Source organism: Delphinus delphis, chromosome 4 (genome assembly GCF_949987515.2).
Source record: "Delphinus delphis chromosome 4, mDelDel1.2, whole genome shotgun sequence".
Taxonomy (NCBI): domain Eukaryota; kingdom Metazoa; phylum Chordata; class Mammalia; order Artiodactyla; family Delphinidae; genus Delphinus; species Delphinus delphis.
This window is the reverse complement of record NC_082686.1, coordinates 71,210,969-71,440,220: the sequence shown is the minus strand read 5'-3', so window position 1 is coordinate 71,440,220 and position 229,252 is coordinate 71,210,969. Positions and strand designations below refer to the sequence as shown.

The window sequence follows — 229,252 nt, the reverse complement described above, 5'->3', positions numbered from 1 at the left end:
ATGAAGGAATGGCTTCTGCTCACGGGTGCTGATGGGAGCTCCATGCCAGAGTCAAATAGTGCTGTTTGTAGTCTCTGGAATAGCTGGAATCCTAGAAGCCTCTGGAGAACTGTCCAGATGGTCATTATCTGGACCTTCCATTCTAAAACCTCAAGAGGGTTTTCCTGATTCCCACTAGCCTTGTCTCTGTCCCTGGCTCTTATGGAAACTCCAAGGTGTCCTCTCCCTGTGTGCTCTCAGGACAGAAGGGCTGGACAGAGGCACCAGTTCTCAGAGGAACTGCACATGAGGTGGGGAGATAAAGAAGGAAGGACAAAACTGGAAGGAAAAAAAGAAAAAGAAAGAAGGAAGGAGCTCTCCATGTTTTCTGGGCCAACGTGGGTCAGCACATCTTGTGCAGAATAATATTTGGGGGTATTTTAAAGCAATAGCTATCTTGACCCCCCCCTCCAGTGTCTATATACTTTTGTACATTCCCTCTGCATTTCAAGGGAAAGAATTTTTTCCCTAAAACCAAACCAAAGTGAACTCTTTAAATTATAAAAAATAATATGACCACTTTACAGATATTTCAATAGGCAGATAAAAGGAAAAAAATCACTCCATAGTTCCATCATTTCTGCAGAGCTACACTTACTTTTATGTATCTCCTTCTCTTCCCATGTGTATTTTTCTTTCCATGAATGTTTTTCTATAATTGCAATAAGGGGGTATATATACTTGCCTATATATAAACTTCTTATTTTGGAACAATTTTAGATTTATAGGAAAGTTGCAAAGACAGTGAGTTCTTATATACCCCTCATCCAATTTGTTTTCGCTAATGTCACCATCTTACATCCTTCAAAACTAAGAAACCAACATAGTACGTTGCTTTTAACTAAACTCTAGACTTTATTCAGATCTTACCAGTTTTGCCAGTAATGTCCTTTTTTCTGTTCCAGGATCCAATCTAGGATAGCACATTGCATTTAGTCGTCATGTCTCCTTAGGCTCTTTTGGTCTGGTAGTTACTCAGTCTCTTGTTTTTCATGACCTTGATAGTTTTGAGGAGTACTGTTCAGGTATTTTGTAGAACGTCCCTCAAATTGGGTCTGTGTTATGTTTTTCTCATGATTAGACTGAGGCAATGGATTTTTGGAAAGAATACCACGTGGCGATGTGCCCATCTCATCACAGGGGTGCATAATATCCAAACGGCACCCCTGGTGATGTTAACCTTGATCACTTGGTTAAGGTAATGTTGGCCAGCTTTGTCCACTGTACAGCTGCTATTTCTCCATTTCCATGCTCTTTTTTTAAAAGTAAATCACTAATTCCAGTCCACCCTCATGGGGAGAGGGGATTAAGCTCCACCTCCTGGAGGGGCATAGGATTTACATATATTGTTTGGAATTCTGTCAGGAAGATTTGTCTCTTCTTCCCAATTTATTTATTTATGCAATTCTTTATTTATTAGTATGGACTCATAAATATTTGACATAAACTTTTTCTCTTTTGTTTCATATAACATTGTGTTATAAGGTTTTTTTTCATGTTACCATCTTGGTCTTTATAACCATCATTTTAATGATCGCATCTACTTTTGGATATTTTCCATTAACTTTGTACTCTCATAAATTATGCTTCTGTAAACATCTTTTGAAACAATGTTCTATGATTCTTTGTATTCCAGATCTGGCCTGGTATCTGGAATACAGAAACATAGTATATATTCAATAGATGTTTATTTGGGATGGATGGATGGATAGATGAATGAATAAATAAATGAATGAATGAATGCTGGGCTGGCAATGTAACTCAGTAGCCCTTTTTTTTTTCCCCTGCTGAACAGTCTTCTCACTCTTGGCCTATGAAGATTTCAAGTCTAAGTTAAATGTTGAGAAGAGAAATTTGAGAACTTGCTGGAAATCAAGCTTTGGCTTCCTGTGAACCACACCTAGTTTGTAATAAACAAAGAACCTCAGAACAAGTAAAGATTCTGTACTGTAAGCTATTTTTTTTTTAATCTCTGATTGGAAAACATTTGGATATTCTATCAACTTCAGCAGTCTTTCACATAGCTTTATCACTCTTCTCTAAGCTTACCTTGTAGACATAACAATTTTTAAATACCTAGGGTATTTTTAGGACATAGAAATATCTTTGTATCTCCTGGTTTAGTCCCTGGCAAGGAAAAGCTGACAGTTTAATAATAAAGTGAGTGAAGTACATTTGGAATGTTATCTACTCTAATAATGGCTGCTGGACAAAACAAAACAGAAACAGTCGCAGACAAAGCTGAGGGAGGAGAAGGGAGATGAGGACATTTTCATCACTTCAAGATTTGGGAAAGTAATCACTGTAGATATTTGCTGGCAAGAAAAGAGATAAGAAAGCTAAGACGGGAGGTAATCAGAGGCAAGGTCAGAACAATCCTGTCCCATGTCCTACAATGTACTTCTGATCATTCTTGTTCCCACTGACAAGCAGAGAGGGAAAAACTATCAAGAACAGAATGTTTCCCAAGTGGTTTTCTCACTCTCCAGGAAGGGTCATGTCTATTTGTTGAACCCAACTATTATGAATAGTTGAACCCACACAGACTCTGAAGGCATGAGTACCCACAGAATGGTCTGTAGTAGAGTCCCCTGTGGATCCCTGATCTGGGGAAAAACAGCAGGGACACCCTAAAGACAAATTGTGCAGTGAGACTGGAGAGCCCCAGGGTCAGTTGGCTTCATATTCATCTCAGATTTGTGTGAGTTCAGGCTCTTTTGGTTGGAAGAAATCAGACCTGCTCCTGCTGTAGTAAAAAGGTGAAGAACAGTCATTACAGAGATCCATGTGGCAAAGAGGAAAACTGACTAAATTCATCTGACTACAGGACCCCAATATGGGTTGACCCTGTCAGGGCCTCCTTTCTGCCTAAGACCTCAGCATGGGTTCTTCTGGCTTAATTTGGAAGGGCTCGTGTGGGGTCTTTGGGGATATCATTGGGATTTTGCAGAGGGAACACTAATGAGCTTAGGGTGATTAAAGAGGACAGGAAAGACCACTGCTGTAGCAAAGGCAATCCTTGTCAGGAAAGACCCTCGAAGGGTCATTTCATCTGTCCACTTGCCTCCACATAGAACAGGCAATTCCTTACATTCATTCATTCACTCCATTCATTTACTTGTTTGTTTGTTCTATTTGGGAAAATACTAAATAACAAGATTGTGTGAGAAGTGCTCTTAACAGGAGGTTTAGAGAGAGTGCCAAGGGCTCACAGTGGGTGGGTACAGTAGAATGCAGGCAGGGAACGCTGTGATATAGCTGAGTTAGTTTTTTAAAAGAGGAAAGATCAAGGTGTATTTAGGAAACTGCTAGTAATTCAGGGAATGGCAGGAGATCAGGCCATGAAGCTAAAGTATGGTCATGTATTGAAGATCCTTTACATGCCAGGAGAAGAAACCAAACTTTATCTTATGGGGAGAGAAATACTGGTGAGTTTTAGGCAGGGGAGTATGACTCCACAGTAATGCTTTCTGTCCTTCCCACTGCTCCAATCTCCTTATTCCCACTATGGAGGGCAATCTGGAACATTTATCAAAATGACAAATGCACGAATCTTTTGTGCCAGCCATTCCACTTTGGATAATTTATCCTACGGATATGCTTGCACCCATGTGAAATGACATATGACCAGGTTTTTCACTGTAGCGTTGTTTGTATTAGTAAAAGATTGGAAACAACTTAAATGTCCCTCAATAGGTAAATGGTTGAATCAATTATAATCTATCCATATAATGGAAAATGTACAGCTATAAAAAAGAATATAGAAACTCTTCATGTAGTGATAAAGAAAATTCTCTAAGATATACTGTTAGGGAGAAAAAAAACAAGAGACAGAAATGTGTATACAGTATGCTAGTTTTTAAAGAAGTGTGAAGAATAGGATATATATATATATATAAATAATTTGCTTGTATTTGCATAAAGAAACTCTGTAAGGATAAAAAGGAAAGTCACGAGTGGCTACCGAAGAGGGTGAGACAGAAACAGGGCACATGGCTACAGAAATGGGAGGGACTTTTCATTGTATATCTTTCTGTGGATTTTAAGCATGTTGAATGTATCAGAAAACTACATTTAAATATTAAATAAGGAAGAAAGAAAGAGAGAGGGAGGTAGAGAAAGAGAGAGAAAGGGGAAGTTCTGTTTTTCCCTTTACCTCTGCAGGCCTCATTCTTGCTTTTCACCTTGTCAGGAGTTTCTTTTGGTTAGCTCTGTGGTTGAGGGCTTCCAGTGGTTAAGAGAGACACATACAACTCTTCTTTTAGACCTATGTGTAGACAGACCCATTGTTGGCATCTAGGTTGAATTTCTTTCTTCAGTTTCTAAGTAGAAAGAGGCTGGGAAGTGAGGGACAGAGGAGAGAGAGGTGCCTTTTACTTCCCTGTTTGCCCCTTACCACTGCTAGTGCTGTTTTGTGCTTGCTGTGGAAACAGGAGCTTGAAGGCGAAGCCAGGAGTCTGGCTGTTCCTGCAGTGGGCCAGTGGGAAAATAAAACCATTTGGGAACTACAGGCATCACTGTTTAAAAGGAAGACAGGTGAGAAATTGCAGGAGCCGTGCGAGAAAAGGACAGGACTTTCCTAGGGCTTGTTGCCTAATGGTAACAGGACATCTGTGCTGTGCTATGTTTCAGGCTTGAGTCTTACTGGTCTGCTGTAGCCTCTTGGAGGGCTCGTCACTAAAACTCCCACCTACATCCTAAGAACCTTCTGACCATGCAAGGTTTCTTTTAACACAGGAACTCTCACCTCGCTGGTCTGGTATTAAGTGTACACCCAAAACCAGAGCACAGCTCTCTGTTTTCCGTTCCTCCCTCAGAAGCAGTCCACAGAATTGAGGGAGGCAAGGGTATATGCAAAGCACATCCTCGTGTTCTCCACGCTTTTAGGATACTAGTGCTAGGTAGATTCTTTTTCCTTTTTATCACATTCATCTCTGATCCCAAGAACGTCAAGCTCACAATTGGAATGCTTGGACCATCTGGCAGCTGCTTCACTAAAGCTTTAAAAGCAAACAGTTTGATACCCTGGAGATCAGAAATGGGAGAGGACTATAGTTGATCAGGCAGAAGAGCCAGCAGGATATGGTGGTGGGCATATTGATCCCCTTCTCCCATCCTCTAGGCCAAACGTTCAAAGGAAAAAGGAAGTAGGGTTGCGCCTCACTTTAACCAGGATGCTATAAAAATTATGCCTACTCTTTACACCATTAGAGGGTATAGTAAACCTACAAACATTTGGGGCCACAGAAAATGAAGAATAACAAAGTCAATGCCGGAAAGGATGAGTGCCCAGCTCACAGTTCCCCTTTCTTTGTGGTGTACCCCCAATCCTCAGTAGGGAGTCCCCAACACAGCCATAAGTCTACTGTCTGGCCTGCCTCGCTGGCAGCAGACTCAAGAGGAAGGCAAATCCTGCAGCTGAGGTTCCAGAGCTGCTCTGATCTCTGCCCTTCCTGAAACTTAGTTGTTAGCTTTCCTTGGATTCTGTATGTATCCCAGCATCTTTCTAATATCTTGCCCCACTCCCCCACCCCCAGCCTTTTGATCCCTGCTTAAAAATGTCAGAGTCAGAACAAAACATTTGGAATTTATCTTGTTTCTAGAGGTTTTGGGCTAATGAGGTGACAGTGACAATGCTATGCCACACCCTCATCCAAACGAACATAATTTCTCTCCTGAACTACTGCAGCCATCTCCTTAGGATATCTACCACTTCCACTCTTGTTTTACTCTATTTTCTGCAAAGCGGCTGCTGACATTTTAACCAGATCACTCACTCCTCTGATTAAAACCCTTCAATGGCTTTCCAATGTTCTCAGAATAAAATCTAAAATCTTTGGTGCCCCATGTTCTTACAATACAATCTGAAATTCTTAGTAAGTCCTTCTTGCAGTTCCTTGCCCAAACTCCTGTCTTAGGACCATCAGTATATGCTAGTCCCAGTCTGGAGCCCTTTTCTCCCTACCCTGAGCCTCATTTTGGGGGTCTTGGTGGAAGTATCACCTTCTCAGGGGCCTTATTTCTCTCCAATCTAAATTAGGTATCCTTGTTATTTATTTTTTTAACTGCAGTGACTCTTTTCCTTCATAGCTATTACAGCTTGTAATTACATATTCATTTTGGTAACTTTGGGCAATGTCTGTCTCCCCCACAAGACCCTGAGTGCCTTAAGGGGCAGGGACTGTCTCTGTTTTGCTCCATGCGATAGCCCCAGAGCCTAGCACAGAAACCAGCATACAGTAGGTACCCAAGTATTAGACGGATGATTAAATAGGAAGAGACGGGAGTGGCTGGCGATGGTTGAGATTTAAGATAAGAAGCTGAAATTGTGTGCTAGTGGTAGAAAAGGAATGAGATACATTCACTTTAAAGAGAAAAATCAACATAACTTGACGACAGGGGGTGGGGAAGGAGATAATGCTTTCCCAGCCAAAAGTGCCACCTGACTCAGAGAGGAAGAAACTAAATTTTCAAACCGGGGTGACTAATGGTTAGGTTTGGGGAAATATGATACTTATGTTGGTTTTAGACATACTGGTTGGAGCTAAGCAAGGGACACCGAAGGGGGAAGTGTTCAGAAAGTTGCAGGGTAGAGCTGGAGCTCCAGCGGGCCAGGAGCATAAAAGAGAAACTCAGAGCTGGTTGTTCACAGAAGTGGGAACTGAAGCATCTAAGACAATTCATATGTTGTGGAGAGGAAGATTTACCTCGCTTTAAGCGACAGCTACACCAAGGGGACAGGTACGGGGCACACCCCGTGCATTGGAAAGTGCCACAAAGTGCTTCGTACACGAAGACATAGAAATCTAGAGAGGTGAAGTGATCTGCTCAAGGTCACACAGCAAGTCAGTGACAAAGCATTCCAATCTATGTTTCCTGACTTGTAAGGTCCAGTTTTCTTCGCATGAATACACAGAAACTTCCTGAATTTTCAGACACGCCTGCTTTATAGTGGACACTCCATACCAGTTCCTGATAGTCAAGGCAGGCAAATAAAAGGCAGAATTTCATTTCCTTAGTTTATTAATGACGACAATGAACTGTCAGGCTGTGTATGAATTATAACAAGTAGAAACCTAGTTCGGAACACGAGTTGTACACACCCCAGAACATCTCCATTTAGACTCTTGCTCCTTTTATGTTAATTCAACAGAAGCTCTAAAGCTTTGGTAGAGAAAGTCAATAACAGCCTCATTTAAGTGGAAAGTATTTGCCTTCCACTCTTCTGCTATGTCTTAAATCTTGTCTCCACCTTGTAAGCAAACTTCTTTTTCCCTTTATTTATAGAAAAAAACACTTCTTCCTTCCCATTTCATTCAGAAGGAACTCTCTTCAGTGCATTCAAAGCTTCTCCCCACAACAGCAGGGATTTTCAGATACTGATAAGTTGCAAAGTGCTTTCAAAAAATCTCATCCTCTTTCCTCTCCCCCCTCCCCACTCTCAAATAAATAAATAAATGGGTATTTGGACAGTGATGACAGCACAGTGTCAGGGTCACTAAAACAGATATGCAACCTAAAGGGATGAGGTGAGAGAGGTGGAGAAAAATAAGTGAAAAACCAGGAGGGTGAGATTGTTGAGCTCAGCTTTAGAAACAGTGTCAGCATCTTCCATCCTTTGATCCTATGCTATATGAAACACGCACGACAATAATAAGAGTATATCTCTCCTCCAGTGTAGTGACTTGGAGTAAGGAGCTAGACTTGTAATTTAAACCGAAAGTGGAAGTAGAGCTCACCATCTTCACAAAGCCCTTAGTCTGAATCCGAGGCCTAATCCTCAGTGAGACTTGAGTCTCATAGGGTCATTCCCAAAGCTCCTTGAGGACAAGGGAGCTTCTAGTCCGCCCTTCAAAACTGGGCTGGGCTGGAGGCCTTGGCTTTCACAGCCCCTCCGCCCCACCCGTGAACTGAAGGGAGAACAGCCTGAAGTAGCCTTCAGATCGCAAGTCTGAAGCAGAGGGACCAACACCAGAAGTCAATTCCTCCCTGCTCCCTCTTGTCCTGGTGGAGCCTCAGCTCTGGCTGTTACTTTACTGCCCCTTCGACTTCCTGTGAGACTCCTGGTTGCCTCCAACTCAGGCATTCATCAGCTTCCACCAACCATGTGCAACTTTCTGTTCAGCTTCCTGGGGTAGCACCCACAGCAAGTTTTTCTTACAAGCAACCAGCTACGGAAAGACAGGCATCCAGGAAGAAGTCAGTCCCAAAACAAAAATGCTCTGGGCTTTAGTTCACAGAGCTGCCAGCCCTCAGAGCAGTGATCCTGACCAGTGTTTTACACACAGGTCAGGAAGTACAGCAACTTAAAGAATATGACAAACATATACTCGGTCCCAGCAAAAACTTTTCCCATCAAAACACACATTAAAAAAGGGTGTGTGTGTGTGTGTGTGTGTGTGTGTGTGTGTGTGTTAAAGTTAGTAATAAGAAAAGGATGAGTGAACACATGAATATCACCAGGCTAAAGAGTTAAGTGCATAATTGGCATAAAGGCTCTTGTTATCCCAAGAACACGGGAACATTCGCGCTCACATCCACAAACTGCCAAGTTGTCTGACACCACTAACAGCAAGAAGCTTTTTCCTCAACTTTGACAAAAGAAACTAACGCAAGAGATCAGCCACCAGGGAGGGTCCCAGCTGTGCTTCAGGAGCGGAGGGAGAGCAAGGAGTTGGGCCAGGCTTCTACTCAGAACCACACTGACCACCTAACAGAGGACACAGTGGCAAGAGACCCACTGATAAAATGGTGGATGGGGTTTCTGTCCTCAGTTTAGGATGGTGTCAGGAACTTGCCTGAGCTTGAAAGATCAAACCTGCACCAGAGCTATGTTGACTGAAAGGGACCTGATCACCTAAGAGGAGGCCAACAGCCCCTCTGACTGAATAAATGCTCCTTAAACAACAGAGTTGTAGCGTCACTTATGCTAGAAATGGGCCTGGTCTAAGTATCAGTTCTGTTCTTCGTGTCAAGTCCCCCAGGGTAGATAAAGAAAGTCAGCCTGTGACATCATCTATGCCTAGAATATTTCAAACAAGGAAGTCATCACTGCCTCCTTGAGGTCTCTGAAAATTCTAAGGTAGCAATAACGCTGTTTTTATGGCCTCAAAAACACCTAAATAAGAATGCCCATGATGTAGTCCCATTCTCTGCTGCTTCTCCTCAGGGCAGTCTGACCCTATTCCAGGACTGGGAGAGAGAAAACTCCAACCTCCTGTTTCAGCAGCAAAGGAGAAGTGAGTTCGCTGAGAAAGGCCTGGCTCAGAAGCTCCAGAATTACAACAAAATAAAACTGGAAATGATACTTGAGATGCAGCTGAAACCAGATCTGGTCCAAGTGGAGAAGGCCATGGATGTCGGAAGAACTGGGTCTCCCTGTCCATTTTCCTGACAGAGGCACTAGAAGCTTCACTTAGGGACCCATGTGTCAGTTCTGATGGAAATACTTGGTACCTATAAATTGTCACAACAGACTGGACCCCACCAACCTAAATAAGGTTGACTGTACATGGACATTAGACAGGTCGTAAAAATTAATAATGATGATGATAATTAAAAAAAAAAAAAGTGGGGAAAGTCCTTAAAAAGGTGGCTCAGTTCTGCACTATGTGTGACCCTAGCCCCTAGGAAGAGCGCTTTACGTGCTTTCTTCAGGTGGTCTCCAGGATGGCGGCCTCCAGGGCCAAGGCCTCGGTGGGTTCTTCCTCAGAGTCTGACATGTAGGACTCCAGGCTCTGCTTGGCCAGCAACTCCCGCCGGGCCTGCAGCCGCTCACAGCGGGGACAGCTTCCAGACTTGAAACAAGCTTTATGGTAACACGCTTTACACTCTATTCAAGTTGGGAAGGGGAGAGAGAAAAGAACAATTTGTATTATCTCGAACTGGAAGCAAGTCGCTGCCGTAACCCTTCTCACACCACGGCTTGGTGCACCTGTGGGGAAACACAGGGAGCTGCTGAACCAAACCAAACTCTTACTAATAGGGGTGGCTGACGGGCAATAAATGAGCCTTGTGTTCTGTCTTGTTTGCCCACCCCACCGGGCACCAGCCCTCACCTTCACAGGTCCGGCACTTATGGAGCTCAAAGGGAAAGATGATGTCATCCGCATTCTGACAGAACTCACAGATGAAGCCCTTGGCTTGGCAAAGCTGGAGAGGAAAGACACAGGCAGCAAAATGAGGCAAAGCACACCACAGGACCTGGCCAAGAGGGTGAACACAAGCGAGGGGAGGAGCAAGATATAAATAAGTCTTGAGGGACTCGAACGTGTTCTCCCACCTTCAGGAAAGAGACCCAGGCTGGACTTAGCATGATAGCCAAACTGGGGCCAGGGCTGGGCAGTGTTGCCGGGCAGTGTTAGACAAAGCTTTAAGGTGAAGACAAGAGAGGCATGAGTTTGAGAAACTCCAGCCGTGAGAGTGGTTCTCAAAGAAGAGATGAAAAGAAGGAAGGAACGATGCCACAAAGGGCTTCCTAAAGTCAAAATTCCAGCCTGGGTAATGATTTTATTTTGAAATAGGAAACACAACCAATTAAGGTAAAATGTAAAGGCAAGTACAGTTCTCCAAAATAACACCCAGCCTTGAGTCAGGTTACGGTGAAGTCTTTCCAATGCCCCCTGCTACATGGGACTTCTACATATGCCCCATTTTAAGCTCTAATTCTGGGACTGTTACAGGAACACAAACTGGACATATTCTAAGATGGGAAATTCTAAATATGGAATTTATGAATTTCTGGTATGTTGGATACATCAAGAACAATGATAACTTGCATCTATAGAATACTTAAGTTTACACAATGCTTTCACATAAATTATTTCATCAGTCCTCAAAAATACTGAGAGGAAAGGACAGTGGGTATTAATCATTATCTCCATTTTAGAGACAAGAAAATTGAGGCTTACCTCAGAGAGGGCAAAGTATTTCCTTTGATCACAGTGATTGAAAATGATAAAGCCAAGACCCAGTCCCTCTCCAGAATCTAATCCAGGGTCTTCCTCTCACATCATGACAATTCTTTAGTGAAGGCCTGCTTAGTCCTGCCCGTTTCCCAGGAGAAATGCCAGCACCAGATCGTCTTCTAATTCTAGGTTCCTTAGAGCTGGATGATTTAGCTGTTCAGCAACCCAGGGAAGAGCAATCCTGTACAGTATTTCTCACAGTGTTGACAAGCCAATTCAACTTCCTGGAACTAAATGCCAAGAACCCTGGATGCACGCTACTCTCGGTGTCCTGAAGCAAGGGCCCAGCAGCATGTTAAAGTGAGAGTTTCTTACCATGCATCGCTCTACGTGGGCAGCCCCCGCCCTGGTGAGGTCAGCGAGCCGGGGCCCCAGCTCTCCCTTCCTGGCTGCAGTCAGGTCATTCAGCGAGTACAGGTGGAGATCCTCTGTCAGGTGGCCTGGAACTGTGTCAAAGGAGTCCAGAAGCCTGCAGGAAATGAGGGGAAGTGGGTGGGAGCGGAGAACGAACACTGTGTGTGGCACATCAGGGCAGAAGGATTTCTATCCAGAAGCAGGACAGGGAAGAAAAGCGTCCTAGGCAGAGTAATGAGGGTGGGTAACATTCAGCCAGCCCAGGCCACCTCAACCCTCCATACCACCAGGTGTCTGGAGGGCAGAAGTGACTTTTAGGCCCTTCTGTAGTGATGCATGTCAGCCTGCAAAGAGTGGTGGGCCTGCCCTGGGTAGAATAACCAGATCTCCCCTTCCAGAGAGAGGGACACAGACACAGTTACTGCTGTAGGCTTCTCATTGACCATTTCTGGAATTTTCTGCAAGATCCCCCTACTCTCCTGCTTCACATAACAAGGGCCAAATGCTGGGACATGTTTCTTTCAGAGACATTAGCTCAGCCAGAGGCCTCTGGCCTCCACACAAGACTTACTCTTTGGCCAGTCGGCATGTCTTGAACATGTTCTTCATGTGACACAGCTGGACCCGCAGCAGCTGAAGAGAACGGCATTGTGGTGGTAGGTGGGGAGTCAGAGGGGTGTAAAGAGGAGAGAAACCACCGTTAGAAAGGCCAGTACCTTTAAACCCTGCGTGTCTGGAGGCTTTGCACGAGGCAGCCAGAGCCAGACTGTTCTCTATACCTGTAACTCAACAACTCGCTTCAAAGGCACCCCCAGTCAGGGCAGGGCCCTCTGCTAGGTCAGTCTGCCCAGATCACATACACAGCTGGGAGCTGCTGAGAAGTCCAGAATCTGAACTTCCAACCCAACACCCCATTCTCCGTTCAGTAACATTTTCAGGGAAGGGAGAAATCCTGCTTTTGCCATCGTTATCTATAGCTTTCAAGCTACCTTGCCAGGTTCGAGACTCTAACTAGACAGATACCTCGAAAATGGCATGAAGAAGTACGTAGAGAAAGTGAGAATGATGAGATGGTCACAGCGCTACCATAGCGACAAAGAGGAGTGTGGTGATATTGGGCAACCTCTATGAACAGAGGGTAATCTACGACGTGACCTTTTCAAGGGTCTTACCCGGACTTGATTGAGCAGCTTGACCTTCCTATAGAGGGCACTGTTGATGTCCTGCACATTGAAGAGAGGATCGTTCCAGATCTTAATGAGCAGGTCCTTGGAGAAATTGCTGACGTAGTACTTGCTGAAGTCCCACTTGCGCAGAACTCGGCTGGGGATAACCATCTGGGCATTCTCGTGGCAGCACTGACAGAAGTACTTGCCCAAGTACTCGCAGTACCGCAGCCGCTTGATGTAATCTGAAAAAGACGGAAAGTCAGAAGGTCAGAGGTGGCTTTCCCATCTATAAGCTGGTGAGGCAGCCCTGCTGTTCCTTTTGAAAGAGGAGGAAGGGATGGCCAGTGGGCTCCAGCCACCTCTGTTTGAGCTCCCAAAGCTGCCAGAAACCGACATAGTGGGGCTTGTGGTTTCTGTGTCCCAGCCTGGAGGCCGCTGAGGAAACAAGTGCTGCCACAGTTGGTAAGATCCAGCCTCCAAGGACCTGGCTGAGGGTACACAAGGTTCTCCAGTACACAATCCTGGTAATGGGCTCCTAGAAATCATTTCCCTCTGATTACCAGCACTGTTGCCTAGTAGTACCCCTTTCCGTCCTCCAGGCCTCTTCTTTCCCTTTCCCCAGTTCTGCTCTGTCACCTCCTCTTACTACTTCTCTGACCAGCTCCCTCACCCAGGTGTGTGACAGGGTAAAGCCCTTGGAGGCAGCAGGGGAGGCCAGAGAAGACGCTCACCAGGGTCACTCCGGATGCCACATCCTGCACAGCGGTAATTCTGCTTGGCCACAGCGATTTTCCTCCTGAGGAAACGGGAAGGAGAGGGGATTGGCAGATACCAGCTGCATGAGGTCTTTGAGACGTAAAGGATGGGGATACAAATACAGGGCTCCCATAAGGATGGGAAGAGAGGGGAATTCACCTATTTTTTTAGAGTTGGACAAAATGAACCTATTGGGAGAACCAATTTAAACCAAGGATTGTAAGGTTAGAATTTAGGTCTAGGCAGTGACTCTCCCCAGTAATGAAACACACTTTCTGTACAAATGTAAGAGGTGAGAAATAGTAAAGAGGAGAGCACAAAAGGAAAGAAAAGCATCCATCCATCTTGAGGAAAAAAAAAAAAAGCTCATAAAACTATTGGGAGGAAAGCAATAGGTTGGGAGGCCAGTGATAAAAGAGCTCATTTCTGGGGCTTCCCTGGTGGCGCAGTGGTTGAGAGTCCGCCTGCTGATGCAGGGGACATGGGTTCGTGCCCCGGTCCGGGAAGATCCCACATGCCGCAGAGCGGCTGGGCCCGTGAGCCATGGCCGCTGAGCCTGCGCGTCCGGAGCCTGTGCTCCGCAATGGGAGAGGCCACAACAGTGAAAAGCCCACGTACCGCCAAAAAAAAAAAGACCTCATTTCTGGTTAGCTCTGGGAAGGAATGGAAGGACTAAGAGTAAAACTCGCAGACAAGGGACTTCCCTGGTGGTCAAGTGGGTAAGACTCTGTGCTCCCAATGCAGGGGGCCCAGGTTCAATCCCTGGTCGGGGAACTAGATCCCACATGCATGCCGCAACTAAGAGTCCGCATACTGCAACTAAGACTCGGCGCAGCCAAAATAAATAAATGAATAAATATTAAAAAAAAAACCTCGCAGGCAAGTAGGTAACTCTCTCCCTCTGCCTTTTAGAATTGTATGGGAGGTACAGCAGCAGGTAGGGACAATAGGGTGAAGAGAAGGCTCTGACAATCCAAAGAGAATGTATCTGTTTGTCAAAGGGCACGGCCACTGACTACTCACGTTGGGGCTGGATGAACATTAAAAATTATCTGAGGCCGGGGTGGGGCCCACTCCAGGTTGCCTCGAACACGAATACGTAGCTTGTAGATGTCAGCATGCTGCCCGTCATCTGGTGAGATGGGCAGTGAGTCAGGGATGGGCAGGAGCTGCAGGAGAAAAGCACAGGGTGATCCACCACGGACAATCTGGGGGAATACATATGCCTGACCCTTCTGGCCATGGCAGAAGCATAATTAATGAAAGCCGTTTCAGGAACACCATAAGCAAGGGCTTCAGGGAACCTTGGCCCTCGAAATAAATGATAAGGCACCAGGCTACTAGAAGTGAGGGTCTTGGGCTCCAAGAATCAAAAGGAACAGAAACGGCCTCCCAGTGGGGTGGCACCCCTTGATAATGCTGTCCCTGAACCCAGCCCGGGACCCTTGGTGTGCCAGGGTGCTTCATGCCTTATTCAACTGCAGAGCAAAGAAGAACCTGAATAGTTCACTTTTCCAGTGTCTCAAGGTGGTCACAACACAGGAGTGCTGCCCCCGGATCTAGTGAGCAGTCATGTGGAATAAGGACACTGGAGGAGCCGTTATCTCCTATCCTGACGATGGCTAGGGGAAACCTAGGCAAGCGTGCACGCATTCCTTCATTTATCCGACATACATTTGTAATGAATGGCTTCTAAAAGTAAGGAGGGAAACATGGAGGCTCATTCTAAACTGGAGACGTGTAATAAAGGAGAACAATATCAGAAAGGCTCACAGCCTCCTGGGGCTCGACGCTGGGTGGAGAAAAAGACTTGAAGAATCTACCTTCTGAGGGGCATCGTGCTCTGGAACAAGCCACTCTAGCTCTGAGGCGGCTGGGAGCTGCATCCCCTCAAACTGCTTCAGGAGCCCCATGGCCACTGCCTCAGCAGACGTGGAGTGTAGGAAGCAGTGAGAGCTGAAACAGAGAGTCAAGGAAGACTGAGCATAGAGACAAGACAGGAGGATGGGAGCCCTAACTTCAGGACCCGATACCATACACAGTGATTTATGGACTGAGAGAACACTCACAGCACCCCCAGTCCACTCAGCTTCCTTTCTCATCATCCTCAGACATGTGAGTATAGAGCAAATTACACAGGTCCACACATAGTTTTAAGACTTAGGCTCAAATCCCACTTACTAGCATTCATGGCACTGCTGGTTAAGAATTCTGTCAAATCCTTTCTCTAAACTTCACTTTCTTTTTTTTTTTAAGTAATTAATTTATTTATTCATTTATTTATTTATTTGTTGGCTGCGTCGGGTCTTCATTGCTGCATGCGGGCTTTCTCTAGTTGCAGCAAGTGGGGGTTACTCTTCGTCGCGGTGCGCGGGCTTCTCATCGCAGTGGCTTCTCTTGTTGTGGAGCATGGGCTCTAGGTGCGCGGGCTTCAGTAGTTATGGCTCACGAGCTCTAGAGCACAGGCTTAGTAGTTGTGGTGCACGGGCTTAGTTGCTCCGCGGCATGTGGGATCTTCTCGGACCAGGGCTCGAACCCATGTCCCCTGCATTGGCAGGCGGATTCTTAGCCACTGCGCCACCAGGGAAGCCCTAAACTTCACTTTCTTTAATTGCAAAATGGAGATGACAACACCTGTTTACAAAATAGAGTGAGTCAAACTGCTTTGTGGACTATGAAGACTATTGTCACTCCCGCATGAACTACTATTTCCTCTAGTTGAGTCTACGTGGAACCTGTTCAATCTGATTTCATAATCAGAAATCACGATCACTGTTCTCTCTTTTGAGAACTGATCTTCTGGGAGCCTCTGGTATAATCAGAGTTAGCAGAGAAGAAATAATCCACACTGCGAGCTTTGCCTCCACCGGAGCCCAGCCTGTTTGATCCCATGATCTTCTGCTCTCTCCCCTGGACTCACCACCATCAGGCAGGCCTGTCACATTAAACTTGCCTCTTTGTGAATTCAGATGGCTTCATCCCATGGCCTTCCCATCCATATGCCAAGACCTGGGTTTGTTTCTCGACATATCCCAAAGTTTTATTTAAAAAAAAAAAAAGTACTTACAAGGACTGGGAGGAAACACATGATTTGTTGTTTGAGAGTGTGCTCCTTCTGATGTCAGCATCTAAATGCAAACAAGAGTTAAGGGGAGCAGGAAATGGAAAGGGAGGAGGTAAGGGATAATAATGGAAAGCAGTCCAAGCTATTGGCAGCTAAGCACTCAGGGCAGCAGCTAGGTGCTACATTCTATGCAGGATACGGAGCAGAGTCCAGGTGAAGCTTTACATCCAATTTATAGTTTGGCTCTGTTCAAGTCACAACAGACTGAATTGGTGACATTATGCATAACATTGAGAAGGTCAAAGTGGCTACAACTCCAGGTGGAAACACAAATTCACATGTAGTGCAAAGCAGTGAAGGAGAACATGAAGCATCCTAAGGCAAACAGGGACACACTCTCTACCAAGCAGCAACAAATGACTCCAATTTCTCTCATTCTCTAAATCTCAAGTGCTCTTAAATGATAAACTCTCAGAGTCAAGAACTCTATCTAGCTCTTTGTTTTATACCAGAATCAGTACCTAACACAGAATTTAGGTCACAGAGGTTACTCATTAAATGTATGTGGAATTGAAACTTTGCTTCTAACATCTGACCACTATTGCTATTAACCACTGAATGTGAGAAGTCTTCCATGTCCTTAACAAAGTTTCACGGAAAGACTCCCTTCCTGTCCGGTGGCACAGAGGAAAAAAAGAACTTCTCTATGGTTTGGCAACTCCCTGAAGATGCCTGGTAAACAACAAATTTTCATGGAGCTATTCAACATGATCTTTACTAAAGAACTCTCAAACATAATTTTAGGAACCTACGGCAGACTTTCCAAAGTCTATTCCCAAGAAAGAATTTTGAAAAGGATTTCTAATAATGATATGCCTACCTCTCTAGAGACCTCATCTACCCAAATAATTTTAATGGGGAGAATGTGAAACATAACAGTCATGTTCAAGAAAAGCAGATACTGCCTATTCAAGTCATGAAAACAAGACTGTTCTGATAAGTCTCATCCCTCATTTCCTTTGATGCCTAGTGAAAGACCTTTTCCTAATTAAACCTACACAATGATCAATCTACTGCATTTAAGCCCCTCAATAGAGCGCTAAGCTTACATGACATCATTCTGCAGTTGGCCATGAGTAGCTCAATTGTTCTTCATGTTTCCTCTGTATACATATACGTTTGTATGTACCACTAGATTATAATATCTCGGTGTGAGGAAATGAGATCGTGTCTAATTCTTCTGTTTGGCCCTGAAATACTTAACACAGTGCTCTGTATAACAGCATATTCTCAAATAATATTCCTGAAAAATCAATGTCTTCAAAGCTATAAACACAAATAAGAGAAAAGAATTGAAATCTCTCAGTTTTCATATGCTCTCTAAGCATAGAAAAACTTAAGATAGCAACAAAATCTTTGACTAGCAAATAACAAATCCTACTTCATTTAACAAAGAAATTCATGTATATCATATACTCTCTCTGAATTTGTGCCACTCAAATCCAGTTCCCAATACACTGGCTAGCTCTGTATTCCATTCTAAATAGTGCTAGAAGAGAAGAAAAAACTCTAGGCAATAGTAGACCTTCATAGACCATTGGGTTTGCAACGTTGATTTGAGTAACACTAAACTGCCTTGGATCATATGTAAGTCTTGCCTTGTCCTTAAAATCCTCAAAGAGCTTTGTACATAATAGGTTTCCAAAAAATATTTCCTAAATAAAAAATTGTCTAAAAGCAAAAGGCAAATTTCAGCCTGTTTACGAGTGATAGAAAAGGAAAAACCAGACAAAAATCTTAGACAGATATCTTGAATAAAGAGCTAACCAACATGGTTACTTGAGGGCCAGGCTACGAAAGAAAACATGGCACGCCAGAGAGGAGAGGCGGTTGACAATTCATGGTTGCTGAAAACCGCTGTCTTCATAAAAACTATTCAGCAGTTCTTCAGCCTCACAGAAAGGAAGCCTTCTTTTCTTTGAGAGAAAAAATAACACTCTCTCCTCTTTGGAAAATAAAGTCAAGTCACACTTTATCATGTTTCTTCTTTTTTACAGAGGTGCAGTGATGTCCTGGCTAATCATGAATATTTCCAAGAGTGCAGAAGACTACACGGGTTTGGAAGCGAGGATCTTACCCCAAGAGCGGAGAGGGAGAGGCAGCGCCTGATATCAAAAGGGACATGACACCTGTCACTGGTCAGTACCATGAAGGCCTCGTGGGTACTAGGCCTTTCTGTTGTATCCTGCTCACTCTCTAGTCAGTACAAGCAGATGATTAGGTTAATGTGGTTGGAACACTAGTTGAGGATCTGGATAAAAGTAGACCAGGGTCTAGGATAATTAAGGAGTAAAGAGACAGAAGAAAGCTACTCAACTGAATGGATTAAACATACCCCAAATGAGAGCACTTGAGAAAGAAGTCTGAGAAGCACTCCTTCCAAATAGAAGTTAACATAATTATGAAACTTTTTATCAATTCTTTAACAAGAACCGATTTCAAATGCGCCTGATGCTTTAGATAGGATAAAGCTATTACTACTGACTGGAAAAAGTTCAAAAATATAAAGACAAACAACAACAAAAATAATGACAGGTTGTAAGAAGAATTTTTGCATGTCCAGATACCGGTATTGGGATGATCAAGGAAGAACTGGTTAAAACCTTGGTACCCTAGCAAAATCTGCACATTTTTAAACAAAATAAGTGAGGCACAAGAATAGCGTCAACTTCAGAATCTACTGGCCAATCTGATGTTGCTTTGCAGCCTGTTTTCCTTTTAGCACATAAGGGGATACCCAACACATCCAGAAATCCAACTCTAATGAATGTTCTGTAACTGCTGACTCAAGAGGAAACACTTTAAAATGGAGAGCCACAATTACTCTTGCCTTAGAAGGAGAAAACAACTTATTAAAAGAGGGAAGGTGGGGAGGAGCAACAGATTACCCAAAATATAGTTCATGAACTTTCCTCTTTATATATTGTGCCAGTTTTCAATTTATTGCCTTTCAGCTCCCAACCTGCCCTTCTTTTTGTCTGCTCTGTGATAATGGAGCTGGACTTGAAAACACTGATCTTTTGCCAGCTGGCACAATGTTCACCTTCGGCAGTAGAGGGCGCTGGAGGGACACTGGAGGAGGAACGGGTTTCTCTGGCTGCTGGTGCGCTCCCGTAAGAGGACTCCTGTGGTGCAAGTGACTTTCCCCAGGGTAAGCATGGCTTCAGGAGGCTTTGCAGCAGGGCGCCACTGATGGTACTTTTCATAAGTGGCTTCCCTTGGACCCCTGGGAAAGCTTCCGAGCCGGTGTTGCAGGCCTGGCCCCTCCCATGAACCACTTCCCCCAGCACCCCTTGAGTTCTGAGGCACAGCACCCCCTGGGGGCAGCCTCCTCCTGCACCCCAGAGAATGGTTTCCTGAAAAGGGCTGTTGCCATGGCACCCCTCATGGACAACATGCCCGGACATTCTCTCAGGGCAGTTCTGCACCTTCAGAAAACTCCACCATCCAGTGAGCAAGGAGGTCTGGATCGCAGCCTCGGGGTATGGCCCTCTTCTACCTTTGTTCCTCCACAGGGGGCTCTATCTCAGCCCTAGGGATGGTGACTGCTGCCTATATCTGCTATTCCTGTATTCCTTAGAGTTCTCTTTACTCCTTATGAGCCAGTCTCCCATTACTTCAATCCCCCATCAGAGTTAATAATTCTTTATATTAAATTTTCCCTATTCAAGTTATCATATGGTTTCTGTCTCCTGACTGGACCCTGACTAGGTACATATATGCAGAGATTGAAATTCTAAAAGAAGGAGGATAAAGAAGAATTGATGAAGTTGTAGTGGAAAAGGATGAAGGGAGGAAAAAAACAACAACAAAATCCTAAAACCAAAGACGCTGAAAAGACTGTCTGGAATTGGGAGCCCATGAATGATATCATATCAATTTGGCAGACACCATCAGAAGATACAGATGAAGTGAAAGAAGCCAGACACAAAAGATCACATACTGTGTGACTGCATTTACATGAAATGTCCAGAAAAGACAAATCTATAGAGATATAAAGATTAGTGGTGGACTGGGACTTGGGGTGGGAATGTAAATTAACTATAAATGGGTGTGAGGGATCTTACTGGGGTGATAAAGATGTTCTGAAACTAGATTACGGTGATGGTTGACAACTTGGTAAATTTACTCAAATTTAGTGAGTTGTACACTTAAAGTGGGTAGATTTTGAAGTGTAATTATTCCTCAGTAAAATGTTTTTTTAAAAAGGGAATAGATGTTAACGAATACAAAGCTTTCTATGAATAAGCTATGATCACAAGTTTACATCCACTTTACTGTGAGGAGGAAGTAACTTCCAAAACTATTTCCTTCATAAACACTTCTGCTACGTAAGGTCTACTTGCTGAATTAGGATCTAAGAAAAATGATTACATTAAGCAAAATATTACAATTATGCACAGTATTTATCACAGATGATGTCTATACTACGATGCTTAAGTAATTTTTCCACGGGTGTTATGGATTCTGATAACCTTCCTCTGATAGAATCCCAAGATATTCTTCAATAGCATATATTACTTAAGGTGATCAAAAAGAAAAGCATCTGTAAGCCTCTGGACATGATCAAGAAGACTGCTAATGAGAAGTATACCGACACTTGTTAGAAGGAATTTGGTCCCCAGTAATAAACTTGATTAAAGACCAGAAACAAATGAAAAAGAACAGAAAGCAATAAAGAAACCTACAGTAGAGAAAGATGAATTGTAAATTATGCTTTCAGAGAAAAACAAATACTGTATGCTAACACATATACATGGAATCTAAAAAAAAAAAAAAAAAGACACAGACCTACTAGACAATGGACTTGAGGACACGGGGAGGTGGAAGGGTAAGCTGGGACAAAGTGAGAGAGTGGCATGGACATATATACACTACCAAATGTAAAACAGATAGCTAGTGGGAAGCAGCCGGTGCTTTGTGACCACCTAGAGGGGTGGGACAGGGAGGGTGGGAGGGAGGGAGACGCAAGAAGGAAGAGATATGGGGATATATGTATATGTATAACTGATTCACTTTGTTATAAAGCTGAAATTAACACACCATTGTAAAGCAATTATACTCAAATAAAGATGTTAAAAAAATTATGCTTTCATAATCGGGAATCTGTGTGTAGGAAGTCAAACAAGTCACTACTTTGGAGAGAGGGTTGTTCTGATTGCTTTCCCTCCAAGCCCTCAAAATGTGTTGGGATTGTGGATCATGAGAAAAAGCAGTACTTTAGTTGAAAAATATTTCAAATTCTTGGTGTATAAAAAATGCTTTAAAGCTCCCAAAATGGGTGAAGAAAGGATGCTAGGAAGACCAAATAAAAGTATGCCTTATGGTTAAAGCAGACTGACGACTATGCTCTAACCAAGAAGTACCTGACAGTCAGTAAATGCACATGCAAACGGTTCTGGTTGTAAACACATCAGAAACCAGTTTAAAAGTGACTTAGGGGAATTCCCTAGCAGTCCAGTGGTTAGGACTCAGCGCTTTCACTGCCTGGGTTCGATCCCCGGTCAGGGAACTAAGATCCCTCAAGCCATGTGGCATGGCCAAAAAAAAACCAAACTAAAAAAAAATGACTTATGATTGTTACTTGTCAAGCAAGAGAAGACTGTTAGAATAAATTACAACAGTTCAGGAGTAAAAGGTACCTAATTACTTTTATTTCTCTAAATCTTAATTTAATCTTACACATGTAAATTATTTCAAACTCTAGTGGCTGAAAATATTAACCGTTAAAATTAACTGTTAATTAAAATTTTAAATTAATAAAATAATTAACTATTAATCAAATTAATAAATGCCCTGAATTTTGTTGTTTGTGTGTTTTAAAGCCACTGTGAACAGAAAACTACTACTTTTAGTCAACTCCACCTACAGAAAGTCTACTTGTTTGGATCACAAAGCAGTTACTAAGGCCAAACATTTGCAGCAATAAATCCTAATTGTACACAAAGTACCTAGAAGAGATAGCTTTCTGAAAGTTGGCTCTGCAAATTCAAAACTCTAAAGAGACTCTAAGCTTCATACCATTCTATAGGACTTTTGCTGTCTGAATGTGTGGCAGTATTTAGCTATAGGTTTGAACTGTAATTTCTTCACCTGACCACTCCTTTCTAAACTGTCCACTATCTCCATCAGCCACAATGACCACTTAATCTAAAAGTATCACTGTAGAGAAGGATTAACAAGGATAATCTCAGTGAGGATTACTGGGGTCATATGAGGAAGAAGAAAATGACTACCTGAAAAAATGGTACAAATGAACTTACTTAAAAAAAAAAAAAAACAGAGCCACAGATCTAGAAAACAAACTTACAGTTACCAGGGGGGAAAGGCGGGGAGGGATAAATTGGGAGATTGGGATTGACATATACACAGTACTATATGTAAAATAGATAACTTAAAGGACCTACTGTATAGCATAGGGAACTCTACTCAGTACTCTGTAATGACCTGTATGGGAAAAGAATCTAAAAGAGAGTGGATATATGTATATGTACAGCTGATTCACTTTGCTGTACAGCAGAAACTAACACTTTAAATCAACTATACTCCACTAAAAATTTTTTAATTAAAAAATAAAAAAGAATAAAAGAAAGAAAGAAAGAAAATTAGTATCTAATTTGTTCCCAGTTAGCTTAAGTCCAGTTTTCCCCAGATAGTTCTCCAGACGTTACAGTCCTCATAACCCTGACAGGTATCACAGGTATGTACAAAAGCTGGTGCAAACATTCACACACATGCATGTATGAGCACACCCACGCTTCCAACACAGGCTACCTGAAAACAGCGAGGCCACTGATACTGAGAGTCCATTCTTTGACATGTGAGTCAGGTTAGATCCTTCACTACCATCTGTATAATAATGATTATAAAAGGGTGCCCTTTAGTATTCAGACAGGAAGTAAACTGATGAGAATGACAGTTCTATACCACATGTTCCTGGAATCAGGACTTGACTTTTGCTCCAAAAGATGGCACTGCTTTTAGAAACCTACATCCATAGTTAGGTTCTCACGTTGGCTTGGGAGACAGTTACTGCTGCCTCCCCAAACCAGCCTAGCCTTAAAGACCTCATAAGGCAGTGGTTATCAACCAGGGAGGATATTGTACCCACTGCAGATATTTGGCAATGTCTGAAGACATTTCTGGTTGTCACAACTGGGGAGAAGGGCGGTATGCTACTGGCATCTAGTGGGTAGAGAAGCCAGGAATGATGCTTAACACTGTACAATACACAAGACAGTCTATCACAGCAGAGAAATACCTGGCCTAGAGGTTGACAAGCCATGCCTAAGGTCTTTTCCTTTAAGGATTTCCGTCTGAACTGACTAGAGAGTTAGTTGATTAAACACCTCCTCTGGGGCCACAAATGCAGCAACAGTTTCCAATGGGAGTACACCTCATGCCACCCCCAGGCAGGCTATTTCAAATTTGGCTCCTTTCAGTCTGAACAACTCCCCCTGGCTCCTTGCTTTGCTGCAAGGAACAGACTTTATAGTCAAGTGGACTGTTCCACACTCAGTGAAGTAGCATGTTTTAGATTTACCTTATTATTACCCACATGAAATTCCAACTGCTGATCCTGAGAGAAAGGGCAGAGCCCTCCTATTTTCTTCTAATTTGGAGATCAAGTCAATCACAGACTGTGGTATAATAAAAAATATATATATATTTGGTCTCTGTCCAGTTTCTGGCACAGAGCTCCTATAACCTTTGGAATTTCCTGAGTGATAAGAATGTCTGTTATTCATAATGAGCCCCTTTCCATTATATCCGAGCTTAAGTTAATGAAATGACTCATGGGGACATGCAGATAGCTTCAGGATGGCGTTGGCTGCCAGAAGAAAAAGCTATTTAGAAGATCAGACCTTTTAGCCCCACCTCAGGAACTCAGTTGCCACTGGCCAATGATTTAATCACTCATGCTTACTGAATGAACCTTGATAAAGATGAGGTTTGGAAGGGCTTCCTGGTTGGTGAACATATCGATGTACTGGGAGAGTGGCACACCCTGACTCCATGGAGACGGAGGTTCCTGTGCTCAGGATACTTTGGGACCTTGCCCTATGTACCTCCTCTTCATGTGACTACTCATTTGTATCCTTTATAATAAACTGTAATCATAAGTATAGCGCTTCCCTGAGTTCTGTGAGTCATTCTAGTGAATTATGAAACGTGAGCAGGGAGTTGTGGGAACCCCTGGGTTGGTAGTTGGCCAGGGAGAAGTACAGGCATCCTGGGAACCCCATTGGCAGCTGGCATCTGAAGAGGGAGCCATCTCGTGGGACTGAATCCTAAAGCTGTAGGGTCTGTGCTGACTCCAGGAATTAGTGTCAGAATTGGAATGTAGGACACTCATTTGGTGTCAGAGAACTGGAGAACTGTTGGAAAACCACATACAAAGGAAAAAATGGAGTTTTAAGTGACTATCATTGTTATAAATAGAAATCAGATGCATTGAGGAGAACACAGAAGGAAGACTTCCTGGAGACCTGGAAAAATATGTGTAAAAATTGTATTTCTGAATGGGGAAGAAACTCAGCTACCATACCTGGAGCTGAATGGGTTCTCGAGATTGGCGTAAACAGGAGATCAGAGCCTCATGCAGTAAAAGATCTATTTACCATCATGTTACAATGGAAAACTAGACACAAGTCATCTCTGTAAGAAAATTAGTCTTGGTTCCAGCCATGGGGGAAGAACTTACATCCCTGAACTGCCTGTTTGGTTTTCCATCTGTTCATTTGTTGATTGCACTGACAGGAAGTTGAAGAAATTTATGATTTTCAGGAATGGATTAACCCATTAATCATGGGTTAACCTGATTTAACACAACTGCCTTTCCAGATAAGAGCCCCTCCCCTTCTCTAAGAAGAAGCTCACAACAAGAGTGTGATTCTGCTATGCAAATTAGCGCTGGTAGGACAGAAAATAAAGCTCCACTTTGTAAACTTGATTTTTTTTTTCCTTTTTGCTTTTTCCCTCCCAGTGACTCTTTCTGTCATTTTCTCTTTGGATTATAATAAAGCTCCTTTTAAACACTTTGAAACAATTTCAGTTGTGTTATAGGACACAAGAGAATAGAATTCTAATTTCATGTAGATGTGGGCTAGCTCTGGACTGCTAGTAGGAGGAATTAGAGTGAGAATCTGAGAGAAAGGTGCAACTGAGGAAGAAGCATCATGGTGACATCAATAGCCATCCCACTCCAATGGAATACTTCCTTTTAGTGTTCTTTTCTGCTTAAATTTTAAATAGGCTTTGTTTTTAACAAGAGAAGTTATCTCTTACAACAGCCGACAACATACCATAATGAAGCATAATGAAGACCCCCTGCTTAGGGAAAGCTTCTCAGCCTATGATTCCAAATTAAAAGAAACAATTAATGAAAGTTCCCTTGCAAAGTGTTAATTCATACCTTGGATTTCAAATTCATCAACCTCATCAGCAGAGCCAGAGTCAGAGAACTGTGCTGAATCATGTGAACTGAACTGGGAGCTGCTGGAAGTGACCCGAAAGCCTGTTACATTAAAAAAAAAAAAAAAAAAGTAATAAATAGGACAGAAGAGGTCTCCTACTCTTTCTAGGGTCACAACAAAAGGGACCTGGTATGACTTGAACATAGAAGTAAATAGAACCTTGGCTGGGAGTTATGCTGGGGAAATGGAAACTAGCTCTTCTTGCTAGTTTCCCCTTCTTGATTGATCCCCTAAAAAGTTTCATGTGAGCAGAAAGTACCACTCTGTGGAAAGTGAATCTGGAACCAGTGGCCTTAGTTCTCCTCATATCAGAAACCTATTTTTTGGAAGATATTTCTGATATATATATATATATATATATATATATATATATATATTTGAAAATGGTAAATGCTAATTTTAATAACAAAAGTTGTACTAAATGTACATGAAAGTTAAATTAACACAGTATAGAAGAGAATAGCTTAAATAAGCTGGGATTCACGTATTACAATAACGAAGTTATGACCAAATGAACTGAAGACATGAACAGTTCTCAAAATTCTCTTTTCGGCCTACTTCCAAAAGAAATAGCCAGGCTTTTTTCCTGTGCATAGTTTTGAGCTTTGTCTATACCATATATAGTAGAAAAATAAATTCTTTAGCAACCTAGAAAGTTTATAAAACTCTTAAAGTTTAATTTTCTTTGCCAGACATGCCGATGTTAAACTGACAGCTATAAATTAAAGCTATATAGACAATAGGTATAATACAGAACAAGTTAAGAATACTACATTTACTAGATTTTTCTTTTTAAAAATTACTGTACTTTCTTAATTCCTGTGCTTTGCAATAGGAATAATAGGGACTTTGTTTTCTTAGAAAAGATAATAACATGTAAGAGTATAACACAAATAAGATAATTTATAATATACATGTAGAGGTAGGAAATGGATGAGCTCTAGGACTCTGGTCTGGTAGAAAAAAAGAAAAATTAGAACAACACAGAAAATCTTTCTGACAGCAGAGGAACCCTTGGCTTGTGTATAACATCTCACATGAACATACGAAGACAAAAAAGAAAGCCCACGAGGTACTAAGTCTTATCCCGAAGCCTGAAGAGGCAGGAACAGGCGTTCACAGCCTCACTCACTTCCATACTCAGTCTCCTGGTACACAGGGAGCAGATTCTTGGTGCGGATCTGCTGGCGACGAAGGCGGATCTTCTGCTTCAGTTCCTGGATCTCCCTGTCACTGTCCTCCTCCCCTTCCTCCTCTTCTAGGCACTGGCTCATCATGTTGCACTTCATCAGCTCAATGGCAGCAATCAAGGATTCTGAGATGCTGAAGTGGGCATTTTCCTGGGGAAGAAGAGCGCCAAAAAGGGGACATCTCACTGATTACACTCTTGGAAAGTAGCTTCCAGAATGCGCATTGCTTTCACTCAAAACACCCAGGGGAAATGCTCCTATAATGAAAGCTGATGGCCAGAAAACCTGTTGCATATTCTCTTTGCTCTCGTATCTGGCCATGCCTGGCCTTCCTGTCCCACTTTCCACATAAAAATATGACAGAGAAGAGGTCAGGTCTTTCCTAAAACCATACACTTATATACAAAGTATTAAGGCAAATGTGATGTCTCAAGATAAAGTGCTTTGTAAGCTATAAAATGCTACAGGGACATCATTTATCACATATCTGAGCCTTAGAACAAAATATAGAAGTTGATTCTGGAGACAGTCTTTACCTAAGGTTCCAGGGTCAAGGAAACAGTAATCATGTGACTAAAATTCAATGTTTCTCTGTCCAGGGTAGCTTCTAAGACAAAATCAGTAATATCTCTGGACTCAGTGAGGCGCATAGGCTCCCAGAAGAGCTTTCCAGAGACAGAACTTGTTGAGCTTATCTTTACTGTGACTTACCTGTATTGTAGTCTACACCCATGTTATTGCTGTGTACCCCAAACCTCTTTAGGACAAATGGCACTGGAGCCCTCAGACCAGATCTCCCAACTCATGGGCTTTTCAGTGGCTCCTTAGAGTCCTCACCTTTTCCAGGTCTGCACAGCTGCCAAAGTCTTGCTCAGACAGGTAGCTGATGAGGGACTGTCCCTCTGATGGTCTTCGGAACATGCCTTCTCCTGAGCACAGGTACTGACTGCCCTCTGTGGGAAAATGGAATGTGGATGTGAAAAGCCCTGCTTTGAAAAGCAAATCTTCTTTACAGACAAGCTTCTTTAAGAAGTCTGATGATTTTAACACTGAAGATGCTCCCAAGTCTTCCCGGATAACAGGTTGGAAAGATGTCTACCTTCTACAGGAATTTCTCTGAATCTCGGAATCCCAGAGCACTAAGCCCCTGGGTTAGAGAATGGTGGAATAAATGGAGAGAGCCTGGAGACAACCCTTTGACCACCTAAAGTTAAAGATGACATACTCGTCCTCCTACCCACAAACAAAGAAACCAAAAAACCTGTGCTGTGAGTCAGACAAGGAAAGAAATGGCTCTCCCTGTGGATGATTTCCATGTGGAGCCTATCTTCGGTAATTAAGCCTAGACACTCAAAGGCCTCTTTTCAAGGTCTCTCTCACCCACTCAGAGAGCCATTCCAGCTGGCTCACCAGACATTCACGGTGATAACACCCATAGCACGAGACAGTGGGACCCCTAAGGCAGAGAGGAGCATGAGAAATGGCAGGGTAGTGTGATTTCTGGCACAGGGGTTGAAAATAATGAAAGGGAGGGTGAGACTGTATGGTGTGTACCCTCCACAGAGCTAAGATGAGCTACACAGCTCAGAGTGTGGCAGGCATGGGGGGACCAGAGCAAAGACATGATTGCAGCACTGGCCTTCCTAGTACTCACTTACCATACTCCATGTACAGAGAGCTGGGTGTGCTGACTTCACTGCTTTGACCAGAGTAGGACAAGGGGCCTCTCAACTTCGACTTATCACTGCAGGATTCTAGTGTCAGTGGCCACCAGGGAGTAAAAACACACATGCGAGGTGAGCGACACATACATTCCCAACTTTGGAGTTTCAATATTTAACTGCTCCCATTCCCAATGCCCTCCCGAACAGGAGAGAGGTGGCACACCAACAGGGAACAGTCCAAGAATGCAGGAACATATGGAGGAAGGGAGGTGGGAAGTCGGTATATTCTAAGGGGAAAAGAGAAAACATGACCTGGAATGTGGCAACACAGAGGTGAAAAAGAATCAAATCAAAGTGGATTCATGAATTTAGTTCTCTCTTCTTCCATCTTCTTACCAAATGTTCCAGGAATATCAGCCAATTTCTACCCTCTTGACAAACCAATTTAGAAAACAGTCCTCACATGGAGACAAGCACACTGAAACTTTTCTGATAACTTGACACTAGACTTTAAAACAATATCAGAAGGGTTAAACTCACTAAACAAACACTAGGATATGGCCTCTCTTGCACCTGAAATGTAAATTTGTCATGCCTACAAATTTAACCCACTTCTGAACTGGCAGAACAAAATAACACCCAGCAATGTCCTTAAAAGCAGCATCAAGACAATGTTAGAGAAGCCAAGGATGATGGCCTTGTAACCGAAGGGCTCAGCCACAGGGCTGTAGACCCAGCGTTCCTGGAGAAGGAAGGGAGAGGTTTCATGAGAAGCCTGGCAAAGTAGGAAGTGTCTGGGTAGCAGTTTTCAAGGAACATTGAGAGTTGAGAGTGGAGGAATAGCAGCAGGCATGGTTCACAGGAAATGGAAACTGATATTCTCCAAAGGGAAACACAAAATCCCCAGTGCCACAGAAAGAAGAGCAGGCAGCAAAGCAGGTGGGTGCCTGAGAAGTGAACAGGATGCGCTGGGAGGACTAATGATTGAGCAGCATCCAACCCATTTCCTTGACAGATGGTGCCAATTTGTCAGCTGCTCCTCTCACAAAAAATGCTACTACGTGGTAAGTGATAACTCTGTGTTCCCTTGGTGGTCCTGGCAGTGGGCTCTGCTCCTCACAACAAACCAGCAGTCACCATGATGCCTTGGTAAGAAACCATGATTTGGAGGCAAACTTTGAGGTCCCCAGTCAAACTCAGTGCACAACACAAACTCCAACACCAGAACCTTATTCCTTTACAGCATGTAAAGGCCATCCAGCCTTTGCTCACTGAGCTCACTACCTCCTGATGCTACCCATTCAACTGATCAGCTCTAATTCTTAGAATTTCCTCATACTGACTTGAAATCTGTCGTCTTACAATTTCTTATCTCCTCAAGAACAACAAGACTCTTCTAAACAAAGGTCTCGCAGACTTGTTCCTCTTTAACCTCTTTGCCAAGCTAACACAGCCAGTGGCTTCACCCATTACCAGGAGGCCATAATTTTCAGTTCTCCCTTACCGCTCAGTCTTGCAGACACATTCTAGCATCAATATCTCCATGCATGATGTACCCAGAATGTAACACAATATGCAGTTTGAACAACACTGTGAAAACCAAAGAAACAGACTTAAGTCAATAGAAAAACCTTGTGCAATGGCTGGAATGAGGGGGTGGGGGAGAAATTTACAGGGGAAGGAAGACAGGTGAAAGAAAAAGGAAACAGGGGACTCCAGGAGAGGCAAAAACATGCACTCACATCCAAGACCACAGAAAGAGGAGAAAACACATTCTGGTGTTAAATCATGGAAAATAAAGTAATTTGTAGTAAGTATTCAGTTATAAGAAAAATTCTGCCACTGATTCATCATGATGTCTTAGACAAACAGCAGACCTCAGATTCACCTTTGGGCAATACAGGCTTGACAAGTCTTGATTCTATCTCCTGGATGCTGCTGAGAGACTGAATGAGGCATTTGGAAGTCGTGGGCAAAAAACGTATCATGCAAAACAACGGTATTATTTTACCAACAGGTCTAACCATAACTACAGGACCAGGCCAGCCAGACTTGATTTGACACCAGAATGGAAAAGGAAGTTCGAAACTAAGCAAGATGGTCACAGAGGAACACGAGGAGGTGGGGGTGGGGGCTGGACAGACAGGACTGGCTCCCAAACCTGCAATGGGATCTTCAACTATAATGGTGATACTCCTGGGGCCTCCTGTATGTAGACAGACAGGTGCAGAGGAAAGTCCAGAACACGAGAATAGAGAGTGAGAAAAAGAGCGTCTTCTTATCTAGCAAAGGTTGGGGCTTAACTCCTGAGAGGGAACCCTAGTGCAGAGGGAAAGATGACTCGTACGAGAAGCTGCACATGACCCACACTCCCTCAGATCCTTCTGCTTAGGTTTTCTCTGGCTCCCTTTTCCAATGCAGGTTCCCGCAGTTTCTGGAATCCGCATGGATGCAAGAATGGGGGCAGGGGAGTTTTACATGCTCAAACACTAGTAGCCTGGAGTACAGTAGACTGCTCCAGGAGATGTGAAGTAAGGTCTTCACATCTCCAGGTCTGCTCCAGGAGATGTGAAGTAAGGGTCTAACCCAAGTACTCTTCACATCTACGAAGGCTCATGGGAAGACAGGCTTTGATTGGAGACTTTTGTTCTAACGAGTTCCAATGAGCCAAACCACATTCTTGAGGGGAAAACAGAGACAAAAGTTTGCAATTCAGAAGTTTCAGATGAAGGCCTTAGCTCTCACCTTTTAGAAATTATAAAGAGAAATCAATAGCAGCTCTAGTTGTAAAAGGAAATCTTCCTTTTTTGCTCTTAATTTTTTATACTTTACTTTTATATTTTATTTCTGAGGCTTTTCCACCCAGAACTGGCCTTGAGCACAAATCGGCCTTCTACTTGCTTTTATGGAGATGCTCTTATGAATGAAACCCAACCAAAGCCTGCCAGACACCAACAACCTAGGAAAGATGATAGTAGGGAAATGGCAAAAGCAATGACACCACCTTGGCCATGCCTAAGGTGCTCTCTGCTAGCAGCTGGCGTCTGTGTGAAGGAGGTCCTAGTAGCCAAGGCCTCCTTACCCAACTGCCTTTCAACCTGAACTAGTGATGGAGCAGTCAACCCCACTTACTTGTTTACTAGGTCCCATCACCCCATACTCACTACATCTCTAGTGTTAATAAGGAAACCCTAACATCAGTTTGCCTCTCTCTTATTGTTATTATATCCTGACCAAACTTCTCAGGAATCACAGGAAGGGACGGAATTTAACGGGATTATTTTTAAAGCTCATTAGTACTTTCCCTCTGTCTGAGAGATGCATTTAAAACTTGGACTGTGATTAGTCACACTCTCCTCTGGTGCTAAAGAACCAGTGAAAGAATCCAGGAAAGCATTTACTATTTAGCAATGTAGAAAGGAACAAACATAAATATTCTCAGAGAGATTTCTTAGGTATCCACATTATATTACAAACTTCTCTTTTTCATTATAAGCAATATACTCTTCATATCATCAGAAACATAACTTCTCTTTCTGCCATCTGAAGACCCTTAAGAACAAACTCGCCCTTCCACCTGAACTTCAGGAGGCCACCTTACTGACTACGGGCTGGTGGTTATCATTACCTGGGGCTCCTCTGGAGGCAATGTTGGTATCCGAATGGGAGCGAGTATGGCTCCTCCTTGTTCCACCGGTGACAGTGAGTGTTTGCCCCTCTGAGAAGCTAGACCTGCGAAGGACATTGGACAACTGGCTCTTCCCACCTCCCTCTTGGTCCCCTAGAGAGGAAGCAGCAGAATCTCGCTTCTGGGAGCTGCTGGAGGAGAACAAATTGGAGCTGTTGCTCTCAGCATTGCTGCTGTGACTCTGACAGCTGGCGGTCCGGCCTCGGGGGTCCTGGTTGCCAATGGCCAAGTACTCAGGCCCCTCACTGGCATCACTTGGGGAATCATTCTGGCTGCTGACCCAGGGTGCTTCTAAGGGGCTGGTCAGAGTGCTGGAGCTCATCTCATTTGGGGTCGAGGGGGAGTCCCCGGCTAATGCAGAGATTGGAAGCAGAGGGGCTTGGACGGTTTGATCCTCTGCTGGCGAGACATGTCCTCTGCTTTCTTGAGGTTTCTGGCATGGGCCACAGAGTGAAAAGGAAGTAGATCTTCTTTCTAGGATATAAAAAGAAAGGGAAAGGAAAGGTGAGGTGGAAGCCTTTGGTACCTGTGAAGGGCTTCTCCACAACTAAGGAACAAACTCCCTGTTGTTACTGGGTGCCCAGGACACATGGTGTCACGTCAGAAAAGGCTAAATCGTTCAAGGTAAGCAAAAAATTACTTAGAAGCAGCTAAGTCAAAAGCATAAGCTCTTGGGAGAATGGCTTCATTGCTTATTCGTATGCATTGCCCATCTATAACATGAGCAATAATAATAACACCTACCTCGTAGGACTGTTTTGAGGGTCAAACGAGATAATATATACAAATTGATTACAACAGAGCCTGGCACATGGCAGGCACTGAATAAATGTTAGCTATTATCATTGAAATGCCTTCTGGCAATGCGGATCAGAAACCCAGGGGAAACTAAAAACATCTCTTGCCTCTGTTACTTTAATGATGCTACTGAATTATCTTAGGCTAGTTGCTATATACCTCTTTAAGATTTCCATATTAAGACATGAAGTTTGACAAACTGCATCAACCCAAGGCTCCATCTATAGCCAGCCTGTGAGCACCCACTAAGTCCTCTGCTTTCCAGGCCTGGGGATACATGTCTTGACTACCCCTTGCTGCCCCCATACCTGAGCCATGATGGGGTATGGATTGGTGGAGGCTAGAGAAGGACCCAAAATAGGAATGCTGAGCATAACTGGTTGAAGGGGTGTACGTGGAACCAGGCAGAGCTGTCAGGCTCTGGCTCTTTGTCACCAGCAGCGGGCTCTCATGCTTTCTGGCAAACTACAAAAAAAAACACGTGTCAGAGTCAAGGATAGAGGCCCTCAGAAGAGGAGCACTTAGCACTACAGAAATGCTGGTAGAAACTGGCCTTTGGCAGCAGGCCTGAACTGCAGCCAGGGCCAGTAGATACAGCATAGGTATCCTCTATTAGAGCATACAGCTTTGAAACTTCAAAGTCCTGCCATACACCACAGCTTCTGCACTGGAATCCTAGGTGGTCAGACCAGAAATGCTTATCATGGAGGCAGTACAGCAAAGTGCTTAAGACTATGCACTTAGAAGTCAGATACGCTGGGGCTCAAATCCAGGCCCTATCACTTACAAGTTCTTTGGTCCAAACTTTGGGCAAGTGACTTATCTACTCTGTCCCTCAGTGGCCACCTTTATAAAATGAGATTAATGCCTACTTTATAGAGTTCTGAGGATTAAATGAGATGATGCATGTACTGTGCATAGCACCATGATTGGCACGTAGAAAGTATTCAATAGATGGTAAGCAAGAATCGAAATTGAAAAACCAGGAGAGATAGGGGATCCCTCACAAAAGAAATAGGGATTGTGATTCCTTTCTAGTGGAGGCACTGATATTAGTGACGGGATGAGTGAATTAGAGAGTTAATAATAAGCAACATAAAACAACAAAATTTTCTTGGACAAAAATGATCCTGTGTAACATCAGGCCACACTACATCTGACACCCTATCTATAGCCAGCCTGACTCAAAATCATCCCTCCTCTCCCTAGCATTTTATCAAGCCTGCCCTTAAGGAGGTGCTTACTCAGACTACAGATTTCTTTAAGGATTTAAAAAAATAGACACCTCCCTCCTCAAATAGACTTAAGCTTACTCACAAATAGACATTTTACTTAAATAGGTACTTAATGGTACCTCCTCTTCTAAGATTTTTTGTTTTTGTTTTTGTTTTCAATGAAAGTCTTTCAGTTCACAATTGCCTAAGTGGAGTAGTTTGCTACATACGGTTACATCATGGTGAGGTCTAGGAGGCCAGAACATAAGACACAGATAATTCTTTGGCCACTTTACCATAGATGCATCAATCTGAGCCAGGAGACGAGGGTTGTTCTGTTCCACTGCTTCTAGGCATTGGAGCATGGCCGTGACATGGGAGTCGCTTAGCAGGAAAGCAGTATCTGGGGAGAGAAAACTACCGCAATGATGGAGCCCATTAGGGAGAACTTCAGCCTCCCTGTATGGCCCTGGGAGAAGCTCAGGGAAGGAAAGAGGGAAAAGGCAAAGATGACTTGAGGAGAATCATACCACTGTGGACAGAGGGGAACTAGGGACAAATAATGTACAGAAGAGGCTAAATCATGTGCAGTATAGCAGAGGCCATGACAAGAGGCTTCAAAATCAGAAAGACTCAGATTTGAACTCTGGTTCTGGGTGACTTTGGCCAAGTCACCTAACCTCCTTGAGCTCTGCTTCCCTGATTGGAAAACAGGGGTATCAATACCCAACTCTCAGGGCTGCCGTTAGGTATATATGTATAAAAAATATATAACAGTGATTGGAATATAGGAAACTCTCAGTAAACAGTAGTTACTCTTACTGATTTGCGTATATGGGAGTAGGGAAATACCTTAGCATAAAGCTTGACTGCATTTTACATAGCAAGTTAGAGAGAAGACTAGATACATGTTTCTGATTAGAATCTCTATGGCATCAAGTAAAAGTATGAGACCCTGAGGTAACAGTGGGTCTATAAAGGAAGAGTAAAGTAGAAGAGAATGAGGAAGTACATGTACCAGTACTGGCTATGTGACCTCTACCCACCTGTGTAGAATTTTCTGATATACTGTCTATCCCCCAGCAGAGGTCGGAGCTGGGCTGAGAGACAGTGGCACTGCAAGCTATGCTGCAGCCACAGCTCCGCAACGGCACGCTCACTCATGCCGTCAGTGCTGCTCTGGCCGTTCTCCTGCAAGTTGATGAACTAGGAGGCAAAGAAGCATGAGTCAAAATATACATCCAGGGCTTCCCTGGTGGTGCAGTGGTTAAGAATCCGCCTGCCAATGCAGGGGACATGGGTTCGAGCCCTGGTCCAGGAAGATCCCACATGCCGTGGAGCAACTAAGCCCGTGTGCCACAACTACTGAGCCTGTGCTCTAGAGCCCGTGAACCACAACTACTGAGCCCAGGTGCCACAACTACTGAAGCCCGCACACCTAGAGCCTGTGCTCCGCAACAAGAGAAGCCACCGCAATGAGAAGCCCGCGCACCACAGCAAAGAATAGCCCGCTTGCTGCAACTAGAGAAAGCCCACGCGCGGCAACGAAGACCCAACGCAGCCAAAAATAAATAAATAAAATTTAAAAATATATACTTCCTCGTAAATCCAGCAAGATTGAGGCCTAATGACCTGAGAACTAAATTGAGACAGGTAAGAGGAGGTAATCAGAGATATTTGCCCTCCAGCTAACATCTACAGGTTATAGAGGAAGGAGAGGGAAGGAAAGGATTAATGTCTCCGCTGCTGCTTTGGGCCACTAGAAAGGGACTAAGCAGTTAAGACGTGATATGCAGCTCCTGGAGAGGACAAAGCTGCTGCGTCTGTCTCTTTATGTTGTAACTCCAAAGAGGCATCTATTCTCCGGGTATTCAGAGGAAGAATGAACTTGACATCTCGCCTTCTCTCACAGAGTCCTCTATTTCAGGTAGCCTCCAGAAAAGAATGCAAGAAAAACCTGGGGTAAAAAAATCTAGGAAAAATGCCCCCAAACATTCTTCACCAAAGAGAAATCAGCTGAGCACGTCTTGTTGGCTTTCGCCACAGCATTTCTCTATTTGGAACTTCCTTCTATTGGCTGTTTCTAAAAGCTAAGTCTCATAGTTCAGGATCACTGCAAAAAATGTATGGATGGCAATTTCAGGCAGCTTCTAAGAGGAAATGATTATATTTTATTTTATTATATATATATATATATAAGCAATATATTTTATTTTATTTTTTTAAATTATTTATCTATGGCTGCGTTGGGTCTTTGTTGCTGTGCGCGGGCTTTCTCTAGTTGCGATGAGCAGTGACTACTTTTTGTTGTGGTGCACGGGCTTCTCATTGCGGTGGCTCCTCTTGTTTAGAAGCACAGGCTCTAGGTGCGTGGGCTTCAGTAGCTGTGTCACATGGGCTCAGCAGTTGTGGCACATGGGCTTAGTTGCTCCGCAGCATATGAGATCTTCCTGCACCAGGGCTCGAAACTGTGTCACCTGCATTGGCAGGCATATTCTTAACCACAGCACCACCAGGGAGGTCCCATGATATATTTTAGAGAAAAAAGTTAGAGGGGGGTTTGGTGGGAAAAATAAGTGATAAGGACAAAGAAATCCATGTAAGAAAATCACTGGGCTCTGGGCTTTTCTCACAAAAAAGGCCAGAGTGACACCTTGTGATTTGGTTCCCTGATCATTTAAAAATAAGTTACTTTTCCAGACATCACCTTGGCAATGAATCTGTCAGTGGGTGTGATATACATGAAACAAGACTGGTCATGAATCAGTAAGTATTGAAGATGGGTGATATTTTGGGGTTCATTACACTCTTCTAATTTTGAATGTATTTGAAAATTTCCATAGGCAAGGGTTAAATAAATAAATATATAAATTTGGCTGTGATTGATGTGGAACTAGCTGTGTAACTCTGGCCAAGTCACCTAACCTCCTGGAGCTCTGTGTCCCTGGTTGGGAATCAGGGGTATCATGCTGAGCTGAGAGGACGGAAGAGTACAGTGCTACTCTACTCTCCAATGCTGTAGGGAACATGTTAGGCTCCATTTGACACTGGTCTCCAGAAACCTCACATTTTTTTTCTATTTGGTGCATCCTCTTCTCCTTAAACAGTCATCAGCATATCAGTCCTACTTACCCCCAACCATTCAGGAAACTTCTTGCCATTTGTCCTAGATTTTGAAAAGCTTCACTCTGGTCCCATATTTGCAAATCTTTTGAAAATAACAAAATTTTTTCAGGTCTTCCCCAGAGGAGGGAAAGTGGCCTAGAACAATGGGTGTGCAAAGCTTATGTTTTAAAGTAAATCATCCTCCCCTCCAAATCAGTCCTACAGGGATAATTTCCTCTCCTCAGTTAATAGGAAATTTGACATAAGCCATCCTTCTAGCCTAGGAGACTCTTCATACAGAACATCAAACATCAAAGCCTTGTGGTTACCTTCACCTCTTACCTTCTCCACATGAAGGGCCGAGTGGGGACTGAGCCAGCGGATGTCTTTCACAAACTGCCAGTAATCAGTCTGGCGGCAATACACCTGTTTCAGGGACACAGAAGGTAAACAAATTGTTACCATTTTGGACCACATCTAGTTCTCGTACTGACATTCAAAGAGAGGAAAAAGAAAAGCCTAACTTGGGACTTCCCTGGCGGTCCAGTGGTCAAGACTTCACACACTTCCAATGCAGGGGGCGTGGGTTCGATCCCTGGTCAGGGAACTAAGATCCCACATGCCGTGCGGCATGGCCAAAAAAAACCAAAGCCTAACCTTCCCTTGCCTCAACAAAGGTTCTCAGCAGCAATAAAAGGAATATATACAGATATTCACCCTTTTAAAGAATAATTGTTAAAAATTATTTTAATTGTTCTTTTGAGGAGGTAATACAATGCATATGATATAGAAGGCTATATAGGTGACCCTTGAACAACACGGGTTTGAATGGTGGGTCCTCTTATAAGTGGATTTTTAAAATAAGTATATAGGAAAATTTATTGGAGATTCGCAACAATTTGAAAATAACTTGCAGATGAACTGCACAGCCTAGAAATATTGAAAAAATTAGGAAAGTTAGAGATCTCATGAATGCATAAAATATAGGTAGATGTTATCCTATTTTATCATTTACTACCATAAAATATATACAAACATTATAAAAAGTTAAAGTTTATCAAAACTTACACACACAAACACTTATGGACCATAGACGGTGCCATGTGCAGTCAAGAGAAATATAAACAAACGTTAAGAAGCGGTATTAAATAATTGCATAAAACTGTAGTTAGTTTTATGCAATTATGTACTCCTATAATAATTTTGTAGCCATCTCCTGTTGTTATTGTTGTGAGCTCAAGTGCTGTGAGTGTCCACTCAAAATGCCGTGTGACACTAATCATCTCTGTATGAGCGGTTCATCTCTCCAGTAAATTACATACTGCAGTAAAAAGTGACCTTGCCCAGCTCTTGTGTATTTTCCATTGTGTTTAGTGTAATACCAAAGACCCTGAATAACACCAGGGGACCCATACGAAGTGCTACTAGTGATGGTGGGAGTGCTCTCAAGAAGCAGAGAGAAGTCATGACATTATAAGAAAAAGCTGAACTGCTTGATATGCACCGTAGATTGAGGCCTGCAGCTGCAGTTACCCACCATTTCAAGATAAGTGAATCCAGTGTAAGGACCATGGTAAAAAAAGAAAAGGAAATTCGTGAAGCTGTGCCTGCAGCTACTCCAGCAGGCACAAAAACCTTGTACTTTTTGAGAAATACCTTTTAATCTCATATTGAAAAATTCAGCTTTTATGTGGGTACAGGATTGCTATAGGGAAGGCATACCTATGGACTCTAATATGATTCAAGAAAAAGCAAAGTCATTATGTGACAACTGAAAGCAAAAAGAAGGTGGAGGATCTAAAGCTAGGGAATTCAATGCCTGAAAAGGATGGTTTGAAAATTTCAGAAAGAGGTTTGGAGAAGCAGCTTCTGCTGACCAAGAGGCAGCAGACAAATTCACAGACACCATTAAGAAAATAACTGAGGAGAAAGGATATCTGCCTGAACAGGTTTTTTTTTTTGTTTGTTTGTTTGTTTTAACATCTTTATTGGAGTATAACTGCTTTACAATGGTGTGTTAGTTTCTGCTTTATAACAAAGTGAATCAGTTATATATATATACATATGTTCCCATATCTCTTCCCTCTTGTGTCTCCTTCCCTCCCACCCTCCCTATCCTACCCCTCTAGGTGGTCACAAACCACCGAGCTGATCTCCCTGTGCTATGCGGCTGCTTCCCACTAGCTATCTACCTTACGTTTGGTAGTGTATATATGTCCATGCCTCTCTCTCGCTTGAACAGGTTTTTAATGCAGATGAAAGTGCCCTATTCTGGGAAAAAAATGCCACAAAGGACATTTACTAGTAAGGAAGGGAAGCAAGCACCAGGATTTAAGAAGGAAGGGACAGGCTTACTCCACTGTTTTGTGTAAATGTAGTTGGGTTTATGATCAGAATTGCCCTTATCTATGAAGCTGCTAACCCTCAAGCCTTGAAGCGAAAAGATAAACACCAGCTGCCAGTCTTTTGGTCGTACAACAAGAACCCTTTTTCTGGATTGGTTCCATCAATGCTTTGTCCCTGAAGTCAGGAAATACCTTGCCAGTAATGCAATAAGACAAAAAAAAAAAAAAAAGGGGAGATAAAAGGAATACAGATTGGGAAGGAAGAAATAAAACTGTCTTTGTTCACACATGACATGGTTGCCTATGCATAAAATTCGAAAGTTCGAAAGAATCAACAACAAAAAAATTCCTGGAACTAGTAAGTGTTATTATAGCAAGGTCACAGGATATATGGTTAATATATAAAAGTCAACTGCTTTCCTATAAACCAGCAATAAACAAGTGGAATTTGAAATTAAAAACACAATAATACCATACACATTAGTACTGCCCAAATTGAAATACTTAGGTATAAATCTAACAAAATATATACAAGATCTCTATGATGAAAACTATAAAACTTTGCTGAAAGCTATTAAAGAACTAAGTTACAGAGATAACCCATGTTCATAGATATGAAGACTCAATATTGTCAAGATGTCAGTTCTTCCCAACTTGATGTATAGATTCAATGCAATCTGATTCAAAATCCGAGCAAGTTATTTTGTAGATATCTACAAACTATTCTAAAGTTTATATGGAGAGGGAAAAGACCCAGAATAGCCAATCAATACTGAAGGAGAAGAACAATGTTTTTCTTCAAAAAGGACTGATACTGTCTGACTTCAAGACTTACTATAAAGCTACAATAATCAAGACAGTGTGGTATTGGCAAAAGAACAGACAGAAAGATCAGTGAAACAGACTAGAGAGCCCCAAAATAGACCAATGTAAATATCTTTGACAAAGGAGCAAAAGGCAATACAATGGAGCAAAGATAGTCTTTTCAACAAATGGTGCTGAAACACTGGACAACACTTATACCCATCACAAAAATTAACTCAAAATGAATCACAGATCTAAATGTAAAATGGAAAACTATAACCCTCCAAGAAGATAACATAGGAGAAAACCTATATTGGGTATGGTGGTGACTTTTTAGATACAAGACCAAAGGCATGATCCATGAAAGAAAGAACTGGTAAGCTGGACTTCACTAAAATTTAAAACTTCTGCTTTCTGACAAACAGTGTCAAGAGAATGAGAAGATAAGCCACAGACAGGGAGAAAATATTTGCAGAAGATAAAACTGATAAAGGATTGTTATCCAAAATATACAAAGGACTCTTAAAAGTTAGCAATAAGAAAACAAGCAATCCAATTAAAAAAATGGGCCTTGGGCTTCCCTGGTGGCGCAGTGGCTGAGAGTCCGCCTGCCGATGCAGGGGACACGGGTTCGTGCCCTGGTCCGGGAAGATCTCACATGCCGCGGAGCAGCTGGGCCCGTGAGCCATGGCCACTGAGCCTGCGCATCCGGAGCCTGTGCTCCGCAATGGGACAGGCCACAACAGTGAGAGGCCCGCGTACCGCAAAAAAAAAAAAAAAAATGGGCCTTAACAGACAATTCACCAAAGAAGATATACAGATGACAAATAAGCATGTGAAAAAAGGCACCACATCATATGTCATCAGGGAAATGCAAATTAACACAATACACATCTATTAAATTGGCCCAAAGGAGAGGAAAAAAAAAAGGAATGGCCCAAATCCAGAACAATGCCTATATCAAATGCTGGTGAGAATGTAGAGCAACAGGAACTCTCATTCATTGCTAGTGGCAATGCAAAATAGTATGGCCACTTTGGAAACCAGTTTGGCAGTTTCTTTCAAACTAAAGATTCTCTTACCACATGATCCAGCAATTTACTTATGTACACACAAAAACCTGAATAAAAACTTGATGTCAAATTAAGTAGGGACAAGACAATTTCAAAGTTGGGGGGAGAAAGCCTAAAAATGTAGAACGTTTTATATTCATATTATAGGATCTTTAAATTGCTAGTCCAACATAAAGAAATGGAAGCTGGAAGTCCTGTATGATGTATTATGGGTATAATTTATACAAGAAAGATGATATGGAACTCCATCAGTGGATTCATTCTCACAGAAGAGGTTTGACCCTATACCCAAAGACTGTTAATTAAATGTACATTTAGGATGTTTTAAATTAAAATAAAATGTTTGAGTGATGTATTTTCACAATGTTTAATTTCCCTCAATCAATCAGCTAATGATCCAGGTCATGTGTAAGGCTTTTCCTGTCCTTATCAAAAAATGATATGGTAGTTAACAAGAAAATAAAATGATAAATAGGTGAATGTTGGGGAAAAAATCAACAACAAAAGATGCTATATGAGTGAGGGACTACTCCTACCATAATGAAAAGCTACAATAATTAAAACTGAGTGGTGATAGCACACAAATAGAAAACAGACCATAACAGAAATCCAGAAATAGATCCATGTGCCAAGGAAATTAAGTATATTCAAAATAAATTACAGATAGAATGGTTTAAATGTAAAACATTAACCCATAAAAGTAATAGAAGAAACCATGGAGAAACATTAATAATCGTATAGTGGGAAAGCCCCTTCAGAGCATCAAACAGCCCAGAAGGCCTAAGAGAAATGATTAATTTGACTCACTAAAAATCCGATATTTCTGTATAGTAAAAGCCACCATAACAAATGCATGGACACCAAGTGGGGAAAGTGGCGGGGGGTGGGGTGGTCCTGGTGGGATGAATTGGGAGATTGGGATTGACATATATACACTAATATGTATAAAATGGATACCTAATAAGAACCTGCTGTATAAAAAAACAAATAAAATAAAATACAAAAATTCAAAGAAAACAACAAAAAAAAGAAATGTCAAAAGACAAGCTAGGAAAAAATATTTGCAATACACATTACAGACAAATAACTAATTCCCTTAATAAATAAAGAGATTCTACAAATCTGTAGGAAAAGATTGACAATCTAAGGAAATGGGGTTAATACAGGGAAAAGTTCACAGAAAAATACTTTTTTTAAAAAAATTAATTTATTTTTGGCTGTGTTGGGTCTTCATTGTAGCACGTGGGCTTTCTCTAGTTGCAGCGAGCAGGGGCCACCCTTCAATGCAGTATGCGGGCTTCTCACTGCGGTGGCTTCTCTTGCGGAGCACAGGCTCTAGGCGTACGGGCTTCAGTAGTTGTGGCATGTGGACTTACTAGTTGTGGCGCGTGGGTTCAGTAGTTGTGGCTCACTGGCTTTAGAGCGCAGGCTCAGTAGTTGTGGCACATGGGCTTAGGTGCTCTGCGGTATGTGGGATCTTCCCAGACCAGGGTTCGAATCCGTGTCCCCTGCATTGGCAGGCAGATTCTTAACCACTGCGCCACCAGGGAAGTCCCAGAAAAATACTTCAATGGCTCTTATAAACATCTTTCAGAGTAAAAGAAATGTAACTTTTCACCTATTATGTTGGCGACAGTTTAAAGTTTAATAACACCCTATATTGTCAAGGGTATGAAGAATCAGATCCTCTTATACAATGCTGCTGAGGGCGTAAACAGACATAACTTTCTGGAGGGCAATTTCGCCATAGCTATCAAAACTGAAATGCACATACCCTTTAGCCTAAGCATTCTACCTCTAGGAGTATCCTATGGTAAAGGGCAAAATGACCTATACTCAAGGTTATTCACTGTAGCATTGTTACTAAGAGCAAATGCTTGGAAGGAATCTAAATGTTTATTACCAGGAGACTGATTAAATAAATTATGGTACATACATAGAATGGAATATTATAAAATGACAGCTGCGAAAAAGAATGAAGAACCTCTTTATGTAATGGATTGGGATGAATTACAGTCCCATCAAGTGAAAAACTCAAGGTGTAGAGTAGTGTTTATAGTATGCTTTTATTTGTATGAAAAATCAAAAGGTGTAGCAAAGAAAATTATTCATATTTGCTCTAATAATAATAAGCATAAAAATTCTCTGGAAGGAAACTAGAATACAGTAGTTACCAATGGGATTGGAAGGAAACAAGATATTTACTGCATGTGGTTTTATACATTTTGTTTTTTTAACCATATAAATGTATTGTCTATTTTCTCTTTTTTTTTTTTTTTGGCCACGCAGTGTGGCTTGTGGGATCCTAGTTCCCAGACCAGGGATTGAACCCGAGTCCTCAGCAGTGAAAGCGTGGAGTCATAACCACTGGACAGCCAGGGAATTCCCTGTATTGTCTATTTTAATTAAATATTTTAAAGCAAGTTACAGAGTAATAGATACAGTATAATCTTAATATTTTAAAAAGCATGGACATGCATAGAAAAATATAAGAGAATCTACCAAAATGTTAAAGAGTGATTGTTATTACTTGATGTTGAGATTATGGGTAATAACTTACTTTCTTCTAAACTCTTTTTGGTATTTCCCAAATGTTCAGCAAATAAAAACATGTATATTACTTATATATTCAGAAAAGAAATACACAGGGACTTTCCTGGCGGTCCAGTGGTTAGAACTCCATGCTCCCAATGCAGGGGGCACCGGCTACCGGCTTGATCCCTCGTCGGGGAGCTAAGATCCTGCATGCCACACGGCACGGCCAAAAAAAAAAAAAAAATATATATATATATATATATATATATATATATATATATATATATATATATATATATATATCCAGAGGGTTTTTTTGGTTATTATTGCTATTTTTTAAATTGGGCCATCTATACTGCAAAGTACAGGTTTCTTTGTAGTGTTGGAAAAGGTGGGGGGAATCTTTGCACTTCTAGTCAGCTGAGAAATCTCAGGGATTAAGCGTCTCCACGTTTCTAAGCAGCAGAGAAGGGGTTATCAAATATACCTTGCGTTATGGAAAGACTAAAAGGTAGCCCAGATGCAGGATGTCAAGGAAAACGAGATCCCTCTAAGAATATGGTCACGATGTTAGAGTTTCCTAAGGCCCTAAGTGATTTAAAAAAATACACTTCACATTCCATAACACATCCTTAGGAAAGCACGGAAGAGATATGGCCAGCATGAATCATTGTATCCCTTCCCCCCTCCAAGAGCACAACACCCAGAATAGCTTCCTGATGACACAGCAGCCAGAAGCCTTTGAAAGCCTTAATCTTTAGGGAGGAAATGAAAAGGAAAAACAAGTCCTTAGTACAGACTCTAATTTTTAGGACTTTACAAGGCAGAACTGAGCAGCAGTGAAGTTGGTATGGATCTTTTGTCTTTAATTCTTCCCACTAGAGCCTGTAGTTGCTAAATGTATGTGTGTATGACAGATTTGTCTGGTTTGCTCTGCTTGCTCTTACTAACACTACTGCTGTTTTGTAGGTGACCGTACCCTTTAACAGTTTTCATTCTGCTGACCAGGTACCTTCACAGATCTTATAACTTACTAATAACAATAATATTGTGTTGCATTTACCAAGCATCTTCCACTTGGGAATTCCACTGACTTTACTATTTCATCATGACACATATTCTGTTTCTGGCACAGATGGTAAAACTGTCTTCAAATATAGTAAAATGATTACTCCAGATAACAATGTAAGATGAGTAATAGAGCCAAGAAAAGAACTTTTTTGCTATCAAGATGAAAGTACTTTAACCACTAAATGACAGTGCCTCTAATCTGGTAGCTATCTTGGTCATCAGTCTGGGAAACTTGTATTGGGTTTTTGTAAAACATGTTGGCGTGGTTCCCAATTCTGGCTTGGGAGACTGAGTAGCTGGCAATGCCACAGATCAGTATTAAAAATATCAGGAGGAAGGGCAACCTTATGAGAGAAATTAAGTTTGTTTTGGGTCATGTTGTACTTGGCCTATAGGACAGCCAGCCAGATGATAATGTATAGCAGATAGCCAGACAGCTAGTCTTGTGGATCTGAAGTTCAGCAGAGATGTCTGAGCTGGGGGTAGGTAGTGTATAGGTGAAGTTAAAACAATGCAAGTGAAGGAGACTGTTTCAGAAAATGTACAATGTAATAAGAGATAAGGACATAGGACTGGACTGTATTAAAAACTAAAATCCGAGAGGAAGAGATTCCACGGACATAAACTAAGAAAGAGTGATCACAGAGGTAGGAGAAGGTCTCCATAACATTGGAATAATGCAGTACGAAGCAAGGTCTGATGATGTTCAACAGTGAAGAACACAAGACAGTGCTCAAAGGAGAAATGTTCACTGGATTTGGTAACATGGACTTACTTAAACTTCAGTAGCAAGAACAACAGTGGTAAGGGCAGAAACCAGATTGCAGTGGGTTAAATTATTTGTTTTGTAAATTCCAATGGTCATATTTTTTTCATAGGACAACATGTAACTTGAAGCTTAAAAAAAAATGAGGGGAACATTTATTAATTATTTCCTATGTACCACGAACTGTGCTAGGCAAATTTGTATGCCATTTCATTTAACCTTTCCATCAAACATTATGATATAAATAATATTATCAACATTTCTAACGATGAGAAAAGGCTCAAAAAAGTTAATATCAACTAATAGTTAAGACTGACAGACAACTTACTACACTTTCTAAAGCTTTTTCAGGTATTATCTCATTTAATTCTCACAACAATCCTATGAAGTACATACCAGTGTTACCGCCTCATTTTACAAATGAGGAAACAGAAGCACTAACAGTTATGTAACTTACCCAATACCACAGAGTGGTGAAGCTGAGATAAAATAAGAGCAGTCTGACTCAAAAATCCATAATTATTACTACTATGTCATTTTTTCCCCCAAGGACCTGAGCAATTTCAATCCAGGTTCTGTCTGATTCCAAAGACTTCTGTCAGTCTACTATACAATGTTGCCTCCAAATTCCTGGAATGAGGTTTTAATAATGATGACCATTAAGATTCAGCTCTTTAAAGTATAAAAATTTCCCCCATATCTTCAAAATTCTTTAGAAAGAGGGCCTCATTTTTAGAACTTACTCTGAATAAAGAAAATCTAACCTAAGCCAACTTTTCCACTGAATTCTGAAAAAACTCAACAAGAACACTGGTTTAAAGAGTTTGTTCAGAGGTGATATATACATATTTTTAGAAGGGAAGGTACCACATTAAATCCTATCAACTATGAATATCTTAATACCAATTAATTTTTTCCAGTGTGACTGCTAGTTGAGAATAAATTCTGATTAAAAAAGAAAGACAAGCCTGGCTTAGAAAAAAAGAGTTTCAGGAAAGAATACTAAGGCCTTACATGGGAACAGCATGAGTGTTTGGGAACACAAATTATGCACATATTTGTGAGGTTTGATTTTTAAAAAGTAGGAGGATCAGATCCAATGACCCACTTGACAGTTTTATCCAGAACCAAACCTTATTTAAAACATTGCAAATGGAGTAACTGCCATTGAGAATTAAAGCAGAAACCATCAAGTGTTAGTAGATTCCACTCATTTTTAATACTCAAAGCTTATTAGAGTGTTTGAGGATACTTAGGAAAAGAAACAACATCAATAAAGTTTACATAGACGAAAACGTAAGCTATAACTAAAACTATCACTCACAAGCATCTACAAGTTATCAACAAAGTGATGCTCACAGGATAGTCTAAAAATGACAATATCCTGTAAATATTTCTCAGATGCGTCCTAGGATACTCTTAAGAGGAATATCTCAATGATTCATCATCATTGTCCTTATCCTCCTCCTTGTTATCATGTATTATAGTCTTGCTCGCAAGGGCTCAGAGACTAGTTGCCTTCATCTTCTCCCTGCCAACAACTTAATGCAACTATTTCTTTCCAACAAGTGATTCAGCCAATCTGGCACAAAAAGAAAAGAAGGGATCTACATACCTGGTCATGGATGAGCCCATGATAGAGGATGCTCTGCATGTCCCTGCAAAGCCGCTCCAGGCCACCATACTTGGACCAGACATTGGGGCTGTTAGCTGATACTAAACCCTCCACAGTAGTCTTCAAATTACCCAGCAACTGCCAGTGCTCCCTCCTGCAAGGGCATCAATTATACCAATGGTTAGTTACTTTGTTGTACCTGATCCTGACCACGTCAAAGAAAGTCTAAGACAAGAAGCCTCCTGCCCCACATCCTAACATTCTCTCCCCTATTAATTTTTTACTTGAGTATAAGACCCAATTCTGAGAGGACCGAAGTTGTAAAGAACACTAAGATTTTGTTTTAAAACCCTCATATTGGGACTTCCCTGGTGGTCCAGTGGGTAAGACTCTGCGCTCCCAATGCAGGGGGCCTGGGTTTGATCCCTGCATGCATGCTGCAACTAAGAGTTTGCATGCCACAACGAAAAAGCCCACATGCCGCAACTAAGAGTCTGCATGCTGCAACTAAGAAGTCCACATGCCGCAACTAAAGATTCCACATGCTGCAACAAAGAGCCGGTGCAGCCAAAATAAATAAACAAACAAACATATATATATAAAGCCCTCATATTTACATGGCATATTGTGCTTTGTAAGGTGATCTTCATCTACTATCATTCCATCCTCATGTAAGTAGCCTATAACCCTGTTTCTAGGAGTGTGACCCATTAAGATCCGTTTCTGGACAATGACATTACATGGGCAATATATAAAGAGATGAGGGCATTTGCTGAAAACCAGAAACCTTTTGTCAAAAAAAAAAGCCAAAAACAACTTTTTATTAACTATATTTCCAGTACTAAGTACATATATCTGTACACAAATATTATGGATAAGAATACAAATTGCCCATGATTTTCCCCCTTAATTTTTTAACCTAAAATTGAGGCAAAATGTTTTAAGCTTGCACTGAGCCACTTAGGACATGTCCCCAAATCAATCAACTATTGGCTTATTCCCTTGGACCATGTGAAGTACTTTAGTGTAAAAGTTTGAAAATTATTGCCCTAGATGATTGTCAAGGTTACTCTCCAATTCCCAGCATTTTCTCAACACAGCTTCCAACCCAATAAAAATTCAAAACCAGCTGCAATTGAGTGAAAAGAACTGGATACACAGAATCAAACTGGATAAGGAAAACATGAGGAGATGAGGTGTCAAACTCCTTCTCTTGGGCCCCCAGTTGTTATGTTGTACACTTTATCTAGCCCTTTCATTTCTTATTAGAATACTACTCTTTCCTCTTCAAGGACAGTCCTGGGAATGGTTATAATTTCTTCAAGGAACTTTCACTATAACTATTTTAATATCATTGAAATACCTATTAGGGTAGGGGGGCTCTGAACTGGAATCCTTTGTAACTCTCATACATTTTGTACACTTTCTGAGCCACTTTTAAAAAGTGGATGAAGAGAGTAAAGGCAGACAAATAAAATAAAATGAATGAAGCTAGGTCTGGTACAGGAGTATTATCTAAAAGGGGAAAGCCAAATGGATCTCACTCTGGTTTTCTCCTCTCAAGGCTTTGAGACCAAGAATTTATTCAAACTGGGAGACACCAGGCTTTTTTAACCTTACATCATTAAACATTTGAGTCTATTTCTTTTTCCCCCCAGTTTTATTGAGAAATAATTGACATATAACATTATATTAGTTTAAGGCATACAACATAATGATTTGATATATGTATACCTTGTGAAATGATTACCAGAGTAAGTTTAGTTAACATCTTTCACTTCACACAGTTATAAATTTTGTTCCTTGTGATGAGAACTTTTAAGATCTACTCTCTTAGCAACTTTCAAATATACAATACAGTACTGTTAACTATAATCACCATGCTGTACATTACACCCCCAAAGTGACTTATAAGTTTGTACCTTTGGACCACCTTCACCCATCTCCCCCAACCCCTCATCCCCTGCCTCTGGTAATCATCAATCTGTTCTCTATTTCTATGAGTTTGGGTGTTTTGGATTCTACATATGTGAGATAATACAGTATTTGTCTTTCTCTGTCTGATTTATTTCACTTAGCATAATGCCCTCAAGGTCCATCCATGTTGCTACAAATGGCAAGATTTCCTTCTTTATGGCTAAATAATATTCCTGTGTGTGTGTGTGTGTGTGTGTCTGTGTGTGTGTGTGTGTGTGTGTGTGACATTTTCTTTATCCATTCATGTGTCAATGGACACTTAGGTTGTTTCCATGTCTTGGCTATTTTAAATAATGCTGCAATGAACATGGGGGTGCAGATATCTTTTCAAGAGAGTGATTTTGTTTCCCTTGGATATATATCCAGAAGGAGAATTGCTGGATCATACGGTAATTCTATTTTTAATATCCTGAGGAAATCTCCATACCGTTTTCCATAATGGCTGCCCCAATTTACAATACCACCAAGAGTCCCTTTTTCTCCACACCCTCGCCAACACTTGTTGCCTCTTGTCTTTTTTTTTTTTTTGTGGTACGCAGGCCTCTCACCACTGCGGCCTCTCCCGCTGTGCAGCACAGGCTCCGGACACGCAGGCCCAGCTGCCATGGCTCACGGGCCCAGCCGCTCCACGGCATGTGGGATCTTCCCGGACCAGGGCACGAACCCGTGTCCCCTGCATCGGCAGGCGGACTCTCAATCACTGTGCCACCAGGGAAGCCCGCCTCTTGTCTTTTTGATGCTAGCCCTTCTAACAGGTGTGAGATGATATCTCATTGTGGTTTTGATTTGCACTTCCCTCATGATTGGTCATGTGAAGCACTTTTTCATATACCTGTTGGCCATTCCCCTGTTCTATTTCTAACCCAGTCCTGGGAGATATTTCAAGATAACTAAGAGGCACACAGGACTCAGGTGGTCATTAAAAGGCCATTTATTGTTGTACTGTGAAACTGCCATCACAGAGGCCAACTGACTGCCAGCTTTTGCTTCAGGGATTCTCCATCTCCTATGCTTCCTCAGGAAGCATCTGGCCTGTTCTGACTGATACAGTTTTACATTCCAACAGGTTACAATCAAGTGGTGCAGGCCTGAGAGCCAGTCTGGTTCCTCAAGTGACTCTGCATATCTGTGTTCTGATTCATTCTGTATTGATCTCACAAGGTTTACTGTCAAAGAACATCATAATAGGGCTTCCCTGGTGGCGCAGTGGTTGGGAGTCCGCCTGCTGATGCAGGGGACACGGGTTTGTGCCCCGATCCGGGAGGATCCCGCATGCCGTGGAGCGGCTGGGCCCGTGAGCCATGGCCGCTGAGGCTGCACGTCCGGAGCCTGTGCTCCACAACGGGAGAGGCCGCAACAGTGAGAGGCCCGTGTACCGCAAAAAAAAAAAAAAAAAAAAAAAAAAAAAAAAAAGACACAAAGAACATCATAATAAATCCTGAAAGTAGACACCAAATACCCTATCATCCTAGGGCTTTGATTCCAAAATTTTACAAAGAGCATTGAAACCCTAGAAACCTTGAGCATTCAGATAGATCTATTAACAACTTCTGTACAAACTAAAGAAATTTTCTTCCCCAAAATGAAGTGCCCTTGAGATACCACAGCTACAAAAGAAGGTGGCTCTTACTCTAAGATGTACCAAACCGTCTATATTTGGTATATGCTCATATAGATGAAAAGTAAACTTAAAAAAGTTTTTTAAAATTAATTTATTTATTTATTTTTGGCTGCGTTGGGTATTCGTTGCTGCGCGTGGGCTTTTCCCTAGCTGCGGTGAGCAGGGGCTACTCTACATTGCGGTGCGCGGGCTTCTCATTGCAGTGGCTTCTCTTGTTGCAGAGCACAGGCTCTAGGCGCACAAGCTTCAGTAGTTGTGGCACGCAGACTCAGTAGTTGTGGCTCGCGGGCTCTAGAGCACAGGCTCAGTAGTTGTGACACACAGGCTTAGTTGCTCCACGGCACGTGGGATCTTCCCGGACCAGGGCTTGAACCCGTGTCCCCTGCACTGGCAAGTGGAGTCTTAACCACTGTGCCACCAGGGAAGTCCTAAAAATTTTTTGATTTACATAGCTAGTTTGTTTAGTGTCTTTACTTTTTAGGATCTTTTACCCTAATGATACTGTTATCATTTTCAGAGAGCTGAAATACTAAGTTCAACTGAAGCCCATACACAATGGTTGGATTAATCCATTCATACCTGAATCTTAGATGCAAATAAATAGATCACCATGAGAAATAAAATATCCCTCCTCATTCTTTACCCAGATTGTTAGCAAGTGAGGTCAGTCTTTCCTAGGCTAAACCTGTTTGCTAATAATTACTTGGATTGTATCATCTTGCATTCACATGTAACCTTCATCTGGGCACAGGCAAGGACTATATTAGGCTCAAAGCAGCCCTTTGTATGGCCACTTCTGCAAGTATACAGAGTGCTCTTCTTTAATCACCATAAATTAAAAGCAAGTCTTTCTAAGCATATTACCCTATGTCAAGGAAGAACTAGGCTTGAGTGGCAAGGGACAGCATAATCCATCTCTACTTGAATCATATTTACCAACAAACAGCAAAGCCAATCTCAGAATAAAGTCCTGCCAATTTTCTTTTGGGAGGGTTTTGACTACATTCTTTGAAGAGGAACAGGCATTGCTTAAGCAACTCAAATAAGCATACCCAAGGAAAAAGTTTCCCTAAATGCCAACTCAGTCTTAAGCTTGCCAAGTCACAATTAGAAGTAACACTCAGGTTAAAACAGTAAAGTTATAAGCAAATGTTATTTTTTAAAGAAGTGTTATACCATATAACTAATATAAAACTAATAACTAAAAATAAGTGAAATCAATAGTAAATACATAGTAAATACTGTGCAATTGTAAAATGAGATTCAATGCAAGAAATATATATTGGCATATCTTCCACCCCCAAGACTCTTTTTAGTAATAAAAGGAAACAGCTTCAACTTATTAGCATATCCCATCTACAGTATGCCAGTTATCTGCATTGTAATGTGGTATCTACCTGAGACCAGAGTTGAAGGTCAGGTTGTTCCAAGTCAGGTAATGATTTGATCCCTGAAATGTGAGGAGAGGTATGTGATACCCATATGTGGAATATCATGAAACCAATAAAATTTTTGATTAGGAACAATTTCCAAAGCTAATGAAAGTATGTAAAAGTATAAAAAACAGAATGTAAAATTATATTTATGATCTTAACATAAATATACTGAGAGAAATAGTGATATGTTAATAGTGGTTACTTTTGGTTATATAAGGGGAATGTAGAGAAGAGAGGAACTATTTCGGCCTTCCTTGAGGCTAGCAATTAAAGAAAGGTCAATAATATGAACAAAGTTAGTGAACCAGAAGCTGGAAAATACCATAAAGGATTTTTTAAATACTCAAGTATCAAAAGCATCTTATGCTGAAAGATTGTGGTCAGGCAAGCACCTAGGACTTTTTTTTTTTTTTTTTTTTTTTTTTGTGGTACGCGGGCCTCTAACTGTTGTGGCCTCTCCCATTGCGGAGCACAGCCTCTGGACGTGCAGGCTCAGCTGCCATGGCTCACGGGCCCAGCCCCTCCGCGGCATGTGGGATCTTCCCAGACCGGGGCACGAACCTGTGTCCCCTGCATCGGCAGGCGGACTCTCAATCACTGCGCCACCAGGGAAGCCCGCACCTAGGCCTTTTAATGCCAGAAAGCACTTCCTGGAAAGAAGTAATGGGTTCATTCTTAAAGTGGGGAAAAACCTAATTAGGGAAATAATTTTCTTAAATAAATTTATTTATTTATTTTTGTTTGTGTTGGGTCTTCATTGCTCTGCACGGGCTTTCTCCAGTTGTGGCGAGCGGGGCCTACTCTTCCTTGCAGTGTGGGTGCTTCTCATTGCGGTGGCTTCTCTTGTCGCAGAGCACGGGTTCTAGGCACACAGTCTTCAGTAGTTGTGGCATGCGGGCTCAGTAGTTGTGGCTCATGGGCTTTAGAGTGCAGGCTCAGCAGTTGTGGCGCACAGGCCCAGTTACTTCACGGCATGTAGGATCTTCCTGGACTAGGGATCGAACCCATGTCCCCTGCATTAGCAGGCAGATTTTTAACCACTACGCCACCAGGGAAGTCCCGGGAAATAATTATTGGTAACACTGAGGTAGCAAGAAACTACCACGTTTAATTTGCGTTTAACTTTCTTCTTACCTGGCTCCATATTTTCTGTTTTTAGTTATACAGTTTTTAACTTGTAGAGTATGTAGTATATTTATGATGCTTTTCAAATAAACAATATGCTTATAGAAAAAACATACTTGACTCTATTATTCAGCTCTCAGCTCTGGGGCACTTAGGAGAACCTATCCATTGGCAGTTCCATCCCTTTAGCGGTTGACAGCAGAATCTCAAAAGTCTAGGAGGGAACCTCAATGTCTAGGAATCTCAACGTCTAGAAGGCAGGCTTTGTAACTTTATACCTATTCAACAAATGCTTCACCAATCATACTAAATTTTAATGATACTAAATTTCTTGAATTTCAACAATGGGTAGATTTAACAAAAGGTAGGAAAATCCCTTATGTCAGAAACCTTACCACTGGTGATATGCAAACTCCTTAGTACAGAGTTCAAAAATTCTCCATCCTGCTCAGTACTCCTCAATTTGAATACAGTCTCTCTCTCTCTCTCTCTACCACATGCAAACATGCTAACCTCATACCTACTCTCATGACTGTATCCATGGAGACCTTTCCACTTGGAATGATTCTCTTCTTGTCCCGTTCAGGGATTAAGGTTCAGCCCTAGTACAATTTTCTCCCAAGAAGTTCTAAATAATCTGACCTGCAACAACTTTTTTGTTAGAAACTCCATAACACATGCTGTCAATACACCATTCCTCTTAATAATAATCTTTAAAAAAAAAACCAAAACATTGTTATTTACCGGTATGTGGTTGATTTCCTTAAGGAGAAGGACCATGGTTTTTCTATTTCCTTTTTTAAAAAAATATTTATTTATTTATTTATTTGGTTGTGCCAGGTCTTAGTTGTGGTAGGCAGGCTCTTTAGTTGCGGCAGGCAGGCTCTTTAGTTGCAGCTCACCAGCTCCTTAGTTGTGGCGTGTGAACTCCTAATTGTGGCATGCATGTGGGATCTAGTTCCCTGACCAGGGATCGAACCCGGGTCCCCAGCATTGGGAGTGTGGAGTCTTAACCTCTGCGCCACCAGGGAAGTCCCTCTATTTCTTTTGTATTTTATATTTTAATAAGCAGAGAGAAAATATCATTCAGTGGAAAGAGAACAAGCTTCACGGTCAGGCCAACCTGAATTTGAATCCTAGCTCTGCACAAACTAGCTGTACATCCTTGGGCAAGCCATTAAACTCTTTAAGCTTCAGTTCCCTCATCTGCAAAATGGAGAGAACAACTACTTCATAAAGGAGTGTAATTGATAATCTACAAAAAGCACCACCATCAAGCAAATAATAGTAGTATTACTTCCCTTTTCTCTGTCCTTTTCCTTTGAACTTCCATTGCATAAATCTAATAAATCCAGTTAAATCAGAAGGAGTACCTAGTATAAAGCCTTCTTACCCATTCTGCTTCAGAGAAAATTTGGGATTGGACAGTTTGTGACATAATTAAGACTAGTAACAGTGTTCCACCTACAAAGAATATCTTCACTGAATTTAAACTAGGGTCAAATTTCTTCTTAGCACAGGTTCCAAGGCCCTGTTTATGTTCATGGTACTTTCACTGAAGCAGGATAGCTGGAAAGACTTCCTCAATATTGGACGACCTTGTATATAACAGAGAATCAAATTTGCTTTCTGGATAGAATGAAAGAAACTTATAAGGTTTTACTGCAAAAAAATAAGGTTGATTTTGTGAGTCATATAAGAAAGCCAATCTCATTACCTTAGAGTCACACCTTATGTTGTCTGGGTAGAAGAGTGCTTTACAAGCAAGGTAAAGGAGGCATACACCACCACTCCAATAGCAAAGGCAAAGGAGGAAAGACACTGCCTCAGTTGCCTCAGTTTTAGGGACACTATTTTAAAGTAAAAGATAACCATCATTAGAACTAAAACTAAACTATCTCAAAAACTGCTGAGGAAAGAAAACAGCAAGAGAACATTATAGAAATCATTTTTAAAAGATGATAGAATTAAGACCCAACAGATATGAGATAAAAATAAGTGTCAATGGAATAAACTCAACTATTTAAAACAAAACAGCCAATCAAACAAAAAAGCAGGAGGAAACTATACTAATATCAAGGTTGTATTCAAGGCAAGAATCATTTAAAAAGACAAAGAGGGAATAATGAAGATATAGCTCTCATTAGTTTTTATGTATCTAATAACATGGCCTCAAAATATATCAAACAAAACCATACACACACACACACACACACACACACACACACACAGGGGAAACAAAAACTGCAGAAAACAAAAAGAAAAACGGGGATTTCCCTGGTGGTCCAGTGGGTAAGACTCCACGCTCCCAACGCAGGAGGCCCAGGTTCGATCCATGGTCGGGGAACTAGATCCTGCATGCCGCAACTAAGAGTCTGCATGCCACAACTAAGAAGTCCACATGCCACAACTAAAGATCCCATGTGCCACAACGAAGACCCAGCACAGCCAAAATAAATAAATAAATAATGAAAAGAAAAATGGAAATGGAAAAGAAAAAACAATGGTAATGGGAGATCACGAAAACCAAAAGTAAAAAAGTGATTAGAAGAGCTGAATAATATATAATTAATAAGGTTGTTCTATAACATCTAGAAAACTATACCTTGAAGGACACTTTTTTAAAGCACCATAGAACAGTCACGAAAATTGGCCTTGTACTAAGGCACACACATAAGAAAAGTCAATAGATCCTCAAAAGTAGAAGTAGTACAGACATATTCTCCAGCCAGAAAGCAATAAAACAGCGAGCAAATAACAAAAGTAGGTAGAAAAAAAAAAAACACCCTTGGAAAATCTAAAACTCTCAAAGGACTCCTTAGGAGGTTAGGAGGCAAAAATAAATTCATGGTCTTGGAGGGAGGTGGGTGAAGAGGAATGGCAATATGATTATTACTGCTTTCTTCTCAAAAGTATCCAAATGAGAGAGCTCACCGGGAGACTGTCTGAGAACCCTTAAGAAATTATGGGATTCTGCTGTTTTCTAGTAAAAAATCAATCATCTCTCAGTCCTACAAACCAGCAGGGTTCCTGTGAGTTTCACTGGCAAAGGATATGGCCCCACAAACTTTGAGAGATAGTTTGCCAAGTTCCTATTTACTCACTACTATTGATGACTTCCTTTAATAATCTTCTCTCCTCCTAATCAAGTGTAGTTTACACTTCAAGTGAGCCTGATCCAGAGGAACTAAAAACATGTAAGCATGCTGCAGTTCTTTCCTGAAAAATGCAGATTTACATCTACAGCAGCATTGTTCAATTGAACTTTCTGTGATGCTGGAAATGTTCTGTATCTGTGCTGTCCAATATGGCAGCCACTAGCCACTGTGGCCATTAAGCACTTGAAGTCTGTGCAGTGTGACTAAAGAACTGAAATTTTAAAATTTTATTTAATTTTAATTAATTGAGACTTAAATTACCACAGGTGGCTAAGTGGCTATTACGTTGGACAGAGCTGGTCTATAAATACCAAGACAGGTTGTTTAAGGAGGAAAGATTACAAAACAAAATAAAAAACAGGAAAAAAATTCCATTTATGGAAGAAGTGATAAAGCAAGTATAAAAAAGCAGAAACAGCTGTGGGGAGGGTAGATACTGAGAAAACCTTCAGCTTACGGTTCCTGCTATCAGCTGATACACCTCCGGCTTCTGGGTTCTGACAATAGCATTTTCCCCAAAAGCTTCAAGAGTATGTTTGCGGGGGGAGGGGTGTGGGGGCAGCGGGGGGCGGGGGGAGGAAGAATTGTACTAATAATTGGAGTAGCAGTTTGGATTGCTCAAAAATCATGTGATCCTCGTGCTTTGCTACCAGTGCTGCCAGAGCATGGTCAAAGGAAAAAGGGAACAAAAGGGAAGAAAATGAAAATTACGTGAAAAAGTGAAAAATGAATAAACAGAAAGGGAAAAACAGAGGCCCTTTCAATAGCAACAGAACCAATGACACCTGTCCAACCATAAGAAGCATGACCAAATTTTACCATTTTCATTCCTTGAGCAAATAAATATTCAGTGAACACCAACCATATGTCAGGCACCGTGCTAGGCACCGGGCTTATGGTGGTTAAAGAGGGAGAGTCCCCACCTCTCCGGATATTCAGAATGCAGTGGGGGAAAGGGGCACATACATTTAAAAAATGCTATAGAGTGAGAAGTGCTGTAATAAGAGAGATAGAAAAGGGCAGGCCAATGATGACTTCTAAAGGAGCATTATTTAAAGGACGACTAAGAGCTCTCCAGGCAAAGAAGGAGGCAATGCAGGGAATTTAGAGGAGCAAGTATCAGAATGGTGAGGAAGGAGATGTGAGTGAGTGAATGCCATGGTTTTGTAACTGGAAACTTCACACTGAATACCACAGAAGTTTTGACTTTCTATTTTCAATGAGAAATCACTGAACATTTCTGAGCAAAATACTAGAGTAACTTTGCTTCTGAAAAATTAAGCTGGTAGCAATGTGGAAGCTGCTTGGAATAGGGGGACTGGGCTCAGATTGGGAGCTTAGTCAGGAGGCTACTGAGAGAATCCACAATGAGAAATAATAAAGGCTTTAGTGAATAATTTTGTTTATAGCTGCCCAGAATTCATGTCCCTTTCTTTTGGTAACAGAATAATGATTCTTCACAGGGGAATCACCCCTCTGGCACTTAATCTGGTCCATGAAGTCCCAAGAAAATATCACCCTACCCTAGGATCCAGGGTTGGGCATATAACTTAGGCCTGACTGAGCAACATATTCCATACCCTGATTACAAGAACAGGAACATAAGTCAGTCCAAAAAGAGTCAGCCCCAGAATTTTCACTTTTGCTATACCTATGGGGATTGATTTTGTCTTCTTTTTGGTTGGATTGCTAAACTTGAAGTCGCCAAGGGTTATCCTGTAGAAAAATCTGCGACTTCCCTGGTGGTGCAGTGGTTAAGAGTCCGCCTGCCAATGCAGGGGACACGGGAAGATCCCACAGGCCGCAGAGCAACTAAGCCCATGTGCCACAATTACTGAGCCTGTGCTCTAGAGCCCACGAGCCACAACTACTGAAGCCCGCGCGCCTAGAGCCCGCGGTCTGCAACAAGAGAAGCCACCGCAATGAGAAGTCTGCATGTTGCAACGAAGAGTAGCCCTCACTCGCTGCAACTAGAGAAAGCCCATGCGTAGCAACAAGACCCAACACAGCCAAAAATAAATAAATAAAATAAAATAAATAAATTTTTTAAAAAAGATAAAAAAAAGAAAAATCTGCCTGAGAATGAAGCCAACACATCGAGAAAAAGAGCACACAGACAGGGACAAACTTTCTTTTTTTTTTTTAACATCTTTATTGGAGTATAATTGCTTTACAATGGTGTGTTAGTTTCTACTTTATAACAAAGTGAATCAGTTATACATATACTTATATCCCCATATCTCTTCCCTCTTGCATCTCCCTCCCTCCCACCCCTCTAGGGGGGTCACAAAGCACCGAGCTGATCTCTCTGTGCTATGCAGCTGCTTCCCACTAGTTATTGGTTTTACATTTGGTGGTGTATATATGTCCATGCCACTCTCTCACTCTGAGGGACAAACTTTTGTTTAAGCACCTACATTTGGCCATTCCTGAAGCAATACCACTCCCTGGATTTTTCGGTAATATAAGCCAATATATTTGGAAATGGAGGGAAAAAAAAAAGGCTTCAAGAGAAAAATCAGAAAGAGAACTCATTGGACCTGTGACTGCCTGGGTATGGGAAACGAAGGAGAGGGAAGTATCAAATTTCACTGAGGTTTCTGACTTGGTTGACTGAATGTAAAACACTATTAACTGAGATAGAGAACAGAGGAGGAAAAGGTTTTGGTCAATAGAATGAGCTCAGTTTGGAGACACAAAAAAGTACCTTAATCCTTGAATTCTGACTCTATCTGACTCACTGTACCACGAAAACTGTGGAAGTAGCCGGGTTCCAAGCTCAGAAGTAGATTGCATAGCCCAAGGCAGCTGAGGGTGACAGCAATGCAAGAAGAATCATTCCTTTAATTTTTCACCAAACTCCAAATAATTGGCATTTAGGAAACCCTAGGAAAAGTGAAGTATCATCCCTAAGCATTACAGCATTTTGCTAGTGGTGACTAGCTACATGGAAAACAATAGGGGTATCTATGACATTCCACTCCAAGGATGAAGTTAAAAGCTAGGCCAACACCCCAGTCCCCAGTGTGTTCGACTCGGATAGAGGAGCCACAGAAGGAGGAAGAGCGAGCAATGATACCATTGAAAACAGCAACTGGAAGAGCACCCACTAACCTTATTTTAAGAAAACTGGGGAGGAGATGGAAGTAGACATTTTTTGCATTCAGTACATATCAGGCACTCTGTGAGGAGCTTTATGCACATTACGTTATTGAATCCTCACAACTTACCAGTCAGGAAGGCATCATTCTTCCCACTCAAACAGGATAAGCCAAGTTAAGCCGTAGAGCTAGAATTCAAATGCAGATCTACCTGGATATAAAGCTTATGCACATTTCACTACATCAACTGCTTTCAGGAAATAACTGAGCAGTTTTATACTTCATTATATATTAAAAAAAAAAATGATGCCATCTCATCAAGATGTCCTCTGAATTGGGTGTTTTACCGGCCATAGAAGGGTTAGGTTTGCAGTGACCCAGCCACAGTGCCTCAATTCTCAGGCACAAGGCATGTATTTTATTTACCATTTGACTATCTGGAACTAAGGAGGCCATCAGTGCCATGAAGTCCCATTAAATAAAACATTCTGAGTTAACTAGCCACCCACAGAGAGTTGGCTATGGCAACAGTATGAGTGATTTTGTGGGGATAATCCCACTACTGAAATTAAGTTTTGACTAAAGTTCCTTGATTAAGAGGCAAGCATGGAAAGAATAACAGAAAAAGATACCTGCAAAGGAGCGGTCCTAATAGCCTTAAAATGACAGGCAAAGAATGCTATAAAATTCATTACCTTATACATTTCTTCGTCCCAGTATATTAGCATAGTGAAAGGTAGTATAGTGTAGGTATTAAAAGTAGAGCCAGGGCTGCCCTGGTGGCACAGTGGTTGAGAGTCCGCCTGGCGATGCAGGGGACACGGGTTCGTGCCCCGGTTCGGGAGGATCCCACATGCCGCGGAGCAGCTGGGCCCGTGAGCCATGGCCGCTGAGCCTGCGCGTCCGGAGCCTGTGCTCCGCGACGGGAGAGGCCACAGCTGTGAGAAGCCCAAGTACCGCAAAAGAAAAAAAAAAAAAAAAAAAAAAAAAAAGTAGAGCCAGATTGCCTGGGTTTGAATCCCAGTTCCACCAAGGATTTACTGTATGACCTTGGCAAGTTATTTATCCTGTCTATGTCTCAGCTCCCTCACCTGTCAAATGGTGATAATATATTGAATAGTACCTATCTCACCCAGTTGTTATGGGGATTAAATAATACTTGTAAGGCTCTTAAGCAATGCCTGGCATGTAGTAAATAGGTGTTTGTTAAATATATTAAATAAATAAAAAACTCAGCAAGATGGGGAGGAAATTTGAATTTCCGACCCAGCCTCTCCCACATGAACTGGTAGAGGAAAATAAAAACAATCCTAAAATTTGTTTAGAATGTATATAGGACCTTTTACATGAAGCATTTCACAGACATCTGGAGGAAGAATAAGTAGCCAAATATACATAAGCAGAAACTGAAACATGGAAAAGGGAAGTAAGATGTTCAGTTTCACTGAACACATCATTCACAAGTCTCGGGCAGGAACGCCAAGGTCCTGTCGGCCCAGGTTTTGTACAGCAGGCCACAGGCTAACTGTGCACATAAAAGAGGAGTCTCACCCTTTAAAACAGCCAGGTCTTCACCCAGGTACAACATCTCATTAATTTTCCCCTGTTGATATTTTCTCAGAGGTAAATATTCCACCTCCAGTCTTTGGATCCCAGCTGCTCCTGAGACTCTAATTATATCTGAATATTTTTAAAAGTCAAGAAAGACTTCCTTAAATGTAAGACCAGACACTATAAAACTCTTAGAAGAAAACAAAGGCAGAACACTCTATGACATAAATCACAGCAAGATCCTTTTTGACCCACCTCCTAGAGAAGTGGAAATAAAAACAAAAATAAACAAATGGGACCTAATGAAACTTAAAAGCTTTTGCACAGCAAATGAAACCATAAACAAGACCAAAAGACAACACTCACAATGGGAGAAAATATTTTCCAACAAAGCAACTGACAAAGGATTAATCTCCAAAGTATACAAGCAGCTCATGCAGCTCAATATCAAAAAAACAAACAACCCAATCCAAAAATGGGCAGAAGACCTAAACAGACATTTCTCCAAAGAAGATATAGATTGCCAACAAACATATGAAAGGATTCTCAACATTACTAATCACTAGAGAAATGCAAGTCAAAACTACAATGAGGTATCACCTCACACCAGTCAGAATGGCCATCATCAAAAATCTACAAACAATAAATGCTGGAGAGGGTGTGGAGAAAAGGGAACCCTCTCTCACTGTTGGTGGGAAAGTAAATTGATACAGCCACTATGGAGAACAGTATGGAGGTTCCTTAAAAAACTAAAAATAGAACCACCATATGACCCAGCAATCCCACTACTGGGCATATAACCTGAGAAAACCATAATTCAAAAAGAGTCATGTACCAAAATGTTCACTGCAGCTCTATTTACAATAGCCAGGACATGGAAGCAACCTAAGTGTCCATTGACAGATGAATGGATAAAGAAGATGTGTCACATATATACAATGGAATATTACTCAGCCATAAAAAGAAATGAAATTGAGTTATTTGTAGTGAGGTGGATGGACCCAGAGTCTGTCATACAGAATAAAGGAAGTCAGAAAGAAAAAAACAAATGCCATATGCTAACACATATATATGGAATCTAAAAAAAAAAAAAGGTTCTGACGAACCTAGGGGCAGGACAGGAATAAAGATGCAGACGTAGAGAGTGGACTTGAGGACACGGGGAAGGGGAAGGAGAAGGGTAAGCTGGGACGAAGTGAGAGAGAGGCATGGACATATACACACTACCAAATGTAAAATAGATAGCTAGTGGGAAGCAGCCACAGAGTACAGGGAGATCAGCATAGCACAGGGAGATCAGCTCCGTGCTTTGCGACCCACTAGAGGAGTGGGATAGGGAGGGTAGGAGGGAGATGCAAGAGGGAGGGGATATGGGGATATATGTATATGTATAGCTTATTCACTTTGTTATACAGCAGAAACTAACACAACAATGTAAAGCAATTATAATTCAACAAAGATGTTAAAAAAAAGACTTCCTTAACCCACATTCCTGCTCTATGATGTACATTCCAGATTCTTAAGAGGTTAAGACCAGAGTTATTAATGAAGCAACCCCTACATAGGGGTAGTACCTCTCCAGAGTCCAAGCCACCATTCGGTCAAAGTAGTTTTTAAAATCTTAAATTCTCTAATTTCTAGAAGGTATGAACTTGATAACAACAGTTTCATATAAATAAATGGGAAATGGCTTAGCTGCATTGTGGGGAAGGAGTGAAGGGTTTAAGGATGGAAAGGGAACGACAGGGAGGTCCTGTTACTCTCTGACAGGGATCCAGCTTTGACAAAGGGCACGCACGCAATTTCTAGTCCCACTAGCAAGCCCCCATCCCCATTCCACTGCCATTACAACCGCCCACTTTCATCCGCAGGCCCTCCTTCACTCCTTCCTCACACTCATTTTTCCTAAGCTTCTTTCTAGGCAACTCATAATGCCTAACCTTTACTCCCAGAAATTCTTACTTCAACCTTCTTAATATTGGCCCGAATTGCTGTCACCGTAAGTTTCAGTCGGGGCACCCACCTTGTCCCCTACTGCTATCTATAGACTCTGGCCTATGAAATCTCCCTACAGCACCTCTCAATATCCACCTCCTCCCCAGCAGCCTTGGATCTGAGCTTCACCCACTTCTGCCCACCCCCCAAGCCCCCGCCCTCAACATACCCTACCCCCCTCCTTCACCCTCACTAAGCCCGTTCCCTCGTCCGCCCTATCCACGCCCTGCGCGTCCCTCCTTTCAGAATTTTTTCCCAAACAAGTTGCCCACAACAGTTGCCCTCATGTCTGTCGCGCCCGGCAGGTCTCCCCGTGCTCTCCGAGCCCTCTCAAGCCTCCCGGGACTTCAACGCATCAATCCGCCCGCGACTCTCCGGCCCCTTCCCAGCCCACCTGCTCTCCTCCGGCAAGCCCTCCTCGCAGCCGCCAAGCTCCATTCCCGCGCCCTCTGCCCGCATCCGGGGCTGCGACGTCGCCTCTTCTCTTGAGAGGCGTCCCCGTCGCTTCGCCCCTCAGGGCTCCCAGAGTCCCCCGGGAACCGAGGAGGCACCCACGGCCGGTGGGCTCAGAGTGATGCACTACAGCCGGGTGACAGCAAAGGCAGTGACTGCTGCCTCAGCTGCTGTTTCTAGCCACCCCCGCTTCCGGCTCCAAGAACTACAACTCCCAGCAAGCACTTCGAAGGCCCGGCCGCTACCGGCATGCACCGCCCTATCCAATCAGAGGCTGCGCTCGCAGCGACTTCAGACCCTGGCGGCGAGCTTGCGGTAGTGCACCCGGCGGGAAGCCGGGGTCTGAAACGCCCACCAACCCTAGTCTCCGGAGTTCGTACTGGTGTGGACCTTCACACAAGTCTGTCACACTTCACCCTTGAAACCATACTCGGTCAGAGGTCTAGACTCGAAAATAACGCTGGTCTTAATCCAAGTACGATTAACCCCACTTTAGCCTACCCGGGTTTAACACCTGTTGGTGGTGTTTGGAGACCTCAAAAATTTTAATGAAGAACTCGCAAACTCGCAAGAGCTCATGTCGCTTTGGGATCACAAAGGAAGGGGAGGAGGCAAAAGCTTTGGGGAAAGGTTTCCTGGAGGACTGATGTCAGAGCAGAGTCTTTTAGGATGAGTATGAGTTAGCCTAGAGAAGAAGGGAAGAGAAGGCGAAGAGAGTAACACAGACATGAGGAAGCGGGTCTGGGAACAGCTTGTTCTGAGTAGTAATCAGAGCTGGGAAGAGGTGAGAAACAGGCAGACCAGATCATGACGCCATGTGAGTTTGGATTTTATCCTAAGAACAATTAGGAGCAAATCAAGGATATGCAAATCAAGAAGTGATTTGATCAAACTTGCTTAGAAAGCTACTTTTGACAATGTGGAGAGGTAATGGGGTATGTACTATGTTGGAGGGAAGGTCAAAAGAATGGATATGGGAAGAGGTTGGAAGTCCCTATAAAGGCCAAGTGTAATGCCAATGAGTGAAGTCAGCCAGTTGTAGGAGAATGGCAGAAACTCTCTGAACTGGAACCCCCATGCCTCATCCAAAAAGGAAAGTCTCATCTTAGCTATAGTTGAATGTTGCCAAATATTCTGATCTTTTAATAAAGCTGGAATCTGCATTTTTAAGTACAATTTCCAATTTTTAAAATATTGGCAACAATTTTAAGGTAAACATTACATGGGCCAAAAAAAAAAAAATTCTGTAGGCTAAATGTGGACTTTGGGTTTGCAAGTCCAGGCCTAAACTTGGGTAGTGGCTGTAGGGAACAAGGAGATTGGGATTAGAGCCATGGTAAGGCAACAGAATCAGCACTACTCTGTTAGGGAGAGATCTAGGTTAACTCCATAAAAACTAGTTACTCTGTTAAAAATAATACATGACTTTCAGAAATGTTCAAACTTGAGAAAACATTTTTTGTGAATTAAAAGTGAAAGAGCCTTTTAATTAAATTATGATTTCCAATTTCCATTTATATAAAAAATATTCTTATTCAAACTTTCTCATATTTTCCTACCAAAGTGTTATACTTTTTAAGAAAGGGGCAGTGTTAGTTATTGGGATTTCAGTAGCTTCTGTTTCTACAAATGTATGAACTTCATTTTTTGGCATACAGTATAATCCCAAATTAATGCCACATGATTTTAACATATATTTACATGAACTCAGCTGTATCAGGAAATTCTAGAATTAAAATTGTAGTAAAAGTTCTAGAAAACAGGAACTTCCTCATATGTCCAAGACTGGGTTTACACTTTTTTTTTTTCATTTTTATTTTTTTGGCCATGCTGTGTGGCTTGTGGGGATCTTAGTTTCCCGACCAGGGACTGAACCTGGGCCCTCAGCAGTGAAAGCGAGGAGTCCCAACCACTGGACCACTAGGGAATTCCCTACACTTATTTTCTTTAAAGCAGTCAGTTAATAAGCATGACAATAACCTACACTAGCCATGTGCCCACTCCCCCATCCTATCCCTCTGCTTTCCCTCACCCCAGGTAGCCATATCCTAAATCCCTTGTTTATAATTCCACTGTTTCTCTTTTAATATAGTTTCTTTGCATCTATCCATATTCCTAAAAATTATTATTTAAGTAATTTTTGTGTTCTAACTTTATTAAAAATGCTATTAAGCTGTATTTATTCTTTGAGGCCTTTTTTTGCTTAATATTACAGTAAGATTTATTTTTATTTATTTTTATTTATTTATTTTTGGCTGTGTTGGGTCTTCATCGCTGCGCATGGGCTTTCTCTAGTTGTGGCGAGCGGGGGCTACTCTTCATTGCAGTGCACAGGCTTCTCATTGCGGTGGCTTCTCTTGTTGCGGAGCACAGGCTCTAGGTGAGCAGGCTTCAGTAGTTGCAGAGTGTGGGCTCAACAGTTGCGGTGTGTGGGCTGTAGACTGCAGGCTCAGTAGATGTGGCACATGGGCTTATTTGCTCCGTGGCATGTGGGATCATCCCAGACCAGGGATCAAACCCATGTCCCCTGCATTGGCAGGCGGATTTTTAACCACTGCGCCACCAGGGAAGTCCCAAGATTTATTTATATTGTGTATCACTATAATTCATTGATTTTGACTGCTATATAATAGTTCATTGTGTGAATACACCAGTTTATTCATGTTGCTTTCCACTGATGAGCATTTGGGATGTTTCCAGGTTTTTGCTATTGTAAACAGCACTGCTATGAATATTCTTTTACATGTCACCTCTTGTACATAAGCAAGGGTTTCTCCTGGGTACATACCTAGAAGTGGAATTGCCAGGTCATAGGGTTATTGTCTGTTCTAGCTTTTGTTTTGAGTGATGGGTTTGTAGGTGCACAATTTTAAAAATAACTAGGGGACTTCCCTGGTGGTCCAGTGGGTAAGACTCCACACTACCAATACAGGGGGCCTGGGTTCAATCCCCGGTCGGGGAACTAGATCCTGCATGCGTGCCACAACTAAGACCCGGAGCAGCCAAAATAAATAAATAATAAATGAATAAATATTAAAAGTTATAAAAAATTAGTTATGAAACCATAACTAATTATAATCAGTTATTTAAAATAACTAACAAATGAAAATGGGTCATGCTTGGAAAATGATGACAGTATATCATGAACCAAGGATTGTGATTAACCCAATTTTGTGCATCTGGGATCCAAATGCAAAAGGTCAAAAATGCAAGAATATGTAGCATCAGGGTTCAATAGTGTCACATAAAAGTAATGGCCTTACTTAGCAACTGCTTGCTGAATTAATATTTTAAAAGTCAAAAAATCTAAAGAACTTTATTGATCTTGATTAATCTGTTTGTTTTCAAGATTTACCAGGATGCAATTTTTATACAAATGGTAGTTGGTCCTAGAGTACCACTGGCAGAAAGCAAATTTCACTCAATAGTCATTTATTCAAATAACAGATTTTTAAAGCTCATGACACTTATTTGCCAAAAGTTTGGTTTTAAGAAATAATCTTCTTGAATATATTCAACAAATATCAATTATAGTCATGAATATTTTCTTTTTCTTATATTCACTAAAATTATTCTTAGCAGCATTTTTTAAAATATTAAAAATTTTAAAGCTAAGGGATGTCACCCACTTGCCAAGTCAAAAGCAATTTGAGCATCAAAATGAGTTAATTCATGATATGTCTACATATCTACATTCTTTTCAAAGGTAAGCATGACCCTTACACTCTGCACCCCTTTGCTTTTCAGAAGAGAATTTTTGAACATGAAATGAGTCTGTGAATTTCTACAGAAACGTATATGTATATATAAACAAGTATGCAAATAAATAAATAAATAGAAAAAGGAAGGAAGAAAGGGGGCAGGGAGGTAAAGCTCTTTTCACAGTAGAATGCCAGCTTATGAATGTAGAGGAATGATAGTGTTAGAAAATCACTATTTTGTAGCCACCATCATAATAATTGATTCAGGCAAGAATCATCAATGGATGCTAAAGCTGTCAGTGAAATTTCTTCCAAAACAGAATATTTACACAGTCTCAAACCATCTCCCCAAAGATTACTTATTCATTATATATGGAGGGAAAAGTATCTTTACAATGAAGAGATCTGGCAGACATCACCTTAACCAAGTGACTAAAGATCACCAATAAGACAAAATGACATCATGTGCCTTCTGATGTTAAGTACTGAGAATGAGCCAACATCACTTATGTAGTATCCTTGACAAAAATGAATAACTCAAATCTAATCAGAGGCTGACAATAAGACAAAACCAAATTGAAGGACAAGCTATGCACCAACTGCCTTCAATCTTCAAAAATGTAAATATCATAAAAGACTAAGAAAGGCTGACAAACTTTTTATGATGAAAGGAGACAAAAGAGGACAAAGAAATGCAACATATGAAACTGGACTGGATCCTAGATTGGAAAAAAAGTTGTTACAAAGGATATTTATTAGGATAGTTGGCAAAATTTGAATATTGACTATACGTCAGAGAATAGAATTGCATCAATGTTAAATTCCTGAATTTGATCATTTTACCTTGGTTATATAAAAGGATATACTTAGAGATATATTCTATAGAATCATGATGTATGCAACTTACTCTCAGATTGTCCAACAGCATGAGGAGCCTAGAATCCTGGCTCTTCAGAGCCTTCCTAGACTACCAATCTATCTATTGCAAGTTGAGGAAATTGAAGATATATATATATATTTTGTGTAATTTATTGTATTTATTTATTTTTGGTTGCGATGGGTCTTCATTGCTGCATGCAGGCTTTCTCTAGTTGTGGCAAGCAGGGTCTACTTTTCATTGCGGTGCACGGGCTTCTCTTTGTGGTGGTTTCTCTTGTTGCGGAGCATGGGCTCTAGGTCAGCAGGCTGCAGTAGTTGTGGCACGTGGGCTCAGTAGTTGTGGCACACGGGCTTAGTTGCTCTGCGGCATGTGGGATCTTCCCGGACCAGGGCTCGAACCCATGTCCCCTGCATTAGCAGGTGGATTCTTAACCACTATGCCACCAGCGAAGTCTGAAGATATATTTTTTAAAAGAAACAGTCTTTACATAACTAGGGGGAAATTGTGTGATTTATGTAAATTTGTGTAGCTTTAGAAAATTCCACAATTAGTCATTCAGTGAATTGACCTAGAACCTTTGGTTGACAGGACCCCTGCCCTGCCCAGAGAAGACAAGGCCTAATAAGGAGTGGGCTAGAGGTCCAACCTCTGAGCCCAGGAAGAATTCCCCTTCAAGCTCCCCTGTCTATCCAAGCAGGTTACCTGCTAGTCAGAGAAAACTGAGGGCCAGGGACCTGGAGACTAGTAATGCCTCCAGCTATGCCTGCTATCCTGCGTGTCATGTCCTCGGCTGTAACACTGTACTGTGTAGCACAGTGTCTTGCCCAGAGTAGGGACTCAAACTCTGTTTCAATACATGAATGAATGAATCCTGAGATTAAAAGGCAGAAGACTAGAACAGCTATAAACACTTAAAACAAAAGAAAAGGGCAACATAAAAGAGAAAGAGGAAGCTGTAGCAAGGTGGCAAGAAAAGCTACCACAGCAGAAAACAGTGGCAAAGGGGGTAATGAAAAGAATTGAGCAGAAAATAGAAGAAAAACTGTACTGTACATACAAGTAGCTTAAGGGAGTTAGGTATAATGATAGTAGTCATACCTAACACATACTATAACCACATATAATACAAATTATACCTAGCTCCCTTATTATTCCACTGTAATACAAATTACATCAACATACGAATTCTAAAAATACTCTTCTGAAAAGCATAAGAGCTGATACCAAAATCAGGCACAGACATTGCAAGAAAAGGAAATCACACATCAATATCACTCATGAAAAAAGAAACAATATCCTTGACAAAATATTAGCAAACCAAATCCAATAATATATAAAAAGGATAATATACCATGACCAAGTAGGTTTATCCTAGAAATGCAAGGGTGGTTCAACATTTGAAAACCAGCCAGTATAATTTACCATATTAATAAATTTAAAAAGAAAAACCATTTGGTCATCTCAGATGCAGAAAAAGCATTAGATAAAATTCAACATTCACTCATAACTAAAACTCTCAGCAAACCAGTAGAAGGGAACTTCCTCAACCTGATAAAGGGCATCAACAAAAAAATCTAACATCATACTTAATGGTGAAAGACTGAATGCTTTCCCCCTGGGGTTGCGAACTAGTCAAAGATGTCCACTTTCACCATTCCTGTTTAACATGGTACTGGAGTCCCCAGTCAGTGTAATAAGGCAAGAAAAATAATACAAGGCATACAGATTTGAAACAATTATGCTGAGTGAAACAATCCAGATACAAAAAAGAGTATATACTGTATGATTCCATTTATATAAAATTCTAAAAAATGCAAATTAATCTATAGTGACAGAAAACATCAGTGGTTGCTTACTTAGGTTGAGGTTGGGGGGAGGAATTACACAGGAGCACAGGAAAACTTTTGGGGATGATAATATTTATTATCCTGATTATGGCGGTATTTTCACAGGTATATATTTCACACCTGTATAAACTGCACACTTTAAGTATGTGTCTTTTATTGTCTGTCATTTATACCTCAATAAAGCTGAAAAAAGGGGGGGACTTAAAAGATATATCAAACTAATCAAGTTAAGGGTTAAATATATGAGTTGTGCTTACCTTTGAAGAGAATATAGATCTCTATGCACACTGTGAAAAGAGAGCTGGAACACGTTAATAGAAAAGTATGGTGTTGTTAAGGTTGCCAGATTTAGCAAATAAAAATATAAGACTCCAGTTAAATTTTACTTTCAGATAAACAACGAATAATTGTTTAGTATAAATACATCCTAAATATTGCATGTGGGGCTTCCCTGGTGGCGCAGTGGTTGAGAGTCTGCCTGCCGATGCAGGGGACACGGGTTCGTGCCCCGGTCCAGGAAGATCCCACATGCCGCGGAGCGGCTGGGCCCGTGAGCCATGGCTGCTGAGCCTGCGCATCCGGAGCCTGTGCTCCACAGCAGGAGAGGCCACAACAGTGAGAGGCCCGCATACTGCGCAAAAAAAAAAAAAATTACATGCGATATTCTGTGGCAAAAAAAAAAAAAAAAATTCCTGTTTATCTGAAACCTGGGACAAAACTTATACTAAACAATTGTTCATTGTTTATCTGAAATTCATATTTAACTGGTCCTGTATTTTATCTGGCAATCCTAGATGTTGTCTGATCTACATTGTATGAAATCAAGCCTCCAGAAAGGGCAGCTGCTTGAATTCTATGTTTATTTTGACTTAGACGAAGCTGATGAATTGAAGACAAAGGCTGTCCACTCAGTGTCCAGCACAGTACCTTATTCACAGTACACGCTCAGAAAACGTTTTTTGCTTTGTAGGCTATGTGAAGATAGGGACAGCATCCATCTTGCTCACCATTTTATCCCCAGGGCCTATTACAATGCCTGGTGCTCAATGAATATAGGATTAAATGAATAGCTGCCTCTCGTGCCCCGGAAAATTGCAGGGTTGACCTTTTAACTCCAGCCCTGTAGCTGACTGGTCAACTTCTTGGACAAGCCCCAGTTCTGATTTCTTGGCTTTTCTCCCTCTTCACTGTTGCTGTGTGTCTCAGGTTGCTCTTTTGCTTTGTATTGTTTTGTGTGTGGCTGACCTATCCTTAACTCCAGTGCCTCTTGTTTTCTTGTTTTTCCCTTTGGAATCAGAGTGCTCTTAGACTCTGAGACCCTCAGCCCTTGGAGAAATTTGAAAGTCTGAAATACAACAGCTAGGATTGTTTCATGAAACCTTGGAGCATGTTCCCTCTAGAGCTAAGGAGATTTGGTATGGGGCTTCAGTTTTGGGGAGAAGACCAGGATAAAAGGGAATTTTTATAAATTGATGTGGGAAGGATTTTGCACATTTGGGATTTTTATTATCTGTCCTATACTGCCTGAAGTATAAAATGTATCCAAACTCTAAATGCATTAATTTTCTTCCATAAAATTAAGAACTTAATCCAATGTTCCTCCCTGTAGTTTGCTCCTTCAAATAAGTAGAGATTGCAGAAGTTATTTCTAGTGAGAGAAGGATAGTATGTAGAGAAATGTCTTGTGCTTAGAAGATTTTAGAACTGTAAGGAATCTTAGAAATAATTAAGTGTAATATATATTTAGTATAACTACTTCTTGTTTTGAAAATGATTATGAGGCCCAGACACTCTCCCAAGTTCACAAGGTGAATGACTGAAGTGAGTGAAACCACTCACTCAATAAAACCTAGGTCTCTCTTGTACTTCTCTACAATCCAGTTCCCTCGTTCTTAGCAGTTGGGAAAGGGGGGCAGCTGCAGAGTGGAACAGTAATAAAATCAAGCACTTTGTGCTAAGAGCATGCATGATACTCTCCTTGACATGCTGAATATTGTTCATGGGTCTTTTTGAGTCCAAAACTTCCTCCACCATTTAAGTTTCTTGCATCCCTTCATAGGTGCCTCTTCAGCTGATTCACTCTTCTCATATGGTTGTATTTTTGTCTTGGGGAAAAAAATAAAGTATAGGCTATTGTGGGTTTGAGATACTTTAGGTCACTAGTTCGTTTCTATGCAAAGAGAAATTTTAGGAAGTGCAGAGGGGGAAGGTGGCAGAGATTTCTAAATGAACAGAATACCTGCCCCTAATTTTTTCTTAGATGCAAATGTCTTAGTTTAAGCTGCTATGAGGATAATATAACCTAAATGCTTCCACACAAGCGCAGTTATCTGGAGCAGAAGGAGGTCAGAAAGAGAGAATATCAGGTTTTGTTAACAGGAAAAAAAAGTTACTATGCAGGAATTCATCAAATATTAATAAGTTTTCCCATAGGGATGATTAGAAAGAAAATGAATCCCCTTATCAATTCCCAACGCAAGTGAATTAGAGAAAAATGCAGCCAAATAAGCAGAGGTACTTACCGCTCTCCCGAGGGAAGGTGATGTCTTAATAAGGTACCGTGCAAAATGTTTTGAGAGCGCCGGCTGAGAAGTGGTACAGATACGGGAAACGTTAACATTTACTTTTATTAGTATGCTGACGCAAGAAGTATCAGTGCAGCCTCTGCTTTGCGTCCGGACGTGTCGCTCCGCGTGCTGGCGATGAAGAAGGGAGCTGGGGCGCAGATTCTGCAGTCCACGCTCGCAGCCTCTGGGGCTGCGCTGCAGTGGGGTGTGAAATGTTCGTGTGTACCAAAGCTTAGGGGGCCTTTCTGGAGCAGGAGGGACTCGAAGGGCACGGAGGAACATGATCTCATTTAAGGCATGTGATTCTGAGGTGTTCAGGGTCCAGCATAATTTGGGCGGAAAGGCTAACTGCTAAAACAGCAGCCCCTCGAGAGCGGCCAGAGCAGCGGGTGCAATGTTTCCTCCGGTCCGGCAAGAGGCGCTAGGGGCGAGTCCGGGGCCTGGGGCCACTCTCGCCAGCCGCTCGTCTCTTGGTTCCTCCCCCAGCCCTCCGCCGCGGGTGGGAGAGGACGCAGCCAGCACGCGTGCGCGCTCCGTCGGTGCGGCTAGTCTGCGTGCGTGAGTGGGAGGTGGCAGGCCTCAGCCCCTGGCCTTCTTCGCTGACTGTTCCAGCGCGACGTTTCCAGCTATGAACCGGTTTGGTACCCGGTTAATGGGAGCCACCGCGACACCGCCGCCGCCGCCGAAAGCCCGCAGCAATGAAAACCTGGACAAAATTGATATGTCTTTGGGTGAGGAGCCGAGTCGCACCGAGTTGGAGTGGGAGGAGGTGTGGGTGGAATCAAGTACCGCGGTTTGTGGGGGAAGGGGCGGTTGGCCGCAGTTGTCGATGGAGTTTTCTTACGGGTGGGCGGAACCAAGTGGGGGCCGGTGGGGACGGGGGGAGCGCTTTCTGGAGTCAGGATCGAGCCCGAGGGCCTCGGGCGTCTCCTCGGCGGGGCTGTGTCTGAGGGGACGGGGGGCGCTTCGGGCCGGGAGGTTGGGAAGGCAGAGGAGTGCGGATCCTGTTTCCGCACCCCCCCAAAGGGTAGCCACTGCTCGCGGGTGACCCCGGCTCTTTGTGAGGAAAACTCCGCGGGTTTCACCTCAGGCTTGTGCGCGGTGGGCGTTATCGTGGGGCGAGGGCGAGGGTCGGACGGAGCCGTCCTTTCTGAGGAAGCTCTTTGAGAGCCCGGCGGGTTCGGTTAAATCCGTGGTTCCCGAGAAGGGCTGGTTGGGCGTTTTATGCGCCCGGGCCTGCGCCTGGCGCCGCACAGAAGCGTCAAGACGCCCCGAGAGTTGGTCGTTTCTGACGGGCTCCAGACGGCCGGGCCACCGCGGGGCCGGGGCGCTTGACAGAAAGAAAAGATAGTTAGGAAGGACTTCGTGGGATGGTGGTGTATTAGGCGGTGCCTAGAAAAGCACAGTCTCCTCATCGAGTCCTTCAAGCTAGCAAATTAGAGAAAAACGAAGCGAAAACCGAAGGAGGGTTTGATGGGAAGCCAAGTAAAGCATAGGATCTAAAAGAGTGGGGTGGTTTGGTGACGATTAGGTAAAAAGCAGGGAGATTGGCGATTCAATTAAAAATTCAGACCTAACACCACTGAGGGACTAGTCTCTGTTTGGCTTGGTTGGTTTAAAAGTAATTCCGTTTTTGTCGGGATTCAGGTTTTGGTATTAAATGTGGTTAGCTCTGCCTCAGGCCTACAATTTTTCGGATATTTGAAAAGTACCCGACTAGGGGATACAGAGGTGTAACTTTTCCGACGACGATATTTTTCTTTTTTGTTGTGGTTTTTCTGCAAAGTTCGTAGTCAAAAGTCAAGACCTCTTGGTTTCTGTGTTTGTCTTAAGTTAGAACCCAAGATGTGAATTAAGCAAATCATCAGAAATCATAGGTTTGGCCTCAAGTCTTGCCTACTACTGCTAGTCAGTAGTGACCTCTAAAGAAATGAGAAATGAGAAATCTTTTGAATTAAAGCCAAGAAAAAATATAATAATGAATATTTATTGAGTGCTTACTACTTGCCAAGCACTGGACTAAGTATTTTATATGTGTTAAATTATCCCGATAATAACCCTATGAGGTACTTACTCCTAATGATAATGAGCATGCATGGAATCCTGAATCCCAGACTGTCTCAGTTCAAATCCTGCTTCAGACACTTATTAGCCATTTGATCTTGGGCAAATTGCTTCTCAGTGCCTCATCTGTAAAAAGGTGAGATATTACGTCAGAGGGTTGCTGTAAGTATTAAATAAGTCAATAAGCAAATGTAAACTGCTCAGAACAGTACCTGGTACACAGTAAGCACCATATTTACATATATACACACACAGACTGTATAAGCCGTTGTTGTTATTCCCATTTTACAAAACCTGAGGCATAGAGAAATTAAGTAACTTGCCCACAGTCATACAGCAAGTAAGTGATGGAGTCAGGATTTCAGTCTGGTTCTAGAGCACCAAGCTCTAGATGTAGGAAGTGTTAACCATGTAGTGTCATAAGCATTACATTTCTTAAGTTTCTAAGATTTTGTATGTATTTTGTTCAGTGATTAGGATGTTCAAATGAAGAAAACTGAGGGATAATTCTCTTTGAAGATAGAAGTGAAGTGCAGCGGATAGCTAAAAGAGATTGGTCTCTCTTCTCCCTTAAGAACATACAGCATTCTGTCAGGTGCCCTTTTTTTTTTAGGTGCTTTGTTTTGTTTTAGTGAGAATTTTACAGAGATGTGATGAAGAGAGAGGTATTTTAAGCAATTATTATGCTTTGTGAATATCCCATTTTATCCAGTGTGCGTAGGTTGTAGAATCTAATTTTTTGTTTTGTTTTTAATTGTGACTCTATCAGGTTTATGTGAATATTCATATGGAATTATCTACCAAGGTTACCAATAGCTGGCCTCATTGTGGCTCAATTTCTTAATTTAAAAAAAAGAAATTTCTTTCTTTCTTTCTTTGGCTGTGCCAGGTCTTAGTTGTGGCACACGGGGTCTTCGTTGCTGTGTGCCAGATCTTTAGTTGCAGCATGCGGGGATCCTTTAGTTGCGGCATGCGGGCTCTTAGTTGCAGCGTGAGGGATCTAGTTCCCTGACCAAGGATGGAGCCTGGGTTCCCTGCCTTGGGAACACAGAGTCTTAACCGCTGGACCACCAGGGAAGTCCCTCAGTATCTTAGTTTGAAAATGGGTATTATAATAGTTATTTCATAGAATTATTGTGAGAATTGAATGAATACATGTTTCCAGAACAATCCTATTAGTACTCAGTTACTACTATTACTGTTATTGTTATCACGTGTATACCCCTAGTTTTTTATAAAAGTAGCTCATAGTGGATTTTTTTTTTTATTTCTGATGCCTACCTACCCTGTCTACTCCTTGATTAGGAGAAAGCCATTATCTTCTTTTAGATTGGAAGAATCCTCTCTGTCATGGTAGCTCCTTTTAACTTGAGGATTTAGATAATAAAATGTTTAAATAGAAAACATAATATTATGTTTGATATGCTTTTCTACTTTTAATTTTTAGTTATGTTTATACTCTATAATGCTCTGTTTTTAAATCAGCCTGGTTAGTCAAAATTATACTCTGCCTTTTTTTATTTTGTGGTTCCCCAGACCAAGTTCATTTTTTGGGGGTACTCTAATGGCTCTGAGATCTCAGACTTCTGGTGAAGAATAAGTAGCACCCTGTTAGAGGAAAGTAGTGTTTTGAAAGTGGTGTCTAACTATTCCCTTTCTGCTTACTGAGAATTTAACATGTTCATGGCTCTGATATTTGTGAAATCTTTGTATTTTGTAAAAAACTGTTCTTGAGTGTCTTTGATGAACTTTTTTGTAGCTGAATGATGGATCTCAAGATAACAAACTACTTTGAAGGGATTTGAATTATTTTCTATGAATATTTAAATGTCGTTTAGAGTCTTAAAGATTAGAGATTGGTGCACCTCAACGAAGAGTAGCCCCCACTTGCAGCAACTAGAAAAAGCCCACAAGCAGCAACGAAGACCCACTGCAGACATAAATAAATAAATAAATAAATTTTTTAAAAGATTAGAGATTAGTGAGGTAGAGTAGTAATATATAAGAAAGGATCCCTGTAATCTATATTTCCTTCTTTGACTTCAGAAAAGACTAGTTATATTGATATAGTTGTTAGATTATTTGTATTTAGAGTAGTTTGGAAAAAAAAACAACTGAGGTTAGTTTTGTTAATTTTATTAAGAAGTTGTTGATGTTCAATTTATTTGGTTTACTGTATTTTCAGTCAGCAAAATTAATATTGGAGTTGGAACTTTGGAGAAAGTGTTTGGATATTCTTAAATGAGTATTTTTTGTCTTCTAGTAATCTCCTTTAAACAGATGTAAATAGGGATCTGGAGTACATTTAGTTTTCTGATCTTGACATTGTTCTGTTGTGGTATTAGAGCAATGTGATGTTTGTGAATTACCTTGGGACAGTCTGGAAGTGTTTTGGGAAATAATAAGACTTAGAACAGTGTAGAGGGAATTCCCTGGTGGTCCAGTGGTTAGGACTCCACGCTTCCACTGCAGAGGGCATGGGTTTGATCGCTGGTCATCGGGGAACTAAGATCCTACAATCCTGCGTGCCGTGCAGCACGGCCAAAAAAAGGGAGAGAGAGAGAGGGAACAGTGTAGAAAGAAAATTAAGGTAACCCTGAATTGCTTTGCTAAATGAGCAAAGAACCAACAGTATTTTCTTTTTGTACTATACCTTTATTATGGTACTTGTTTAATTTTTTGTTTACTATTTACATGACTGTTTCCACCATTAATTTTAAACTTACTGAGAATAGGGATCATATTTTACTTTTGTTTGTTTCTGTTACAGCACAGCCTACCACATATATTCACTGCACATAGTATATACTCAATAAATATTTGCTGAATTTAGGTGAACTTAGAAATTTAGTCTTTGAATGATTTATTTTTTGACTGCCAATGGTTTTATTGAAAGGTGGTCATCTTTAAAAACTGGAGACTTCTGTGATTATGGAAAGTAAGTATGAGTAATTTTTGTAAACAGGTTTTTGCTCATTTATATTTATTAGGGAAAGAAATACTATGAATAACAGAAATCTTCATTAGTTGGTAGCTCTGCTTTGGGCTATTGACTTCAACTTTTCCTACAAAACCATTGTTCATTGCTCCAAATATATTGGCTGATTTGAGCTTTTATGTTCATATCATTATTATCCACTTATCAAAGTGCTTTCAAAGTAGAAAAGAAGTTAGGGACATAGGAAATCTTATCAACTAGAAAATGAGACTGAGTAATTGAGTCATTACGTTAAAATGAAGGTAATCATCACATTTCGTCTATCACAGATGATATCATCAAATTGAATCGAAAGGAAGGAAAGAAACAGAATTTCCCAAGACTAAATAGAAGACTCCAGCAAAGTGGTGCCCGGCAATTCAGGATGAGAGTAAGATGGGGAATTCAACAGAACTCTGGTAAGTTTTGCAAGTAAGCTTTAATAAAGAGCCGTTATTTGTGGGTTCATAGTATACTACCTTTGATACATACTTAAAGCGTGGAGGAAGTATATCAGTACCCTTTGTGATGTGTATTTTTCCTTCTCTCAGAGTTTTGTTTAATCTTACAATCTGGTAAAAATTCAGGTTTCCTTAAATAGGTGATAACACTATTTCTTAAAAACATTAAGTCATTTTAAAGTAACCTCAGTATATAAAGTCTTTATTATATTTAGGACTATAATAAAGGATCTTACATATCATGAAGTCTTAATCTCCTTCACAATTAGAGTTTTGTCTGATGGATGACTATGTAACTCCAGCTTAAATATATTCAGTGAAAGAGCATACCACCTCACAACATAACTTATTCCATTATTGGAGACAGCACTGTTTACTAGAAAATTCTCTTAATTTGAATTAAATCATGCCTTCCTGTTAATTCTATAGAGTTACAGGAAACAGGTTTCTGTATGAAAACCTTTTATAAATATGTGGAGACTACTATTCTGCATAGAAAATGACCTCTAGATTATTTATCTTATCATCCAGGACCTTTAGGATTTGTTAAATCCTCCAGAGGTAACACAGAATTGAATGGTTTAGATATGGTCTAATGATCTTGGAACTCTACATATACAGTTATTTTTGGTAATCTGGAAGGTTATTTATTTATAACATTTTGTTCCAAAATAGACTTAACGCAGTAACTGAATACTATTAATTATATGTGACTCATTAACTTTTTTAGCAGTTACATCAGCATTTAATTAATTAATTAATTAATTTTTTTTTTTGCGGTACGCGGGCCTCTCACTGTTGTGGCCTCTCTTGTTGCGGAGCGCAGGCTCCGGACGTGCAGGCTCAGCGGCCATGGTTTACGGGCCTAGCCGCTCCGCGGCATGTGGGATCTTCCCGGACTGGGGCACGAACCCATGTCCCCTGCATCAGCAGGTGGACTCTCAACCACTGCGCCACCAGGGAAGCCCACATCAGCATTTTAGAATAAACATTTGTTCAGATTTTTTAAACTCTAGATCTTTTTTACACATGTGAAAAAATGTTTGATAAACTAATTCCTAAGTTGATTTTTATCCTATATGTTAAAAACCATAGAAAATAATCTCCAATAGGTTGAACATAATTAATCCTATGTTTAACAGCTAATATACCAACATATCCTTAACATATGCCTGTAACTAAGATTAGACCCTGCAGAAGAATTTATTCTTCCCTAGTAATTCCTGGGATAGCTGAACCCAAGTAAGTAAATCTTGTAATAGGTATTTAGCTATAGAAAATTAATATTTAATTCCAGTGATTTATATTTAAAGGTTTCTTATAAATGTTACTCAACATACCATATTTTATATATGATTTGTTTTAAAATAATTTCAGAGTTCATAGAAGCCAGAAATATATTTATTTATGCTAATCGTTTGTTAAATACCTGATAAATGCTCTGAACTGACCAGGTTGTCAGGGTATGTAAAGATGCACTCTTTTATTTCAAGGAATTTCTAGTAACAGAGATAAGGTAGAAAACATAGAGTTAAGACATATCATAAGAGAAATTCTGATTGTACTACAGGATTTTAGGTAGGGATTTTGTCCTAAGAAAATTAGTGGTGATTTAATGGATAAGGTGAAATAGGATCTGATTCATGAAGGATCAGAAAAGCTTTCCTTTTACAGGAGTTATAATCTGAGCCTTGAGTTAAAGGATACCCAGTGGCAGCTTAGGATTTTCTAAGATTGAAATTGCGCTTGTATGTTCTCCACTTACATGTGTCAGGGCCTAAAATAGAACAGCTGCTGCTGTCACTGAATGTTCAGAGAGGTATGGGATTTTCTTAAGCTCTAATTGGTTTGTAAAAGTTAAGATTTCCACGTTATAATGTCAGTGAGGATGTTAGCTTGAGGTAAGGGAATAAGTAGCACAGAGAGCCCTTAGCAAATACTCAATATTTATTTATTTATTTATTTTAAAATTATTTATTTATTTGGCTGCACCGGTTCTTAGTTGCGGCCCGCAGGATCTTCTTTGCCATGTGCAGGATCTTTAGTCGTGGCATGCGGGCTTGTACTTGTGGCATGCAAGATCTAGTTTCCCTGACCAGGAGTCGAATCCGGGCCCCCTGCATTGGGAGTGTAGAACTTTAACTGCTGGACCACCAGAGGAGTCCCTCAATAATTTATTTTTGACGGCTGAACAGACAAGTGAATAAAGTCTTCCTAATTCTGTACCTGAAATATAATTTAGTCATTCAATACATACTTGTACAAACAACCTAAATGTCTTTCAGGGATGGAATACTATACAACAGCAGTTCTCAAAGTCCAGAGATCCTGGGGAATCCCCAAGACTCAAGGGGTTCACATGGTCAAAACTATTTCTATAATACTAAGACATTGTGTTTTCAGTCTTATTCTCTCATAAATGTACAGTGGACTTTCCAAAGTCTACATGACATGTGATAAATAAAACATATTGGAAGCAGAAGCAGAAATGCGAATCTAGCTATCTCCTATTAAGCCACACACTAAAGAGATTTGCAAAAATGCAAATCAATGCTACTCTTCCTATTAGATATTTTTGTTTGTTTAGGAATACAGTAATTATTTTTCATTAAAAATGTTATTTGCCCTACATGTTGTGAGTTTATTGTTGTTTTAATAAAATAACAAATAGTTTTTAAATGTCTTAGTTTTCATTTGTAGTGTGGTAAATAGCAGTAAACATAAACCCTATATATCAGAAATACCAGAAACAAAAACTCTTTGGGGTCCTCAATAATTTTTAAGAGTATAAAGAGGTCCTGAGACCAAAAAGTTTGAGGATGCTATTTCTTTTAGAGGTAGAGGAGACAGAGAAATAGTTGTATGCTTCTTTAAAAGGAGCCAGTAATATGATTGCATACACTCTGTGATATGATATTTCCCAGAAAATCCCTCAAACCTTCGTGTAAGTGATCAGACTACAGAAATTATTTAGGCAGCTTGATGTGTGTGTGAAAGAAATTCATGAAGGGATTGGGCTAACGATTCAAAGGAAAGATGAAAATTCATGTGTCTAGTTTTAGTTGTTCTCAACATTGGTTGCATCTGTGGAGCTTTATAAATTAGACTGATGCTCTGGCTGCACTCCATTGCTACTGAACCAGAATCTGCAGAAGTAGGGCCTGGGTTTGTTTGGTTTTTTTTTCTTTTAAGCTCCATATGTCCTTCTCATACATGGCTAGTAGTGTTAAACTGCTGCTCTGGTGGAGCTGAAAATGTGAAAGGACCTTCATAGAGGTAGTAGTTGAAGTAATGAGAATGAAGGTACTCTAGAAAGACGAGAACTTTCTAAAGGGGCTGATTGGATGAAAACCAAGAAAAGACTATTGCGTGAAACATGACAGTGACAGCGTGAAAAATACAACCATTGCTAAAACTGAGATAGAGCTAGTGAAGTTTGTTCAAAGATAGAAAAGGAGGAAGGAGGAAGGGATGATCTAGGCTTGTTAGAAGGTAGAGGATAAGAAGCCACTGGAAGGAAAGAAAGAAAAGATGGTAGAACAGGGCTTCCCTGGTGGCGCAGTGGTTGAGAGTCTGCCTGCCGATGCAGGGGACATGGGTTCGTGCCCCGGTGCAGGAAGATCCCACATGCCGCGGAGTGGCTGGGCCCGTGAGCCATGGCCGCTGAGCCTGCGCGTCCGGAGCCTGTGCTCCGCGATGGGAGAGACCACAACAGTGAGAGGCCCGTGTACCGCAAAAAAAAAAAAAAAAGATGGTAGAACGGGTGATGAGTATGGGAACAATGACTATAACAGTCAGAAATAGAAGGCACCCAGGAATAGAATTCTATCCCATACTTGTGTCCTTTTATTCTTGTTTTTTTTTTTAAATTTTATTGAAGTATAGTTGGTTTACAAGGCTGTGTTAATTGCTTCTGTACAGCAAAGTGACTCAGTTATAGATGGATAAATTCTTTTTCATATTCTTTCCATTATGGTTTATTACAGGATATTGAATATAGTTCCCTGTGCCATACAGTAGGACCTTGTTGTTTATCCATCCTATATATATACTAGTTTGTATCTGCTAATCCCAAACTCCCAATCCTTCCCTCTCCCTCCCCTTTTATTCTTGTTAATGAGATTTTCTCATGAGTCTTTTTCGTCTACGCCTCAAACTTTGGTATAATAATGGACTCCTCCTCTCTTTAAACTTTCTCTTTGTTCTACTAATTCATTCATTCTTTTGGAATACGTTCAAATTTCTTTGCTCCTTTCCCAGTCCCTTATGTTGTGTTTGAGTGTTGCGATAGCATCTGAAATGGTTTCACTGCCTTCTCTCTCTTTCTTCCATTCAGTATAACATACTGCTTCTAGACTGTTATAATCTGATCATGAATTCAGCGAGCCCCCCCTCAGTTCCCTTTCAAGTATAGTCTTTTTTTTTCATCTTTATTGGCATATAATTGGTTTACAATGGTGTGTTAGTTTCTGCTTTATAACAAAGTGAATCAGCTATGCATATACATATATCCCCATCTCTCTTCCCTCTTGCATCTCCCTCCCTCACACACTCCCTATCCCACCCCTCTAGGTGATCACAAAGCACCAAGCTGATCCTCCTGTGCTATGCGGCTGCTTCCCACTAGCTATCGGTTTTACATTTGGTAGTGTATATATGTCCATGCCACTCTCTCACTTTGTCCCAGCTTAACCTTCCCCCTCCCCGTGACCTCAAGTCCATTCTCTAGTAGGTCTGCTTCTTTATTCCCATCCTGCCCCTAGGTTCTTCATGACCATTTTTTTTAGATTCCATATATATGTGTTAGCATACAGTATTTGTTTTCTTCTTTCTGACTTACTTCACTCTGTATGACAGACTCTAGGTCCATCCACCTCACTACAAATAACTCAGTTTCTTTTTATGGCTGAGTAATATTCCATTGTATATATGTGCCATATCTTCTTTATCCATTCATCTGTCGATGGACATTTAGGTTTCTTCTATGTCCTGGCTATTGTAAATAGAGCTGCAGTGAACATTTTGGTACATGACTCTTTTTGAATTATGGTTTTCTCAGAGTATATGCCCAGTAGTGGGATTGCTGGATCGTATGGTAGTTCTATTTTTAGTTTTTTAAGGAACCTTCATACTGTTCTCCATAGTGGCTGTATCAATTTACATTCCCACCAACAGTGCAAGAGGGTTCCCTTTTCTCCACACCCTCTCCAGCATTTACTGTTTGTAGATTTTTTGATGATGGCGATTCTGACTGGTGTGAGGTGATACCTCATTGTAGTTTTCCATTCACTTCTTATCCTTTTCTCTAGACTGTCTCTCAAATCACTGTGGTTGCCCATGTCTTTGTACTTGTCACTTTATGCCTCTCTCCCTATTCACATCTTGCCTGTTTTGTAATACCTAGCTCAGAGCCTGCTTTTTCTGTCATAGCTGTGTTTTTCTCTTTGGAAATGTACCATAGATTATATTCTACCTTTTATTATTCTTTAATTTTTATATATAACAGTTTGGAAAATGCTCAATTTTTCGAGCCACAGACTTGCACTTAGATCATGGCTCTGCCATTTTCTAACTGTGCCCTCTGGGTAGTCACTGTTCTTCGCCTCACTTTGCTCACTTGCAAAATTGAGATGTTAGCGTCAATTTCATCAAGTGCTCATTTAAATTAAGGTACTCAGAACAGTGCCCAGCACAGTGGTAGCTGCTTCATTATTTAATACAAATAAAAATAGCAAGTAGTTGTAGATTTAATTTGAATATACAGGTTTCCCCAACATGCTTAATCTTTGTTTGGTTGCAATTCTAGAAGGGAATCACACATAGAACAGCAATAATTTGATCCTAATATTTAATTTTATTGCTTTTTTGCTTTATTGCTTTTTTGCTGATTATAAAAGTAATAAAATCAGCACCTTTAGTACTGAGGCAGAGCACCCAAAAAGGGAACAAATCTACAAGAACTCCTTACCACACTGAGTTGCCGTGCTGGTGGAATTCGCTGGGAAGTGATCTATAGGGGTAATGCAGCTTTAATTCACTGGAGGATGAGCAGGGCCAGAATTAGAGTGATGCCTAGGACTAGATCTAGATAGATACCGAGGGCCTAATATTTAAGGTGTCACTCATTCTCAGATTTTATGCCCTAGGCGCCTCTCTTGCCTCACCATAGTCTCAGCTTTCAGGGGAGGGCTAATGAGTACCACTGGGTGTCCTATGCCACAGGAGCAAGCCTTGAGGTGCACACTGGAACTTAGAAGAAAAGCTCCTTCTTCTTCTAGAGTCCCTCCAGTGCCCTCTGCTGACAAAGCTTAACATCGTGCCAGCTGGTAAGAGATGTTCCAGTAACAGAAGTGGGACAGTAAAGAGTGAATTGAGAGCTGAAAGGCAATAAATTGGTAAATGGTTCAACCATCATAACATAACAGGTTTTTCTAACTGTCTAGTTGAATTCTGGTCTCAAAGTAGGTACACCATAAAAAAGCATTATGGAATTAGATAAATTCGACAGTGACATATACATGATTATGGCTTAAGAGATTCATCACACACAGTCCTGAGAAATCCTACAGTAAACTATTTTAACTTTGTTTAGTTTGACTATGAAACAGGTTGGTAGACCTGTTACCACATTGCAGGTGTATAGTATTATACAGGATTCCATTCTAAAGACATTCCCCCCCAAATTAGAATTAAGATAAGCATGCCCAATATCACAATTGTTACTTAGCATAGTTCTCTGGAATTTCTGGCCATTGCATTAAGAAGTAAAAGAATTTGAGGTATAATTATTGGAAGGAAGAAGGTAGTATCATTTGTGGGTAATATGATTGTCACTCAGAAATCCCAAGAAAATAATTTGAAAGACTATTAGAACTAATAAGTGAATTCAGTGGAAAGGCTGATTAAAAGCTATTAATTAAAACCTCAGTAGCTTTCTGTAATCCCAGGAATGACAATATGAAGATTATTAATAGATAAGGGATCTTTTTTTGTGATTGACAACAAAGGTATAAAATACCTAGTAATAAGCTTAACAAGAAATGTGCAGGACCTATGGGAGGAAAAGCTTGAAACTTTACTGAGCCAATTTAGTGACAGAAGAAGACTTGAATAAGTGGAAAGATGTAACGTGTTCCTGAATATTGTAAAATGTCGATTCTTGATAAATTAATTATAAATTTAAAGTAATTCTTCTATCAAAGCATCAAAGGAAATTAGAACTTGACCCTAGAAAACTGGTTTATGAACATGATAGTTTGTGAGTGGAAGAATACAGATAGTCAGAAAACCCATGGAAAGTGTTCATTATTACTAGTAAACTACCAAATACAAGTTGTTTTTTTTAATCTCAAACGCTAAATGATAAAGATTAAAAAGAATAATATTTAAAGTTGTCAATGATACGGAAAAAGTGGCACCCTTATGTTCCTGGGAATATAAATAAATATAGTTATTCTGGAGGGAATTTTTTACAATATGAATCAAAATCCTTTAGAATTTGCTTTACTCTTTGATACAGCATTTTGATCTTTGGAAATTTATATATTGAGGAAATATCATGGATGTGTATAAAAATGTTATCTGTAGTGTTATTGCAATGTTATTTATAATAGTGTAACATTAGAAGTAACTAAAATGATTAGTATGAATATTAAAGACATAGGATTAATATTCACAATACAGTGTTAATGTAGACTACAAAGTAGTATATGGAGTAGTGAAATGTGGTTGCTGGAAGATTGACTCAGTCCATTTTCTGGGCACATGGTACTACAGAATTGTGAATTACCTCATGTGATAGTCTTTTGAGTTGCTTAAAGACAGTTGAAACTAAAAGTGTTAATTTGAGATGTATGTATACAAGTAAAAGACTAGAAAAATATAAAATGTTAGTAGTTGTTGTCTCTAAGTGGTGGGCTAATGGTGGTGGCTTTTATATTCTTATTTGTACTTTATATGTTTTTAAGATTTCTGTACTGAGCACGTTTACTTTTTCATAATTAGAAAATAAGTATTTAAATAGGTAAGATACATAATGGAAAAGCAAAGTCAGTAATATCATATGCCGCAGAGATTAAAATATATATCCATTGGAGTTTACTGCAGACTTTAGCAAAAGCATTTTGAATATAATAAGACTGAAAACAAAGAAGCCAGATTGCAACATCGTAAGAAAATAGGAGATGAGATAGTGATTCCACTCTGGATCAGTGCCATCCAACAAATAAAATATGAGCCACATATTAATAATATATTTTATTTAACCCAGTACATCTAAAATATCATTCTAACATATGATTAATATAAAATTATTAATGAAATATTATACATTCTTTTGTTACATCTCAATTCAGACTAGTCATATTTCAAGTACTCAATAACCACATGTGGTTAGTGGCTACCATGCTGCACAGGGAAAGTTGAGACTGTTCTGTTTGTTGAGAAAGTAATGCCAAAGAGAGGATAGCTGGGGGGAAATGTGAGAATCCTCTAGTCCTTTGCAGTCCATTACAGCAGCAGAACCCTTTCCAATAGCTTATTGCCTCTTTAAAAGTGAAATATTTTATGTAATTTTAAAGAAGTTATATAAATAGTAATATAATAATAATATAAGAAATATTATATGAATAATAATAAATGAAAAAAACTCTCATATCCTCCACCCTACTTAAGAAATAGAATATCCTGTGACCTGTGTGTCACTCAGTTGCAGTCTTAGATTGATTTTTTTTTTTTCCTCCTCTCCTCCAGGTTTTGGTAAGAATAGTCTGAGCCGTAGAGGAAGAGTGATGCCTGGAAAGAGACGTCCTTATGGAGTTATCACTGGCCTTGCAGCTAGGAAAGCAACTGGAATTCGAAAAGGAATTAGTCCTATGAATCGACCACCTCTAAGTGACAAGGTAGGATGATGGCTAATCCTGAGTCAGAAACTCTTTTCCTTACAAATGAGTCTGTATTCAAAACAGAAACAGACTCAACAGACATAGAAAACAAACTTACAGTTACCAAAGGGGATGGGGAGGGGGGAGGGATAAATTAGGAGTATGGGATTGACAGATACAAATTACTATACGTAAAATAGATAAGCAACAAGGATTTACTGTATTATCACAGGGAACTATATTCAGCATCTTATAATAACCTATAATGGAAAATAATCTGAAATATATATATATTTATGACTGAATCACTTTGCTCTACACCTGAAACGAACACAATATGTAAATCAACCATACTTCAATTAAAAAAAGAGAAAGAAACCCTTTTCCTTTATTCGTACTAATATTTCTGTGAATGAGCTTGAGAGAGCATTTTATTTGAATATTTTGGGTTTTTTTAATATAGTACTTTGGGGCTTATATAAAAAATTCAATAATTAAATAATAATTATTGTCATTCATGAAGAATACCTAAATTTCCACATTCTCAAATATAAGTTTTTTTAGAGGTTCTTGCCTTTCCCTGTGTGTGTGTGTGTGAAGTTTTTAACGGGATAGTGTGTGTCTGCAGTTTTTAACAGGTTATTGACGTATAATTTTATACTATAAAATTCATTTGTTTTAAGTGTACAATTCAGTGAATTTTAGAAAATTTATAGAGTTGAACAATCATCACAATAATTAATTTTAGAACATTTCTATCACTCTAAAAAGAAATCTCAAGTCCATTCACAGTCATACCCTGTGATATGCCCCAGGCAACCACTAATCTACTTGCTGTAGATATTTTATAAATTTGCCTTTCTGGCATATTTCATATACAGGCATACCTTGTTTTATTGTACTTCACTTTATTGTGCTTCACAGATACTGCGTCTTTTTACAAATTGAAGATTTTTGGCAACCCTGCACTGAGCAAGTCTGTTGGTGCCGTTGTTCCAACAGCATTTGCTCACTTTGTGTCTCTGTGTCACATTTTGGTAATTCTCGCAATATTTCAAACTCTTTCATCATTATATTTGTTATGGTGATCAGTGATCTTTGATGGTACTATTGCAAAAAGATCACAACTCGCTGAAGTCTGAGATGATGCGTAGCATTTTTAGCAATAAAGCATTTTTAGATTAAGGTATGTACGTTGTTTTTTTAGGCATAATGCTGTGGCACATTTAATAGACTACAGTATAGCATAAGTATAAATTTTTATATATAGTGGGAAACCAAAAATTCATGTGACTCACTTTATTGTGATATTTGCTTTATTGCAGTGGTCTGGAACCAAATCCCCAGTAACTCCGAGGTATGCCTGTAAATGGAATCATACAATAGTATGTAGGCTGGCATTTAGCCATAATACTTTTGAGGTTCATCATGTTGTAGCATGTCTCAGTACTTCATCTCTTTTTATTAGTGAATAATATTTCATTGTATGAATATTTTGTTTACCCATTCACCAGTTGATGGACAACATTTTGGTTTTTTCCACTTTTTTGGGTATTGTGAATATGTTGCTGTGAACATTGCCTGTAAGTCTGTATGGACACAGGTTTTCATTTCTCTTGGGTGGATACCTATCTCCCCTAGTTGATACTTTTAATTAGAGTTACAATTATTTACCCACCATAAATTAACTACTTTTCAAATCTTAACTGAATTTTTAATTACATCTCAATGAGTAATTTTTGAATTGGCTGTATAAAGCATTACTTAAAATAGTTTCACAAATGGTTTTTCTTTAACTTCTTATGTTTAGTAAGTCTGAGCCACCAAGGAATTTAATGTTCCACCCTGCTGTTTTTTAACCCCTTTTGTTTCTCTGATTATGAAAGTAATACATATTTTAATACAAAAATTCAGGACATTCATTTCTTAAATTGTCTTAAGTATCTGTATTCTGGTTAACCACAACTGTCTTCACCCCTTAACTTTTCAATTCTGCTATCACCAGCAGCTATTCTCTAAAACTTTATTACAGAACTTGCTCCAGTAAAAATTTTAAGTTACCACATGTGGTAGTCTTTTGAGTTGTTTAAAAATAGTGAAAATTGAAAGAGAATGTGCTGAATTGTGAGATCCTTTTATTTAAAGTTTGAATGATTTTGGAAAAGGTATGGTTTGAAATTTGCTGTTTCTTAAGAACCTTTCTCTCAACCTGAATACAGATTAATGTCTCAACAGAATCGACTGTGGTACTTGTGAAGCAGATCATTTTCTAGCAGTTTAGAAAATTTTTTTTTACATATAAGTAACTTAAACCATCCTCTTCTAGTCATTAAACAAATTACCTAAGTAAGTTAATTGTCCTTGAATTGCTGCATATACTTAGAAATTTTATACCATAAAAAAAGTCCTGACCACAATTAGACTTTTTGTTACTTTTTCTCTTCCTTTCCACAGTTTATATGAATTAGTGAGATTTTATTTCAATAAAAATGTACATTTTCTTACCTATGAAGTGAATTACTAAGTGGGAAAGATAGCATACTCATTTACATTACTAGTAATTACTGAGAGAGCAAATGGCTATGCCTGGAGGGGAATGGTTGTCTCTAAGAATGAATTTTCTTTTGTTTAGAGAAAGTCAGCTTAAAATATCTGCCAAGTAAAAGTTTGTAAGGGATTCTTCTACTGGAATATATAACCTTGTCAATGTCAATACTGTAACTTTTCTGTTTTAGGTTCACAGTTTCCTAAAACTGAGGGTATGTTATGTTTTGTAGAACTTTTAACTTGACTAATAATACTAAACCATTTAGTACTTCTGTGAACTTAAAAAATTTTTGTTGTTGCTGCATATATAGCAGTTATCTTCTGCTAATGGGTAGTTTTGATCTTTTGTCTGATTTTGACAGTTTATAAATACCTTATCTTCATACTATGGAATTCTATTCAGCAATAAAAAAGGAATAAATGTTAATGCGCAAGACAGTGTGGGTACATCTCAAAACATCATGCTAAGCAAAAGAACACAAACACAAAACACTATGTACTATGATTCTGTTTATTTGAAATTGTAGAAAAGGCTAAACTATAGTGACAGATCAGTCATTGCCTGGGGTTAGAGTCAGGTGGGGGAAGGAAATTGACTGCAAAGGGACACAGGGAAACTTTTAAGGGTAAGGGTACTGTTTTATATCTTGATTATGATGTGGTTCCATGATTACATGTAATTACCCAACTTCATCAAACTGTACACTTAAAATTTTATTGTATGTAAATATTACTTTAATAAAATAGCATTAAAAATAAACTACCTTAATTTCTTTCCTTCAAGGAATAATTTTTATCTCAAAATTCTGTAAGAAAAACTTATCCTTAGATATTTTTTATAAACACTTTTATACACATGTACAAACCTTAGATTCATGGAACACAAATTCCCCATATATTAATGGATTGTTAAAGTTCTTGTCCATGTATTCATCATTTACTTCATGTTGACTGAATACTCAGTATGTCCTAGACGCAAGGGATTCTGCAGTAACCCAATAGAAAATCCCTGTCTTCATGGAGAACTCAAATAAATATTAAATAATTTATCACACAAATAACTATATGATTATAATATGGCAGGTATTTTGAAGGAAAACAACATGTGACAGTAGTATCATAGAAGGAACTTTTACATTTACCTATAAAATGAGCCTTGGTATTTTTATTAAAGACAAAATACAAAGCTCGGAATGGGCCATCGTTAGTCTGATTTCATAGCATTTCTTCTGTACTCTTAATATTCTTTATTTCTCCATTTACTTCTTTTCCAAACATTCATGAAAATGAAGACTATCGTAATTTTTGTGGTTTTTAGTCAATCAATATTTATGTGATACTTCTCATATTCTTTTTTTTTTAACTTTTATTGGAGTATAGTTGCATTACAACGTTGTGTTAGTTTCTGCTGTACAGTAAAGTGAATCAGTTACAGGTATACATATCTCCACTGTTTTTTAGATTTCCTTCCCATTTAGGTCACCACAGATCATTGAGTAGAGGTCCCCTGTGCTAAACAGTAGGTTCTCATTAGTTATCTATTTTATACTTAGTGGTGTATATATGTCAATCCCAATCTCCCAATTTGTCCCATTCCCCCCTTCCCCTCCTTGGTAACCATAAGCTTGTTCTCTACATCTGGACTCTATTTCTGCTTTGCTGATAAGTTCATCTGTACCATTCTTCTAGATTCCACATATAAGGGATATTATACGATGTTTGTTTTTCTTTTTCTGATTCACTTCACTCTGTATGACAGTCTCTGGGTCTACCCATGTCTCTGCAAATGGCACTATTTTGTTCCTTTTTATGGCTGAGTAATATTCTATTGTATATATATACCACATCTTCTTTATCCATTCCTCTGTCAGTGGACATTTATGTTGCTTCCATGTCCTGGCTATTGTAAATAGAGCTGCAGTGAACATTGTGGTACATGACTCTTTTTGAATTATGGTTTTCTCAGGTTATATACCCAGTAGTGGGATTGCTGGGTCGTATGGTAGTTTTATTTTTTGTTTTTTAAGGAATCTCCATACTGTTCTCCATAGTGGCTGTATCAATTTACATTCCCACGAACAGTGCAGGAGGGTTCCCTTTTCTCCACACCTGCTCCAGCATTTATTGTTTGTAGATTTTTTGATGATGGCCATTCTGACTGGTGTGAGGTGATACCTCATTGTAGTTTTGATTTGCATTTCTCTAATAATTTGCGATGTTGAGCATCTTTTCATGTGCTTTTTGGCCATCTGTATGTCTTCTTTGGAGAATGTCTATTTAGATCTTCCCCCCAGTTATTGATTGGGGTTATTTTTTTGATATTGAGCTACATGAGCTGTTTGTATATTTTGGAGATTAATCCCTTGTCAGATTCTCAAAATATAAGAGAATCTAGATTAAATAAAAGATATAGTCCATATTGTCAGAGACTTTAGAAAAGGCTTCATGGGAAATATGGAAACCTGAATTAGGCTTTAATGATGGACTGAATTTATATATGTAGAGGGAGAAAAAGTGGACATTTCCTGTGCTTATTTTCTATGACATTGAGTTTTCTTAATTCTTGTTTTTCTACTCAGACTTCTTTGCTATCACAACCTCCCTTTTTCCTTCTCACACATTTGTTTTGGATCTTGGCTCTCTTATCTCTTCACTTGATATCAAAATCATATTTATATAAAAGATTCCCTAATTTACATTTCTGGCTCTCTAGAGGGTTCTTCTCTTGAGCTCCAGAGCCATGTTTCCTCATCACCTGTGCATCCCTCAGAATACCTCAAACTGAACATAACCAAAATAGAAAAAAATTCATTCTTCTGCTTGAATTCTTCTTTTGTTGCAAGTATTTTAAGTGTAATGTAGTTATCTTTTTCGTCACTTAGACAGGAAATATTCAAGTTGTTTTAGCACAACCTGTACATCTAAGCAGTGGTCAGTCCCTGTCCATTCTGCCTCAGAAATGTTTATTATAGTAGGGTATAGAGCAAAAAGCAATCTAATTAACATAGTTTCTTGCTTTCTGAAAGAATATAGAGCGATATTTTCCAGCGTTAAAAAGGAAGGCAAACCTTCTGAGACAAAATGAAGTACAGAGAAAACCAGTTGCAGCTCTCAAGAGACCTAACCAGTTAAATAGAAAGTAAGTACTCAAATATAAGACAGTGTTATGTTATACATCATAAATAAAGATGGACTTCTTGCCCTGAGAGTTCAAAGAAATGAATTTGCAGTGATGTTTGTAGGTATCTAGTCATTTTCACGACAGATATTTGGGATGTCTGTTTGAAAATCCAATATGGAAGTATTCAGTAATAGCTTCATTATCTCTTGGAACCAGTGTTATTGATGAATTTAACTGATTATAAACGTTTTAAAAAAGCATAACTCTGTGTCTTTCTCTTTCTTGACATATAGAGTAAAATTGCAAAAGGTGATCGTTTTGGTAAAAACACCTCTTCCAGAATTATTCAAAATTGAGAATTCTGAAAGCTGAATTTGTTATATAGTCTCAGTGGCTCTTAATAAAGCAGTGTATGTTATTTGTGGGAAAAGCAAACCTGAAAGAATTTTGCATGAATGCTTCGTAAGCTGAAATTATTTTTCTATTAATTTAAAAAAGATATAACAGGGCTTCCCTGGTGGCTTAGTGGTTAAGACTCCACGCTGTCAATGCATGGGACCCGGGTTTGATCCCTGGTCAGGGAACTAGATCCCATATGCATGCCGCAACTCAGAGTTTGCATGCCACAACTAAGGAGCCCGCCTGCTGCAACTAAGGAGCCCACCTGCCCAACTAAGACCTGGCACAACCAAATAAATAAATTAAAAAAAAAAAAGTATAACAAAACTTAAAAATTGTGGCCTATCATTATGGTATTCTGTTCTCTGTAAGGATAAAGTAGTTGACAGGCTGCAAAGTTTTCTTATTATTTCAGTTTCAAATGCCTTTTATTCATCTTTTATAGAAGATAATTCAAAGCAAAAAACCCTGAAATGAAGTTTTTGTATAAGTGGAATGGCTACAATTGCAGCTTTATTCAACTGTCATCTCTTTTTCTTTTGGGAATCATTTCGGAGTACTTTTTTGGAAAAGGGAAACTTCTCAAATAAGAGCTTGTCAATTACATGAACCATTAATGAGCCCATGTTAATTGGGCTGGCAGGGAAATTTTGCATTTGAGCTTCTATAAGTTTGGAGGTAAGATTAGGTGACCTGTTAAACATTTATTTATAAAAATAAATAAGTAGACAGAAATGAAAATTTGTTTTCTCATGTTTTACCAACTTTCTATAGAAACTAGAAAGGAATTGGTGAAAGTCAAGTCAAACATATAATTAAGATTACAATGTTCTAAGCAGGAGAGAGCAAACAGTGGAATAGTGTAAGTTTCTGTGTGATTTATATTAATATATGAAGGTTTCTGAGTGAAGGAGAGAAAATTGGAAAAGATGTTATATTTCAAGATTTTCTCTTCATTTTTTGTTTTCAGCGGTTTGACCATGATGTGCCTAGGTGTGCTTTTCTTTGTACTAATCCTGTTCATAAATCTGTACATTTATGTCTTTTACCAAATTTAGAAAGTAGCATTAAAAATGTTATTTCAGTGTCTTCAGAAGAGACCTTATATGTCAGAATATTAGACAGTTGAATATTTGTAAGAAAAATTAGGTCAGAATTAACCACATTGTTATGTAGTCTGCTACAGAGGGAGGTATTTGTAAATCAGATCTCAATAGCTTCATGTAAACAAGGGTATAATTCAGAGTCTTTGTGTTTAGTGTACCTCAGATTTTCATCCTATGAATTTAAATATTTTTGTTTATCTTTTCAAGATGTTTGAAAGTTGTTAAGTGGCCCACACTATTCATGGTGTACGTGTTTTTGTTGCAGAAATAACATTCCAGCCAATTTTACCAGGAGTGGAAATAAATTAAGTCATCAGAAAGACACTCGTCAGGCAACTTTTCTTTTCAGGAGAGGCCTGAAGGTATAAAAAACCCTTGGTAGTGTTTTCTTTTTACCCAAACAAAGGATCCTGAACATCCACCTTTAGTAATCCTCAATCATAGACATGGCCCATGATTGAGGTAGGGTTTGGGTTTAGAATATGGAGAACATGACATTAGATTAATTCCTTTTTTTTTTTTCTATTTTCTCTTTTGTTGTCCTCAGTGGCAGTGTCTTATAAGAATTTAACATGTTATTTAGGAATAAACTTTTTACTACTTGTTCTGATACAGGAACCTGAACAAAGAGGTGTTGTTAGAATAGGCACATGCCCCTCTCCTGCATTCACACACCACACTGGGTTATAAAGTTACAGAGCAGGGTAGCTCTTTGGATTCAAATCCTCTGCTTTCTATGGGATCCTCTGCTTTCTATGGGATCTACTGCTTTTTTTTTCCCTTCAGGTTCAGGCCCAGTTGAACTCAGAACAACTGCTAGACGATGTAGTAGCAAAGAGAACTCGTCAGTAAGTTTCAATTTGTTTTTCAAGATGTCATTTCAAAACTCCCAGAATAGTAGTGACCCAAATTACTTTGTACCCCAGTCGAAAAGAAATTAAATGAGACCCAAAGTGAATTAACCATTGAGCCTGAAATAAATAAATCCTATGTTGTTTTTGTTTTTTCCCCAAAAACCTTTTTCATTTTCACATGTCAGTGTTGTAAGTTTTAGCACCAAATACATTACTCTGTATTTTAATTTTTTTCTTGCCTGTTTATTCCTTTTTAATGAAACAGCTCTTTATTTTTTTATAACTACTTTCATACAAATGAACCAATTCAGGGAATAAATAGAATAAAATCCAGTAGCGCTTTTAGAAAATTTATAGATTTTTAAAAACAATAGGATGTTTTCTTTTCACATATTGTTTTTTCCTCCTTACCCCGTGAAGGTTTTTTTCAAGAATGTATTTTTGTCTGTTAGAATTGCACTCCCCAAGTGTGAGTTGTAACACTCCATCAATATGATCAGGTTTTAAAATTAAATCATTTAAAATTATGGCTACTTCTGTGAAAACAGAGCATATAAAACATGATCATTGTCCAGATATGATGCCATCTATAATGGGCATGATTTTGAGCAATTGGCGTGTCAGAAAGGCAACTATTTGAACTTGACGCTGGCAATATTCTTTTGCACAGGAGTCAGGCATTGGAAACCAAAAGAAAGGAAATAATGATCATGACATATTTGCTTCTGCAATAAACAGTATTTACATAATTGTAATAATGTAAATGCAGCTTATTTGTTTTGAACTTTAAGAATCAATCTGTAGAAAAAAGCACAAAATACTTAATTTGGTAACAGTGTGATATAAATGTCAGATTTTGACCAATATAAATATAAAAGTAAAGCTGATAAAAAGTGAGAGGTACAAAATGGGTGAAGAGGTGGAGGGAAGGAATTAGAGATGCTACTATCCGTTTATACAAATTGGGTAGGGGATAATGTCAAGAGACACTACTAAAAAAAGAGATTTTAGTATATTTAAAGTTATAATGGAAGTAAAATAGTGATATAGCCATCAGAACGTTTAGAGGTAGGAAGAGAAACTAGAGGATAGTGTAATGAGCTGAATCCTTACCATAGCAAGATAGTATTACATATGCATTTTGTTTAGTGAACTGGAAGTAACTAGCAAGCAGGAAAAACAGGAAAGGTTAAAAGTGCTGCCTCTGGGGAGCAGAAAGGGAGAATAGTGGGGTAAAGGACTGTTGTTTCTTATTAGAAGCCTTTCTGTATTATTTGATTTTTTTATGTGCATATATTTGTTACACTGAAAAATATTTAATAAATTCAGGTGTCTAGTTCTTACACCCAGGATGCTGATTAATTATATCATGGTGGGGCCCAGGTGTCTGTATATCCTAAAAAACTAAGAAAAAGTAATGGCTACTTTAAAATGTATGTTTTAATGTGGAATACACTATAGGATACATAAACTGTCATTTTAATGAAACTTTTGGTTTTTTGAAACTAGGTGGCGGACTTCCACCACAAATGGAGGAATTTTGACTGTATCCATTGATAATCCAGGAGCAGTGCAGTGCCCAGTGTAAGTCTTTTTTAGATTTTGCAAAAATTATAACTTCTCTCTATAAGATAATAGAGAAATATTTGACTTTTCTTCAGAGTATGATGGTTATGTTAGGATAAACTGAGACAAGGGTAAAAGTAATACTTGTGGTATAAAGTGGAAATAGTGTAATATAAAATTAAAGGTAGGGGATTCCCTAGTGGTCCAGAGGTTAGGGCTCGGCAGGCGCTTTCACTGCTGAGGCCCAGGTTCAATCCTTGGTCAGGTGGAGAACTAAGATCCCTCAAGCTGCACAGCATGGCCCCCAAAAACAACAAACAAAAAAATCAAAAATAACAAAAAAAGTTAAAAGTAAAAGCTCCCTGATTCCTGGTTCTACAGCCCCAAAGTAACCACTTTTAACAATTTCATATTTTTATTTAAAAATTGGTGCCCATATAACATACTATGTACATCTATTTCTTGTGTATAATCATAAATGAGATAATACCATGCATACTTGCTCCCTTCTCCCCCTCCCCCCAGTATGCTTTGGACTTCTTTACTTTTCATTACATACAGATCTACCTTCTTTTTAAAGGCTTCATAATGTATTCTTTTATCTAGATGACCTTAATTTAGTTAACCATTCCATTATATGTATTGCATTATAAACTTTCTAGGTTGAAGCCGGAAGTGATGTTGCCTAGGGATGGGGGGTGAACTGAACCCCGATTTGACAGGCAAGATGTGAGACTTAAAGCACAGGGCCGGAGGTCAAGGATGCATTTCAAGAAAGTTCTAAAACCATATCATCAAATTCAGCCTGATAGTTGACCTAGCCATAGACCAGACCATAACTGGCACTCTTAAATTTTTCACATCAAAAAGTATCAGGAATGAAAATCTAAGCTCTATACTTAAAATTTAAAGTCCTGTATCAGCCAGTAGTCTAGCAGATTGGCTAGTTTCTTGGAAATTCTTGCAGACGTACTCAGGCTTCTAACACAGCAGAGGAAAATATCTCTGTGTTGATATTTTTCACATTATGTGTGTGACCCATTAGTAGGTTATGAAATCAGTTCTGTGAGATGTGATGAACATATTGTAAAAATAAAATAAAATAATAAAATTTTTTTTCAACTTTCTAGGTTTATGGAGTTTTGTTTTTAACTATCTAGCCATTTTAATGATTGAAGTGAAAACCTAGGATGATTCTCTACGATTTTAGAGGTTGCTTTATTTTAGTAGAAGATCAAGACTTGGAAATCGCCAATCCTTCCAAATTGTTGAAAAGTTTGTAGTTCTACTTACAGAGGTATTCTGTGAGCGATTTATAAATTTTAGTCTCTAGATTAGTCAGTCAAGAACCAAGTATTTTTTTGAATTCAGCAAGGTTGCGGGATACAAGATCAATATTCAGAAATCTGTTGTGTTTCTATACACTATAATGAAAAGCAGAAAGAGAAAGTTAAAGAAAAAAAAAAATCCCATTTAAAATTACATTTTAAAAATACCTAGGACTAAACTTAACCAAGGAGGTGAAGGACCTATATGCTGAAAACTATAAAATGTTGATGAAGGAAATTGAAGATTATTCAAAGAAATGGAAAGATAATCCCATGCTCTTGGATTGGAAGAATTAATATTATTAAAATGACCATATTACCAAAAGCAATCTACAGGTTTAATGCAATCCCTATCAAAATACCCAGGACATTTTTCACAGAACTAAAACAAACAATCTTAAAATTTATATGGAACCCCGAAAGACCCCAAATTACCAAAGCACCTGCTGAGGAAAAAAGAACAAAGTTGGAGGTATGACCCTACCAGACTTCAGACTATACTACAATAGTCAAAACAGCATGATATTGGCACAAAAAAGGACACATAGATCAATGGATCAGAATAGAGAGAAATAAAAGCCATGTACCTATGGTCCATTAATCTATGAGAAAGGAGGTAAGAATGTGCAATGGAGAAAAGACAGTCTTTTCAACAAGTGGTGCTGGGAAAACTGGACAGCCACATGTAAAACAATGAAATTAGAACATTCCCTCACACCATATACAAAAATAAACTCATAATGGTCTAAAGACCTAAATGTAAGACAGGAAACAATAAAAATCCTAGAAGAGAAAAAAGGGGAAACACCCTGACATAAATCATAGCAGTATTTTCTTGGATCAGTCTCCCAAGCCAAAAGAAATAAGAACAAAAGTAAACAGATGGGACCTACTTAAACTTAAAAGCTTTTGCACAGCAAATGAAACCATAAACAAGACCGAAGGACAACCCTCAGAATGGGAGAAAGTATTTGCAAACAAAGCAACTGACAAAGGATTAATGTCCAAAATATACAAGCAGCTCATGCAGCTCAATATGAAAAAAACAGCCCAATCCAAAAATGGCTAGAAGACCTAAATAGACATTTCTCCAAAGAAGATATACAGGTTGCCAACAAACACATGAAAGGATGCTCAAGATCACTAATCATTAGAGAGATGCAAATCAAAACTACAATGAGGTATCACCTCACACCAGTCAGAATGGCCATCATCAAAAAATCTACAAACAATAAATGCTGGAGAGGGTGTGGAGAAAAGGAAACCCTCTTGCACTATTGGTGGGAATGTAAATTGTTACAGCCACTATGGAGAACAGTATGGAGGTTCCTTAAAAAACTAAAAATAGAACTACCATATGACCCAGCAATCCCACTACTGGGCATATACCCTGAGAAAACCATAATTCCAAAAGAGTCATGTGCCACAATGTTCATTGCAGCTCTATTTACAATAGCCAGGACATGGAAGCCACCTAAATGTCCATCGACAGGTGAATGGATAAAGAAGATGTGGCACATACATACAATGGAATATTACTCAGCCATAAAAAGAAACGAAATTGAGTTATTTGTAGTGAGGTGGTTGGACCTAGAGACTGTCATACAGAGTGAAGTAAGTCAGAAAGAGAAAAACAAATATCGTATGCTAACACATATATATGGAATCTTAAAAAAAAAAAAGTGGTTCTGAAGAACCTAGGGGCAGGGCAGGAATAAAGATGCAGACCTAGAGAATGGACTGGAGAACATGGGGAGGGGGAAGGGTAAGCTGGGATGAAGTGAGAGAGTGGCATTGATATATATATACTACCAAATGTAAAATAGATGGCTAGTGGGAAGCAGCCACATAGCACAGGGAGATCAGCTCTGTGCTTTGTGTCCACCTAGAGGGGTGGGATAGGGAGGCTGGGAGGGAGACGCAAGATGGAGGACATAAGGGGATATATGTATATGCATAGCTGATTCACTTTGTTATAACGCAGAAACTAACACACCATTGTAAAGCAATTATACTCTAATAAAGATGTTTAAAAAAAAACACACATAATGGTCTAAAGACCTAAATTTAAGACATGAAACAATAAAACTCCTAGAAGAGAAAAAAGGGAAAACACCCTGACATAAATCATCGCAGTATTTTCTTGGATCAGTCTTCCAAGCCTAAATAAATAAGAACAAAAATAAACAAATGGGACCTAGTTTAACTTAAAAGCTTTTGCACAGCAAAGGAAGCCATCAACAAAATCAAAAGACAACCTACAGAATGCAAGAAAATATTTGCAAATGATGTGACTGACAACAGGTTAATATTCAAAATATACAAATAGTTCATACAACTCAATACCAAGAAAACAAACAATCCAGTCAAAAGGTGGGCAGAAGACCTGAGTAGACATTTTTCCAAAGAAGGTATACAGATGGCTAGCAGGCACATGAAAAGATGCTCAGCAGTGCTAATTGTTAGATGCAAATCAGAACTACAGTGAGGTATCACTTCACCTGTCAGAATGGCTGTCATCAAAAAGTCTACAAATAACAAATGTCGGGAAGGATGTGGAGAAAAGGAAACGGTTGGGATATTGTTGGTGAGAATGTAAATTGGTGCATCCACTGTGGAAAACAGTATAGAGGTTTCTTAAAAACTAAAAATAGGGACTTCCCTGGTGGGCCAGTGGTTAAGAATCTGCCTTCCAATGCAGGGGACGTGGGTTCGATCCCTGGTCAGGGAACTAAGATCCCACATGCTGTGGGGCAACTAAGCCCGAGCACACTGCAACTGCTGAGCACGTGAGCCACAACTAGAGAGCCCACATGCCGCAACTAGAAAGCTCACCCACTCTGGAGCCCATGCACCACAACTAGAGAGAGAAGCCCACACACTGCAACGAAAGATCCCATGTGCCGCAGTGAAGATCCCACATGTTGCAACTAAGACCCGATGCAGCCAAAAATAAACTAAATTAAAAAAAAAAAAACTAAAAATAGAACTACCATATCCAGCAGTTCCACTCCTGGGTAGATAGCTGGAAAAAACGAAAACACTAAATCAAAAAGATATGTGCATCCCAATGTTCATAACAGCACTATTTACAGTAGTCAAGACATGAATGGATAAAGAAGATGTGGTGTGTATATATATATATATATATATATATATGTATGTATGTATATATATCTACATACATGTATGTATGTATGTATATATGTATACAATGGAATATTAGCCATAAAAAAGAATGAAATGCTGTTATTTGCAGCAACCTGGATGGACCTAGAGAATGTTATGCTTAGAGAAATAAGTCAGAGAAAGACAAATACTATATGATATCATTTATATGTGGAATCTATTATAAAAAAATAATACAAATGAATGTATATACAATGCAGAAACAGACTCAAAAGGGGAGAGAGAAAGGAGAAGGAAAAAATTAGATGTTTGGGATTAATGTACAAATTACTATATATAAAATAGATAAGCAATGAGGATTTACTATGTAGCACAGGGAATTATACCCATTATCTTGTAACAACGTATAATGGAATATAATCTGCAAATACTGAATCACTATGCTCTATACCTGAAACTAACACAATATTGTAAATAACTATACTTTAAAAAATAAAAAGAACCAGGTTTTTGCGTTTTTTTTTCTTTTGAGAATGTAAAATAGCCTTCATACATTTGAACATGTGTACAAGTCAAGATGTCTTATGTACCAAATGATTTATTTTTCTTCTTTTGATTGTTAAACTGGTCTCTTTTTAATTTTTTTCTGGTAGAACTCAGAAACCACGATTAACTCGTACTGCTGTGCCCTCATTCTTGACAAAACGGGAGCAATCTGATGTAAAGAAAGTTCCTAAAGGTGTCCCCCTTCAATTTGACATAAATAGTGTTGGAAAACAGGTAAATTTTTTTTCCCTGTATTTCTCTGGGCTGTTCACTGAAAACATTTTAATTAACAAAACAAATGTTGTATAATGAATTAAATAGGATATCCTAATGCTCCACAACCCCATGGAAACCACTGGTCTATCTGTTTTCTGTCTCTAGATTTGCCTATTTCAGACATCTCATGTGAATGGGATCATATAATATGTGAACTTTTGTGATGGGCTTTTTTCATGGTTTATCCATAATGAATATCAGTTGTGTTTTTTTTTATTACTGAATAACATTCCACCATATGGATATACTGTGTTTTATTTATTTATCAGTTGATGGACATTTGGATTGTTTCCATTCTTTGTCTATTGTGAATAATGCTCCTCTGAACATTCATGTACATATGCTCACACAAAAACCTGTACATTCACATACATTTGTGTGTTTGTATATGAGTATATGTTTTTATTTCTCCTTGGTAAATACCTAAGAGTGGATTGCTAGTTCATATTGTAATTCTGTGTTTAACCTTTGAGGAAGTACCAGATTGTTTTCTGGAGAAGTAGCTGCAGAACCATTCCTACCAGCATGTAAGAGGGTTCTAAATATTTCCATGTCCTTGCCAACATTTGTTATTATCTATCATTTGATTTTAGACATTCAGATGCAGGTGAAGTGGTATATCTCACCATGGTTTTGACAGTTTTTGTATTAACCTTGTATCTCGTAATCTTGCTAAAATTCACTTACTACTTTTAGTAATTTTATAGATTACTTAGGATTTTAGAGTTTCTTTCCAGTCTTTAAACCTTTTCTTTTTCTTCTTTATTATAATGGCTAAGACCTTCAGTTCTGTGTTGAGAGCATGTTTGCTTGCCTTGTTCCCAGGCTTGAGGAGAAAGCATTAAGTTTTTCACCATTAAGCATGATGTTAGCAGTAGGTTGTTTTTATCAGATTGAGGAAGTTCCCTTCTATTTGTAATTTGCTGAGAATTTTTATTTGTTGCATTTTGTCATTGACATAAGAATCTTTGGAACTGAAGATAAGAATTTCTGTATGGAAGGAAATTCGACCAAATTTATTTTGCTGATTTTTATTTTATTTTGTCACTTGTTACTTTCCTTTCAGAAATGAAGTATAATTGGGGTGCTTTTTCTGCTATTAATCAAAACCAGATTTTGATTTGAATTTGATTTAAGTATTTGTAATGAACTCAGAAATTAAAGAAAATTTGTTTCAAAATATTCACAAATCTAAATAACTTTTATCAGAGGCATCACTAGAGTTGGTGGCAGTGTTTGCAGACCCTAAAAATAATTCAAATAGAGAAATCTTTGGGTATATACTTGTAAGCATTACAGCGTATGTGTTTTATATAGTACATAATATTATAATGGTTAGGAGATAGGGTTTCTGAGTCAGTTTCAATTCTAAAGCTGCAAGTAGGCAACTTAACTAACGTCTCTAAACTTCACTAAATTCACCTATTTCATATGGTGTTTGTTAGAATTAAAGGAGTTCATACATATAAATATTCAGGAAATGTTAGCTGTTTTTACTATGAATCACCATTATGATCACATTATTTTTCCAAAGCAAATGTGGCTTACAGTCAAGTTGTTAATTTTTGTTTTGTTTCGTTTTCTCTAGACAGGGATGACTTTAAATGAGCGATTTGGGATCCTGAAGGAACAAAGAGCCACTCTCACTTTCAACAAAGGAGGAAGCCGCTTTGTAACTGTGGGATAGGTCCCATGTCAAAGGGACTTTTGAGTGATGACTCTTTTAAAAATCGAATTCTTTGAAGAGTGCATCACAGAAATTCAAGAAACTTTATTTCAAAATATTCACAAGGCTAAATAACTCTTATTTTTTATTTTTGAAGTTGTTGTTTTTTTTTAACATGTATAAATAATGCCCTGAAAGAAAAACAGGGACTATACCTATATGTTCTTAAAGATTTCATGGTTGGCCCAGACAGAACAATTCTCTATTTGACTTCTTTGGTTTCTCATGCAGCAGAAAGAAGGCGGAAAGATAGAAATTGATTATTTTTATGATAGTGGTATTTAGGATCTCATCACCTTTGCCCATTGTTTTACACTTTGCCATGGTAAATCTTGGTCTTCAGGATTTGAAGTAGGTCCCTTTGTTGCTGTCACTTATTCTTTAATAGTGTTGATGTAATAAGTGCAATTGACTTTTCTTCATTAGGGATATAAAAAAATTATTAGAATTCCAGTTTGGGGGTTTAAGGTTTATGGGAATATCTGAACTTGGTTCATTTTTCAAATGTTAGGTTAATCCTCCAGAGTTTAAGGATTAAGTAAATTAAGGATTAAGTAAATCCTTAATGCTGAACTTTTAACAAGAAATGTGACTCTAGGCATAGGCTCAGTTTAAAATGTTAGTGTTTTTAGTGTTTGAAAGCTATAAATGGGTGTTTACAAGGTTATCTGATAGAGAGCCTCCTCTGAGGAAAGTCTAGTGTAAAAATCTGATAATTTGTGTTTAGGAAATGAAGAAAGCATGAGAGGAAGTAGCAGGTGGAAGACAGGTAACTGAGGAGAGAAACTTTAAAACCTAGGTCACAGGTATACTGTTTGGATTTAGTGTAGTCTTGAGTCTAGTGTCCACAAAGAATTCTTCAAATGATATTTAGAATAATTATAATTTTAAAATGGATTGAGTCCCTTAAATATTTTGATAGTAAAATTAGCCATAAAGCCCTAGACTTCTTTTTAGAGAAGTTAAACTTTAAGTTTGCTAAATTAAACAGTATACAGCTCTAAAAATAAAAATGTATATGTCACCAGGTAAAAGTGCAAAATGATAATAGAGTTACATTATAACCTTGTTTTGTACCTTTGCTTCTGATTTCTTGTATAAAGTTCAGGTATTTAGGGTGAGAAGAGGGTTTTCCCCCCACACTCTGGAGGATTAGGAGGAGTTAGTTCGTTGTGCCAAGCTAGTGCTAAACGTCCTTAGATGGTTGTAAATTATAAGTTAGGGTATAATGCCAAAACGCAGCAAAATAGACTACACGTTACAAGTTTGGTCATTTTGAAGCTTAACTTTTTGTTTTGCTATAATGTTGAAACCTCTAAGTAGGTGTTAGTTTCCAAACAGTGTATTATTAGTGTTGATTTTCCCTGTTAAAAAAACACGAAACATTAAGTCATGGCTCCTGCCTGCTTTGCGGTGTGTACTAGACTTCATTGTTGTCTCTCATGCTCCTTGGGTTACTTGGTTTATGCTAGCCACGGAAAGCTATCAATAACAGTTTCCTGCTTATACCAAAGAATTAAATCTGATCCTTAATATCTGGTATTTTGCGTGTAAGTCTACTGATAAGGGATTATTGGAAGCCAGTCATACAATTTGAAAGTAAACTGTAGTCTCTCCATAGGCTGAGGACTCAGTGCAAAACGTTTTTGCAAGTATGAATGCTTAGATTCGATCTATGAACAATACATTTTAGACTGGTTGAGAATTACTGGTAACTTATTTTGAAGCAAAGGAAAAACAACTGAGCACGAGTTTGCTGTCTTTAGAACAGTTTGTGAAAATATGGTATAAAGATGTTTTTGTTTTCTTGTTATTTTAAATATTATTGTACAGAGCTATTATTAATGCCTTTTTTTAATCTTAAAAATTGCCCCAAATATTGATATTAAGTGTATCAAACAAAGTGTCTTTGGTATATTAAACTTTTGCTCTTCATGCATCTGTAATTCATTTTCTTTTTAAATACAGAATCTTGCCTTTGTTACAGCCAAATTAAAATTCTTGAGTGCTAACATGTATATAAACAAAAGAATATGCTTTTTTGGAGGAAAATTTTCCCTTCTTGGAATGTGGTTATAATTATCCTTTTTCAGTTCTTAAAGCTTTTTTTTGTTTTTTTAACAGGATGCAACTTAAATTTCCCTTTGCATCAAGGTGTATCCAAAACATTGATGCAGTGCATCACAAAATGAAAGTTTATATTTAATAAGGAGATGCTTTACACTGTACTTTTTGGCATTTTTTGGAAAAGTTGCATTTAGATTTATTCTGAAGCTGTTCATTTTTAACAAATAAAATATTACAGGTCTTACATGGTTTATTCTTAGCTATAAAGATTGAGTTGTGGTTTTTAGATTGTTCTGTGTTACAAAGAAGTTTGTAATGACTATAATTTTTAGCGTTTGAAAAGCTACCTACCAATTAAATTGGTAAATCAATCTAGACTCATATTGACCTCCCACTGACTACCTTTTGACTATTTCATTCATAGCTCCAATAGGAAGTAGCCAGGAGGAGTTAGAATAGAGAATTGAATTTACTTAGAATGCAGTATATTAGGCTGAATGAGCCTTTAGAGATCATCCAGCTTAACCCCTCTTTTTACATCTTCGTTCAGTGAGACCCAACTTTTCAAGACTTGTGTGTGGTAGAGTCACTTTTTAAGCTCAGATCTTTTAATTATCAGTTCATAATAAACTTCCTGTGAATTGAACACCCACAGAAAGTAGTGGAATTGTGTGCGGCTTGTCAGATACCTAAGAATTGGTAGTAGCCATGCTTTAGCCTTTGTAGCACTGTAAGTAAATACACTCGCCAGTGATGATTATGAGATTTCATCACTTTGGTATTCCAGTTAGGTAGACCTATTAGAAAAGGCCAGTGCTCCTAATCAAACATTATGTATTTTTTTCTAATAGGCATAAACTTTGCCACAATTTTAATTATAAATTATATGATTAATTATAATCATAAAATACTTCTGGGCTTCCCTGGTGGCGCAGCGGTTGAGAGTCCACCTGCCGATGCAGGGGACACGGGTTCGTGCCCCGGTCCGGGAAGATCCCACATGCCGCGGAGCCTGCGCGTCCGGAGCCTGTGCTCCGCAACGGGAGAGGCCACAACAATGAGAGGCCCGCGTACCGAAAACACTTCTAAGTATGAAGAAACTTAGACTTTATTGCCCAGTGGTTATTTTTTGTTATAATAGATACGTATATCATATTTTGCTGTCAATAGCTTTGTAATTCACACAGCATACACAGTGTCAGGGTAACTTTTGTTCTGATTTATATTACTCTAAGGAGATAAGAGGAGAGGAAATAGCTGACTTTGCACTACAGAGAATGAATACCATACATTCTGAATGCAGGCAGTATTAGAGCAGAAAATGATTCCTTTATTTGTGATCAGTCTACCTTCAAAGTTTCATCAGAATTACATGATTACTTGTTTTTTGCCACTGTAAAAAAAATGAAGCATGTGATTTAAGCTTTCCTTAAAATCAGGTTCTTTTTGCATAATCAGTTTGGAGTTAGCCCCTTTTTAGAAATGATAACAAAAAACCCAAAGCATTTACAACAAGAATTTTGGACTATTGCAGACCATTAATAGGGATTTAAAGATTTGTTTATAAATTGTTGGCTTCGAATGTTTCTTTTTTTCCCTGCCATTACAGTTTACTTTCTATCTGAAATCTATTCAGCTAAAAGCTTGATAAAACAAGGAAATGTGATACCATTCTGGAACTGAAATTCCTTTTTCTCAATGTATTTGGATGAGGTTTACTATTGTTTAAAGATGAATAGGAAAACTGTTTCCCTAGTGTGTATGTGTTTAATTTCTACTTCCACTTCTGTTTTCCTCTAAGAAGAAAATCACATTGTCTAAACTTTCTTGTATAAAGTTTTAAAAAGTCAACTATTAGTGATTCTTATTAAAGGAGTCAGAAAGGGTAAGACCAAACATTTATTGAATATATTCAACAAACCAGTTTCTGTGCTTTATATTTGAAGAGAATGGGATTGACCAAGATTTTAATCCTACTGCTTTGAGTTTATAAAGTGAGACCTTAAAGGAGTAGCCATAATATATTTCTAGTGAGTGAAGGTAGGGAAAGGACTTTATTTCTGCATGATGGGAGATGCAGAGCTGGAGAGAGTTACTGAGATTGGAGTGAAACTCTTGTCTCTAGTGTTCAATGAGTAAACTTTCAGCCTGTAAAATACACAAGAAGAAGCAGGGAAGTTCTCTATATTATTCCTAACATTCAGTAACCCCCATTGCCTATTTTTTCATCTCCTGCTTCCAGACCACAGAGCAGTAGTGGAATAAGTTATAAATCCTTGTATCCCTTTTGCTCACAGCCCTTTTTTTTTTTGCGGTACGCGGGCCTCTCACTGTTGTGGCCTCTCCCGTTGCAGAGTACAGGCTCCGGACGCGCAGGCTCAGCGGCCATGGCTCACGGGCCCAGCCGCTCTGCGGCATGTGGGATCTTCCCGGACCGGGGCACGAACCCGTGTCCCCTGCATCGGCAGGCGGACTCTCAACCACTGCGCCACCAGGGAAACCCCCCTCACAGCCCTTTTGCAGCTGTTTCTCATCACTTCTTTTATTCATCACTAGACTCTGGTGAATGCCCTACAATGACTCCATTTCCTTTACCTCATTCTCACAAGACGATCTTGTCCCTTGCTTTATGTAGAATATTGAGGGAGTAGGATGAGAATTCCCTCATATTCTACCTTTACTTTGTAGATGAAACTACAAATCCTTAGAAGGCTCAAAATTAACTTCTTGATCTATCTTTTCTTCCAGCCTTTATGTAGGACTATTTCTCATATATTAATAATAGTATATATATAGCATCTTCATTTTTCTTGTATCCACAGGCCTCTGTTTTGGCCTTCAAATATCTACACACTTAATGTCCACAGATATTTTGGCCTTAATGAGACCCTGTTCTCAAAAATTGTAATTCTTTTTTCTCCTAACCTCCTCTGCTGTATTAGCACATAAACTCCTATTGATACACTCAGTCTAGGATATGGAAGATAATTATATAGAGTTAAACATATTAAGGACCTTAAAATCTAATTGGCTAGACAAAGTGACAAAAGTCTATAAACATGGTCAGAAGTTCAGAGACCAGGATTAGCATGGTATGTTGTAATTACAATGAGATGTGCAGGTAGATAGGAAGAATGAGGCCATATTATAGAGAATTTGTCAGAAGAATTTGGTGTAAATGTGGAAGGTAATAGGTAATCAAATATAGATGACATCTGTGCATTTTAAATATCTGGCAACTTTCTATAGCATTGTAACATTAATATGGAATATATGGTTATGCTTTTAATTATTGTGGTTGAAATAGCTCTAAAAAAATATAAAATGAGGACCTGCTCTTTAAATAGCCTAAAGTCTTTCTAAGAGTAAAAGAACAATTTTAGGAGTCCAGAATAACAGAAACCAACTCATGCATTGGATAAATGTTACTTGCCAGGGATGACCATGTTCATAAGAGACATTGAATGAGGAACTTGTCGATAAGGAAACTAGAGCAGAGTATCAAGAATTCACAGAACAGGGCTTCCCTGGTGGCGCCGTGGTTAAGAATCTGCCCGCCAATGCAGGGGACACGGGTTCGAGCCCTGATCCAGAAGATCTCACATGCCGCGGAGCAACTAACCCTGTGCGCCACAACTACTGAGACCTGTGCTCTAGAGCACGTGAGCCACAACTGCTGAGCCCGCATGCCACAACTACTGAAGCCCATGCGCCTAGAGCCTGTGCTCCACAACAAGAGAAGCCACCGCAATGAGAAGCCTGCACATGGCAACAAAGAGTAGCCCCTGCTCGCCACAACTAGAGAAAGCCCACGCACAGCAACAAAGACCCAACGCAGCCAAAAATTAATTAATTAAAAAAAAAATTTCACAGAACAACTCTCCGAGCAACCAATATTAATCAGCTTTGGCACCGAGATTAAACATTTTTACAATCTTTTCCATGTAGGAGTTGGGTAAGTGCTAATCAAGGTTTCATTGAAGAGCCCGACCTTGAATAATGGACAGGATCTCTCTAACCTTATTTTCTTTCACTCTCTGACATGAACTATTTGGCCTGTGGCAATGTTCTCCACAAGAACCATTATAAATCATACCTGGATGTGTTCATGCTGATATTCCTTTAAATTTAGAGTATTGCTCTCACCTTCCAGCCTTTCTTCAGGTTTGTTTCAAAACCTCATTCGACGTACAAGATTGCTTTTCTCTGAATTCTGATGGCTAATACCCACCACTTCAACTTAGCCCTTTTTGTGGTTTTAATCTCTAATTGGCTTATTTGTCTGGATTTTATAATTACATAATAATCTAGGAAAAACTGACAGTCTATTTCCCACAGAAAATACTAGTTGATTGTAGGAGAAATTTACATCATTTAGCAGGAATGGCCTAAATGTGTGAAAGAAACAAGAATATGCTGAAGACTGGTTGCAGTATATGTAAGGTCTAATTGGTTTAAAATGAAGTGGTGGGAATTCCCTGGTGGTCCAGTGGTTAGGACTCCACTGTTTCACTGCAGAGGGTGCGGGTTCAATCCCTGATCGAGGAGCTAAAATCCTGCAAGCCACGTGGCGTGGGCAAAAAATTTTTTTAAATTTTTTAATCAAATGGAGTGGTATTTTCTACTTCTTCAGTAACTGAATGATTAAAAAAAAAACTTCAGTTCTATATTTCCCACATGTAGATTATGATCAGATCATTTTCTCTTCCTTAATTCTGGTTCCAAACTAAAATTTTAGACTTCAATGCCGTTCACCCAGCTTTGTTCAACAAAATTTTGCTTAAAGAACAGGTACTATTTAGGGTGTTTGTTTTATTTTCCTTAAGAAGCTATTTTGTACAAGGAAGAAGGTTTATACAACCCTTTCAATGAGAATTATGAAGTTTGGGACCCAGGTTAACACTTCTTTTTCCCTCAGGCAATAATAATAAATCCACAAGTCTCCATTAGGATCATTTGGCTTATAGAATGACAGAAGTCGAACGTTTCTCCTCTCACTGCCAAAGTTTCTGGCAGCAACGGTGTTAAGCCTTAATATTTACTCTAATCCTCCAGTGTTGAGGAAGGAAGGTAGAGAAATTCTGGTGAGAACAGTTGTCTGGAAGATTTTTTGTTGAGGCATGTTAGAAAGGCTGCTGGGAGCCTAGAGTAGGGAGCTGCTCCAGATTTGTGAGTTCCGTTTTAATTTCCCTTGGAAACCTCACGTGGGCGGAGGCCAGCGCCTGGATGTGCGGGGCTGCACTGAAGCCCTGCCCATCAAGGGACCCGTCCGGGGTCTGTAAGCCCCTTTCCCCGCCCACCCATCATCTGGCCGCGCATGCGCTGAGCCGGCGGGCCGGAGAGTTGTCGGCTGGGAAATGGCGGCCGCGGGCTTGGTCGCTGTGGCTACTGCTGCAGAGTACTCTGGCCCAGTAGCGTCGGGAGGTAACCTCTCCGTTGTTAACTGCGGCCCGAACTCCGGGGCAGGCCCAGGTCCTGGCCCGGGCTCATGGAGCCGCTCCCTCGACCGAGCGCTGGAGGAGGCGGCGGTAACCGGGGTGCTGAGCCTGAGCGGCCGGAAACTGAGGGAGTTTCCCCGGGGAGCGGCCAACCACGACCTGACGGACACCACCCGGGCGGGTGAGTGGGGTGGGGGGTATCACTGCCAACAGGAGGCCCGGGGCGCGGTCGGAGGCCGCCGCAGCCGATGCGGAGAATCGCGGGTCGTTACGTTAACTGGTCCCATTACTCCTGGTCTGGACCCAGGTACCGAGGAGAAGCCGACTGCCCCAACCCACCCAGCCCTGGGGCCTGCGGGCCAGACCCCGAGCCTGGGGCGAAGCGGACAGCAGCATCTCTTGAGAAAGAGGGCCATAGGGGACTGATGGGGAGTGTTTTACTCTCTTAGAAAATTAACTTGTGCCGCTGCTGAGGTAGACCCTTGCTCCGCCCCGGTTTTTGCAGGCCCTTTCGTATTGGGGATGCCAAATTGACTTTACTAAGATTTAGGTTTGTAGCACGCTCTTAATCGGAGTCGCATTGGTCGCTGCATTGTCAGGAAAGCATGACTCCCGCATAGGCGTTTTTTTCCCAGAGTTGTTGTTTTTAGTGTGAACCCCAACGCTTTAACTTTTCTTTCTCCCCTTCGTCTAGGTGACTTACCAAATGTACTTGCAAAAATAACGAGAGCCCACCTTCAGACTCTCACTCCTTTCCTCTTTCCTCAGGCCCCCTTAAAAAAAGTTGAAGGAAGAAAACTGTTTAGAAAAGATGCATAGGTTGCCTACCGTATCTGTATTTAATGCTTTTTAAAAACAAACATCAGTTTGCCTTATACATATTTTTTTAACACAGAAAAGAAAATAAATTAGGTAGTATTTGGTTTTCTTAGTTGTAGAGAACAATGTCTGGTTACTGAGGTGTTCAACATAATATGTTTCTCTTGTGTTTAAAATATAGCTTTCTCGGGGAGTAGATTAAAAACAGTCAATCCCCTTATATATAGTGTGGTATGATGTAATTATTTTCATATACCTTTCCTAAGGTGTTAACCTCTATGTTTGTGCACTCATTAAAGATTGCTAAGTATTACATATGATTCACTTATTTTAGAAAGATAAGCAAAACTGTTACACTACTTCAAGAAACTATTCTTTCCAAAGAAACTTTTGCTCTAGTGTAAAATGGAAGGAATCAAATACCTATTTGTTTAATCTTTTTGGAAACAGTTGTACTGAATATAGTTTGTATTTTTTAGTGAACGACATTACAATTAAATTTTCTTGCTGATGTAAATATGAGCAGCCACTTGGCTTTTGCATGTATTCTGAGAGACAACATCTAAAATTGTCATTCATACCCCAGATTTCGCGATTCTGTTCAGGAGATGGCTGTATGGCATATGACTGTTCAGGAGATGGATAGCATAGTGATTTCATATGGGCATGAGTCATTTCAGTATTAGTACATTAAGCGTGGAGTTAAAGAATACGTTGATCACAGGAGTTTATCTGGCTCACTATCTTACCTGCTTTTAAATAGTTCTAGGACCAGTGTGTTTCGCCTTTAAGAAATATTTTTTTAACTAACAAAACCCAAAGGCATTTATGAAGAATAATAAGTAATCTCAATGAATTTTTTCCTTACTATGCCCTGAATTTTTAATTTGTTATTATCCACACTTATTTTTATTACTTTAATAGTTTCTTTATAAACCAGATTTTTTGTTGGCTGACATTTTATCTGGCCAGAAAAAGTGTAGAGGGGAAGAAAAAGATTACAAGGTACTTTATAACCTATTAGACTAGATTAATTTCTAGCATGTTAGAAATATCACTTATTAAGTGTAAGAAATTTTTGGCAGACCTTGGTGAGTACAAAAATACTGAAATATTCTCTGAATTATTTTAAAGAGGTGATTTGATGTGGATAACATCATTGATTGAGTTTTCACTGTTTACTATTCATTGGTAGGTGTTTAAAATACATTGCCTTGTTAAATGCTTAACAACCAATGGATTAAATATTATTATCCCTCATTTACACATGAGGAATCACTCAGAATTTACAGATGAGTCACTCAGAGAGAATCATATAAATAATATTAGTGGCAGAATTTCAGCCCGGTTCCATCTTACTCTTTTCTCTCCACCAAGCCACACGGCCTTTTTACGTACAGATAGATATTACCATTCCTGTTTTTACAGATAGTGAAACCAAGGTTGGGAGAGAAAGATAATTTGCTCAAAGACCTGTAGCTAAAGGCCAAGGAAGGTGTTGTTAGCCGGGATTTGAGCCTAACTGAAATCCTGTTTGAGGTAACTCCAAAACCATAGACTACCTGTTACACAGGGTACTTTGAATTCAGACCCAACTTTTGTTAGCTAAAATGTTTTGTTTGGGCCCTATAGAAAATTTAAAGCCAAAAAAATTATTTGAATGTTATATTAAGCTTGCCACACGGTCTGTTCTTTCCTAATGTATAGAATGTATCTGGTAGAGCTGCTGTCCTTACATTTTAAGAAACAGCACATATTACCCATACCATTTATAACTTGACATGATTAGAATTCATCATGCAGCATTTTTTTGAGGTTTTCCCCTCCTGTTTGTTTTAAAAGGTAGATCTTTAGAAAAAGGGAAATATTTATTTGGGAATGAGTTACTTGATCCAGTGAACAAGGAAAATCTTAAAAGAAATCATGAAAGACTTTTGGGGGCAGAAAGGTTGTAGCTTGGATTTGGGGAGGCAGAAATGAGAAGGAAGGCCATTCCAGGCAGTGGAATGGGTCCCACCCCGACACAAGGATGTGCACATAATTCAGGGTTAGCCAGTCAATGTAGTCCATTCCTCTGGCAACAGTGATGGTTCAGAGATAGGCACATTTTCCTGTCAGCACATGAGAGAGTTAATTTTTTATTGGAACTATTGAGAAAGAGGCATGCTTTGAACTCTGGGGTTGCTGAGAGAATAGAATGTGAACCTGGAGCTTGCCAATAAATTGAAAGCAGAGCCAAAAGATGGAAAGAGTGAGGCCAAGTTCTGATGGTAACCTTTGAACTTTTGGATCAATAGCCAGGCCTTAAGTTAGCGGTATCCTTGGACTTTCAAATTATGCAAGCTAATAAAATTCTTTTATTGCTTATTCTGAGTAGACTTTTTGAAACAAAATAGGAGTCCTGACTGGTACAGTGAGACTGCTCTTGATGAAGTTGTGGGGAGGTCAGCTTGATCAGAATAAATGGTTGGATTAGAGAATATGAGAGCTACCTTTTGCATTTGAGGCAGCTAGATTGATGATAGGTTTGGAGAGAGGGAGAGTAGTCAACAGTCATTCATTCAACAAACATTTATTGACTAAGGGATTTTCAGGTGTAGCTATACAAAGAGGACCAAGACACTCCCTGTCCTCAAAGAACTTAAGGGATCTAATGAAATAGAATAAATAGATATAAAGATTATTTGAATTGTCTAATAATAGCAAAACTTTATGTGTAAGGCATTATGCTAGATGATACAGTGGAAACAAAAACAAGAAGAGACTCTAACCTGTAAGCATTAAAAATCTAGTAATTTGTTTGGCCGGCTGCAATAACAATTCAGGAATGAAAAACAGAGATCACATTGGAAAATAAAAGTGTACAAATGCTGACTGAATTTATTTTTTTTAAAGAGACAGAATGCATCAAGTTGACTGAGCTATTAAACCTGTAGGACTAGGAAGGTGGTAATGCTACTGATAATAATAATAGTGAACATTTATTGAGCTGTTAGCATATTCCAGGTATTGCACTAAGCTGTATATATAAAATGCACATACAAAAACCATGAGTTGTAAGTACTAGTTTTAACCCCATTTTACATATGAAAAAATGTAGACTTGAGATTAATCTGATCAAGGTTACACAGCTAATAAATGACAGAACTGGGATTCAAATTCAGATACATCTGATCCTGAAACTTCTGTTTTTGATAACTAAGCCACTGACAAAGAAGTTTGCTACACAGTTTCTTTAGTTTGCCTGATAACTTTAAGTGTCTGGTAGCGCATCTAGTTAATCTTTAGCAGCAAATAGAAATGTAAATCTGGAACTTTTAAGAGTGAAGTTAGAACTATAGCATAAATTTGAGACAGTCATAATGAAGAGTTTATCTGATTCTTGGAGAAAGAGGGTCACTGGTAACCATGGGGTACACCAGCATTTAAAAAGGCAAGAAGAGGAATCAGCCTGAGAAAAAACCATAAACAAAGTTTTGTAACCAGGCCTGTACTAGAATTAGGAGAATCCTAAAGCCAAAGGAACCGTAGTAACCATCGTAAGTTATTTTACAGATGAGAAGCAGTCTCAAAGATTAAGACTTCGTTTAAGATTATATGTAGTGAAGTGGTGCTGTTTTACAGAAGGCAAATAGGGTCATAGTCGAAGGTGTAAGAAATCTTTTCTGAATGGAAGATCGAAAACAAGGAACCAAGGATTCAGCTTTGGGAAAAAGCCTGTGGTTGATGGCAGACGGGGAAGACTAAGATTACACAAAAAAAGGAAACAAATTGAGATGTAGTGGGTGAGCCAGGGTAACACAGTCTTATTGAAGCCGTGAGCGTTAAGGCTTTAAAGAATTGCGGGGGGTGGGGGTGGGGGCAGAAAAAAAGAACTGGGTACTTATTTCCCATGTAAAGAAGAATGAGGAGTGCCTGAAGGCCATTTAATTTTTCAAAAAAGTAATCTGTAAACCACAAAATTATGGTTTTGTTAGTCTTGGAAGTATGCATTGGAATGCCAGGTCTTAAGTGGAAATCATATTTTTCTTGGATCCTTATTTATGTATATTTTGTATCAACCACAGTATATGTACCGTGAATTTTTCTACAACAGTGCTGTCCAATATGGTAGCTACTAGCCGTAAGTGGTTATTAAAATTAAAATAAGTTAAAATTTAAAAATTTTGTTCCTGGGCTTCCCTGGTGGCGCAGTGGTTAAGAATCTGGCTGCCAATGCAGGAGACATGGGATCAGGCCCTGGTCCAGGAAGATCCCACGTGCCGCAGGGCAACTAAGCCCGTGTGCCACAACTACTGAGCCTGCGCTCTAGAGCCCGTGAGCCACAACTACTGAGCCTGCGTGCTACAACCACTGAAGCCCACGCACCTAGAGCCCACGCTCTGCAATGAGAAGCCCGCGCACCGCAACGAAGAATAGCCCCCGCTCACCACAACTAGAGAAAGCCTGTGCGCAACAATGAAGACCCAACGTAGCCAAAAATAAATAAATAAATAAAATAAATTTTTAAAAATTAAAAAAAAATTTGGTTCCTTAGTTGTACTAGCCACATTTCAGGTGCTTAGTAGCCACATGTGTCATATTGGACAGCACATTAGACAGACCTATTGTCTGTTATGTTGGACAGCACAAATAATAGAATTTTTTCATCACAGAAAGTTATATTGGACAGTGATGTTGGGGCATACTGCCCTGAATAGAATTGAAATTTTCTTCTGCATTATTTATTTTATAAGTCATACTTCTTTGGGCAGTGTCTTTCTATATCCGTGAATACAATAAGCCACCATGGTCACTAGAAATGAAAACACCTAAATATGTTTGAGAAGGCCAGAGGCAAAGGGAGGAGGTAGCAGCAAATGGGGGCTCAATCATAATTACAAGATCTTTGCTAGCATCTCAGGGCTGGGAGGGGCTATATAATTTTTTCTTTTAGAAATATCTTGTTAAAGGCTGCTGTTAAAGCATGTCATCTTTGTTAATAGGGGCATTAACTATATATCTGACACATTTATCATCCACTGAGTATTATGTGTTCAAATCAGGAAGCTTCTAAGAGCCTTAGCAATAAGAGAAGAGTAGAAAACACCAAAGCTAATTTTATTTGATTAATCAGACTTTCAATTTAGTATACTTAAAAATCATTCCTTCCGATATTAAGAGTTGTACATGCTCATTGTAGTACAAAAAGTTATAAAGAAGACACTAAAGATCATTTGTAATTCCACTTACCAGAGACAACTGGTAATGAAGCCTGGTTTGAAGTCTTCAAACTTTTTCTTCATGAAATATACATTCTCGGGGCTTCCCTGGTGGCGCAGTGGTTGAGAGTCCACCTGCCAATGCAGGGGACCACGGGTTCGTGCCCCGGTCCGGGAAGATCTCACATGCCGCGGAGCGGCTGGGCCCATGAGCCATGGCCGCTGAGCCTGCGCGTCCGGAGCCTGTGCTCCGCAACGGGAGAGGCCACAACAGTGAGAGGCCCGCGTACAGCCAAAAAAAAAAAAAAAAAAAAAAAAAAAAAAATATATATATATATATATATACACACACACACACACATTCTCACTTTTTAAAAACTAAAAATGGGATCATACAAAGGCTGTTTTATCATCTAATATTTTTTCACTACATGAGATACAATATCAGAAAATATAGATCTGTAGCATAATTTTTAATAGTAGTCCACTATAGATATACTGTCTTTTAATTGACCCTCGTGACACACTTCGGGATTGTTTAGACTCTCACCATTACAAATGATATTGCTGAGAGTAACTTAGTGCGTATGTCTTTGCAGACTTGTTTAATTATTTCCTTAGGATAAATTCCTAGAAATATAACTGATTGGTTAAAAGATGCATAGTTTTAGGGTTTTTTTAATACAGATTGTAAAATTGTGCTTCCAAAAGGGTTGTTCAGCTTGGATTTATACCAGTAGTACATGAGTTGTCTTTACTTTGCACCCACTGATTTTATTCTTTTTGATCTGTGTCCGTCTGATAGATGAGAGATAATATCTCCTTGTTCTGTATTCAGTGCATCTTGAGGAGTGTAATTTTTACTACAATAAGAAAGTAGTATATAAATACAAGGGGAAAATATTCTATTTTTTTCTATGTCCTTTTGTCATAGAACCAGCTGATGACAAACAATCAGAAGCTCTTTGTGCAAGTATATAAACTCCTGTATATTTAATTTGAATTCCTTTGTAATTGTAAGAGTAATACATATTTATTATAGAAAATTTAGAAAAACAAAATACACAAGGTAGAGAAAGGAAAAAAGGAATAATACTACTGCATAGATAAATCACTGTGAACATTTTGACATATTCTTCCAAGTTTTTTTTTTAATGCATGTATGTATATATTGAAAAACCTGGTATCCGCTTTTTGTGGTTTGCTTATTTCCACTTCATAGTATATTAGAAATATTGTCATATCTATTAACATTTTCTTATCATAGACTTGTAATGGTTGCAGAGTATTTAATTGTATCTTTGTACTTAACCAGATCCCTTTTATTGGGCATTTAGACTATTTCTAATTTTTTATTGTTATAAATAATACTATGAACACTTTATATATATAACTCTTTGCTTACATCTCTCATTATTATCTCTTATTGGATAAATTCCTAGAAGTGAAATTGTTCTAACAAATTATATGCAACTTTTAAAATGTTAAGTAAACATAATTTACAAACAAAATTACAAAAGCAGTTACTCATAGAAACAGTGTTGCATATTGTATGTAATTCAACTAGGTTTATAGGCCACCCACAAAAAAAGTAATTTTTTTCTAAACACGAAAGTCAGCTTAACTCACATTTCATACCTCTTTATACCTAAAAACCGTGATCTCCCACATGTCTCTCTCTCTCTCTCTCTCTGTCTATGAAGAGTGTGTGTTAATGACACAAATTTTTATTGAAGTACCTCTAATCTCAGAGAAGATCTGGGGTATAGAACTTGAAGTTGCCTTAATAGGGAACTTGAAATTTGAAGGCTTGGAATTTTATTAAGAATTCTACCCTATATTATATGTTCATGCTTGTTTTAATACAAATCTGTGGCTTCAAATTACCCACCATTAAGGAAGACCAAACCAAATAAGTTTCTATAATGTTATTCTGTTGTTTTCTGTAATCCACCTCTCCCCCCACCACCCCCAGTATGCTAGTTCCACAAGTATAGATATAATATTGTATATACTACTACTCTTTATAACAAGGTTTCTGTGGAAATACGCATATTGAATTGCAATGTGGGATGCTAAGAACACATCTCAGGAAACAACATTTATAACTCCCCTCTTATAGCTTTACCTCCTGTTTGGAATGAGAAATCCTAAAGCTCTAATATAGTCTCATCCACATGCTTCTTCCTTTCTCTTCTGCTTGTGGAACAGCACAATTTTTATATTGTACTGACACAATGGAAGAGACTTAAAAAGATTACTTGTGTCCTTCCCCACCCCCACTCCCCTCCCCTCCCGCAACAGACACATGTTTTATAAAGAGAAGCAGAGACCATGAGGAAGATCATGGCTGTTGGGTATAAAGCCATCTGAAATAAGATTTAAATTTATCTTTGGGGAAAAATCTGACCTCAACTGTACTGGCATTGTTTTTTAAATAGGAAGGGTAAATAGTAGGATGGTGCCTTTAGGAGGGGTGAGAAGATGTGTTATAGATCATCACAAAATCAATGTTGAGACTAGAAGAATGGCAGCAGTGTTGGGGCCAAGGATTTGTTTCCTAGGGTTCATTTCCTTTTACCGTGGCTGTATTTGGGGGCTAGATGGTTAATATTATCGCATATTATAACGTGAAATAGGACTTTTAAGTAGTAACATACGTGTTCATTATTTTTTCAGTTCATTTATGAAGCAGTTATTCCACTGAAGCTCGGAAGAAAATATATGGTTAATATGGTAATTCACAAAAGGAACATTATTTTGAGTTCCTAAGGTAGCCAGTGATATCAAATGCAATGCTACTAATTTTAGAATCATGAAACCAGTCCTAAAAATTTAAGGCATTTCCTTACTTTTAACTTTCTCCCTTGCTCCTGTAAATTTGTAGATTTTTATTATTTGAAGGAAATGTTAAACCAAGGATTTTAACTGGTTAAACATATTTCTTACAAAAACTAGGTAATTGAGTTTTTTCATTAAAAACGGGTTTTTAAAAATGACCTACAATCATAGAGAGTGAAAATATAAGCCACAGAGTAAGAGATTTCTAATAAATACAAAAAACAAATGCTATCCAGAATATGTATAGAATTTCTACAAACAAGAAGATAACACAATAGAAAACTGAGAAAACACTTCAACTGGTACTTCACTAAAGAGGAATTACAAATGACCGATAAATATGTGAAAACCTGCTCAATCTCATTAGTAATCAAGGGAATGGAAAATAAAACCAAACTGAGGTACTTCTCACAGATTGACAGTACCAAGTACTAGAAAGAAAGTGGAGTTGTCCCTCAGTATCCTCAGGGGAATGGTTCCAGGACCCTCCACAGATACCAAAATCTACGGATGCTCAATTCTCTTATATAAAGAAGGCATAGTATTTGTATATAACCTATGCACATTCTCCCATATACTTTAATTCATCTCTAGGTTACTTGTAAGATTTAATACAATGTAAATGCTGTGTAAATAGTCGCTGGTGCATAGCAGATTCAAGTTTTGCTTTTTGGAACTTTCTGGAATTTTTTCCCCAAATATTTTCAATCCGAGGTTGGTTGAATCTGCAGATGCAGAACCCACAGTTACTGAGGGCCGACTATAGAGAATTGGGGGCACTCATACAGTGCCAGTGGGAGTTGAAACATACTTAGTAAAGTTGAAAATACACATACTTTGTAAGCCAGAAATTCCAGGCTCTGAGGTACATACCCCAGAGAAACTTGTAGAAGTACACCAGGACATATGTATAAGAATGTTCATAACATTGTTCGTATTTGACAAAATAGAAACAACCCAAATGATCATCAATAGAATGGGTAAATCAGTTATGGTATATTTATGTGATTTCACAGCAGTGAAAATGAATAAGCTACAACTGCATGTAATTACATAGATGAACCTTGGAAACATGTTGAGCAAGTGAAGTATATGACACTATATATGCAGCACAAATATATTTAAATAAAGTTCAAAAACAAGCATAATCATTCATAAGTGCTAAAACTAAAAGTGCAAGGAAATGATTGCCATAAAAGTTAGGATAATGGTTACTTGTAGGTGAAAGGGAAAACGTTAGAGGAAAGGAGGCAGTGGGTTAAAGGTGCGTGTATTTCTGAAGTACTGAAAATATTCTTTTTTTTTCCTTTATAACATTATTTTTTCTATGCCATTTACTTGTTGCTTTTTTTTATTATAAATTTATTTTTGGCTGCATTGGGTTTTTGTTGCTGCATGAGGGCTTTTCTCTAGTTGCAGCTAACGAGGACTACTCTTCGTTGTGGTACACGGGCTTCTCATTTGTGATGGCTTCTCTTGTTGCAGAGCACGGGTTCTAGGCACGTGGGCTTCAGTAGTTGTGGCACGTGGGCTTCAGTAGTTGTGGCTCGTGGGCTCAGTAATTGTGGCTCATGGGCTCCCTAGAGCACAGGCTCAGTAGTTGTGGCGCACGGGGTTAGTTGCTCTGCGGCACGTGGGATCTTCCGCGACCAGGGCTTGAACCTGTGTCCCCTGCATTGGCAGGCAGATTCTTAACCACTGTGCCACCAGGGAAGCCCGAAAATACTCTCTTCTTTAACCTACATTCATCACCTATATGGTTGTTCACTGTATACTTATGTTAAAAATTGTATATTTATGGTTTATTTACTTTTTTCATGTACTTCTTTATTTAGGCTTACTTATTCATTCTTAACTCGTGTATTACTCATAGCACCTCTTCTTTTTTACCTTCTCTTTTTCCATCTCCTCTCTTTACCATCCCCCTTCCCCAGTCAGGCACTTTTCTTGCTTCACAAAGAACAGTATTTTTTACTGTCACAATGAACAATATTGTATTTTTTCATACTAGATTGGGAGCTTCTTAAAGAAGGTATATTAGTTTTCTCTTGCTGAATAAAAAAATCATTATAGACTTAGCAGCTTAAAACAACATTCATTTATTACCTTACATCTCTTTAGGTCAGAAGACTGGACTTAGCTGAGTTATCTACTCATGGTCTTACAAGACCAAAATCAATGTGTTGGCCAGGCTGAACTCTCATCTGGAGTCTTAGGGGAAGAATTTCCCGGATCATTCAGATATTGGCAGAATTCAGTTCCTTGCAGTTATAAAATTGAGGTCCCCATTTCCTTGCTGGTTGTTTCGGGGCTGCTCTGAGGTTCTGGAAGCTATCCACATTCCTACAACATGGCCGCCTCCACCTTCAAGCCAACAGTGGTATGTCCTGCTTGGAATCTCTGACTTCTGCTATCAGCCAGAGGACTTATTTGATGAGATTGGGTCTAGCCAGATTATCTCTCTTTTGTTTAATTCAGAGTCAGTTGATTAGTAATTACTTAATCATATCTGCAAAATCCCTTCTGCCACATAAGGAATGTAATCAGTGTATATTTCATATTAACAGTCCCAGGGATTAGGGTGGGAGATCTTGGGGGCCAATTTAGGATTCTTCCCACCATAGACGGTTCTGTCTCACTTTCTTTTTATTGTACATCACTTAGTACAATACCAAATATCCTTTGAGTGTTTATTGTTTGGATGCGTGGATGGATGGATGGGAGGGTGAGTGAATGAGAGGGCAAAAACAGGAAATGAAGAGCCTATTCTGTTTCTTAGTTTAGGAAAGAGTGACAACTGACTACTGTGTGACTGGGTTTAATGAGGACCCTTGGCGCTTCAATGATACAGTAGGATTCAATCAAAACATTCTAAAGCATAATACCAGTGAATATACTTCCCTTTTATGTCAAAAGTCAGGAATTCAGACCGTCTTTAATTGGTGTCTAGAGGATAAGAGTGATGATGTTATTGATACATGTGCTAAGAGTAAGTACCCCAAAATATAACCAGTAGCAATTGAGAATTTTTAGGTGTTTGAAAATTTTCAAAATAGGACCTTGATTTGGTAATAAAAGAAGTAAAACAAATTTTAAACTCCTTACAGTGAAGTAGGCTGTCCATGTATATTCAGTATTTATAACTTCGATAATTACAAGTTTTTGTAAGGCTCAGATATCCAAGGAGACTCTTAGCCTGGTAAATATGTGATCCTTTTTCTAGATCAATAACATTGTGATTTCTGGTCATCTATTATCAAGTGACAGACCATACTCAAACTTCCGTGTGCATAAAATCCCCCATTGCAATTTTAAAAACATGTACATTCCTGAGTCCAGACCCTAGAGAGTCTTGATTCAGGAGACCTGGGGTGGGGTCCATTAAGCTGCATTTTTAACAAGCAACCTGTTAGTTCTAGGTGCAGTTGGCCTAAGAGCTACCACTTAAGAAATTCTTCTATAGACTCTGCTACTTTACTCTAAAATTCATTTAGGAAAATAGTAATTTTTCACTTCCTAAAGATATCTTGATTAGGTAAGCCAAAGATTTTATTCAATTGAAAACAAATTTTTTTAAGTATAAAATACAGACTTTATTTTGCAAAACTGGGTACTTTGATGTAGAATAAACACTTGAAAGGTTGGTTTATTTGTTTTAAAGGTAGTGTCACTGAAGAACTGTGTTGTTACAAATAGATAACCAATTTACATGAAGAAATAAACTATGAAAATTGAGCATGTATGGTTAGTCAGGGTCTTAGTTACGAGCAGCAGAAACCAGCTGTGGTTATGAGTAGCCCACGAAATCTCTGGGAGGACTGGAGAACCAGGCTGGAAGGATAAGTAACCAGGAATAATGCCCAAAATCATGTGCCAGAACTTATCCTGTGAAGACACCACAAGCATTGCCACCTGGGGACAGATACCTCAACTTGCACCACTAGCACCAGTGAATGATAATGGATAACTCTATACCAGCACTGGAGCATTTGCCACCACTACCTGTGAAAATTGGGATGTATTGTTTCCATTCTGCTTTCAGTTCAAGGTTAGGGGAGGATGTGTCTACTTGGGGGAACCTAGATCATGTGCCTGTGCCTCTAGCTGCAAGAGAGTTTGGGAAAGCAAGCATACTGTGTGGCATTTTTCAGCTTCTGTTGAGGTAAGAACTCTGTTTCAGAAAAGGAATAGTGTTTAGATCCTGGGCAGCCTAAAAAAATGGCATATGTGTCTAACTACAAGTTGTATTTAATACTAAAATCAGGTAACCAGTCAGGCCTTTAGTGGAGTGTATAATTATCATAATGCACAGTAAGCAATATATGTGATGTGACAATAGGTAGTTTACCGATTGTAATTAGTGTAACTTTTCTACAACTAAATGTTCTATTGCTTGGTTCAGTTGGGAGAGGAGGAAAAGATTATTAATTGACTCTTTTCAAGGGGTACCTTCAGTTTTCCTTTTTTTTTTTTTTTAATTCTGAGAGTACCCTCAGTGTCTTTTTAAGATCTGAAGGCTGCATTAATTTCAGAAGAAGGATGAACAGTGTTGCCTACCTCCTGTCCTTTCAATTGTCTGCTGTGTCCCAAATCCCAGTACCTAGGGACAGTATTCTATTGTCATTTTCGCCCCATAGTAAGAAATTTTTGACAACAAATGTTTATTTATATATTATGTGCATGTACTAATATACTAAAATTATATGTATTATAAAATAGACATGAAACATAAAATTTAAAGGAGAACTTAAGCATAAATAGAAATAAAAGTTCTAATGTTTTTCTTCCACACTCCAGTGGATCATTTGATGTAGCCCCTGGCTAGTAGGCTCACATTCCTCCTTTGAAGACTGCTGTGATTCAGACAGTGATTAGCCTCTTCATGATCTTTCAGTAGGAGAAAGGGAATTTTTTTTTTTTTTTTAATTTTTGGCTGTGTTGGGTTTTCGTTACTGCGCGCAGCCTTTCTCTAGTTGCGGCGAGCAGTCTTCTCATTGCATGGGCTTCTCTTGTTGCGGAGCACGGGCTCTAGGCGTGCGGGCTTCAGTAGTTGTGGCTCGCGGTCTCTAGAGCACAGGCTCAGTAGTTGTGGCGCACGGGCTTAGTTGCTCCGCGGTATGTGGGATCTTCCTGGACCAGGGCTTGAACCCGTGTCCCCTGCATTGGTAGGCAGATTCTTAACCACTGATCCACCAGGGAAGTCCTGGAGAAAGGGAATTTAATGTTAAATATCCGAAAGCACTCTAGGCCCTACTTTGAGGCAATATGGGAAATAAGAGACCGTCTGAAGTATGGAACCCAAGGGTAGAGAGCTGTGACCTCTTGAAAAGGAAGGATATTAGAAGACAGAGACTTAAGGAATTTCTTGAAGCGATGCTATAGATGACGAGAGATTCCTTTTATAGCATGTATAAAACAAACCATTGTGTATATGAAGTGGGCTGAGCTGCTCCCATGGATTTGAAGGGGTGGGGTTGAGTAGGGTAGGGGCAATGTTACTTTGGGAGTAAGAAGATGTTTCTTCTCTGACTGCTTTTAAGATTGTTTTCCCTTCGTCTTTGATTTTCTGCAGCTTGATTATGATGTGGCTTTCTTTTTTTTTTAATATTTATTTGGCTGCGTTGGGTCTTTAGTCGCAGCACGCGGGATCTTTCGTTGCCGCGCACAGGCTCTTCATTGTGGAATGGGGGCTTCTCTCTAGTTGTGGCACGTGGGCTGTAGAGTGTGCAGGCTCAGTAGTTGCGGTGCGCGGGCTTAGTTGCCCCGCAGCATGTGGGATCTTAGTTCCCCAATCAGAAATCGAACTTGCATCCCCTGCATCGGAAGGCGGATTCTTAACCACTGGACCACCAGGGAAGTCCCTGATGTGGCTTTCCTTATGTGTCCTACTTGAGGTTTGCAGAGCCTCTTGCATATGTGGATTGAAAAATTCTTGGTTGTTATTTGGTTTCAGTAACACAAGTTTTTCTGTTTTCTTGGTTGACAAATACTATTCAAAGTCATAATTACTCTTTTTGTTATGACTTGCTTTTCCTAGGGTACTATTATTACATAGTATCTTCTTTTGAAATTTTCAAGTATGATCTATGGGTCTATAAAGTTTTGTTATTCAGAGTGTGGTTTATGGGCCAGCAGTGTGGCATCACTTAGGACCGTGGTCCCCAACCTTTTTGGCACCAGGGACCAGTTTCATGGAAGACAATTTTTCCATAGACCGGGGGATGGGGTGTGGGGGTGTGGGGGGGGGTGGTTTAGGTGGTAATGTGAGCCATGGGGAACCATGGGGAGCGGCAGATGAACCTTTGTTTGCTCGCTACTCGCCTCCTGCTGTGCAGCCTGATTCCTAACAGGTCACAGACCAGTACTGGTCCGCAGCCCGGGGGTTGGGGACCCCTGACTTAGGATTTTATGAGAAATGCAGAATTTCAGGCTCCATCCCAGAAATAGAGTCTGCATCTTAATAAGACCCCCAGGTGCTTATGAGAACATTACAGTTTTGAGAAGCACTGCTCTACAGGTAATCAGGTAATTGAGGTTGCTCTTCTTTTCCCAGAGGGTCTCTGAGCTTAGTAAGTAGTTGACCCCAGTTATTCTAACCCCATGCCACAGAGGTCAACCAAATTGAGCACCCTCAACACCAGTCTGTTAAAAAAAAAAAGGGGAAAGGTGCACTAGGCAAAGAAGAAAGTTATGCCACCAGTTACTTTGTTCCAGGATATGATATGCTCATGATCTGGACATATCATGGATATGTATATGGCTAGAATTAAATGTGATGTTAACAAGTCCTTTTGGACTGTGCCTTGGCTCAGCTGGGCCACTGCCAAAGTTATGCTCAAAAGGTAAAAAAAAGCCTTAGTATGTCATCCTATAGGTGTAGTAAGGATGCCAGCTTGTGCAGAAACCCCAACCTGTGTCCACAGCTCAATCTTCTTGTGTTTTTTGGTCCCCACTTCTATTATGAGGATTGGGGCTTTCTACCCAAAATTGTTATACCGTAAGCAAGTTTTTATTTCTCATTGGATATTTGTTTCTCGTATTTGCTTTTAGAAGCCTAATTATTACTGGTTCAGTTGTTTATCTTGCTTATGAAGACACTATTTAGTAACAATAGAAACAATATTCTTGAGGTCAGATCAACAGCAACCAGCATAAGTTTATTAATTTTGCTGTCTTATCATAGTGCTTGCAATTTGTAAACACTTCTTTATTTTCCAACATAACATAATGACAAACACAGCTTAAAGACTTACTTTCTATAGAATCTGTATCTTGATTATCCTCTCCTTTTGTCACAAAAGAAAGACAGTTTTTCATAATAGGTATAGATTTCTTCACAGCACCCTTTATGTTATCTCTGCTTTTTAGGATCCTTCTGGACTTAAGGATTTCTTAGAGATTCAAGAAGTTTATAACTGGCTCTATCTGTTGTGTTCCATACTCGCATGTCACTGCCTAAACCCTTCCCATGTGGGAGCCCTCCTCTTGAGCAAGCCTTTCCCCATCCCAGCATTGCTGCTGAGAACTTGAAAATTGCATTCCAAGAACAAAAAGATTTTCTAGATCCATCTTGTTTCCCCCCTTCCCCCAAATAAAGCATTTGTTATCTTTAAGCAGTCTTGGTTCCTTCTAGTGAGCAATAGGATACAAGATTACGATCTGTCTACTGGAGCCTCCTTTTAAAATCATTTCACATGACAGCTGATACCAGACAGGATGGCATCAGGAACAACTTAGATACTTTATGTGAAGGAGTAGGAACCTTTCAAAGTCATGAATGTGGATAATTTTAACTCCTATTTGACCAAATTCTTTTCTTACTCTAGTATTAAAGCTCTTCAGTTGAGTCTCACTTATGTTCTAATCTGAGTTACCAGCTTTTCCTTTCCTTCATACCAGTATAGTCATATTTTATGTACCATGTTACTATATATTGTTATACCAAGCTATATTTTGAGTGAAAGTACTATCAAAAGCTTCAGAAATATTGACATTTAAATGTCACCTTGTGACTGCTCATTTTCAATAAATCTCATGTATATGGTGCCACTGAACCCATATTTTTGAAGGCTCCTGAATTTAACTTCCTTAGTGTCCTCAGTGTAGTTAGTCTGATTTCCTATGTGTATCCAGTAGATTAATCAGGACCAATTTCACCAAAGATTTATTTTCTTTCTTTAAACAAAGGAATATTTCATATGCGTAATGACTTTCTAGCAAAATGTATTTAAACTAACATACTAAGTAATTTAACAACCATTACTTAAGTTCAATGTAAAATAATATTATGATCAAGAATAAATAGTATTGAATTATTTCATGTATTCTGTGCCTCAGCAAGTGATGGTTTTTGCGGAATACAGTATATTCTTTGCTGTCTTACATTATGCTGCCTTGTCAAAAAGATAATTTTTTGCTTTGCCAGGGTTCTTGGTATGACTCAGAACTTTCCATTTTTCTTTAACTTGTTGTGTTACTATTATCATTAGAGTACGTATCAACTATTATCCTTAGAGTACGTATCAAAAGTTTGAGTTATTTCTTCCTCCAGTTTCTTCTGGAGGAAGAAACCTTACAGCAGCATAAATATATCGCAGTTGCAACTTCATAGTAATATAGTGTTCAAGTTTCTTAGTATATTTTCCAAATGCGGACAAACACAGAAACAGAGATAATTACAGAATACCAATCATTTAGCTTCTCTGAGAAAATAGAAAGAAGAAAAATCATATTGCTCTTAGTTGTAAACATTCAAATTATTGTCTTGGACTAGAAATCCTAGCCCTGCTCTACCAATACACAAGTCTGTTGGATTTACCCTAGCTTCCCATAGAGCGCCGGTTGTCAAAGTGTGGTTCCTAGACTAGCAGCAACAGCATCACATGGGAAATTGTTAGAAATACATATTATTGTGTCTCACCCCAGACCTATAGTATCAGAAATTCTTGGGATAGGGCCTTGCAATCTGTGTCATAACGTACCCTCCACGTCAACCTGATGCATGCTAAAGTTTGATAGGCATTGCCATGGAACATAGAAAATCTCATAGTAATTATATAATTATTTCTAAAACTTCTCTATTAAATTCAGAGCATCAGTTATTTTTAACAGTTCACAAACTAAAGAATTTATCTAAATTCTAAAGTTCCAATTTTGAAGGGCCAATATTTTAAAATCTTTGTGGTTACAACTCTGCATAGGAAGTCCTAGTGCATTGCTTCCTGCTATATGGAAACTTTGTTATATCATTCCCCCACCATACTTATTGTTAAAACTGGAAAACTGCCTTTTGCTTTTTAGAAACCATTGAGTGGTGGGGGAGGAGTAAAGCTTTGATCACAATATAAAAACATTTTATTAAAAGTTTTATTAAATACCTCTTAAAATTTATAATAATCCCTTCCCCCCCAATGTAAAGGAATAAAAATTCCAACAGATACTGAAAAGCAGGCCAGGGAGCATGAGTAAGACTTAGAAAAGTAACCCCTATCGCTTCCCGTTATAATTTTCAGCCTTCCTATTTTAAGATGTGAAGGAAAATCCAGTCCAGTGACACAGCAGGGTATAAGTATACTGTAGTTATATAATCTATAATCCCTATGGATCTTAAAGGTAATATTTAGTAAGAGTCTCTGTCTGAAGAAGTAATTTAATGGTGCTGTATGATATCTTTTATGTATTAAATGGTATCTCTTTAAAAATCCTGATTTTCACTAGCTTAATGGTGTTGCCTATTAATCGTATGCCTGTTTTTCAGCATTTTAAAATAGTAATTTATAGTATGATAATGTTTTGTGTAAGTATATTTATGCATGGGCTTTGAATTCAGAGATATCTAGGTTTGAATTTCAATTCATTCACTTACTAACTTTGTGTGACCCATAGGCATGTTTCCTAACCTTCCTAATGGCAGTTTCCTCATCAGGACAATGCCTGCCTCTGTAAGGATATTTTTGTGGATTAAACAAGATTATAGCCATATGGAACAATTAACAAATGTTCTAGTGCTTATATGTGCTCAGCAAAAGTTAGCTTCCTTTCTTTTTCTCCTTTCTTTCCCCTGTTTAATTCAGTGCCATATTTATTTGATAAGAATGTATTTTGTGCCTATGTCTCAGGCACTCTTTTAGGAATGGATATAGGTTTTTTTCCCCGTGTTTCTTTGTTTGTTTTAATATTTATTTGGCTGCACCAGGTCTTATTTGTGGCGCGCTGGATATTCATTGCCACTTGCAAGATATTCATTGCAGCATGCGGGATCTTTTTAGTTGCAGCATGCGGGATCTCTTAGTTGTGGCATGCGGGATCTAGTTCCCCAACCAGGGGTCAAACCTGGGCCCCCTGCATTGAGAGCACGGAGTCTTAACCATTGGACCACCAGGGAAGTCCCTAGTTTTTTAAAATATATATTGTTTTTTTAAATATATATTGAATCTAAAATAAACCAACCCCAGTTTGTTACAAAATGTTTTCAATTTTTTCAGTTTTATTTTACATTTCATTATGGAGTCATAAAATATATATAACAGGATTAAATTGATACATTGTACTGCCATGGTTCTAAACGGACATGTGGCTCCCAATATAGAAGATAAAGATGGTTGATTGGTTACTACTGGTAATTGGTATCATGTTTTCCCAGAGTTTTTTGTTGAAGTCATTTTTTTAATGTATGATTTAGTTTCCTTCTGATTGTACTTTAAAAGTTTCATTTTACTTTGACTTTTTAGATTATCATTTTAAGGATTTCTTTTAAAATTTCTGGAGAAATTCTTTATTTTAGTTATCTTTAGATTTTATATTACTTAAAGTAAGAAGCTATCAAATAAAAATATTATGTTTGGCTGCAAATTTTCTATCATTAATAATTATATTTGTAAAATATATACAATGTCCTTTTTCAAAAAACAGAGTTCTCATCCTTTTTCATTACACAATTTTCACATTTCAAAATAAGGTGACTTTATCATCCCAGTGCAGCATATGTCACCAACAAAAGAAGATTAGAACCCAGGTCTCCAGACTACAAAGATAATTCTCTTAACTAAGTTAAATTAGAGTTCTAAGTTTGATTTAATTTTTCACCCTTCTTGTTAAATTTCTTTAATATTTTTATCATAGCCCAGCTTTAGAAATATGTACCAAAATTTTATCAACCTACATACATTTTTCAGCATCCCACACTCCTAGGATATGTGGAAAACAAAAATGGCGGGGGGAGCTATTTTTCCAAATCATTCAGTATACATTATTGCTTTTCCTGGGTAATATGTATGCAAAGTGGTAAAGCATGGTGTGTAGGCCTTCTTAGACTTCAGCATCCTTGATAGCTTTTCCAGTAAGACTTTTTTTTTTTTGGTTTATTCAGTGATCAGTTCCAAACTGACTGCCCTGGAGCCTCTCCAGGCAGTGGACAGAGGGTGGATAGAAGGGCTGGAAAAAATTCAATGTATCATGGTGTTATAGAAATGAGACCTTTACTCTGGCAATAGGAATTCACGTTTCAAAAGCTGATGATTGTCAAGCTCATCTAAAAGACTTTATGAGAATGCAGAAATAGTTGCTGCTTTTTTAAAACTTGGCCATTTCTAAAACAAAATTTGTTTTTGCTCTAAATAGCCTTTCATATTAATAAGCAAAGTATGTAGTTGGTTATTTTTGAATTAGTTCTCTTCTTTAAAATGTGTTGGGAGACAGCATTCCAAGCAGGAGAGTAAAGGGGCAACTGTATCATAGTTTAAATGAAAATATAGAGTGTTGCAATGAAAACTAAAAATCCATTTACCTAGATTTAGTTGTGCTAAAAATAGATGGCATTGCTCTTGTCAGTAATTAAAAGTTAAGTACTAATTTGGGGTTAGGGGGAGCCTCTTGAGATAGTAAAAAAAAAATCTCAGGGCTTCCCTGGTGGCGCAGTGGTTGAGAGTCCGCCTGCTGAGGCAGGGGACATGGGTTCGCGCCCCGGTCCGGGAAGATCCCACATGCCGCAGAGCAGCTGGGCCCGTGAGCCATGGCCGCTGAGCCTGCGCTTCCGGAGCCTGTGCTCCGCAACGGGAGAGGCCACAACAGTAAGAGGCCCGCGTACCGCAAAAAAAAAAAAAAAAAAAAAAAATCTCAGACAGTTGCTAGAAACATCTTGTTTTAAGTTGTGAAGAAATAATGATCAACAAAAGCATTTACATAAAATCGGTATTTAGCAATTTTACACATATTCTGTAAAATAAAAGTTTGGGATTTGAACATTCAAGTATTAACAATGAGACCAAATTGCTATCCAGTAGGAGGCTAGGAAACTTTGGTCATCATTAGTGAGCTAAAGTATAGAAGATTACCAGTGCGAAGAAGTCCAGGATCAAGGTATCAACATGGTTGCTTCCTTCTGAGGGTCAAGAGAGAAACTGTTCCATGCCTCTGCCCTAGCTTCTGCTGGTTTGCTGGCAGTCTTTAGTGTTCCTTAGCTTTAGAAGCATCACTTTGATCTCTGCCTTCATTGGCATGTGGTGTTTTCCCAGAGAGTGCATGTCAGTGTCCAATTTTCCCCTTGAGGTAACAACATGGATCAATTGGATTAGGATTCACCCTAACGACCTCATTTCAACTTGATTCCCTCTGTAAAGAGCCTGTCTTCAAATAAGGTCATATTCTGAGGTACTGGGGGATTAGAACTGTAACATATCTTTTTGGAAAGACAAAATTCAATCCACAACAAGTGTTAAGTTCAGTTAAAGAGAAATAAAGTTCTAATTTTGCACACCTGAAAAAGAAAAAGATTGCCAGTACGATATTTAAAAACTGCATTAAGACTATAATTGGTTTTATGGAATGACTGAACTGGAGAATAAAAAGGTTGTTTGAGTATCACTTTGTCTTCATCCTTTTGGTGAATAAAATAACCTGTTATTTTTACCAGTAAATCCTCAATTTGATTTAACAATTACACTATGAAGAAACCATTTCTGGAAAGCTGATTAAAATTTTAAATAGGGTAATGATAATACACTTGGCCATAATTTAAATTCTGCATACATTTTGCAGAGAATTTTACAAGAATGTTAAGTTTTAAACAAGTGCTATTTCATGCTTTTAAAAATAAATTTAGGCTAAGCACTTAAAAAAAGAAAGACAAATACATGTTCAAAGTAAATACTAAGTCAGTAAAGGGATTCCATTGTGAAAGAAGGCTGATGATACATCTCAAGTACTGACAGAAATTAACCCCACCGTAGTAAATTATAAATTCAAAGTTGAAATTCTTTCATTACACTGAAATTGTCAAAAATTTTTGAATAAACAGTCAACTGAATATTTTCATTTTATGATATTTGTTGAGGATATAATATACCTAATAAGACGTTTCTGTGAAATTAAGTATAAATATGGGCCTGGAAGTAGGTTTAAACATTTCAATAGAGATCAAAAATTAAACCCCATACACTTTAAAAATATTAGCAGTTTATTAGGAATTCTTCCCTTTCTCACTTGTACTAGTAACAAGTTACTGGTCTCAGTATTTTAATCTGGACAATTGGTCAATCTGTATAACTACAACAAAAAAAAATAGGCATTAATCTTTTAATGAAAAAGGAATAATATATAGAAACCCTTAGGTTTTGGAATACATAGAAACTCTTAGATTTCTATATTTTACCTTTTCAGGTTTATATATGCAAGTCTTATATTAATAGTCATATATTTTAAGATGGGAAAACAAGTTACTTCTAACAATTTTTTTTTCTAGTAGCATGTTACTATGTTAAAAAGATTTGACAGTGCATTCATTTAACCTGGTGATCTTCTATTAACAACAAATTAAACCTTATTGTAAAGAAATTCTTTATAGTACCATGGCCAGATTTCCTAATTTTAGGGAAGGCCAGACATGCTGCAGTTAAAGTTTGTTGTGATGAGATTATAATAAATTTGTTCAAAGAGTTTATGAAGTTTTAACTTTTAAGGTGCTAGAGAGAAACATAAAAAGATACCACTGTATCATCTAAAAATTTGACTGTTTTGATCATAATCTATACTTTCAATTTTATAACTGATTAAAACCAAGATCTGCCTCATAATAAGGCTCATTTTGGCATCTCTGTAAATGCTGCTGTGTGAAAGTAAAAATAAGGAAAATAAGTTGTGATAGTCACATTCATAACTTTCATTAAAAAATATGTATTCCCTGAATTAGTCATATCAGGTGGTCATCATTCAGTATGAATTCCAATGTTATAAACAAAAATAAGACATTAATGGATTTTCTCTACTTATTTTTAACAGTCTACTTCATTTTTGCTGATTATCAACATCCCTATTATTGAATTCCTGGGCCCTTCTAGTTCACATTGCTTTTGACTTTGGGGATTGTTAATTATAGAGATTGGATCTTATTAAAGTATTTGCTTCACTCAGAAGTCAGATAGGTCAGTGGCACTCCCTCTTAAAACGTGCCTAATCTTTTTTTCTTAGTAATGACACCATTCATGGTGGTCTGAATTTTTATACTCTAATGAAGAAATTAAAATTAGCATCGTGTTGAGATTTTGAAATTTTTTCAGTCCTTGAAGTTTTTGCTACATACCCTATACACTTCCCATTATTTTCTGCCTCTAAGGAATCAAGAGATTTCTTCAAGGTCCTTGCTTTCTGAAAAGGAAGAGCAATCTTATGACAGACCATTTGTTTTTTTCTTTCTGCCTCTCCAACAGGTGGGCAGTGGTCAGAGTCCTGACTCTCCTAGTCCTCCTCTGACCTCACGCCAGCAGGAAGGCAGAGGGCTCCTCGTTACTGCTGGTTAGAGGTGGAAGTCCAGGCTCCCCATAATGTCTCCACTGATCCCACATGATGGGGAGTGGGGCCACATTACCTTCTAGTAGGCATATAAGTCCCGGCTCCTTCCTTGACCCTCTTTGACACCACACCAGTGGAGACTGGTGGGGAGCCACTAAAATGTTAAGTTACAGTTCTGCAAGGGTGGAAGTTTAGGCTCCCAGTTAGCCTTTGTTCCATGGGTGGGATGAGGCCACAATTTTTTTGTGAGATGTTTGGCTGAAGTAGAGTGGTTACTGTCTAAAAGTTTTCTGTCTTGTTAAGTTGCCCCTTTCCTGGTCCTTTGGACAGAGAAAGCAGGCTTTTGTTGGTTTGTTTGTTTGTTTTTGTCTCTTCCCATTGGTGTTTCTGGATTGCCAACTTGGAGATGTCAGCTCCAAGTCTAGGATACATGAGGCAAAAAGAAAACCCAGGGAACTGATCACCATGTCATTCCTTGGGTCTTGAAGTCCTTAGTTGTCTTGTTTTAACCCTTTAGAATCTTATGTTTTTTGGGTTTTTTTTTTTTTTGAGGTATGCGGGCCTCTTACTGTTGTGGCCTCTCCCGTTGCGGAGCACAGGCCCCAGACGCGCAGGCTCAGCGGCCATGGCTCACGGGCCCAGCTGCTCCGTGGCATGTGGGATCTTCCCGGGCCGGGGCACAAACCCGTGCCCCCCTGCATCGGCAGACGGACTCTCAACCACTGCACCACCAGGGAAGCCCTAGAATCTTATGTTTGTTTTAGATGTGATTGCCAGGGTTTTTAGTTTAGTAATACGGAGAAGTACATCTGCTTCATCTTCCTGGAAGCAGAAGTCACTGATTGGCATTTAAAATTATATAAATTTACTACCTTTAGTTAAAAACAATTTAAAAAGAATATCCATATATAAGTAATATGACTTTAAAATGAAAAGCATTAGATCTAGTATTCTCATTTCTGACCTTTCTGGGTTGTATAATTAATAGCTAAAATAAAATGATTTTTATTGCATTCTCAACAAAATTTTCATGTCAATGGCATAGTGGTTGAAAGCATAAAGGAAATAACTAAATATAGAGTGTTTTTTGGATTTAAAATTTTGGAGCAAATTTAAAGAGAAAGTTTAAAAAGTGTAACAAACTTTTATCAGCCATCACAGTATCTTCATTTAATGGGCAAATGTTTATGTTCTTTCTCCTTGGTATTTGTTAGCCTGTGGGAAGCACCCTAAACAGTATCATTGGGATTTGTTAAATAGTTACCAAATCATATTTTAAGTTATTACTTTTATATAATTCTTTAGGGACTTGATCTTCCTTAAGAATTTTAGTTTTTATTTCTTACTGTATTATTTCATATTGAATGTGTATTTTAGAAACTTATAATAATTTGTATTTACCATTTCTTTATGTGTTAAAGGATATTATCCCTATAATATTCTTCTGAAGCTTGTATAGCTTAGTGTTAAAAATCTCTTATACAGAATATTTGTCATAATCTCAGGCCCTTTTAACATTCACAACAGTGACTGTTCTCATACAAAGTGATAGTACTGTATATGTGGGTATTGCATAATGGGCTTTATTTGGTAAGGATGATGTCATTGCGTGGGATGGCCTGAAGGAGTTATTAGAAGAACATAAGACTTTTAACTACTAGCATTTCTTAATAAATGCCATACAGTTGAAAACATTAATTTGTGTTTGGACTGGCTTAGCTTTAGAGATTTAAAGAAATAAGTTCTACTGTTATAATTACAAAGCTGAATAGAATGAAATATCAAACACTTTTTTTTTCCCTGGGAAAGAGAAATGGAGTTAGGAAGGAAAGAGATAATAAACAATTTACATTTTTTTTTACACAGTTATGAAGCTAACTTTTTGAGATTTGGGATTACAGAATACTTTCTGTAGTTTTGGGTTTTTTTTTAAGATTTATTTATTATTTATTTTTCTTTATTTTTGGCTGCTCCGGGTCTTAGTTGCGGCACACGGGATCTTCACTGAGGCATGCAGGATCTTCTGTTGCAACGCACGGGCTTCTCTCTAGTTGTGGCGTGCGGGTTTTCTCTCTCTAGTTGTGATGTGCAGGCTCCAGGGCTCATGGGCCCTGTAGTTGTGGCGTGTGGGTTCCAGAGTGCATGAGCTCTGTAGTCTTGTGGTATGCAGGCTCTCCAGTTGAGGTGTGCAAGCTCAGTAGTTACAGCACATGGGCCTAGTTGCCCCATGGCATGTGGTATCTTAGTTCCCTGACCAGGAATTGAACCTGCGCCCCCTGCATTGTAAGGTGGGTTCTTTACCATTGGACCACCAGGGAAGTCCCCAGAATACTTTGAATTTTTGTTTTTTTAATTTCTGTATTATTTGGTTTATTGCCAAGGTATAAGAAACGGCTTTTAGAAAAGTCCGTAATTTTGGAGGAAGATTTTTAACGTACATATCACTAAAAAGAGGCAGATTACATTTATTTTCTACTTTGAGTACTATACATTTTTTATTGTGATAAAATATAGGTAACAAAATTTACCATTTAAATCATTTTTAAGCGTACTGTTCAGTGGCATTGAGTAGATTCACATTGTTGTGCAACCATCACCACTGTATCCATCTGCATAACCTTTTCATCATCCCAGAGTGAAACTATATTAAACAGTATCTCTCCATTACCTCTTCTCTCTACGACCGGTAACCATTCTACTTTCTGTCTCTGAATTTGAGTATTCTAGGTGTCTCATATAAGTGGAATCATACAATATTTATCCTTTTGTGTCTGGTTTGTTTCACTTAACATAGTGTTTTCAAGGTTCATCCGTGTTGTAGCATGTATCAGAATTTCATTACTTTTTAAGGCTGAAGAGTATTTTGTTTTATACATATACCACATTTTGTTTATCCATTCATCTGTTAATGGACGTTTGGACTGTTCATTGGGTTGTTTCCACCTTTTGCCTATTGTGAATAACGTAGCTGTAATATTGGTAGACAAATACCTGTTCGAGTCCCTACTTTCAGTTCTTTTGGGTATATACTCAGAAGTGTAGTTGTTGGATCATAAACATAATTTCATGTTTAATTTTTTGAAGAACCACTCTACTGTTTTCTATAGCAATTGTACCACTTTACATTCTCACCAGCAATGCACAGGGGTTCCATTATTCTATATCCTCACCAACTCTTGTTATTTTCTGGCTTTCGCTTTTAATAATGGCCATCCTCGGGCTTCCCTGGTGGCACAGTGGTTAAGAATCTGCCTGCCAATGCAGGGGACACAGGTTCGAGCCCTGGTTGGGGAAGATTCCATATGCTGCGGAGCAACTAAGTCCATGCGCCACAACTACTGAAGCCCGCGCACCTAGAGTCCATACTCTGCAACAAGAGAAGCCACCGCAATGAGAACCCCTCGCACTGCAACAAAGAATAGCCCCTGCTCGACGCAACTAGAGAAAGCCCACGCACAGCAACAAAGACCCCACGCAGTAAAAAATAAATAAATAAAATTTATTTAAAAAAAAAAAATAATGGCCATCCTCATTGATATGAAGTGGTATCTCATTGTGGTTTTGATTTGCATTTCCTTAGTGATTAGTGATGTTGAGTGTTTTTCCATGTTCCTTTTAGCCATTTGTATATCTTCTCCGGAAAAATGTCTGTTCAAGTCCTTTGCCCATTTTTTAATTGGGTTGTTTGTTTTTTGGTGTTGAGTGTTAGATATATATATATGTGTGTGTGTGTGTGTGTGTGTGTGTATAATATTCATTCTGGATATTATTCTATCATTGATTTACCCATTTTATTTTTAATTCATGTTGCAGAGGATTGGTGGTGGTGTGGGTGTAATCTGACCTGGTCTGTAGGTATCTCTCCTATATTTCCTCTACTGCTATTAAGGATCTTTTCTTATGATTTCCTTCATGGAGCCCGCATTTTCAAGATTAATTAATTAATTATCTACCAAACTTTGTTTATTCAGAAATAATTAATTTTTAATTTAAAAATAGCTGATTAGAGAGTTGATCAGCATGATATATACAGTGTTGGCACACTGAATTAACTTAATTCTAGCAAATAAACTTGACCTTTTAATAAGTCAGATATTGTGTTAGATGCTAAAGACACAAAGCTCTTGGTCTCAAGGAACTTAAAATCTAATGAAGAATTACCCTGCTGTGTGATAATTGCTACACTAGAGTAATAGAAACACAGTGGGCAAATCCTTTGAGTGCCTAGACAAGTCAAGGGAAGTATGAGATTATGCTTGAGATGGCTCTTAAAGGAGGGGCAGGAGTTTACCAGGGTATCAAGAATGAGGAGAGCCCTGGAGTTCAGTGTTACTTCCTTTGAGAGGGTTCCCAGGGTAGATGTTACTGGTATATATGACTCTGAAAAGCTGGGAGGGAAGGAGAGCCAGCCCCTGTGGATGAAAGGGAGAAATTAAGAACATTGTGAGCTGAGCAAACATCCTAAAGATGTCTCACTATATATGTACATTTATGATAATAAGCAATACACAATGGCTAAAACATCTATTTTTTTAAATGAGAGATTTGGCCCCTTTTTCCTGTGTGCTTTAGGTAACCTGCACATGCATAAGAGCTGGAAACACTGAAGAACACTATATGTCAGTAGAAATGAATAAGTACAGTTATTTAAGTTTTAATTTAAAATATTTGCATTAATTGGTTGAATGAATTTAACTTATTTTGGGTGTGATTCAAATAGGTGGTTCCTTTTAATGGAAATGTCACCACATTTTTTCTTCTGATAGCTTACATGAGAATAGGGAGAAGAATAGACAGGTAGAGGAGAGTACGATATTAGATCTGATGGGTCAAAGGAAATGATCTCAGGCACCTTATTATAAAAGTCAGACACTGGTCTGAAAAAAAAGAAGGGTGCCTCCTGCAGCACTAAGGAGAATCAAGAATGGTGATTGGGCTTCCCTGGTGGCACAGCGGTTGAGAGTCCGCCTGCCGATGCAGGGGACACGGGTTCGTGCCCCGGTCCGGGAAGATCCCACATGCCGTGGAGCGGCTGGGCCCGTGAGCCATGGCCGCTAAGCCTGCGCGTCCAGAGCCTGTGCTCCGCAACAGGAGAGGCCACAACAGTGAGAGGCCCGCGTACCGCAAAAAAAAAAAAAAAAAGAAGAAGAATGGTGATTGTAACAGTTTGACTGTATCTGAAAGAAGGGGCAAAATTGAGCAGACTTCTTTAAGAGCAAAGAATGAATTTGTTGAACTAAACACAGAAACACTACTTAGATATTTATAATTATTTTCTTTTAAGAGATTTAATTTATAAAATTATTTAAGTTATTGACAAGTTTTTGTGTTATAAAGAATTAGGGTTTTTTTTTTTTTCTTTTTGCCAGCTTATGAGGAGTGAGCAATATCATATTAGTAAAATAATTATATTATTTTTCTGGACCTTGTGACCTTCACAGCCTCAAACAGAAATAGGAAGTCAGAAAGTTAGCTGGGAGGAAAATGTCACATCAGTTAAATAAGTGTTTCCCAAAAACTTTTTTCAAGTTTAAGAAGCTACATTACTGTCATCTTTGGGCTCCAGGTTTGTCCCCCGAAAGTAGGAATCAACTACTGCTAATTCATAAAATCATAAAGTTATTGAGCAGTTAATGGGAGAAATAGACTTAAGAAAAAAGTACCTTTTAACATGCTTCTTACCTGAAAAAAAAAAAAAGTAAAATAATTGAAAACATCTCAGTGAAAGTGTTAGAGAAAAAGATTCTGAAATGTTCTAGAGCTTAAGATATATATAATAAATGGTAGAGCTAGGGCTGAAGTCTGGCTATATCTTAGGTCTCATTTAAGATAATAGTTTTTCTCTAAATTGCATTGTTTTGGGGTGTAGTTTTGAAAACTTTTATTGGCAGGGTATGTAATGAGCCATATTTCAAGATGAAAGAAAATATTATGAGAATTGGATAACACTTTTAAGGATGGTCTTTGTAAACTCTAAAATTGAGTTTATTTTCCAATATTATCTAAAACCAGAATCTATTCTAGGCAGAAATTCATGTTCTTTCCTGTGTGAGCAAAGAGAGTCTTTTAAGTTGGTTGACTTTTTTAATCTTCTCTGCATTATTTGAAAAGGAAAAATATGTAATACATTTGAATGATATGTAAAAATAAGTGAGGGGAGAAAAATTTAATTAGAAAATTACAGGAATATATACACATATGTATGTGTGTAAATATATATATGCCCTTTCTTATCAAGATTTAAGATTAATACTTAGTGATCTTTATTGTCATATACCTCTTCAACTAACATGTTTCACTACAGATAGCCACATGTATTTATGGTGATTTAAATCCTTTAGATAACCTCTGTACCTATCATGATATGGCAGGTTATAGTTTTCTTTAATTGTTCTGCCAGAGCAGAACTAGGGTGCCCTTTTCTCCAGCCTTCAATAGCATTTTTTTTTCCACTGCCCTCCAGCCTCCACTAACAGGCACTGGGAGGCCCCTTAGGGCCACTGCCTGCTGCCTTATTTTAAGCCAGTGCCAGATGTTTTATTGTTACACACCACTTCCAGGTACCAATTTCTGTTTTGTTTTTCAGTTGCTGTATAACAGACGGCTACAAAGCTTAGTGGCTTACAAAAAAAACCCAACGGTTATTAATTCTGAAACTTCCCTTGGGATTGGTGGTTTTCCCTTTTGCCCCCTACCCCACAAATCTAATGCTACAGATGTTGCTGTTACACGAGGGTGAAAAATAGCTGATTCTAGAACTGGGGCACAGAAGTTGCAAGATAAGCCTGGAACATCTTGCTGTGTCAGAATATAAGGAAATGCTAGGGACTTCCCTGGTGTCTCAGTGGTTAAGAATCCGCCTGCCAATGCAGGGGACATGGGTTCAAGCCCTGGTCCGGAAAGATCCCACATGCCGCTGGGCAACTAAGCCCGTGTACCGCAACTACTGAACCTGCGCTCTAGAGCCCGTGAGCCAAAACTGCTGAGCCCGCATGCCACAACTACTGAAGCCCACATGCCTAGAGCCCATGCTCTGCAACAAAGAAAAGCCACTGCAATGAGAAGCCCATGCACTGCAATGAAGAGTAGCCCCCACTCACCACAACTAGAGAAAGCCCATGCACAGCACCAAAGACCCAGTGCAGCCAAAAAATAAATAAATAAAATTTAAAAAAAAAACGAAATGTGAAAAAAAATGAAGATGGCATATCAAAAAGCTATAGGAGCTAGTTTAAAGGGGAGATCTCCTAATCAGGTCTGGGTCATAATGGATTATAACATTGAATAAAATGAAAATCCATGAGTCTATGCAGCAAACAAGTCAATAAATCAATGTACATCTATTTTTTTAAAATAGGAAGGTATAAATTAAAAACATTTTGTACTTCAAAATGGAAAAAAGTTTCAATGTCATTTTTGTTTTTAATAAATTTATTTTTTTGATTTTTGCGTTGGGTCTTCATTGCTGTGCACGGGCTTTCTCTAGTTGTGGTGAGTGAGGGCTATTCTTTGTTGTGGTGCACAGGCTTCTCATTGTGGTGGCCCCTCCTGTTGCAGAGCACGGGCTCTAGGAGCACGGGCTTCAGTAGTTGTGGCACACAGGCTCAGTAGTTGTGGCTCGCAGGCTCTAGAGCGCAGGCTCAGTAGTTGCGGTGCATGGGCTTAGTTGCTCCGTGGCATGTGGGATCTTCCCAGACCAGGACTCGAACCCGTGTCCCCTGCATTGACAGGCAGATTCCTAACCACTGCGCCACCAGGGAAGCCTCCCGATGTCATTTTTTATATACCTTAACCACTCTTTCTTATGGTTGTAACCTATCTCAGCTTTTTTTTAATTATAAATACTTATCTATGGTTTGATACACATAATAGTTTTTCCCTCAAGAGTTGGCTTCGATTCATTTTATCTAACGCTTTCTTTTTTGGAAATAAATTTTCAATCCAAGTTATGTAGTATTTTTTAAAAAATCATAAAGGTAAAATTGTGATTTGGTCCTTTATCAGTATATTAATTACGTTATTAGTCTTACCATAGATGAAGCTGTATAAGATGGAGGACAGGATTCTTACTCATTTCTGATTCTGGAGTTTTTGTTTCATTCATTTATTTGATCTTTTTTTTAAATAAATATTTTATTGAGTACCTACTATGTGCTATGTACTATGGCACTACTAAGTGCCAACTATACAGGGTTGAACAAAACAGACATAGTCCCTACTCAGTGAATATTTGCTATGTGAATCTAGAGTGATCATTCTTGTGCACCCCCCATTAATATTAAAGATTCTTTTTACTATTTTTTTAGACTTTTCTCTTTAGACATATTATTTTTAAACTTAAACTAGATCTGAGATGAGTTTAACTTTGAGGGTAACTTTTTTGTAAATTAGGAAAATAATCAGGCATTTGATTGCAAACAAAATGTCTTAAAACTTTTTCCACTGAAATATTTCTTTTAGTTAATTGAAACTTCCATGGTACATTTTCTAGCGAAAATTTTTCTCATATTTTTATCAGGCCAAAATAGGCTTTTTCTGCTTTGTTCAACTGAATAATACATCCAAGGGCTATGCCAGAGTGGTATAGTTGTTGGCTCATATTACTAGCATTAGCAGAAAAGATAATGGCTGGTGCAAGACCAAGGCCACATTCAGGATATGATACATAGAAGTAACTTAATAGCTTAATTGCATAGTTGCTTATTATCCAGTTTGTGGCTGGTTACAATACTTGGCAAATCTCAGTTGAGCTTGCAATCTGGAAAACAGCCTACAACTGACTACACTGACACAGAGATGGAAATTTAGGGGGCTTGTGTGGCAATAACTAGTCTTATCTGTATGTGTGAAAGCAAGTTTACTCTAGTGACACAAAGATACAGTAACCTCTCTGCTTATTTAACCTCACTGAAAGATAAGGAAACTATTTTAAACATTTTAATGTAAATCTTTAAATAAATGTTTTCTACCTTCTTTGCCTTTTAAAAGTAGAGTATACTGAAAGCAATATTCTTTTTGGTGACCAAAGATCATAAATTATTGTATTGTACTCTGTAATATTTTATTGCAGAGTACAATACCCTGAAATTAGGGGGATGGGTGTTATTTGTTTTTGCTGTATGGCTGTCAGCCTTTTGAAACTGGCTTTATGCGTGTGTGCCTCTTTGCATTTTACAGTATATGAAGTAATTTTCCGTGCATTGTTTGATTTGATTCTTAGAACAATTCTAAGAGGCAGTGACAAAGAGATGAAGAGAAACAGAGAGGCCCAAGATATATTTGGACCAAGAAACTGACAATGTTTGTTAATAGAATTAGATTAGGGGAAAAAAAGAAAGGTGTCAGGATGCTTCCAGAATTCTGACTTAAGCAACTGGATAGACAAAAGCATCATGTACTGAGATAGGAAATACTGGAAAAAGAATATATTTGCAAATATATAACATTGGCATTGGCATTGGCATTGTGTGTGAAGTTAGCCCTCAACAGCTAAAAAGTCTTTTTTCCCTCTATGGAAAAACATGAGGTAGTTTCAAAGCATTCAGTTTACATACAAACTCAGGACACTGGCTATAAATGAGAATTTCCTACATCAATTTAGTTACCAGGACAAATATGGTTAAATTTTATATCAGTCTTTATTTCCTTTGTTTGAACTTTAATGATTAATAAAATTGGAAATATCAGTCAGTGGTCTAGCTGAGCCCTTTGCTGTTTTCAACACAATTGAGATTCTGATAGTAAGAAGGAAGGAAAGAGCATAGATATTCAAAGGGCAATGAACTACATTTGTTATAAATAACATGACCTTTTAAAAAGTCCAAATATATTGGGTAATTATGTTAAATATAGAGTGCTTCAGTTAAAAGATTAAGATTGTCAGACAATGAAAAGAAAGCAAAATCTACCTATGTGCTGTTTATAAGAAACACATTCAAAGTGTAATGATCCAGAAAGGTCGAAATTAAAGAATAGGAAAAGGTACTCTGTAGAAATATTGACTGTGTTAGTTTTCTATGCTGTATAACAAGTTACACAAACTTAGCAGCTTAAGGAACTTCATGGTTTCTTTGAATCAGGAGTCTAGGCAATTAGACTAGTCTGCTGCAAGGCTTCAGTCAAGGTGTTGATCAGGCCTGAGTCCTCATCTCGAGGTGTGACGGGGGAAGGATCTGCTTCCAGTCTCCCTCAGGTTGTTGGCAGAATTTATTTCCTTGCAACTGTAGAATTCACAGCAGCTTATTTCTTCAAATTTGGCAACAGAGATAGGACAGATCAGATAGACAGTCCTAACCACAGGAATGACATCACATCATCTTTGCAGTATTCTATTGGTTAGGAGAAAGTTAGTTACTTTTGAAGTCCCACCTACACTCAAGTGGAGGAGGGGGTATTATACAAGGGTGTAAAAAGGGATCATGGGAGTCACATTAAAGTAAGTCCACCAAACCAACCAAAAGAAGAGATCTCAAAGCAAATTACAGTACTGGGAATGGAAGAAGTAACTTAAGAATTATAAAAAGTTTGATTTATCAGGAAGGTAATAATTTAAAATTTGGGGGACTTCCCTGGCGGTCCAGTGGTTAAGACTCCATGCTTCCACTGCAGGGGGCACGGATTTGATCCCTGGTGGGGGAACTAAGATCCCACATGCCACACGGCATGGCCAAAAAAAAAAATTGATAATAATAATAATAATTTAAAATTTTGTAGGTACCTAATAACAAAAGTCCAAAATACATAAAGAAAGGGTTAAAGAATTAAAGAGAGAAATAGATACATAGCAATAAAAATGAAAGACTAATATACCCCTCTCCACATAGCAATAAAAATGAAAGACTAATATACCCCTCTCTCTCAGCAGTTGATAGAAAAAACTGACCAAAAAAAAATCAGTAAGGACGAGCCTTGAACAATGCAGTTAAACAAATGTGACCTAGTAGACATAACTAGAACATTATGCCAATGTAGAATAAATATTCTTGTCAGACTCACATGGAATATGTATAAAAATGGACCATGTGCTGGACCGTAAAGAAAATAAACGAGAGGATTGAAATCACATAAAGCATGTTCTTTTACCATATACAGTTGTTAGAAATCATTAACAAAAAAGATAAGTAGAATATCATTATATGTTCAGAAATTAAGGAATTCATTTCTAACAGAATGAGATGAAATCATAACGGAAATTAGGAAATATTTTCTAATTGAATATTCTAATTAAAAAATGTATATATAAAGGCTCATGAGATACAGCTAAGGCAGCACTTAAAGGGAATTTTATAAAAGCTTTAAGTGCATATTTTTGGAAAGAAATAAGTCTAAAAATTATTGAGCTAAGCCTCCATCTCTATAAATTAGGAAAAGAATAGCACAACCCCTCTCCCCCAATGAAAGGAAGATGATAAAGGTAAGAACAGAAATTAACAAAATAAAAACTGTACAATGAATAGGGTTAACAAAGCCAGAATGGATACTTTGAAAACACTAATGATATTTTCAAATCTCTGATGAGATTGCTCAAGAAAGAAATAAGGTACAAAAACCGAAGTCAGAAATGAAAATAGAGCCATCCCCACAGATGCTATAAACATTAAAAAAATAAAGAAGATATTATGAACAACTTTATGCTAATAAAATGGAAAATTCTGATGAAAATAGCAAACTCCTAGACTGTAATAACTGAAAACTGGTTCAAGAAAATATATATAAAACTTTAATAGTCTTATTAATATTAAAGAAATTCAGTCAATAGTGAAAAATCTTCCTTTAGGGAAAACGTAGGCCCAGGTGGCTTCACCAGTGAATTCTAAGAAGCTTTTAAAATGAAATCATTTGAAAGCTGTATAAATCCTTTCAGTCAATAGAAAAAGAGGGAATACCCCCAAACTAATACATCATGACTAAATTTATTTTATCCCAGGAATACAAGATTTAACATTAGAAAGTAAATTTAATATCATACTGATAGAATAAAGTTTTAATAAGGAAAAAATCAGTTCTACACAAATGGAATAAATAATAGTGGAATAAAGAGTAAAATTCAATATTAATGTAGTAAAAGATTAAAATCCTATGATCATCTCAATAGATGGAGAAAAAGAGATTGATAAATATGACATTTGTTACTGATAAAAAACTCCTAGCAAACTAGGAATAGAAAGGAATTTCCTTAATCTGATAAACAATATCTACAGAAAACCTTTGAAATTGGGAACAAGACAAGAATACCTTCAATTACTGCTTTTATTCAACATTATACTAGAGGTCCTAGCCAGCACTGTAAGGGAATTAGATGGTAGATAGATAGATAGATAGATAGGTACGTACGTACGTACATACGTACGTACGTACGTACATATCAGAAAGGAAGAAACAAGCTTTCATTATTCACAGAACTAGGTAATCGTGGATTTGGAGCTATCCAAATGAATCTACAGATAAATTTTATAGACTAATAAAAAGATTTATCAAAGTTGCCAGATACAAAATCAATATATTGAAATCAATTTTATTTCTATGAGTAACTAATGGTTAGAAAATAAAACTTGAAAAATATATATCATTTATAAAATCATAAAGACCTGTGAATAAATCAAGTAAAGGTGTCATTTTTTCCCAAATTGATGTTTGATTCAGTGCAATCTCAGTAAAAGTTCGAACAAGTGTTTTTATGAGATATAACAGGCTCATTCTAAAACTTACAAGGAAATGCAAAGGACCTAGAAAGCCAAGACACACTTGAAGAACTACAAAAAGGAAGGAATACCTGTCCTACTAGAAGTGATGTAGGAGTACATCACTCTACTAGATTTCAGGAATCATTGTAAGCTATAGTAATTAAGATTGTGTAATATTGACATAAGAATATATAAGTACTGCAATGGAACAGATTAGAGAAGCCCCCAAACAGGCCCATACAAATGTAGGCACCTGATATATGACAGGTGTTATAGGGAAATAGTTGGGGGGGGGGAGGTGATGATCTTTTCAATAACTGTCACTGGGATAAATGGGTATCCCTGTAGGAAAACATGAAATTGGCCTCCTGCCTCACATCATACTAGAAAATAAATTCCTGGTAGATTAAATGTCAGACTCTAAAACCTTTAGAAAAGAATATCTTTGTGACCTTGGAGTAGGGAAGGATTTCTTTTAAAACTGCAAATACCACTAACCATAAAGGAAAGGATTAATGAAACATTTTACTGTATTAAAATTAAAGACTTTCATCAGAAGACACCACAAAGACTGTGAAACTTCAAACTACAGAGTGGGAGAACATATTTGCAACACATATAACTGATAACAGTCTCATATTCAGAATTTATAAAGATGTCCAACAAACCAAAAGACTTGAGCTGGTACTTTACAAAAAGAGAAATCTAGATGGCTAATAAACATATGAAAAGCTGTTGTACCTCATTAATAATCAGGGAAATGAAAATCACAATGAAATGCCACTGTATAAAAATCTTTAAAACATAATAAATATTAAAACATCTCAATAACAAGTATTAGCAAGGATATGAAGCCACAAGAACTCTTTGTACATTGCTGGTAAATGTGTAAATTGGTACAACCTCTTTGGAAAACAATTTGGCATGCTCTTTTGAAGTTGATGATACATAAATCTTATTACACAGCATTTTCTCTCCTAGTTCAGTGTGTAATCGAAATGTTCATCAGTAGTAGAATGAGTAAATAAATTGTAGCACGTTCATATAGAATAGTATGAAGACAGTGAAAATGAAGGAACTACTGCAGTATGCAACTACATGAATGAATCTCAAATGTTGAGAGAAGGTCACAAAAGAAAACACATAAAGTATGCTTTTACTTTTAGAAAGTTGAGAGGTGTGCTAGGCAGAATTATGTTCCCCCCACCTTAGGATGTAGGGTGTAGGGATTAGTCTACATCCTAATCCCTATAACCTATGAATATGTTGCACTACATGGCAAAGGGGAATTAAGGTTGTTCATCAGCTGTTCTTCAAATAGGAAGATTATCGTTGATTATTTGGGAGCAGGGAGAGATGAGCAAATCAAAGGATCCTTAAAAGTGGAAGAAGGAGGCAGAAGAAGGAGACCCACAGAGATGGCAGCATCAGAAGGACTCCACCTGATATTGCTGACTTGAACATGGAGGAATGGGGCTATGAGCCAAAGAATGTGGACAGACTCTAGAAGCTGGGAAAAAGAAGACAGATTTTCTCCTAGAAGCTCCAGAAAGAATGAAGTTCTGCTGACACTTTTTTTTTAATAAATTTATTTATTTTATTTTATTATTTATTTTTGGCCTCATTGGATGTTCGTTGCTGTGTGTGGGCTTTCTCTAGTTGCGGCGAGTGGGGGCTACTCTTCATTGCGGTGCGTAGGCTTCTCATTGCGGTGGCTTCGCTTGTGGAGCACGGGCTCTAGGCACCTGGGCTTCAGTAGTTGTGGCACACAGGCTCAGTAGTTGTGGTGCACAGGCTCAGTAGTTGTGGCGCACAGGCTCAGTAGTTGTGGCGCACAGGCTCAGTAGTTGTGGCGCACAGGCTTAGTTGCTCCTTGGCATGTGGGATCTTCCCAGACCAGAGATCAAACCCGTGTCCCGTGCATTGGCAAGCAGATTCTCAACCACTGTGCCACCAGGGAAGTCCCTAAGGAGCAGTTTGTAATTGAAATTAATTTCTTTCATTTCTTCAGTTTTTAAAATCATACTAACAATTTAAATAGGAATTTATAAAATAATTTTTGTTGTATTTTGTATTAAATAAGTTATTTACCATGTGATTCTGTAGGAAATTTTTTTTTTTTAAGGGAGGGCAGCAAGCGTGGGTGACAGTTTACAGCTGCATCTTTTTTTTTTAAGCAGAGGTCTTCTTAGAAGCCCATATGATTTAAATTTATTTATTTATTTATTTATGGCTGTGTTGGGTCTTCATTTCTGTGCGACAGCTTTCTTTAGTTGTGGCAAGCAGGGGCCACTCTTCATTGCGGTGCATGGGCCTCTTACTATCACGGCCTCTCTTGTTGCGGAGCACAGGCTCCAGACGCGCAGGCTCAGTAATTGTGGCTCACGGGCCCAGTTGCTCTGCGGCATGTGGGATCTTCCCAGACCAGGGCTCAAACCCGTGTCCCCTGCATTGGCAGGCAGATTCTCAACCACTGCGCCACCAGAGAAGCCCTGTAGGAAATTTTTATTTGTAAATATTTGATGCCCTCTGTTACCTGGGCTTTAACTTTTTCCTAATGAATACAATATGGGGAGGCATTTTGGTAAGATGGTGGTCTTTCCCAACTTCAATTACTAACTACTACTTCAGAGTGAAGCAACTTGGAGGCTCACAGGCTGGTGGGACCTGTAGGGAATATGTGAGTCTGGGGGATATACTGGGATCCAAATGAAAATAAGAGACAAAAACCTATGGCAGTTATCAAAACTTTTGAGTTCTCAGGAAGAACTGTGCCCCAGAGGGGAAGCTTAGTTCCAGTGCATCATGGAGCTTGCTTCCACTGTTTTGATGTTGAATGCCATTCATGGTACTCTAGCAGCTTGATCTGAGCTCCAAAGATGAGGCAAGCCATGAATTGGCAAAGGAAGATAATTCATTTAAAGGAACTCCAGCAGCCAGAGAGGATGAACACGGATTACATCTAGAAGAAGTGACTTCAATGAAATAGAACTATTCGAAGAGATAGATGACAAGTTTAACAAATAAAACAGAATGTTCCAGTAATCCCGCTCCTGGGCATATATCCAGAGAAAACTCTAATTCGAAAAGATACATGCATGCACTCCAGTGTGCATAGCAACACTATTTATAATAGCCAAGACATGGAAGCAACATAAATGTCTATTGACAGATGACTGGATAAAGATGTGGTGTGTGTGTATGTATGTATGTGTGCGTGTGTGTGTGTACACACACACACACACACACACACACACAGTGGAATATTACTCGGCCGTAAAAAAGAATGAAATAATGCCATTGCAACAACATGGATGGACCTAGAGATTATCATACTAAGTGAAGTAAGACAGAGAAAGACAAATATCATATGATATCACTTATATGTGGAATCTAAAAAAGTGATACAAATGAACTTGCTTACAAAACAGAAACAGACTCACAAATGTAGAAAACAAACTTATGGTTACCGAAGGAGAAAGGGGAGGGAAGGGATAAATTAGGAGTTTGAGATTAGCAGATACGAACAGCAAGGTCTTACTATATAGCACAGGGAACTATATTCAATATCCTGTAACAAACTCTAATGGAAAAGAATCTGAAAAAGTATATATATATCAAGTTTTATGAATCACTTTTCTATTCACCAGAAACTAACACAACATTGTAAATCAACTATGCTTCAATTAAAACAAAACAAAACAAAACTAAATTATCCTGAGATTCTCAAGAGAAACAGGGTGACATGCTTCTAATCATAGCATGAAAGAATTAAAAAGTGAGGGGAAAAACTTTTCTATATATTAATTTAAGGAGAGAATGATTACTGTTGAGACTCAGATTCGTGGTTTGGAACATTAAGTGGAAGAGTATATCAAAACAGAAAAAAAATATAAAGAAGGAGAAGGAGCAAATGGAGGAGATGCAACAACTAAAGGTATAATAGAGGAGAATTTCTCTGGTTTAAAGAAGGATTGAAAGAACCAACTGAGTTCTGGACCAGAGTGTTAATTTAAGGGTGGAGGGAGACAAAGAACAAGCTGCTTACAAAGGAAAAATAATCATATATGTGCTGGACTACTCAGTGTGACACTGGAAACTAGAAGATAGTAAAATAACGTCTACAGATTACCAAGAAAAGAATTGTCTATATATACCTAGCTGAAATATCATTCACTTGTTATGGTGAAAGCAAGGTACTTGCAGATGTGCAGGAATTCAGATCCTCCATCTAGGGAAAGTTAAAGGATTCTCACCAAATAATTCTCAACAGAGAATTTAAGAGGCAGAAGAAGAGAGAAAACAGTAGAGATCAAATGAATCTCACAGTGTATTTAATTAAATCTAAATGGTTAATGATAGAGTGACTGTATTTCAGCATACATCTTTGTCCTCTTCATTTTCTGAAAGTTTGCAGCTGATGGAAAAGCTTGATTTGACTCAGGTTCTGTCCCTTTGGCAAGACCATAAATGATGTTCTGTTCTTCTAATGGGGGGCATATACTTTCTGATTATCTTTTTGTAAAGATAACAGTCATTAATACTCAATTCTGGATCCATTAATTCATTGAGAGTTGCAAAATGCTATATTCTAGCATTATTTTTCATTTATAGCTAGAACACTTATATAAAGATGCTTCCCTTTATCTATTTGGTTACTCAGTGATACAGTTCACATAGGGAAGGCAAGGTAAATGTTTGCTTCCCCCCCCCCTTTATCAGCTTACAAGGTAATTAATTGGTTCTTTATCATCTTTTGGGGAGGATAAATTCAGTAATATGTGATAGATTTCAATTCGCTGCAATTATTATTATTGTTTTTCGCTGCAATTATTATCGTTATTGAAGCTCAGATTATCTCATCTTTAGCCAGTGGGAGCAAAGATGGTTCCTGAGTGCTTTTGACATGACAGTGATACTTTTTTGTTTTTGCGGCCTCTCACTGTTGCGGCCTCTCCCGTTGCGGAGCACCGGCTCCGGACGCGCAGGCTCAGCGGCCATGGCTCACGGGCCTAGCTGCTCTGTAAAGAAAGGGGCAATATTTTTTTTTGTTTCGTTTTGCTTCGCTTTTCTGAAAACCTTAGAATGTTGTCTGAGCTTTTGGGAAGGTGGATTTTACGGATCCATTTGTTTTCTAGGATATTTGGTACTTAGCATGATCTGTGATGTAATTTTTAAGCTGGTATTCCTTGCAATTTATGTTCCTTGCAAAGAATAATGGTTTTATTTTTTAGTATGTGTAGAGACCCAAAAGGAATCAGCGTTTCCCAGCAACAGGTATAGAGGCATATGTTAAAATGGTTTATTCAATCATTTAATATTTGAATATTTAATCTGGACCAGTCTCCACAATAGGAGCTCTAGGAAATTCAAACAATTATGAAACCTGCTTTTTTAATTAAAATTTCAGTAAAATAAGTTCCAAGGATTGATTTTAAACTTAATTTATTTTTTCTTTCAGATCTGTCACGAAATCGCCTCTCAGAAATTCCCATAGAAGCATGTCACTTCGTTTCTCTTGAGAATCTCAATTTATACCAAAATTGTATTCGGTATATACCAGAGGCAATTCTAAACTTGCAAGCTCTAACGTTCTTAAATATTAGGTAAGGATTTTTTCTTTTTAATTTTTAGTTTTGTGTGATCTTTTCAATTTTCCTCTTCCCTTTCACTAAAATTTACATTATCTGGGGAATTCCGTGGCGGTCCAGTGGTTAGGACTCCATGCTTCCACTGCAGAGGGCACGGGTTCAATCCCTGGTTGGGAAACTAAGATCCCACATGCCAAGCAGCCAAAAAATAAAAATAATAATTAAAAAAAAATTTATATTGTCTGTTTATATCAGCAGTATCTCGACATATTCTTAGACTAAATTAGCAGTATTTTCTATATCCCTCTAGTTTCTCCCTTTGTCTTTGTGTTTGTAATAATTAACAAACTCTAAGAGACATTAGCCTAATAGACTTGGAGCAGTCTTGTAGCAGTGGTTTTCCGATTACATTTTCAAGTAAGCTTCATCAAATGAGAATAGTACATCTGAAATTACTTTGTTTGGTTTTTGTGATTACGTATTTTTGTGTACTAAGTTCTGAATATATAAATGCATTTATTCAACTCACCTACTCCATTTTTTCACATCTTACAAGAATTCTTTTGTTATTTTATTTCATTATAAAAGTTATAAATGTTGACTGGAGAAGATAAACAAATGTAGAAAAGTAAAGGAAATTCATCAAAATGTTGTGTCTGAGTTATATAATTATAGGTGAACTTTTACTTTTTTGTAGGCTTTTAGTCAAATTTTTAAATGAGTTTTTCCCCTTCTCATTAAATATCCTTTGGAAATATTTTTATATGTAATCATTTTAATGCACAGTTTATATATTTCTGAAACTCATTTTCCCTCTCGGATATTTATTCTCTCAGTTTTTTCCCATGATCAAAGTAGCACTAGTAGACAGTTTTGTATGTGAATGTCTAATTATTAGATTTTAAAAGTTTTAAAGGCTTATGATCTGTGTTAGTAAAATCATCAAAGATCTTGAAAAGGGGGGGGCAATTGTTACTAAGGATTAAGATGTTAAATCTGCATAAGTAAAATTTTAACTTATTTTTATCCTAATGATAGATGTGTTTTTTACTTTCAGTTCTGATTTGTATATTTTTGTATAAATAAAAATTCCTTACCTATCCTTCAGTTAATATGATATATTTGAAATCACAATCTGTCCCTTATTTCCCATAGAATTATATTTGGGTCGTTTATGTACATTTGGTTATAATAATGTAATGATGAGGGAAGTAAATTACAGACACTTTGTATATAACTCTTTGGAAGGAAGAGGAGAGGATGTTAGTTATCTACCCTATTTTAAAATCATTTTTTCCTATATAAATTTAATAAAATAATAATATGTTTTGTTTATATGGCACTTCATTATTTACAAAGGAGTTTTGTGGTGCAAGAGTCCTGTAAGCCCTGTGATTTACAGATGAGGAATCTGTGTAGGATGCAGATAAATTAAATGTTGTGCCTAAAAACACAAAAGCTGACAAGTGAGGAAATGAAGACTTGAACTCAAATCTAATATCCTGTTTGTTCCTTGCAAGACTTAACTTTGTTAGTATACTTAGTATAGAATGAGAAAGATGGCAGTTTTTTTCCTTGAGTGGTGGACTCTGACTTTTCTCTTTTTCTACTTACCCATTTAGTCGAAACCAGCTATCAACATTGCCAGTACACTTGTGTGATTTACCATTGAAAGTCTTAATTGCTAGTAATAACAAATTGGTCTCACTTCCAGAAGAAATTGGACATCTCAGACATTTAACAGAACTTGTAAGTTAATATTTCATTTTTTGGTTGTTTTGTATATATGTGTGTGTGTGTGTGTGTGTGTATATATATACACACACACACACACACACACACACACACACACATACTCTTTTGTGTTTTTGAGTTATTTTCAAGTACTGATAATGAAGTTTTACTGATTGATGAGCTCTCAAGTGCTTCAACACAGAATTAGGAAAGAACTGAAAGTACAAGTCTTATCAAAGTCTAATCAGGTTCTAATGAATATTAAGTGATTTCTATGTTATTAAACTTTTGAGACATAATTTAATAAAGGGTTTGAATTTTTTAAATTAAATCTTGTTAATAGCATCAATATTCTGATTTTTGGTTAGTGCCTATAGGGAATGGGCAGTACAAAGGTCAGGTTTACTTTTCTACCTTATAGGCTATCTTTAGAACCTAGCTCCCACTCTAAAGTGAGCTATTCTTTATATTTTCTAAGAAGCTTAACCTTCACCTACCACTTCTTGTTATTCTTGAGTGCTTTTGTTCTGGGCATGGGAATAAGACTTTTCTTATTTAATCACCACAATAACATTATGAGTTGTTATCATCATATTATAGCTGAGGAAACCAGCACTCAAGATAGGTTAAGTAATTTGCCAAAGGTTCCAAAGGTTCCATAACTGAAGTAGAATTTGAAACCAGTCTACCTTAACTCCAGAACCTATGATTCCTATTTCTGAAATGGTCAAATACAATTATGTCCATTGAGATTTGGGAGTACAATTCCATGTAGGTTTATTAACAAAGATGTATGTACATCATAAACAAAAAATAAATACAGTTGGCCTTCTGTTTTTGTAGGTTCTGCATCTGTGGATTCAACCAACGGTGAATCAAAAATATTTTTTTAAAAAATTTTCTGGGAATTCCATGGTGGTCCAGTGGTTAGAACTCTGCACTTTCACTGCCAAGGGCGTGGGTTCGATCCCTGGTCGGGGAACTAAGATCCCACAAGCCATGCAGCATGGCCAAAAAAAAAGAAATAAAATTTTTTTTCCAGAAGTCTCTAAAAAGGAAAATTTGAATTTGCCGTGTGTGACAATTATTTACATAGTGTTTACCTTGTATCAGGTATTATAAGTAATCTAGAGATGGTTGAAAGCATACAGGAGGATGTATGTAGGTTATATGCAAATTATGCACCATTTTGTATGACACTCGAGCATCCATGGATTTTGGTATCCTCGGAGCCAATCCCTTGCAGATACTGAGGGACAACTGACTGTACACATAAAAGTCTAATTGGACCACATGTTGGGTCACTTTTTTTTTTTCAGGTGGATTATGAATATAAAAGGTCACATATAAGAACTCACAAATATATTAAATTTAGAGTCTAGATACTAGACCACTATTTAAACTTTCTGTTTCTAGTTATTGAATCCTAAATGCTTTAAAGATAGATATGTCTCACAGAAGGTGCTTTTAGCTTTCTATGAAAGAAGTGAGTTGTTACTTCAGTCATAAAAAACAGCTTGTGGCAGAGTAAAAATTAATAATCGTAATGCTCCTGATTCCCTCGTGGGTCTTTCTGCAGCATCCTTATTGCTTCTTTTCCTTTTTTTTCCCTTCATTTTTTTTTTTAGTGGAAGTAAAGTGCTGTCTTTCAACATACATATTTTCTGAGAGAGATATTATAGATTGCTATTCCCTTCTGGTTCAGACTCAATCTTCCTATCCTTTCGACTTCTTTATTTATTTATTTTTTGGCTGCATTGGGTCTTTGTTGCTGCACACGGGCTTTCTCTAGTTGCAGCAAGCAGGGGCTACTCTTCATTGCAGTGCAGTCTCTTGTTGTGGAGCATGGGCTCTAGGCATGCAGGCTTCAGTAGTTGTGGCTTGCGGGCTCTAGAGCACAGGCTCAGTAGTTGTGGTGCACGGGCTTAGTTGCTTCGTGGCATGTGGGATCTTCCTGGACCAGGGCTCGAACCCATGTCCCATACACTGGCAGGTGGATTCTTAACCAGTGATCCCTTGACTTCTTTTAGAACCCTTTTAGCTTTGATACCTAGAGCATTGGGCTAAGAAGTCTAGCTTCTGATTCTACTTCAATCATGAATGGGTAGGAAAGGTAAAAATAGTATTATTTCTTTCTGAGAATATTTTGGGAAAATTTAAAAATAATGTCTGAAGCTTATTGAAGTTTTTGTAAGTGGTCTTTTCTAATAACAAGTCTCAGTATTTTCTTTTTATTTATATATTGGAGGAATTTTAAGTGTTACTGTGGCATCTTAGAGCTTTTATTAACCTAGACAGCTTCTTGTTGCTATGCATGGGTTTACAAATTCTGGCTTGTCTCAGAATTATGGAATCCTGAAATTATCAATCTTGGAACCTTGGAGTCAGTCTCTTTTCAGAACCAGTGGAATCAAGCTATTTGCCAAGATACCAGAAGGCCTACCTAATATATGTATTAGAATCAGGTTGATGAGCTGCTAATAGAATAGTATCTACTTTTTCCATAGCCTTTGAGTTATATGTACTTTATTATTTTTCCCTCATGTTCAGTTTGATAAAGAATGATTTGAGTCATCTTCAGTGCATTTTTATTTTATATTCTTGAATAGTTGAACTTGTATTTTGAGAATGGGATTTCCTTTCAAATAATTTTATCATTATAATTTTTATCATAGTTTTGTTTTTTCTTCTAGTTTCTTTAGAACAATATAAAATAAAAATATTGTCCTAAAGATCTGTTTTAATACCTTTTTTTTTAACCTTTTCACCAACATTTTCATTTGATCTGATATTCTAGGCCTCCTGTCCACATCTTAAGTCATTTAATTTTAGTTCTGCTCACAAAATTAATGTAGATCTATATACAGTGTATAGAGTCTGTCAAAAGCCTATACATTTTAAAAATTAAATGCTATTGCAAACTATGGGATTATTCTTGGACACAGAATCATAGTATTTTTTACAACAAGAGGGGTATTATCTTGTCCAACCTCATTTTACAGATAGTTTAAAGCATGCAAGTTTGTAATATTAGTACAATTCTTTACTTTGTATCTTTTTGAAATAGGATGTGAGCTGCAATGAAATTCAAACAATCCCTTCCCAAATTGGTAATTTGGAGGCCTTGCGAGACCTTAATGTAAGAAGAAATCACTTAGTACGTTTGCCTGAAGGTAAGAAATTGTGAAATAGTTTTTTTTGTTTTGTTTTGTTTCTTGCCTTTTTATTTTAAAGATCTCTCAGACTGATGGGCACTTCAAAAATGTATAAAAGTTACAGCCAGTATTTGAAATGTAATGGTTTCTTTAATATGTGCTATCTGTTCCGTTGTGGATTTTAAAAGCTAGACTCTTCAGTGAAGAGCTCCAATAACTATTTAACAGTGATTGTAATTTTAGATCCTGTTAACTGATATAATCAATAACTCAGGGTAAGATCACTGGAAATTTCAGTTGGCATAACTACTTAGGAGAAACATAACATGTTTTTGATAAGGGGATAGTTTAGTATAATGAAAATATTCCTGCAGTTAGCACTGACTGACTTAAAATGGACTTGATTTGAATTTAATAATTTTATCCTTCACTGGAAATGTTCAGATAGAGGCTAATTAACTGTGTGGAGGTGATGTGTAAAATGAATAATGAATGGAGTGAGAGACTGCACTAGGAGACTGGTCGTCTTAGGCTGACTATAAGTTCTAGTACATGTATTTGAATGATAAAAATGATTAAACAAATTAATTAGGTATAATTGATCAATCGTTCAAAAATATAAATTCATGAAAGAGAAAGCTACAAGAGAAAGTGAAAATGGTGAAAATCATTATTTTATTAAATCAGAGTATATATTTCTTTAATTTTATTATGTAAAATTTCATATCTAAATGAGAGCAATGAATCACCCAGCTACATCAGTCATTAGCTCATGGAAGTTCTTGTTTCAGCTCTACTCCCGTCCTCTTTCTCTTGCTCTGTCCTCTACATTAACTTGAAACAACTTCCAAAAATTCATCTATAAACATTTCAGAATGTCTGTCTCAAAGATAAGGAATCTTTAGAAGATGTTTTCGTGACAGCGATTATCTAGGTTCTTCTACAAAATACGACTTTTAATGTACAGTAAATATTGAATTAACTAATGATGCTTTTGCTGCATTGTAGAATCCAGATGTTTATACCAATTTGATCCTGTATGATACTGAGTTCTAATATACTAGTGTGTGTAGCTTTGACATTTTTTGATCCCGAGTAAGCGTCTCAGAAAGTGATTTTCATTCCACTTTTATACATTTACTGCAACCATACTACCCAAAATCCTGCATATCTTTCCCCTCAGTAGGCTTGTCCAGTAACCTTTATACCTTTTATCTTCAGAGCCTTCCTCATTTCCTCCTGGTTCTGCCTTCTACCACCTCAGCAGGGGGAATGCAGGCCATTAGCAGGACCGACCAAAATCATGACTGACATATAACTCAAAATTTCTATCAGGATTACCCCTCTACTCAGGACCCACCTACTGTGGTTGATCTTTAAAGGCTTACTAATACAATAATACTGGCTTAATATGAAATTAAATAATCAAAACAATTGAGGTTTTGGTGAAAATGAAAATCCGGGATTTCAGATGATGATTGCAGTCTGATAGTTTTATCATCTAATTTATTTCTCTATTTTATTTTGAATGCATATTACCAAGAAAATTGTCACACAGATAGTTTCAAATTTTTTTTGTAGACTAATCTTGTAATCTCAGCATACTCAGTTAAACTGAGATGACAGGAAAGCTTCATCCAACACCCACACAAGTTAGTGTGGAAGTTCATGTTCCTTGGTGATCTCTAACATATTACAGTTTGGTAGATAAAGATATTACATCTTTTGTTATATTGTCATTTTGATTTTAAATTAATTTTAATTTTTATCAAATACATTATTCAAAAAGTCAAATAGTAATAAAAAGCTTAAAATAAATAATAGCATTCTCCTGCCTCAGTCATTCCTCTCTCCAGTTTCAATGGCCAGAAGCATATACCTTCAAGTCCTTTGACTCTTTCCACTACTATTTGCTGACACATTTCTAAGTGATCTGCTTTTACAGCTATTGCTGGATTTATCAACTTTGACATTTTGTTTTTATTGTTGTTTTTCTAGAGTTAGTAAGTCCTTTTTAAAAAAATTTACTTAGCTTTTTATGTACCTGTGGCTAATTCCTCCCTCTTTTTCCAGCAGCCTTATTAGTCAAACCAATCAGATTATGTATCTTTCTTTTTTTCCCCTGAATATCTCCCTCATTGAACCTTTTTTCTTTCTCTTCCAGTCTGGACTGGTTGTTCTCTGTTATTTTCTGCCTAGCTTTTCTTCTTCTTTGCTGAACTCTTATTCCTCTTATTCCTGGACTTCATGTCTTCTTTCTTACTTTTTTTTTTTTTTTAATTTCAGCCTTATTGAGGTATAACTGACAAATAATCCTTTCTTACTTTACTCCCTTGTTTTGCTAAAAGGGCATCTTCTAGTAATTTCCTGAGAACATGTCATAGGAAAACATTTTTTGAGATTTCACTTGAAAAGAAATATCTATTCTGTGCTCACTGTTGATTAATAATTTGGTTATAAATTCTCGGTTGAAAATTATTGTGTCAAATGATTTTCAAGTCTTTTTTCGCTTTTAGCTTTCAATTTTAAAAATTAATGGTTGAAGGACTTCCCTGGCAGTGCAGGGGTTAAGACTTAACACTGCAGGAGGCATGGGTTCAATCCCTGGTCAGGGCACTAAGATCCCACATGCTGCATGGCACGGCCCAAAAAAAAAAAAAAAATGGTGGAAAATTTGATGCCATTCCTAATTCCAGTCCATTGTTTGTTACCAGTTTTTTCCTCTGGAATATTTTAAGGTCTTCCCTTTTTTTTCCCTACCGCTCTGAAGTTTTATGATGATGTGCCATAGTATGAGTTGTTTTAATTCAATAAAATAGATACTTGGTGGGCTTCTATCTAAACCAGAGATTCACATCCTTCGTTTAGATAGATCCTTCTATCTAAACCAGAGATTCACATCCTTCGTTCTAAACCAGAGATTCACATCCTTCGATTTACATCCTTTGATATAAGATATAAGAAATTGTCTTATATCTCTTTTTTGATAATTTCCTATCTTCCGATTTCTCTGTTTTCTCTTTCTAGAATTTTTGTGAATTAGATATTGGACTCCTTTAATTGATCCTATGGTTTTCTTATCTTTTTTATTGTCCATTTCTTCATCATTTTGTTTAACCAGGTGGTAAACAGTTCCAACCGTTTATACTCTAACCATTCTTCTGAATTTTTAATTTCTGCCATCGTATTTTTCATCTCTAAGAACCCTTGTTTTTCTCAGATTTTTTATTTTTATTTATTTATTTATTTATTTGCGGAACGCGGGCCTCTCACTGTTGTGGCCTCTCCCGCTGCGGAGCAACAGGCTCTGGACACGCAGGCTCAGCGGCCATGGCTCACGGGCACAGCCGTTCCGCGGCATGTGGGATCTTCCCGGCCCGGGGCACGAACCCATGTTCCCTGCATCGGCAGGCGGACTCTCAACCACTGCGCCACCAGGGAAGCCCTTTCTCTGATTTTTTAAAAAAACATTCCTTTCTTGTTTCAGTAATTTAGTATTTTATCTCTCTGAAATTAGAGACATTAATTCTAGTTTTTTTTGTGTGTGTGTGGTCCGCGGGCCTCTCACTGTTGTGGCCTCTCCCGTTGCGGAGCACAGGCTCCAGATGCGCAGGCTCAGCGGCCATGGCTCACGGGCCCAGCCGCTCCGCAGCATGTGGTATCTTCCCGGACTGGGGCACAACCCGTGTCTCCTGCATCGGCAGGCAGACTCTCAACCACTGTGCCACCAGGGAAGCCCAATTCTAATTTTTAAAAGTTTTCTTTTATTTTCTATATATTACCTATTTTTTCAGAGCTCTTTTTATCGATTGGCTTGCGTGTTTTGATTTCTGTCTTACATGTTGGAGGCTCTTCTAATTGTCTGTGGATCATGTACTGTCTGTATAGAGCTAATTAGAAATTCCAAGTATACTGAGCAGGAATTGTATAATAGTAGTTAAGCAGTAAGCTGGATATTTTATTGGGGGAAACTCCCTATCAATATCTACAGGCCTTTTATATGGAACAATATAGTTTCTCCAGAGAAAGATGTTTTCCTTCTTCTACAGTGTTGTGTATGTTCCTAACTACTGCCAGTCAGGAGCTGGGGATGGGGTAAGGTTGGGGAGGAAAGTGCTAAGGTCTTGTGGTCAAGTTTGTAGACTTTTACTTAAATCCTCCATTTTCAGCAGGGAACTCATCCTGACTTTCCATTGTGCCTGCGGTCCTTGAGTTCAGAGCCTTTCAATTCAGCTCCTGTCATGATTGGAAAGGAGTAGTTACCTAGCTGCATGAGTTGGGATTGAAGATCTAGGCATCTAACCTGTTCTTTATACAGATTATCATGTAATCCTTGTGTTATTCACACCTTTCTGTGGTATCAGACCTAGTTTCTAAGACTTTCTGTTGTTCTATAAGGGGTCAAATAGTTTGCTTTTCATTAATATTACCATCCCTAAGCAACTAGATTTCATTTTATGCCACTTTGCTGTATATCAGTTAATCACTAAGAAAGAATGGAAGTGAATACTTATGTTAAATCCATTATATTTAGCTAGAAGCTCCTGAAAAAAGTTGTCTAGTTTTGAAATTATCATTAACTGTTTATTTCCACCTTATCTCCCTGCAGAGCTAGCAGAGTTGCCTTTGATACGGTTAGACTTTTCCTGCAATAAAATTACAACAATCCCTGTTTGTTATCGGAATCTCAGGCACCTACAGATGATCACCCTAGATAATAATCCACTACAATCTCCTCCTGCACAGGTAAACCATAGTTGACTTGAAGTATGTTATGAACTTTTTTGACAAAAGATGAAGTTTAAAAGTTATAAGTTATATGTATTTATCTTTTTTTTTAGAAATTAAGTTCTTTTAAAATAAATTCACAACTCATATGTATTCTTTAGAAGCCTTGAATAAATGGGATGGAAGATAGGTAATATTCCAAAAATGTTTTTCCTTTCACTAAATTGACTTCTTTTTAATTTGAAGGAGTCTTAAAGTTTTTTTCTAATAAAATTTGAGTTATTTCTTTCTAGTAAAACTTAAATGTAGACAATGTAAATGCTAAAGACAAAATACTCAGCTTACAGAACTAAAGATCATCAATGTATCTCTCATGACCATTGTTTTTGTACTTTCCTATTTTCTAAAATCTTAAGTTCCTCGTTTAGTCAGTTTGGTCATTTGTTTATCAGTGACTGAAATGAAACTACTTAATAAAGATATTATAAGGTAGCTTTACAAATAGATTCTAGACATTCTGTAGTCTAAAAAGTGTTGACCAGCTTATATTTTTCACTGTAGCTTTCCTTACTCTGCAATTAATTGATGGTCTTGTACAAGCCTCTGTATGGCAACTGTTAAACTTTATGAGTAAACTTCATAACTATAGAAAGGCCTCATAATCCTAAAGAATTTGTGTGTTGACTGTGGGACGGAAGTCAGTAGGTAGCAACAGAAGTGTATATAACTTTTTTAATCATTTCCTGCTTTTCTCTCTTACAGGAAGTAAGATTGAAAACGTAATTGTGCATGATTGTTGGATTCCTAAAAACAAAAGTTACCAATATAATCCATGGGGAGCAATGCTTTAAATCCCTGACTATGCCTAACCAATCAATATAAGTTTACTTGGTATTCTAACAGTGTTTATAATCATAAATTATTTATTTTATATGTTACTGAAACTTATTAGTGACTAGAAAACAAAAACCTACATTTATATCACTTAAACGCCTAAAGTAACAAATGATATAATGTTATAATCAGTACATTTTTTAATATTACTGTATATACTTGATAGAAATGCCTTCTATTTCCAATATACATTAAGTAAAAATGTGTTTTTATTTTAAAATGCTAGGGGACACATATATTTCAGATGAGTAATAATTTGGTTGTATTTATATGTTACTTTGTTTAGATATGTATAAAAGGCAAAATCCACATATTTAAATACCTGAACATACAGGCTTGTAAGATTGCTCCAGATCTGCCAGATTATGATAGAAGACCCATGGGTTTTGGCTCCTGGTGAGTATGTTGTATTCTTTCATTATTATATTCCATCTCACAGAGAATCAAATAAACTGAACCTTTAAATTTACCTGACTCTTTGTTTGACCAAAGGGAAATATCCTAGTCTGACACAATTTTTCTCAGAATGCTTATATTAAGTAAAAGTTGATTACATAGATGTGACAAAGTGTAGTCCTAAGTCAGGGTTTCTCAGCCTCAGCACTGTTGATATTTTGAACTAGACAATTCTTTGTGGTGAGCTGTCCTATACATTGGAAGGTGTTTAACAGCATCCCTGGCATCTGTAGCACCTTCCAAAGTGACAAACAAAACTGTCTCCAGTAATTGCCAAATATCCTCTGAGGGGTCCCCAGTTGAAAACTACTGGTCTAAATGACTTGAATACTAACTTTGGCTCTCCTGTTAACTAGCTCTGTGACTTAAGGCAAGTCATTCAAACTTTTTGGGCTTCATTTTTCCCAGAGGGAGTGAAGGGGTTGGATTTGATGACCTTTAATGTCACTTCACGATCTTTTAAGTCTGTGAATCCCTCAGCTACATATAACACCTGACTTTTACAAAGTTACTTTTTGGCATTCCCAACCAATGGAACAATCTTAAGTAGCAGGAATTAAATTCAAAAAGCCTTTTAACAGGCAAAATTGATGTCTCAGTGAAGGTGCAGTAATATTCATAGACTTTACTCAAAAGAGAACGCTTTAGGCCTTCTCTTGGAACTTGTCACATTTACGTAAAAGCACAGTCCTAACCTTCTCAGTGTCCTAGTCTAAAACAGATTAACAAACTTCTATTTTGGTAGAGTTAAGTTAACAAACTTCTATTTTGGTAGAGTTTCTAAAAGCAGGCATTAAAAATACAAAAATAATTTGAAGGAAAAAAAAACTAAAAAGCAGATGCATAGGGAATTCCCTGGTGGTCCAGTAGTTAGGACTTCTCACTTCTAGTGCAGGGGGCCTGGGTTTGATCCCTGGTCAGGGAACTGAGATCCTGCAAGCTGTGTGGCACAGCCAAAAAAAAACAAAAACAAAACAAAAAAGCAGATGCATATTCAAGTTAGTGATAAACTCTGAAAGGGAGGAAGATTCTGTGTGAATGAGGCATAAGGGGGCTTCTCATTGGAGTGGCTTCTCTTGTTGCGCAGCAGGTGCTCTAGGCACACAGGCTTCAGTAGTTGCAGTGCACGGGCTCAGCCGCAACTGGAGAAAGCCCACGCATAGCAACGAAGACCCAACACAGCCGATGGAGAGATAGATAGATAGATAAACCCTTTTAACTCTGAGAGGACTGAAAGCACATATGTGGTGTTAAGGAGGACATAAAAGGTTTTGCCAGATGGTAGGGATTAGGTCTTACACAATGTGCTAATCTAGACCTCTCTTAGAGGAAGGATTTTGGCAGTGGGGGTGGATATGAGGAGACCCAGACCACTAATACCAAGAATTTAAAATTTTCTCCATTATCTCCTTTTCATTTCTTTTTCCTCCTACCTCAGTTCATTACTTATAATATGGAACTCTTGTTTCTTATTTATAGAAGAAAGTTTTGTTTTTCCTATTTAAATATTTCTAAAAGTTTCTACTCCTGTACTCTTAAAATAGATGTACAATAAATAAAAGTAGGTTTTCTTTTATATATATACTAATTTATTTTCTCCCTTGGAGTTAGTAATCCTTGGGAAGGAAAAGTATTCCTCTCCAGAAATAGCAGAGTAGGAACATTAAACTGCTACTGTTGCCTTTGAGGTTTGTGTGTAAGATATGAATAATGATTACTGGGTATGTGTATATGAGGGTATGCCTGAAGAAACCAAGGAGGAAGCATCATTACCTGTATGAACAGTGAGCTTTGGTTGAGGGCTGCAGTGCTAATTGCAGAACCTATTTCTCTCTGTGACTCTATCCTTCGTTTTGAAGACTAATTAGTCTTGGCCTAATTTTTTTTTAAATATAGCAACTTCATTATTTTACTTTAAAAACATATCAAGAAATCCTGGGAAGAGACTTGTGTGTATTTGCTAAGAGATACAGGAAGGCTTGAGTCAATAGAGAAACCTTTCCTAAATAGGAAGTCTAAATAGCATAAACATGTCATGTTTCTCCAAAGGAATTAGTAATTATAGATCTAATATATTCCATTCCCTATAATAATCCCTAATTATGCTCCCTAGGTTAATCTGTCTTCTGCATTTTCCATTTTTTCCAGAGTTATGTTACTTTATTTATATATATATATATATATATATGTATATATATATATATATATATATATATAAAAAACAAAAATATTTCCTTCAACTCCTCATGCACCAGCAAATGAGACATCATACTTTCATGTCTTTCTCACTAAGGTACAGATTAGTAAGACTGCATTGTAGTTAGCAGTGCATTTATTCAAAATGCAGTCATGGAGTCAGAAGGCCTTAGTTCTAGCTCTGGATCTCTGTACTATTAGGCAGTTCACTTAACCTCTCTGACCCTTGGTTTCTTCAATGTGATCTTTAACCCTGTTTATATTTCTAACAGTAGTTGTGAGGATCAAATGATCTGTGTTTGAAAGTGCTTTGCTGACCATAAAGCCCTATATGAATATTAGGCATTAGAGTTATTAGCTGTCTACTGTGATCTTGGAGAAATTTAGTCTAAGAGTTCTGTTTTGCTAAAGAGAATTTTTATTAATCCTGTAGCTCTTCAGGTATTCAGTACAAGTTACTGCTGTGGTAATTTCAATCCTTAGTTGCAACTTTCTAACTACTTTTGTGTAGCATAAAAACAACACACAGTCTTTCTTAAATCATTTTATAAAGGTCACAAATGTTTTTACTCATTTTCAGTTGTAAATGTTTCCAACTCCTTTAGCAATTTGCACTGTTGTGATAACTTTCTTATTTTATACAATGGCACACATTTTTTAAAATAGTGATCTAAAGTGAACTATGCTTTTTTGCTGTGATGATTTTAAGCAGCTTTAGACTAAATATATTTATTTATGATGACGTGGCAGTGAGCCAAAACTAAGGAACAACTAAGCCACTGGTAAGAAAAGTCCTGCCTCTGTATCCCCGGTAGTGGAATTAATTCTCTACAACAAGCCTGAGCTTGTGAAAGCAGTGGCCATCCTTTATTCATATTTATATTCTAAGCAGCTGGAAAACTGCCTGGCATTCAATAAATGTTTGGTGAACTAAACTCAAATGAAGCAGATTTGGTGACTCTCTCTTAAGAACACATTCTTCATAGAATGATAACTTTTATTTAATGCTTTGTGCAGGTCCTTAGCTTATATTTTCTCAAGTAATCTTTATAGCAACTCTGTGAGATAGGTGTTGTTAATCTTTTTTTTTTTAAACTTATGAGAAAACAGAGGTTGAAAGAGGTAAAACAGGTTAATTAAAGTCACATAGCTAAGAAATGATGGTGCCAAGTTATCAGTCCAGATCTGTTAAATTATTTGAAAAAAGCCATATTTTAAACTCCTTACTGCACTATACTGATTCACAGTTCATCTCCCTGCCACACAGAGTAACATAAGCATTTGAATCCATTTTATGCTAGGTAGTTTACTAAAGAGACTGGACTTTCTAATAGGACATAGCTGGAGCCTGGCTGGCACAACTCTTCCTGGCCTCACAAAGGCCATATTTATACATAGGGTGACCATCTGTCCTAGTTTACCTGTGACTAAGGAGTTTTCTGGGACATAGGACTTTAGTGCTAAAACCAGGAAAATCCTGAACAAACCTGGAGGGTTGGTTAACCTATGTCTCACTTTAATCTTACCAGTCTAATCTCTGAGAAAGAACAAATATGTGGAGAAGCTAAAGGTAACTGAATAAAGAAGATAAAATAATAGCTTAAGGCAAAGATTCTATTCTCTTTATGTTGCCCACTTATAAAATAGCACAGTAAAATTAGGCTTACCTTGATTGGTCACTTCACAGAAAATACATTATATAGAACAGTATCCTCTAGAAATCTGAAAATCTTTACTTGAAAATTTTACATAATATTAAAAAGTACTGTTCAGTAAATCCTGAAATACATGTATTTCTTTTGGCATCTGCAAAAAAGAATTCTTTAAGTATGACTTAAATATATATTTCATCAGAAAGCTTTTAAAATTAGGTACCTTGGCCTGACTTTGCTGTGATAAAACACACACAGTACCTGTCCTTAAGATCTGGACTCTAAAACAGGCATAAAAGCAGACATGTCACGTAGACAGTACACATAAAACATTTTACTTAAATGCTAACAATTGGGAGATCTAGATGAAGGGCAAATAGATATCATTGTATTACTCTCCCAACTCTTGTGTAGATATGAATGTTTTCAAGATAAGAAGTTGGGGGAAATTCACTACTTTTTTTTGGAGAGAAGTAATTTTGGAATTATACTGAGACACTTATTTTGCTAAATGATCTTTGTAGTGGAGGGTAGGAAAATGAGTTAGATAGCTGGAAAATACCTATATTTTTGGATCTTTATAATCAGAGCATGTTTAGCACATTGGACAAATAGGTCTGTATATTACTAAATACATAAAAAGTAAGATCTTTATCAGTAAAAATAAATGACAAGTTATAAAAATGTCTTACATTCACATAGGGTTTTGTTTCTGTTCTTTTGTTTTTACTTAACACCTTTTACTTTATGTGAAGGCATATGAGTAAGAATGTTTAACCTCATTTTACAAAGGTTAAGTGACTTCTTTGAGCTAATAGTTGGTTGGATTATCTGTGAAGTCCAAATACATTGCTCCTTCCCTGTACCTTAGGTTCTGATTCATTGTGACAGCATGACACAATAATTTTTTTAAAGTTATGTACACAAACTTAGAATACATGGAATAAAAAATCCGATACCAGAAGAACACTACATATTTTAAATTTGTACCATTGAAAGTTGTTTTCAACCTAGGCAGTCTTACTAAATGAAATGCTAATAGACCAATTTTTAACAAGAGTCCTTATCATGTTTTAGACTTCAAATTAAGCTAACTTTTAAAACTATGTTTAAAAACAAGTAAAAACTAAAGCTATAAACAAGTAAAAACTAAAGCTATAAAACTTTTAGAGGAAAATATAGAAGAATATCTTTGTGACTTGGGGTGGGCAAGGATTTCTGAGGACACAGAAACGAATAACCATTAAAAAAATGATAAACTAAATTTAATGAAAATTAAATACATCTATTTATGAAAAGAAAATATTAAGAAAACAAATAGGCAAACCAAAGACTGGGGGAAGATATTTACAAAATACGTATATGACAAAAGACTTCTATCCAGAATATCTAAAGAATACCTGCTTATACTTAATGTTAAAAAGACAAACAACCCAGATCTGGGAGAAGATGGCGGAAGAGTAAGACGCGGAGATCACCTTCCTCCCCACAGATATATTAGAAATACATCTACACGTGGAACTGCTCCTATAGAACACATACTGAGCACTGGCAGAAGACCTCAGACCTCCCAAAAGGCAAGAAACTCCCCACGTACCTGGGTAGGGCAAAAGAAAAAAGAAAAAACAGAGACAAAAGAATAGGGATGGGACCTGCACCAGTGGGAGGGAGCTGTGAAGGAGGAAAGGTTTCCACACACTAGGAAGCCCCTTCGCGGGCGGAGACTGTGGGTGGCGGGGTGGGGAGCTTCGGAGCCGCAGAGGAGAGCACAGCAACAGGGGTGCGGAGGGCAAAGCAGAGAGATTCCTGCAAAGAGGATCGGTGCCGACCAGCACTCACCAGCTCGAGAGGCTTCTCTGCTCACCCGCCGGGGCGGGTGGGGACTGGGAGCTGAGGCTTGGGCTTCGCTCGGATCGCAGGGAGAGGACTGGGGTTGGTGGCGTGAACACAGCCTGAAGGGGGCTAGTGCACCACAGCTAGCTGGCAGGGAGTCCGAGAAAAAGTCTGGACCTGCCGAAGAGGCAAGAGACTTTTTCTTCCCTCTTTGTTTCCTGGTGCATGAGGAGAGGGGATTAAAAGCGCTGTTTAAAGGAGCTCCAGAGACGGGCACGAGCCGCAGCTATCAGCATGGACCCCAGAGACGGGCATGAGATTCTAAGGCTGCTGCTGCAGCCACCAAGAAGCCTGTGTGCGAGCATAGGTCACTGTTCCCACCTCCCCTCCCGGGAGCCTGTGCAGCCCGCCACTGCCAGGGTCCCGTGATCCAGGGATCCAGGGACAACTTCCACGGGAGAACGCACGGCGCGCCTCAGGCTGGTGAAACATCACACTGGCCTCTGCCGCCACAGGCTCACCCCGCATCCGTACCCTTCCCTCCCCCCGGCCTGAGTGAGCCAGAGCCCCTGAATCCACTGCTCCTTTAACCCCATCCTGTCTGAGCGAAGAACAGACGCCCTCAGGCGACCTACATGCAGAGGTGGGGCCAAATCCAAAGCTGAACCCCGGGAGCTGTGCAAACAAAGAAGAGAAAGGGAAATCTCTCCCAGCAGCCTCAGAAGCAGTGGATTAAAGCTCCACAATCAATTTGTTGTACCCTGCATCTGTGGAATACCTGAATACACAACGAATCATCCCAAATTGAGGAGGTGGACTTTGGGAGCAAGATATATTATTCTTTCCCCTTTTCCTCTTTTTGTGAGTGTGTATGTGTGTGCTTCTGTGTGAGATATTGTCTGTATAGCTTTGCTTTCACCATTTGTCCAGGATTCAGTCCATCCGTTTTTTTTTTTGTTTTTTTTTTACTTTTTTAGTTTTAATTTTTTTTTCATAATAATTATTTTTATTTCAATAACTTTATTTTATTTTATCCTACTGTATTTGATTTGATTTTATCCTCTTTCTTTCTTTCCATTTTTTCTCCCTTTTATTCTGAGCCGTGTGCATGAAAGGCTCTTGGTGCTCCAGCCAGGAGTCAGTGCTGTGCCTCTGAGGTGGGAGAGCCAACTTCAGGACACTGGTCCACAAGAGACCTCCCAGCTCCACGTAATATCAAACAGCGAAAATCTCCCAGAGATCTCCATCTCAACACCAAGACCCAGCTTCCCTCAACGACCAGCAAGCTACAGTGCTGGACACCCTATGCCAAACAACTAGCAAGACAGGAACACAGCCCCATCCATTAGAGAGAGGCTGCCTAAAATCATAATAAGACCACAGACACCCGAAAACACACCACTAGACGTGGACCTGTCCACCAGAAAGACAAGATCCAGCCTCATCCACCGGAACACAGGCACTAGTCCCCTCCACCAGGAAGCCTACACAGCCCACTGAACGAACCTTAGCCACTGGGGACAGACACCAAAAACAACGGGAACTACGAACCTGCAGCCTGCGAAAAGGAGACCCCAAACCCAATAAATTAAGCAAAATGAGAAGACAGAAAACACACAGCAGATGAAGGAGCAAGATAAAAACCCACCAGACATAACAAATGAAGAGGAAGTAGGCAGTCTACCTGAAAAAGAACTTAGAATAATGATAGTAAAGATGATCCAAAATCTTGGAAATAGAATAGAGAAGATGCAAGAAACATTTAACAAGGACCTAGAAGAACTAAAGAGGAAACAAGCAATGATGAACAACACAATAAATGAAATTAAAAATACTCTAGAAGGGATCAATAGCAGAATAACTGAGGCAGAAGAACGGATAAGTGACCTGGAAGATAAAATAGTGGAAATAACTACTGCAGAGCAGAATAAAGAAAAAAGAATGAAAAGAACTGAGGACAGTCTCAGAAACCTCTGGGACAACATTAACCAACATTCGAATTATAAGGGTCCCAGAAGAAGAAGAGAAAAAGAAACGGACTGAGAAAATATTTGAAGAGATTATAGTTGAAAACTTCCCTAATATGGGAAAGGAAATACTTAATCAAGTCCAGGAAGCACAGAGAGTCCCATACAGGATAAATCCAAGGAAAAACACGCCAAGACACATATTAATCAAACTATCAAAAATTAAATACAAAGAAAATATATTAAAAGCAGCAAGGGAAAAACAACACATAACACACAAGGGAATCCCCATAAGGTTAACAGCTGATCTTCCAGCAGAAATTCTGCAAGCCAGAAGGGAGTGGCAGCACATATTTAAAGTGATGAAGGAGAAAAACCTGCAACCAAGATTACTCTACCCAGCAAGGATCTCATTCAGATTTGCTGGAGAAATTAAAACCTTTACAAACAAGCAAAAGCTGAGAGAGTTCAGCACCACCAAACCAGCTTTACAACAAATGCTAAAGGAACTTCTCTAGGCAAGAAACACAAGAGAAGGAAAAGACTTACAATAACAAACCCAAAACAATTAAGAAAATGGGAATAGGAACATACATATCGATAATTACCTTAAATGTAAATGGATTAAATGCTCCCACCAAAAGACACAGACTGGCTGAACGGATACAAAAACAAGACCGTATATATGCTGTCTACAAGAGACCCACTTCAGACCTAGGGACACATACAGACTGAAAGTGAGGGGATGGAAAAAGATATTCCATGCAAATGGAAATCAAAAGAAAGCTGGAGTAGCAATTCTCATATCAGACGAAATAGACTTTAAAATAAACACTATTACAAGAGACAAAGAAGGACACTACATAACGATCAAGGGATCGATCCAAGAAGAAGATATAACAATTGTAAATATTTATGTACCCAACATAGGAGCACCTCAATACATAAGGAAAATACTAACAGCCATAAAAGGGGAAATAGACAGTAACACAATCATAGTAGGGGACTTTAACACCCCACTTTCACCAATGGACAGATCATCCAAAATGAAAATAAATAAGGAAACACAAGCTTTAAATGATACATTAAACAAGATGGACTTAATTGATATTTATAGGACATTGCATCCAAAAACAACAGAATACACATTTTTCTCAAGTGCTCATGGAACATTCTCTGGGATAGATCGTATCTTGGGTTACAAATCAAGCCTTGGTAAATTTAAGAAAATTGAAATCGTATCAAGTATCCTTTCCGACCACAACACTATGAGACTAGACATCAATTACAGGAAAAGATCTGTAAAAAATACAAACAAATGGAGGCTAAACAATACATTAATAACCAAGAGATCACTGAAGAAATCAAAGAGGAAATAAAAAAATACCTAGAAACAAATGACAATGAAATCACGATGACCCAAAACCTATGGGATGCAGCAAAAGCAGTTCTAAGAGGGAAGTTTATAGCAATACAATCCTACCTTAAGAAACAGGAAACATCTCAAATAAACAACCTAACCTTGCACCTAAAGCAATTAGAGAAAGAAGAACAAAAAAACCCCAAAGTTAGCAGAAGGAAAGAAATCATAAAGATCAGATCAGAAATAAATGGAAAAGAAATGAAGGAAACGATAGCAAAGATCAGTAAAACTAACAGCTGGTTCTTTGAGAAGATAAACAAAATTGATAAACCATTAGCCAGACGCATCAGGAAAAAAAGAGAGAAGGCTCAAATCAATAGAATTAGAAATGAAAAAGGAGAAGTAACAACTGACACTGCAGAAATACAAAGGATCATGAGAGATTACTAAAAACAACTCTATGCCAATAAAATGTACAACCTGGAAAAAATGGACAAATTCTTAGAAATGCACAATCTGCCAAGACTGAACCAGGAAGAAATAGAAAATATGAACAGGCCAATCAGAAACACTAAAATTGAAACTGTGGTTAAAAGTCTTCCAGCAAACAAAAACCCAGGACCTGATGGCTTCACAGGAGAATTCTATCAAACATTTAGAGAAGAGTTAACACCTATCCTTCTCAAACTCTTCCAAAATATAGCAGACGGAGGAACACTCCCAAACTCATTCTATGAGGCCACCATCACCCTGATACCAAAACCAGACAAAGATGTCACAAAGAAAGAAAACTACAGGCCAATATCACTGATGAACATAGATGCAAAAATCCTCAACAAAATGCTAGCAAACAGAATCCAACAGCACATTAAAAGGATCATACACCATGATCAAGTGGGGTTTATTCCAGGAATGCAAGGAATCTTCAATATATGCAAATCAATCAGCGTGATACACCATAATAACAAATTGAAGGAGAAAAACCATATGATCATCTCAATAGATGCAGAGAAAGCTTTCAACAAAATTCAACACCCATTTATGATAAAAACCCTGCAGAGAGTAGGCATAGAGGGAACTTTCCTCAACATAATAAAGGCCATATATGACAAACCCACAGCCAATATCGTCCTCAATGTTGAAAAATTGTAACCATTTCCACTAAGATCAGGAACAAGATAAGGTTGCCCACTCTTACCACTAGTATTCCACATAGTTTTGGAAGTTTTAGCCACAGCAGTCTGAGAAGAAAAATAAAAGGAATCCAAATCGGCAAAGAAGAAGTAAAGCTGTCACTGTTTGCAGATGACACGATACTATACATAGAGAATCCTAAAGATGCTACCAGAAAACTACTAGAGCTAATTAATGAATTTGGTAAAGTAGCAGGATACAAAATTAATGCACAGAAATCTCTGGCATCCTATACACTAATGATGAAAAATCTGAAAGTGAAATTAAGAAAACACTCCCATTTACCATTGCAAAAAAAGAATAAAATATCTAGGAATAAACCTACCTGTATGCAGAAAATTCTAAGACACTGATGAAAGAAATTAAAGATGATACAAATAGATGGAGAGATATACCATGTTCTTGGATTGGAAGAATCAACATTGTGAAAATGACTCCACTACCCAAAGCAATCTACAGATTCAATGCAATCCCTGTCAAACTACCACTGGCATTTTTCACAGAACTAGAACAAAAAATTTCACAATTTGTATGGCAACACAGAAGAACCTGAATTGCCAAAGCAATCTTGAGAATGAAAAACAGAGCTGGAGGAATCAGGTTCTCTGACTTCAGACTATACTACAAAGCTACAGTAATCAAGGCAGTATGGTACAGGCACAAAAACAAATATAGATCAATGGAACAGGATAGAAAGCCCAGAGATAAACCCACGCACATATGGACACCTTATCTTTGATAACGGAGGCAAGAATATACAATGGAGAAAAGACAGCCTCTTCAATAAGTGGTGCTGGGAAAACTGGACAGGTACTTGTAAAAGTATGAAATTAGAACACTCCCTAACACCATACACAAAAATAAACTCAAAATGGATTAAAGACCTAAATGTAAGGTCAGACACTATCGCACTTTTAGAGGAAAACATAGGCAGAACACTATGACATAAATCACAGCAAGATCCTTTTTGACCCACCTCCTAGAGAAATGGAAATAAAAACAAAAATAAACAAATGGGACCTAATTAAACTTCAAAGCTTTTGCACAGCAAAGGAAACCATAAACAAGACCAAAAGACAATCCTCAGAATGGCAGAAAATATTTGCAGATGAAGCAACTGACAAAGGATTAATCTCCAAAATTTACAAGCAGCTCATGCAACTCAATAACAAAAAAACAAACAACCCAATCCAAAAATGGGCAGAAGACCTAAATAGACATTTCTCCAGTGAAGATATACAGATTGCCAACAAACACATGAAAGAATGCTCGACATCATTAATCATTAGAGAAATGCAAATCAAAACTACAATGAGATATCATCTCACACCGGTCAGAATGGCCATCATCAAAAAATCTAGAAACAATAAATGCTGGAGAGGGTATGGAGAAAAGGGAACCCTCTTGCACTGTTGTTGGGAATGCAAATTGATACAGCCACTATGGAGAACAGTATGGAGGTTCCTTAAAAACCTAAAAATAGAACTACCATACGACCCAGCAATCCCACTACTGGGCATATACCCTGAGAAAACCATAATTCAAAAAGAGTCATGTACCAAAATATTCTTTGCAGCTCTATTTACAATAGCCAGGACATGGAAGCAACCTAAGTGTCCATCGACGGAAGAGTGGATAAAGAAGATGTGGCACATATATACAGTGGAATATTACTCAAGCCATAAAAAGAAATGAAATTGAGTTATTTGTAGTGTGATGGATGGACCTAGAGTCTGTCATACAGAATGAAGTCAGTCAGAAAGAAAAGCAAATACCGTATGATAACACATATATATGGAATCTAAGAAAAAAAAAAAGGTCATGAAGAACCTATGGGTAAGACGGGAATAAAGACACAGACCTACTAGAGCATGGACTTGGGGGTATGGGGAGGGGGAAGGGTAAGCTGGGACAAAGTGAGAGAGTGGCATCACATATATACACTACCAAACGTAAAATATATAGCTAGTGAGAAGCAGCCACATAGCACAGGGAGATCAGCTCAGTGGTTTGTGACTACCTAGAGTGGTGGGATAGGGAGGGTGGGAGGGAGGGAGACTCAAGAGGGAAAAGATATGGGAATATATGTATATGTATAACGGATTCACTTTGTTATAAAGCAGAAACACAGCATTGTAAAGCAATTATTCCAATAAAGATGTTAATTTAAAAAAAAGACAACCCCGTTGAAAAATGGACAAAAGGCTTGAATAGACTTTACGAAGAAAGATATATAAATAACTAATAAGCACACAAAAAGGTGCTTATCACTAGTCATCATCGAAATGTAATGAGATACCACTGCACATCTACAAGAAGGAATAAAATTAAGACTGAGAACACCAAATGTTAGGATGTGGAACAACCAGTGCTCTCATATTGCTTATGTAATACAATATGTAAAAAGTAAAACTGGAACATCCATTTTGGAAAAATGGATTGGCACATTTTTTTTAACAGCTTTATTGAGATAAAATTTACAAGTAATAAAATTTACCCATTTTAATGTGCAATTCAGTGAGTTTTAGTACATGAATACAGTCACAAAACTACCAACACAATCACGATATATATTTTTTTATCACCCTCAGCCCCAGGCAATCACTGATCTGCTTTCTGTCAGTATAGTTTTGCATTTTCTAGAATTTCATAGAAATGAAATCGAACATTATGTAGCATTTTGTCTGGCCTCTTTTACTTAGCAAAATATTTTTAAGGTTATTGATGTTGCATTTTTTAATGGGCAAAAGATTTGAACAGACATTTCTCAAAAGAAGATAAATGAACGGCCAATAAGCACATACAAAGGTATTAAATATCACTGATGTTAATTATCACTAGTCATCAGAGAAATACAAATTAACACCACATTTTATACCCATCAGAATAATAACTAAAATTAATGACTGGGAATACAGTGTTGGCAGCTGGAACTCCAGTACATTGCTGGTGGGGATGCAAAATGATACAGCTACTTTCAAAAACAAGTTGGCAGGGTTTTTTTGTTTTTGTTTTTTAAGTTAAACCTATGCTTACCATACAATTCATCCATTCTACTCCAAGGTATTAAAAACATCAAGAATTTCACTGACATGATGCTGAGTAGAAAAAGAGTACATATACCATTTTTATGCATTCTGGAATAAGCAGAACTAATTGGATTACTTTTCTATTGTTACCACCCCAAACTTAGAGGCCTAAACAACACAGATTTATTATTTTATGGTTGTGTAGGTCAGAAGTCTAAATCGTGGTCTCATTGAGCTAAAATTAAGATGATGGCAGAGCTGCATTCTTTTCTGTAGGTTTTGAGTAGGATGTATTTCCTTGCCTTTTTCAACTTCTAGAGGCTGTCTTCTTACCTTGGTTCTTGGTCCCCTCCCTCCATCTTCAAGCCAGCATTGAATCCTCCTCTTCTATTTTCCTCTTCCATGTTTAAGGAACCTTGTGATTACATCGAGCCCATTCAGATAATTCAGGAAAATCTCCCTAATTTAAGGTCCCCTGATTAGCAACCTTACTTCTATCTGCAACCTTAATTCCCATTTGCAATGTAAAGTAACATATTTATGGGTTCCAGGAATTAGATCTTGGACAGCTTTGAGGATGTTCTATACTAATTCAGGTGAAAAAAATTTGAATGGTAGTTGCCTCTTAGGAGCACATAGTGGTGAGGTAAAGGAAGTTGACTGGGAAGGGATGTGTGGGAATTTTCTGGCAACGTAGAAATGTCCTATATCATGATAGGTATGTATGTTACAAAGATGTTTTCATTTGTCAAAGGTTTGTGCATTTAAATGTATGTAAATTTCACTTTAAGAAAAAGAGTACTGTTAAAAATAATTGAGGGGGGCATTGGGAATGGCTGGAGGAATAGATGAAGTCAGAATGTGGATATTTTTAGAGCTGGATAATGAGTACATGGGAGTTCATTATACTATTCTATCTACTTTCTTTGAATTTGGAATTTTTCATATTAAAAAGTTAAACGAATATTCATTTCATTCTGAATAGTTAAGTCCCTGAATGCCATGAAAATGTTTATTAGTAAAATTGCATCTGATTTATTTCAAATGTTAATTTTTAAAATCTCAAACTTTACATTAACAACTAAAGTTTCTTTTTGGCAGCCATGAAGAATTATACTCAGGTCGCCCCTATGGAGCCCTTGATTCAGGTTTCAATAGTGTGGACAGTGGTGATAAGAGATGGTCAGGGAATGAAGTAAGTGTTTCTTCTATTCTGCATGTTATAACTTAAGGAAAAATAAAATGATGAAAATTGTTAAGTGTCTTAACTGGACTCAATTTCTTGTTATATAAAATACAGAATAGCCAAGGGAGGAGTAAAAATCCCACATAGTCCTACCATCAGAAATGATATTATGTTTCTTTACCATCTTTTACCATGTGTGTTTTACATGTTTGTTACCTCATTGTGTTGTATAAATAATTTTATATCCTGGACGGTCAAATGGGAACTGAGCCAGTTACAACTGAGACCTGAACGTTGAGGGCCTGTATAATCTTGAGCAGAGGTGGTAGAAAGGGTACTGTAAGGTGAGAAAGTAGAACTGTAGGCTGATGGGTAATGAGATGGGAACCTTAATGAAGAGTATCCACATGCTCAAGATAAATAAGTAACTTTCTCAGCTAATTATATCATTTTTCTCTCTCTCTTTTTTTTTTGGCTGTATTTGGGTTTTCGTTGTGGTGCATGGGCTTCTCATTGCGGTGGCTTCTCTTGTTGCAGAGCCCGGGCTCTAGGCGCGCGGGCTTCCGTGGTTGCAGCACACGGGCTCAGTAGTTGCAGTGTGCAGACCCTACAGCATGCAGGCTTCAGTAGTTGCAGCATGTGGGCTCAGTAGTTGTGACATGCAGGCTTTAGGGTGCACGGGCTTAGTTGCTCCTCAGCATGTGGGATCTTCCCAGACCAGGGATCGAACCCGTGTCCCCTGCATTGGCAGGTGGATTCTTAACCACTGCACCACCAGGGAAGTCCCTCATTTTTCTCTTTTAATCATCAGCATTATGTTTTCTCTCTTCTTTTTAAATTACTAAGGTATAATATTTTAGCTATAAATTAGGTTAAATGATTAAGGTTTTGTTTAGCAAGACTAGTAATGTACCATTTGTAACATTGTTTTATTGGGAGTCTAAAGCAAATTAATTTTGGAATACAGCCCATTTGTTATTTGTAATTGCTTGGGTATTTGTGCGTGGGTCGGTGTGTACATGATTGTGGCTATATCAATACAGATACATTTATGTCAATACTTTAAATTCATATGTGTATGTATATAGAGTCATATATACCCTATTCTTTTTTAAAATTGTGGTGAAATACATATAAAATTTACCATTTTAACCATTTTTAAGAGTGGTTTCAGTGGCATTAAGTACATTCATATTGTTGGATGATATGTGCATCTCTAGATGCATCTGTAAAACTACTTTGCTATTTCTTCTTAAATGTAAGTTCTAATGAATTTATATTATATCTGTGCTTTAAGTACCATGTTGTCTTAAAACTTGAAATGATTTATTTTAATGTTTCTGCTATTTATTTAAGCCTACAGATGAATTTTCAGATCTGCCTCTTCGAGTAGCAGAAATTACTAAAGAACAAAGACTGCGAAGAGAAAGCCAGTACCAGGAGAATCGCAGCAGTATAATAGTAACAAATGGTGGAGGTAAACATGATTCCTGACGACATCCAAAGTCTTTATAATCTCTCTGACTTTTTAAGTGGCCTTTTCACATCCACTCCTTTTATCTGTGTATCTGTAGCTTCTTCCAGTCTTTCTTTAAAGACCTCCCTCCTCTTCCCATCTGATTAGAAAAAAAATGTTTTCTATTAGGGTTAAATTTCAGTTTCTCTGTTTCAGACTTGCAATTAAAATACAGTGTTTTTCCCTTATTCTTATTTTGGGAGGAAACTTTACTAAAGACAGTTTACCTGGAATAGATCTTTTTTAATCTTGATTTAACCATGATCTTCTTTGAAGTACTATTCTTTTTTTTTTTTTTGCGGTACGCGGGCCTCTCACTGTTGTGGCCTCTCCCATTGCGGAGCACAGGCTCCGCACGCGCAGGCTCAGCGGCCATGGCTCACGGGCCCACCTGCTCCGCGGCATGTGGGATCTTACCGGACCGGGGCACGAACCCGTGTCCCTTACATCGGCAGGCGGACTCTCAACCACTGTGCCACCAGGGAAGCCCTACTATTCTCCTTTTTAAAGATTCTCTTTGTGGTCATTATTTGTCCTCTTTTAGGAATTCAGTGCATTCCTTGATGTCTACCTTTTCTTTCATCTGGAATTGTGCTCTTCATGGGCATCTGAATCCAAGTTTTCCTTATTCTGGTATTTTAAATTTTGTAATTTAAATAAAAAATTTTTTTTAAATTTATTTTTATAGTTCATTAACAAACGGAGCTCTTTCTGCTTTCTTGTGCTTCTGAAGCAGACTCTTGATTTTAGCATTCCATTCAATATTGCTTTAGTTTGAATTACCAAATCCTAATGTTTAAATTTTAAGGGCCAGCTATAAGGGAGAAATGACTTTGATTTTCCAGAAATCTATTATATTATCTAAGAAGACCTTTCATCTCTGAATGATGAGTTCAATTAAATGGTTTGCCCCGCCTTTTTTTCCTTACCATCTTATATTCTTTTTTTACTCCTGTCACTTACCATTTCAGTACTTTTCATTTTAATCTTGCTTTTGTATGAGATATCTTTCCCATTGGTTCATTTCGGACTTAAAATAATCTCTAGATCTGTGCCAGTAGCCACATGTGGTTATTGAGCATTTGAAATGTGGTTTTTCTGAATTGAGCTATACTATAAATGTAAAACACACATCAGATTTTGAAGCCATTGCATGAGAAAGAGAATGTAAAACATCAATAATACTTTATATTGATTATATGTTATAATAATATTTTAAATATATTGAACAAAGTAAAATATATTATTAAAATTAATGTCACCTTTTCTTTTGACTTTTTTATGTGGCTACTATATAATTTAAAATTACATGTGTGGTTCACTTTCATAGCTTACATTCTATTTCTCTTGGATAGCACTGCTCTAGACAGTATGAAAAAGTGATGCTGCTTTCTTGGGAGATAGTTATAAAATGAACTGTTGATTTAGTCACACAAGTTGCAGCACATTCGAAAAATGCATTTATGTACCTGGTTTCTAACATGGATGTAGACTTAAAACCTTTTCAGCCTTTTATCTATTTACATAATTATGGTAAGTCAATTCATTTTTATATTAACTGCTGTTATGGAATTATTTAGAAATAATTGAGTCAGAAAACTAAATTAAGAAATAGACTTCTTCAAATTTACTATTCCCAGCAACTGCAATTTTTAGGCAGCCTGTAGACCACCATACAATAATGGCTGGGAGTTAATACATCTCTGGAGAAACGGTCTTAGTAGTAAGTTTTTTTTTTTTTTTTTCTAGTGTGCCATTTAAAGTGACTTTTAAAAATAGTTACTTTTTAAACTTAAAAACAAATTAATGGGGTGCACCCAACTGTGTTAGAAGAAATAATGATGTGGCTATATGTTATTTATGTTCTCCTCACCCCAGAGCATTTTGAGAAGCAAAAATTCCTCAAATGATTTCCTTCCATCCACAAACTGCTACAAAATATCTGCAATACTGACCTCTAGAAAATAATTTTCTAAATAGGAAAATAAATCTTTTTCTAGTTATGGACAACAGTTACAGGACAGGGAACAGTCGTCAGTATCTACTTCTTTATCACCAAGTCCACTTTCCTCCTGTCTTTTCACTTTTATTTTGAGTTGATTGTGTTAGGTTTTCTGCCTCCCAGCTCTTTAAAGAGGTATGATTAAGCCCCAAACCTAAAACATGCAAAAAAAAAAAAACTAAAAGAATATATATTTTCCGATTTTAAAAAATTATTCTTCTTATCTGTCTCACAAACTCAAACTGTCTTGTTTAAAATAGTCAAGAGCTGTCCAAAGAAAAGAGAAATATTAGAGGTCTGTTTTCCAATAATTACCATCAATTACTGCATTCTTTATAGTGAATTAGGACTAAGATTTTTTCTTTAGCCTATTTTTGTGAGTGGCCATGGACTAAATAATAAAGGCTTATTAAATTTAAACTTATTCCTCCCAGTTTCAGAATAGAAAATGTTACAGAAAAGGAAAGAATGCAATTCATTGTTTTTGTTGGCTATCTAATTTGAATGTTTTTTCTGATGTCTGTGTGTGTATGTGTCGTATGAACAGTGGAACATGATCTGGATCAGATTGACTATATTGACAGCTGTACTGCAGAGGAAGAAGAGGAAGAAGTGAGACCACCCAAGGGCCTGGACTCAGACAGCCTCAGTTCACAGTTTATGGCATATATTGAACAACGGCGAATCTCTCATGAGGTAGTATACACACTTAAGCTTAAATTTTTTGCTGTCCCCTAGTAAAAACAGTTTATGACAGTATAAATTTCTGTCATATCAGTGATTTGTTGGTTTAGGATTAATTATTTGTTTTATTATATTTAGTTCTAATTTTATTACTGAGTTTTTCAGCTTTATTCTTAGAATCAGACAATACTCTCAAGTAAAGTTTAGGTTTATTTTTCAAATAAAAATACAGATTTCAGAATTTTGAAGAAGGAATAAAAGAAGTCCTAAGAGTATCCTATGCCTTGGAAGAAAATGCAGAGGAATATGATGCTTTTCATTGTTGTTCTTATTGTTTTTTTATTGTTATTAACTGGTAAATCATAGTTTGATCAGTAATTAAGAACTGAACCAAACTGCTGACTTTTGGGGCAACATACAAACTTAACCATAGAATTTTTATGATGAGCTTAATTATATTGGCGCTTTTATGTGAAGTCACACAGAATATAAATTGTTTGCCATTAAAATTCTTGGATGTCTCTTATAGTGGAGCATTGAGTTGCCTTAGAAAACAAATGAGCATTCAGCCCACTGCAAAATCTCTGCCAATTCCCCAAGGGTCTCAAGTAGAAATAGCATTCTTCAGTGTATCTAGTCAGCATAATAAAATGACTGCACTTCAGTGTGTGTGATGTTAATGTCTGGAGTTGGTCCCAGGCTTTGAGCAGGGATTATTTGAGAAACACTTGGGGCCTTTTTGGAGAATGATGTATTTAGTCTTTTAGAAATAGCGAATAGTCACTTCAAGTGGGACATGTTATAGAGTGTTATTATCATTCTTTAAAAAAAAAAAAAAAACCCTTGGTCTTCCTGTCTGAAGGCTTTTGAACACAGTATTTTTTGTTGGTGTTCAAATGACATTCTTGTATTTAAAGCTGGATAAAGTTATGTACAGTAAGTATTCCCCCCACTCCATATCCACAGGGTGTACATTCTAAGACCCCTAGTGGATGGTTGCCTGAAACCACGGATGGTACTGAGCCCTATATGTACTATGTTTTTTTCTTATACATACATACCTATGATAAAGTTTAATTTATAAATTAGTCACAGTAAGAGATTAAGAATAATAACTAATAATAAAATAGAAAAATTATAACAATATACTGTAACAAGTTATATGAATGTTGTTTCTCTCGAAATATTTCATTGTACAAATTTAATGCCTTTTCCATCCTAACTAAGCATTCATTTATCACATGCTGTGACTGTAACTTTTGCAGTTTGAGCTGCAACAGCAAAACTAGCATATAGGGCTTCCCTGGTGGTGCAGTGGTTGAGAGTCCGCCTGCCGATACAGGGGACAAGGGTTCGTGCCCCGGTCCAGGAAGATCCCACATGCCGCGGAGTGGCTGGGCCCGTGAGCCACGGCCACTGAGCCTGCGCGTCCGGAGCCTGTGCTCCGCAACGGGAGAGGCCACAACAGTGAGAGGCCCGCGTACCGCAAAACAAAACAAAAAAACAAAAACAAAACTGTACTACGCTATTAATTAAAATACATTATATAAAAAAAAAACTAGCATGTATGTCTTTTTCCTTCACAATTTCACAGATAGAAGATTTCTTCTTACTATAGATCTTACCTCAGCATACAATTTCTTTTCTTTCCTTATTAATTCAAGAACTTTCACCTTTTCACTTAAAGGAGGCACTTTATGACTTCTCTTTGGCATATTCGAATTGCCAACATCACTACTTTTGCACTTGGGGCCATTATTTAGTAAAATAGCCACTGCTATACTGCGACAGTCAATCTGTTAACCAAGAGAGACTAACTGAGCCGGCTACTAACGGACTAACAGGCAGGATACTCTGGACAAAGAGACGCTTTACAGCCCAGGTGGGATGGAGCAGGACAGCTTGAGATTTCATCAGAACAGCATGCAATTTAAAACTTATGAATTGTTTATTTCTGAAGTTATCCGTTTAATATTTTTGGAACATGGTTGACTGTGGGTGACTGAAACCTCGAAAAGTGAAACCAGAAGATAAAGTGAACTACTGTAAATCAAAGTCCTGCAGCCTACAGATAGCAGTGTGTACCTATGATTAATGAAACTACTTGTGGTTCAGGCTATAAGCACGTCTGCTAGAGCAGAGGGCAACTACTTTGCAATAAAGCTTAAGTTAACAATGCACATTATAATCTAAAAGGGAATCCTTTTTCTTGTGGTCTTTCTCTTTGACCATTTTATTGTTAATTAGGCTGTGTAGATGAGGTGTTTCTACTAAAAGTGAAAATGCACGTTATGCTACTGATGAAAAATTGTAGTATCATTTCTTTAATCCATTGGCTAATTTGTAATAAGTTTTTTGATTCCATCTACCTACTATATATAGTAGTTTTTATGATTCTGTCATAAGGCTCTTTATGACTTCTGTGTCATAAGGCTTTCTAAAGTTTGGCACCTATAAAAATAAAGCAGTATTATTTTAAATGGTTTAATAACCAGTGAAGAAATACTTTTTTATATTCTTGGATACTACCTAAACATGGGTTGTTAAAAACAATTTGAGATTTTAAACACTCTGCTATTGTTTAATTTTATCATAATGCCTGTCACATACACAGTGATACTGTGATAAATAAGGTATGACTTATATTTATAGACTATGACATATTTATTTTTTAAATTAAACCAATGTTACATTCATTTTGTCATGAAAATTTCATGTACCCCTTGCAATAATTTTAGGTGATTGCAGTATTGTAAAACCAGGGTGATAAGTCACTGATGTTAACATACTAGGAGAGATTTTTGTTCACTTAAAAAGTCATATTCACTGAAATTAGAGTAATTATTCTCTCATCAAGATTCTAGAATTGTATCTCATTTAATACGATCATTATGCCCAGACTTTACGGGAGTCAGCTTTAGCCCTTTGGAGTAAGTCACCAAAGAAGATTTTCTAGTTATTTGTGATGTACCTATTCCTTGGAGATAGACTATAAATAGTTTTACATTTGATTTTTAGGGGTTTTTTTTTTTGGATAAGTTTTTTTTTCCCCCTTCCAGAATACCCATTTTGATGATTATTTTTGGTGTTGAAGTAAGATGATATTATTTTTATAGATTCTCATTTGACAAAATATGTGGTGTGATATCCCATGAGCCTCTACCTTTGATTTATAATTTTACTTTTCAGTATATAGTCCATATAACTTAAGCCAGTTTAATTTTCTTTGATAATGTTTTTTGAAATGACCTTTACCCTTCAGTTTATAAATAAATTGCCACTATTTCTCTTTTAATTAATATCATATTTTACCATAAATAGAAATTACTTTTTGCTTTATCTTGGTATTCCACCAGCATCCCCAGGACTATTTGTCTGACTAACATAAGTAACAATTTATGATGATGAAGAAGTAAAGAAATGTAATCTCCCCAGTGAACTTCCTATTACTAGAAATATTCAAGAGAGGCTGAGCAAAAGTCACGGTAGGGTTGGTAGGAATTCCTGTTCTAGATGGAAGTTTGTACTAGATGATCTCTAAGATCCTTTTCAACTTTCACATCTTATCATCTAGTAAATATTACTATGTGGTCATTATAATTCATAAAATACAGTGTGAAGAAAATCTGCTCTTTTTAAAATAAATGTTTTTGGATTGTGAACAGTTTTGTGCTTCACCAAAGCAGTAATACAGCCTATAATGCTTTTAAACATGAAAATTCACATTTGAAGTTTCTGTTAAAATATTTTTAGTGTAATATACAGATCCCTAAATGCCAAGTTGAATATGAGCTGTGTAATTACACTTTTCTGGATACATGTGGATACATGTGTTAAATTGATCTGTTTTTCTTTTTTTGGCCTAGGGTTCACCAGTGAAGCCAGTACCCATGAGGGAATTTCAAAAAACAGAAGACACGAGAAGATATTCACATCAAAACAGGTTTGAAAAACCAATTCTACTTATTTCTTTCTGTCTTAAAACTCAGTAATTAGGTAATGAAATGATTTTGGTTTTGTGTAGATCTATGTATAATGAAGATGTTTAGATACTATGTGTTTTAAATATGGTGTATTTAGAGCTAAGTGAAATATACCTTTGTGCTTATGTAATAGAAAAAGAAGTAAAATTGATTTATTCATTCTAAATTCAGATCACCTAAACCATTACCTGTATAATTATTTGATTTGAAGATACTTAATAGCAGTGAGATTTTATAGTGATATGTCTGGATTTATGCATAAAGAGGGCTAAGTGAATTTCCAGAGTCCTGCAATTATTTTACTTAAACTTTTGATTAGAAACAGAGCCACAGACAGAGACAGCAATATATTCCTCATTCCTATCTCAATTGAAGTGATCTTTTATCTACAATTAGTGCCTTACACAATATTTCTAGACTTAGCTTGGCCATTTAGAGTACTGCTTCTTCTTTTTTTTTTTTCAAGAGTACTGCTTCTTATCCTTGAATTCCAAAGTTTCTTGTCATAAACTGCATGACAATAGTTGAAAAATTCCCAGCCTTTGGTTTTATTGCTTCCTTTCTGTTTTTATGAAATCTTAAAGTGGTAGACTTGATATGCCTATTCTTAAACAACGGTAAATTTACCGTGTAGATAGTGTCATACATCATTCTTTACTTACACTTGACAGGATATTGAAGTTCTTTAGGAGACTGAAATATAGATGGATAAAGAAAATGTAGGGAGAATAATGAAAGAAGTCTTATAACTTGGACTTTTTAGTCTTATTGGTTAGTTCATGGCGATTTAGTTACATTTCATATCTTTGAAATTTATCTCAAAATAGCTTTTTAGTTACCATGTGTCCTTATGTTGAAAGTGTGGTCATTTGAGATTCCAGTGTCACGCAAGGATTTCTTGTTACATTTCCCTGTAGTGGGGGGACCTCAGCTTTATCTTTTGTCCTTCCTGCCTCCTGTATCCATCGTAAGTAAAGCCCAAGATTCCCAGGATATGATACACCCACCCTCAAGGTGAAAGCCAGCTTTTTTTTTTTTAACATCTTTATTGGAGTATAATTGCTTTACAATTTTGTGTTAGTTTCTGCTATATAACAAAGTGAATCAGTTATATATATACATATATCCCCATATTCCCTCCCTCTTGCATCTCCCTGCCATTCTCCCTATCCCACCCCTCTAGGTGGTCACAAAGCAGCAAGCTGATCTCCCTGTGCTATGCAGCTGCTTCCCACTAGCTACCTGTTTTACATTTGGTAGTGTATATATGTCAGTGTCAATGCTACTCTCTCACTTTGTCCCATCTTCCCCTTCCCACCCCCCAACCCCCATGTCCTCAAGTCCATTCTCTACGTCTGCATCTTTATTCCTGTTTTTTAGTTTTTTAAGGAACCTCCTTACTGTTCTCCATAGTGGCTGTATCAATTTACATTCCCATCAACAGTGCAAGAGGGTTCCCTTTTCTCTACACCCTGTCCAGCATTTATTGTTTGTAGTTTTTTTTTTTTAATTTATTTATTTTTGGCTGCATTGGGTCTTCATTGCTACACGTGGGCTTTCTCTAGTTGCAGCGAGTGTGGGCTACTCTTCGTTGCAGTGTGTGGGCTTCTCATGGCAATGGCTTCTCTTGTTGCAGAGCACAGGCTATAGGCGTGCAGGCTTCAGTAGTTGTGGCACGCAGGCTCAGTAGTTGTGGCTTGCACGCTGTAGAGCACAGGCTCAGTAGTTGTGATGCACGGGCTTAGTTTCTCCGACCAGGGCTCGAACCCGTGTCCCCTGCATTGGCAGGTGTATTCTTAACCACTGCACCACCAGGGAAGCCCCTGTAGTTTTTTTTGATAATGGCCATTCTGACTGGTGTGAGGTGATACCTTATTGTAGTTTTGATTTGCATTTCTCTAATGATTAGTGATGTTGAGCATCCTTTCATGTGTTTGTTGGCAACCTGTATATCTTCTTTGGAGAAATGTCTATTTAGGTCTTCCGCATATGTTTGGACTGGGCTTTTTGTTTTTATGAAATTGAGCTGTATGACCTGCTTGTATGTTTGGGAGATTAATCTTTTGTCAGTTGCTTCATTTGCAAATATTTTCTCCCATTCTGAGGGTTGTCTTTTCGTCTTGTTTGTAGTTTCCTTTGCTTTGCAAAAGGTTTTAAGTTTCATTAGGTCCCATTTGTTTATTTTTGTTTTTATTTCCATTACTCTAGGAGGTGGGTCAAAAAAGATCTTGCTGTGATTTATGTCATAGAGTCTTCTGCCTATGTTTTCCTCTAAGAGTTTTATAGTGTCTGGCCTTACATTTAGGTCTTTAATCCATTTTGAGTTTATTTTTGTGTATGGTGTTAGGAAGTGTTCTAATTTCATTCTTTTACATGTAGCTGTCCAGTTTTCCCAGCACAATTTATTGAAGAGACTGTCTTTTCTCCATTGTATATTCTTTCCTCCTTTGTCAAAGATAAGGTGACCATATGTGCGTGGGTTTATCTCTCGGCCTTCTTTCCTGTTCCATTGATCTATATTTCTGTTTTTGTGCTGGTTACCATACTGTCTTAATTAATGTAGCTTTGTAGTATAGTCTGAAATCAGGGAGCCTGATTCTTCCAGCTCTGTTTTTCTTTCTTAAGATTGCTTTGGCTATTCGGGGTCTTTTGTGTTTCCATACAAATTGTAAAATTTTCTGTTCTAGTTCTGTGAAAAATGCCATTGGTAGTTTGATAGGGATTGCACTGAATCTGTAGATTGCCTTGGGTAGTATAGTCATTTTCACAGTATTGATTCTTCCAATCCAATAACATGGTATATCTCTCCAACTGTTTGTATTGTCTTTGATTTCTTTCATCAGTGTCTTATAGTTTTCTGCATACATGTCTTTTGTCTCCTTAGGTAGGTTTATTCCTAGGTATTTTACTCTTTTTGTTGCAATGGTAAATTGGAGTGTTTCCTTAGTTTCTCTTTCAGATTTTTCATTGTTAGTGTATAGGAATGCAAGAGATTTCTGTGCATTAATTTTGTATCCTGCTACTTTACCAAATTCATTGATTCGCTCTAGTAGTTTTCTGGTAGCATCTTTAGGATTCTCTATGTATAGCATCATGTCATCTGCAAAAGTGACAGTTTTACTTCTTCTTTTCTGATTTGGATTACTTTTACTTTTATTTCTTTTTCTTCTCTAATTGCCATGGCTAAAACTTCCCAAGCTATGTTGAATAATAGTGGTGAGAGTGGGCACCCTTGTCTTGTTCCTGATCTTAGAGGAAATGGTTTGTTTTTCACCATTGAGAATGATGTTGACTGTGGGTTAGTCATATATGGCCTGTATTATGTTGAGGTAGTTTCCCTCTATGCCCACCTTCTGGAGAGTTTTTATCATAAATGGGTGTTGAATTTTGTGAAAAGCTTTTTCGGCATCTGTTGAGTTTATCATATGGTTTTTATCCATCAATTTGTTAATGTGGTGTATCACATTGATTTATTTGTGTATACTGAAGAATCCTTACATTCCTGGGATAAACCCCACTTGATCATGGTGTATGATCCTTTTAATGTGCTGTTGGATTCTGTTTGCTAGTATTTTGTTGAGGATTTTTGCATCTATATTCATCAGTGTTATTGGTCTGTAATTTTCTTTTTTTGTAGTATCTTTGTCTGGTTTTGGTATCAGGGTGGTGGTGGCCTCGTAGAATGAGTCTGAGAGTGTTCTTCCCTCTGCTATATTTTGGAAGAGTTTGAGAAGGATAGGTGTTAGCTCTTCTCTAAATGTTTGATAGAATTCACCTGTGAAGCCATCTCATCCTGAGCTTTTGTTTGTTGGAAGATTTTTAATCACAGTTTCAATTTTAGTGTTTGTGATTGGTCTTTTCATATTTTCTGTTTCTTCCTGTTCAGTCTTGGAAGGTTGTACTTTTCTAAGAATTTGTCCATTTCTTCCAGGTTGTCCTATTTTTATTGGCATATAGTTGTTTGTAGTCATCTCTCATGATCCTTTGTATTTCTGCAGTGTCGTTACTTCTTTTTCATTTCTGATTCTGTTGATTGAGTCTTCCTTGTTTTCTTGATGAGTCTGTCTAATGGTTTATCAGTTTTGTTTATCTTCTCAAAGAACAGCTTTTAGTTTTATTGATCTTTGCTATTGTTTCCTTCATTTCTTTTTCATTTATTTCTGATCTGATCTTTATGATTTCTTTCCTTCTGCTAACTTTGGGTTTTTTTCGTTCTTCTTTCTCTAATTGCTTTAGGTGTAAGGTTAGTTTGTTTATTTGAGATTTTTCTTGTTTCTTGAGGTAGGATTGTATTGCTATAAACTTCCCTCTTAGAACTGCTTTTGCTGCACCCCATAGGTTTTGGGTCGTCGTGCTTTCATTGTCATTTGTTTCTAGGTATTTTTTGATTTCCTCTTTGATTTCTTCAGCGATCTCTTGGTTATTTAGTAGCATATTGTTTAGCCTCCACATGTTTGTATTTTTTACAGTTTTTTCCTGTAATTGCTATCTAGTCTCATAGCGTTGTGGTCAGATGAGATACTTGATACGATTTCTGTTTTCTTAAATTTACTGACTGAAAGCCAGCTTTTTGCTCAGTTGCCTTATATATTAGTTTTCTAGTGCTGGTATAACAAATTACCACAAATTTAGTAGCTTAAAACATACCTATTTATTATATTACAGTTGTGAGAGATAGAAGTCTGGGCAGACTTCTCTTGTTTCTCTGCTTACGGCTTCACAAGGCCAAAGTCAAGGTTTTGGATGGCCTGGATTCTTATCTGGAGAACCCTGGAGGAGAATCCACTTCCTGGCTTATATAGGTTGCTGGCAGAATTCAGTTCCATGCAGTTATTGACTGATGCAGTTAGTGTCACACATACTGCTGGTAGGTTCAGTAAGGTGAGGGCTAAGAAATTAACTATTGGATTTGGACATGTAAAGCCTCAGACTTGAAGAGAGCAGTTTTCAGTGAAGTTGTGAGGACAGATCCAGATTGGTGTGGGTTCAAAATAAAATGGGATGAAATGAAGTAGAAACAATGGATTTAACCAGCTTTTTAAAGAGGTTTTGGTATAAAAAGAGAGTAAAGAAATGGGAGTAGAAAGAAGGTGTATATTAAAAGGTTTTGCTTGAAAAACATTATTAAAACATAGTGTTCAAATCAGGGCACATAAACCCATTTGAGATGGGTTTACATGGTCCTTTCTGGGTTTTTTGGTGTAGTTTATCTACAGATGGCCAATAAAAGCTATAGGAAATGTTAACAGTGAAATTAGTAGTTTGGGACAAATTTGCAGTTAATGCCAGTTATTCTTCTCCCAGACTAGTATATAGTACTGGAGTCACTCATCTCACATTAGTGGTTATATCCCAGTTAAAAGTCTTACCCTACCAACCCACTCTCCTCCTCTTATCTTGTCAGACTTGTGACTGAGGACGCACTGATTAGGAGTGCTAGGATAAAGGTTGACAAGGATTAGTAGAAAGTTAAAGAAGCTTTTCCCTAGCTTTAACGTTATTTTAAACCTTGCATAGGAAGTTATTATTAAGTAATTTATTTGGTAGTTATTTATTCTGTTCCTTTTAAAAATTATAAACATAATTTATTCTGTCAAAAGTTTTTTAATGGCTAGAAATTTTTTTTAAAAAAGAATTTTGTGAAAACTTCAAAGATTTGGAACGAATATAAGAAAAAATCGTGGCATGAAAGAGTATAGTAGAATAGCTTAAGTTTTTGGTTTCTTACATATTATATTTTTAAAATTCAGGGAATATATATCAAAGTATAAGAGTTAGCACTGATAAAACTGAGAAGCAAGTTTTACTGTTTTTTTTAAGCACCAAATCAGGTTTCATGTTTTTCTAAAAGATAAAAATCAACAAAATCTTTACTTTTGTTGTTAAAATTGCTCCTTCAATTAAAATGGGAGTAGGAGTGCTTTAAACGTGCAGTTACAGGTTCTGTAGTATTCCAGATTTCTGCTGATAAAATGGCTTTGTGTATAAACCATCTCCATTTACACGTATCTTGTTTCAGTCATGATAGTAAAGAAGATTGTAGTACTTAGTGTGCTGTAAAGAAACGATATTGTTTGAGAAGTGATCTCAAATAACCGTATTGTCAGCACTGGCTGACATAGACAGTTGTTAGCTATCTGTAGCTTCATCAGTGATATCATCACGTGAAATGTGAGTTGGAGACATCAGGTGTTCCTGTAGCTTAATTTAGTGACTTGGGCTCAAGTTTACAAAATGCAATTGGTCTTTCAGTGCTGACCAGACAGTTTGCCTGCTGATTAATAGAAAGCTGCATTAACAATAAAATTCCACTTGTCTTTTATCTATCTGTCTGTCTTATCAAAGAGTTTTTTCTTTCCTTTTTTTCTTTTTTGGGTCAGGGTTCCAGCTGAGCCATCTTCCCTCTTATCACTATCACCAAGTCATAATCAGGTAAAAACATTTTTTTCAGTTTTAGTTTGTGGGGTTTTTTAAATTAAGATGGTTTTCTTCTTTTATAATACTTAAATTACAGTTAATTGCCAAATATCTGTAAATTTCATTACCTGTCTCTTCAATCTACAGTTAATATAATATGTGCACCTTATGCTGGTAACAGTGTTTTTAGACACCAGACAGAACATAAGTCTTTATAATACATGTAAGAACACAGTGCAAAGATGGGAAAAGATTAGCAATAAACACATCTGAAGAAATGCTTGGTGACTGCAAAGTAAAAGTTGCTTGGGTCAACAGTAGTTTCCCAAATTGATAAAGAATATTGGTAAGTTGATCTTTATCGCTACTTGCATATGCAAAATGATACTTTTGTTCTAGTTTTCACATGCAGACTTGGAACTTCATCGGAGAAGAGAACAATTAATAGAACGTACTCGGAGAGAGGCACAACTTGCTGCCCTACAGTATGAGGAAGAGAAAATAAGGACCAAGCAGATTCAAAGAGATGCTGTCCTGGACTTTGTCAAGGTGAGCCCTTTGGATTCATTGAATGATATTCCTAACGTTTCTTAGAAGTAAGTGCTTATTTGCTTTCCTGAGGATGTCAGATTTTATTGTCTTAATAAAAAAAAAAAGTTGATATCTTAATTATATGAATTCTCGAGTAAATAGTATAACTGTCTCCTGCTTGTGATTAGATTAATTGTCCTCATATGTAGATAGGCTTGAGGACAATCAGAAGTGAGTGATCTTGCTTTTAGGACAGCGATAGTCTCTACTCTTAACTACCTATCTGTCGTTAGACATATCACTTTACTATCCAGCTGCCATTTCCTAAATCTCTAGTGTATCAGGAAAGTGAAAATGCTTTATGTGAACTGTAAACTGCCATGCAAATATAAACTATTGTTATCTGAACTTATCACTGACTTCCTTACCTCTAGGGAATACCAAAAATTTGCAAGGCTCACAGGTTTAATACTTCAGTCATCTTTGATTCTTTACTTTCTGTTTTCTCCACATCTACTCAATTAACAACCCCTGTTAACACTTCTTTTTTTAATCAGCCTCTGTAGTTGCCTCTAAACCTGGTTCAATTTTTTGCCTGTGTTACTTGTCTTTTTGTTCTGAAATCACCTTGGGAATTTTTTCTTTATAGTTAAATAATTATTTATATTTTTGCTTGTTTAATATCTGTCTCTCCCAGGAATTATCTGGTGGTCCAATGGTTAGGACTCCACGTTCTCACTGCGAAGGGCCTGGGTTTGATCCCTGGTCGGGGAACTAAAATCCCACAAGCCACGTGGTGTGGCCAAAAACATACACACACACGCACGCGCCCGCGCGCACGCACATACACACACACACACGACATATCTGTCTCTCCCATTTATCCGTAAACTCCATGAAGACAGGGACCATGTCTGTCATGTTTATTCACTGCTATATCGCTAGATTTAAGCAGGTCTTAGCCCCTAGTAAAGCTCAATAAATATTTTTTAAATGAATGATTGAACAAATGAATCACTCATCTTCTAGCTGCTTTCTCTCTTGTTTCATAACTCTAGCCAAAGTATATCTTCTTTAAGTACCATACACATAATAAATTCTCTTATATTTTTTCAAATGTATCAAGCCTGTGATGATGATCTCTGATGCTCAGGGAGGATAACAATTTTCCTAAGGTTAAATACTCAGCTAGTAAGTGGCAGAGCAAAGATGCTAATCAAGACAGGCTGAACAGAAAATGGAAATAAAGCTGATGGAAAATAAACAGTTTCTTTAAAAAAAAAAAGTCTAGATGGTAACTAGACTTATCATGGTGATCACCTTGTAATATATAGAAATATCAAATCACTGTCTTTTGCACCAGGAACTAACATAGTGTTGTAGGTCAGTTATACTTCAAAAACAAACAAACAGACAAGCTAATAGAAAAAGAGGTCAGAATTGTGGTTGCCAGAGACAGGGCATGGGGGAAGGAGAATTGGCTGAAGGTGGCCAAAAGGTACAAACTTCCAGTTATAAGATAAATAAGAGTTAGGGATGAAATGTACAAAATATATGTTAAATGTGAAAGTTGTTAAGAGAGAAAATCCTAAGAGTTCTCATCATTTCATCATTTTTTTTTTCTTTTGTTATCTTTATGAGATGGTGGATGTTCACTAAACTTATTGTGGTAATCATTTCATCATGTATGTAAGTCAGATCATTATGCTATTACACCTTAAACTTATACAGTGCTGTATGTCAATTACATTTCAATAAAACTGGAAAGAAAAAAAAAAAAAGGACAGGCTGGCTCCAAACCCTGGTCTATGACCAGAATGCTATACTGACTCTCAGTAAACGATAATGGCTAACACATACTATGTCCTAAGTGTTGTTCTATACATTTTACATAAATTAACTCATTTAGCTTGCCTTCTGTAGAAGTCATATAACTAGTAAGAGATAATTACATTGTAGATAGCCTTGATTAAATGTCAAATTAGAGTTTGATCTTGAACAATTAGGCAGAAAAGAACAATTTTAGTTCTTAAGCAGGAGAAAAGACAGGGAAGGTACTTCTGAAAAACTAATCTACTCATGTTAGAATATGTTAGAAAGAGATGAGGAAAGAAGGAAAATGAAATAGAGAGTAATTGCAATAATTAGATTAGGGTACAAAATGAAGGCATAAGACTAGATGATTTCTAATTTTCCTAAGGAAAGGCAGTGTCGTCCTGTGGTAAGGGCTTAGAATCGGAAATATCTGAATTTGAATCCAGCTTTGCTACTTGGTATGTGCTTGACTTTTGGAAAGTTACTGAGCCATTCTGTGCCTTTATTTTCTTCATATGTTTAATGTTTAACTATTAAGTATTAATTATTTCAGAATTATTATGGCTTCACCTATTTACTAGTATGGTGTATGCTGCACCCCCTACTACCACAAAGGGTTTTATAAATTAACTATAAGAGAGATTTCAAGAGAAGCATCATTATGTCTTACATAGATGTGTAGTGAATGTTAAATAAATCACTGAAAATGAGTGAAAAAAAAAGGTTCCAAAGCAAGGGTTTGAGGCTAAAAGAATGGTTTTAATGGGAGTTAGCTTTGTGGAAAGAATGTTGGATTTGGGTTCAGAAGGCATAGGTGCAGATCTCAATTATGCTACTTACTAACTTTGTAACCTTGCACATATCATATAACCTCTCTATCCTCAAGTTTCTCATCTTTAAAAGAATATGATTATGATGTTTGTTTATCTCACAGAGTAAGAAGAATCACTTGAGATACTGTGTATAAGAACACATTGTAAAACACTCACTATACAGATACTGTGATATTATTAATTGACATAATAACAGAAATTAGCAAATGGGGGGAAATACCCAGTTAGTATGGGAAATTGAGGGGTTTTTTTGGTTACGTTGAACAGGAGATGACAGTGGGGTTTCTAAGTAGAGAGGGTCCACAGGCATTTGAAAATGCGAGCCTGGAATTTGGCTGATAGGAGAGAGCTAAAGCTGTTAGCATTAGAGTGGTATTTGAAGCCATTAAAGAAAGAGGATGATTTCATTGAGAGAATTTAGTGAGAGATTACCTCTCTATGAATGTGTTTATATCCATGTACATATAAAAAACATAGTTTTTTAAAATTTCTGTTTCTATAGATGCTTATAGACACAGGAAAATACTGTTTGTCAGCTTATTTTTGCTTTTCCTCATTTAAATTGTAAGCTATTTAAGGGAAAGGGCAGCGTCTTCTAACCAGTAGATCTAGAAAAACACCATACACGAGAGATACAGAGATTAATGTGAGTGATCATTTTAGTAAATAGCATTTTTCATTCCCAGTGTTCTAGATTCTGACCAGCTTCCCTTTTTTGGGGGGTGTGGGGTTATATAGCAAAAAGCGTCACAAAGTCCACAAAAACAACACTCCCCCTTAGACGGTGAGGTAAGTTTATATAATCACCTTTCTTTGGAACTTTTTATTATTGCAATGAAAATGAAATGTTTTGCATGTGATTATCATATGTTTTCAGTGATCAAAATGTTGCCATTTTCTTTTTTCCCCTCACAAAATTCTTACTAGGGAGAAAAAGACACAGGCCAGGAAGTTTATCAGAATCTATAGATTGGGGTTTTTTAAATCTATACACATCCGTCTGGAGATTATTTCCCTCCTCCCATCCCCAGCAGAGTTACCATCTCCCTCATCCATTTTCAGAGCTACTGTGTAATGAGAGATGGTCCTGAGAGCTGTATCTGGCACACGTGAATGGTGTCGGTATTAAACAAAAAACTCTACATAGTATTTCAGCTTCAGTGCTCATTTCCTAAGTGTGTATATTATTGATTATACTTTGTACACATTAGTTTTATAATATTAAATAGTACATTTTCGTTTCAAAGTAACATGTAACATGTAAAATTAATTATTAACCTTTTAAAAATCTATGCACCTAGATTCTGTATTATAATGATGTCCTATGCAAAAAGAAAAAAATAAACTAGATTGTAAATTTTATTGTTTTAACATGTGTGCACGTTTAGTGACATTTACATTTTGAAATAAAATTTATGATTCATTATTTTTTTAAAAATCTGTGTACCTATTTTGACCTGTTAAAATGAAGCTTATTACTAAATGAATATTTTATTGTACTTGGCTTTTTCATTAGCTATTTTCCCTTATCTTTGCCTTCTTATTTTTTCAATTTATGATCATTACTTCCTTAAAAAATGCATAAAGGCATTATTTCATGTGAGTGTTGACTTTGATTTTTGTAAAATAAGTTATTTGAAAACCTAATACATGGGGCTTTACAAGCATCAATCTTCAGCACAGTGTTTTCAAAGCACAAGTGTTTCTGGAATGGTAAGATGTATTGTTTGAAATGTTTTAAATTATCCATTATAAAGTTTTTTTTAATCTTATTGGACATATAATAACTATTTTTGGTTATTTATTTGAGAGCTTATGCATTGGTATAGTACCTGAAAGATTCACTCAAGCACTTTCCAGTTGTCTTTTCTTCACATGGTAATAACTCTGTACAAACCTTTGGCAGTCAAAGTTTGATAAGTTAATACACTCTTTCTTTTTTACCCAACATTTCCTTACTGGTCATTCTGGAGTAATTCATTATCTGAAAACTAAAGCTCCTCAGGAAAATAACATGTATAGTTTTAAAATTTCCAGTTGTACCCTTGTTTTGTCTGAGAAAGGTAATGAAGAGATGCCTAGACTAGAAATCATGACTCTTGGGTTTATTGTTTTAAATTTGTCACTGGCTCACTAAATGACCACAAATTCTTTATGTTACTGCTACATCTTCAGCTTTCTCTTCTCAGAACAGAGAATAATTCCTATTCCCCTCCTTGCTTTAGAAAGTTTTTATGCAATAAGATCATATTTGCAGTTGTTTAAGTTCTTTGGGAGAAAATCGTTACTCAGAAACAACTTATTAGCTATTTTAATGCATGAACTCTGAATGATTGTGAATGTGGTCCTGTATGTCAGCATCTTCACAAGTATGTGTTAATATGTCTCTTTGCTTGTGTATTTGTGAAACTCGTCATGTGTGTGCATAGCTTGTTTTTGACATTGCTTCATTTTTCTCCACCTCTCCAGTGTCCCTTCCCATCCAGAAGGTCTCAGCACACTGATGATAGTGCCTTGTTAGTGGTAAGAACCTTGCACAAAATGGAATTTTACATTGCTTTGTCTAGAGATTTGGGGAATAGCTACTGTACTTTTCATTCTGAATTGATCTAAATACCATAAAACATGATGAGCATCATTACTAAATGCTTTACAAATAGCTAGAACTGTCTCCCTACATTACTTTTAATGATTTACCCAGTGTTCCAAGTGTTCTGCAGATGTGATTCAAATATCTTTGTTAGTGTTTCCAAAAGTAAAACATTTGCATTGAGAACCATATTGGCTTTGTATGTGTGTTTGGAGGAGAGGGAATAATATATTCGTTTTTGAAATGTTTCTAATTCCAGGTGAACTTTATTAATCACTGTTTTGTCTTATAAGTCACCTGTATGATGAATGGTTCCCTTACTTCATGATGCTAATTATACAATTGTATATTTGGCATCCTATTTTATTATCTGTTTTAACCTACTGAAAATCCCAAACTTTGAGATCTCAAGATTATCCCTCCATACCCATTTTATATCTTAAACTCAGGGAAACATTAACTTGGAATGCTGTCTACTGATCTTTTTTTTTTTTTTTTTTTTGCGCGGGCCTCTCACTGTTGTGGCCTCTCCCGCTGCGGAGCAGAGGCTCCGGACGCGCAGGCTCAGCGGCCATGGCTCACAGGCCCAGCCACTCTGCGGCATGTGGGATCTTCCTGGACCAGGGCACGAACCCGTGTCCCCTGCATCGGCAGGCAGACTCTCAACCACTGCACCACCAAGGAAGCCCCACTACTGATCATTTTTAATATTGGTTTACTTTTTTTTTTAATTTTGTATTTGATTTTATGGGACACATGCAAATTTAGAAGATACATTAAAACACACTGGTTTACTTTTATTGCCTGTTTCATCAGCTGAAAATGAGTATAACTTCAGAGCTTTATTGAGAGTCTTACTTTGTCAGCTTTGCAGGAGAATTCTAACCATGTACATAATTGCTTTTCCCATCATGTTTTATGTTATTTTTTTCACCATAGTATTGAAGACTAGCAATTCAAAAGCCTATTATCTGTAGCAATTCCTGTCTTAGGAGCTAGTAACTGCCGCCATTGTGCATACTACTGCATGAACTGCATACTTGAGCATGAGATTTCTATTACATAAACTTTCATTGTCAGAATTTCTGTGTTCTGTAATCATCATTTCCTTTAAGATGGCTATAGCACATTTTAACTGGCAGTCTTATAAAGAAATAAGCCTCTGGAGTTTTAGTCAAAGTTAATTGGCATGAGAAGCAAATAACAATTTAATGTAGAAAAATATTGAGAGCCTATGGTGCTCCAGACACTTTACCAGAATTATCTCATTCACTCCTCACAGCAGCCTTAAGAGTTAAGGTTAAACTTATCACCATTTTACAAATGATTACTGAGGCACCAAATGTTTTGTCCAGAATGTGACTTCTCCAAGGTCACAGCTAGTAAGTACAAGGCTGGGTTCAAATCTAGATCCAAGTGACTTGAGAACGTGCATGAACACTGTGCTATATTGCCTCCTGTACTGTAATTGAAAATACTTTGAAACACTTTAGGAAACTGAAGATGAGATTTAATAACACATATAGTAAGTGCTGAATGCCCAGGCGTTTTTGTCAAGGAAAAAGTGGAATTTGGAAAAACAATAAAATCCCCTTAGCATGAAATTTGTAATTTCAGCCATTTTCAAAATACATACACTTATATTTTACTTAACAGTATTCATGTCTGGCCTAAATTAGATGGCCTTTAAAAACAAGAACCATGTCTCACATATTTTTGCATGCCAAATAGTGTCCAACATGTATTACAAAAATAGTCATTTTTTAAATCATACCTCTGATCTTCTCAAAACTACTTTTCAGTGGCTTCATATAGTAGAATAAAGTCCATATACTTTTTTTTTTAGATGTATTATTTATTTTATTTATTTTTTTGGCTGCGTCAGGTCTTAGTTGCAGCATGTGAGCTTCTCTCTAGTTGTGGCGTGAGCGTTTTCTCTAGTTGTGGCACGCAGACTCCAGAGCACATGGGCTCTGTAGTTGTGGTGCGCAGGTTCCAGAGCCTGTGGACTCTGTGGTTTGCAGCACACAGGCTCTCTTGTTGAGGTGCGTGAGCTCAGTAGCTGTGGCGTGCAGATTTAGTTGCCCTGCGGCATGTGGGATCTTAGTTCCCCGACCAGGGATTGAACTAGTGTGCCCTGCACTGGAAGGCAGATTCTTTACCACTGGACCACCAGGGAAGTTCCAAAATCCATATACTTCTTAACACAGCCTACAAACCCTTTAGAGTAGGTTCCAAACTTCTTAACATGGCCCATAAGCTCCTGTGTACTCTGGGTACTATGTATCTCTCATCTCTGGGGTCATGCTATATCAGCATTTTTTCAGCTCTGAAAATATGGCAAGCCCTTTCCCACCTCAGGATCTTTGCAAATGCTCCTCCCTCTGCATGGAATGCCTCTCATTCCCTGCATATACCCGTTGGTTAATTCCTACTGATCTATCTGGTATCAACTTAAATATCACACCCTTAAAATGGCTTTTCTGCAACACCCCTACCCCCAAATCAAATTTGTCTCCACTGTTCTTTTTTTTTCTTCATAGCACTTTTAGGTGGGTGTTTATTGTTTTGTATCTCCCCCTCTCCCCCACCCCCAATAGACTACTAGACTGTAAGCTTCATGGGCACAGGGATATTCTCTGTTGCACTTACCTATGTATACTCAATCCCTACCATAATTCCTGGGATATATTAGTTGCTTAATAAATAATTCCTGAGTGAATAATTCCTGATGTATTCTGTACATCTAATAATTGCTCATTAGGGGAGTTCCCTGGTGGTCTAGTGGTTAGGATTTGGCGTTTTCACTGCAGTGGCCCCAGTTCAATCCCTGGTTGGGGAGCTGAGATCCCACAAGCTGTATGGTGTGGCCAAAATAAAAAAATAAAAAATAAAATCACAATCAGAAAAGAAAAATCTCAAAAAAAATTGTTTCAAGATAAGTTCTGATGATATAGCAAGTAAATGTTGGATTTGATTTAAAGACCTTGAAATATGGGATTTGAAATAACTGTTGGTAATGTTTAATATCAGTTACACTAACATTCTCTTAGGATTGCCCTTCAGGCTTCTGTTGCTTTCATATATGTCCCACATGTATCTACATCCCATCTCTAGACACTAGAAAGGATCTAGGCTCATTTCACTTCCTCTTCCTTCCATCCTTTTTTCCTTCTTTGCCAGCATAGTGGCTTTTAGCCTTTTTTTTTTTTTTTTTTTTTGCGGTACGCGGGCCTCTCACTGTTGTGGCCTCTCCCGTTGCGGAGCACAGGTTCCGGGCGCGCAGGCTCAGCGGCCATGGCTCACAGGCCCAGCCGCTCCGCGGCATGTGGTATCCTCCCAGACCGGGGCACGAACCCGTGTCCCCTGCATCGGCAGGTGGACTCTCAACCACTGCGCCACCAGGGAAGCCCTAGCCTTTTTATATTTGAGATTGACAGTAATTCAAGTCCATTTGATCGTAAGGAGGCCCAGGAAATCTAAACAGGTGAAGGCATATACAATGTAAGACTGCTGTCACAGCCTTGTTCTTTGGTACATTTCTTTCCTCACTTTCTTCTGCCTTAAGATAATGTTGCAGTGTGTGTTACATGCTTTGTTTTGCACACACGAAAAAGACATTGCTATCTATCAACTCATTAAAAATATAGTTGTATTTATCATAGTGACCATCCTACTCACCTTTTCCTAAACACCACATGTGTTCTTGTTCATTTATCCCATGATTCAGATATTTGTGATTGTAGTTTAAATTTTTAAAAATTATTTAACTTATAAAGACTTTAATATCTTTAAGCCTTTGGCATTTTTAATAGATACAATCTTACTCAACGCCCTTTGTGAAAGTTCTGTCTTCTCTGATTTCCACTCCCCACCAAATGAAAAAATTGTCATGTTTTGAGCAGCTTTTATCTGTAATAAAAATTCTGTACAATGGATTCTAACACTTACTGTGTCTAATTGTATCTCTAATATATCTAACTAGTTTTATGTAGGCTGGTGAAAGGATAAAGGATTCAAAGAAAAGGAAAATTGTACTTAACTTCTCAGAGGTCATTTGGACTTTTACAGAAGCAGAAATGAAATGCTGGTTCATCCTTAAGGTGTGATGCAAAATCCTCATGTCCTGGCTTCTCACATCAGAGCCATTAAACTGAATTATAATAAATCTAATTTGGATTAATATTGAAAAGATGTTGCTCTTATTCATGCCAATTCTGATCAGTTAAAATGAGCTCTTTGACTGGATTTGTTTCCCCTGTCATAGGAACAGCACAGGACTCATTTGTTTCTAAGGCTATTTTGCTAAAAAAAATTTGATGTACTCAGTTTTATTTCTATATAAAATCATGTTTAATAAGTCATGCCTTTCATTTCTTGATTAATGTGGTATGAGGTATTGAAATAATTTGAATTAAACAGGTGGAAAACTGTGTTTAATAAATTATAGGGTTTTCCCCCCAACTATTCTCTTTCTGCCCTATCAATATCTTAGTAAACCATTTGAAAGTTTGTCAGTGACCTTTCCTTTGCTAATTTTACTGACAAGATCTGCCTGCCTGCCTGTCTGACGTTTTGCTAACATAAATGCTGCCTTCTGTTTCTTCTCTTTCTCTTTTGCCATTTAGTCGCTGTCAGGTGTGAATCAAGTGGGCTGTGCTGCTACCCTGCCTCATTCTTCTGCCTTCAGGCCTCTTAAGGTATATCTTGTTATTGTAATTTACCAGGAACTTTGAGGAGGGGATTTGCCCGGGAGATCTTAAATTTCCCAATGGATTGGTCTAACAACAGTCTGAAATCTAGAATTGTATGAAATATAACTAAGCTTATGAAGCTAAGTTTAACATTAATTTCACTTGAAATTTTTTGGAAGTTTTATTATGCCAGAAACATAGAGCCTTTGTTAATTCTTTATATTGAGATTTTTGTTTGAAATGTCCTTCTAATTTTCTTATCAAAGGGTTGGGGTTTTTTTGTCATGAGTTACTATGTTACTTTGGTTAATATATGATATTGAGTTAACTCTGTTGTCTAATGTGCATGCAAAATAATTTGAGTATCAGTCCCCCAAAGTGTCACTGCCAAAACCCTATTACAGTAGAGGTCAGCAAGCTATGGTCCCTAGGCCACCTGTTTCTGTAAATAGTTTTAGTGACATACAGCCACGCCCATTTGTCTATGGCTGCTTTTGCACTTAAAAGCAGAGTAGGAATAGTTACAATGGAGATCACATGGCCTGGAAGTCTAAATTAAAAACCTGTGGTATTTTATTTTTTAAAGACCTCTAGGGATGGTAATTCCATACTTATTATCATATGATACCTAAGAAATGATTCATAATCCTGACTGTCAACAAGGTCCTCTCCTTGTCTAACTTATATCTGTCCTCCTGTGGTTTACACCTATTTCTTCTTTTCTTTCCAGAGTGGAGATTTGCTAGTTACTTAGCAGTCCTTATGTGGAGAATCTTTATATTTGAAAACTGTTATGATGCCACCCGTGTCTTCTCCGTAAATAAGCTTTGGCCCTTTTATGTGCCTTTCCTAGCCTGTTTGTCCTTATGAACTTTGACAAGTTCTCTGCCCTCCATTTTGGCTTCACAGTTCCCAACTAGAAATATATCCCTCATTAGAGCCCACGTAGTACTGAGCATGAAACAAGGGTTATTCACGTCTTATGCTGAGCATTAGGTTGGCTTTTTCCATTTTGGTATTCATTTTGCTGTGTATCCATTGTAATTCTCAGATGTTTTAGTTATATTCCTAAATGATAATTAATTTCTAAACTTTGTATCTTTTGTTTTCCTAAATATTTAATTTTGCTTTTCGAACATTTAAAATTTTCTGATTTCCCGGAATATTTTCAAATTCTTGCATCATGTCCTTCTAAATGCTGACTCCAACTTTATAACATCTGTAAACCTGATAAACCTTCTCTCTGGTTATTATTGAAGCTACACATACCTGGATGACACCTGATAAAACTTTATAATTCTCTTCTATATTAACCTTTTGCTAGCCTTTCTCAGCTAGGTTCGTTATTTGAACTACAAAGAAAATTATTTGAGGGACTGTTTTCAAAATTTTTTCAAGGAAGGTATATAACTAGTACCATTCTAGGTATATAGGAGAAAAGTTAATTCGTTACACTCAATGGATACCTTAGGGCATTGGGGCTTATCCTCCCCTAGAATTTTAGTTGAGTAAGGCCAAATCTGAATGTGCCAGAAGTTGTGTAATGTCTAACATTCTTCCTGTCAGACCTGCTGCACTGTCAAATGATTAGTTTAAAAATATTTATTCTTTATTTTTTGGTATCTCAGTTACTCTGCAGCAGGTATATACTATATTTAGGCATGATTTTATTTCTTTTGTTGCTTAACTAGGCACTAAAAGTTGACTTTGTATCAGTTTCCATTTTTTGCTCTCCAGTTCTCCAAAAGTTCTCAGATATACCAGTCAATGGCCTCAGCGTGATTTGAACTAATTATTTCAGTATCCTAGAATGTAAGCAGTTAGATTTATAGTTTGAATAAAAATATATTTTTAAAATCACCATTTTGTAAGTCCCCTCTTTTCTGGCTTTGTTTTTCATTACACCCAACTGCATGTTATCTTTTGGTATTTCTGGAGGTAGAGAACATTTGCTGCCATTCAGTAGAATGTGTTTCAGCTCTTCCTTCTAATCTAATAGAGTTGTCTAATAACTTTATTGTTTATTCCTAAATATGTTAAAGTTTCTAGTCTATCTCACTGTAATAGGCCTTTTTAAATTTAAAATTTTTTTCCTCTGTATCTGGAATAATCTCTACTTTTTATGTTTTTCTGTTTGTACCATTGGTCCTAGCTTTCTCCTTCTACCTCATCTTCCTTGAAAATAAGGATAGTATTTTGTTTCCTTAAAAAGATATACAGCTTTTGCCTCATTGGCCCATTTATTCCTTTTACTAGTGCCTGTTGTTCTTATTTTAAATTAAGTTTGTTATTTAAATTTTCATTTCTTCTCAGCATCCTAAACTTAGTTTATTGGCATCTTTAAACTTGATGAACATGTTGTCTTTTTCACTAATGAAGATGTAATACATTGCTTCACTCAGGAGCGCAGCTTACTTTTTAAGTCTTAATTCTCGGTCTAAGAGTATCAAACCAAGGAAACATTACCACAGAATTGTCTTTCAGATCAGTCCAAGAATTTTCTCAACAGCATGGCTTCTGTTTATTTACTTATTTATAGCAGTTAAAATTTCCTGTCATCATTAATCTCACCTGACCCAACTCCAACTTCAGATAAAAGATTTCTGAAAATATTGAAAACCAAAAGGGAGAAAAAAACCTGGGAGTGTGTATGTGTGTGTGTGTATTTGTGTGTGTGTTTTAAAGTCATTCTGTTCAAAAATGTGTCTCAGTTATCATAAATTATTGAGTACAACTCAATGGTTATTGAATATAACTAGCTATCAAGGCCTGAAAACCTGTTGTTATTCTAGCTTTTCTTGATTCTACTCCTCTGCCAAGTCTTCAATATTTTTAACCCAGCTAACCAACGCTTCCTCTTAAATTAGCTTAACTCTCTTCCCTTTTTTTAGGTACACTCTATACCAGTTGAACTAGTTCTTCCTCCTTCTTTACAGTTCCTTCGGTCAATAAATTAAAAACATCTTGGATTCAAATACTAGTCTCGAAATACAACTATCATCTTTAAATACCTCATTTCCTAACTGAAATGAAGAAACCTTCATCACTCTTTCTTAAAACATTACTCAAGGAGGGGGGTAGGAATACTTTAGAAAGTATGTCAGAAAAATACTATTATAAAATAAAATTTTATTCTCTTCTATACATTCCCCAATAAAATTTTCTGCCTTAGGATGATTTCATTTTTCACAGTCATAGGAAAGGCCTGTTATATAATAGGACTATCTTTAGAGAATGCATTACATAGATCTTATATTCTCTAGAACTAAATAAAGTTTGGCCTTGGGGGGGTGGTGGGATGAATTGGGAGATTGGGATTGACATATATACACTATTGATACTATGTATAAAATAGATAACTAATGAGAACCTACTGTATAGCACAGGGAACTCTACTCAATGCTTTGTGGTGACCTAAATGAGACGGAAATCCAAAAAAGAGGGGATATATGTATACATATAGTTGATTTACTTTGCTGTACAGTAGAAACTAACACGACATTGTAAAGCAACTGTACTCCAATAAAAATTAATTTAAAAAAAAACTTTGGCCTTAAAAAATATTCAGAATTATTATACAAATTCTCATTTCTAGACTTAATTTTGGAGGAGAGTTGCATGTTTTTTTTCTTTTATTGATATAATCCCAAATGTGGAAAGAGGTACTTTCCGTAAATGTGGAAAGTACCTCTTCTTGAATAATAATTATTGATGTATCTATGTTTCTCCACAGAATGATCACAGATCTAATGCTGTATCAAGTTCACCTACAACAGAAACAGGTAATAGACACAAAAGTGCAATTAACCACTTCCCAATTATAATTCTTTACCAGGATTTTCCTGATAAATTGCTCCTTAGATGGCTGTGGCTTCCTTTTCTGAAATGAGAAATCAGGCACAAAATTGGGAACTCTGCACATTTTTCACTTTTTAATTCAACTAGTCGTTCAACTACTCAGCCATTTGATATGAAAAAATGAGCAAGAGCTAGCAGGGCTGTATGTTTGCAAGAGACTATATTTAATATATTAACATTCATTTTGCCTTTATTGAATACCAAAAGTAACATGACAATTAAAAATACATACAAACAGGGATTTCCCTGGTAGTGTAGTGGTTAGGATTCCAGGCTTTTACTGCCATGGCCTAGGTTCAATCCCTTGTTGGGAAACTGAGATCCCACAAGCTGTGCAGCCCAGCCCCCAAAAAAATAAAAATACATACAAGCAGCCCTCCCACTTTCAGGGTTACTTTTCTTTTCTTCTTTTTTTAAGTATTTATTTATTTGGCTGCTCCAGGTCTGAGTTGTGGCATGTGGGATTTTTAGTTGCAGTATGCAGGATATTTTAGTTGTGGCATGCGGGATGTAGTTCCCTGACCAGGGATCGAACCTGGGCCCCCTGCATTGGGAGCATGGAGTCTTAACCTTTAGCTCATGAGGGAAGTCCTGGAGGTTACTTTCCTATACCAGATTTTCTATTAATAAACAAAATTATCATTTTATATCATTGCAATATTTAACTTTTTTCTTCATTTGCCATTTATTGAACTTTTGTCATGTGTCTGTTATTATATTTAATTTTTTCCATCTTCTTTAATCTTATTTTGCTTTTCCATGCTGATTCAGTTCATCATTCCCCTGCATATTCTTTTCCTGCTGCTATTCAGAGAAACCAGGCCCAGCGCCCTGAAAGTTTCCTTTTCAGAGGAGCTGTCAGGGCAGAAACAAATAAAGGTAGGTGGCAGTGCTAAAAGGGGCATTGGGGGGGGTTGGGGGATGGTGGTTATACAATGACATTATACATTACATGCTTTTAAACTTCTACCCTGGGAATTCCCTGGCAGGCCAGTGGTTAGGACCCTGCACGGTCACTGCCAGGGCCCTGGTTCAACCCTGAGTCAGGGAACTAAGATCCCGCAAGCCGCGCGGTGAGGCCAGACAAACAAACAAATAAATAAATAAACTTCTACCCTGAGATGTCACCAAGGCAAAAGTTTTAAACTCTGCGTTTGTCTGTGATCTCACTGATATTAAAGGAAGAGAATCTTAATCTTGTTTGAAATCATTTTGGTCAGAAAGTTTCTCAGTACCACCTAAAAGCAGGTTATAGTGTTTGAACAAAAAAATTACTCTTTCAGGGCTTCAGGGAATGTCCCTTCTCTCTGTAGTGTGCTCTTTTTCAGATTTTTCTGTTGGTAAAAGCTGTTTTCTGTGTTGTTAAAGAAATGAATCAGTAATTTTAAAAAAACCAAACTATTTAGTCTCATGGTTTTTAGTTAATGTGGCAAATTTCTGCCTGATCCCCAAAGAAGTTACCTAGAAGTGGAAACAGACATTTCACTCCGAAAATAACTATTTTTAACATAACTGATAGATACACTCACAGTGAGATTTAAACTCAAACCAGAGATGCACTGCTGGTGGGATTGTTAATTAGCATGGAAAACTGTTTACATTATCTGCTAATGGTGAACCCTTGTATATCCTATAACTAGTAATTTTGCTTTCTGAAATATGTACACATCTGTACCAAAAGATATGTCCAAATTATTCATAGCAACATTATTCATAATAGCCCCAAACTGAATGTCCATCAACAATAGAATGGATAAATAATTGTGTATATTTGTACAATGGGATACTAAATAAGCAATGAAAATGAACACATTAATATACATAACAACGTGGATAAATCTTATAATGTTGATCAAAAGAAGCCAAACATAAAAACATACACACATATAATACGGTTTTATATGTAGAAAGTTTAAAAATGGACAAAACTAATCTGTGGTGTTAGAAGCCAGGAGGTACATAGTTAGAACCTGTGGTACTAGAAATAACTGTTGGGTACTGATACTGATGGGTAGGGAACATGAGAGGGTCTCCTGGGTGTTGGTAATGTTGCATTTATTGACTTGCTTGTGTCTGCTTTGTGATGATAATTTATTCAGCTGTTTGCTTATGATTTGTCTAATTTTTTGCATGCAATATTTTTCAATAGAAACGTTTTTAAATGGATGTAATCAAACACACAAAGTAGTTGAGCCAGATGGGTAATGGACATTTGGTAGTTTTTCATACTATTCTCCCTATTATTGTGCATATTTTAAAATTTCCATAATAAAAACTTTTTTTAAAAGGTCACTCCAGAAGTAGAAAGTGCTGTACTTTCAAGGAAACTGTGATCAGGTGGATCTGAGTATTTTTGCAGCACTGGCAGTCACTTTCTATCTTACGTACCAATATTTTTTAGGTCATGCGTCACCCCTTCTTTCATCTTCTGCACCTACCACTGATTTTAAAGATCCGGTAACAAGACAGAATTCAAGACAGAGAGAAGAAGAGCTGGAATTAATAGATCAACTACGCAAAGTATGTACATTGCCTTTGAATTACATTTTTCAGTGATACTGGTGTAGCCCATAATCCTGGCATCACTTGTTCATTTGACTTATAATTTTTAATAGAATCAACAAGTGTCCATTGTGTGCTGTGATGCCCGTTGTGTGATGAATTTTTTCACTTGTTTACTAGGAAAATGAGATGGGTTATTCCATAAAGCTCAACCCCTGACCCTACTCATTTAAAATTTTTTTCTGCCTCATGATTTAAAGAAATCTTGTTAGAGTAATAATAATTCATATGTATGTACACATATACATATATTGATACATACCACACTTACATCATACGTGGTGTTTATTTTAAAATTGGATCTAGTTGTTTTTGTTTTTTAGTCAGAAAATTGTAAATGAATTCTGTTGTGGAACTTTGCAGCACTGTCGCCTGGCTGCCATACATATGTATATATATATATGATCTCCTTAAGTTATTGACTTAGGATAGAAAGATAAAATAGAGATTGTGGTACTTAAGTTATTTGCTTTTTAACTTGATTTCTAATTAAAAATATTCCATTGTGACTCCATTATGTCCTGTGTGTCAGCCACTCTTGAATTAATATATTTCACATTTTCCTGTTCTTTTAGCATATTGAGTACCGGTTAAAAGTATCTCTGCCTTGTGATCTTGGAGCAGCTCTAACCGATGGTGTTGTTCTTTGCCATTTGGCCAATCATGTGCGGCCTCGATCTGTCCCAAGCATTCACGTTCCCTCACCAGCTGTAGTAAGTTTATAATGCTTAAAAAAAAGTTGGCTCTTCATCAGACATTTGTTAAGTACAGAGGCAGGCACAGTGCAGAATGCTAAGGGTACAAATATGAATAGAGTCCAGCCCCTGCCTTCCGGGTCTCACTTATACTAGAGAAAAAGTAGGCATGTAAACAATAACTTACAGCTGTGTGTGATGTTATAAAAGAGGTATGTAAGAAGTGTGCTATGGGAATACGAAAAAGGGGCCACTTCAACTGTGCCTGGAAAGTTCAGGAAAGCCTTCCCAGAGGAGGTAAAATTTGAACTAATTCTTGATGTATGAGTAGGAATTTGCCAGCAGTACAGACAGGGAGAACAGCATTCTGGGCATAGTATTTCTAGACTAAAAAGCTAAGGAAGATCATGGCATATTCAAGGATTTCTTAAGTTGTTCAGAATAGATCATTCACAAGGTGTTGGTGTAAATGGCAAAGCATGTAGCTAGAGAGGTAAGCTAAGGGCCATGTGACAAGGGCCTCATGTCCCATGTCAGGGAGATAGAAGTTTATCTTAGTGTAGACAATCAGGAAACACAGAAAGAATTTGAGAGGAATAATGTGATTATAATTGCAGTTTAGAATGATGAATATTTCAGGGGTAGAAGTGACATGATTGAGGGACCAACCTCAGGTGGAAAATGAGGCAGAATATGCATTCAAGATGACTGGCAGGTTTTTTTTAGACTGCTGGTTAGATATGGACATCAGTATCAGGATGGCAACCCACAAGAGAAAGAGCAAGTTTTAGATTGACACAAGTCTCCTTTTTCTTCCTTCAAAATTTTTTAATATTTTTTCCATTCTTTTTTATTCATTTATTTGGCTGCATCAGGTCTTCGTTGCAGCACGCAAGATCTTTATTGCAGCAGGCAGCTCTTTCATCGTGGCAGGGGTTCTCTTCATTGCAGGCTTCTTTCTAGTTGTGGCGTGTGGGCTCAGTAGTTGCGGCACACACCTTCAAGTTTTTATTAAGATTTCAAACCTTCAGAAAAACTGAAAGAATAACACAAAGAATACCCTTAAAGCCTCCACCTAGAGCTGACATTCATTGCATCTTGCCATCTTGCTTTGTCTATATTTATGCGTGTTCATGTGTGTGTGTATTTTAATTGCACCATTTAAAAGTTGGAGATATTATAACACCTTACCCCCTAAATATTTCTGAGAATTTTCCTAGGCCACCTTGCTCTTACCCGTAGCCTGAAGCCAGGGAGGAACAATGTGGTGGCTGAGCCCTGTTCCTCAAGGTGGGAGTGTGATGTGATTCATTCACAGGGCTCCCTATGGGATCGGGCTGAAACTGAGAAGGGACAGCTCTGAGCCCTTAGCAGCCAGCAGGGAGTCGGGGTAGGAAATGAGGATGGATGCACAGGCTAAGTAAAGAGACATTGGGTGAGGCGCCAATAGCATCCACAAGTTATATTCAGATTTCCCCAGTTGTTCCAAGAATATCTTTCATGGCTGCTCTGCTCCTCTCCCCTCGCTCGTATGCACACACAACAGGATGTAATCAAGGTTTCCACATTGCATTTGATTATTATCTGATGTTCTGACAGCTCTTTTGATGAGTCTGAATGGATATTGTGCATCTGTAACATGCTTAGCAGTGTCTAACCTTTTCAAAGGTTTTGCCCTCATCTTATTTTCTGGTCATTTGTTGTTATTTAGCACATACTTCCTATGCAAATCCTTCACTCAAATTGCAGTTGTATCTAGACCTATAGATTGCCACTCTGGACATTCATCTTGCTGCCTCCCCAGATGCAAATCATTTAAGCCTCCCAAGGACCTTTGATTCTAATTATAAAAGCTGCTTTGTTACCAAGGTCCCAAGAGGCTGATATGGCCCTTTCCCCTCTAGCATATCCAAAAACAGAGTCATGCATTTGCTTCTAAAGAAAATAGGTAGCCATTTTTTATTTAGTGACCTCAGAAAGCAGGCATTCAGCTTTGTGTAGAAAAGGCAGAGAGGAACAGTAGCACTACCAAATCAACTATGCCCCCAAAGACTTGAAAGACTTTGTTTTGCTCCTAAAGGTGGTGATTAAGAGAACAGGAATTGACATGCTATTTGGCAATGCCAGAAGGGGAAGGGCTTATTCATACTTTGCATTCTTCCCAGTTTCTGTCAACTGAATTAAGAAAAATAAATTTTTTTAGTAATAAAAAAGACAAATCTATCATTCTTCATTTTCAGGGGAAATACTTAGGAAGTAGCAAGGAGCTCATGTAGAAAGTGGAATATGAGACCAAGGGTGACTGAGGTTCTTTATCTTCATCAACCAAACATAGTGCCTTTCATTTAAGAATGTAAAATATTTACATACAGGAAAAATAGAACTATTTTATCAATGTTAAACCACTTAGAGACATAAAACACATGGACCTTCTTGTCAAAGAAACATGATATAACATGAAATTAGAGCATTTAAAACTTGCTAATGAAATCAACAACAACATTTAGTCATATTTATTGAGCAGCTAGTCAGTGGTAGGCATTCTGAATAGGATGAAAGGTACAGAGATGAGTTACAAGTGGTCCATTCTCTCAAGAACATGAATTCCTCTTAAAAAGTAAAATAAATAAAAGAGGTCTTTCCTGAAATAGTATCCTCGACACTTAAAAGCAAGTAGGCCTGGGGCTTCCCTGGTGATGCAGTGGTTGAGAGTCTGCCTGATGATGCAGGGGACACGGGTTCGTGCCCCGGTCCGGGAAGATCCCACATGCCGCGGAGTGGCTGGGCCCGTGAGCCATGGCCGCTGAGCCTGCGCGTCCGGAGCCTGTGCTCCACAACGGGAGAGGCCACAACAGTGAGAGGCCCGTGTACCGCAAAAAAAAAAAAGCAAGTAGGCCTACTAAATAAAATTGTTTAAGAGGATATCTTTTGGGTTAATAAATGACCTATAAAGTTGAGAAACACCTCAGTATGTAAAAATTCCCAAATTATAACATTTGGGGGTGGAAAAATGGACTTTGAGTCAACCAGATGAAAACCATCCACTATTTTAATTAAAAGCAAAAAAAAAAAAAAACCCTCGCTTTTAAATTATGATACTGATTATTATGAATAAGTCAATATTGCTTTAATGGGGATACTGTTACAGTACTAGATTTCAGTATAAATATTTATTATCTATTTTTCCTTCATACTGAATTGCTCTCCCTCATATTAGACTATTTCTCCCCTTATTTTGTTCTTCTGACCATACAGAGAGCTTTGTAACTTACTTTCTTAGAGATTTTTCCTGATGAGAATATAAAATTAAAGCCAAATACAAATGAAAAACCGTAGCAGTTTCTTTGTGGCTACATTAACACATAGTGATTTATTGTAATTCTTTGAAAACCTGCTAATTAGATCTGAGTGTAACTTAAAAAACACTTTCATGATGTACTGTATGAACCAGGCTTTTTCCCCCCCAGTTCAAGAAATGGTCCCTCATTGTAAGGGGAGGTCATAAGTCCAGGTATTTCGAAAGAAACTCAGAAGGGCACTTGTGCTTGTAACCATTAGGTTATAATTCATCTTTCTTTGTTATTGGGGGAGGATCTATGATGTATGATAAACTGCTGTTTGGTTGTTCAATAGGCATAGGTTTTAAGTAGTACAGTTCACATTGTTAGAAGTGCACTATTGAATCATATAAAAAAATCATTACAAATATTGTGATGTGAAAACTCATTGAAAGAACCATATCACCAAGGAAGATGACCTGAAAAAATGCTGAATCATTTCAATTTTCAAATAGCAAAATCATTTATTTCTTGTTCCTTTCAGTCTAGTTCCTTTCCTCTTGCTGAAATTATTTACTTTCTTCCCCAAAAACCCACATAAGATTTCTTATTCAGATCGGGCTGTACATTACAGAAGTGAAACAGGCTCTACATGGCTATCCAAAACCATGTTTTATGTCATCCGAAGTTCTGGAAAAGCTTTTGGGGATAGCAGGTTCCTCTGATATTTGACTTAAGGCAAAATCATGAGTCCTTCTACACTCCAGAGTGATAGGGAGTCTACACCCCTGGGTCCTTTTAACTAGCCATTCCATTGGACACATACAGAGCGGGGATGTGTAGCCTGGGATTCATGCACTCCTAGGGCTTCCAGCACTCGTTGAACTCCCTAAAATTGTATGCATGTGTATTCTTCCAAAGAGTAGATTCACAGCTTTCATCAGACTAGAAGAAGGAGTTGTATCCCAATTATGAAACACTGACCTACATCCCTGGGATTTAGACAAATGCTAAGAGAAGGAATAACTGGAGACAGATGATGGTTCCCCGCTCCATTTCCCCTTCATCAGTCAGAAATCTGCTCTTTGTAGGGGAAATCTCAAAGGAATCTTTTTATTCTACTCCTTAACCCCTGACCCACACACATTTAGGGTGCTAGTACTCCTCATAGAGATAATGCTGAGTTGGACACCAGGATCACTATTCTGAGCTTTCTTTTCTTTTTGTCTGAGATGGTGGTAACTCTTGGACCAGTTTCTTACTTAGCAACACGAACTCTATCTTTTTATCCTTTCTTTTGCACAGAAGGAAACTTGTTTTTCTGCCTATGCAGTAAGACCTATTTCACTCTGTCCTTCTAACATCTGAGGGAGATGTTTCAGAAATGTAGGGGTCCTTCTTTTATAGAACAAAATGCCCAGGTCCCCTTCTTTTGTTAGAGTCTCACATTCATGATCCACCTGTGCACACGATGCCCCTAGCCTTCTCTCCCAAACTCAGATCAAGATCCTGGTCTGCTTAGCTAAGGTCCCTTCAGAATAAGGGAAGCTAGTTGCATTGATTCTGCTTCCATTTCTACTGGTATATGGAGAGGGAGTTTCTAGCTAATGAAAAATTCTTCTAAGTGAAAAGCAGTTGTCCTGTGTTTTCTTTGCCCAGTTTCTCTTAAAGTTAAGCCCATGTCCCAATAGCCTTCACCACAGTGACTTTCCTATTACGCCTCAATTCACCTTACCTCCCTCTTAACTAGCAAGGAGTTAAAACCACAGCATCAATCCTACTGTGAACACCCACTCTTTCACATGTAAAAAGTCTAAGAGAAGGAGCCCAGCTCCAGCGTGAATTAGCAAGTGTGAACCCCTATGATTGTTCTTCTCCTTCTGTTAAGAAGATTCTGATTCTATTTATGTTTCACATTTGGTTTTTTTTTTGTTTTTTTTTTTACTTTTTTACCTCAGTTATAGAAGAACTTGGCATAGGCAAGAAGGGGTGTTCTCCATGGAAACCTGTTATCTTCTTTCTGGACTTAATTTTGAAAGCTTTTCACTTTCAAATTTTAAAATTATTATTACTCTCCTTCCATCTCAGTTGTCACCTTTTATAAAACTTTTATGATAAAGCCAATCCTAGTGTCTGCTAGGTTTCTCAGGCCAAGATTATAGTACGTTCAACCATTACTATGTAGTTATCTTGTTTCCCGTCTTCTTGGCAACAGTATGATATTCCGTCTTTGAAGAAAACCCAGATATTCACAAGTGAAACCGTTTTTTTTCTAGAGATGGTACAGGCTTTCATCTGCTTTGTAAAAACCATAGGTCAGTTTTCCTGCAAATGTTTGGCTTCCATGCCTGATACTTAAACCAACAGATGAATTTGAACAATTGAGTTTGTTAATCACTTTGGGAAATGAGATTCAGATTTCTTTCTTACATGATAACCCACTTGGCAAAAAATTTTATCACTTTAGGTCATGTGATACAACTATGTTCTAGTCATCAGAGATCTTTTCAGAAAAGCAAGCTTACTAGTTAGTGACTAGGGAAATTTCCTATGGGAAATTTTCACCCTTTGGAAAATGGTTCTTTAATCCAATCTTTTAAAATTCAGATGTTTAAAAAATTTTAAATATAACCATTGAGTAGAGACATGATGCATCTGCAACATATTTATGAGCAAAGGCCATTGTTTTTTTAATTATTATTACTGTTTTCTTTAAAAAGACTGAAAGGAAATGAACCAAAGTGTTAATACCTATGATTATATTTGAATGACTGAGCTGTGGGTAATTAATTTTCTTGTTATTCCTCCAAATTTTCTTTGGTGTATATTGCTTTAAAGTGGAAAAAAATTAAATCATCCTCCTAAAATTTCTCTATTTAGCACTTGCCTTAGAAAAATCAAAGCCCAATGTCTAAAGTAGGGGGTGGCAAACTATGGGCCACAGGCCAGTACCTATTTTTGTAAATAAAGTTTTATTAGAACACAGTCACTCTTATTTGTTTATATATTGTCTGTGGTTGCTTTCAAGCTCTTAGCAGGTTTGAGTACTTGCAACAGATCATATGGCCGTGAGGCCTAACATCTTTATTATCTGATTCTTTAAGAAAAAGTTTGCTGACCCTCTGGTCTAGAACATTCAGTTTATGAAGCAGTTGGCAAGAGTGTTTTTAGTTAGCACATTTTTTTAAACTTTGCTAATAACACCATGTTTTCTCTCCTTTGCAGCCTAAATTAACAATGGCAAAATGCAGACGAAATGTGGAGAATTTCCTCGAAGCCTGCAGAAAAATTGGTGTACCTCAGGTAATAAATTTATCATATTTTATGTTGCTAAATAAATGTGGGTATTATTTTCTTAAAATCTTTTAGAAATGCAGGTATCTAAAATCTTACAGGGTAGTTCTGAGCTAAGTTGATAATTACTAACATGATTTTGTGTTACTAGAGTCAGTCATTATATTTTGAGCAGTTTCCCTTAATTATTTCCAAGGACCAAGCAAAGAAATCATATACACATGAATTTCAATATGTTGTAGTAAGTAATTAGTGCTAAGTAATCAGAAATAGTTATTCTGATATTTTCCTAAATATCCCCACTTGCTGATTGACTTGTGTACAACTTCATACACAGTAGAGTCTGTGCTTCAGAACAAGTGCATCTCAGACTAAGAATGCTTCAGTTGGCTTCAGTTTTTTAACACTTGCTTTAATACTTTTAAAAAATGTTTATTTTGAAATAATTTTAGGCTTTGAGAAATGTTGCAAAAATATCATAGAGAGATACTGTATACACTTCACCTAGGTTCCTGGACTGTTAACATCTAACATAAATGTAAACATAGTATGTCATCCAAACTAATAAACACATAGACAGTGCTGTTGACTAAATTGCAGACTTTATTCAGACTTTACCAGTTTTCCACTAAGCTCTTTGGAACTGAACACACAAGAGGCCATTTCTAGTCACTTGTCCCGCTCTTGAGATTTTTTGCCTCCAGATTCCTCAGTTAGAGCTTTATTGCCCTTTAATAGTACAAATAGTTAAACTTTTACCCTTTAAAAAACAATTATGTTAAGTGTGGCACTCTTAAAAAATATTATATATAGTGACATATATAGATAAATGTAAAGAGATAAAAACTGGTGCCATTTTATACTTTTTTCATTAACTACAACCATTACAGTTCTTGTCACCATATTTTGTCCAGCGTTCAAGGAGAAAAACATGATACTTTTCTATCACCTTCTTAATTAGCTGTCAGAAACCCGGTACTGGCCCCTGGACTCAACAAGTCCACTATTTCTCTCAAAGTTAAGCCCTTGTCCCAAGGGCTTTTCCTGACAATGACTCATTTTACCCAGTTCACCATTCCTCTCTTTAACTAACATGAGTTGAGAAGGTCAAAGCATCATTTGTCCAATGAACACCTTTCCCTTTCAGCTCTTTCACAAAGTGGAAGGGAGCCCAGCTCCACAGAGCAGCTGCACTAGCCAGTGTTAATTCCCATGAGTGTTTTTTCTCCTTTTATTAAGTAGATTGTGATTCTACTACTTATTTTTTACTTTTTTCTTTTGCATTTTTTTAAGCTGAGTTATAAAATAACTGAAATTTACATTTAGTGGTAGTTAGCAAGGATCTTTTTTGTTCCTGTGGACAAATTCAAAGCAAATGTATTGCCTTTATATCATATTGTTTTCTGAAGGCTCATCATCTCTTTTAGAACTAACCATTTTTAAACATATTGAGAGCATTAATAAGGTTTCTAGATAAATAGCATACATTTCTCATATTAAACAGGCAGGTTCTAATATTCACATGTACACTCTAACATTCAGTGTTTCCCTTATGCCTACTTGAGATGATCCTACCTGACCATCACAAGCATGCCCAGTACCTGCCCCAGTTCCATAACAGTGTCTTTGAACAAGAGAATGTGGCATGGGTTGGTGCAGGTAATGGGACCAGAGGAAAAATATGAGTGATTAAAAAGAGGCACCACATACCTAGAGAGAAGAGTGCTGAAAACGGCCCCACACGGCAAGACGTGCTGGCACACTTAGCCTATGTCAAACCTGTAAAGGACTTCTTACAGTCATTGTACATGTACTCTGGGCTTTACAGAACTGTCATCTGTCTCAGATTTAAAGTCTATACACTGAAATTCTTTTAGAATATAACCGCCATCAGTCAACAAAATCAAAAACAGTGCACCTTTTAAAGCATGCATTTTATTCCACCATTTGCCAAGCAATGGTTAACAGTATTTATTTGAAGGCAGGAGGTAGAAAAAATACAATTTTAAAAGACTAGGTACTAAAAAAAAAAAGACTGGGTATTTTTCCAGGGTGGCTTTAGACTGGAGTTCTTGACACATCCTCCTTCCCCTCCCTTTCCCCCTACCAGAAAGAGTAAATGGACATTCCACATGGGCCACCTCTTCCTTCTCCATTCCTGCCTTCCACCCAAGTCTCACCACCACCATCACTAACACTTTTAGATGCGTTCCTGTTATGCTGCTACTTCTGCTAAAACAGTTGATCATTTGCCTAAAACAAAATGAAGGAAAATGAATAAATACAAACTCGTAGGTTTAAACTAGCATTCTCAGGTCCCTCTGCCATGGAAGGGAAGAAGAAACCTATACCTCTTCTTCCTTTGTTCTCCCCTACTTCTGGGCATTATGACCTTTACCTAAACATGACCACCTGCTATGTTTCACTTGTAAATAAAATCAGGGATGTAATAATGATCACTTTTGAAAACAGATAACATAAAACTTAATATAGAAAAATTTGTCAGATCTTCTGTCCAGAAAACATATATAAAGGTGAATGATTTCCCTTCTCAGTATAACTTTTTAAATGTTTACAAGTTAAATTATGAATGAAACACTGAAGAATAAAGTGATTGTTAAAAACCTCCAATAAGGTTGGGCATATGGATAGTCTCTTTATTATTATGCTTTTATTAAATATATGTTACAGTCAAAAAACTATAGTTGGTGATAAAAACTTCTGAATCCAATATCTTATGTTCTGGAGTTATTATATGTTACGTGTGAAAGAATATTTTCCTGTTATCAAGTCCAGTAATGCTTTTATTTAATTTCTTAATCTGTGAACTGGAGGGTTTGGATGATTTCTAAGGCCCATTACAACTTTAGATTTATTTTGTACAATTAGTAAACAAGACTTAGTTAAGATGGACTTGATTTTTAGAGGAACACCAAGTCATTCAGTACACCTGACTTCCAGGTAATAAATTTCCCCTGATTATTATGCTTTCTTCATTCTTTGAACCTCCTTGACTCACCTGGCTTTCTCCAAAAAATTCCCTCTCCTCAGCCCACCCCCAGGTTTTGTCCTTGCTTTCTGGCCTATTTTTTGTTAATAGGGAAGAATGAGTCGAGAAAGAGGTTGCCTCACCCACTCAACCACTCTCAGGCCTCACATAACCCTAAGTCAGCATCCACCTCTGTTCATTTTATCCTGAATGTTCATACTAATCACCAACAATTTTATTCTGCTATTTAGTAGTAAAATCAAGCTGAGAACATAGAGGATTCTTTGTGGTTTTGTTTTTCAGCATTTTGATTCATCATAATAAAAAATGTTATGGGATATGTTTCTTTGAATATGACTGAGATGATCATATTGAATTCTATACTCAAATCTGTGTTTCTGATCCACTGACTTTATTTTTCTGTTTTCCTTTCCTGCTCACACTTTGGACAGGACAATCTTTGTTCCCCTTCTGACATCCTTCAGCTAAACCTCAGCGTAAAAAGAACTGTTGAAACACTACTTTCTCTTGGGGCACATTCAGAAGAATCCAGTTTTGTCTCTCTATCTATCCAGCTTTTGGGTTTTGTGGCATTTTATTGTACTCTAATGTTAACTCTCTGTATGCTTTATTACTGGATCTTCCCCCTCTAGCCGAAAGTGCATTCCAGTGATTTTTCCACCTCATTCCTGTGCTTGGTAAAGGAGGTTTGTTTCTCATTCAAAAGTATTTACATATGTGCTTTTTTTTTAATTGGTTAGCCATCAAAGAGCTAACCAATAAAGTAGATAACTTCTTTCCTCGTGTGTCCAGATGAGCAGCTCATCACATTAGGAAGCATTTATGATTGCTAACAAAGAGCAGAAAGACCAGTATATTTTCTTCTGCTCATTTGTCCATTCTCCTGGCCTATATGTGGCCTTGTTTCTCTTATCATAAATGCTGAGCAGGGTCTACTAATACAATCCTGAGCCTGTTGTTAGAATATGACTTAGGACTTTATTTCCAAATGGCATAATAAAATTTCCATCTGGCCTTATTTCCATGCCTCAATACAACTTAAGTGTTGAAATTGTGAGAAGTATTAAAATTATGAGTTGCTGAACTTTTCAACAGCTGTTCATGAGGAAACAGTTGCACCCCTTCTGTTCTGGGGAGCACCTGGTCACTTAGATCTCTGCATTGAGCTGTGCCCTGAAATCCTGAAATCTGTCTTTGTTGGTAGGCACAAGTCCACCTAATAAGCATCTGCTCTCTGGACATCTGGAAGGCACTGGCCATTTAATCTTAATAATTTTAATTTGATCAGAATGTTCAGTCCAAAGATAATGTAGGTTCCCTAGATTGCTATTCTGAGCCCATTGTGTACATTGGAAACAGTACACAGCAAATTATCTGGAGCTGACCTTTCAGGGGTAGGCACCTGTCTGCACATTTATTATGTTTGTTATCTTTAACTTCACTTCTAGAATCCTATTTAGAATTTAAAATTGGAATTTATATAATTTCCAATATATTTGAACCATCTTAATAGGTGAACTTATATTTGATAGGCTGTTGAGGAGATTTTATCTGAACAGTAGCAGGTAAAGAATTAGGCAGCAATCTCTGTTCTGTACCCAAGGTGATGAATGCCTCTTTCAGAATGCTTAGTATATTAGCTGCTAGCCTTAATGCTTGAAAGTACTTATAATTGCATTCAGATTCTGGTTCTCATAAATAGTGTTTCTGAACATTCAGGAATCTCTGAACTCTGCTAAGAAAATTGGACAACTGAACTCATGTATGAAGGAAGATTGTGAGGAACCATATCATGTTGTAGAAGTCAATCTGAGGATCTGATTGCTTTGGTTTTCTTTCATATTAAATGGGAAAATTATTTAACACATTAAAAACCTTTTATTTTTAATGCTGAAACATTGAACACTGTGTTGAAAACAGCAGTAGTGCCTTTTGGAGTTGGGGGGAGGTTTTTTTTTTGTTTTTAAGATGTCTCTGAGTCAGAGATCATTCAGTTTTGTGAAGTTCTGTCCCTTTAAAAAAACACATGGTGTTTTGTGTGGTTTTGGGGGAGTAATGGTGCATTCTCTTCAGAACAGAGTTTGCTCTAAGCCAGCTAGAAAGTAAATGTGCATCTGGAAAGCATAAGCCACTGAGGGAATGTGTAAGCCACGGGCTTTCGGGTCGCTGGGCACCCCTGGAAACGGAGATCAAGGAATCGGCCTCAGAGGAAATATGTCTCCCTCCAGAGTAAAACACCCTGCAGGTTCATTTTAAGTATAGTTAATCTGTACTTCAGTTGTACTCAGAAGATTTATACAAAGTTGCTAGTTTCTTAAGATCAAAAGATTCCATTTACCTTGTTTTATCAAGGTAAGTATTAAAAAGAAAGTGATTAAGAAGCACAAGTACCAATAACGGTTCATAAAACATACTTGTTATATTTTTTATTGCAACTGGTTTTGTAAAACTTCCTAATAATATAATTAAGTGCCAATGAAAAGCTGAGAAAAATCCAGTTATCTTCTTTAATAAGTATGTATAGTCTTTTTCAGTAGAACCAGAATTCCACTTTCATTCAAGAGTAACCTCTTCTTTCTTTCATCTAATCAATGATAGATGTTATTCTTATGATATGCCTTTTTGTCTTAAAAGAAAGGATTAACCAAACACATTAATGAGGTAATAAACAAGATAGAAGTAATTTAACTTGCTTAAGCAAACATGTAAATGCTTTTCAAATATATGTTAATTAATGTGTTCCTGACTAAGCTCACATCATAGTTCTCCAGCATAATTTAATCCATTAAATACCTTAAATACCAGGATATAAAATACTTTTTCAAATATGATTTCTTTATTTAAGTTCTGTAATTCAAGTTTTTAAGTAATTCAAACTGGGCCTTCTGTGAATTATCCAGTGTAGGGGACATTTTCTCAAATACTTCTAAATCTCAAGGATATACTTCAGTTTCTTCCCATGATCCCTGCCTGGTCTGAGAACCCTGATTTTCATAGTCAGGACTATAACGTAGAGAGCATTCCTCTCTCATGCAGTCTGAGTTATGGCATGAAACTATCTTGCATTCCTATGGTTTGTAATTTCCAAAGCACTTTCTCCTACAATGTTATATCTTTAGGCTTCAGCCATCCGGTAACTTGGAACTGTTTTTCTATTTTCACCTGCCTCATTTTACTGATCTGCGTTGCTCTTTTATTTATCAGGGGTGAAGGATGCTGCTCTTACTCCATAGTAGTATGTTTATCTTCTGTTGTATGTAAAAGTGTATGTAACTTGTCCATTTTCTCATATTCAAAATGATCTGGATGTACTTTTAGATGTATTAATAAAAAAAAAAGTGACGAGTGTCAGGTACCATCTCTGTGTAACTCATATTAACAGAGGTCAGATTCTCAGGTACTGACTTCTCTTATCTCAGTTCATTATTATGAGGGAGAGAAGAGATGCTTGTTTTTTCTTTTCAGTTCTGTGATGTTCATCCTCTTTTCTCTTCTGTTTGTTTTTATGTTACATTGTCCCATTTCAGGAGCAATTATGTTTGCCTCTCCACATTTTAGAAGAGAAAGGTTTGAGCCAGGTTGCGCTGACGGTCCAGGCTCTCCTGGAACTTGCCCCGCCCAAGCAGCAGCAGCACCAGTTATCTGCTGTGTAAGGACTCCCAGCACCGTGGGCGTTGGCCTGGCCAAAACGAAACAGGACAGCGTGACTGCTGCTGTGAGCCGTCTGCTTAACAAAGCGCTTATGTGTTCTTGAAAGGGACTGTTTCCATGATTCCTAACAGGAATATTTTGCTTCATTTCTCCATTTTAGGGGAGGTTATATCCATTTGCATTGAATTGTTTATGAAGACATGGTTGGTTTTCACAAATAAAAATTAATTCTGTCATTATTGAGAACCCAACACTGAAGCCTAACCTGGCTGTGCTTGTCTAGAGAGTAGGCTCTTTCACATACTGAAGACTATCTTCTCAGAAGGATATTTGTCTCTCTTGAAGGCACCGCCATGCTGTTATCTTTCCCTGTTTCCAAGCCCTCTGGAATCCAGTAGTTTCTAAACGTGGTTGTTCATTAGAAGCTCCTGGAGAATTTGTTAAAGTACAGATTCTCACTCGGTTGGTCTAGAGTGAGGCCTGGGTATCTGCATTTCAACAAACATTCCAGGTGTTTCATATAGTGGAGACCATTGTTCCAAGCTAGATATTTGTATAATTTGGGGGGAGTAATGACTTCACCATGTTTTTCAGCTCTATTATGACTACTTGGACTGTTCTGTCCAAGGTAAAATAAAAATAATGTAGAAGGTCTAGATTTTGCATAGTAAAACAATGAAACAGATACTGTTGCATTTAAGGCCAGTGTCCTAGACCTCCCCCCAGCTCCAGTCCACCACCACTTAGAGGATGGTTCTATGTATCATCCCACTGTTATCTAAATATTATAATCAAGCACTCTACACACAGGGTCCAGATCTTTAGGCTGGTAGCTTGTGACACTCTGCATCCTGTGTGTTGACTTCATTGAGCTCACCCCTTCTCCCCTGCAAGCTGCTCCCGGGATACCTGCACCTGTGAACACCTTCCAGTCACAGCAGATGCACTTCCAGCTCCCCAAATAACTGAAGATTATGAAAATAAAGGAAGAGCCAAGCTTCTTACATTTCTTTCAGCTAACTGCCAATTTCTGTAGCTGAGTTAAAGCACTTGTGGCATTTTAAAAACAGCTTGCTGTCTTTTCATCTAGCCATCTAGCTCCCCCACCAGTGCCTTACTTACTCAATTATGGGTGCAGTAAAAGGGCCCAAGGGCTCAGACAGCACAAAACCAGGAGCCCTAATTCAAGTCTAAGCCACTTGGGTCTTTCTTCCCCTATATTTTGAGACCTTTTTAGTTGTCAGTGATATCTTCTGGTATTCACTGCCTCTGTAAACCAAGTAAAGAGAGTAAGTGAAGATACTAGTTATCTAGGTTTTTTCCTGTTGTTAACTGTTCTAGGGTTTCTTTACCAGTACATACATTTAAGAATAATGTTCTCTTGTTTTATCATGTAGCAGCATCTAAAAGTAACTCTGGATAAAATCATGTTGAGTATCTGGCCAAAATAATGTTTTCTCCTTGTTGTCACAGGTTTAAACTTATATAACACAAAACATCTGAGCTCAAAGCCCAATCCTTCAGGGTCCTTATGAAACAAAAGTAAAATGTGTTTAAACTGCTTAGAGCCAGACCCCATTATATTTACAGTTCCAAACAGACCCACCAGTCATAGGACTTGTTTAGAATTTAGCTGTGTATATTTTTAAACTCTAGGTATTTTTACTTCTAGTCAACATTAAACCTCAGTACAATCTCCAAATTATAGACAGCCATTTGAAATGAAACTCAGCAAAGGACAGGACTGTTTGTCACATAGTTGCAAGGAATAATCCCAGTCAGCATACATAATGCAACATTTGGAACATTTGTGACTAATTTTCCCGTAGGAATAATTGGAATTTTCAACGTATTTCAAATTTTATACATAGCATGAAACTTTATTCATATATTTTTATCAGACTAATTCAAATTTATATTTGAATAGTTAGAAAATATTTGTTTACAGTTTTGGTTGATAATGAAAGAAAAATATATTGAATGTCTTTTCTATGTCAAGATGCAAAACAAGTCATGATGTTTTTGTTGGAAAATTTTTGTACTCAGTGTTTTGTATATACCTTTTTTTTTTTAACTGGAAAGAAAATTTAATATTTAGCCTTGCTAGACTCTAACATAAGATAAAGATGATTTTGTTACAGTTCCACCTGACCATTTATGAACTTCCTACTGAAGCAGTGACCTTCCCAGCGCTGAAGAGTGAATGAAGAAAAGGCTAAGTGCCTGCCCACCAGGGCCCCTGCTAACGGTGGAGATTTTAAGTCAGCAGGTTTCTGGGCTTTCAATCTCATACTTGTTTAGCACTCCAAACCAATTTTCTCTGGAAACAACTCATGGGAGAAAGGGCCTTTGTATTTGGCTAGAATAGAATAGGACACTTAGTAGTAGTAGGTCACTTTCCTTAATAGCTTTTGAAAATACAGCCTCATAGCTAATCAAGGAGTCTGATTTCTCTACTTGATAAAAGTCCAGCAGTGACTAATGATGTATGACTACGCTGATGAGTATGATGAATTTTTTAAAACTAAGCGCTTAAATGGTTATAGAAATGAAGGAGAACATGGATATTCAGAAACGTTTTTATATACATATTGCAGTAAGGTGGTTTACAGCAGATTTCATTTTATTTCTGAAAATGTTGTAAACATGTAATTAGTAAAAGATTTTGTAAAACATTGTCCTATATTTGTATGTCTGTAAATATAATGCATAAGTTCTAAGAATAAATATGTCAGTATCATGTAATTTTAAATTGCCTGTATGCCACTTTACACATTGACATTAAAATAAAAGACAGCACTTCAATAGCAAGAAATAAAGGCTGATTTGAAAATGTTCATACCTAAAGCATGGTTTCCTTGGCAAAAACAAAAGGGTAAATTCTTTGATGGAATATCAGTAGAAACTGGGTCCTCATAATGGTCCCTTGAGATCAAAATATACTTTTTTAAGGAAGTATACATATCAGTAGTGTCCTGTATTTGGAGTTAGATATAAGGCTTAATTTTGAAATATATGTGACCCATTTGAAAGACTTTTCTCAGAAATTACCAACTATGCTATAGGGAGAGCTTTAGCATTCCAAGACATTCTATCCTGATCAATCAAGGCAAGAATGACCCAATGCGCTCATTCTCTTTTAGCGGGAGAGAGAGAATGACAATCAGCTTTATGTGCCAGTCACAGATTAGGTATTTTCACATGCTTTACCTCTTTTAGTCTTAATACCCCATAAGGTGAGAGTTATTGAGTAAGCAAAGCAGGTATAGGCCCTACTGTCTCACATCTCAGCAATATCTCCAGACTCATCTCCCCACTGACCTGTGTCCCCTGTCTTTCCTATGTGTGGGCTGTATGTTCTGACATCTCACTTCTATCTTGTATTTATCATTTATATCCCTACCTACTTCCCAGAAAAGGAGCTGAAGCAGCTTATAATAAGATACATGTTCCATGTGACACCCCCCCCCATAAAAACAGTAAAGTGATAATAAATTTAAAAGGCAGGCAGGAGCCAACCTTTATTAAAACTTTATTGTGTATGTAATATTCTAGACACTTGATAAACATCATCTTGTAGTTCCTACTGAACACCACTTTTGCTCATAAGAGTGTCATTTATTACACTAGAAGGAATCAATAGCAGAATAACTGAGACAGAAGAATGGATAAGTGCCCTGGAAAACAGGATGGTGGAATTCACTGCCATGGAACAGAATAAAGAATGAAAAGAAATGAAGACAGCCTAAGAGACCTCTGGGACAACATTAAACACACCAAAATTCACATTATAGAAGTCCCAGAAAGAAAAGAGAGAAGGGACCCAAGAAAATATTTGAAGACATTATAGTTGGAAACTCCCCTAACACGGGAAAGGAAATAGCCACCCAAGTCCAGGAAGTGCAGAGAGTCCCAGGCAGCATAAACCCAAGGAGAAACATGCTGGGACATACAGTAATCAAATTGACAAAAATTATTAAAAGCACCAAGGGGAAAACAACAAACAAGGGAAATCCCATAAGGTTAACAGGTGATGTCTCAGCAGAAACTACAAGGCAGAAGGGAGTGGCATGATAAAGTGATGAAAGGGAAGAACCTACAACCAAGATCACTCTACCTGGCAAGGATCTCATTCAGATTTGATGGAGAAAGCAAAAGCTTTACATACAAGCAAAATCTAAGAGAATTCGGCACCACCAACCCAGCTCTACAACAAATGATAAAGGAACTTCTCTAAGTGGGAAACACAAGAGAAGAAAATGTCCTACCAAAAACAAACCCATAACAATGAAGAAAATGGTAATAGAAACATAAATATCGATAATTACCTTACACATGAATGGATTAAATGCTCCAACCAAAAGACACAGGCTCACTGAATGGATACAGAAACAAGACCCATATATATGCTGTCTACAAGAGACCCACTTCAGGCCAAGGGACACATACAGACTGAAAGCGAGGGGATGGAAAAAGATATTCCATGCAAATGGAAATCAAAAGAAAGGTGGAGTAGCAATACTCGTATCAGATAAAATAGACTTTAAAATAAAGAATGTTACAAGAGACAAGGAGGGACACTATATAATGATCAAGGGATCAATGTAAGAAGAAGATACAACAATTACAAATATATATGCACCCAACATAGGAGCACCTCAATACATAAGGCAACTGCTAACAGCTATAAAAGAGGAAATCAACAGTAACACAATAATAGTGGGGGACATTAACACTTCACTTACACCAATGGACAGATCATCCACACAGAAAATTAATAAGGAAACACAAGCTGTAAATGACACAATAGACAAGAGAAATTTAATTGATATTTACAGGACATTCCATCCAAAAACAGCAGATTACACTTTCTTCTCAAGT

At 38.0% G+C, this 229,252-nt stretch overlaps 3 protein-coding genes and 1 pseudogene across 12 annotated transcripts; 3 read left to right on the top strand and 1 right to left on the bottom strand.

Moving 5' to 3' along the window:
• Nucleotides 1-7,044: 7,044 nt before the first annotated feature.
• On the bottom strand, nucleotides 7,045-64,331 carry RUBCN (rubicon autophagy regulator). 3 transcript variants are annotated; one of them, XM_060010835.1, is made up of 21 exons: nucleotides 64,112-64,331; nucleotides 47,754-47,907; nucleotides 37,887-37,970; nucleotides 35,486-35,645; nucleotides 34,736-34,842; nucleotides 33,534-33,690; nucleotides 32,368-32,901; nucleotides 28,734-28,829; nucleotides 27,913-28,028; nucleotides 27,018-27,225; nucleotides 25,825-25,926; nucleotides 23,184-23,258; nucleotides 16,353-16,413; nucleotides 15,109-15,241; nucleotides 14,309-14,454; nucleotides 13,261-13,325; nucleotides 12,533-12,771; nucleotides 11,932-11,993; nucleotides 11,322-11,475; nucleotides 10,098-10,191; nucleotides 7,045-9,871 (listed from the first exon to the last, which is right to left on the bottom strand). In XM_060010835.1, exons 1-21 carry the CDS (start codon nucleotides 64,174-64,176, stop codon nucleotides 9,693-9,695), a joined length of 2,991 nt encoding a protein of 996 aa, XP_059866818.1. In that variant the 5' UTR covers nucleotides 64,177-64,331; the 3' UTR covers nucleotides 7,045-9,692. The 3 variants fall into 3 exon arrangements, with proteins under 3 accessions (XP_059866818.1, XP_059866816.1, XP_059866817.1); XM_060010833.1 differs by lacking the exon at nucleotides 23,184-23,258; XM_060010834.1 differs by lacking the exons at nucleotides 23,184-23,258; nucleotides 28,734-28,829.
• LOC132424117 (endoplasmin pseudogene) lies at nucleotides 18,557-19,377 on the top strand (annotated as a pseudogene).
• Nucleotides 64,332-73,719: 9,388 nt separating the features above from the next.
• FYTTD1 (forty-two-three domain containing 1) lies at nucleotides 73,720-107,958 on the top strand. Of its 2 annotated transcripts, XM_060010831.1 has the most exons (9): nucleotides 73,720-73,896; nucleotides 78,497-78,625; nucleotides 87,419-87,567; nucleotides 93,123-93,235; nucleotides 94,988-95,084; nucleotides 95,509-95,570; nucleotides 97,086-97,160; nucleotides 102,253-102,379; nucleotides 104,010-107,958. In XM_060010831.1, the coding sequence occupies exons 1-9, from the start codon at nucleotides 73,794-73,796 to the stop codon at nucleotides 104,106-104,108; spliced, it is 954 nt and encodes a 317-aa protein (XP_059866814.1). In that variant the 5' UTR covers nucleotides 73,720-73,793; the 3' UTR covers nucleotides 104,109-107,958. The 2 variants fall into 2 exon arrangements, with proteins under 2 accessions (XP_059866814.1, XP_059866815.1); XM_060010832.1 differs by lacking the exons at nucleotides 94,988-95,084; nucleotides 95,509-95,570.
• A 3,597-nt stretch (nucleotides 107,959-111,555) lies between these two features.
• LRCH3 (leucine rich repeats and calponin homology domain containing 3) lies at nucleotides 111,556-227,465 on the top strand. 7 transcript variants are annotated; one of them, XM_060010824.1, is made up of 21 exons: nucleotides 111,556-111,833; nucleotides 153,442-153,586; nucleotides 155,194-155,320; nucleotides 158,373-158,478; nucleotides 163,070-163,206; nucleotides 164,369-164,478; nucleotides 178,874-178,967; nucleotides 180,315-180,435; nucleotides 183,024-183,172; nucleotides 187,027-187,103; nucleotides 193,524-193,575; nucleotides 193,960-194,109; nucleotides 197,478-197,528; nucleotides 199,209-199,262; nucleotides 203,958-204,029; nucleotides 207,757-207,805; nucleotides 208,653-208,760; nucleotides 210,283-210,401; nucleotides 211,019-211,156; nucleotides 217,642-217,719; nucleotides 224,248-227,465. In XM_060010824.1, the coding sequence occupies exons 1-21, from the start codon at nucleotides 111,572-111,574 to the stop codon at nucleotides 224,371-224,373; spliced, it is 2,325 nt and encodes a 774-aa protein (XP_059866807.1). In that variant the 5' UTR covers nucleotides 111,556-111,571; the 3' UTR covers nucleotides 224,374-227,465. The 7 variants fall into 7 exon arrangements, with proteins under 7 accessions (XP_059866807.1, XP_059866813.1, XP_059866808.1 ...); XM_060010830.1 differs by lacking the exon at nucleotides 224,248-227,465 and adding an exon at nucleotides 221,152-223,422; XM_060010825.1 differs by lacking the exon at nucleotides 197,478-197,528.
• Nucleotides 227,466-229,252: the final 1,787 nt, after the last annotated feature.

Coding starts and splice junctions, on each gene's coding strand:
- LRCH3 (XM_060010830.1), top strand. CDS start 111,572: ATGGCGGCCGCGGGCTTGGTCGCTGTGGCTACTGCTGCAGAGTACTCT. Junction 153,587..155,193: donor CTAACGTTCTTAAATATTAG/GTAAGGATTTTT, acceptor TTACCCATTTAG/TCGAAACCAGCTATCAACAT. Junction 211,157..217,641: donor ACGTTCCCTCACCAGCTGTA/GTAAGTTTATAA, acceptor TCTCCTTTGCAG/CCTAAATTAACAATGGCAAA.
- RUBCN (XM_060010835.1), bottom strand. CDS start 64,176: ATGCGGGCAGAGGGCGCGGGAATGGAGCTTGGCGGCTGCGAGGAGGGC. Junction 28,830..32,367: donor TGCCTCCAGAGGAGCCCCAG/GTAATGATAACC, acceptor CACTGACACTAG/AATCCTGCAGTGATAAGTCG. Junction 25,927..27,017: donor CCAGGAGACTGAGTATGGAA/GTGAGTGAGGCT, acceptor TTAATGTAACAG/GCTTTCGGGTCACTTCCAGC.
- FYTTD1 (XM_060010831.1), top strand. CDS start 73,794: ATGAACCGGTTTGGTACCCGGTTAATGGGAGCCACCGCGACACCGCCG. Junction 93,236..94,987: donor CCTAACCAGTTAAATAGAAA/GTAAGTACTCAA, acceptor TTTTTGTTGCAG/AAATAACATTCCAGCCAATT. Junction 97,161..102,252: donor GGAGCAGTGCAGTGCCCAGT/GTAAGTCTTTTT, acceptor TTTTTCTGGTAG/AACTCAGAAACCACGATTAA.